At 41.4% G+C, this 221,219-nt stretch overlaps 7 protein-coding genes and 1 long non-coding RNA gene across 16 annotated transcripts; 3 read left to right on the forward strand and 5 right to left on the reverse strand.

The window, feature by feature from the left end:
* Positions 1 to 749: 749 nt before the first annotated feature.
* pcyt1ba (phosphate cytidylyltransferase 1B, choline a) lies at positions 750 to 8,543 on the reverse strand. 3 transcript variants are annotated; one of them, XM_020087626.2, is made up of 8 exons: positions 8,089 to 8,543; positions 3,622 to 3,721; positions 3,102 to 3,218; positions 2,837 to 2,988; positions 2,436 to 2,514; positions 2,192 to 2,334; positions 1,216 to 1,404; positions 750 to 1,108 (listed from the first exon to the last, which is right to left on the reverse strand). In XM_020087626.2, the coding sequence occupies exons 1-8, from the start codon at positions 8,416 to 8,418 to the stop codon at positions 890 to 892; spliced, it is 1,329 nt and encodes a 442-aa protein (XP_019943185.1). In that variant the 5' UTR covers positions 8,419 to 8,543; the 3' UTR covers positions 750 to 889. The 3 variants fall into 3 exon arrangements, with proteins under 3 accessions (XP_019943185.1, XP_019943183.1, XP_019943186.1); XM_020087624.2 differs by having other exon boundaries at positions 750 to 1,114; positions 8,089 to 8,537; XM_020087627.2 differs by lacking the exon at positions 8,089 to 8,543 and adding an exon at positions 6,668 to 6,847 and having other exon boundaries at positions 750 to 1,114.
* A 609-nt stretch (positions 8,544 to 9,152) lies between these two features.
* pola1 (polymerase (DNA directed), alpha 1) lies at positions 9,153 to 54,625 on the forward strand. Of its 3 annotated transcripts, none has more exons than XM_069512823.1 (37): positions 9,153 to 9,334; positions 9,784 to 9,911; positions 10,585 to 10,681; positions 10,759 to 10,836; positions 10,911 to 11,026; positions 11,196 to 11,258; positions 11,557 to 11,658; positions 11,755 to 11,908; positions 12,011 to 12,179; positions 12,375 to 12,547; positions 12,630 to 12,742; positions 13,030 to 13,143; positions 13,224 to 13,298; positions 13,409 to 13,547; positions 13,776 to 13,930; positions 14,090 to 14,174; positions 14,407 to 14,468; positions 14,612 to 14,701; positions 14,798 to 14,914; positions 15,044 to 15,219; positions 15,308 to 15,437; positions 15,923 to 16,042; positions 16,138 to 16,228; positions 16,323 to 16,442; positions 16,574 to 16,725; positions 17,135 to 17,257; positions 27,267 to 27,299; positions 27,386 to 27,478; positions 27,578 to 27,783; positions 28,074 to 28,206; positions 28,383 to 28,514; positions 28,710 to 28,884; positions 29,473 to 29,654; positions 32,861 to 32,992; positions 39,406 to 39,522; positions 45,964 to 46,060; positions 53,534 to 54,625. In XM_069512823.1, the coding sequence occupies exons 1-37, from the start codon at positions 9,286 to 9,288 to the stop codon at positions 53,668 to 53,670; spliced, it is 4,428 nt and encodes a 1,475-aa protein (XP_069368924.1). In that variant the 5' UTR covers positions 9,153 to 9,285; the 3' UTR covers positions 53,671 to 54,625. The 3 variants fall into 3 exon arrangements, with proteins under 3 accessions (XP_069368924.1, XP_069368923.1, XP_069368925.1); XM_069512822.1 differs by having other exon boundaries at positions 9,154 to 9,334; positions 16,323 to 16,447; positions 16,576 to 16,725; XM_069512824.1 differs by lacking the exons at positions 9,153 to 9,334; positions 9,784 to 9,911; positions 10,585 to 10,681 and having other exon boundaries at positions 10,784 to 10,835; positions 10,909 to 11,026; positions 16,323 to 16,447; positions 16,576 to 16,725.
* A 3,682-nt stretch (positions 54,626 to 58,307) lies between these two features.
* On the reverse strand, positions 58,308 to 65,830 carry arxa (aristaless related homeobox a). The gene is made up of 5 exons (XM_020110403.2): positions 65,400 to 65,830; positions 64,498 to 65,065; positions 63,237 to 63,282; positions 60,761 to 61,092; positions 58,308 to 60,056 (listed from the first exon to the last, which is right to left on the reverse strand). Exons 1-5 carry the CDS (start codon positions 65,587 to 65,589, stop codon positions 59,792 to 59,794), a joined length of 1,401 nt encoding a protein of 466 aa, XP_019965962.1. The 5' UTR covers positions 65,590 to 65,830; the 3' UTR covers positions 58,308 to 59,791.
* Positions 65,831 to 77,612: 11,782 nt separating this feature from the next.
* On the forward strand, positions 77,613 to 85,362 carry hgd (homogentisate 1,2-dioxygenase). The gene is made up of 14 exons (XM_020087249.2): positions 77,613 to 77,785; positions 79,064 to 79,135; positions 79,621 to 79,709; positions 79,815 to 79,920; positions 80,436 to 80,495; positions 80,584 to 80,675; positions 80,787 to 80,821; positions 80,951 to 81,030; positions 81,465 to 81,564; positions 82,335 to 82,459; positions 84,171 to 84,275; positions 84,372 to 84,498; positions 84,850 to 85,031; positions 85,149 to 85,362. The coding sequence occupies exons 1-14, from the start codon at positions 77,771 to 77,773 to the stop codon at positions 85,290 to 85,292; spliced, it is 1,332 nt and encodes a 443-aa protein (XP_019942808.1). The 5' UTR covers positions 77,613 to 77,770; the 3' UTR covers positions 85,293 to 85,362.
* A 905-nt stretch (positions 85,363 to 86,267) lies between these two features.
* ndufb4 (NADH:ubiquinone oxidoreductase subunit B4) lies at positions 86,268 to 88,726 on the reverse strand. The gene is made up of 3 exons (XM_020087165.2): positions 88,425 to 88,726; positions 87,341 to 87,484; positions 86,268 to 86,422 (listed from the first exon to the last, which is right to left on the reverse strand). The coding sequence occupies exons 1-3, from the start codon at positions 88,662 to 88,664 to the stop codon at positions 86,360 to 86,362; spliced, it is 447 nt and encodes a 148-aa protein (XP_019942724.1). The 5' UTR covers positions 88,665 to 88,726; the 3' UTR covers positions 86,268 to 86,359.
* A 5,353-nt stretch (positions 88,727 to 94,079) lies between these two features.
* myripb (myosin VIIA and Rab interacting protein b) lies at positions 94,080 to 215,673 on the forward strand. Of its 5 annotated transcripts, XM_069512060.1 has the most exons (19): positions 94,080 to 94,295; positions 106,169 to 106,270; positions 119,962 to 120,179; positions 163,607 to 163,828; positions 190,773 to 190,909; positions 200,833 to 200,913; positions 202,247 to 202,344; positions 202,552 to 202,632; positions 203,212 to 203,373; positions 205,388 to 205,544; positions 205,849 to 206,375; positions 207,145 to 207,294; positions 207,439 to 208,164; positions 208,359 to 208,421; positions 210,886 to 211,077; positions 211,168 to 211,329; positions 211,554 to 211,649; positions 211,807 to 211,867; positions 213,016 to 215,673. In XM_069512060.1, the coding sequence occupies exons 3-19, from the start codon at positions 120,070 to 120,072 to the stop codon at positions 213,057 to 213,059; spliced, it is 3,069 nt and encodes a 1,022-aa protein (XP_069368161.1). In that variant the 5' UTR covers positions 94,080 to 94,295; positions 106,169 to 106,270; positions 119,962 to 120,069; the 3' UTR covers positions 213,060 to 215,673. The 5 variants fall into 5 exon arrangements, with proteins under 5 accessions (XP_069368161.1, XP_069368160.1, XP_069368162.1 ...); XM_069512059.1 differs by lacking the exons at positions 94,080 to 94,295; positions 106,169 to 106,270 and adding an exon at positions 112,665 to 113,070; XM_069512061.1 differs by lacking the exons at positions 94,080 to 94,295; positions 106,169 to 106,270 and adding an exon at positions 112,666 to 113,070 and having other exon boundaries at positions 210,889 to 211,077.
* On the reverse strand, positions 96,793 to 101,286 carry LOC138405225 (uncharacterized). The gene is made up of 6 exons (XM_069512064.1): positions 100,989 to 101,286; positions 99,290 to 99,337; positions 97,952 to 98,062; positions 97,679 to 97,792; positions 97,329 to 97,409; positions 96,793 to 97,233 (listed from the first exon to the last, which is right to left on the reverse strand). Exons 1-6 carry the CDS (start codon positions 101,109 to 101,111, stop codon positions 97,186 to 97,188), a joined length of 525 nt encoding a protein of 174 aa, XP_069368165.1. The 5' UTR covers positions 101,112 to 101,286; the 3' UTR covers positions 96,793 to 97,185.
* On the reverse strand, positions 141,354 to 146,106 carry LOC138405299 (uncharacterized). The gene is made up of 3 exons (XR_011239018.1): positions 145,246 to 146,106; positions 144,718 to 144,839; positions 141,354 to 141,639 (listed from the first exon to the last, which is right to left on the reverse strand). It is a non-coding gene; the product is annotated as an uncharacterized lncRNA (long non-coding RNA).
* Positions 215,674 to 221,219: the final 5,546 nt, after the last annotated feature.

Here is a 221,219-nt window from a genome sequence, read left to right on the forward strand (position 1 = left end):
GTCTCACACAAACACAAAAGTGAAAAGTGAAGCACTTGCACCTTAACTCCTCATCTCATTTTAAGCAGCAGCAGACATAAGTCGACTTGAGCGCGTGAAGTAACTCTGCATGTGTCTTTGTCAACATCCGTTGTCGCTCTCTTCCTTTGTGTGGCTTTTGTATTTGTGTTGTGGCTTTTGCATTCGTGTCTCCCCTTCATGTGCTTGTGTGAGACGTCTCGGCCACCGTGTAAAATGTTGCACTAACTATGTGTCTGTATGCCAACAGGTTCTCCGCCTCTCTACTATTCTAGGGTGTGCATCAACTTTTTTTTAATCCCTAACTCCAAGTTCAGTGAGCACAAAGTTACACAGTGATGAATGAATCCAGTTCCCTGTTCGCCTGAATGTCAGACACAGAGTTTGTGTAACTTTGTGCCTTTAAACATCTGGTGATCACAACAGTTACAAAAAAAATCTTACTCTGCATCTTCCTAAGAAAACATTAAACTAAACAGAACATGACAAAGCAGTGAAGTGATATTATGAGCAGGCCATTGTTCATTCTCTATCAGTGCTGGCCAATCCAAAGCAAATCCTCTTAAAAAGGTGGTGCAAAGGATTCTGGGCCTTGATATGTGTGTACATATATCCTCCGCTCCTTCTTTCTTCATCTTCCTTCTGTCTCCTTGGTTGCCCAGACAACAGAGATAGTGATGGCTTCTTAGCTCTGCAGTTCAGAACCACATCTCCCATGAACACCCTGTGCAGCCAGTGTTTCTAGTGTGGAGTATAGATGTGTTTGTGTTAGTGGGTTACTGTGTGTGTGTGGTTGTGTGTGTGTTTGAGTGAGTGTGTGAGCAGTTCTCAGGAAATGTTTGTGTGCATGGGAGTGTGTTCAGAAGTCCATCTACTTCTCATCTTCATCACCTTCACTCATGCTGCTTATATACGCCGAAGCTCCTTTCGGGGAGGTCGGGGGCGAGGGCCGTGCGCTGTGCCAGCGTGCGGGGGGAGACGGGGGCGAGGGAGAGCGAAGGGGGGACAGTTCACGAGGAGGGCTGTTGCAGGGTGACTCCCTGGGGGACAGAGCGTAGGACAGCATTCGACCACTGCGTTCCTGGAACACCTGTTTCTAGCGAGGGATACAGTCCATGTTAGTAAATGGGGGTCCAATATATTGACAGTGACAACAGTCTATATAATGAAGATGGCGGCCTAGGTAGAGTTATTTACCCAAGTTCCATCTGGTCCAAAAAGTTCTAAGAAGTTGCCTATGAATTCCCTGGATTTCTCCTCCCACTTCTGGATGAGGTCGTGACTCTTCTCCTCCACACGGTAAACAAAGTGTTTGCTCTTCTCCTCAACGGTGCGAACCTTCTCCTTCATACGATCCACCTGGTTCTGCAGTCGGTACTTTTTCTCCTGGTGAGGAAACATAGAAAGTTCAAATCTTCAGCAGAATCTCTGGAAGTAATGTTTCATTGCATCCTGACTCAGTTGAACTTGTAGGTGACTGGTTGCATTCCTAATGTCTGGAAACCTGACATGTGTTTCATTGCATATCATGTCATGTTATTGAAAAGAAACATGTTTCCTTTGAGTTGCAAATCAAAAAAATGACACCAACACGACCTGCAGTAAAAACCTGAACCTGATATGATTCTTTTTTTTGTTGATATCATATCAGTTTAGAATATTACACTAGATTGTGTTATATTCTAAAATCATATGATTTAAACTAAAATATAGTGGATTGTCTTTATATAGACAAGCAGAAGTTGCTCCTAATGCAATAAAGTGATTGGTAGTCAGTGTAACCAAAACATATTGAAAGCTAGACAGAAATATTTTCTCCAAATTCCTTTAACAAAAAGTACATTGTGGCTGTGGCTCAGAAAGAAGAGTGGGTCATCTTCTACCCAGAAGGTTGGTGGTTCCATCCTCCATTCGGAGTGCTGAAGTGTCCTTGGGCAAGACACTGAACCCCAAATTGCTGTCTGCAGTGTATTAGAGGTGCGACAGAGGAAGTGCTGCACTGTGAATGGGTGAATGGCAAAAGTGTACGGTAAAGTTGTTTGAGTGGTGATCAAGACTGTAAAAGTGTGATATAACTACAGTAAGAGAATTCATTTAACCGAACTGAAAGTTGAATTGTTGTGGTCAACATTACAACATAATGGTTGCATGTAGGATTGATGAGTGACTGTACGTTGATGTAGCTGACGTTGAGCTCCTTGGCCGTGTAGCCACGTTGGAGGTTCCGTCGGGCGTAGACGTCATAGTCTCTGACAATCCTGGTGATTATGTCAGATGTTGAGATTCCCTCTGTCCTCTGTGTCGGCACGAACATCCCTGGTTTACACACACACACACAAATATAATTTAATATAGTTTAAAAACTGAAAGGAGAGATCTGCAGAGTTGTCACAGACTCATCTTTCTAGAGCACTGACCTGCCTCCTTGATGTGTTTATAAACATCCTCACTTCCTGCTGAGGAGTATGGGATATCATCATGAGCCACAAAATCGATCTGAGAAACAATCACAGGAGACGTAGTGTGGCAGAAAACTGACATGAGGTGAAAATGAAACAGGGTGAGCACAGAAGGTCTCTCAAGTCAACATACATGATAAAGGAGTTGGTGGTAAACACGCACACAAGGTGAGCACATTGTCAGGTATAATGAAATTAAATTAAATGTAACATTTAAAATTAATTAAATCCTTGAATTTAATAAGGTTTGGTTCAATTAAACACATTTTTTTAAATTCTATTCAAAATTCTATTCAAAATAAATTGATTACCCTCAAATTCTTCATACACAGTTGCTGTAAAAAAACACACATAAGCACCTTGTGTTTCTCCAGGAACTCGGGTGTGAGAGTCCAGGGTGCGTCTCTCAAAACCTCGTCGACGTAGCGGCAGTGTCTCAGCGCTTCATATCGTTCGTGCTCCGTCATGACGGTGAAACCCTTGTACTTATGGGTCAGCTCATCACTGCACACTGTTCCAGACACACGAGAAAGGAAACCCCACAAAACTCACATGAGTTAGACAAATCTCAATGGGTAATGTTATTTTGTGCCGTTTCATTGAGTGTGTGTGTGTATGTATTACCTCCTACTATAAGGTAAGTATTGGGGAAGAGGTTCTTGGCCTGCATGAGAGCACGAGCGTGTCCAGAGTGGAACAGGTCAAAGATGCCGTCTGCGTAAACTCTGACTGGCCGGTCCACTGAAAACACATTATATACCATGTTAATGGTATTAATTGATAGAAATCAACTTTCTATCCAGGAGATAATAGGTGATTATTGGGTTAGTGCATCACAATGGACAGTTCTGGTTTATTTCATACTGATATTATTATTAGCAGCACGCTGGTGTTTGGTATCTGCATAGGTTTTATTATAAACTTATAATTTGGTGGATCTATACATTTAGCAAGTAATTATATACCATTATATACTACTATATTAGTTGTCAATATAGAAGTACAAAAAGTAGTGGAAGGGGTTGTATAACTTTGCAGATGCAGTAGTAGCAGTTGTTTTTGAGAAATAGCAAATGTATTTATAGGAAGGAAGGATTCAGGTGAGTAATGTATTAAGTATAAACATGAGAGAGAAGAGGTAAACCTGGGGTCCCTCTGCGGGCCTGAGCAATGGTGAGTTTCTCATGAGGGGCGCGACAGTCACAACTGGCCTCCCTGGCGAAGATGGCCGGCTCCGTCAGCGTCTGCGACAGAGGAGACGACAGAGACGTTGAGTTTTAGATAGAGAGTTTTAGATTTGCTCTATAGAAATACAGACATTTCTGAAGGTGATGGCGATGTTGTTTTGCCAGAGGCTTTTACAACATCTAAATTACAAATATTATTATTGCATTAAATTTACATATACATTAATACCAAAACATGTATATATTGTTCAAAAGAAACATGGCTGCCCATCCCAGTAAGCAGCGTGCCTCTGTTTCCAGCCTCAGTTACAGTAACCTCCATTATGTTACTGAACACAGCTGATGCTGCTCCATGTTAGGCCGATGAATTCCGAGCTGCACTGAGTGTTATTGATCACAGTGTGCGTTTGTGTGTGTTTGTGTATTGTGTGGCAGAAAGTAAGGACAGAGTTATTGATTTGTTGTCAAAGGCCTCACAGGAATAAACAAAAACACAAAGAGAAGAATGAGATGCATGTGGTCAATATGTAGGCGACCTCGCGGGGAATTGATCAGAGGGAAAAACAATAATCATTTTCAGATAATTAAATGTTAGATGAAGCAGATAGAGGAATAATGAAGGACAACAGAACACAAGGAAAGACATGACAGAACGAGAAAGGACAATTGAGATAAGAGGGACGACACTGTTAGCACCAGCTCAAGGTTAAAGTGCTGCAGTGTGAGCCTGACAGAAAATGTGTCTCTGTGTGCCATCTGTTGACCGCAGGGAATACTAAGCTGAATCTCATTCACACCAATAAAACAGAGCCAGAGTCGGTACGGAGCAGAAAGATGTGGGAGTGTGAGAGGAGGATGGAAAAAAAAAGAAAGAGATTTGGTCTCGGGGGGCAAATGACGTCAAAAAAAAAAAATCGTCTCGGAGCAACAGCAAAACCAAAGACAGTTTCATGAGCACAGTCTGAGACAGGCAGAGGTAATGGAGACAGAAACACAGGAAGGTGTTGTTCTTTGGCAAATATCAAATCAGTGGTTTCGAAATTATTTAAGAAAATGAGGCTCCAGCTCTAAACCCTGAAGGGTAGACAAACATTTCTCACTTTACATGAGCTCAAGTGGCGTCTTTACGGGGACGTTTTGATTTCATTAGCAGAGGTTGTTGGATTTTGCCACTCCTTTAGAACAGAGGTGAATTCTTACTGTTTCGAAAAACAATATGAGAAGTTCCTGGACGTAGCGCCCATGAATCAAGGCCTGACACAGAACTTTTAACATTTTTCAGGACTATTTTGTCAGAAAAAGGTCACTCGAATGATGGATGGACATTATTCTGAGTTTTCTATGATATTTAGATTTAGATTTTTTAGAAACCTGCACTACAGGATAACATACAGCACTGTGCATTTCTCTGAGGTTGTGTTTTTACCCTGTTTGTTTCTTTGTCAGCAGATTTACACAAAACTACTGGACATAGACTAAACAAGAGTTCTTTACATTTTGGCACAGATCAGGACTTTCTTTAACATTGGGAAATTTGACATTTTCACCGTATTTCCCAGATGATGATTAATGGATTTGATGAAGAACATAAAGAATATTTAGGACCTATATCTATTGGTGTGAGCAATCTGGTGCAGCTTGAATTTAAGGGGACTGTTGGGCCTGAGCGGACGTGTAAACTCTGCTGAGTGAAGTATATTTCTTCATTTGGTATAAAAACAATGCTTGATATTTCCAGAAGTTGTCATCTTTATCGTCTTTTGATAAGGTTGGAAGACGAGGAACATAGTATTAAGTATTACACATATGGCAGTGAGTACTGTGTCAAAGCCAATGTCAGCAAAACACAAGGATTAACTGTTGCACTACAAATCTGTTTGTAGAATGAAATAGTTTGGATTCGTCACATTTTCAGTTGCTATCTTCATTTTGAATCCTACACATTATATCAGAGCTGTGAGTTTGCATGTGTACTCATCTGCGATGAAAAGACACAGAGCACTGCCGAGTATAAAGATGCTCGTGCCACAACAATTCTGTTTTCTTTTCACTTTATTTTACGAAATCACTGAAATTAAAGTGGGACATGTGCAATTCAGAGATCTGGTCTGGAAACGAGTTGATTTGAATGGATATGCATGTAAATGTAAAAAGTAGCAGCACGTATAAAATAAGGAACTTAAAGAGTTAGAGCAGCAAGAGGAATAGATGGGAGGCATTGATTCTTAATATTTGCCACATGTGTGACTCCCTGTGTGGTGTCTACCTCCTATTTCACCTGCACACTCTTTCCCTGATCTTTTAAATTGGACATTTTGTTCTCATGTCTTCTTCTTCTCATGCACTGCCCCATCCGTTTACACTAGAGTTGGAGCCATTAGAGCTGCAACCACAACAATAATATGCTGAGGGAGCGTCCTCGTCACCTCCATGATTCCTCCGGCACGGTGGGTGAAAAACACAGGGGGGGGAGCTTACAAACATTTAGCACAGAACAGATGGTGCAGCTTAAACACTAACAACCAGCAGCACACGGGCCTGTTAGGCGGGCTGGTTAGAGGGCGCTCAGTAAAACCCACTCTGGCACGAGCATAGAACATCTGGCATGAGACGGATTAAAGCCCCCCCCAAAAAAAGAAAAGAGAAACACAGGAGCAGGGGGCATGAGAGATCCAGAGACTGTACGAGCACAGATAGGATGGAGGGAGGACAGAGGAGAAGATGGAGACAAATGTGAGGACAGAACAACAGAGGAGGAGAGAGAAGGAGGATTTCTGTCCTTACTGCTGCAATGTCTTTACAGCAGGACATCCATGCGCTCACACAAACACACAATGTCCACTCAGCAGTCTGAGCATCTCCCTCGGCCACATGCTGTAGGAGATCTGTTTCATAACAGGAGGGGAAATGAGGAGCCTTTCTTTGTCTGCCTCCCTCACACTCTACACACCACAAGACGTCCATACACAGGGAAACACACACACTTTACACAGACGACCCTACCGTCCGAGGATGGGGGCAGGTGTGCTCGAGCTCCTCCATTATTTCCAAAGACTCATGGGATGCGGCTGTGGTCCCTCAGTGATGTGACTCAGCATCAGTACAACGATGAGGCCTCGATACTCTCTACTCTCTCTGCCTCTTTCTCCTTCATCCGTTCACCCCGCCCACTCTCTGCTCTGACTCTCTGTCTGTCCTCCCCTTCTACCTCCTCCCTTCTTCTCCTTCTCTCTGATGCCCCTGCTGCAGAGAGGAGGAGGCCACAAAGAGGTCTCACTCTGACTGTTTTTCTTTTAGCACAACAAACAGACATCCCTGTGCCAGTGCAAATTAACGTGGGAAATACATCTGAGATTTATTTTAAAAGTCTGGGTTGCAACATTTCTATAGATTGTTTTGCTCTTCTCTATAGATAACTTTTATGCCACAAATCTCCACATCTGGCACCAAAGTTGCAGATGTTTACTGCCAAAACTCATGAGCAGGCCCTGCACCAGACTGTAAAAGAAACATCATGATGGCGTGTATGTATTTCATGTTGTGGGGGTGCAATGATCAGTCAGATCTGTCCGAAAATCACCACATCATTATCACTGATAAGTGAAAACAAGAAAGCAAAAAATCAAGCATTGTGATGAGCTGCTTGTTCCGCACGGGTCAGATTACACGGTGCAGTGAGTCGCTGTGTCAATAGACGATCTCTGCTCGCTCGCAGACTGATGAGCTCTCTCCATGGCGACGGGAAAGAGGAGAGAGCTGCGGGAGAGGACCAATCAGAGGAGAGCTCCAGCGGCCCAGCAGCTCAGACAGCGGCGGGGATTGGGGGAGTGGTCCATGGCACCATCAGTGAGAGGCTGTACTCCAGCATCACCCAGTGTCCACTGACCAGGGACATGGTCCAGTTAGATGTAACGTGAAACGAAGTGAATTAGTGATTATTATTGATTTCTGACAGGAAGTATTCTGTAGAGGACACACACATATAGAGAGAGAATCCCCCCCCCCCCCCCCCCCCCCCCCAATACCTTGGATATGTTAACCTGAAACTTTGCTTACAACAATATTAATAATAATAATAATAAATGTAATATTGCATCTTTTAAAACCCAGTTTAAAGGTTCCTTTTAAGTTATAAATGAAAAATGAAGGTATTGGAAACAGATGAATGTACTGTGTTGACAGGTTTATCATTTGTTGCATCGAGTTAAAGTTGTAGTTTAACTTCACACAGCCTAATAAACAGATCCATCCTCTAACTTCATGAGCGATTTGGCACAGAACTTAAAAGGTGATGTTTTTGATGCTTTAAACAGCTCAAAGTCATTTTCTCAAATGCTTCTCGGACATCTGTCTACTCTAGCATCAATAAAACACACAATGGAATAGGGTTTCCATGTTTTGTCGTGCGGTGGGTGCGTGTTTACCTTCAGTGGTCCCCTTCTGCAACAAAGAGGCGCAACAGCTGCGCAGCCGGAATGCGCTCTGACGCGTCGCTGCTTCACCATCCTGTCCCAACACCAGACAGTGTTAGAAACACCAGCGTTGACCTCTTTGCTTTCTCCGTCTGGTTCGTGTGAGAGTCCGACCCTGGAGCCCGTCTGGGGTTCAATTCCAAAGTGCAGCGGAGCGGCTGCGGTCCGTCTGTCCCAGTCCGGTCTGGTCAGCTGCTCACCAGCAACTGATGAGCTGCGACCACTGTGGCCACAGCAGACCCTCTGTCTACAGTGCTGCACCCAGTGGAGGACATAACTCATGCAACCTGCAGCTTGTAGCCTCCTACTGAGAAGTGATCACGTCTTCTGCACAATAAAAAACTACAAGAACAATGGTGCATTTAAGAGAACACACCAAAATAGTTCCTAGGCTGCATAACATGCTCTAATAACAATTTGTTTCCAAAGTCACAAATATGATCATGATGGTGATGTGACCATAACCCCACTACATGTTATCAGGCTATAGTGTTAGAACTGGATTAGTATTGTGGTGTAACGGGATCAAGGGGCTAAAATATGCTGTGGGGACGAAGGACAAACCAGCCTTTGTGTTTTCATTGTTCACTGTAGTTACTGTGTGGCCCCAATCTGGGACAGGAAGCCATTGTGCCCTCCATACTCCCGCCTGGTCACCATGGAAACGAACTTTATAGGGATACACAGGCGCAGACACTGAAAAGATGGAGAACCACGTGGCCTGATCCTAATTTGAAAAAATCTAATATGAGGATAGTTGCAGAGATGTATTTACCACGATGCACATATATATATACTGCAACATTATAGATTATTATTTATATACCACATTGAAGTTATAGCCTGTAAGTAAAATATCCATCATATTATGATTTCTATTGATGATTATAGTTTAACACTCTCTCTAGTAAACATGTCTCTGGTTCGCGTGAGGTAAACAAGAGTCTTACACTGTACAACACTGCCCCCGTTAGGCCACAAATGATTCATTCCCATTGGCTGGCAGCGCTGTGATGTCACTTCCTGCTTATGACTTTCCCCGGGAAGGTAATTTGGCGGGTGATCGTGCTGTTGTTGTGTTGACTGTCCGCCTTGTTACCGACCGACTCACCGCCACCAGCTGCTGTCAGACAACGAAAACCTACACCCATGTCTCCGGTGTCAAACCCCGACAAAGACACGGACGTTCCGGGCACCGGTGAGTGTTCGTGTCGCTGTGTTTGGGAGCTAACTTTAGCGGACTGGCATGCAGGGGAGCGAAGAAGTTAGCTAACACACCTGCTAGCATCCAGAGGGAACAGGCTTTAGCTATCAGCCGCGTTTATGTCTATAACTTTGCCAGCATGCTAACAGTTAGCAAGAGAGGTTTAGGCTTTAAACACAGTGTAAGCTAGGTTTGCTAACACCAGCCATGCTATCTACTGTTTTGACCTCTTCCACACGCTAGGTCCTGGGATGTATGTGACAATTTACCGTCAATTCTGATTAAGCAAACATTATTTAAATATCACTAACTACCTGGATGTGTTTATTGTTCAGGTGATATGAGTTAATAGAGAAACCAGGTCGTGTTGTGTTCGTGTGGCTAAATCAAACTGTCATGTCCTTACCTGCCGTGTCGTCATGGTGACGTGCTTCTGTCCTCAGATGATGGAGGGGACTCCTGCGGTCTGGCCATGTCTCGCTCCCGGCGGGAGAAGAAGGAGAAGGTGGGCAGGAAGTCTGCGCTGGAGCAGCTGAAGAAGGCCAAGAAGGGGGAGAAGGTCAAATATGAAGTAAGGACCTTGTGCATCACACAGTCTGTGTATTAACAGGCTGATCACCTGAGCCATTAGGAGCCATGGACACATCTTTAAAGACTTGTATCAACCAATCAGCCGATTCTTTCCCCAAAATGTCTGCTAGAAATCTGGAGATGAGACCTCGATTTGTTTGGCAGAGCTGTACCTTAACGTTTTTTGCACATAGCACTGGTGCTACAGAGGATGATAGTTTTGTAGCATTAGTAAACATCTGTCACCATCTCTAAAAACAACCACTTGTATGTGACAGGCAAATTAATTGTTTGGTTCAGGGCACACAAACACCAAATGACAAGTAATGTAAGAGGACAAGTGTGTGTTGAAGAAAAGGATAGTTGGGTAGGAATTGTTGGATTTGGTGTTTGATGCACGGACTCTACGCAGACGTTGACAATGTTTCCACGACAGACTAAAGCAACCAAGTAGAATAGCAACGCTTCATCAATTGACCTCACCCACAAGCAAGTAAACAAACATATAAGTCGCAATGCACAGCCCAGTTCAGCATGTTTATAGGATGAACAAGCAAGTTAAAATTCATAATCGCTTTTAAACCGTTCACCGACAGAGAATAGAGCCTCAGGATTTGATATTTATTCAGGTTAGCTTGTTTTATGGATGTTAAACCACTGATCATGTTTTACAGGTGGAGGAGTTCACCAGCGTTTATGAGGAGGTGGACGAGGATCAGTACTCAAAGATGGTACGAGACCGACAAGAGGACGACTGGATTATTGATGATGGTGAGTCACAGTCTCTTGTATCCACTGCAGGAATATATGTGTGATGAGGAGGTCTTATTATGCTTCTCTTCACCTAGATGGAACAGGATATGTTGAGGACGGACGAGAAATCTTTGATGACGATTTGGATGATGATGTAGTGGAAAACAAAAAAGGTAAACTAAGACTGCACCAGACAAAAGTTTTATGGACAGTTTAAGTGTGTGAATATTTTTTTTTGTGTTTGCAGGAAAAGCAGGTGCTAAAGGAGCAAACTCAAAGAAAAATGTGAAGAAAGCTGCCGTCTCTAAGCCCAACACCATTAAGAGCCTCTTCATGAACAGTAATGTTAAGAGGCCGGCTGAGGTGTGTTTTTGTTTGCATCACTGACTGACTTTAGTCACTGCTTCTAATACAATTTTCCTCAAGTCTGCATGTTTATTTTCTGAACCATCCCTTTCTCAGGAATAACAGTCAGTTGTTGCTCCTTTATTTGGTCATGCATTGATCAGAAGTGTAATTTTGTCTGTTGCAGAAAGACGTGGACCTGTCCAAAGACGACTTATTAGGAGACATCTTACAGGACCTGCATTCTGATGTTAGTAACACAGCATATAGAAAACAGAAAATAATACATTTTGCTTTCTTTATAGAAGTATTGAGTTTGATATCTTCCACAATTTGTCAAGTGGTGGCTGAAAATAAAGATTTATATTGAATCTTTTAGCTGATCTATGATACGCGAGCAGGCCATGCTGTGTAATTGACCCTAAACACCAGAAAGTAGTGATACACCATAAATAAAATTTGAAATACAAGATATAAAGTTCGTCCATATTTAATTTGATATATTGTTATATTTGCTTTTTAAATCAGTTTTTAATCTGTCTTCCTAGAAACCAAATCCTTTTGCACCTCCGCCTGTGGTGACTCTGAAGAAAAAGAAGTCTCTTGGATCACCCATGAATCCGTTTTCCATCAAACCTCAAATGCCAAAGGTATTCTTCAATCTGTCAACATTTTCTGTCATAGTTTTGAAAATATTTAAACATAATGTGACATGATGATATGTTTTGTCACCACTGTAATACCAGGAGTCACCGTCGAATACAGGCTCAAAGGCCAAAGTGATCCGCCCGCCGCTTTCTCACCCGACCCCAAGGCCATCGGCTTGTCCTCCTCCCTCCACATCAGCTTTTCCTTCAGAGAAGCAGAAGGTGAAAGTGAAGGAGCAGGATGAAGAGGAAGGTGAGGAAGACAGAGACACAGTTGTGTAAATGTACAAATGTTTACTCTTACACTTAGAGAAAAAGAACTGACTCTTATCTTTTATGGTGACGTGTCTCTTAGTAAATGATGCTCTGGCGTTTGATGGTGTGGACTTTGATGAGCCGATGGAGGTTGGTCTGGAGGAGGAGAAGCCTGCAGTTACAGAGGCTGCTGAGCCTGAATCTAAAGTCGGAGCAATGGCTGCAGTGAAAGTGGAGCCCAAAGCAGAGCGTCCAGATCCCGTCCTCTTGTACGTTGCTGCCTTCGATGTGTATTTTCAAGGCTGGGATGAGATTTTTCGTTTTTTAAGTTTTCCAGAAAGGAGTGATTGAGAATCCATCATATTTAGTGAATGCATAAATTAAATTATTTGCTATTACTAAAATGGAAAGGATTCACAAATGAGCTTGAGGTTTAACATCTTGGTTCCTCTGTCCATTTCCAGGTCGAGCATGATCGGAGGCTCCTGGGGACAAGACGAGGAGGACGGAGTCAGTGAGGCTCCAGCAGAGGTACAGGTCGACTCCAGCAAACTCCCCCTAGTGGAGGGGCCACACGGGGATCAGGTTTTCCGTTTCTATTGGTTGGATGCATTTGAAGAACCGTACAGTCAGCCAGGTGAGTCTAACACTTGACGGGAGAAATATAAAGAAAGGACACTATCCCTGTGAGGCACCTGGTGATATTTTCATTCCTCTAGGTGTGGTGTACCTGTTTGGAAAAGTGTGGATCGAATCTGCAAACTCTCACGTCAGCTGCTGCGTTTCTGTCAAGAACATCGAGCGGACCATGTACTTACTGCCTCGGGAATACGTAGGTCTCCTGTTCTGTCACATCACTGCTAATCTCACTCTCATAGGACAGTTAGAGTTGCTGTTCCGCTAGATTCTCAGTCAATTGCCATTTAGATTAATCATAGAACTTTTATTAAACTATGAAATGATATGGTTTTGGAATCTAACATTTTTAATCATAATTCATTTTCCATTCAAAGAACAGATGCAAGATGAAACTAGATTTGTTTTCTTCTTGTGAAATGTGTGTGTGATCACTATAACCCTTTTTAATTACTTACTGTTTCTTCTAATTTGAATCAACAGAAAGTTAATCCTAAAACCGGGGAGGTGTCGCAGACTCCTGTCGGAATGATGGATGTTTACCAGGAGTTAAACGAGCTCTCTGAGAAGTTCAAGATTATGAAGTTCAAGTCCAAGGTTGGTTCCAACCTTAGTTAGAGCATAACTGTGTTTTTCTGGTGAGTGGCCTGTCTGACTTGTTTTTGGTTTCTCTGCAGAAAGTGGACAGGAACTACTCCTTTGAAATTCCTGATGTGCCCAGTCTGTGTGAATACCTGGAAGTCAGATATTCTGTGAGTAGACACATGCACACATATGCACTTTACCCAGATTTTCCAAGACCAAATGAGTTTTCTCCTACTAACAAATTTACATATCTATATGGAAAAAAATATTTTTGTAGGCCGACTTTCCTGCGCTGCCTTCTGACCTGAAGGGGGCAACCTTTTCCCACATTTTCGGTACCAACACCTCCAGTCTGGAGCACTTCCTCCTCAGCAGGAAGATCAGAGGGCCTTGCTGGCTCGACATCAAGACTCCACGTAAGAAGGATATCTAGAAATTTGGCCCGATTTTCAAAGATTGATCATAACCTGGATTTAGTTCAACTTTACTAAAAGGGATTTTGCACGTAACAAGTCAAATATACTCCAGGTTATCAGACAAAGAAATGTTTTCTCTGGAATTTACAATAAATTTGGAATCTCTGTGGAACAGTTGTCAAAAAAAATCCCAATGTAACGTCTCCTCTGTGTGTGTTTGTGTGTTAGAGCTGATGAGCCAGCCGGTGAGCTGGTGTAAGGTGGAAGCTCTGGCCCTGAGAAGTGACCTGGTCTCTGTGGTTAAAGACCTGTCTCCTCCGCCCCTCACTGTCATGTCCATCAGCCTCAAGACGATCCAGAACACCAAGACGCACCACAATGAGGTCAGCCCATTGTTAGTTTCCATGTTTAGCAAGAAACGTATGATCATTCAATATTATATTTCATAACGTTATTATTTAACAGTGTAATTTATTACTGTGGCTTTAAACAGACAGAAATATAAAGTGCAAGGAAGTGATGAAAAAATTGTTCTTCTGCAGATTGTGTCTCTGGCTGCACTCGTTCACCATGAGTTCCATATGGATAAAGCTGCACCTAGACCTCCCTACCAGACCCACTTCTGTGGTGAGTTATTCAAATTTGCTGTTTTTTTTTAGACTTGCACCGAAATGTAATGGAAATGTATGTGAATAGAATCATATTCAGTCACATAAATATTTAAAAAAACCTCAGATTTACATTTTATTCTGCATCCAGTAAGTCATATGGTTAAACATGTTGAATACTAATCAGAAGCTTATTCAACAAGTCTACAAATGATGAACGTGTAGGAATGATTATTCTTGTTTTTTTTCAGTGGTCAGTAAACCAACAGACTGTATTTTCCCGTACGACTTCATAGAAGCGATCAGGAAGAGGGTGAGTGGCCTTTATTTCAATATTTTTGATTTCAATGTACAGGTGTTTTTGGACTTGATCTAGAGAATATTTTATGCACTGTGGCTCGTCTCCGTGGTCTGTGAATGCTGAACATTGATGAAGTGGCTCCCTACCTCTATTAGAACGGGAGGGTGGAGATAGCTGCCACAGAGCGAACGTTGCTCGGCTTCTTCTTGGCCAAGATGCACAAGATTGACCCTGATGTGCTGGTGGTGAGTAGAGGACACTGGGATATAAGAACATAAGATGCACAGGAAACAGATGAAGCGTTTCATCAGCGTGGTGACCTTTATGTATATTTCCCGTAGGGCCATGACATCTTTGGGTTTGACCTGGAAGTGCTTCTTCAGAGGATCAATGTGTGCAAGGTTCCGCACTGGTCTAAGATGGGACGGCTCCGGAGGGTCAATATGCCCAAATTAGGTGTAAGAAAAACAAAAATCACAATTAATAGAGGCTGCTATTGTGTGTCTTTACCATACTTCACATCGCTAACCTTTTCATAAGTTGTATGTGCTCGTGTTTATGTGTTCTCGTGGCCTCTATCCTTGCAGGGTCGTGGCTCCTTTGCAGAGAAGAGCGCAACATGCGGCCGACTGGTGTGCGATGTGGAGATCTCAGCCAAGGAGCTGATTCGCTGTAAAAGTTATCACCTGACTGAACTGACTGCACAGTTGCTGAAGATGGAGAGAGTCACCATACCGCAGGAAGAGATCAAAAACCTCTACAGGTGAATACGTTTATAGGGACATTTAATGAAAATATCTTCAAAACGTTTTTTTATTTAGAATCCTAAAATGTGGGTTTGTGTTTGTCAGTGACTCTCCTCACCTGCTCTACCTGTTGGAGTTGACATGGACGGACGCCAAGCTGATCCTTCAGATCATGTGTGAGCTCAACGTGCTGCCGCTGGCTCTGCAGATCACCAACATCGCTGGAAATGTCATGGTAACATCCAACAACACTGTTTTCTTTTTCTGTTTTTCAAATACCTCTACCTTAAATGATTGAGGGATGAGCTTGAGAGAATATGTGGCCCCACAAAGTGAAAACGTCTGTACCGTCGACATTATTATTTGAAATGCTCATGACAAAAGACACAAGGATAGACAGTCGCAGAGGTTTTTAAATTTTAGTCAGCAGCTTTTGTTCTTTTTTGTACACTATGAAAATTAAAGTCAGAAGCAGAAGAGTTTGTGACAAAAGAAAGACTTTATTTATGAATGAATACAAACAACTTCAGATGATGAAAGCCTTTTCTAAAACCTAGTATCTGTCGTGATCAACCTGTGTATTTTATGGAGAGATTTTTGATTTCAGTTAGAACAGGAAAGAAAAATGCATCACTTCTGAAGTTTACTTCTGGCATGAGTCTGGTTTATAAGTCTTTTCTTTTTTCCAATCACCTGATTTCCTCCTGCTTCTCTTTGCAGTCTCGTACTTTGATGGGCGGTCGCTCTGAGAGGAATGAGTTCCTGTTGCTTCATGCCTTCCATGAGAAAAATTACATCGTCCCAGACAAACCCTCCTTTAAAAAGGCCCAGCTGGCGATGGTAGAGGCGATCAAACACACAGATTTCTCTTTTTCAATGTACAATCATGTGACCAGTGTTTCTTGCCCTTTTCCCTTTTTGTTTCTGGGTCCCAGGTCAATGGAGAGGATGATGTGGATGTAGGGAAAGGCAAGCGGAAGAAGAAAGCAGCCTATGCTGGAGGTCTAGTGCTGGATCCTAAAGTTGGTAAGAACGTGTTTGAAATCTTTTTTTTTTTTTTTTGGTCTTATGTATCTGTGATTTCTTAATTCTATAACCGCCCTCCTTCTCTCTTCTACAGGTTTCTATGATAAGTTTGTGCTGCTGCTGGACTTCAACAGCCTGTATCCCTCAATCATCCAGGAGTTCAACATCTGCTTCACCACTGTGCAGAGGGAAGCTTACAACGCTCAGAAGAAGAAGGAGGTCCGTCAGTTATTTCTTCACGTTTACTACACATGATTTATTCATGGAAAGATGTAAGGTGGCTCAAGGTCCAGGTCACCAGCCTCATTTTCTTCTCTCTGTTTTAATTCCTGTCGTCATGGTTATAGGTGGACGAGCCAGAAGAGATTCCCGAGATTCCAGATTCCAGCCTGGAAATGGGAATCCTGCCAAAGGAAATCAGGAAGCTGGTTGAGCGGAGAAAACAAGTGAAACAGCTGATGAAACAGCAAGACATCAACCCGGACCTTTACCTGCAGGTACACATGGAATCATTCATCCAGTTAAACACAAACATACACACATGTGACATTGTGTCTGTGTGTAATACCACACAACGTCACACTCTCCGTTTTCTAGACAGAGCATGTGTATCTTGCAGTAGCAGAACAAATGAGTGGGGAGGTATAGGACGAGGATTGTCCACTAGTTGATTGGTCGATGATGGCATCATTCAATTGGATGAATAAAATAAAAATGATATCAAGACAAACATACTTTTAAACACGTTTAGAAGAAAGTGGTGCTGTTTACAACATTATCAAACATTTTTAATTTACTTCTACCCCTGTAAAACCATCATTACTTTTATTTTTGATTATGACCTTGAGATGTGCATATGTTTGTATCCGTTTGGCTAAAACTAAACTCTGTTTCACTTTTCCTCAGTACGATATCCGTCAGAAGGCTCTGAAGCTGACGGCTAACAGCATGTACGGCTGCCTGGGATTCAGCTACAGCCGTTTCTACGCCAAGCCGCTCGCTGCCCTGGTCACACACAAGGGTCGAGAGGTGAGTCGAACACCGACACACACATATGCACATTGTTTAATGACTGTGGCCATTAAAGAAGCCAAAATGAATAAACAGGAGAGTGCAGTAAAAGTCAAAACAGTTCCATTTCCATCCACAAGGTGGCACTGCTACCTCAGAATCCACATGTGCACCCCTCCCGCCTCTGTTCCATTTTGTTCCAGAGTTTTTCTTCCTCAGCTCGTGTTTCTTTTTTGTTTTTCTCCCTTCTCAAATTTGTCATCTGCTCTCTCCACCAAATAATTTCTTCCTCTCTCGCCCTTTGCTCCTCTAAATATGATTAATCCTTCAAGTTCATTTTGTCAGAATAAGAGGCTTGCTCTCATGTCTGTGATATCAATAGTTCTGTGTGAGTGTTTTCCAGTAACACAATGCTGCACAGTGCACTCACACACATACACACACACGAAACACTCACTCTCCCCATGTAAAGTCTGTTTGTGTAATGACTCCGGCCAACACGCACGAATGGAACAACGTAGGCGTGCACGCTCGATAAATTGGTGCGAAGCGGCATGTGTGCTGCATGACATAAACGGCTAAACCTGGTATTGTAACCGAGCACCACTCACATACTCTCTCTCCCACCTCGTCAGTGGTTGTACTCATGTTCTTTTAATGAGCTCTAACAGTACACATCCTCAGCAGAGGCGTCAGGCTTTGCCTCAGGGGACTCCTTCATTAAGATCCCCTTACACACTCATTGTGTTCCCTAATGGAGGGCAGGGCAGTAACTGTGTGTGTGTGTGTGTGTGTGTGTGTGTGTGTGTGTGTGTGTGTGTGTGTGTGTGTGTGTGTGTGTGTGTGCGTTTTGTCAGTCAGTTTGTGCCTGCAGTCATGCTTGTTGGGCTGACAGAGCGACATTTTGAAAGGTGTGTATTTTATTTGCTGGTACAGGTGGGAGTTTCTCTCCCCCCAGACTTACTGCTTGTATCACTGTAAACTGCCAGAGGTGCATGTGTTAATTACACTTCACCTCTTCTCCTCTCTTAATTTCATCCAAGAAGCATCAACAGTCTCAGACAGAAAGTGAGCTTCACTCTCATCGTCTGAAATGGTGAGATCATATTTTCTCCTCTGAAATCTGCATTCCTTGTTTGTCAATGGCACAAAACAAAATGTAATTTAATTCTCATGTCAGTGAAAGCACTTTCTCTAAGATTAAGGACTCTACTTCCTAAGATATAAATTGCTGAATCAATCTTTTGTAAAACTTCAACCAAAATAAAATATAGCTTTTGAAGCAGAGTTAGGCTTTTGTAACCAAGTGGTAAAAGTTTGGGATCCAAAGTCCAATATTTACTCCAATTTCTCTTGAAGATTCCTGTCTGTAATCAATGCTTACCGAGATGTTAGAAACATACTCTGATGCTACTTTGCAGGGAGCAAACGAGCAGGGAAATAAAGGAAACTATGAAAGAAACATTTCTCAAATGGATTCGCCGGTTTTTGGGGTTTAAAAACTGCACAAACTCAATATGAATTCAGTTAAAAAACTATTCTGTGACTTCTTGCTGTGTATTAAAACTTAGTGTAAACATGATTTCATTTTCTCTGTACTATCAATTTGTCACATGACACAACTGATACCCAAATATGAAAAAGTACAAAAAGTTGATATATAAATTCAATGAATGAAAGAAAGAAAAAATATAAACGTGTTGCAAAATGTGTAAATACTAAGATAAAGTTAATATTTTTAGAGCCTTGCTGTTTCACTGTTTCGCACTTCTTGAATTAAAAAACTTAAGTCCTATAAACTTTTACACATTGTAGTTTGAGAACATTTTACTGAAACAGGGACATATTGTGGAATATTTCATGTCTTGGTGCTTTAGTAAATAATTGTGTTATATTTAACATCACCAATCTTTTTAGGTTTTATTAGAAATAACTTTCCCAGTGTGCTGAGGTGAACTGTATTTTATCAGGACTTTACTCCCCTGGTATGTTGCACACAGTGGTGAGTGAAATGACATGATTGGAGACACGTGCATCCTAAGGTCATCTGTCACATCTGAAGTCACGGTGCCCACACAGTTCACAGCACAGACTCGCTGAGGTAGCCAGAGATTCACTCTGCACAATGTTTACTTTGTATCTATGATGCATCTATTTTTACTGCGGGCTGTATGTAGACCCCAGCCTCCACACAACCAGGAGCGCCTCTCGGAATAACAATAATAATGTGTGTTGTTGAGGGTTAATTTAAGACAATTAATAAATAAAATCCCAGAATTAAGTCAAACTTCTTACATGTGAGTCCCTCATGGCTGCATCTATTGAATGTCATTTTATATGGTTCCACCAAGTATCAAATCCTGGTTTATAGTTACATGAGGTTGTGACGTCATTGTTTTTCTGATCTGGATGGACAAAACTAAAATAAATCTTTTAGTATGTGGCAGGAAGTGCTCCCAGTACGTGAGTCATCACTTATCACATGTACGCTGGCTGACGGTGGTTTGGTTCATGCAGCACTTTGACAAAACCAACAGTTTTGTATCGGCGCTAAAGTTTATTGACCGCCAGCCAAGTGGTTCTTGGTAGTTTCCGACTGCGGCGAGCCAGAGAGGCCAGCTGGCATTTATAGCCGGGTTTCTAGTGTATTTGTGGGTATTGCCATTTGCACCCCCGCCCCCATTTTAATCGTCACATTTGCACTCAACTTTCATGTCATGATTTAAGAGGCTTTTTATTTTTATAATTGTAACACGCGTACTAACCACTACTCGGTCGCCGACGTAAATCCAACCTCCTCGTCTCTTGCCGCATTCCCTTCATCTGAATGGACGAGTGTTCGGCTGAATGCGCGTGTGTTCGTGGCTTAGTTCTCACCTTTCTCTCACTCTCATTTTAAATTGAGGCCTTAACCCCCTGTGGCACAACGGGTCAAGCCAGGGGCCACAGTGGTTTCTCTGCCCGCGGGGATGACAGACCCTTGGCTGTGGCTCTTCTGATCAGATTTGCCAAGTTAAGAAAACCCCCACTTACCCCCTTCCCCACAACTCATATATGAGTTTCTTGAGCATGGCTTTTATCCGTGTGTGTGTCTTTGACTGTGTGTTAATGCCCATCCGTGAATGTGCACAAGTGCTACTGGCCGAACTCTGCCCTTTGTCGGGGAGACCATTTGTTGTGGCCCTCCTCTGTCCTGGTATGTGTGGGTATTAAGGGGGGATGATGGGTATTAAGAGGAAGGTGAAGGTTTAGGATTACACAGGCGAGGGTTCACCACAGATTGATGTCCCCCTCAACCCCTCTGTGTTATTTTGGGTTCTTTTGTATGTTCGCCAGAGAACGGCTTGGTGCAGAGAAGCACATCTATGACTCACACACAACTCACACACACATGTGTTTGTTTAATAGGCTGAAAGATGCATTTGTCACACCAGTAAGACTTACTGCTGGATCCCTGACATCATCCCACGGTTTCAACTGACACAGGATAGAGAGGATTTTCTATAAGTGTCTAATATCGGAGCCCATCGGCTACTGTCTGATAACGAAGCAGCCTCAGGCAACAATGGTCATTATTTTGGCGCTTCTGCAGTAGACGACAGATATCCAGGCCAAGACTCTATCTTCCATTCGTTGTAAACTGTTTTGTCAGGGTATTGGTGTTAATTTCCTATCTTGGGGCCTAATATTACTTGTCACAGCAAACAGGGGTGTCTGTTACCAGTCAAGGGCACCACAACAGCTGCCACACCACCATGATTTTGTTTTAAAAATCACGAACCTTCGCTTGTCACCACAAACAAAATGCGTGTGTGTGTTGGTGTTTATGTCCTCTAAACGAGTGATGTTAACAACAGGCTGGTGGAAGCCGCTGATTGTTGCGGAACGCAGATTGGTTTGACTTTTGACCCTTTTGCCAGCAAATCTGACAACCATTAGCAGGTGTGTGAGGATGGAGGATGACTCCTGATGGCCATTCTCCTGTAATTGAGTCTCTGTCCTTGTGTTTAAAAACAGCCTGACAGGAGCTCGTAGTTGACATTATTGGACGGCATGCAGAGTGAAGAATAGAAGTGGGCTTGGGTGACAGAGCAGAGGGTGTGGAGAGGTCAGAGTTTGGTTTAGGTTAAACCTCTATTTGTACGTGTGTATGCGGGTGCAATGAAGTCTGAGTAAATATTGTTGTCCCCGTTTCATTCTTCTCGTCCCAAGAATCACAAATCATTTCACCCGTCTCCAACACGGGAATACCTCGACCACCCTATCACATCCAGTCCGTGTGTTCGTCTGCTCGAGTACAGGCTGCGCTGGTGTATTCACGGAAATAATGTTGCCCTTGTTTCTTTCATGCAGGGTCTCAGTCGCCGCTGCTGTCCCAGAATCACTCGGGTCAGTTTTACGTTTTCCTAAATTAGACGTAAGAATACATAAGCCCCCCCCTTACATTGGAGTGTCTGCACATGCATGTGCACCCGCTCGTGTCTGGGGAAATGAGGGCTGCATGTTTCCATGGTCCTGTAGTCCACTTAAAGAGCTGGCTTTACTCTTGATAGGCGTGGACTTAACAAATAGTCACATGGGAGCGTCGCTGCTATTTTGGCTACATTAGCTTGTCTGTGAGGGCTGACAGTGGACAGGACAGGGTTTCAGAATCTAAACTGCGACTTTGGTAACACCTACTAATGAGGACATGTGAGACTGGACTAATGACAGGGATTATAATTGATAATGGACTGATCTGACATCTGCTGTCTTTGTCAGGGCTACTGATAGGATAAGAGGATAATTAGTAAATGGTTTAAGCTGACTTGGCACAGAAGTAGTACACATGTACAGTTCTTTTGAAATCTTTAAATTTCTCGATCGTGTAATCCTTGCTGCATTGCATGGAAAATGTCACAGCGTGGAGCTTGAAGTTTCTGAATAATTTTTCTATTGGTTCGGTGTTGTAGTGATTTATTTTGGACGTTAAAGCCTTAATTAGCACATCTAAAGCCACTGATGCATATTTGAATGAAATGGTGACGAACTTCGATTTGTTTAAATGAAACATGTGAAAACTGAACGTTTCAAATATTGACACTGACAGGTCCCGAAAATATCACTGACCTGTTAAACCACCCACACAAGACTTGTAATATAAACAATCATAAAGAGAGAAGGAGATAACAGCAGCTGCCACAACTTACATCTGCGAAGACACAATATTCACGTTTGAGAAAAGGCAGGAATCACAAGCGATGTTATTTATTGTAACATTTACCGTACGGTAAAATAAAAGCCTTCTTGGACATTTTAAACTGTTTCCAGCTATTGAAGTATCAAATTCATTCATTGGATTGTTGTCACTATCTCGTAATTTTCAATGAATGCCAGCGTTTGGGATCTGCACCGGTTGTATTAAATCAGACTGAGCTTTAAAACAGATTGACCCTCCCTGCAGCAGCCATGAGGACACAGCTATGGCATCTGCCAGGACAGGTGTGTGTGTGTGAGTGAGTGAGAGTGTGTGTGTTTGCACTCGTGCATTTTTACATTTATTCTCTGGGTGTGTGCACACGAGAGCTCACACTAACGCAGAAGAAGCTTTAAATCTTGTGAAATCGTGTCAGTGAGAGAGTGGTTTGTTTGTGCGTGCATACTCATGAGCGTCGTGTACGTGTTGTGCGCCTCCGGAGCTCTGACAGTGGTGCGTTGCTCTACAGGTGCTATTTCAGTCGACCGACTGTCATCCCAAAATGCTTTTCAGCTGAGTGCTTTTCAAAACAATCGTCACTGGTGCCCCAGGCTCTTTTTACAAGGGCCCTCTGCCACACTGAGGTTTAACATGCCGCCTCTGATCTGCTGATCAGCAGAGCTGTGTGTGTGTGTGTGTGTGTGTGTGTGTGTGTGTGTGTGTGTGTGTGTGTGTGTGTGTGTGTGTGTGTGTGTGTGTGTGTGTGTGTGTGTGTGTGTGTGTGTGTGTGTGTGTGTGTGTGTGTGAATGGGAGATCGAGGGTGGCCGTGCATGCCCTTTTCTCCTCTTATCGTTTTGTCTGTATCATCTTTATTGCTTCCTCTCCCTATTTAAACAATTTGTCACTCAACCAAACAGGTCAATTACGACTAATATTATTTGAAATGTCAACTTGGCAAAAGACAAGAGATTTTGTTGCAGAGGTCTTGGAAGTGGATTGAAATAAAAGAATATATGAGAACAGCCTGACAACAAAACACGTAGATGCCAAATAGATAAGGCCAACGAATAGCTGAACAACAGCTGTGAGAAGGCGGATATCACAACAAGGCTGAACCACTTATCAATTAGAATGACAGGGTGCAATAACTCCCTGGCTAATGGGTACACAGGTGCACATGCAAAGACATGAGACATGGTTAAAAGCACACATTTGCAAATAATTCTTCTCTTCTGTCCACACCAAATCAACCAAGCTACAGGTACAGAAGATCTTAATTGTTTATCGTTTTCTTGATGCAATTGAAGTAGTTAACACAAGAAACCTAAATAAATATATTAACAGCCTTGTTTTTTATTAGTACAAAAGTGTTTGGTAGAGAAAAGACATCTTCCTGTTCTCCATCGTTGTCTTACGTTTCTTTTTGTTCAGTGCCAGTCTTTCATTGTTGTATAAAGATCTGAATTCCAGCAGTTAACAGCAGTGTGTGTATGCATACACTCGATTGCATTTTACTACATGTATGACAGGTCACGTCTTTTTCATTTGATCCTCGGGTCAGACAATTCAAACTGAAACCTGAACTTTCACACACACTCATTTTATTAGGAACACTCTATTGCATCTATCTGAATCTATTGCAGTCTAATACAACAGCAGTGAATAGTGAAAAATACCTGTCATAACCTCCCAGATGTCAAAATAACATTTTCAAATGTAATAATAGAGTATAACACTTCAAATTGAATATTTCACTTACAACCACTGAGGAGAAGCATAACAATAAAATGTCGACATTTGATAAGGTGAAGTGACGAATCAACTATTGAAACAAGAGCACGACCTATATTGAGGGGCCGATACGGATACCAATGTTTGGGAGTAAAACACTTCCTACACTTCAAAAAAAATAGATGTGTGGTAGTAAAAGTTGCCAAACAATTACTGTCAAACATACATATAATTAAATGTAATTAAAAACATTATTAAGACCATTAAGCAATTAAATAATCCTATTAAAAATATATTTTATTTCCTGTGATATTAATTTACAGATTGAAACTTTCATTTAATGTTTAAATGTTTTATGCCATTTTAACAAAAAGATGTAAAATAAAAGTTTACACTTTTAGTACATTGTAAATTCCTGTGAAATAACTCAGATATAGATATATCGGTCAATAAATGTGTTTTGAAAAAAATTGTCATTACAATTACAAATTAACTTAACATTGACATAAACTGGTTAACATTGAAAGTAATTAACTTCATATCTTACATTTTACATTATGGAAATAAATGCTGAACATTAAGTTTTCATACTTGTGCATATAAGCAAACGTAAGCACTGATATGTCTGATATAATTGGCCGCCCCTCACAGGTTAATTTCCTGTCAGGTAACTAATTGGTTAATTGACGAACGTGAATATGAAACAAGCAGCTGCTTTACAAAAGACAATGACACTATTAGAGTCTGAACAATACAAGTCCCCTGTCAAGCTTTGTCAGTTTTTTGGATATGAGAGGCATTCACTGTGGTGACTGGTGTAGTCATCAGAGGGAAAACATACACACACTCTTTCTACCCCCTGGGGATATGTGTTTGCATTGGTCCATATAATATCTGTGTGTTGGTATGTGTTTAAAGATGAGCGCGCACACATACACCAGCAGTTGCACACATTCCAGCCTCATGGTCAAATGACTTGTCTTTCACATGGTTCATTCCTTGATGCGGTTTGTCCTGCTGGAAGTGACAGCATATGGAAAACCTGTCTAAATGAGTCCACACATCAATTACATCAACACCTTCTCACCTCACTCATCTTCCCCTCTTGCCGCACTTTGCTCTCACTCTGTCTCTGTCTTTTCTACATCTCTCTATCCATCACCTCTCTGCGCATTGCTTTTGTTTGTCATTCTTTTGTTTTTCCTCAGATCCTCCTTCTCTGTCTCGCACCCCTTAAACCACTTCTCTTTTACTGCTCATCAAGGTAAAAAGAAATGCTGAAGAAAAATTACTCATAATAAAGCGTTCATTTGAACATAGATTTTCAAATTCAATATATGACATAACACAGTAGAAGGGGCGTTCAAGGACCTGCGTTGGTCGAGGTTTGAAGTCTCATTCCAGTGACCCTCTGGTTCTTGGTCACCTCTGTTACCAAGACCTTTCTCCCCCTCTTGCTCAAATTAGCCGGGCGATAAGCTCCTCCAAACTTCAATCATTCTAACCTGTAGAGACCGTCAGCTGTGAATCCTCAGTGGAGAAGAACATTTTATAATCCTACTTAGATCAGTTCCTCAACACAATCCAGTCTCTGCAGGCAGCTCTTTCAACCTCATGGCCTTAGTTTGGCAACAGGTCGGTTGCCAATGTGTTTGCGTTTGTTTCAGTGTGTGTGCATGTCTATGTGGGAGAGCTAGGCAAGGAGGGCCTAAGTGAATAATTGAACTGCCCTAAGCGCAATGATAAAATACCATTAACCATTATTTTTACATGTTTGGGGCATTTTGCCTTTATTAATCGGACAGAAGGGTTGAAAATAGGAGAGAGTGAGGAAGACATGCAGCAGAGTGCCGGGCAGGAACTGAACCTGTGGACCCTCTTGGATACAGTAACACCTGTATTTAGAGTTGTCCACTTTTCTGTACCTTTTTTCACTCAGTCCCTCCTTTTATCTACGTCTCAATGATAATTTCTTATTTTTATTTCTAGATGTTGAATAAAATGCTCTGACATTCACTAAATGTAGCCGTGATCTACATTTTAGCATTTTCATTCATGATTTAAAAGCTTTTATCCACTAAAATGTAGTAATGTTTTGGTTGGAAATCTCAGAAAAACCATCATATTAAACGTCACAAATTATGTCGGTAGAGTCTGTTTTGGTTTTAAGATTTATCGACATCTTATTAACTTCTGAGAATTATTTCATATCCTTCTTTCCCTCCCCCTCTTCCTCTCTTAAACCAGTGTGAGTCAGTTTAGTCGATTCGTCTGCATAAAAGCTGAGCAGCACAACTCAGGGCGAATGTGCTCAGGCCAAAATCTGTGTGTGTGTGTTAGTTTGTGGTCAGACCTTGACCTTGACTGCAGTCCCTAATGGAGGTGGCTATTCTGTGAATTAGTCCAACTCCCCCTGCCGTACAGCAGTATCGAGCAGCCCATAAAGCATGCTGAAGTCCCACTCTGGTTTCAGGGAGTGGAACGCCGTCCTCCCCCCCACAATTCCATTGCTGCATAACCCCGCCCCCTCCTGACACTCTGAAATAGCCACGTCCTTGTCCCGCCGCTGAGCACAGTGCGAGTTGGGGTGTATATATGCGGCTGTGGTTGATTGAGGAGCAGATTGCTGGTGACAGGTCACAATGCGTTCCGTCCCTACGACCCCCCAGATTAGCGACCCGGAGCCCCCACCCAACCCTCAACTCCTCTGGGCCCCCACCTGTTAGGATCCCTCTGCTGCTCACATCTCTCCCTCTTACACACACACACGCAATGGACAACCTGCATTAACAGAATTCTCTTATTTGTCTGTCACTCTCTCTGCGGGTGATAAAGGCCATTACGAGTCATTAAGAAGTGTGTGTGTGTGTGGGTTGAAAAGACTCCTGTCACAGCACACTCTCATAATTGCCCTCTTAGCCAATTATCCCCCATTTAAAAGCAAGTCACCTGCTCTGCTCTCATGTCCACACAAATTCATGCAAACACACCACACACACACTTTCACAATCACCCAACAAATAACATAGAAACGTAATCTTTGTTTGTTTACTGTGTACATGCTGCAATGTGCTTTGTTGCGGGCATTGACGTCCATTTATGCTTTTTTTCTCTTTCAGATATTGATGCACACAAAAGACATGGTTCAGAAGGTGAGATATCAACAAGCCCTCAGTTGTTGTTCACTGAATAGGTTTCGAACAATGTGTCTTAAAACCTTTATTCGCTTGTGACCTAGATGAATCTGGAAGTCATCTACGGAGACACAGACTCAATTATGATCAACACCAACAGCTGTTCTTTGGAGGAGGTCTTCAAACTCGGCAATAAGGTCCGTTTGTGAAAAATCTTTGACTGTGACTGAATGTTCTCGCCACATGTTTACCCGACAGTATATAATACGTACTTTTCTTATGTTTATTACTTCCAGGTAAAAGCTGAAGTGAACAAGCTCTACAAACTGCTGGAGATTGACATCGACGGCGTGTTCAAGTCACTTTTACTGCTGAAGAAGAAGAAATACGCAGCCTTGATTGTAGAGAATCACGGTGATGGACAGTACAGCGTCAAGCAGGAGCTCAAAGGGTTGGATATTGTCCGCAGAGATTGGTGTGACCTGGCCAAGGAATGTGGCAAGTATGTTGGATGTACCAAACTGAACTGTGGATTTTCTTCCCCCATGCTTGTGTTAGCACAGTATCATAAAGCTTCTGTTAGCATGTTGACAGGGCACTACAAGGGATGTTAAAGGTGTCTATTGGTCTTTAAGAAACATCCATCCAACCATTCATTTATATCACTTATCCTTTGAGGGTTGAGGGGGGAGCTGAAGACAATCACAGTTGCCACTGGATGATATATTTATTGAACATTACAGCAGAAATACTCCTTTCTGCATGATAAAATCATCTCTTCTCCTCTCCCAGCTATGTGATTGGTCAAATCTTGTCGGACCTCAGTCGTGACGTCATTGTGGAGAACATCCAGAAACACCTGGTGGAGGTGGGAGAGAAGGTAGCAAGTGGAACCATACCTCTGAATCAGTATGAGATAAACAAGGTAAGGACTTTCTGAAAATGTATATTAAAAATGCTCTTTCATGTGAATGTAGGAACAAATCAACACAACTGAAGTGAGGCTCTGTTGATATAAAGCATCCTTACTGTATTTTCTCCTCTTTATTATTATCATCTATGTCTTGATGGTCATTTTTGTCTTTTCTCCTACTCTTTCAGGCACTGACTAAAGATCCACAGGACTATCCAGACAAGAAGAGCCTCCCTCACGTCCATGTGGCTCTATGGATTAACTCTCAGGGTGGACGGCGAGTCAAAGCTGGGGATACAGTCTCTTACATCATCTGTAAGGTGAGTGCATACAAAAGAGATGTGAATGTGTTCTCTGAAGTCACTGGTACAGAATTTGTTTTAATAGGTTTTATAATTTAACTGATTCTGAACACCTATATGTGAGGTTCCACTTATACTGCTGTGTGTACGGACCTACAGCATGAGATGCAAACTACCACTAAAACCACTGCATATCTTGTTTTTATTCCCCAGGATGGCTCCACACTCGCAGCCAGTCAGAGAGCCTACGCATTAGAGCAACTGCAGAAGCAGGAGGGTCTCTGTCTGGACACTCAGTACTACTTGGCCCAGCAGATCCACCCCGTGGTGTCTCGCATCTGTGACCCCATTGAGGGCATTGACAGCGTGCTCATAGCCACGTGGCTGGGTAGGTTAATTACAGGTTATGAGAAACTGTACCAGGCTTTAATTGTATTGGGAGTGGGCGGCCCGATGTCACTCAGGTGCTAGATCATGACTCTAGCTTTATCAGGTTTCTTTATGTCTTTAAAAACACAAAAAATAAAATCTAATGTTTCACGAAAGTTTTGAGTGAAACTTTTTGACCTCGACTTGCAAAAAGCATCGGATTAAATGACGTAACTGAATTTTCATTTGCAGTTTAAACACAATCGATTTCTCTTGCTCTTTTATAAATAAACTCTGTCCATGAAGTATTTGTGCGGTACAGATACTTTAATGTGTTGCTTCTAATCTCTCTTTATATGTAAAAGAATTCTAATACCGATGTTTAATGGTCCATTGACAGCTGAGACATCTAAACATAGGAACGATGTCATGCCAAATATCGCAATGGTCCAATAAAAGTACAAAATAGATGTCTCGTTGTTTAATGGTCATAAAAGTTGTTTGGCTCAGATGCTGGCTCTATTTTCCTCATCTATCATCAGCCCAGTCGGTCCATAAACATTTGTTGAAATTACTGTAGATTTATAAATGCTGTTGTCCTCGTTAGGTCTGGACCCCAGCCAGTTCCGGGCTCAGCAGCAGCACCAGAGAGAGGAGGAGGCTGACGGCATGCTGGGAGCTCCGGTTCAGCTGACTGATGAAGAGCGCTATAAAGACTGTGAGAGGTTCACTTTCACCTGCCCAGAGTGTGGCACTAACAACATCTACGACAATGTCTTTGAAGGAGCTGTAAGTAAACAGACATTACTCGAGTCCTGTCACAAATCACTCACAGTCTCAAGTCTTCTCCATCTCATTCTTAAGTTTGATGTTTTGCTTCATGTGATATCCATATCTGCGTCCAAACCTGCAGGTCACTAGCAAACAACAATGTCTGAACCCCTGAATTATTTTACCATAACGTCATTTTCAGTGAGGCATAAATTAGTGGGAAAAAAAAGACACCTGACGTGATTTCGTAATCTCCTTCATTTCGGTCTTCTCGCAGTTTTTGCTTCTGTGCTGCTCAGCTCAGTCTAATCTACCATCTGAGACCCACAATTACAGCCGGTGATACAGCACTGCGGCATCTTGCAAATACCAGAGCTTGGACACGGAAACGGATACAACACGTCATGACTTAACAACCGAATGGGGGAAAATAAGTTCCAGATGATTTACACCATTAGAATCTTCTATAGATCTGAGGACCCCATTAAAGTCCGAGATGCAAAATAATCTCACAGAGGCAGAGAAAGACTGAAATGAAAAAGAAAATATTGCTTCCATCGCTAATGGATTGTAATGGATTAATCACTAGACACACAGATAGAGTATGACAGTGGAAGAACACTGTTTCCAAAGGCATTTCACTCAAGCTTGCCGTGAAGGATTCATGCTGTAGTCATCCTCTATATTGTGTCTCCGTCTATATTTTTAGACAGCTGCCTGGCTCCAATACCGACTCTGTTTTCATTGGCATTGTTTGGACTCCACAACTTGAAAAGCCTTTCCTTTAACCCCTGCCGACTATGGACTCACACACACACACTGATCTCCGACCATTTGTCAGGCCAAGGTTGTGTGTGTGTGTTTTATCAGCTTCTAATGAGGAGCAGGGCATGCAGCTTTTTCTTGTCTGGAAGACACTAATAAAACTGACAACTCTCTGTCCTCTGCTGGCCTGGAGAATTTGCATTAAATTAAAAAAGGAGTTTTACACACACACTTTCCATAAAAGGATCATATCATGATACACTTCAACAGATACTCGCATAAGAAAATCAGAAGATCAAAGTGTTGTTCGTGAGGAAACAACTGACTTGTTATCGGTCAGATAGGTTAGTGTTGTTTACATTTTTTTAATTTATAGACTAAACTTACCAGGACTTGTCTGATAACTGATGTTAATTCTCCACCATGCATCAGAGGCTGGTATGCACACACACAAACACACACAGAAACTGATAAGACAGTAAGTTAATTAGGGTAGTGAACATGGTCTAACAGCTCAATGAGAGGGGAGGACAGATGGGCCTTGACTCCAGCACTGACACAAAGCCAGAGATGGTCGGAGGAGGTGGTGATGGATGATGGAGGACAGACAGAGGAGGAAAGTTGTTTGATGGAGGTATACCGGGAGAGGGGGATGAAAAGATTAACTAAGGAGGAGAGTAAAAAATCTGGATGGAGCTGCAGGGATTCCTGAAAATTCAGTTTTAATAGAGCGTTGGGGGTCCCACATGAAAGCTACACATTATCAGAGCAAAGACGGGGATGGAAGCAGTTCAGGTAGACCGCTGACAGTGTAAACCATTTCAGATTGTTTTACAGAAGGGTGTGTTAAAATGACAGCTGGATTGGATTGTGGAGAAGTGAAGAATTTTAAAAGATACAGTTTTGAGCTTGTCTCTCATGACAGAAGGAAACTCCAGAGGGTGTTTTAAATGTTTCAATTGATTAAAATAACTTAAATAGCAAAACAACTGGCGAGTAAGCGATGGTTACAACTTTGCTCAGGAGGGGGAGTGCATTTATCAAATTCAAGTTTGGAATGAAACGAGTGAGATAAAGGAGTGGAAAGGGAGGATAGCATGGAGAGAGAAGAAGGGAGGCTGTTTTTGTCCAGACCGGAAAGAAAATAAAACATGAAGAAGTGGAGGAGACACAGAGGCTGCATGCACATGCTAAGTTTTCATTTGAAACGCATCTACTGTGCTATGGATATGCCTGATGTCCATACTTCTGCAGAGTTTTAGAGATGTTTGGAAATGATGACATAGACACTCAGGACTGTTTTTAGGATGTAGCCTGCAACGATGTTTAATGTGTGAATTTAAGTCAAACTGTTCCAAAATATATTTTTTTTCCAGAAAGTGGCTGGGGGGGGGGGGGGGTGTCACATGCAGACTTCCCTGCAGAAACCTTCTTTTCATGCTATCAATGCGACAGTTAAATGGAGCCCAGGTTGAAAGGAGCAGGTGTTTAAAGCTGTTATGTTTAGTGTAATTGTTATGTTCTGTGGCTGCTTTTCATTGCATTAACTATAAGTCTTGCTGTCAAGTGGACAATTCAGGAGGAGTGAGGTCACGACGACCCTTTTGCTTCAGGCTGCAATATTACTGGACCCAGAGGTGCTTCAAGCTTTACACCCTCTGCTTGACACGTTCTCTGTGCAGGTTTAAAGTAAATGGTGATGTTTCCTGTGTTACAGAACTGCTTTTTCTCATGATAGAGTTAAAAATGCAGCTGTGATCAATCCCTATGCAGATACAGTATTGTTTATGCACAGGATGCAGCACTGATGGGAGACAGATTTTAATTACTGTACTGAGTCTGTAGTAAATGCCTCCTGCTTCAAACTCGAAAAAACACAGACTTCATCATGTGCAGCCTTTTTCATACAGCGCATTCAGAAGGGTTTTATCTTTAATTTTTTGTTTCACATTTTCTTGTTTTACATCTTATCTACTCTCATTACCCCATAATGACTAAGAAAAACACAATTTTCAAGGTTTTTGGTAATTAAGAAAAAAATAGATTTGGGGATTTTTGTCTGTGGATCCTCTCAAACTCTGAGGATACCACTGGTGGACAGACATTTTCACATCTCTCCAGGCACATTCAATTGGATACATGTCAGGGCCCTAAGCAGCTCCTGTGTTGACTTGGCTGTAAGCTTAGGGTCATTAACCTGTTGGAAGTTGAACCTTTGGCTCAGTCTGGGGTCCTCAGCTCTCTGGACAAGAATATCTCTGTGCTACAGCCTCACAGCTTGATGCTGCTACTGTCATGTTCGCCTTTCCAAAATATGTCCAGTCAGCTGACTTTACCACATGTCTAAATGGACTGTTTACTGCTGCGTGGTGGCATTTTGAATGAGACTAAAGATAATGATATGTCGATCGATCTGTTGCTGTTCTCAAATGTGACATGTACAATTTTCTCTTTTGCAGGGTTTAAGTTTGGAGCCAAGCTTAATGCGATGTTGTCACGTCCCCTGTGGGAGCTGCCCCCTCAACTACAGCGTCAACATTAGCAACAAACTGCTTCTAGACATCCGTCGCCACATCAAAAAATATTACTCTGTGAGTATTCCTGTGTTCTTATGGCAGTTTAGATGCATGAGCCATTACCACCTGCAGGGCCACAAATGGACTTAATTTAGTTTCCTCTCAGGGTCTAATGCTGCAACTAAATAGACGAGAAGAGAGCAGCTGGCCAGAGTCTCTCTTCTGTTTTTTCTCTTTCTTAAGTTCCATTTTAGTTGATCCAAAAACTGCTTTATTCAATTAAACATTGAGGTTGTTTGCATATCAATGTCTATCAACACGTTCTTAAATAGATTATTCAAGTGTTCAGACAAACTGAGCCGTATGTAATGAAATATTTAGCACTTGTGAAAATTGACCTTTCCCTAAGTGTTTGTGAAAGTGTTGGACTGTATTTAACACAATGGGGGATGCAACAGATGCAGTGACGCTGAGAGAAGCGATCAAAAAGATGTGGGACAAAAAATGAAGGAAACCTCAGCAGGAAACTGCACTGACATTTTCAACCAAAGAGCACAGTATGCTTATAAAAAAAAAAAAACACCAGACAGATTAGTAGCAGCATGATCCATGAAAACACTTAAATGGATGTTTTTAACTTTGAATACCAAGCTTCATGTGTGCTCTTTCAGTCGATGGTAAAGTAAAATGATTAAATCACATCTTGGGAAACTGGGTTGGTGGAGAATCAGCGAAAACTAAAAATAAAGCAAATTTAACATATTTGACTTAAAAGAAGTAGATTTGTGTCAATAGTGCAGAGTTACTCTTGGCTTGAAGATTCAACCGTAACTTGCAAGCTGTTAGTATACAGAATACAGTCATACACGATTCGTCTATTCTCAGTTAGAACTTGTATTTCCAGAGTAAAATATGCATATGTGTTGAAGTAAAGGGGATTTATTATTATGTTTTTTGCTGTGGTATTGAATTGGGTATCAAGAATCGTGTAAATTTCATCATATCGGTATCGACTACTACATTTTTGGTATCGTGACATCTCTTACTGTAATACAGTTTTTTGCAGACTCTTCCAGTCCCCACACCAGTCTTCTTTTGGTTCTACAGCCAAAAAAGTTTTCACAACTTTTAACCTGGTACATTGATTACTGGATGAAATACTTTGTAGATAGTCCCTATCTATCATCACAGTACAAAACTGATACCTCCTCCATGCTGCTCAATCAAAAAAAGATATTTGTAGGCATCACTTTGAGATTCAGGAACTTTGGCATTTGGCAGATTAACTGTTAACATCCTTAGTGACATAAAGACACAATGTCTATTCATAAGTGTGTTGCAGAAGTAGAGAGGATAAGTTGTCACTGCCAGTGACGAGCAGCTCAAGAGTGAATTCAACTGGATTCCTGTGTTGTCTGTCGAGCGCTCTCCCTCCTGGTAGCTTCTAACACCTTGGTCTTGTGAGTGGAATGCACTGTCTGTAAAAGTGTGTGTGTGTATGTATGTGTGTCAGGGTTACTCTCCCACAGTGCTGAACAGAAATCAATTAGTGCGGTGAATGTGTGGGGAGTGAGTCCCCCTCAACCCCTTTGTCATGATGTGTGAAACAGCTGCTACCGCTGAATACTTACACCTCACACAGCAACACACACACACTCACACACACACCACTGGAGGCTGAACAGCAGTGGACACAGCGCACACACAGCAGGGCAATGAAGAGGGGTAATATTGTGTAATTAAGGATTCCTTTCAGGCCGAGGGAGAGTTCAAATAGAGCTGTTTGTCTGGCCAGATAGAGTGAAAGCTCTGCACCTCTGTGTGTGTGTGTGTGTGTGTGTGTGTTATGTGCATGTGTGTTGGCGTCCTAAGCTTGGACCACAGAGACATTAATCATTAGTAATGTCCTCCCCATCCCCACCATTATCAATAAACCAGCACCCTGAGAATGGGCAAACACTTGTTCACTTACTCTCTCTCTATCTCTCTCTCCCTCCCCCTGTGTGTGTGAGTGAGTGTGTGTGTGTGTGTGTGAGTGTGTGTGTCTCTCTCTCTTTCTGTCTCTCTCTCTCTCTCATGAACACACTGTTGTCATCCTTTCATCCTCTCATCCCACTGTCTTGGGCAAAATGAGAGATTTGCTTGTTTCCTGAACCACCCAATTCTTTTTTTCCTTTTTTTAAAACCCCTCCCGTCTAACCACCGTTGCCATGGCATTTAACAAATTATTGCAATTACCCTCGTCATGTGGGTCGCCCCTGGAAACGGTCTGAGGGGCAAGAGAAGAAAGGGGGAGGGAGAGAGAGAAAGGGTGAATGAAGACCAGAGAAGGTGATAATCCTGTTTTGAACAAAAGGTCAAATTGTTGAATAGAGAAGCTTTGATTAAGCGGAGGAGGTACAAAGTGGAACCGTTTGAGCTTTATTCAGTGTGTGTGTGTGTGTGTGTGTGTGTGTGTGTGTGTGTGTGTGTGTGTGTGTGTGTGTGTGTGTGTGTGTGTGTGTGTGTGTGTGTGTGTGTGTGTGTGTGTGTGTGTGTGTGTGTGAGATTTTGGGTCCATTCACTTCAGAGCTGGAAGTGTTGACTGATGAAACCAGTTGTAGAGCTCTTCCTAGTGTGTGTGTGGTGCAGGTGGATTCCTATGGTGCTGAAATAATTAGTTCATTTATCAGTTATTTCACATGGTCTAAACTAAAAAGTCTAACTACACATATTAGGTAGTTCTTAATGTTTGTTGAAGTGCACATTTTTCTTGTAAGTTTGCTTTAAATGTTGAAATGAGGTGAATTGTTTGAATTATTAACAGCTGAGACTTATTGATGAGACTCATGATTCATTAATTACAAAAGTAAAAAGTACGAAGCAACAGTGCAAAAATGGAGTCCAAGAATGAACACATGAAAATACACCTGTCGTAGAGCCTAGACTGTTTGAATGCAACAGCAGGGAGACTTTGGAAAAGCCGAGTGTTAATAGAAACGAACAGACCCTGACAGAGAGGCAGAGGCAGAAGGTATATTTCCTGGTGGGCTCTGTCGTGGCCTGGTCTTGCCTCTGTTTGGTTAAATTATGTGGAACTCATTTGACGTCTACATTCAATGTGTCACATATCCACTGCTATAATTATGTAATTATGAGCCTTTATTCTCTCGCGTCCAACTGTACACCCCCACCCTTGCTCCAGTGAAATGCCTCAATTAGGTTTCTTTTTTTTTTTTGTTCTTTCTGCCTCACTCCTCATGTGCGCTCCTTGTTGTTAATCCTTTCTCTCTCACACGTCTGCTGCACTTAATCCTAACTAATTTTTTTATTTTTTGTGTGTGATTTGTGTGGGTGAGTAGCACAGCAGAGTGGCATTGTGGGTAGATTTTCCTGCTTTTAACTTTCTCAGTTTGGCCATTTCAGTCTTTGATTTGTGTCATTAATTCAACTAACTTAATGCATGAGAGTAGGAAGCAATTAATATGTTTGTGTTCACAGTGAATGGTGTGTGTGTGTGTGTGTGTGTGGTGTGTCATGGGAACAGCAGTGTGTGCCAAGGCTTGTGTCGCAAAAAATACACGCATAAAAAAAGATGGAGATCAAACAGCATCGCTCGGACTCCTTATCTGTCACCTCTATGAGCCATTGTCTCATAGAGGTGACGTGTCTTTATCAGAGACAGTGGAGCAGTCTCATTTCCCATGGACCTCAGCTCTTTGCACAAGCTTGGTGGAGGTGTTTAGATAATTAGTCCCGCAGCTCGGATTTGTGGGTAAAACTGAACTCTGGGACTTTCTAATTGATTTGGGACGTGTGTGTTTGCGTGAAAATGTGTGTTTGGTTTTCATTTGGTGGGGATTGTGTGTGTGTGTGTGTGTGTGTGTGTGTGTGTGTGTGTGTGTGTGTGTGTGTGTGTGTGTGTGTGTGTGTGGATGACATGAAGCACTCCTCTTCCTGCTTACTCCCACACATCTTGTTTTAGTTTGGTAAAAACATACTAAGATTTGAGTATAAGACATGAGGCTTGTCTTTAAATTGTGTAAGTATCAGTTTACACTAAACTAATTTACACATAATAAACAGGACATATTGGATCATTAAAGATCATTCAACTCTTGGGATTGTGGAAAATGTTAGGAAGCCCCTATGTAGTCAGAAGCTACAATTGAATTGATTTAATACAATTAATGTTATTATCGAGTGACAGCAGACCTCAGTCAAATTGGGATTCAGTGGCGGAAATTAAAGATTGCTGCTCACTCACTGTCCCCATTCAAGTTTACTGACTGAAAGCAGTTTGTCAATGACCATGGGAGGAAGGTTACAGTGTCCAGATTCATCAGTGTACCTGATTTGGATTTGTTTGTACAGACTTGAGATTATTTTTAAGTTGATCAGTTGTAAAGCATGAAAAATATCAGGCAGGCATAGATATTTTTCATTTATTATTATTATTTTAAGTATACACACACCATGTACACTTCACTATATTTGCTAAAGCCCCCTTTACACTCCACTAACATCTTTTTGCAATGGGAATGGATTCAGTTGGAGTTGACTCCCAGGTCAAATTACTCTGCAGTAGATACAGGTTTTTATCAGCTCCGGCCCTGATCGGCAGTGGAAACATGGCAATTGAGTGAAAGATCTTCTTCTTCTTCTTTATTTTAGCAGCCGAGACGCTAATGCTGCACCTTTTCCATAGTACTGGCCCACATTGAACCTCCAGGCGTTAGCATGTATTTAAATGTATTTACATTTATATCTATTTAGATATAAATATATTTCTTCGTCTAATCTATCTAAAATCGCTCAGTCACCGTTGAGTTTGAAAGAGGGAATGAAGTGAAAGATGTAACCGTGGTGCTTTCTTCTGTTGTGTTTCCAGTTTCTGACGTGTTGGTCTCATCATTAAAATCTCCTCTACTGGCAGTGGGAAAGGATTCAGTCTGTGTAGTCATAAATGTTTGTCTTGAAGAGTCATTTTAAAAAGCCACCTACAGTGTAAACAGATTTGTCTAACCCTCTCCATGCGACCGGCTACACTTTGTCCTTGTTGGTTCTTACTATTAAAGGTTCTTGCAGGTTCTTTCACTGTGGAAAACAATTTACACACTGAAGAGTTGCATGGTTGAAAAGAAAAGAATGATCTTTATCATTTATTTCTTTTTTTGAGCTGCTGCTCAAAACTAATCCAGAGACGAGACAAAGGCAAATGTAAAAATCAATCTGAGAGACATTGCGTGAGGGGGACATTGATGGAAGGACAGGTGCAGTGATTGGAAGGAAGGAAAGATAGATGGAGGATAGACTCAAAGGCTTTGATAGTGGTGGGTCTTATCCTCTGTCATTAGTTGGGCATTAACCCCCTCCCCTTTAAACCCCCCTTAGTAATGACAGGGCATAAGAAGCAGGAGGGAGGAGGGCTCTATAAGAATATGGGGAGATTGAGAGGGTTATACCACAGCACCTGCCCAGGGTCACTACCTCACCCCAGGGGGTCCTAACTACTGCCGTTTTGGCTGTCCGCTGCTCTGCCCGCCTGACAAGCACTCACAGAGCAGGGCGTCGACACACAGCAGCTGAAGATACATTCAAACATATAAAGTGATTGAGTGAGGACGGTGCGATGTGAAGTCAGATGTTAACCTCTGTTCTTATCCCTCTTTCTTTGGCCGTCACTCGCACTTGTTTTTGTTTTACGGCTCCTGTTTTTCTTTCTCCCGAGTACTTTTCTTGTCACAGTGTTGGGCAGAATTATAGCAGCTAAATGGAAGCAACAATTTTCAGCAAAATTTTCTCATTACCAGAAACAGTTTCTTCAAGGCATCAAAAGTTTTTTTTATTTTTATTTTTTTTTCAATTTTTAAGAGCACCTTTATCGACAAAATAAACACCCATATGAACACGTGCTATAACTAAGCAATCATGTTGTGAAACATTTTCATCAGGGATCCCTCTGGACAGCTAGAATTCAAAGTTATTTCAAAGTGCTGCGAAAATCATGGAATGGAAATTGACAAATGGGTCAGAGAGCATTCATTTCTGTGTTTTATATTTTCTTCAGAGCAGCTGAAACCTCAATAGAGACAGAATGACCCTGGCTTAATAAGTGAAAATGGAGCCTTTTTGGTCAAGGATGTGTTCAATTGTGTGTCTGTTTGTCTGACTTTTAGCACTTTCAGGTTACACAAAAACTACTACACTGGTTTTCTTAAAAATTGGCGGAAGGGTGGGTTCTATGTTCTATAAGTCATTAACGTTGAGAGCAAATTTGATCAAGTGAGGGGATCCATGAAGTTCTTTTCACTTTCTTTGAAAAATGTGAGGTAGGGTGTTGTTTTTTTGTGAATTTCTCCTTAAATATCTTGAAATTTCTATGAACAGGCGTAATTTGGTACAGATCATTGAAAATACATCAACAAACTTTGAAAGCATTTTTCTATTGTTTAATGTTGGATGTGTCATAGTGAATCGAATCCATATGTGCGATGTGTCTCTGACAGGGCTGGTTGGTGTGTGAGGATCAGACCTGTCAGAACAGGACCAGACGTTTACCCATCGCCTTCTCACACCACGGACCCATCTGCCCCGCCTGCACCAGGGCGACACTCAGACCTGAGGTAATCACGCACACACACACACACACACACACACACACACACACACACACACACACACACACAGAGAGAGCTATGCATTCTCTTATTAAAGAAATCCACACAGCAATACTCTAGTTTGAGATGTATCCACAGACCGACACACACTGGATTCTGTATGATTTGACCAGGTGATGGTGCTATAGAGCTGAGGTCTCCTCTGTCATACATGTTGTACATCTCTGCTCATTTGGATCAGATTACACCACACATACACACCAATAACATCGATCTTCTCTTTGTCTTCCGTGTGTGCGTGATGGTACGTCTGTGCACACACACTGTCCCCTCACATGTGCGAAGGCACTAAGACCTGAATGGTAGTCGAACCATTAAAAGCATCTGTCTGTACAGCCTCTGCCTTATGAACACTTTGTTAGCTTGACCACTGGATTTAAGAGAAACACTCTCCCTTTCAATTTGAGCGTGACATTTTTTTTCTTTTTTTGTCCTCCCGTACTGTTCTGTCTAAATCCTCGCCTTAACTCACTCTTGTCAGTTTTTTTTTCCCCTGCGTGCTCTGCTCCTGTCTGTCCCCACAGACTGCTTTGCTGTGTCTGGCTCTGTGGCGACAGGTTGTAAACCAGAAGGCCAATTTCTGCTGTCTCTGTAGCCACTTACGCGGCCATTGCTGTGTCTGAGGGGCCGTGGCACTTTCAACCTGCGGGCTGAATAAAACATTTAACTCTCTGTGCTCACTCATGCACCCTTTCTCTACCCAAAAAAACAGTAGCCTGTCCTTATTTTACCTGGTCTCTGCCATTCTACTCAACTCCCTGCTCTATCATTTTACAGTCTTTTATGTACTAATGAACACAGATAATGATTATGACATGAGACTTACCTAGCAAGGCCAAAAGGTAATTTGCATAAAAGTAGAAAATAGGAAAAATGCGATAATCTTAATTCAATATCAATGGTTTATAGAAGTAATTAATTACACAAATACAAGTATCTCCCTCAAATTAGAGGGATCAGTATCAAATAAGCTGCTTGTATGTGAGTTTGTGAAAGTTGCAGTCGGTTTTCTGGGACATTTCCTGCCAGACCCCTAGCAAAATGTCCAGAAAATATCTGAATGTGCCCATGTGAGAATACAGAAGGAACATTTTGAGAAATTCACAGTGAATGAATGTGCATTTTAGAGTTTCTCACACGCGACAGATCCAAGAAAACTACAACTGACTCAGACAAGCTCCTGCTGCGTTCCTCATATGTGAGGGGCAAACTCCAGAGAATGTACATGTCTGAAAACACTTATAGTATCCAAGACAAACAACAGTATGTGTGCAGTGGTCAGGCTCAGCACCTTCCTTACACAAGAAGGTGCTGAGCCTGTAAAAAATGTATTCACGATAATATTGACTTTCCTTTGCTGTGAAGCATCTCACTGGATATCACAACCTAACTGATAGATGGATACACATTTGAGCCAATTCATAAAATCTATATTCCAGAAAGTGTTCATTTCAACCTATGGTGACATTAAAACCACCTGTAATTCAAAACGCCTGCTGAGGGACATAGCAGGAGTCTTAGCAGGATTGTGATGGGACGCAGGGCTTTCTGACCATCTGGTTGAAGCATCTGAGTACATGACAATATACTGACCATACCTCTTCAGATAACAGCATTATGTTCATCAATTGTATTTGTTTCTGTGATGCTTGTGCCATAAATTCAACTCTTGGGACATGTCAGCACATAGCGAGATTTGAAATTGATGATTGGGGCGGGAATGCAAAATATTTTTCGTGTGGGGTGTCCTGATTTTCCTACCGTTATCCATCAGTGGTGACACAAAAAGCACTTAATATCTGCTCATGTCAAACTGATACTACGACCTGGTGTAGCAGCTACATGTGTTAAAATGTAATTGTTTAATCTCAAGGAAAAAGCTTTGTTTGAATATTAAATATTTAATTCCAGAAGTAGCAGTCAATTAATGAAATGTGAGATAAAGAAGAGAAAGTTAAATGTAAATGCCTTTGAGTATTTTAATGAATTCAGCATTAACATAACTTTCATTTTTTTCAGTGTTAGGTAACACTGTTGTCTGAATCAAGCTATTGAATAGAGATTAATAGCCCTGCAGCTTACATATTAAATTGCTGCCAATTATGCAAAGTACTCAAGAGGCCATTCATGGCTTTTTGAGCTGGTGGTAGATCGACTGTGATTCAAACAAGTAGAGACGATGATGATGCTTCCACACGCCCCTGCTGAGAGGTTATAGGTATATTTATTCAAGTTTTTGATTTGTTAAAAGTTCCATGAGGTTTCTGTGCATCCAGCCAGTAAACTGTTTTGGCTTCTTTTCCTTTCATTACAGATTATGGAGCTAATACCAGCCGTAGCCAGAGACGCAATCAGGGTTTTGTCTTTGTGTATGCTACACTAAATGTGCTTGTTTGTGCCAGAGCCTCTGTGAAGGCACTTCTTCTTGTTTAACTCAGCTTTCCCTTTTCCTCTCGTGCATCATGCTACATTTACCATCGCTGTGGGTGCTGCCTCTCTCCTCTTCCATCCGTCTCTGCCTCTCTGCCTCTTTCTTTTCCTACCTCGCTCCCTCCCTCCCTTTCTCTCTGGACACAGACTCAGTGCGTGATCTGATCTCCATGTAATGGGAGAGTAATAGGCACTCTGCCTTGATTGGTTGGTAATTTTGGGGAGTTATGCACAGGTGCAATTTGTAATATTTTCAGTAAATTAAATTTCTTTCTCTTCCTCTCTCCCTCGCTCTCCCTCCCTCCACAGCTCTTAGCTCAAATGGACTTTTTTTTTCTCGCCCTGTCTCAAATCTTTGTCCCAACTTTCCTTTTCTTTCCCCCTTTTTATTCAATGCTTTCTCCCTCAGCTCCTTTCTTTTCATTCTCTTTCCCCACCCTCCCTCCCTCCTTAGCTCTTCCACTCATTCTCTCTTCTCCTGGCTCGCTCTCTCTCTACTCCTCTCACCCTCCCTTTCTCTCTCTCTCTTTTTCTCTTCTCGTTTTATTGATGTACGCTCAAGCGCCCATTAGAGCTCCCTTTTTCCCTCTAGTGGAAATTGCAGCATGTTAATTTTCACACAAATTACGGCAATAGCAGGTATCTCTATTTGATACATTATAGCGGGAGCAATCAGAGATAATTGAGTGCCTTTCAGAGGGAGACGGCTGCATTCACTGCCAGCTCAAAGCTGCCCCATTATCGCCTAATCGCTCTTTAAACACTGAATTTTGCCGAACAAAAATTCTTGTCATAATTTTGCTTAAGTGTATTTGGAAATCACAGTCCTTTGAGTGAGGATAATTGAAATCAAATCCCTTTCACTGGAGCTGACATTTCTACATTTCCCCCCAATTGAAATTAATTTCAAAAATTGAGCATGAATATCTTCAAATAGCAGGCAATTATGCCTTTCAATGGGAAGAAATTACCGGTGCTGAATCGTTGGAGGCTTGCGGGCGAGAGCACCAGTTAAATGCCTTTGTTTCCTGCCGTGTTTGCCTAGTAAAGATTTACATATATTGACTCATTATGGTGTCTTGTGAAGCTGATCGGCATGACTACCACAACTGGCAATAATGCTCATCGCATCTAAAAAGCTCAAGAGTTTTAAAGCCTCGTGGCCTCACAGCTGAGGCAAAATGTATGTTTGTTTCTCCGTCTCCCTATCTTTTCTCACACCCTCTCTCTTTCTGCAGCTGCAGTTGTGCGAGGGCTCGGGATATTGTGGCTTCGTAATTTTCAGCGCGTGTTTGCATCCTAGCTGGAGAACAGTATTTAGGGAAAGTGCATGACGCTGAGGCCTTGTTTGTGTCACCGGTGCTGATATTTTCTTCTAAGTCGTATCTATGTCAAGGAATTGAATGGTTGTTGTCTGTCAGCAGCTGCACACTTTCCATCCTCTTTAAACTCTGTTTGGCCTCGTGTACTTTTCTTACATTCTCGCAGACATATTGTGTGTCTATAGCTTTTCTTTAACTGCTGTAGTAATATACCCGAGTGACAGTATAGTGCGCAAAACTTCTCTGGCGGCTGGATGTGTCTTTGTGTGTGTCTCCCTAAAAGATAGAGGCAGGTGTTTTTAAGACTCAGAGGAAGTCTTGAGTGCTCGTTTTATTGTGTGAGCCATTTTAGACTCTGTTGCTCTGTGATTTGGATCAATTTGTATGATTTATCCGCCTTTTCTTATGCTTTACTTTCCCTTTATTCTATACATCCTGTCTCCACGGCGTCTTTCTGCTCTCACAAATCACCCTCTTCCTTTTGGCTTAACTGTGTTCATGCAACAGGACTGGATGTGCGTGTGTGTGTGTGCGTGCCTGTGTGCGCCCGGAGAGGGGAGTCAGTCAGGGAGCAAGGGGGCACAAGGTGGGGGTGTGAGGGGGGTCCTACGCTCCCGAGAGAGAGGCAATTTCACAGCTGGTTTGCTCCTTAGGCAGTCAGGCTGAAAATGCTGCAGATTTGTGGAGCAAATTGAAATGGTGTCAGTGCAGGAACAAAGCATCGAGCTGAATGACGAGGTAGGCGTGTGTACGTTGTGTGGGTGTGTGTATGTGTGAGAGAGAGAGTGAGGTGGGGTTGAGGGGCTCTAAATTCAATAACAACCCTGTAAAATTTTAGCCACGCCTTTCTGACACCTGTCAATCAGTATGCAGCGACAGGCCCGCCCACAATCAGCTTTATATTGTTTGAATGTGCCTGTGTGCAGAGCGCATGCATGTTTGCTCTCCGTGCGTTTTTATTTTCTAGAGGAAGAAGCGGTGTTGCAGTGTTTGTGTCGACCGGGCTTGTTCAACCTTGGCAACCGTAACCGAGGCTCCATTATGGGATGCGCATGGTTTGGTTGTTGACTAGGCAGTGCATCATTGGTCAACAGCTGTGTGTGCCATGTGAGCCATAGTGCACTATTGAACACACACACACATTAACTCACTCACTGATGTTCGCACATCACATACTTTCCATTTAGTTGCATTAGATGCTCTTGCCACTTGATTATGCCGCAGTAGTAAAAACTGAAATTACAATTACGCACATTGCCGATTGGCAGGTATAATGGGCACACACAAATTCAATCTCTCACACACACACACAAACACACACACACACTCTCTCTCACACACACATGAATTGGGGGGATTCTTCCTGGTGGTAATAATAAAGCACTCGGCGCACACCTGATGGCAGTGTGGGGTCGGGGCTTAGCGTGCCCTCTCCAGCATAGCAGGGAAATGACGAGCCAATAACTGCAATTAAACATGCAGTATAATGGCTAATCAAATTGACAGCCTCGGCTGTTCGCATGCCTCTCTCACAATGGCTTATCACAACAAACTATTATGAGGGAGGGTATTTCAGGCCCGATCCCCTCTTTTCTTTCTCTCTCTCCTTCTCACTGTCTGACTCTCTTCGTCTCTTACCTCTGTATCTTTACCATTTTCTCTCTTTTTCCTCTCGTTTTTTTTCCCTCCCACCTCTCTGTCTCGCTCATCCTCCTCCTCGTCTCCCTCTCTCCCTCTGGCAGGCTGTCGTGTGGCTCCAGTTAATTGCAGTGGAGATTAACAAAGCAAGCAAATTTGTTTTCTTGCTTTAGCGTCTCACACAGAGGAAAGGAAATGTTTTCAGGGAGGTACAGTCCTACGAGCGGGGTGCACGTTCGCAGAGTCACGTTCAATCAGCATCTTTCTTCAGTTGGTAAACCGGGTTTATTCGTCTGTTTTGGATGCTTTTACACCCCGTCACGATCCAGACTCTGCTCATAATGATGATCATAATAGAAACTAATAACCTTCTTTTACAGACAGAAAATAAAGGGATGTTAGAAACGTTAGTGTGTCTCAACTTGTTGGATACAGTTAAAATATTGTGTGTTTCTGTTGAACAAGATCAGAGAAAGTAGAGACGATACAGATTTACACCATGACGGTAGAATCAGGAAAACAACAACTGCTTTCCGATTGAAGTTTTCATTATTCAGTTCATTGACTAAATATCTTTCTTTTTTGTATATGTGAGAAAGGCCTAAGATGATGTCTGCAGGTGTTTTGATCAACTGTCCGAAACACAAAGATTTTCGGTTACAGTTTGATGACACCTCAGATAGCCAGATTGAAATCAATACAAAAAGTCAACTTATTAAGGAGATTGGGGTCTGGTCATGTGACCAATCCACAGTTAATAATTCCTTTGTTAATGTTATAAAATTAGTTTATCTGCTCTCAGTGAATTACATTCCATCAGATCGGGCCTCATGTTACCCCACATAAAGATTATTCAGATGGATTTCATGCCATCATTTCATGATGGAAGATTAGGAGAGTGTTTGTATATGATATGTTTTTGCCATCATATTCATCATATTGCTGGTTTCATCTTGTTTTTGAAGTAACACTGTTTTTCTGTGTGTTTTCTCTACAGTACTCCGAGAAGGCCCTTTACAACCAGCTCTGCTTCTACGGATTCATCTTTGACTGGGACTATGCTGTTACTAAATTCCTGCATAGTAATGAGAGAAGTAAGACCACATACACATCATACATGTCACTGTAATGTTGTGTATTTTCTCAACTTTCAGTCTTGTACTTTGTCTTACAGGATTTATTTCAACACTGTAGTAGCTGTTAAACCAGGCCTGCATTTTAAAATTATATTATAGGTTATTCATTTTCTTGGCTTTTTTTCTTATTCCTCCTTTGGAATTAATATCAAGTTACCAGAATGACTGTCGAAGTTTGAATTTTGATGTCCTAACAATGCTTCCTCGCAAATACGCATACAACATAGCATTAGCAATCAATGGCTCAACGTAAACCTTTTACCCAGGCTGCACTTACAATATTCACCGATGGTGTGACATGCTCGCACACGAGTAGCGGAGTTTGGCCATTGGATACGGGGAGGGGGTTAAGGACATTCAACTCCTCGAGTCGACAGCCCTAATTTAGGAGACGGATTCAATCACACACACATACAGAATGCAAAACGCTCCAATCACTGGAAGAAAGAAGGAAAGAGCCCTCCATTGCTCTCCCTCTACCCCGACCCTCACTGTCCATCTCTGCTGTTTTCACTCCTTTGCTCTCTCTCTCATTTCTCTCTCTCTCTCCCTCTCTTGGACAGGCACTCGTTTGGCTGTGTTGATTGAAAACAGGTTTTAGATTTGGGGAAATGATAGGGGGAGTAATGGGCGCGCTGACGAAAGGATAGCCCTTCTCCTATAATGGGACATGGAGCGTATATTTCCCCCCTTGGACTCAAATAGACGCTACTCCAGCGCTCTGGGCGCGCTCAGTAGGCGTCAGCTACCAGGCCTCTTTACCCATAGTTCTCACTGATTGATGTCACTTGATTAGAAAGGGCCGCCAGGCCGAGTGATTTATTTATTTGATTAAATATTTATGTATGTATGTTATTTATGTATGTATGCCTGAATGCTGCAAAGTGTGTGCACTGGGCTGGACCTGAACGAGGCAGCGAAAGAGTAAGACAGCAGAGGTAAATATATTGTGTAATCAACAGATGACCACTCAGAAGATGGAGGGAGCTGAAATAGAGGGATAGGCCTGTTGTGGAGGAGGGTGGAAGGAAAGGGAAGGAGTGCTAACATGATTATAGCCTCCATTTTTGCTTTCTTTTATTTCTGTCTTTTCCAAGATTTGAGAAATTATCCCCAATCAATTCTTCACTCTCCTTTCTTTATGTTGCTTTGCAGTATATCTGTTGCCCTCAAAACGATACAGTACAATACATAATACAATCTTAACTTGGTCTTGCAGCCCTGGAAATGTGTGTTCATAGTTGAGTGTACATGTAGAATGCACAGCGAACACACATGGTTGATGGTTGTGGAGCAGTTTAGGTTCGTGTCTTGCATTGGCAGCAGGCATCTACTGGTCCACTGACAACAGATCACTGTGTCACCTGGAATGAGCCCAAAGTTTATGACAGGCTGCAACAAAAGACCTCTCACATGTACTGTCGCCAACATTTTGGGTTTGTGGGCTCTCAAAATAAATGAAAGATGAGTGCAGTGGTCATTTGGTCGTTGGCCTGTGGTCGTTCTGGTTGCAGCTTGGTTGCAACTGTAGAAGTGACCTGCAGTAATTGAGCCGCAGCATGTAAAGTCCAGCTGCAGGGTTCATTCTACATACAGACAGATGGAGATTTTGGAATCATTCGATGGTTACAGTTTGCATATCTCTGAGTTTGGTGCGGTGCAGCCGACAAGATACTCTAAACTCTTCCTTCGCAGATTGGTTGATTGACCAATAAAAAAAGAAGTGCAAATCCCTGCAGTCTTTTCCTGCTTCTATTAATCATGTGTCATTCAGCACAACCTACATCGGGATTAAAAGGACGAAATGTATTATTTCAGATTTTTTTTAAAAATAGAGAACCCTTTGACGGAAACCTTTAAGATTCATGAGCTCATTTGTCATAAGGACATACATCAAACATTACAATTTGGTTTTATAATTACTGTCAATCGGAACATGCAATTGCAGCTCATCAGAGTGAACCAAAACATTTATAACTCTTGTTTTGATTATTATATTTACATAAATATGGCTGATACTGAGATTCGCTGGTTTGATTTTCACAATTTGCAAAACCGAGAGTGAGATATTTAAGCCCACAAGTAATTTGTCTGTACATGGAGGACTGCAGGGATGTTTTCACCCAGAGAAGAGGTCGCACAGCGAGAACCTGAGCAAAGCCTGTGTGCTTATAGGACCGGTGTAGGTCACTGTGAGTTACTTATAATGCTTTACGTTGTTATCTGTGAGCCCCGTGCTGCAACACAGTCTAGAGCTAGTGATGTCAAACACACACACACACATTGCTGGGTTCATCGGACAGTGGAGAATGCATGTAAACACATTCTCATGCTGCTATAAAATATAGGTTTACTGTGTTATCCCTCAGTCCTGGGGCAGTAATACCCCATATTACTGCATTACACACCCAGGGGCCACACTGTTCAGATTACAGGGAGGAGACATACAATCCTATACACCTGACTTGACTCTGTTGTGTGTCTATGACAGACCCGTATCTCTGTGGGGCCTATAGTGTTTTGACTTACTGTACATTGTTGTGGTGTTGTTCACGTGGTGATAATGTTCTCTTGTGAATGACCAAGCTGTGTCCACTAGAAGAGAAGGGTGCGAGTAGGTATAAGTTTTAAGATCAATAGTAGTTGATGCATGCAATCAGAGCTCTTGGTTTATGACTTTTGGAATAGAAAATAATGTTTTCTAAATTAAACTATGTTTTTCTCTATAGCAACAAACCCAGTGAAAAGAACTAAACCATCTAATATTTGAGCCTGAAAACAAAAACCAGCTGCAAGAGTTTGTTCGACTGGGCAGCATTTCACTATTCTACTATGAACACACAAACCTTTGTTTAGACATTATCCAGCTGCCAGAAATATCTTACCACACAAAATACAATATATGTATTATTCCATGACTGAAAAGAGAACTCAGCAAATATACTGTTCACTCTGTAAAAACTAGTCACTAGGGCTGTCACTATGCCTCTATGAACACTTTTCGAATTTCATTCCTTATTTTAATATTCAAATTTTGATGAATTTGCAAATGATATTTAGCCTATTGTTACTTTCTACCTAAGTAAACAACAGTATTTGCTCCATTAGAGATGCTATGTTGCTAAACTAGATGTAGAAAGACAGAACTGGCAGCAGTACCAGCAGACCACTGCCGGCACACTCCGTGTGGAGCAGAAGGTCAGCCACGCGGCCGTCACGCCTCCCACACGCACACAAGTGCGGCGCAGGCTTTATGTTTTTATATGCAGGTAGGCTGAGGCGAGACTGCTGAGCCACCGAGCAGACAAACAGATTTATGAAACAAATATGTTTACACATTTGAAAAGTAATTCATTATTATTCTATTCACTCTTGAGATTTGTTCCAACGGCCCGACTGTTTACCTTTTAAAAATAAACTATATATCTAAACTTTTCAATAATTAAAGTGAAGTGTCCTCCTTCACTGACCAACATGTAGGTTTGTAGTTGTTAACATGGCTACCTTAACATTAGCTTAGCAGCAGAAGCAGTTGGGGTGAGGAGTGACCGAACAGAGGATGAGAATGTGTGATATGGAGTAGAGAGCTGTGTATTTCTACAATTTCTACTCTCAGATGTATACTCCATCTGTCACACTACATATTCTGATGCCAGGGTGTGATCCCAGGGTACATCATGTTTTTTAATAAATTTCACTATTATCAGATGGTAAATAAGTTCACAGTAAAGCAGCTGTACATGTGTTTTAGTCACTCAAAAGGTGGATTTGCTGAGATTGAAGACAATTGAGATACAAACTAAACGTGTTGTTCTTTGAGAGGATTTGTTAAGAAAGGAACACGCCATCCTTATCCCTTAATGTTCACTCTTCCTTTTGTTTAGTAAAGCCTCAGGTAAACGAGCCCCATGTGATACTAGAATACTCGTACCGTCATTGAGTCTAGATGATATCTGGTTATTCATGCTTCCCAGAGCCACTCAGAACGTGTGTGTTTACATGTGTTCTGAACATACACAATAAAGCACATTAAAGTAAAATAGCTTTACATAGAATAGCTCTGAGCCAAAGCTGAATGTAATTTGATCAGCTCAAGTGTGTGTGTGTGCGCACAGTGCTACAGTGTGTTTGTGTGTCAGTCTTATCTACATGTACATTGCATTTTTCTGCTTGATTGCTGCGACTGAGTAAAACATGGAGGTAATTTCACCCGCTGCAGGAGATCTCTAATAGATTATACACAGGCGCACACACACACACACACGCACACACACTATAAAATAAACATGCTGTCCGTTCCTTTGCTGGGAACATCCCGTATCAATGACTTTCAAATCATTTCATGTCACCTTTCTTCTCTCCGTCTCCCCCCTGCTCTCCCTTTTCGTCTCCCCCCTCTCTCCTTTCCTCGCTCTATCTGTTGCCTTTTCTCTTCCCTCTGTCACTCCTCCCCTCCAGGTCTCCGTCTTGAGTGTGGGCAGTATGATTGCATGTGTGAGCAATAACGTAATTTCGCCGCATTGATAAAATATAAATTGTCCTTGAGCCGCGCTTTTCTAATGATCCATTTACCGACAGCTTCCCTGCCACCTCTCAGCGCTTCGCATTTGGTCCTTGTCTACCCTCCCACTCCTCTCCCTCTCCTCTCCCTCTCTCTTCTTTCTCTTCTCCTCCTTTCCCTCACTTTACTCTCCATTTTCTTCTATCTCTCTCTCTCTCTCTCTCTCTCCTCATCTTCCACCCTCCCTTTCTCTGGCGATACAAAGCGGGGTGGCAAAATCTGCGGGTGCGATTGTCAAATCAATTATTCATTCTGTGCAATTACACTCACACAAAGAAGTTTCCCCGTGCTCCGAGTGGTGATTAAATTAACTGCTATTCCAGCTGCCCGTCGCCACCAGCCTAATAGAATATTCATGGAGGCGGCCGACGGAATGGCCGATCTCCATTAACTTCATCATGCTCACTTAATTACAGGCTTGTTATTGTATTTACACCTAGTTAGAGCGTGCAGAGCCCAGATCTACTCGTGCCCAGCATCGCCAGTGTGCATGAGTGTGTGGCAACACCTAGTTAGAGCAACGATAACCCCTGATACGCTCACTGTGCATGTGTGTGTGTGAGTCTTTGTGAATATGTGTGTGAGACAGTGAGAAATGTAGAATCCACACCACCGATTTTCTGTCCCAGGCTGCTAATCACACAAAGTTTTCCCCTAAAGCTGCATTTTCCTCCACAGTATGCTTTCTATCAGCACAGCGTTTTCCATCTTTCATTTTCATCAGCATCTCTTTCTCGCCATTTCCGCTCCTCCTGTTTCTTCCATGTCTCGGCCTTTTCCCAACAACGCTGTCTCCTCTCTCTTCTCTCCTCCTGCCTCTTACTCGCTTTTTAAGGGAGGCTATTTATTTGAACTACACTCCCCACTGTGCTCCGACTCGCTGCGAGGTCTCTCCCTCTTTCTTTTCCTCTCTGTGACTCTTAAATCATTCTTTTATCTGTTCGCCACACAGTGATTGAGGTGGAAAAAGAGAAAGGAGTGAGGGAGAGGAGAGGAGGGGAGAATTATTTTCTCCTACCTTTCAGAAATGATGACATGATTGCTTTCGCTTGATCATGCATCATCACTCCCTTCCATTCCCCAGATAAATAGACTAGTTTGTCTTCTGCTGCCTCTCCTCTCCCACCTTCTCTCCCTCCGTCCCTGTCCTCACTAACATGAGGATTATCTGGTAATAGTTGCTGCTGACGTATAAGTCAACCACACCATCTTCTATGTGTGTGTGTGTGTGTGTGTGTGTACATGTGCATGTGCATGCATGTGTGATAACTTTGTCACATGGATGTTTTTTAGTTGCCAGGACTTTGGGTTAGTGTGCTTTTATAAGTGTTTAACTACCATCAATTGACTCTGACTCTGACTCTGACTCTGTGTGTGTGTGTGTGTGTGTGTGTGTGTGTGTGTGTGTGTGTGTGTGTGTGTGTGTGTGTGTGTGTGTGTGTGTGTGTGTGTGAGTGTGTGTGAGAGAGAGACACTGTTGATCTCTGTGTATCTAACCTTTGTTCCCTTGGGTTGTCGGTGGGTTGGTATTTATCCAGCAGCCACTAATGTAATGGACAGGAAGACAGGAGATAGGGCTGCGGAGATGGCGAGGACATGACAACTGGCCATATGGAGTGTGTGTGGTATACGATCGTGTGCGCTCTTATGTGTTTATATACAGCGCTTCATCTCAGCGATTACCAGACGTGCATCCAAATAGAATCAGTAAATCTAGAAAAATAAGAATTTCATCATTGTAAGGACGACTGTTGCTTTCACTGCTGAAACAATTAACTGATCAATCATTGTTGAAAAATCACCTTTAATTTTAATTAGTTATTCACTGGTTCCATCTTACGTGAAAATATTTTGTATTACTGCATCAGAAAATCGTGAAAATACAAACCCTCGCAATGAGATTTTTGGTCTTTTACGAATTTTTGAAAATAAAAAAGGAAAAAACTGTTCATGATCAATATAAATGAGAATAATTTAAAGCTGCGAAATCAAATCTGTGCCAAACAAAACTTTCCACTTTCCTGTTATTCTTGACCAAGGGGGTCCTCCTGTCAGCTCACTATTATTCCAGATGTGGCTCTGCAGCATGATTTTGGTTTGATAGTGTGTTATTACTTGGTTTCATGATACTTCATCTACACTTGACGCTCAGTATAATGTTGAAAAGATTTGATTTTGGTGGCCACCCTGCCCATGATAGTCAGCTCTCAGTCTTCTCTCTGGCTTTATTACGGCCCACCTGAAGGGATAACAGGGACAAGATATTGACTCCATGCGCTCGTTGGGCTTTTCTATCGATCTCATAATCCTGCGTGTGTTTGTGCACGTCGTCATCGACCCATCTGCCCAATTCTGTGTGATGTCTCCTGGCCCTCAGATTGATAGGAATACTAGCAGATAGCATTACATCTGGTAGCTCTCAAGTTCAGGGTGAAACGCTCAGTGTTTATTAATGATGAGACATAACAGGTGCGCATGCTGCTCCACTTACCATTGGACACAATCATGTACTATTTTCGGACTTGAACTCGAGAAAATGTCCTAAAAAAGACATCGTCTAAGTCAGACAGGTAAATTTAGAAAAGCGAGAGGAAGACCTATCCACAAAATCAACGGAAGTCAAAAGCGATATACAGGAAAGAAGAGAGAAGTATAAAGTAGCTACTCTCCGTGCATGAAGATCAAACAACATAAACACGCACACTTGCTCCAAACTGAAACGGGGCCGGACGCATATCCAAACCCGGAGCAGGGTTGATGCACTTTTAAATGAAAGTGTAGTCATATGGATGCAGCCACATTTGAGGAGCTTGTCGATCTTCTGTTGAGCTCTAGCAGTGGTAACTCTTCTCTCCTCTCTTCTCCTGCAGGTCATGTTTCCGATTTGAAGAGGGCGAAGGAGGTGTATCGCAAGCTTAAGGAAGTGTCGGACAAAGCCTTGGCCACCAGTGGCTACTCAGAGATTAACCTGGCAAAACTCTTCCAGGCCTTCTCCACCCTCAAGTAAAACAATACACAAACACATCTGCAAAGACCACCACCACCACCAGGCGGCCTTGAGGTCTGACTCGGAGCTGGACATTTGCACATTCATCCACAAGTGTTCACTAAGTTGGTTTTTTATGGGGGGGGGTTGACGATAGCGGGATCAATGACCTTCATATCACCCTCCCTGTACCTAATGGGCTTGTTGTATGGCTGAAAATCAAATCACACCTTTCTCCTCCACCAGACATAGGCACTCGGTATACACACACACACACACGCACACTTTATGGCTTGACCCCATCGCCCTGCCTCTAAAGGGGGAGCAGCAATCATACTTAAATGACAGTCTATTGTGTGTGTGTGTGTGTGTGTGTGTGGAGGCTAGCTGTGCCCAGATGTGTGTGTGAGTGCGAGTGTGGGTAAAAATGACTTATTCTCAGAGCAGCCGGCGTCCTCCAAAAGCAGCTAATTAGCCAATGATAGTGACTCTGGCCACTAAGACCACTGGATGCCTGCAGCGATCGGACACTTGTTCTGATTACCACCATTCATCCAGAATGTGAGTGCGCGAGCGTGCGTGCGCATGCACGCACCTGTGTGTCAGATCAGAAGATGAAAGAAAGAAGCGAGGAGGATGCAGGGAGTGACGAGGTGAAGGAGGCCACATGCGCTGTTCCCTCGCTCTTTTGTCTCCATATCGAACAGCTCATCTCCTTCTCCTCCGCTGGCTCTGTTTAACTGATGTCATTTCATCCATTTCACTCCTTCTTCTACCCACGACCCCCCCCTCTCTGTGCAGATTGTGTTTTAATGTGTGTAATTTTCCATGTGTCCAGTTCATATTGCTCAGGAGGGTTTGTGTAATGATTTTTTTTTTGTAATAACTAGAATATTCCATGTTGGGTGTTTTGATATTGATGAGAATCTTTTTGATACTGAAACTTCAATAAAAAGCTAAATGGATAAAATGTTAATCTTGTTTTATTTGAAACGCTGACAGATGGGTGGATGGATGTCCTCAGTGTCTCCATGTTTCCTGTGTTACAACTACTCATTGTAATACACTTAACATGCCTGAAAATGAACTTTATTAAGGAAGATCTGGCATCTGGGTCTGCACATCAACAATCCTTGAGCTCCATTTATCACCATATTTCAAAAAAAAAAATCGTATCGTTCACAAAGCGAAAGACTTAAAGTTGCAGTGAATTGATCCCATGTGTTATCGATATTTTCATTTTACAAAACCTATGAAACACTTTCACGACGTGTTCCTTTATTTACCATTGACCAATATTCCAGGTTACTTAAAGTGACCTGCTGCTGTAAATTCTGGCTCATGCACCAAAACATATCTTTGTGAGTTTTTAAAGATTTACGACTTTGCAGTATTGTATGTTCTAAAGTTGCTTTGGTTTCATTTGTTGCTTTGCGAGATGAAAAACAGCGACCATCACGTTTTGTCCCTTAAAAATACTGATGTGGTTCTTTGTTTCTACTTTTTATTTCTAATGAGAGATTTGAGTTATTTCTCAATAGAAGTGAATGGTATAGAAACAGTCCTGTTTTAAAGTGTATGTCATTTTATGTCACATTATCATGCTGTAGTTCATTCTGTGGGAAATATAATTAGAAATGTATTTTCAAAAACTTAATCTGGGGAATTTAATACTACCAATAATTCATCAGTAGTGCTCACTCATATTTCTCAACACAGATATTAAAGTGTTGATATCGCCAAGTATTTGACTTTTACCTCGTGTAGACATTTCGTCATATTCCTCCACACTTTCTAAATACTGCAGTTAAAGTTTCCTGCCTCGTGACGTGTTTAACCATTTTTTTCCAAGAATTCTCTTTTGTGTTAATACAGCAAAAAGGGTTGGGATTTTTTTTTTTTTTTTTACTCCATCCTGCGGTGTGCATTTCCATAAACACTGCACGCCTCACAAATCACTTCAAACCGCTGTGACTTGTGAAGGCAACCTTAAGTGGGCTGAACACTTAAACCATGATTCACTATGCAATAGATAGAACAGGGCTGTGTGAGGGAGGAAGCGTCTCAGTGCATTTACAGCCAATTGCATATAACTTTACATATTTATTAAATCATATCAGCTCCACTACTTCTCCCCACAGTTGCTTAGTTTCTTTTTTTTATTCTGTTTTCCTTTAGACATAATCAACCTCGGATTCACAGAGGAAGTGCACATGAAGGCCTGCTGTTCCCACTGCACCCAGGCTGCAGGTTTTTGAAAGTGAGGGCCCCGTTTTGTCCTCTCAGCTTGGAGCAGACCCAGTCAAATTGAGTCCCCGCATTAATTCGACCCTGCTAAGCTAATAAGGTCGAACAAGTCTCTTTGTATTGTCGCGTTAAGCTTTATTGCTTGTCGTTTTGACCAGCGATGGACAAGGTAGGCTTTGATGAGGGAATTAGGCCTCTATTCTGCCCCTGTTATTCATGGCATGGCGGAACATACAAGCACCAGAGAAGGGTGTCAAAAGGAGAGCTGGTCCCATTGCAAAGTGTCTCCCTTGTTGGAGCTGAATGGGCGGTTATGAGACGATAAACCGCTTAATACACTGAGCTAATTGGATGAGAGCAAGAGAGACGGGGAATTAAGGGGCGATCTGAGAGGGGGGAGCGGAGTGCCATGGCCCCCGCTATTCAGGTCCTGGTGAGGGAGGGAGGGGGGACTGAGGGAGGGAGGGGAGGTGTTCATCAAAGCAGCTTTTTAGAGCTCCTCTCCCGGGGACTGAGTGAGAACTGATCCCGACTGAGGCTGTGGAGTGATTGGGCCTATTCTCTCTGGCAGGGACGTGGTGGAGAGAAAGGAGGCCAGGTAGCAAATCAGTGGCCAAATCACATCCAGCAGCTGGGGGAAGGAGAAGGGATGTAAATCTGGGGGGTGAAAATGGGCACAAGTCAGTATAGGAGGATTTTTTAAAATATTCTGGACACCTGGATTAACTAGTGAGAAGCTGCTGTGTTGACGCTGTTCAACAAATCATGTAGATTTCTTCTTCTCTTTGGAACCATTTTGCAGGGACATGATTGGACTGTGTTGACCTTTATATCAACACTCATTATGATGGTCATTCATGGAGCCTATGTGCGCAAGTGCAGGCCCTGTCCTGAATGAAAGAGCATGCACCATCAAGTGTGACTGCAAATCCATGAGCCAACCCCTCCACCCCTCCTGCTACAGCATTTCAATTTTCTCGCCTTTTTGCGCCGCAAAAGAAAGTTTAAGCCCCGCTCCCAGCAGGTCATCCGCCTCCAGGCATTCCCTAGATATTAGGGACAAATTGGTTTGCCATTCATTAGTTATATTCACAATAAGATTAAAACTCCCTGGGCCCAGACAATCTCATCAAAACCCTATACAGAAGGATAGAAAAACCCTATACACAAAAAAACATACATGCACGCTCCACTGAGCTTGAGCTAAAGAATAGGGTTTTTTTAAAACATGGTGGTCTGTGCACACAGGAGAAAATTGGTTTTTATCTTTTCCCTATTTCTCCTCTAACCCCTCCTCGTTTCATTTTTGCATTATGCTCCAAAGAGCAGCTTGATGACTTTTTGAGTCTGAGTGTGTTTGCCCTGTGTGTGTCAGGATTAATTCATGTATCTCTCCATCTGTCCCCTCATCATTTCTGGAGTAAATGAAATGATTAGCAGGTATGAGACCTGTGGATCCTCGTATATAAGACAAAAAAGAGGGATCTAAGGGAATTAAGATGAGGAGAAGGCCGTTTTCACAGATGCAGACAATAAAAAAGGAGGGGACTAGTTTAATCCGTGGGGTAATTTCACGCAATTTGGCCGGGCACCATGGATGGGTCAAACGCAGGAGAATAACCATTGATTGCTGTAATGGTGCTGCATCAGTGGTGAGACCCAATGGAGAGAGAAAGGAGGAGGGTGGAGGGGGATGATGAGGGAATTAACTCTGTGAGTGTGTGTGAGAGAGAGAGAGAGAGAGTGTGTGTGTGCCGTCTGATGAAGTGGTTTGTTACTTCATTAATAACAAAAGGGGGACTCGCTTCCATCGACACTGCATTACAGATGTTAAGACCAATTTAGCGCCTTTAAAGGGTCTTAAAGGAAACTTTTGTGACGCCCTTCGCCTTACCCCCCCCCCCCAGCCCTCACCCACAGATAAAGTGGGCGATCTAATTGAAAACCCCTCTTCCTTTGTCGTGCGTTTCTCATGTTGGGGGATTAAGCTCATGAATATATGGTCAGTATTTTGTCAACTCCGCTGAAGAGGATATAGACGCATGCAGTGCACTGGATTATGCAGCTGTAATGCATTTTCCCCATTGTTCAGGTGGAGGCAGCGACAAAATGATGCATGTAAGCTGCTCTGCAGGCGTCTCGAACATCTCAACCTGTTACTGAAGCTGGATGAACATATAGATACTTCACATTCCTGTAGTCAAGATTATTTATACTTTTGAAATAGTCCCTTTAATTAAGCTCTTTATATTTGGAAAACATAAAGCAAAAAAAAAAAAGCACATTTTCTTCATAACACCTTTTATTAATAGTTCTATAATATTCTATTTCACATTGTTTATTTTTTCCTGGTTTAGGGCCTATACGTCCGTCCTAAAGGAATTTGAAATAATAAAAGATAACTCATTTTAGCAATGTTATTTATTTTCAAATTAGCATTAATAAACCAGGAAACTTACAATCACTTATAAAGAAAACTGAAAAACTGTCCTTCACTCAGTTCCTCATGGTGGACTGGGGGGGAAGAGTTGACATAAATAATTATCTAAAAACCTAATAATAATAATAATAATTATAATAATTCATAAACACAGGTGAAATTCTACACAGGGCAACATTCATTAAAACACTACACGAGTGCAAATTATCAAAACACGGTCTCCCTCAAATATACACGACCTTGTTTTGAAAATCATCCTTTTTTTTTTCCCCGTGTACTTTTCTCCTCTTTTTTTTTTTTCTTTACACAATATGTACAGTCGTCTTTCACACAGTCACGTCAGTAGCGACACATCAGTCTTCAGACTGCTCGCACGTCCTGACTCAGAAATGGACAGCAGGAATATCACTGCCGTTGTTGTCAGAGAGCTGTACACATCTTTGATACATATATTTGTGTATATGTATTGAGTGTCACTTTTGGACTGGCGTGCAGAGCGTAGAGCATTCAGGCTCGTCGAGGCTATGGAAGGTCTATGGACAGGTTTCCTTTGGCTCTGGGGCGGGGGGGGGGCACCTCCTCCAACTCACCTTTATTACAGACGCAGACCGGCTCAGCCCACGTCCATGCATACAGAGTAAGTAGAGCGGTGTTTAATGTCGAGCACTCGAGCTGTGCGCTTGTGAAGTGGCACGAGAAGAATCCTTTTTTTAAAGTCTCGGCTCTCCCTGGCGGATCTTCAGCTCTGTGTGTGTTTGTGTGTGTGTGTGTGACGACAGATTACACAGTAAAATACCCAAAGTCCTGATTTTAGATTAAGTGGATGTACACAAATGTATTAGCATATATTAACTTGTTATTATTTAGTATTCACTTTTACAAACTATACAATGCTGAGTTATTTTAATTACAGTATTACTGAGGCATTCATTCAAGAGTAGCATGTAACTGTAGCTGGTTGAGGTGGGTTTAAGGTTCCAAAAGTGTTCGTACAAGTACTTTAATTTCATACTTAATGTCAGTGTACTTTGTCACATTCACGTACTTTGTATTTTATTTTCTATCCATGTAGAACAACATTTTATGGTCAATCTATATAATATATCTTAAGTGAAATCACAGAGAGCCTAATTTCAGTCTAGTGTGTATGAATAATTAATATAAATCATTTTTTATGCTTAAAATATTGTTATTCTGTGTTAAACAATGTTGTGCTATACACACACAAACACACACTCTTCTCAGCCGGTGCTCTTTTGAATTTGGTCGTGCTATTTTGTTGGGGAAACATGAGGTAACAGGGATGGTTGAACACAGGGGACATGGGTGACATGGAGGCAGCTTCCTCCAGAGGTATGAAGGGGTCTTTCAAGAAGGGGGACATAGCAGGGGTGTCATGGAATGGGACGCAAGCCCGGGACAGGGGGGGGGGGCTAGGGCTGGCATTGGGAGTGTTCAGCACACCTCCTTCCCCGAGGCTCCGGCGGGCAGGATGTTAAGCTGGGTGAGCTGAGCCGAGTGTTCCTTGGCCTTGAGGCGGAGCGCAGCGATACTGGAGGCCCTGCGGTCCGCTGAGGAAGAGGGGGAGGAAGAGGAGGAGACGGAAGGGTCGGGGAGGACGGGCCCCACATGGGAGGGGTTCTCCACGGGAGGGGCGGGCTGGCGGAGGAGAGCGGCAGCAGTGGAAGCACTGGTCAGGGGACCCATACTGGAGAAGAGCCTGAAATAAACCACAGAAATGTAAAACACACGTATTTCTAAACATTCAGGGTTAAATTATTCATCCCAAATAATAACACAGAGCCTCATTAGTGAACAAAATACTATCTGCAGTCGGAGGGAAAACAAATAACTGTTGATTAAGATTCCCAATGTCCCTTGGATGCATTTTATTTGCTCTTAAGTTAATTTGCTTCTTTGGAAATTCTCCCGAACTAGATTTATGGCATCTATTACATGTTGACTCCTGAGTATAAAAGATGACGAGGTTAATAATGCTGCATAACAAAGGAGAGGAAAGCCAATGAGAAGCTAATTGTGGCACATACAGTGTGCGGTGCCACCCCTCCTCACAGCTTGTCTGGCAGGATCAGACGTTTTGTTAATTTACTGAGGTGCCTGACAGAGTGATTACACACCACTGTGAATGGTTAACACTATAGCATATGTATAATCAGACACTGAGAGAAACAGTTGTCTATGCAGTGTGAATGAAGATTACCATCAGTCATTGTAGTGTATAGATGTGATGGGAGTATATTTTGAGATTGGTTACTGCCGTGCATTGTTCTGTACATGTGCTTGACTACAAAATTGTAGTTATTTAACTGAAAACACTGGGATAAATGTGTCTGACAAGTCCGGATCAGTGCAGTCATGATGGAAATATATACATCAGATATCAGGTCCTGTGGTGCAGCTCACCTGCCAAAAGTGGGTCCGATGAAGGCAGGGTGGCGAAACATGGCAGCCGTGCCCAGGAAAGTGCCCAGGCCGAGCTGGGTGGCCAGGGGTGGGGCAGCGCCATTGTGTGGCGGTGGGGCCAGGCCTGGGAAAGCTGCGGCCGCTGCTGCGGCAGCCGTCCAGGCAGACTCCAGGGCCGGATGGGGATGGGGAGGAAAGGGGCCTCCGTCCAGGTAGTGGCTAAGAGGGTGGCCCGCCGCCAGGGGGCCTGGGAAAGGCAGGCCCGATGGGTGGGCCTGCACCCCGGCCTTCTCGCGTTTTCTCCACTTGGCCCTGCGGTTCTGGAACCACACCTTGAGGGGCAGACAAAGATGATAATATAGATTAATATGAGCATAGAGTTTGACCATGATTATATATAGATAAACATAAAGCTAGAGGGGGTTTGTAAATTACGAGGGGAGGGACATGGAAGCTACATCTTTAAAATGTTGGGAATGGGTTAAAGTTTAACTTTGACAAATAAACACAAAGTTGAAGGAAAAAAATATAAGCACATTATCACTTTTCCCAATAGAGTGAAGAAGATAAAGAAAGAAAAGACGAATATAAATAGTTTAAAGTAACACCCCTGGTCCTGCTCACTATACGGCTGGGTAATAAAACACTATCAATAATTATAAAAAGCAATATAACAAAAGTTTAGTATAAACTTGTGTATTTGTTACTCATCGGGCAAAAACAGAGAACACACAATTGTTCCATGATTTGTTAAATGTTTTGCTGTTTATCAAGTGTTAATCATTCTTTGCTCATACAGAAGAGTTGAAAACCACAACCTTCACTGCAGAGCAAACGTTTATTTGACATTTCAAATCAAATTGGATTTGTACAGCCCATATTCACAAATCACAATTTTCCTCTTGGGGACACAGTGACATCCTTTGTCATTAAACCTCTTTTATGGGGGGTGATGAAAAACTTCCAAAAAAAGAAAAATGTATGATCATGACCATGATAATTTATTGTGATAATTATCAATGTTTTCTAAAATCTTGATATAATTTTTTGTCAATGTTCTCCAGCAGTGTTTAATTGTAGTTCACATGAGCAGACTCCTTTGAATGCTGTGTCACTGTGCACTTGGTAATAATCGTGTAGTTCAGGTGGTGGCCAACAGGCGGAAAGTCAACGGTAATGACTTGTGAAGGTAAATCCTTTAAATCTGTCTAATTAAAGGATGGGGTGGTGGTGGGGGGGTTGTCCGCTGGGTGGGTGGGGGGGTGAGATAATTAAGAGCGGTGTTAACAAAAGATCCGCAGAATCACCGCAGAACATTGGCTCCAATAACAATTAATGCGCTTTAAATTAAATTCTTCTTGGAGACGCTGCAGAACGAGCGACTTCCACCGGAGCGACTATTTAACTTTCCCACGCATCCGCCGCTGGACAGTTTGCTCTGCAGAAGCACGGGGGCGCGCACAATGAGCAAAATGTCAACACGAGGGGAAGTGATTGAACTGAGCCAGCTTGAGCGACAGGGACCGCGCGCGCACACACACACACACACACACACACACACACACACACACACACACACACACACACACACACACACACACACACACACACACACACGCAAACATTATTCCCAGAGGGCTGTTTAGCATTACACAGCCCCTCGGGAATTTATGAGTTTTTATCACCTCCTGATGGCGCCCGTTAAGTGATTTGTTCACCTACGGCCCCTTAAAGAGACATCTGTTGTTTTACCGTCGGCCATAACCTCCCCGGAGCTTTTCCGCCGTGTTTGACTTGTCTCTCTGGTTATGAGCCCGGGCTTTCGACATGCAGGGCCACGCTTTCAGTGCCAGGGAGGCGAGGGAGGGATGGAGAGGGAGGGAGGGAGGGGAGCAAACACCTTTAATGGTCTCTCATTCGCTCCCAAGTGCAAAGCATCGGATCAATGCAGGTCTATTGCAATCACATAATGGGAAATCAAATAGCATTATCCCTCCCTTCTTTCTCCCCCTCCCTCTCTCCCACATCCTTTTACTCTCGCTCTCTCTCCCTCACACACACGCTCTGTCCCCTCTGATGGGAATCCAAACGTCCCAGGGAACATGGACAGTGTTTGCTCCGTGCGCTAAGTGAGCTTTTTATGAATCCGCTTAATTGCCACTAAAACGTCCCCTCGTCCGCGCGTAATAACATCCAATAACAGGAAAGGACCTTCCCCGTACGCGGCGGCTGTGACCATTTAACACGTTTTTACTGTAATAAATGACCACCTCGAATTGGCCCGTAATCGCTGATCCTCAATCAGTGACGCATATCACCGGCTATTAGGCATCGCCAAAGTGCGCCAGGGACATTTTCCTCCTCGTATAAAACATTATGATTATGAAACATTTTCCTTCCTCCGCCCCCCCCTCCCTCCCTTCTGTTTGATTTACAAGTCATCTCTGCTCAGATAAAAGATAAACAAGACACTTACTTGGACACGGGCCTCGGTGAGATCCAGGCGCATTGCGAGCTCCTCTCTGAAAAGAATTGTCAAAAAAGAGGGGAAGAGAGAAAAGGCAGGGGAAGAAAAGATTCAAGGTTACAGGCCAACGTTTGGAAGCAACGCAGAATTGCTGTTTTGTCCCCTCCTATTGTTCACTGTCAACAGTCGACCAAAATAGGCTTGATTTTTTTCTCTCCCTCTCCTCCCTGGTATGAACTGCAGAAAGACGCCATGGCCATATTCTATTTTCCCCTGTCACGGATGGGTAGAAATAGGCCTTAGTGATTGTTGGATTTTTTTTCTCCCCTTAGCCCGGGCCTGTCACTGTAACAACATAATGGTTTGAAATAATGACATCCAAACTAGCCTGCCACAAAGCAATTGGCGCTGCCTTCAGCTGCAGAGATGGGCTTGCGGTGCAAATTACAGCCGCGAGTCTTCTTAAAGTAAATCAATTGGAAAATATGAATAATCCCAAAGGTTAAAAAAAGAAATAGAAAATGTAGGTACTTATGTCCTGCAGATTTAGAGAAGCCGTTTTTTAATTTGTGCGTAAAGAGGTGCCAAACATCTACACATTATTTATTAACAAGTGGATTTTATTGATTTTGTTTTTATGTCCTATAAATATAACATTTCTAATATTAATAATAATATATTTTTTAAATATATCATAGGAAGCCATGTATTTCACTGTGTGTTTACACCTGCTTTGGGTTTGAAGTTGGGCCCTGACATTTTTTATCCAGCATGTATTCAGTATCATGTCCGGCATCAGCTAACCTGAGCTGCACCGGTTAATTATCCTCCCTGAGAATAATACCGCTCTGTATCATTCAGGTGGAGCAAAAAAAACTCCTCAATTGTGTTAGCACTTACTGGGGGAAAAGTTATTGGCCTGGGTGGTGTTCATTTTAAAATAAATGCAATTAATTATCACCTTCAATTACAGAAAATATAAGATAATAAATAGCATGTTTGTCTTTTTTCATTTTGGGGAGTTTTATTTAAAGCCAAACCTTGTTAAAATTATAACAATCAAAATAATTTATCATGGAAATTATTTTTGTAGAGTAATTTATTTAGAAATTTTTAAAAGCCTACCTGCGTTTTATATGCACTTATATTAAAATACATATGCCTACAACGCCATAAAAACAACGACAATAATAATAATAATTATAATATAAATAATAGTAATGATAATAATAATGTGACTACTGTATTTTCCTATTTGAATTTGTCTTACCTGGTGAACACGTCGGGGTAGTGTGTCTTCTGGAAAGCTCTCTCCAGCTCCTCCAGCTGGTAACTGGTGAACGTAGTCCTGTATCTTCTCTGCTTCCGTTTCAGCATCCCCTCCTCCGAGTCACTGCCCGCCGAAAGACACACGCTGTCCTCCCCGTCCCTCACCTCCCCATCCCCGGCATTCAAGCTCTCCCTCTCCTCGTCCTTCGGGGACAGGGTCGCCGCGTCCGCACAGCTCTCCTCCTCCTTCCCCGCCGCGTCCTCCTCGAACTTCAGCGGGCCGAGCTCCACCAGCCCCAGGCTGCCGTCCTCCGAGCACTCCACGGGGCTCTGGTCGCCCTCTCCCCGGCTCAGGGACGCGTTCTCCCGGTAAGACTTGCTGCGGCTGATGCTCACCTGGGGCGCCTGGCTGATCTTGAGGCCGTCGCTGGCCTGCTCCAGGAGCAGTCGCTCCCTGTCCAGCTTCGCTGCGTGGTCGTGGAGGTACTTGCCGCCGGGCCCGTACAGCCGGCGGAGCTTTGGTGGCAGGTGGATGTCAGCGCTGAGAGACAGGGGGTCTTTAGTTGGCCCTGAGAGAGAAGCATGTCAGGGATATAAAATACTGAATAACAACATGGCTGTGACGAGCAGAGCAAATCCTTTAAAAACGCAACTAAAGGATAGGCTTTCAAACATTTTCATCAGACTTAACAAATACCATAAGACAACACTCAGGCCTGTGAGCCAACGATTATGAAACTGAGGAGATTATTCTCTTGACTTTCTGGAAATGCAAAGAAACTCTTCTGGAAACATAAGGCTAACCACACACTTTTACGCATGGAATTACGCACGGAACGTCTTTGTTCTACATGTTTAGCTTCCGCAGTGATTTCAATAAACCAGTGCAGAGGGGGAACTTACCGTCCGCGGGTTTGTCGAGCTCTCCTCTGCCGGGAAGACCCGTCAAACTTTGCGCTCCGATCAGTCTGACCTTACAGGGGCTGCGGCGGCCCAGAATGCTCTCTATGCAGTAAGAGGAGAGCAGCGTCGGGGACTTGTTGCTCTTCCTCTCGCCCCGGTCGTAGATGTCTTCCTCGAACTGGCCGCTCATGTCGACGCTTTGGTTCGTCTAGTTTCGGTAACGCCTGTCACTTTCTCTCCCCTTCTCTCTCTCTCTCTTTCTTGCGCTCTTCTGTCTCTTCTTCTTCTGGTCTTCTTCTCTCTCAGGCCGGTGTGTCAGTTTGAACCCGGAGCGTTCACTCCTCCCTCCTGTCCTCTCTTCTCCTTTCTTTATTTCCCTTCTCTTCCCCTCTTCTCCTCTCCTCTCTTCTCTCTCTCTCTCTCTCTCTCTCTCTCAGCTGATGACAGACAGCTGACTCCACCGCCTCGCGCTGCTCCGCTCCGTGCGCTCTGCTCTGCGTAAACGTGGAGGCTGTCACCGCGCGCCTGATTGGCTCGTGTGTGTGTATGCGGGGAGAGAGACAGCGCGAGGAGGCTTTATATATTTTACATTAAAGTTAATTTGAGGGAAGGACAACAAAACACGACATGGAGTTTCTTTCCCTTTTCCTCGTGGAACGAACTCCTAAAAATAAAGTTGTATAGCAAAGCGACTTAAAGCAGCTTTTAGTGCCTGATAGTTTGATTGTTATTTTACTCTGACATTTATGTTTTTGTAACATTTAAATGTTTAAAGGATCCATTTGAAATCTTCTCCACTATAGTGAAATTATTTAATAATTTAAATAGGGTTTTGGCAGATGTGGCAACACAGTCAGACCAGTACAGGTGAAAATGACTAAATATGCCCAAAATGTCCAAGCATAATAAATAGCACATATCCTTTTTTTCAAGGAGGCTACAAAATATATTTTAACATGGCAAAGTAAGTAGATAGATTTGGAAATATTACATTTCATGCTGATTAATTCCTTCCTTGGACTAAACTGAGCCTGCTTAGTGTCTTTTTTTTGTCAATTCGGAAAAAAGAAAATTCTATTCGTGCCCAAGGGGCCACCATGTCATTCTCATACAATATTATTAGCCTACAGTAATACATTTCATTTAAAACATTAACAATAGGCTAATAACTGCTAATATTGCCAATAAACAACCGGTCAAATTCACATTTATTCCACCCTTTTTGCTGCCACCATTTTATATCACGTTATTTGTATATCAATGTTACTAATAATTATAATGAAAATAATAATAATAAATCCAATAAAATTATAAAGGACAGGCCAATTCTTTTTTGTGATTATTTAATAATATAAATATTCTTTTTTTTTTCTCCCTTCCACGATAAAACATTTAGTAAGGTTAAAATAATTTCTCTCAGGCTATTATAACACTGTGTGGAATCCCAAGATGGAAAATAAAAAAATCTGGCTCGGAGTTTGTGCTCAGCCCCAGAGAGCACCTGTAAAAACCCTGTCAGACACCGAGTGTCCTGTGACAGTGACCTGTTTGAAGCTGCAGCATTTCAATAGAGACAGAAAATAAACATTAATACGGTTAATATGGGATCTTGTATGTTTTTGACTCTCCACTGTCTCCCATTCTCTCCCATCAGTCGCCTGCTCTCTGCTGGAGTTGCGGATTGACTAAAAAAGTGAGGCTGGTGCTGCGGTGATGAGACGCGGGGAGCCTGAGGGGGGGTGGCACGCACGCACGCACGCACGCACGCACGCACGCAGGGGGACTCCACGGTGCTGGAGAGAGAGAGGGAGATCGAGAGATGGATCGGGAATGTAATTTTAAATGAAAGTCTATTTAACCCGCTGTGAATGGCGTGACCCCTATCCTCGCCTCAGAGCCCATCACTGTTAAAAGGATCATTTTCAGAATTCAATCCAAAAACTTCAGCAAGCTGCAATTTACTCTCTCCTTCTGTCTCCCCCTCACTCTTTGTCTCCCCTCTTCCTCCCCTCCGCCATGTATCCGCCCGGGCCACATGCGGCAAATGAAAAATAACAATAAAATATATGGAAGTTATTTTTTGTTTGGGTGCCTGACGAAATAACTTTTTTTTGTAATTGGGACAAGAGCGCAACGGATCTGTGAGGTTAAGTAAAGCTACAGGCCGCTTGGTAATCCACGTGAGGTAAATCCAACATGCTGGGCTATTACTTTAATTCTTATTAATAGTTCGTCCAATTTAAATACGTGCAAAACGTTAAATGTATGACAAATAACATTAAATAAGAAAATCATGTTTTTTCCACTGAACATTTTGCAGACATTCTCCATCAGGCCTGAGTTGTTACTAGACAATGCAAAAATATTTTTTCCTGACGCATTTATATATGATAAACATACTTCCGAGCTTGTTTACTTGCGCGCAAATCAACGTAATGAGTGTTATAACAATACAAACTGTTATGCCTTTTATTTTTCTCCCCCTGCGCGCTCACAAACAGACGTGCGTAATACAGACGAGTATTTAGAGACGCTCTGTAATTTGGGGGGGCACGATTTGATTCATTTATCCGCACACTGTTATTAACCCTGTGGAAAAGGAGATGTCAGCAGCCATTTCAGCCAGCAGGACACCCGCGTGCGCTTTGTTTAAATGCACTAATTACGCGCATACATTAGTGAGGGCCGGAATAGCCTCGAGCGCAATTTTCACATTTTCAATTTTCCGTCTATTTGACGCGCAGGTGAGGTGATGACGGGGAGAGGCCGCCTTCCTCCCCCGACGCCTCCCCCTGTGTTTTCATAACATCCTAACTGCACGGACCTAATATCCTCATATGGGCAATTCTGATCGTGCTGTGCCACTGTGCAGTTCTATACCCTCCAAGTCCCTTTGCGTGCCATGCATTTGCCATTGCATTGTTAGTAAGTGTATTTGTGCATTACAAAGTCAGTGTGCGCACAGATCTAGTTTCCCACATGTCATGTAACTTCTCTCTGCTCTCCTCCAGCTCCATGTCTCTGCTCTCAGACCAAGGCCACAGTGCTCCATTGATTAGGGAACAGCAGGTTGCTTCACCGTGCAGGTCATTCAATTGGCGCCATCTCCTGGTTGGAACAGCAAACTGCTTCAACAGGTGAGGCCAAGTAATCACAACGTATATAACAATGCACCTGAACGCATCATAGGACTTCTCTGTGCCTTTCTGTTATCTTTGCCACCCAATGCCTCTTGATTAATCAGACTATTTCTCTGAATGCGTTTTTGCGCACGTTCCTTTTGGAGTAGTCATTAGCTCAAAGTTGAAAAGAACCCATCCTCATCCATGCGTATGGAAGATAAGGTATCATGCATTTGTCACATGCAGGGATGATATATGTTTGCTGTTCCTGCAAGTTTGTCCCAAATGCAACACGTGTAAGTATCCGTCCCCTGACACGCATCAACTGGCTCGCGGCCTCGGTGACGAGGACGACTCATCCTGCATCCGTCGTCGCGCTCTGACATAATTGGACACTTGCTCTCAGCTTGAGAGGCCGAGCAGGAAAAAGACGGGAAGGAGAGAGAGGGGTGTGTGTGTGCGTTGGGGGTGGGGGGGAGGCTTTTAAGGCGCGCGTAAGCAAAGTTAATTAGCGGTTATTAACAGCCCGCATAATGAGAGCGAGAGGGAGTCAATTTAATGACTTTGTTAGCGCGGGTTCAGAGCGACAGGCGATGATCGAAACAACAAAGCCGAGCGCGCACGCAGCCATCATCCGTAATTTCCAGCGGTAATGCGGTCTGATCAGAAACAAAGGGTTCTAATTTCGTTCAACTGACTCGATAATTTGTCCTTACGTAAGAAAAATAATTAATGACTTAATGCTTCAGCAGAAGTAGCTTTCTGGGAGGATTGGGGGGCCTCGTATGCCGGAGAAGGTCGCGGGGAAATCAATTTCCAAGGCCTGTAATTATTTGCACCACGGATTTAAAACATGGACGAGTTCCCCTGCTCCGGTTAGAGTCTATTAGGAGTCTCCAAATCTTCTTTCCTGCTAGCAAATCGTGTGTGGCAACAAACGAGCCACTTGTCATAATGTATTGGAGGGTTGTGAAGACAAAGGACATTACGAATAATTTGAAATAAGTAAAATAAACCAAAGGATACGTTTCCTAAAGGCTTTTCAGTGTCAATCATGAGTCCAGGTTTGAAGGTTTTGGTGTGAAATGATTCCTGATCACACCTTGGAGCTGCAGCCGAAATACCTCAGGCAAATTATGTGTGGCAGCAAAAGAGCCACTTGTCATAATTCATTGGAGGCTTTGTTGATTATAGAACACAAAGATCTGTGTTAAGCCAAACAAGATATTTCATTGGTTTTGTTAGTGTCAGTCATGAGTCCAGGTGAAGATTTTGGTGGCAGATGATTCCTGATCACACCTTGAAGCTGCAGCCGGATTGATGTCCACTCCCCAAAAATATTATCAGGTTATTGTGGCTACTGCACTGCAATATGATCAGAGGCGTGCACGCTTTTACGCATGCTTTCATCATTCCCAACAGATGGGTTGAGTCGGACGAAAGATGTGAGCGCTTTTATCGATTCTGGGGGGGATCATGAGCCGCCTGTGGGCCACTCTTGGATTCATGGCAGGTGCATAGGTCACCCGCACGAAGGCGGCAATTTCACGGCCCCCATTGTCTCCACTGATTACTGCTTTGATCACGGGAATCGAGAGCCCGATACTCTTGTGAACCCACCACGGAGTCTGGGAGCTCGTGAGCTGAAGAGGTCATCATCATCATCATCATGGCCATCACCGTCATCTGCCACATCATCATCATAACCACCATCATCATGCCCGGCTTCATCATCATCATCACCACAAGTTGACCATGCAAACCTGGGGCGCTGTGTGTTGTCTCAGCCGCGTTGCCCTTTTATTGATTGCGTGCCTTCATTTTAATTCGATTGCGCGAGTGTCAAAAATTCCGCAAGAATCATCCCAGTAATGAGATAATCAAAGTAATATATGCAAATCAGTTATGTTGCCAGCTTATCAAAGCCGGAGTGCCCCCCCTTGAGTCTGAAGAAGTCCATTTATTCAGTTAGTGGCAATACCTTGCGCAAATGGCGCGATGCAAATGACAGTTGATTAGACTAAATTAAGAAGCTCCTTTCTCCCTGACCTTGTCTGAGTTTTATGTAAATTCTTTTTTCTTGTTTTAATATGACAAAAATACATTTGGTACCTTGGCCTTTGTGATTCAGAACAATATTTTCTATGAGAGAAACAATGGTCAGCTTCAAATAACTCAACAGCTTGGATGATCCTCTTTTCTTTCTGTTTGTCTGTGTGTGTTTGTGTGTGTGTGTCTCACAAAACTCTGTGTATCTTGACCTCAGTGCAACTCCCACAGGGACAGAAAGTGTGTCTGGGTAACTTCCTTGCTGTGGGGGAGTGTGTCTTGAAGATAGACTCAGGTGTGTGTGCCTCCCAAAGTGTTTCCGTATGTGTGTGTTTACACGATTATGTGTACTCGTGTGTGTACCATAACATATTGTCTTAGGGGACAGAGAGTGCAGTTGAGACTTCCTCTCTGTGGGGTGTGTGGGGCCTGTAGATGGGAAAGGAATAAATCCAATATAGATTGCAGGGCTGCGCTGCCTCCCGCTGGGGACCCTCAGACTTGCAGGCCAGGATCGAAGTGCTTTTCTCCCCCTAAATTGGCCTGAGAGGAGCAGGAGCAGCCGAGCTACACTGGGACTGCCTGCGACCTAATGATGGTGCTAGGGACGGACACACACACATACACAGCAACGGAGCTCTGCACGTGTACACCAAAATACACACACAATCATTCCCCAGATTGATATAACATCAGTCGCACTCCTGCACCAGGCGAACACACACTTGGATGAGAAAACCACACAGATATAAACCCACCCTCCTCGTTCTCTGATGCTGAACACACCCATTCCACGTCCAAAGACCATTCACCTCAAGTTTCCCTCTTCACATCTCAGACTACTCCTCAAAACTACCAAGCTAAACTACAGATTTAGAGGAGGCATCCTCACCACCTGTCCACATGCTTCATAGGGAGGGGTGAATAGTATAACTGGCACCATACGAAGTGTCTGAACTGATACACACTCATGCCCTTCGGGTCCCCTGCAAGGAAAACACCACCAGCACCCCAATGCCATTACGCTTCCAGCCAAACATCCAGCCACTGTCATTTTGGTTCTGTCCAGGGAGCTAATTCTATTTGTGATGAGGTGTCTGGTGAGTTGCTGGTTCAGGTCCAGACGGAGACAGTGTGACAGAATATCCTATAGGCAAACAATTGTGGCTCATTACCTGCTCACCGGGCATTTATGTTAACTACAGCATGCCACTGCAGCTTCCAGCTCCAGAGAGTAACAGGTTGCAAAGATGAATACAAAGATATTCACAACTCTTGTGGAGGTTTTGAAAACCATGTTGTCGCAGTTGCTTTTACTTTTCAAACCTTCCCCTTTAATCCACGTACAATAAATGCAGCTGCATGAGCGACTTTTTATAAACAATTTTACAGCAATTTACTTCTTACAGGTAGTAGAGGCTCAGTCTTTCAAAACAGATTGTTATGTTAGTAATGGGCAAGGAAAGTGAATGACCTACACCGTCCTACAAAGAGAGAGCAGTAACTAAGCATTGACGTAAAATGTTTTAAAATGAAATTAAATCAAAATATCCCAGATACTAACTCCGCCATCATGCGCATTTGGAATCAGTTTTTGTGGTAGTGATTCAAGGTCCAACTGATACACATGCTCGACCAATCGTGAGTCAGTCTCAGCTGTCAGTCATGATGTTTCATCCTGTTTTCAAACCATCTGATTAAAACATGTACTGCAGCCAGCCACCGGGTGGCGATCCAAACGCTTTGGCATCACTTTTGGGTGCCAGTCATGTCGTCCATCTTTAAATACTGAGAGTACTTCAACAGAGCCCACAGAGTAATACAAAGTTTATAGTAGCTGCAGTGGCTTGTTTCAAATCTTTTCTTAGTTTTGTAATTACTGCCAATTGAAAAAGCTGAAAAAATGTATTTTATAATTATTACATATTAGGCTAAAGTTTTGTTCAACAGTTTTACCAACTGCATAGTTATGTGTGTTTTGGTTTTGTCGGCTTTCCAGTACAAGGATCCTCTTCACACTTTCTCTGCTATAGATGTCATTTTGCTCTTGTGAAGCTACTAAGTCAAGTCTCATTGTGCCTCATCCATCCACTGTCCTCCTCCCTGACTTACTTTCATCTTCTGTCTTTGCTCTGCCTCTTTCTGTCTTCTCCACCATTTTCCACTTTGTATTTTCTCCCTTTCCTCTCAGTCCCGCTTCTCTTGTCTCATGATGCTGATACACCTCTGCTTTGGTGCATGGAATTATTATTTTACCCTCGTCAGCCTAAATGTTTGGGGCTCTTTTTTTCTCACTTTGTTTAATAACTCATCTGGACAGACTCCAGAACAGCTACAGTTACAGCCCGAGCTACCAACTCTTCAGTACAGGGGCTGTGCAGAAAACAACTCATTTGGAGATTGCCATCCATGTGTATATACACTCAGCCATTATTCAGCAGTTACACACACAACAGATAAAAATGCATACTAAATACCTTGAATGCAAATCACAAGCACATGCATAAACATAGGCCACAAAAGAGATATGCAGCAAAATCCTTTTGACATCAATAATTGGTAAATCCTCTGATTAACTTGTGAGAATTGTCCTTAGAGTGCTTAAGTAATTGTGTTTGTGTGTGTCCTTTTTTATTGCATGCACCCCCTCTCTTTAAAGCACATCTTTATAACCAAGCAATTCCAAAGCAATTTTCTCTGTGGGAGGAGAGTGTAATTTTCTATTCTGTGACACTGTGATGTGTAAGAAACTGGGAGCTGGCGCTAAAAGGCGTCTGTACTCTGTGTGTGTGTGTGTGTGTGTGTGTGTGTGTGTGTGTGTGTGTGTGTGTCTGTATGTGTGTGTGTGTGGTTCTTGGTGTAGGTGTGAGCCGCTTTAATGGCCAACTCAGAGCGGGTGGCAGGGGTGGTGAGCGGGTGCATGTCAGGAAGGCCATCATTTAATGACTCCCAAATAGTGCCCTCGTCGCCAGAGCTATCGTCCTGGAAACACGAGGCTGTGAACCAGGAGAGCGCCACACGCTGCAACAGTCTTTTATCTTCATATTAAACCATTTGCATAACATTACGGCGACAGATAGGATTCAGGAGATACTCAACCTACTCAGGGAGAGACAGGGACAGAGTAGGGAGACATAGTGAGGGTATACTACATGTCCTTGCAAATCTAATCAGCGTTAAATGGAGCTGTCAGACGTGTGTGTGTGTGTGTGTGTGTGTGTGTGTGTGGTGTGTGTGTGTGTGTGTGTGTGTGTGTGTGTGTGTGTGTGGGGGGGCTGTGGATGGATCATGTCAGGAGTCATTTAACATTAAAGTGCGACAGTGGGTAGCAGGGCTATAATTACAAAATACACAAATCCAAGCTATTTCCTGTTAGATGTGACATCCAAATACAGCAGTCAGCCTCCAGTGATACACAAGATGAGGGCAGGAGGTAACAATTCATGTGTCATGTGCACTCATGTCCTTCACAAAGTTAAGTTTTGATATTGGTTGTTCTCTGCGTCTTCATCAATTTGTGCTGCTCAACGGATAAATCGCACTTCTGCCAATTTTTTCAAATTGCAGATGTGGTTTAATTTGATCTGATATGAGCAGACGAACAAAAGACTCAATCTCATGTCTTGTGTAGGTGCAACATCCATCCATACTGTATTATGTGATGTTTTCTGCCTACAAAAGAATATCTGACATCTGCTTTGCTATCAGCTCGGCGGCGAGTAAAGAGAAACCGACGGAATCTCATTAACGTCGAGAAACAAAAGCAGGAGTGTGTAAGAACACGCTAATTAGTTGTTGCTACTTGCTACTGCCTAATTAATTTAATCAGAAGTACACTTGAGATATATATGTGTGTGACTGCGTGTGTATATAGATACAATGCGCTGCTTTGGTTCTGGTCAAAGCATCGTTTAGCGACTGAAACACTTCCTTATAGATAAATCACTGAATAAAATATAAAAACATATGTAGAAATAAATAGCCATTTGTGTATTCCTACATTTATTCATTCATTTATTCATATCGTTATAAATACATATATTTATTTAAAGATTTGTTATTATTATTTCTGTGTTTCTACATGTGGTGGCAATAAACAAGCACAAAGTCAATCACTTCTCTGAAAGTTTAATTCAGCATCTGCAGATGGACTCATCAGTACACATCACCTGAATGACATGCACAAATGAGCAAAGAACATAGGAGAATCTGTGTTCTTATAACTCGCAGCCCCCTCCCACTAAGCATGCAAAGGTATTTATTACCCTCCTGTAGTTTCACTCAGTGGAGGAGACATCATGTCCATTTGTTTACATGTTCTGTGGATGACCCCCCTGTTAGATCCCAATCAGAGATACCAAGAGATATCATAAAGTTGTGGTTTCTTGAGGCCATAAAACTCAAGTCTCTTAAGCCACCATCGTAAACCTTAAAGTTACCCTTTTAGATGAATAATTTGGTCAACTCTTTGGTCAGTCATCCACGTACATGTCTGCTCATGCAATTAAACATAACCAAATGTAAAAATTTCCATTACATACATTTATTTAATTCTGTATTTCTGTCTGTATGTTAAATAAGAGATTAAACAGTACCAACCCATAGACCTCTACACTACACCTTTGTCATCAGGGGACAAAAGGTTTAACAGAAATTAAATATTTACTTTGTGAAAACATACAAGATGGTTTTAATTTTACATTTATGTATTTATCTTTGCATTTACTTGCTTATGTATATATTATTCAGTCATTCAAATATTTCTTTTTTTATTTTAAATTTTGGCAGGTTCGGTCCTGCTGGAAGACTCAGTACCATAGTGTTGATCATGTGAAAGGCCCGGCACACCCATGTTAAACCCACACAGGTCAGACGGCACATACTGTCACATTATGTGTGTCACATGTATGTGAAATTGTGTCCACCATCTACTGTGAACAGCTAAAGATGTCATCACACAATAGTTTACTGTGTGTGTGAGGGAGACACACAGGGAGAGACAGATTTCCTGTTTATGCATATGGGGATAGACTCTGCCAGGTGAGTGTACAATTTATCATCAAGCCATTGAGTTCAGCAGGCATCTAATAACAAAGCATTTACGGCCCACTCACGCATGCATAGATATATAACTGTCTCCACCGTCTCCAGCTATTCCTGCCTCTCCTAAAACGCACAGACACCGCCCAGATCGGACCCAAATAGGCTACTCTAGAATTCTATCATCAGACTCGGGGATGAAATTAAAATCGCTCATTTTCTTTCCCCATACAAGGAGCAGATCAATTTCCGGAGACCGGGACGTGATATTTTCCTGCCATTGGGTTTTCTCGTCTTTGGCACAGCACCTTGACTGGCTGTCAGCGGGGGGCCTGGGCCTGCCTGCACGCCTCGCCGGAGAACAGTTACTTCTGCCACGGCGAGTTTATTTGCGCCTCGCTATGAGAATTGCCATCATTTACCCTTCCCCAACACCTCCCAAAAAGAAAAGAAATAGACAAGAGAGGGAAGCGAGCCAAGAATGAGAGAAGGTGAAATTGATTCTTTTTGATACATGCTGCATGGGGGACATTAGGTACCCATCGTTTGGACATCTATTTTCAAGAAATGAGCTGAATAAATTTTGCTTAAAGTAATGTATAGGGCCTCTTTGGAAGCCTTTGCTGTTGTTCATACCAAGAGGGAATTGCTCACTGCAGCATGCAGAGGTTGTATCTGTGGATTGTGCTAGTTTTTAAAGAGAAGTCAATTAATAATGCAGCTGAACAGAAATGATAACTCGCTTCTAATAAAACAGCATGTGTTAAGCATAAAATATGATTATGGACAATCTGATCAACCAGTGGTGCATTAAATCTAGAGAGATGGTGTCCCCAGCCTGCCGGTTGGTGGCATGCACGCCTTGTATCCTTCAAAATAAACAACCATTACAAAATGGCAGTGGCGTAGCTAGGATTTTTCTTAATCTGGGGCAATTAGGGGCCACAATTTTCACAGGGAGGCCAATTATACTGTTTGTCTTTTCTAAATTTCTGATTGAGTAAGGTGCACATTTAAGTTATTCCTCTTTGCTCTATAGTATAAACAAGAAATCCTCATATATCATTGTTAGGTGTAGTTTATCAGATTACAGCTGGGGTCAGTGCCCCCCTGGCCATGCCTCTGGATCCGCCCCTGGATCCGCCCCTGCAAATTTGGGATATAAATGTATAAAATGACTGAATAAAACTTAAGATATCACAAATTTAGAATTTTACGTTGCTCTTTTCTAGTCTTTTGCTTGGATGTTTTTCTTTGGAGGACGTGAGGATGTGCATGACACAGGTGTTTGTTTAAGCAGTGCATATGAGGCCACCACAGTTTGACCGGGATGACTGTCACCACAGAGCATAAGCATAATGCAGACAAATACTGTCAATACTGGCATTTTACCAGTTTATAGTCTGCTGGATTTTCCATACTTCATTATAACCTTCATAGACCTGTAGACTAATATTTCACTGAGAGAATATAATAAATCATTTTATTCAATTATCGTCTAGTCAGAGGTGGACAGTAGCCAACATACATATACTCAAGGACTCTAAGTACTACTAAGTACTTGTACTTTACATTCATGTACTCATTGATGCAACTTTCTGATTCTACTCCAACACATCTCAGAAATACATTTATCTGACAGTTTTGTATATTTTGCTGATCATAGTTGCACACTTGAACTTAAGTAAGGTTTTTAATGCAGTACTTTAAGTTTAAGTTTCTGAATTCTTCTTCTACCACGGCAGCTAGTGCAGACTGTATTCTCAGACACCATTACCTCTGAGATGTCTTCAGTATTTTTGCTTTATGTGCTTGTTGTGTCCTCTATCTGTTCCCTGTGTTGCACTTACAACTTTTTTTTTACTGCAGCCTTCATCCTTGTTTTTTTTGGCAGTGACCAGTGACACTGGTTTTTGTTTGCTCACAGTTGGGCCATCCTCTCCGTCCTCTCCCCTCCGCTGCTGCTGCTGCGTCACCCAGTCTGTCAATGCTTAATTACAACCAGACTGAGGAAAGAGTATAGATCCAACCCCCTTTTAAGCTCACTTCATACCAGCATGCACTCTTTCAGTGGTGGACTCTAGTCCAAGGGGGGATGACTTAGAAGTCACACAAAAATTCCTAAATTGCTTTTGCGAGGAAGCTTAAACAGACACGACAATGGCTGGACTCAAGGTAAGACTGCATTTTGATTGTTTAAAACTACTTGCAGCTTTAGAAAAGCTCATTCTCCAGAGTTTAGACTTTAAACCCCACAAACCAAGAATCAGACTATATGAGCATGCAAACGTGCTGGGGTTCAATATTTGGAAATAAAGGAAAAGTTGTATTTAATCTGTTAATACACATTTTGCACCAGACGTGCACAATTAAACCGTAGCAACTTACATCTACTCACTATACAGAGACAGAGACCGGCTGACTGAAGGGAGGTGTTCAGTCTGGCCAATCAGAGGGCTGCATTCAGCAGCTGCCCAGATGTGCTGCAGGATGCCTCAAAAGCAGCACAAACTTATTTTAGTGGGTTTTCTGCTGAGTAGAACAAACATATAAACTCCTTTACAACGTTATATTCTCATTGGGTTCTGCCATTGACTTCCACATATATACAAACCACATAATGGTTCAAGGTTTGTTTTCATTGTTTTGTGGTGGAAACCATCTCTGAAGCAGCTGAGTGACCTGCTGTACCTTAAGTTATTGATGCTTGTATCTAAGATTTATAATATTGGGTCAAGATGTTGTATTTTAGAGATGGAGCTTAATTAAATAATGACTTTAATCAAATAATATGACTTTATCTCTACAAAAAAGTTGGGAGCTTTTTTTCTACACCCTAACTCGATTTAACAGCACGAGTTCAACAAAATCCTACTTAACACACCACTCTCTAAACACTGGGTTTTATAAATGTTTTTAGGCATCCTACACACACAAATCCACACATATGGAACCTATTATACTGCGTGCATGTGTGTGTGCGCGCGTGTGTTTGGGAGAGCTTTCTGCAGACTAACAGTGACTCAGCGAGATTTCTTTACCTTCTGCCAAGTTTATGTTTCCCAGTGGCAGGGAACGCTGTGGGGGCTGGTGATCAGTGTCATCAGAGGAGAATGGCGGAATAATAATCTTGTCATAATTGAAGTATTGATCAAATTGTGCTGTGGAGGATTTTAGCATAATTAGTTTGCTTCTGTAACACAATAGCACAAAAGTAATGGATGACTACAAGGGGAGAGATTGGCGTAACTGCAGTTTGTTTTATCATAGATCTAATGTGAATCAATATGACAACAATTAACAAAAAGACAAGGCTTAATGACAAGCCTTCAGATTTAATTATAACCAGCATGAACACATTTATCCTGCATTACAATGAGGCTGCATGGTGAGGTTTTTTTAGTTTTCATTTTCACTTGCCTTGAGTGGAAAATGTTTGTCTGTCTGTTTCAGTACATAGGCGGTTTCGGGAACGAGTTCTCCTCTGAAGACCCTCGCTGTCCTGGATCATTACCAGAGGGACAGGTAGTTCACACACACACACACACACACACACACACACACACACACACACACACACACACACACACTGGAAAACAAAAAAACAACACTGAGGGCTTGTTTTGGCATTAATTCAGTCATTTATTCATTGATTTTGTGCTCAGGTGAACTGCACAAATACTTAATGCAACACCATAAGCATTAGAAGGGGTGACACCAACCAAAAGCATGTGATTGCTCCTTGTTTCAGAGGAAAATATATAAATGTGATCCAAGGATATAAGATATAGGATACAAGATAGTTTGCTTTTCATCCTCACATCCATCATGATTTGACTAACCACACTTATTTAACAGCAATAGAAGCCACAAGAGGATGACCACGCAAGTCAAACATGAATCATTCATTTCAACACTGTATGTGCAAAACCTAACTTTATATTTGGTCACACAAAGCTGTACACAATCCCTCACAATCCATAACACACACACGTGTTGTGTCTCTACAGAACAATCCTCAGGTTTGTCCCTACGGCCTCTACGCTGAGCAGCTCTCTGGCTCTGCTTTCACCTGCCCCCGACCAGCCAACAAGAGGAGGTATCCCTCTGTCTCTCACATGAAAATCAGCCCACACACAGTACACGTGAAATCATTCTTTGACGTTATAAATAACTTAATACTAGTCCTTTTTTCTTTCTCCAGCTGGTTGTACCGCATCATCCCATCTGTCAAACATAAGCCTTTCACCGCAGTGCCTTGTGGGAATCTGTCAGAGAACTGGGATGAAGTGGAGCCTGATCCTAACCAGGTATATCAAGGCTGAACAGGAGGAGGCCCTGATCATTCAGTCCTTCTTAATTTAGGATAAAAATAGGAAACAGGAAAACAGCACGAGACGCGCTGCTTTACTCAGATTTTGATGGAAGTAAACAAATATATCATGTGGTTAATTAATGACTTTTGTAAATGCTTAAAGTCAGATAGTGTTATTTTAACAGCTTCTAATTGTCCTCCCCTATTTTCAGTCTTTATGCTAATCAAATTGCCTGCGGCACAAGTTAAGAGTCTAAGAAATCAAATAAATTTTTTATCTCCTTTATTTATTAATTCATTATTCATAGTAAAGGTATTGCCTTACCTTTTTTTTAACAAATCCTTTGTTTAAAATATGTCTTGTGGACCGAAAATAAACTAAACAGAACTGAACTAATTGGGAAAATATGTTTTCAGGGCCTTTAATACTTAAGCCAATGGAATTTTTTTGTTTATATCGTCTGTATTTACTGTACAAGTAAGATTCTGACTCTGATATTTCTCTCCCAGCTGCGATGGCTTCCATTCACCATTCCCAAACCTACAGAGAAGAAAGTGGACTTTGTGGCTGTAAGTTCAAATCTTTTTTTATTCCCTATATTATTCTCTCGTTAAATGCTGTCAGTCGATTGGGGTTGTAACTGTGCATATCTTGCAGGGTCTGCACACTCTCTGTGGTGCTGGAGATTCCAAATCTCGCAATGGCATTGGCATCCACGTGTACACCTGCAACACTTCCATGGTCGACAGGTGAGTGTGTATTTGTGTGCAAATGAGCCGATTGTGTAAGATACAGATGTATTTTCTCATATCGGCAAAAACAATAGAAATCTTTTGCATCCTTTTTTTCTCCTGTTGCAGGTGCTTCAACAACTCAGATGGAGACTTTCTGATTGGTGAGGAAAAGGGCTGTTGATGTTTTCACTGCCGTTTATCACAAGAACAATGATAGCTCAATCCTCAGTCCTTCTCCTGGCTCAGATTGTCTATTCTCCATGGCCCTCTTTGTCTGTTTGTCTCTCTAGTCCCGCAGCAGGGCGAGATCCTGATCACTACGGAGTTTGGGAAGATGATGGTGGAGCCGAACGAGATCTGTGTCATCCAGGTGATCTCCGTGTTTTCCATCTCTACAGTTTTTATAGAAATCGACCATTGTGTCCTCTCCCATGCCAATTATATACCATCTTTAGAAAGACAGAGTTGGCTACTTATATTACTTATATTCATATTTTTCCCATGCACTCATCATGTTTCTGTTCTATATGTATAAATACAATTTACTTGTGCTGCCAATGTTATATCTGGTTTCTTTGTATGTATAAAAACAGAAAGTGTCCTTGGGCACTTCAGCATGTGAATACTGAGCCACTTCTCATAGAAAAAGTCCTGCACATAGATGCACTGTATGAATGGAAACCTGTACTGTAAAGCACTTTGTGTGGTCATCAGGACTAGAAAAGCTCTATTTGAATACAGATAATTTAGACGAATCACCATTTAAATTTCTTCTCTCCTTCTCTTCTCATGTATTCTCTGCAGCAAGGGATGCGCTTCAGCGTGGATGTGTTTGGAGAAACCAGAGGTTACATACTGGAGGTGTATGGAGCCCACTTTGAACTCCCTGACCTGGGGCCCATAGGTGTGTGTTGATGTGTGTGCTGGTCTGTTGATCCATCGCTTATGTGGTCAAAACTATAAATATTTCAACAACTGCTGGATTGATTGCTTTGAAATTTAGGAAAAACATTAATGTTGCACTCACAATGAATTAAATCACCTTTCTATTTAGGTCCATCATCAGGTTATATGTTTAGTTTATTTGTCCAAATCTCTAATTTATGATCATATACCTGCAGAACTAATGACCGTCAATCTTTAGTTAATAAGCAAATGTTAGCGTGCTTATATGCTAGCAAGCAAATTGAATTGGTGAACATGGTAGACCACAGACCTGTGAACATATTAGCGTGCTGATATGCCTAATTATACCCTGACAGAGCCACTAGCATGAGGGCTGTATCAGAAATCACTTCCTCATTGGCTCATCCATTACCCCCTATATAATAGACCATCCATAATATTACTCAACAGACAGCAGTAAAAGGGCACTTGACTAATCATCATCATCATCATCATTCAGCAAAATCACTCACAGCCATGCAGTGGATGCTTTTTATTTGTTAAACGTTTCTCATGTGTTAGCAGTAATGCACGTGGCATCATAACTTCTTTTGGGGTATTTTGAAAGGAACCAAGTAATACATACATTTCCTATTTTGAATTTGAAATAAAATGCTGGACTACGTAAATATAGTAGTGCAGGAATTATTTCAGACACACTCTTACTCTTGGATATGAAAATGTAATTTTGTGTGTGCATGTCCTTGTAACTATTTGTGTGTTTTGCAGGAGCCAATGGTTTGGCCAACCCAAGAGATTTCCTGTGTCCAGTTGCTTGGTATGAGGATCGCACGGTGGCCACAGGTTTCACCGTCATCAACAAGTACCAGGGGAAGCTCTTTGCCTGCCAACAGGTGCTTCCTTTCACTGACATTTCACTTTGTGTGTTAGTGCACTCAGAGGCTGTATGACAGTGGCCCACACATGTGGCATATTTTCCCTATTTACCCTATTTAGTTTTGCGTCTGCTTCAGTTAACACCATCGAAGCGCAACAGCGACTAACAGGAAACTGCCCAAGTGAAGCATATAATCCATTAGCCGCTCCTGCCGATGTTACCGTCCCTTATGATTTAATATGGAAGCGTTGGCTGTTATCTATTCAGCAGGTTTCCGCCTCAACTCCCTCATGAGTCTTAATCACTCATAATTAGTTAAGGCCTTCTGGAGTTACCGACAGTGTTCCCTGTGACGCTTTACTTTGTAGGAAAAACCTTTTACAAGTTAAGCATTCATTTTACCATATTTCACTCGGGGAGCGATCCTCCCTCAACAAAAATGTCCTGTTAGGTGCGTAATTGGATCGACACATAATGACTGCCAGGAGGTTTTTGAGACAAAGAGGAGATGGGAGGAGAGGTTCATCAGGGGCGGAGGGTTGGGGGGGGTTGTAACCGTAGAAACCGTGTCAAACCACACTATTATTATTCATCGTAGGAAGTACACAAGAGTGAGATACTGATTTTTCTGTGGCAAAACAAACACTCTCGTTGAGCATCTACCCCGTTACGTGCTGGAGGTTAGAGGTGACACGCTTTCCCCGGTGTCCGCCTGTCCCTGAGCCTGGATGGTGAGGCCGCAGGGGTATGAAAATAAGGTGGAGGGAGGACACAAGCCTCATCTCAGGGAAGATGCTGCTGCTGCTGCTGCTCCTCCCGTCTGCTCCTGCTGTTTTGTTCCCCTGCAGTGCGCTGAAATTGCTCAAATTAACTTATTATTTGCTTGACTGGGCCAATATGTTTGTGTTTTGTGTGCATGTGTGTGCCAGTGCTCGCTCTCCTCCATTTTCTCCGTCATTTTAATCGAATGTAGTGGAGTTACCGCAGATGAATGTCCAAGAAATTACCTGCACTGGGTTCCCCCTAAGGCCTTTTTTTGTTATGGCAACTGCTGTAATTTGTGTTTGTGTGTGTGTCTGTGTGTGTGTGGGTGGGTGGGTGGGTGTGTGTGTGCGTGCGTGCAGTTTTGGCGTTTATTGTTTCTGTGTGAATTAACTTATGCACATGTCTATATGTAAGAACATGTGTGTATGTATTTTTGTTGGTGTGTGTAAGCTGCTCGTGTGTGCAGGGAGCACAGGGGTCACTCGCGAGGCAGCTTGAGTTGTAATGAACTATATTGATTTTAGAGCTCCTGTTGAATGTCTTTTTCTTTCGCAGTGACATTACCAGAACAGAGAAACTATATAAAATTGCTGTGGTTTTAACAATCAAGATAAAGAAATATCTCTGCACCCACTGTTACAGCAAAATGCTCAAAGTTTGGGAAAGTTTGATTGTGGGGCCAATTACCCCATAATACCTGGAGCCTCGTATCGCAAAAGAACGGGGGGAATGAAAGAAAATGAAGAATGAAAGAAGCACACCCTCTTTTTCACAATCAACCCTTTTCATTACGACTGTTTCTTTTCTCTCTTTATGTCAAGAAGTACTCTCTGGGAATTTAAGATTTCAAAGAAATTATTCATTGTTCCTTTTTTCCCAGTGAAAAGCTCAATTTGAAGTCTTTTGTGTTTGTTGCTCGGGCAGACTCGTCTTATTTGTTTTGTTCTGCTCTCGTCACATAGGATTTCTCTCCTTTCAACGTGGTCGCCTGGCACGGGAACTACACGCCTTACAAGTACGACCTTAAGAACTTCATGGTTATCAACTGTGTGGCGTTCGACCACGCGGTGAGGACACTGACACAATCTCTGTGCTTTTTAGTAAAAACATATCGTTTAATTTCTCAAACATCACATATTTTGTATATTGTAATCTTCCTACAGGATCCATCCATCTTTACTGTGCTGACTGCCAAATCCACACGACCGGGTGTGGCCATCGCTGACTTTGTCATCTTCCCCCCTCGGTGGGGTGTGTCTGACCACACCTTCCGTCCACCATACTATCACCGTAAGAAACACACAAGCGCCTCGCTTCAACTCTAAACAGGCTTGGCTTGTGCACATTTTGCGAGGGAGAAGAACAATTCCTTTTACAGCTGGGCTGTTTGGATGTGACTGGATTTGAATTGTTTTTCAAATTTTGCAGAGAGTGGCTAATTTTTTAATTAACCATAAGCTAACATCTGCATTTAATCAACCAGTCTGATGAAAGGTGATGCTCCTGCTGCATGACTTTTATCCAACTGAGGCCCCACCACAGTGCACTTCATCTGGTTTCACCACAGATCTATACCGCCATCTAGTGGAGATCAATGTCACCACTTGCTCCCAGTTCAGTGCTGTGTTCTTGTGTCTTCAGGTAACTGCATGAGTGAATTCATGGGTCTGATCAAAGGCCACTATGAGGCCAAAGAGGAGGGTTTCCAGCCAGGAGGGGCGAGCCTGCACAGCATTATGACCCCACACGGTCCTGACGCCGAATGCTTCGAGAAGAACAGCACTGCAGAACTGAAGCCTGAGAGGGTGGCTGAGGGCACCATGGTAAAAAGACAAATATCCAGTTTCAATTTTAACCAGAGTAGATTCATTGGATATTAAGAATGGTTTGTTCTGTAAAATCGGAAATTATATGTGTTTTGTGTCTTTTCCTTCTTTCAGGCTTTTATGTTTGAGTCATCCTTCAGTATGGCAGTGACCAAGTGGGGTCTGCAGACGTGTCAGCGGCTCGACAAGAGCTACTACCAATGCTGGGAATCTCTCCGCAGCCACTTTAACCCCAACTGGAAGCCCAGCAAGAAGTAGACAAAGTGAATCAAGAGAAAAATTTACCAAATACAGCTGTTAAAGCAAAATAAAATGTAACTACTCGCAATCCTTGGCTTTCTTTGTGTTACTCGATCAGATGTATTGATTGAAAATACAGGCGCAATGAAGTACCATGCCATGTAATTTAGACATTTATTTTATACAAACAACAACGATTAGGGTGGCACAATAAAAAATAAAGCCTGTGTCTTTGTTAGTGGAAAAAATGGGTCGTGTAAATTGTTTCTGCCTGCGTCAGCCATGCTGAACATGAATGTGCTTTGTGTATCTTCTTTACTTGAACAGTTTGGAGATTAAAGAAATCATAAAAACCTTTGTAATGTGAAAAACTGGATTTGAAATTAAAGAGGCTGTGATATAAGTCTCCTCACTTTAATAAACTCAGGTTTTGCTGTTCTGGTATGACCAGTAATTTATGGCGGCTCTTGGATTTACCGATATCTAAGTGCTGTTTGGATGTGCGAGAATGTGATTTGTACTTTAAAACGCTTTGAGTGGTCGATATGACTGGAGAACCACTATAAATACAGTCCATTTACCGAGGGTTAAGTCAAAAGTGTCTTTTTACAATTATTGTTTTATATGTATAATTAAATACAAACTACATTGTAAATACAAGCTCCAAAGTATCTCAATGCAACAAAAGTGAGTAAATCTGTCACTGACACAAACTCAGGCTAGTTGCATAGACAATAACTCACAGCTTTCTCAATTCTGGGTTGTGTGTAATGCAGCAAGCTCCAAATGATATTGATAATTAGACATAATAAATAGATGGGAGAAGGTGTAAGAATCAGGAGGCTACTGAACCTAAGTTGAAACACAGTTGTATAAGAGGAGCCAAATTACCCGAGAAATAAAAGTGATGCCACACACAATGGAAGGAAACCCTTAATCGTAAAATGGTCAAATGAATGTCGATTTTTCACCTCAGTAATAAAAGCACCATGATTATTTTTGACAATATAGTTTTATTTAGTTGATAATAATTACACACACATTGAAATCCTCATTAGAACGTACAGGTCTTTATACATCGAAGCTCATGATGACAAACTGAAGTTGCGATCGAGGGTCCCAGCCTTAATGTTCTCCTCCTTCTTATCCTGTAAAACAGACGACAAACAGATGATGGCTTAGTACAGTTTCCATAGTGACAAAGTTACATCACCCTCCTGAAATTTTCTCAAACACACATTTATGAGCAAGCGTTGTATGACTTTCAAGCAATTTTTTTTCTTCTTCCCAGCAGAGAGGGGGAGATGAACATGATCGCGCAGCAGTGTGACAATTGCACCACATTCTGCCTGGAGATTCTATTGGAGAGGATTGCGAGGGTGAATCTCCATGACAATGGTGAGTAAAATGAAAGCAGGCACCATTTCAAATGAAAAACTAATTTCTTTTGTGAATGGAACGGTGGAGAAAAAAACGGATCATCTGTGCACCTACAAGGAAATAATGAGTCCCCAGTCAATAACAAAAAAAAGCTCCTCACATGTCCATGACAAAGTATCACATCTTAATGATTCTTTTAGAAAGAAATATTCTTCTAAATGGTAATATCACTGTATGAGTTTCACTAATAAAAAAGATTTTTAGAGCTGTAACTTACACCAATTCTGTTGTTTGCTGATTAGATCAAGTAAAAATAGTTCATGATTTGACCCAGTTTGCCAGCGAGTATTATCGATTTAACAGCAGATAGATGCAATGAAATGAAGAAAGTAGAAGTGATTGCAAAACCAAGACGCCTGCAGCACAATGGTGGCCCCTGAGAAAAAGGACTTGAACCACAACAATACATAAATATGCATTTTTCTTCTTCTTTTTTTGTGTACATCTTAATTTGGCTCTGTTCAGTCACTTGCTCTCTATACAGCCAGCCGGACCAAAACTGACAATATATCTTTCTCAGTATTTTAATTATATGCCCAGAGCAAGTGAATGTTTCTGAAAACATGTGCCATAAACATGAACTTAGATAATCAAGCAAAGATAGACCACTGCATCTTGTCTCATACCCTGCCAGTCTTGAAGACGTAGTAGAGGACGAAGATGGGCACAATTCCAAACATAGCACCCAGCAGAGACGTCTTGTTCGTAGGTCTGAAGTATTGGTAGGGGTTGGCACGTGCGTACACCCAGCGTGTCAGCGCAGGGTCTTCCTGTGGAGACAATGGTGTTTTAAATGAAATGATCTACCTGCATAAACTAATTCTTAGCAATAGAGAAAAGTCATACAGTTGCAGAAATATTCCTACAACACACAAAACAAATAAAACAATATGACACAGGTAACTTAATCATCTCTCTATGCTGACTTAGGAAAAATGCCTGAAAGAAGTCAAACTCTCAACCTACATACAGACATGCAATGGTATATTCTGAGCATACAAAGGCAGATTTATAAAGTATAGTTCTTGACACAAGATATATTTCAGGTGAAGTGCGATTGTGTTAGTGGTCGATGCACACAGTGACACACTGTGAATATCATTTAAAACTGCATCAGAGGATTACTTGCATTATACTGGTGGAAACAGGGAAAATGAACCTGCAGGGTCTGGAGGTGAGAACCTAACAAATTTAAACAATGGTCTTTCAAATGATGGGTCAAATTATGACGGTGATGTTTCAATACTAAATACTGCATGTACTTTCTGATGCATGTACTCATTCAGCGTGTATTAGTTACACTGCAGCACTTATATTGTAGGAAGTACTTAATAGCACTGGCAGATAAGGACTGATGAATGGCATTTACAATATACTGTTTAATATAAAATATGTTCAGAAGGGAAATATTGAAGTTGACCTCAACATTATTAATGAAAGGTGTCACAGTGGATACCACAGCATCCGGGGCTTGTCTGATCAATGTGTTAGCTAGCTAGCTACCTTAACCCGCAGTTATGGTCGAAATAAGATGTTTGCAGAAGTCATCGTTTGCACATAGCCTCGTACATGAATTAAACATAAGCAGTGAAACAAACACGGCCACTGGAGTGTTTGCATTTTGTTCTGAGCGACTTTCCCCTGACATCCCGTTAGCATATCAGCCATGAGCCTGGGCTCTTTTCAAGGGTAACACCGCTAGCTACTCACGATGAGCTCTTTCCTGTGCGGGTTGTTGAGCTGTGTCTGGTACTGTCTCTTCAGGTTGGCTCGCAGAGCCGCTCGCTGTTGTTCAGCTCGTCTATACTCCGGAGAAATGTTGAAATACTCGTTCGGGTCCAATGTTTTGGGCCGAGTGGCCAAGGGCGCCTCTCGGTAGTCCGCCATGATTGTTTGGTGACGAACGGGAGAGAACGAGAACTGGTGAAGTCTCGCGTTGGCCGTCACCATGGTAACACCAAACTCTCTGGACGTGTCTGAACGTGAAACGATGAGCGCAGCGAAGAACGACTCCGAGAAAGATGGCGGAGGAGTTTCAGTGTGAAGACGTTTCTCAGGGAGACGAGTCTGGCAGAGGGGGGAGAGGATTGAGAGGCGACGGGCAGAGGCTAACGCTCGGCGCGGCGCTGCTAGCAACCCATACAGTCTATGCTAGCAACGCACGCCAACCGGAAACTGTGGATGACTTTTTACGCAACTTCCTCCTTCACGCAGGTATGACACAAACTCTCCAGTGTTTCCAGGCTGAGTGGAGTGAGATGGAACACCGGGTCGGTGTGGTGCCCGACGTCTACACCGACAACCAGCGCCTGGACACGGAGCTGAAACACGAGTACAGGCGGGCGGCCACCGCTGCGGCTCAGGCCCTGGTGAAGACCCAGAGATCCAGAGACCTCCACCGGCTGCAGTACACGCGCCGTGTTGATCGAGGACGTGAGGAGGCTCGTTACAGAAGATGAATGGACACCAGGCGGGTTTAAAGGCTGCAGAGGGGGAGAAGGTGAAGTCAGCTCAGCACATCATCCAAGTGTCAAAGTGACAACACATCCACGGCCCTGGCATCTCCTCTAAGAAGTCACACTAAGGCCCACTGAACAAATCTATGTTCTAATAAATAACTGTTAGATCTCACATGACTCTTTTCATGGAGTCTGGCCCCTTCATGGTCCAGTGTGTAGGATTTAGGTGAAAGGGATCTATTGGCAGCAATTCAATATAAAAATAATCCTAGTGATGTTTTCACTAGTGTTTCATCTAAATTGTAAGAATTGGCCCCTTTATATTCAAATACTTTAAATTCACATCTGGAGCACGTCCGCCATGTTTTTTTTTTTTACAGTAGCCCAAACTGGACAAACAAAACACCTTTTGAGTTTTCATGACAACTGGAGGCTACCACAGGTTCATGTTTGGAAGGGGAGGGTGAGGTGAGGGGGTATTCAGCTGCAACATGCACCACTAAATTCTACACACCTAAGCTTTAAGTACCAACACTTTCTTGAAGTTATTATATTTAGTAGCCTGAGACTTTATGGATGTACTGTTCTACAAAAGGAAATATTGTGCTCCACACTGCATTCAGCTAACGTCATAACTATTTGCATACAAAATAAGATTTTAGATATAGTGCTAAATCATAACATACATTATCTCAAGTAACTTTATATAGTAAGGTCAAGACAATGCTAAAAAAAAAAACTATAGAGAAACCCAACAGTTCCTAAAATGAGCAGCACTTGGAGAGAGAGAGAAAAAGAACCTCAAATTAGAACCAGACTCGATGTGGGTGACCCTCTGCCTTGGCCAGTGAAGGTGAGTAAAGAAAAAATATATGCCCAAATCATTTAAATTTATAATACCAGGAGGGCACCCAGTCAAGCGCATACCTCCGCCAAGGCCCAACAGTCTCTTTCAATTCAATCAATCTGCACTGATTTGCATTCACTGGAAAGTGGAAACAAAATTAATGGTTTATTTTACATTTTCGATACATTTTTAAAAGTATAATCATTGATCAGCCTAACATTATCATCAGGCTTTGTAAACATGACAATAGTGAGATAAGTCAGAGTAATATGTTCTGACATCCAGTTGATCATTTTAAATTCTTACACAGTTTCTTTGTTTCCAATCTCTCAAATCAAGATGAAAAAGTGGACATAATTAATCAATCTGTCGTTTCTCTGCTGAAATTCAGATTTGTTGCAACATAAAATATGACCACAAGAGGGCAGTCTCTAGAAAGCTTTGGTTTTATTTACCACCAAGTTAATGTTGGGGACCTGCTAGCAGAAAGAATCAGTAAGAGCAGGACAAGAGGGATCAGATGAGATACTCCTATTGATAAACCACAAGTGTTTTTATTTTTCCACTGACAGTGCATTTTCAGAAATGATCAATAAATAGGCAGCGACATTATAAACTTTAGCCATGTGCACTGAAATCATAGGAGCAGTAGATGGTTTAAAACAAGAAATCCAGATGTTGGCACAGTGCAAGGGAAAAATGTTTTCCTACATATCGGCACAAATATTTGTTGCTCTGGTTCTTGTATTTTCATTCCACCAGGGTGAATTGTTGGAATTTAAGTGAGGTTAAACTGTCATAGCCTTTTCTCAGATCCCTCAGTGGCTTCACAACTGGATTATACCGCACGTAGATAAACCTTCCCACGCTGAAGTTCTCTCTCTATCTCTCCTCGCACTTCTCACTTGAGTAGCTGAGTGGTACAAAGATGCTGAGAGAGCGCTTTGATCCCGAGACGCTCGGGCACGGACGTGTGACCAAATGATTTATTGTCCTCTCGGGTCCTTTAAAGTGCCACCCGCTCTGCAGTCTTGAAACATCCATTTAGGACTTCAAAATTCAATGTGAGGCCACATTCCAGGGCCAACAAACCTCTCCTCCCCCTCTCTGTAATGTTCAAAGAGAGATTTAGCCTCAAAATTAAATATTAATAATGCCTCTGCCCGGGCTGACACCCATGAGACCTTGTGCACTTGGAGTTGAACTTTTTTTTCTTTCACTGTGAGTCCCACAGAACATTTTATTCTTCATCATACATCTATGATGCTGACTTGTGCTTTTATTTTGATGCACTGACTGTGCAAAGTCCTTCAGAAATAACAGATAACAGAGAGATGAGGATTACAGACATAGGGGCTGAGTGATAAAGTAGAAATGAAAAAGCATAAAGGATTTCTATCAGCAGTTTGCTCTATCTTGCAAGACAAAGTCATTCCCTGTAATCAGAAGTAATTTTGTGTCGTTTCAAACGACGTCTAGATGCAAGTCTTGCTGGGAAAGTGCAAGCAGTTGTCACTTTTGACCACAAGTTAAAAGTTCTACTTTTCTTATTCTTCCTCACCAGGCTTTGAAGTGGTTTGAAGACTTCAGGAAACTGATGGAAACTGCTTTCACACATGCATTGAACTCTGGACGTTTTACTGAAATATTCTGGAGGGGCTGCATTTGAGAACACAAATGTCCAAGTCACTTGCTCAGAACATTTTCCGGAACTTTTCCTGCCAGCATCCTGGTAAAATGTCTGAGTGAGTCCACATGAGAAGACAGCAGGAAACTCAGGAGAATTCACATTGAGCGAGTGGGCATTTACATGGTGTTTCTAGAACGTATGATGTATGTAGATGCTGATGAAGATGTCAACACACAATCTCATGATGAGATCCGAGAGCTTTTGGCAAAAGGGACTCAAACCAGTGTCAATGTTCTGTCAACAAAATAAAACATGATTTCCACAGTGGAGTTAACATGTCATGTCCCGCCTCCAGCACCCTTTTCCCAGAGGCCACCCCTTTTCCTGAATGCCGTTTTCCTTTGGTTGTTGTAAACATGTCTGACCTGCACAAGCTTCTGCTGTGTTCTTTATGTGTGAAAGACAAACACCGGAAAATGTCTGGACCCATTTATACTTTACTTTTTTTCTTAAATCATAATATTTCCTGGCCTAGAGATGCCGTGACTCTTCTGCCCTTGAGGAATGTAACAGAGGAATGTGCTGTTTCTTTCTTTGCATAACATTATATGCCAGTTTAGAGCCCTTCATTTTCATGAATGGTTACAGAGTCAGTGAGGTGGTGGCTAGGAGGTGGCGTGTTATTTCCAGCCAACGTCTTGCTCCACCCAATCCTGTGTTGCCCTTCTCCAGCCTGCTCATCCCTTCCTCCCTCCTTAGGGCTCATGTCCTAGGACGCATGCTTGTCACAGCCTCTATAAGAAGTTCTCAACTTTGGCGCTCCATCTCGCCCCGGGCTGATTGGAATTCCTCTCTTGCCTGCCTGATTCCCTGTGCTCCCTCTGCAGCTCGTCTCTCCACTGACAGCCATGTCCACTTCACAGCTTGCAACGACGTTTTTATCATACCAAAGAGAAAGGAGAAGGAGTGGGAGGACTCAGGCTGACCCAAACCTGCCTTGCACCATTTCATCTTTTTTCCCTCTCTATCGCTCTCTATCTTAATCCTTAGTCCCTTTTATGCAACTTAATTTCTCCAAGCCTTTAATTCTGATTAAATGGAGAGTGCTATTGCTAAGTTGTGAGGAATTTCCATGACTTATTCCTTGAGTATATATTTTTTGAAATGCTTCTCTCTCAGCTCACCATCGGCCTCCTCTGCCATGCTAATCTATATCTGTAAAATTTATTCAACCTGTCTGCAAGTATTCCCTTCTTAATAAATCAGCTTTCTGTGCACCTATAGTGGGCAGCGGGTCAAACTCAGCAGTATTTTCTGCTCTAATGTTGTGAGCGAGGCAGAGATTGGCCCATGGCAGTGACTCAGCAGGCATCCATCTTCTCCAGGGAGAGCCACACAGATGAAGACGGAACTGATTTCATCTTTCCTTTATCTCTCAGCTTTGCTCATCAGCTTTTAAACTCATTTTTCAAAATTGCTGTAGCTAAATCCGAGAGGTATTAATTGACTGTGAATTGATAATGTTAAGGGAGGTGAGGACCCCTGATGTTATAGGGCTGCCAAGGCAATAGCAAACAACAGCCCAACTTTGGAATGTGGACACCCTCTAAAACCCAATTGTGAGAAATTCTGACTTTGGTAGTTAATCTTAAACAGACACAACCGTAAAAGGCACTGAATGCCTATCTACTCATAATGGCTACAGAACCAACAGATTTACCAAAGTAGCTGCAACTGTTGGCAATGGCTGTAATCGTGAGCGCTGCAAATGTTGTTATTGTGTTCATGTTGCAGTCTGTGAACTAACAGGGGCAATTGTTATTTCCATTAAATGCACAACAGCTGTGTTTTCAGACAACACAACCCAAATGAAATGAATGTTCCAGCTGCACATCAAGTACATATTAAACTCTGCCTTTCCACTTCCAGTCTTTTAGCTACCTTAAGCTGTTTCTCAATTCCTGACATTTTATGCTGATGAGTTTTTGCATCCAGTGTAAACAATTAACAACATGTGGTCTGTAGCCTAATTATTAGCCTACAAGCTAAAGCATACACTGTATGACTGTGGCGTTAACACAGGGTGTATGTCCTGGATGTCACCAGAGGCTGTAACTGGAAAGTTTGATGTTGAAACATTTGGTTGACATTTGTTGTTAGTGACAAAATGAGGGTCTTGCAGGTGGCAGACTGCCCCTGGATGTGCAGATAAAGGCTTTGTTCGTAATAAGAAGCGGACAGGGCCTAGAAAAGTCAATGAATTCTGCATTGGCCCATAAATAACCCTCCGGCTTGCGGCTTCCATACATGCACAGAGCTCAGCAGACTGACAAACCGAGCTGACACCTCAGCTCTCTTACTGAGGAGTTACACATATCTTACATACATCTGTGTGTCTGTCCCTCTCTGTCTTTTCTTCATTAGGGCCAGAGGGATGAGACAGGGCCAGGCTGCCATGACAGCACTTAGAGGAAGTTTTGACAGGCAGACTTAGGATGACTGTTTGGACGAGGTGATGTCAGGCCAGAGAGAAGTGACAGGAGGTGAGGGGAGACAGCCAACGCCCTGTATCTGAACTGATGGGAAGTGGCAGGAGATGCAGAGAAGGAGCCAAAGTCAGCCTGAAAGCATGGTCACAGTCTGAGGTCAGTGGAAACAGAAGGGATGAGGAGAGCCATTTCAGGAATAGGGCAGGGAATACCTTGAATTTACTGTGATCACAAGGAAATCCCAATGAATCTGTTCATATTACACTTTGTTTAGTGTCACCATAGACTGTGTTTAAAGATAGATGACATGAAAGTGACGCTAAAGCATCTTGATTACCCCCTGGTGGCTGGCTGCAGTATAGATCATTAACGCTGCCTCCTTAATGTTCATCTTCAGGATATTTTGGCTTCATTTCTGGATAGTGGGAGGAAGTGGAGACGCATCATCCATCTTTATATACAGTCTATGAATATCACACCATAAAAAAGGTTGCACATGAACCGTTTGGCCTGGTCATCAAACTCATTTATCTGGATAGATGCTAATATTGAATGTTTTTCAGAGTGATTAATGAAATATGTTGGTTTATGGGAACTTACCTTACAAAGACTGGTAACAGGGGGAAAGCATTTTGCCTCTTCTCACTTTTTATTCAGTGTTGATGCACACGCTGTTATCTCGATGAGTCAAATTTATAAATAAAGATAATGCCACAAAAATCGGACACCTGAGCTGCATAAACACGACTTCTCCTGTATATTATGAAACAAAACCAATAAGTTAAGTTCCTATCTCAGAGTAGAGCATACTGTCCTCAATAACAACCCTCTATCCACTCCTAATGTAGAGCTTGTTTGTGACTGTCTTTTCCCACATTGCATGTTGTTTAGGGAGAGATGCTCCTGTCAACAAGAAACTAATACTTATGTGGTGGTTTTTCTACTGCTTGAAAAGGATGTTGACGATAAGCCACTAACTGCACACGAACCTGAGTGAGCTTTTTCTGGGAACGTCTGACATATCGCCATGCTTGCATCATTTCCTACCACAGTCCTATAGATTGAAGACTTCCAAATAATTTTACTCATATAGTGATTATCACCAGCTTTGTTCTCCTGAGGATGAATGAACCCAGCTTAGAGTGGAAACAATACCACACACCATTACACAACCACAATGACTGAAACACAGCTATAAGGATTCCCTTTGTGTTGACCACACATATGGTGACACACACTCAGACTGAATCTTGATTCAATATTTACGTCACTGGAATAAATGGGTTTTATGGCTGATTTCTATTTATAATGTGTCTGTTGTATTGCATTTGGAGGATGTGTCTTTGCGTGTGTGTGTTAGTGTGTTTGCATGTGCATGGTCTGCAGCTGATATACACTGGGATACACTTATTCCATCAGGTCATTAAGCAGGAATTTCCCAGGATGCATCAGCCAAAGGGTACAGTCAGTGATAGCCTGCTGGCAGCTGTCAGAGCTGTGTGTGAGAAAGAGATGATGACAGGGGAGTAAGCTGAGGCTGTCTCCTTCTTGTTGTTTCTAAATTGGAGCAACAGGATCTTGGTCTTGATGTGTGTACCTCTTTCAGAGAAATCCGAATAGCATCCTGTTGGGGTTTGTCAACCGGATGACACAGACAGCTCATAACCTGCTAATCAAGGTTATCTGATGATTGGCGAGCAGCTCGGGACCTCACATTTCTTGATATCCCCTCCCAGAGCGAGCTGCTCAAGCATATTCAGCCTCAGTGATGGGGTTCTGGGAAAATGGCAAGTTTATAAATAACATTATCTTGATGTTTGGGTTTATAAAACCATAAAAATGACACGGTGCGCTCTACGTACCTACGTCATGAGCAGAGGGCTTTGATCGCTACATGAGCATGAGTCATTCCATTCACTTAGTTTTGCTTTCCTCTCATACACATGCTCATTTTCCTCGTCAGATTGGCTCATAGTTGTGATTGTCTGGTGGCTCCACTTTGGGTGGGCCTGAGCACAATTTTAGGTCGTCAGCACAGCAAAGTGCTGCTTTTTCTAACCAGGTAATTTGTTTAATCCGACATGTAGCAAATAAATAGGTAGAGACCCAGATGAGGAGCAGCCCTCAAAGATCTGATTCTGTGCCGATGTTAAGTGTCCTGCAGAAATACTCAAACCATACTGCTTTTCCATTTTTGGCCAAATGAATTAAAGTGACTTAAGATGTTAAAATAGACAAAGTTTGACTCCTGAAACAGATGCTCTGGGCTACATTTAGATTTTCTTTTTCTCTCTCACACACGCAGAGACTATTTGCCCCTGTCTGCTGTAATGTAAATGAATTAGTGGCCCTCTTGTAGAAACGTGGTTTATTCTGCTGCCATCTTCGCCAACCAGGCACTGTACATGTAGCACTTGCCATCTGTATTAGGGACTTAGTGGTGTTTCAAGCTCTTCATACTTCATTTTTATGAATTAGTCATGGGCAGTTTTGCAGACCCTTGTGTGGGAAATGTAACCTGTTATTCTGGGAAATGAGCGAGGGAAAGACTGAGCTGTTATACAATTTAATTTCTTAATGAAGCTCAGAGTGTAAAAACTGTTCTCCCGTTTTATAGAGACGACTCCAGAAGGAGCATAAAGAAGTGCATAAAGACTTTTACACCATGTGTTTTTACTAAACTTTTCTTTTTTGAAATCTGATACAACACAAGAAATATTTCTGCAAAAATATACCCCCCGATCTCTAAGGAATCTGTGATTAAATAGATTACAACAAAGTGCCAGACGCAAATATTGATATTGGATCTTTTTGTGATAACATGCAGGAATATATTAGAAACTTAAAATAGCATATAAAAAAGTCACCTGGCTGATGATTGTTAACTACAAAAATGATAATTCTGGACACACACATCTAAATAAACATCAAAGCTGTTAATCCAAATCTCAGATTTTCACACAAATCTTCAGCTAGTTTACGTGTTTTCTGCTAAAACCTGGACACAGTCTTTGTCAGGAGCATTTTATTTCCCAGCACTCGTCTTCTATATGCTTCTCTTGGCTCGGTCCTTCTCTTCGTTCTGTGGATCTCCCTGGAGAGAACACAACACACCAAGTAAATATAAATAATGCATCGATCATGTGGTAAATTTGCATATAGGAGAATAATCCTTTTATAATGACGCACCAGGACAGAGAAAGCCCCAGAACGATCCTGCTTCACCTTTTTAGGTGGCTCGGGCATCACCTGTCTCCTTGCTCTGATCACCTGGAAGTGAAAGAGTCATCCACAGCAGTGTGACAAAATCTTTACTTAACTGTGGATATCAACTTATTTCAGCATTTTGACACATTACATTTAAACTGTAAAACTAAAAATACTTTGCCTATTATTATCATTTTAAACCAACACATTATATTGGCGAGTACACCAAACGGATCCAATAAAACCATTTGAGATGACCTTTTAACTCTAACACATCCAGCATCTTTGCGCCAGCTGTTCCTTTAGCTCGAGGGTTGCCATGGAGACTTTACCTGTAAGGGGTTGGATTCCTTGTCATTGCTGAGGAGTGAGAAAGAGCCGACGCGGGATATACGCTTCTTTTTCTTATTTGAAACTTGAATCAAGTGTCGCCTGGACCTGTCAGCCTAAGAAACCATGAAATAGGGATTAATAGAAACTATGCACACATTTGAATCCACAAAATTGAATTTGGAAAACACACACACACCAAAAGAGGTGTGTGTGCCCATAGCATTGGGCTTTTGCTCTCTCTGACTCCTGTGTGACTAACACCAGTGGTTTACCTGGATGAGAGTGTTAGGGAAGCCTTTGGCAGAGACGGCCCCAGGCTGGCTGGAGTGACTCAGGTGGGTGGGACCCCTGCGTTCCAACTGCCTCTTACGTCTGAACAAAACCTGCAGGGATGACACAGTCACAACCACATCCACAACCACAGAGGGAAACAACAAGTCATCAGCACGTCTGCTCTGTGTGATGAACTGTGGGGTGGATGAACTGAGCAAACACGTCATTTATTGTTTCCTCTGTCCCGTCATTTCCCCTTGTTTTATTGGTAAACTCCGGCATTAAGGGGAGGAAACTGCAAAAATCTGTATAGCCGGCATAGCCCCACCACAACCTGCACTTCCCATTGATCCCCACATAAACTGAGCACTGCTATTGATCGGCTCGTTTTCCCTCATATATGGACTGTCACTTTGAGAAACAACATTGCCAATTAGGACTCTGCAGTACATTTATAACAATACAGGCCCTCGACTCCATCAGTGATATAATCCCCCCCCCCCCCCCACCGTTATAAAAGTGTGGAAATAAAACTCAGAAAAATCATTTTCCAGTATAACAACTTCCTCCTCATTTTCTTTTTCCATTCTGTTGAAAACAACATTAGCGGTAACACATTTGCCTCTGAATCATTTGTGATGTGATGTAAAGTACCTCCAGTGATTGTTGTAATTTTCAGTGTCGAGGGATTGAATATGTTAGAAGTGTAATATGAAAGTGTGGTGTTTGCTGCCGGGCCTCATACATTGCGAGTGTGTTCACTGGATTAACTTGTGTTTCTTCCAGCTTTTTCACAATCTCACCAGTGGTAACATAGTTATGTAATTATTTAGTTTTTAGTTTCTTAAAGTGTTTTTTAAACACTTTTTACCTTATTTATTGAAATTCGCTTCATGTCCGGATAGTCATCAATAAATAAAGTCATCCGAAAAAGTAAGAAAAGCCGCTCTTCAGGACTGTAATAAAGACGACCAATCATTTCGTGAATGATTACTGAAGGAAATGATTGACTGGCATACCTGTCTGTCCTTAACCGACCTCCCTACCAGCAGAGATGATAGCTAGAAGTTAGTGACCAAGTCGGCTTCCAGCAGTTGTCATGCAGTTTGCGTTTGTGTTTTTGGGGCAGTAACTTTGACGGGAGGGGTGGGATGTACCGGTTGCATGTTTTCAAAGTGTGGCCTGCTCTTGCTAGCTTTTCCAGGATTACCAACCCTAGCTTTAATAATCTATGTTGTTTAATTTCCCACACCAGTGTTTCCTTCTCGCAGAGGAGTTTAAGGATTCAGACTGGAGCCATAACCTTGTGATGGATTAAATTGAGTGGTGGCACATACCAGTCCTTCAGATGAGGGTAGTGCCCTCTGCTGCTTCTGATCACCATACTGAGAAGAGGAAGAGAAAGAGAAGAGGGTCAAAGAGTCAGTAATTTGTATATTTCTCCTTTTCAGTACAAACATGGATTTATGTAGCAGCATAATTAATGTATCACACTGGGTAATAAGAAAAGAAAAAATCAGACTCCCTCTTTCTATCAGTTTTATGGTGTGAAAACATTTGCCTGACAAACAAGACAACCCAGGTCATATTGACATGCTTAACAAAATGTCACACACAAAAACAGCCAATGACCCCAGTCACTAAGCACTGCATGTTTTTCGAGGGAGGGTTATAGAGGTGGGATCCCTTGGGTCTTGACAACCTCGTAAAAATCAAGATGTATGTTTTGTATGCGTGCAGGCGTGGTTGGGATATCCATCAAAACCAACCACAGTCCATTTGGTTTTCGTTTTGGTTGATGACAACCCCCATAAATTTCTAATTTAATGTGTTCCGTGCTGTTACAAACACAAGTGACCTCGGCGGGACAGGCAAACCCAAGAGAATCCAGACTCTTTGTAGATGCTGCCTGCTGGTATTAGTTAGTTATCACCACATTTGAAACTTATAATTGCGCGCGCTGTAATTAGATTACAAATAACTGCCACAGTAAAGCACTGCTAGGCATGTGGCACAAACTCCCTCAAATGGAACAGAATTCCCAACTCAAGCTCTTTTAGTTTGCGGGTGAAAATCCTTCTCTCTCCCACACTGCAGCTGTTGAATCCGTTGTCCGGCTGAGGGTGATTACTTTGGACAGAACATGAGGACTGTCCGCAGAGAGATGCTAACCACAAGTTTAAAGTATAACAGCTGGTAGCCACATGAAAAGCCAAAAAAAGGGGAGCTGAAGGATTTTGTTCCACGGAAGGGTATATTTTTGGTGCTGAAGCATTATGTCTGTAAAAACCATTACAATAAGACTTTGTTTCTGTATAAAATAAATTATACAGTATGTCTCCACAGGTCAGGGTTAGACCGGACACGTCTCCTGCCATCTTGGAACACACTTGACCACTATTATCGTCACAACAGAAGTCAGAATGAATTCCAGTGGCGTTACTGGCTTCCTCTGACCCAAGCTAGTGTATAAACACTGACCACACTATGTCTGAGCAAAAAACGGACCAAATCAATGTGTGCCCAGTCATTTAAACTTGAACTGAAAGAAACGTAGAAAGATGTTTTTGTTTCGTTTTTTACATTGAGGAGTCCCAAAGGATTTCTGTGATTGAATCTACATTTAACTCTTGGATAAAAATAATAAGCGATGTGTATGAGGAGATGTAGATTGTAGTTATGAACTATAACTAAACTATATTGTTCTTTCAGCTTAAAAAAAAAAATTTCAGCCGGCAATTTACTTAAAATCATACTAATGTCAAATGAGAGATGAAGCACATTTCATAGCTAGATAACGTTACAGAAGGTGCTCTTTAACATTCCAAAGATAAAATCTTGATAATTCAGATTCTTTTCACTCACATTTAATATAAGTGCTAGTTATAATGTAGTTTGGGTCAAGTAAACAGCATTTAAATAGACTCAGCCAGGCTGCACTTACCCCTGCAGTATCACGACAGATGATGACTGATACATAATGAACACTCTTGTCCTTCCCTAACTATCACATCCATTAGAGGTGTGGTCTCTTACCTGTTCGTCTGCGGTCTGTACGCTGACACACGACTCTCCATGAGTCGCCCCTGAGCAGTCGAGAGCGTGTGACAGCAGGCTCGCCTGCAGACAGAGCACACACAGCCAGATAGTAAACCCCATGATCCAGACGAGAGTGAGACTGTTCCCAGCCCCTGTCAGCTCCCTGCTTTATACTCTCGGCTCTGCTAATGGGGAACAGATGCAGGGGAACGGGGAGGCCATGCCAGCTTCACGCAGACAAACAGCCCACCGCAAGCCCTCAGCTCCGCGCCAGCCAGTGGCCTGCGGTCCTGCAGAAACATGTCAGACATCTTGAGCCCCCCCCCAGCCCACTGCCCCAACCCAAAGAGGAGTATTCAAGCCATTTTCCACTTATGCCTGCACTGTATCTCCTGCCAAACAGTGTGTGTGTGTGTGTGTGTTGTGTGTGCGTTTAAAACAGAGTAAAGAGAGAAGTGGAAACGTGTTGTCAAACCTCCGTATGTAACAAATGAAAAATTGATGGTTTGGTTCTCATAATGTCTTGAAGAAATGCAACATGATGTGGTGAATTTGTCTCCTGGCTCACTGTTGATGCATTTATTTCCTTGTGCTTTCAAAATGTTTATGTACAGTGATTATTTATACAGTTCTGCACCGATCCAAACACTTCAGTTACTTACAGTAATTACTCCTCAGTGGAATATATAGAGCAGCTATCAAGACTCTCAATTCATCTTTCAGACAGAAGACTACTGTTTACTGAACTCTGGATAAGGAGATAAAAACACAATTGTCAGATGTGAATAATATCACGAGAGCTTAGGGAAACAAGTCACGATCCTGTAGGGATTAGATGTTTGATTTTTCACTCACTTTCTCTTTAAAATATATCGTATGTTTTACATTATCTGGGACACATGTTGGGGGGAGGGGTTAGTGTACCTCTGTGGGGAGTTTATATGGCCTATAAAATGTGGCACGCCATAAAGAATGCATCTCCTGATACGGCAAGTTGTACATGAATAGGCACCCTGTCTCAAGGTGTATTACAGGATGGAAAGAATGTGTGGGAGTGAGAGGGAGGAGAATCCAGTCTAATATCTTCAAGCCTGCAGGCTCCTGGTCACAGAGGAATCGTCTACTACCAAGACTGGAAACATGCACCGCTGTAAAAAAATTTTGGAAATAAGTGGGTTTCATTTCCGGCCCACATACCAGTTTCCTATCCTCTGGCATATCAGTGAGAGATGGTGACGTCTAACTCCACAAACCTGAAAAGGGTTGTAAAGAAAATCAGTGCAAGTCTGTGTCTATTCCAACATGAGTCACATCTTGACTGGGGATAACGAAAGAAGCTTATTCATCTTCATTCTCATCTACTTAGACCTTTTTTTTTTTTCTGACTGTTGCTGCAAACATGTCCCCGGAGGTTCGGCAAGACCACTGGGTAGACAGCCGCAGCCCGATGGCAGCCACAGCACGATGATGTGAATTGATATGGGGCAGTTTAGTCAGGAGACAAGAGGAAGGAAGAGTGAAAAACGATCTTCAAACACTGAGTCCTGCTTCAATTGGCAGCCAGACCAAAATGGACTCAAGTGTACATGCGGACAAACATACCAGCCATTTCACCAGACAGACCAGGCCATTCATTTCGATGTCATTCCTACTGAGTCTGTGCTGTTTCGAAAAAAATCAACATGGCTTCTTGTAAGACGTGTTGAAATCACGTTGCCAAGGTTACAAGCTTACATTAACCTCACAACCCACAATGTGGTTGTGTAAAGAGACGGTAATCACAGCGGGCCAGAGTTATTTCATACTCAAATCCCTGTTATTCACTCCACACTTTCAAGTTTAAAGTAACTTTTAAAGGCATCTCACAGAGTTAACTGTACAAAATTGCCATGCAGAGCCCTCACCATGCAGTGCTCGCCCTCCCCTGCGTCCCTGTGGGAAGTGTCGTTCATCAGCCGCTCGGCTTTGAGCTCCTGTCAATGTGTCTAAGGGATGATGCTGTACAGCCAGTGGGACAAATCACCTTTTTTTCCCCCACTGAACACATCTGCTCTGACCAGAAACAAGAAGACAGATAATCTCGTCAATACTTGTGGGAATAGGTTTTTGTGTGAGTGAGGGTAAAACAGCATGAGAGAAAACAGGAAACGTGTTATAGGAGACAACATCTGGATCAGGAGACGTGACTCATAACGTAATGGATGTTTTGGATTATGCAAGTAAAACATCAGCTCTCTTAATGCTCTATTTGTTAAAGAGTTGGTTCACTCAAATTACAGAAAAAAATAAGATTCTTGACTTAACTCCAGTGGGATCGGGCCACGAGGATAGTTTTGGTTTAACTTGCCCAGCTTTTGAGAGATCCCTCTCTGAAAATAACCCAGATGCAGAGGAGGCAAATGGAATTGTGTTTAACAGGAGCATGTCTTTCCAAAAACAGTGTCCCTTACTATTTATAATCCCACAGACGTTGCTGTGAAACATTTTTAGGACATTTTCTCTGGCAGGAAGTTCTCCTTATGAAAGCTATTGATGTTTTGAACAAGATTGGACTAAAATATTAGTTTTGTTGAAATTGTTTAACTATTCAAAGAATGGTTCAGTGAAATGCAATTCTTTGATGGTTTGCAGCAAGACGTAGTGATCTTAGCGTAGAGATTAGAGGCCTTGAAAATAGCTATCTTAAAAATATGCCCACTGACACCTCTGAAGAAACATCGTTTCATTTTAATTAGTGAGTGAGTTGCTGTTCAGGGGAAATTTGTAACGGGGAATTTAAGTTAACCGTAATAACAACACAAAAATGTGCATTATTGTTGCTAGCAAGCAAAAAGTTAACGTAAATTAGCGTTAAAGATGCTTTTAGGTTTGAATTTGAAAATTTGGAGAATTCTGTAACAGAGGAACACAAAATAATCATAATGTGTGTTTTTATGTTGTTTATTTAAAGGTAAATAATAAATGAATAAATATAAATTTAAAAAAGAGTAGCCACTTTCTAGCGCTTAATACCTGTATTTGTACGTGTATGCGAACACTAAATAACAACTAATGTGAGTAGATTTGCTTCACCCTCAGAAGCCAAGATGCAACCAGATGAAATTAACCAGACCAGTCAATTATGCTCGTGATTCTTGTGCATCAAAATTTAATTTGAACCACTCAGACCTTCATTCGGCAAACCAAACTCAGTCACGCTTCAAATACCGTTTTTCAATCATGACTTTGTGTTATTGCATACAGAGTAGGGAACAGTGTTTGTCAGGTCTAAAGAGACTGAACCCCCCCTTGTCTGTTCAACTGAACAGACCTATGTCTGATTGCAAATCAATATTCTTCGACAATATTGTTGCTTTCCATGCGGCTGCTCTGGTAACAGCTTTGTGAAAGGTGCGAAGGGGAGAAAATCAGCGAGGCTTTCAGTCCCCTCATGTGGAAACAACGGAGGAAGCCGAGAACGAGGCTGAGGAAAAACAGCGTGGCTGTGCTGCAATTTGTGTTAGTCATTGAACAAAGAGGGATTATTGTCTGGCCTCCTTGGCTTCACTTTCTGTTTATGTGTCCTTGGCTGTTTGAACATTAGCATTCTCGCACAGAACAGTGCTCATTAGGCCTGAAGTGAAACTTAAATACATCACCACTTACTAGCACAACGTGCCTTTAATCTTACATCTGTACCCCTTCTGCCACCGCCTCATTCCTCCGCAGTATAAAACGGCACTCAGCAATGACGGCCCTCATTTTCCCATGCCAGACAGATGAAATTCTGCTTTATTCTACGTCAACACTTTACCATCAGTTTAGACATCAAAGCTCCCTGGAAGATAAAGCATCCAATCTGTAGATAATCAATTACATCATAAGTCAGTGTAGCAGGGGGCTCAGTGACATCGCGAATGAATCAACACACTGCTTATGAAATAGTGGGAAACGCTATATTACTCCATAAAGGCAAGAAAAAAGATTAAAACGAAAGGAAATTAGCACATCGCTGTAATGTTGTACTGCTGTCCTTGTTTACATTAAGGTTTGTCACATTTAAGCTATATTTTTGCTATGAAATTGATTTAATGAGGTTTTTAAATGGTAACATACACATGGTTGTTACGTATGGATGCTATATTTCATTTCGAGGATTTATAATGGTTGCCAGAAACATTTCACAAGTGTAAACAGCAGCTATTTGCTCAGTGCACCTTCCATTTTGAGCTAAATAAAGAAAAATAGCTTTTTTAAAACCATGGTACTCCTTCATAATTATTTCAATAGAACTCACTCATTGGCATAACTTCTTACACACTATGACATGCTACAGTATCATGTAACTTATATGAGGATGTATATATCATATGATGTGAAAATCTATTCTCAGTCATTAAATATAATTTACTGATTTATGTGAACCAGCACTTGCAGGTCATTTTAACAGATTCTTTTAAATGGGTTCCTGCCTGAAGAAGAGTGTCACGGACTGACTTGGCACCACTGCATTAAGTCTAATAGATATTTCTTGCAGGTGAAGCCATGAAAAGCCATAAGCTGAATAGATTTCACTTAGTTTGTCAGCTCAGCTAACTCAGAGCACAGAGGGATCAGCATTTCTTTGAGCTCTTACAGCATCAACTCTTTCGATTGCTCGCCCTGACAATGCCTTTTTCTGACTGCAGCCATGCACCGGTAAAATTTGTGCCAGAATTATTTCTTCAGTGCTGACATGTTTAAAAATGTAACGTAAAGAGAGAAAGTAAGTGAAAAATGAATGAATGCCTTCCATACTGTATCACTGCACAGGGAGTGGTTTAAAAGTTGATGAATTAGGAAAATGAGCCCATGAAGAGGTAAAGGTGGAAGAATATTCCTCCTTGATCTATAGTGTTAGAATCTGGAAATATGCATTACATATTAAATGTATATTATAATTTCCTATGTACAAGTTCACGTATTTTATAAGTATGAAGATATACCCATCATACTGCAAATACTTATATTATAAGTGATATTGTGGATTGTCTTGTGTAGGAAAGTGCAAACTAAATCTAATTTGTCCAGTCATCATCACAACACCCCCACCACCAGCCAGAATACTAAACACAATACCATGAAAGCGTGTCACAAGTATAGTGCAGGTCATGCCCTCTCACTAGCTCTCACTTGTATCCCATCCTCTCTCTGCTCAGGTTACCATGGCAGCAAGGAGTTGGATTCAAACAATGCCACAGAGGGCTGACGGCTTTGACGACAGAGGAGAGCCTGCCACATCTGTAGCTGGGAGAGAGAAGGTGAGGACAAGCTCAGTCTCACGCCGATGATGTTTCCTCGGTTTTCTCAGTCTGCAGCCACATAAGCATTACCCCACACGTGTCACAATCAGAGCACAGTAATCATACATGGATGGATTCATACATTGTTCCTTGTTGTCTTTGTCAACATGTGGAATGACTTGAAGCTGAAATTATATTGTTTGACAGCAGAGAGCCCACATCAGCCCTTCTTGTTTCCATAAATCTCATGGTCTTGATAACCAAGAACAAACCAACTGCCTCCCAAGTGTAGTTAAGCAATAGACCTTTAATATGCGAAAATCATTGCAAATGTTTTTTCTACCTACGTGTTTCCATGATGCTACAATAAATTATTGCACACATAATGATTTGTGCATATTTTACAACTCAGTGTCAACATGTAATGGTATTATAAAGACATGTTCACATATCCGCCCTGCTGTTTAGCAACAGAACAGATATGAAGTTAAATGTTCAGGGACAGCGAAACATTGGCACATCATTACATTATTATTTTATTTTGTCATGATTTATACACCCGCTTGATTTTACTGGACTAGCAGTAATTTGGAGTCCTGTTTGTGGTCCTCTAGTGTGGTTACACGATTATTTCTGTTTTTGGCCTCCACCACCACCTCCTGAGAATAGACATCTGACTATGTATTGACTGAATACTTCATTTAGTTTACCAGCTGTCTGGTAAACACTGGGTTTATCAGAGTAATGAGTATGCTCACAAAAACAAAACAGTAGAGTTGTGCGTCATTTAACCAAAACAGCTAGAAGTTATTCAAATCCTGTTAAGCCTGCTTAGTCAGGTGATAATTCGTCAATATATGAGTGACCCTTTTTCTGATAAATACTGATTGCATTTGATTGACATTACATGTTTGGGGGATAAAACTAATAATAAGATGTTTAATTCAATTTCTTTAGCCTTACTTGGTGCATTCATGGGCTTCATGGGTGCTTCTTTGCTGGTGGTATGAACAAAACAAGAGGTGATGCTGACATCTCAGAACTGAAATATATAAACAGAGCTGAGTGTGTTGCATCAAAAACACGTCTGATATAAACAGCTGTGGCTAAACTTGGCTGGAAAAAAGACTGCTGGCAAGCAAAGCGGGAAGTGGAGTGGCTGGCAAATTTACTCTCACTCTTCCACATTTCTGAAAGCAGGGGGGGTTAGCAGGCTCTGTGCACTGTGTGACTAATATGGTCTGCAAGGAGATTGACCAGACTGTCAATATGCTGCGGTTTCTAAACACTGCAAGGGAGAAGAATTAGTCAGAGGCTGCTTGAGGCTCAGAGGAACATCTTAAAGTATGTGTGTTAATCTAAAATGCTTTGGGTAATACACTAAAAAGACCCTCAGATGGGAACCAGCCAAAAAATATAGAACAACATTCATACTCTGTGGAGCTTTAAAGCTAAAGGCCAGTGTTCCCCACATGACTTAAAATGTCCACTCTCCAAACACTGTAATGTTCTTGTATTGCAATTTTCTTCATGTTCTAATGAAATTAGTCTCAATCAATATCTGCTCTGAGGGTATATTTGCAGCAAATCAGCAAACTGCCTCCTTCTATCTTTGCCTGCCTGCACCCCCGTACTTACAGCCACTGCTGCAGCTGTGAATAGTGTATCCAGGAGATAAAGGTTGTTTTTTTCTCAGATGCTGCTTTAACTAATTACCCGAGGACAATTAGCGCTTATTTATGAGCGGTAACAGGGGAAGTGGCTTCAGGACCCTCTCATCCACCCTGGGGATTTCTGAAAATCGAAAAAATGCCAAATCCATCTAGATATTTATGGAATGTAAAAAAATATTAAATGTGAAATGCGTTTCATTTTCCGTCTGTCTCTATAAACTTATAGATATTTATCTTTACTCGTCCCTAACTGCACAATGCATGGAGTGACTCACTGTGTTTGTTTGGTTTTTGTGATTCTTTGTTTCCAACACTGCAATGGCCACTTATGGGCAATTAGTCATGCTGAGTAGGCAGAGGCTTCACCTCCACCTCATCAATGACAAACTAGACAATGTATGTTTATATGGAACAAGCTGAGCCAAAGCAGACGGGAACAAGGCAACATTCGCAGAGGGAGACTCACATGTTGCTCATCTCAGCTTTAGGAAATAGACAGCAAGGGGCTTATCACACATTATTGTGGGATTAAAAGCAGGAACTTAAATCCAAAATCAATACTCTGACCCAAAGGTCTGTGGTGTCTGAGGCCTTTAAATACTTTGATGCATAAATAAATTACGACAAATGATTATATTCAAATGAATAAAGAGCATACAATGATTTCAGCTAGTTCAACAGTCTGACTCACTCGGTTGGAAATGTATTTTTCACTTGAACATTTTCTCAACATACAGTGCATGTACTTGAATCAGGCTCAGGCAGCCTTGAAAAGCTGCCCCCTCTTGAAATCAGAGTAAAGTCAACAGGAGAAGGATATTACCACAGTTACCGCTGTGGTCAGAGAGGCGGGCTCATGTATGTAGGTCAATAAAGATCATGGATCGCTGAGGAGAGTGACTGAGTGTTTCTCTTAGGTTAAGTGCACCTGCTGCCTTCTGGATAACAGACGATATGTCACTTTGTCTCTAAGCATGAATAGACACTGAAACATTTTTTTCCCCTAATGGTAGGATAAAAAAAACTATGCTGTTCAATCCTGACAATCAATCGAAAGAACTCACCTGTTCTGTAAGTTCATCATTTTGCCAAACATCTCACATATCACTCACACAAACCCCATCTTCTGATTCTGCTGTTCCAGATCTGACACTACTTTATTAGTAATATTAGTATTAATACTCTACCGGTCCTTAGATATATCGGTTAAACATCTATTCCTGGTCTCTTTCTTCTCTCTCCTCTTTTCCACCCATTTCTCCTCTTTCCCCCATTTTTCTCTTCTCACCCCAACCGGTCGAGACAGATGGCCGCCCCACAGGGAGCCTGGTTCTGCTTCAGGTTTCTTCCTGTTAAAGGCAGTTTTTTTTAATTATCTCCACAGTCATCAAAGTGTTTGCTCATTATGCATTGGAGCTGTTGGGTTTGATAATATTTTTGTGATATGATTTGTAAGGTCTCAACATTACTACAGTGTCTTGAGATAATGTATGTTGTGATCAAATAAAATAAAATTGAGGAAAGCTACTGGAGGAAATACCATTGGGAAACCTTGACAGTTTAAACATGCTGCTGCTTTTCTATATATATATTTTATTTTTCTCACAGGCTGTGTTTATAAATTGAGAATCATGACTCTAGTTGAAATGCATATTAACGTTTGTGTAGTGCCTCTTAATTCACCACATTTTGGACACAAATTCATCCTTGTTATTTTATAGCGCAAGCCACAATGCCCCAAACTGTGTCAACACTCTAAAGTGTAAATTTGTTATATTTGGCGCATATGTTTGCATCAAAAAATCACTTCAAATTGGGGTAAAACTAAATCATACATACTGTATGTGTTATGAAAACAAGAACAACAAAATGGCAGGTTATATTTTGGAGGCCCCCTGGTGGCTGAGGTGTGCTATTTCTTTGTCCAGTGAGTACACACTTGACAGATGCCTTGTCTGCCTGTAAGAAGTTATAGTAATTGTTCCCTTTCCATAAACATCACAGGTACAAATTTCATTTATCCATGAATAAGCTGGCGCTGGCTGCTAACGTTCAGTTATGATTCATTGACCATTTGTATGTTTTTTTGAAGGCTGACATTTGGTTGAAGGACAGGATCATATAGTGTGCAGTGAAGCCCGCTGAGAGAAGGAGCCTGAAATGCCAACATGGAGGCTGAGGAGCAGTAATCTTTCTCCAAACACACAAGTACTGAATGTCACAGCAGATACAATATCCACACACTTACACACACACATGTGAAGCACAAGCCCCAACGTAACTCCAGCATGTGACGTGGATACAAGGACCAGAAATCTTTTGCTCTCCTTAGTCACTTTAAATATTCCAATTTAGCAATCATAACTCCCCCGGCAAGCTTTGAGGATTTGATTTGAGGATTTTTATTCACCTCAGTGCAGCAGATGCAGGGTCACACTGCAAGTGACTCAGCAGCAGAGTGTAAAGCATAAACAGAATTACTGGAGCATGGAGCCTATAATGAGCTTTACTTCAACATATATGTGACCAGCAGTTGTTTTAAGGTTGTAGAAATGTGCTTGTGACCAGAGGATTGCTGATGTGAAACTCTGGAATAACCCTGAGCAACTGACCCAGTTGTGCTGTGACTGAACCAGGACAACAGATTTCTCTCTTTTGCATTTTCTGTCATGCGGCTTCTCTTTCGTCCCCTCATACCCACTCTGGATTATTTTAGTTTAACTGATTAGAATCTGTGTCAAAACTATCACCTTTGAGTTTCCTGCATTCCCTTGTTGTAGTTTTATTTTAAAAAATGCAAATTTCCTCAACCAAAGCATGCAGACAGAGCAAGTACAACTGCAATTTAACAAGCCAGACTCGTGTTATTAAAACCTCGGAGCAGTGAGCGCTGAACCACAATAAGTACACTCATTATAAAGTGCACCACTGAACATCTAATATGCAGTCACATTAGCTCGAGTTAAAGATTTAACTAATCCTTTTTTTGTAATAATTTTCCCGACTATGTATTTATACACTCGGCTCATTCTAGCTCCTACTGCATGTGTTTGTATATATGGCCTATAGACATTGAGTTCTCCCTGTGGTTCCTCTGGGTCCTCTGGCTTCCTCCCACAGTCCAGAGACATGCAGATTGATGTGAGGTGAAGTGGAGACTCTAATTGAGAGTACGTTTGAATGTGAGAGTGAGTGCAACCCTTAAAAAGAACAGGCGGCATAAATAATGTACACTTTTATCGGAAATATTGTCCCTCATATCTCCATAAAAGATGGAGTTTAGAAAAGTAACAAGCCTGGACAGGAATCCTGATCATACCATACAGCTTTTAACAGTTAATGTTTATGAAAACAGTGTGTACCAGTGTGTATGAGCCTCTGTTTGAGGTTTATGACCCAAGGTATGTGTACTTCAGGCCTGAGATGATGAAAGACGAGACAGACGGAGAAGATAACACACCGGACAGAGAGGGAACCACAGCCATATTTGACGCATATTGATATTTGAATGAATTATTTTATCTTTAATAATAATAGACATGTTCTCTGGGCTTATCTGCAAAACACATTCAGTGTTGGCAAAACTGTGATACAAATCAAATACCTAAGATTACAGAGACTTGCAACTGCAGCAGCACTCTGACCCATTCTGTACAAACTGCATGTAGATAAAGGGTGTGACTTGAGTCCACAATGACGCACTGAGGTATTTGTGTCAGTAGAACTGGGGTCTCATGAGCACCACGTCTTTGAACAGCTTTCCTGGCAGTATCTCTCGTTAAATACAGCCTTAATTAGACTTAAGATAAAGAAAGCATTGGTGCAGCTTGATTTGTAATCTCTACAAAGTGGCCTCTAATTGCAGAGTTAGGCGATCTCTTCATCTTACTAAAAATGTACCTTGCTGAACAAGTACAAAGTCCCAGAAAGCGTTTTTGCGATGCACCAGTGTCAGCAGGTTTTTCCTGTGAATGCTGTGCAGTAATAAAGAGAACAAAGGGGCCAAGTTTTCCTCCTCGGCTCAGCACACTGATCTGCATCTTCTCTGATGCTCCGCCAAACCACAGCTCTGGAAGACTTAGGGTATCCGAATGTGTGGGTCATAATTTCACACACTTATAGATATCAACTCCCTAAATGTGCCTGATTCTTTTCATCAAGATAAATAAATTATTCCTTGTGGAAAACATTAAAATCCATCCTATGCCACAATGTTCGAAAAGTGAAAATCCTGCATCTGCACCAAATTCAATGGCTTCTCTCCTGACCTATTTCTCATCCTTCCATCAAGTTTCATGGGAATCCCTTCAGTTGTTTTTGTGTTATCTTTCTTACAATCAATCACATAACATAAACAGAGACGGTGTGTCAGGCATAGACTCTCTGGTGTTTTCGTGGTGAAACAGAAAACGTTGCAGTGAAATGTGTAGTTATAGAGCCAGATTGCTTTTTGGGTTTGAAATTAAAAGTCAAACAATTGGATGAAGCTGGATCCAGCAGACAAAGACCTGGGAGCCTGAGATATATAGACACTTGATGATTTATTGGGATGTGCGAATTTTTTCTCTGAGGTTAAGTGCAGTGTGACTGGCTTTGTGAATGGAGCAGCCAGCCAACACAGTCCCTCCTCCTCTTCCTCCTCCTGCTCCTCCTCCCGCTCCTCCTCCTCCTCCTCCTCCTCCAGTGCCAAACTGAGGCGCAGGATGTCCAGTGCAGGTGCCAGCAGCAGAGATACAAATAAAATGGGATTAGATATCAGATTAGCCTTGCAAGGAAATTGACTCTACTATCTCTGATTGCCCCTCATACATCTCCATCCACTGTGTCACTATACTTTGCATACAGGAAGAATCAAGGTGCCAGTGCCTCACCTCGCTCGCCGTGCGCCCTCCTCCTCCTCCTGTAATACAAACCTCGTGATCACCCATTCATTGCTGCTTGCGTCTGCTGCTGCTGCTGCTTTGGAGGGGAGAGAGAGGGAGGAAAAAAAATAACACGCAGGCAGGTGTCGCGGAAGTTTACACTTGCAGAGGCGCATCCCTCCGCGTCTCTCTGTTCTGTTTGTTTGTTTATCATTGTTGCCACAATCTGGGATAACGTGGCAGAGGCTGTACCCGGCGGTCATCCGGCTCCCACTCACCCCGTGTAAGTGAATCTCCACTGTCAGTGTGTGTAGGTGAATGTATCGGGAATGAATGGAGGTGGAAGCATCAGCTGCAGGTGTCTGCGTGGTTTTTCAGGCTCGGTGCGTGTTGCCACATTTCTGGGATCATTCACCTCCTTCCTCCTCTTCTTCGCTGGCGTTTGCCGCAAGCTCCACCGTGATATTAAGTCACCGCAGCATTTCACGCAGATGTTATCAGTCACTGGAAGCGTGGCAGCCGGTGACTGGGTTGTTGTTTTACATGCAGGAGGATGCGGCGTGTTTTGCAGGGACGTGGGGTGGAGACAGGTGGTTTTTGAAACTCTTCGTGTCTCTGCACGTTTGGATTGGAGCAGATTGATCCCTTCAGAAACTAAAGTCATGTTTTGTCTCACGCCATGGTTGCAGAAAACCGTTTAAAGCAAAGGAATGCAAGATGAGCATCTTACATGGCAGCCTCTTGGTTTGCAGAGCACTTTATTTCACTTGTTATGCTTTGTCACCTGTTGACACTCATATTTTTGCAGGGGAGACTCCAGCCACCCATTCACCCCCATTCTGCCTGAACCCCTCTGCTATTCTGAGTAACAATTCATTCAAGGAAAACACAGATCACTGTGCTGCCAGATTTGGACCCCCCCCCCCCCCCCCCCATTCTCAGCACTGGTGTTACAGTGTAGTCCTCAACACTTTGCCACATGCACTGTGACTCAGAGGCAGACTCAATTAGCATCTGTTTTGATTTTTTTTTTTTTTTTACACTCCAGGCCCAAAAAGAAATGTGTGTTTGCATGTGCTGCACAGAGTGCGTGAATATGCATGCACATATCTTCACAGATCAGCTGCAGCAAGTCTCACCTCACCCAGATCTGCTTGTCTTGCTCTGCCTAGAGTGGTAATTGGGCCGGGGGTGATGGATGTGACACAGCAGGTACTGTAGATGTCAAACAGTGACAGATGATCAAGGGGCTTTTCCTTGCACGAGTCGTCAATCAGGATTTTAATGCTCGGCCTGTTTTGATACTTGGGTACAGTAGAGTGAGACACTTTGGTTTGGGTTAAATATGATCTCTGACACACTAAGCATTGTTTGGCTTATCTTTGTATTCTTATATTTAGTGTTGGCAAAAAGCTGCTGGGATGAAGCTTGTTTGCTCAACCTGTTTCCAGCCTTTTTAGGTCATATTTAATTAAGATAGATACTTTATTGATCCTAAGGGAGATTCAGGCATTTATATGACAGAAAGAGGAGATTCAAATGAAATTAGTAAAGGCAAGAAAGAAATAAGATAAGCATAAGTAGAAATGGGAACACAAACATTTTATTAAAAGAGTGTTTTGAGATAAATCTTAAATATATATAAAAGCAAATAGTACAGTTGTGTCAGGGTCTGGTGGATATTGTCCACATTCAAATGCTTTGTGTTGTGTCTAAACTGTATACATCTTTGTATTTTAGCACCCCTGCAGGTAAAAAATAAACTGTTCAGACATTTCAGGTCCCCCTTATTTTTGAGAAGAGGCCATGATACATTTTAGCACTGCTTGGAAAACTAATTATAAGTAGTATCAGAATTATAATGGGCCTTTTTACAGCAGACATTTTGACAAACACAGGTGTAAACTGTCAGTGTCTACAGGGTAGTCACGTATAACAGATGGTACCAAAACACAGATGTGTAGTTGCTAATTTGAGTCAGTTACAAAAAATATATATTTAAATGAAAATGCATGCTGTGATATCAATGCAACTAGTTTTACTGGTACCAACGTGTTTTCTTAAAAATGATACCAGGTATCATTATGTTAAGACTGCTCTTCCCTTATATTGATGTTACTACTGAATATGAATTAGGTTTTCTATTTATCAGTATCTTGAACTGATTCTAATCCTGACAGGCTTGTTCACTTGTGTTTCTTACTTTACAGCTTGTCTGCTAGTCGAGCATTTGAGTGCACCACATGTGCCCTGAACTACATTTATAGTCCACATTCACGTTGCTCCTCATTGCTCTCTGACGACTCACCTTCATGTCATCGCGACAAATAGTGGTCATATCCTGGGTCAAAAAACAACCAGAGCACTTATGTTTCCACTGTCACGTGGGTTGTTGGAAGAAAAATGACCATCGAGTCTAAAAGAGGCTGTCACACACGAAAACAAGGTTTGGTTTATTTTAAAGCACTCACCATGAGCTATTACCACATATTTTTCCAAGCAAAACGTCCCGCTCATAAATATGTAATGCAGAATACCACAAATAGCTCTGTATGCGATGTCGGTTCACTGTATTCACCTGCGGTTCAAAATATTCATTTCAGCGTGGTCGTTCTCAATCTCCTTCCCTCTGGCTGTGACAAAATGCTGATCCGATGGACAGTGTCTAAACCAAGCAGTTCATTTAGCGCTTGGCTGCACCTGCCCTTTAAGTGCTCCAACAGGGCCTTGTCCTCAGGTTGCCCATCCTCTGAGGTGATGGACAGCAGCACATCCAAGTGGTTTGCAGCCTGATGTAGGAAGTGGCACTTTTATGCGTGTGCAATGTACTTGGGGTGATTTAGTGTTTGTTTGAACATATTTTCATGGTTGATAAATGCACATTCTGTAGTCCTTTGGTGGGAAGTTAGGTTTCTGTTTATTCTCCTGGGAGATGCATCAGTGTGACCTATTTTCTCTGGAGCCATTCTCTATTTCTCACCACTGAGAGTGTTGGTCTGAATACGTTGCTCTGTGTTTTTCGTTGTAGTGCAAGTCAAAATGCAGTAATGACCAAAGTTTTTGCATTTTGTTGATTTGAACTCAGAATGTTATAATGTCAGAACTAAACCACTTGTTCAAAGTTTATAGCTGACAAAATAATGACCTGCAAAACGTGAATTTAACATTTCATATCTGGCTGATAGTCATTATAAACAAACAACTAAACTCAAAAGTCCTTGAGGTAATACAAATCATTCAGATAATTTAAATTCCCATATTTCACTGCATGCTGCTCATAATCTGAAATATCAGTTCAACTGATTATTCCTCTTCCTTGCCTTTCCTGGCACATCCATTACCCACAATGCATAGCCACATTCTTCCCATTAACCTTATTATACGTTTGTTTTCATGTGCAAATATTGGATAAATTGAGAATTTAAAAAATTTATAAAAAGGTAACCACTGAACACGTTATCAAGTTATCAAGTCAAGTTATCTTCTGTTAAATATGCTGTATTTTTACTTATTCTTATTTAGCTTATTTCTATATCTTGTAACATAATGCACATAGTATTTATTTATCTTTTTTTTTTATCCCATGTGTTGTGTTACTATTTATTGTCTAGGTCTGTATAAATTTCCATTTTTGGCTCGATCTACTATAACGAAATCCTATTTCCCCCGGGGGAAAATTCAGATTCCAATAATGAAGGTTTTGCAAAATAGATTTTGTCCAATATTGTTGTTTGTCTGGAATTAGAGTTGAGTGCGTTGAGAATCACTCACAAGCAGACCTAGTGTACTGATCAGAGACTGTGTGATCACCAGGAATGTGATAATCTGCAGTGTATTTTGTCATTTGCAAAAGAAGGCTTCTGAAGCTAGATTATGGCTGTTTGGTAATTGTGCAGTCTCATAGTTGGTTCAGTAAAAAAATAACAGCTTTAAACTCTGGAAGGCAAATTTGCAGGGCTCACTTTAACACCACTTCACCAACATTTTTCAGTTAAGCTCACAACCTGCATCCACTGGGACGACTGAGCAGACTGCTGAAGCATCGAACCACTGAGGCGGCCTCCAATCAGTGACTGGTGAAGAGGATTTTTCTGTTCTCTGCCGTGCAACCACTGATAGCTTGTCTCCGCTGTTGTTGAGAGGTTGTTCATGATGTTGCTGCTTCATAGAGGAAGTGTGGATTTGTGGCATAACGCAACAATGTTTAGATGTGTACATGTCTGCGTGTATTGTCTTAGCAAGCTGCCACAAGGGAAAATTGATTTTTCTGTGTGTTCCGTATCTGTTTCTGCCCCTGAGCGTGTGCGTCACTAGAGCTTCAGAGGCAGACACTCTCGCAGACATAAATGACGCTTCATGCCTGTCCTTGACACCACTCACTATAAAAAGAAGGCCTGAATAATTGGCTTCCCTTGTGGCTATACAATAATGGCCACACAGTAATGGTGCATTTATCTCCTCTATATGTTCGTAAAGGGACCAAAGACAAATACTGCATGTTAGATAAGCCAGTTATGGTTGTTGATGTTCTCGGATGTCATTCACCTAAGAGTGCCATTTGAGACTAAAATAATTCTAATTCCCTTAAACAGAAAGGTTTATTTTAGATGAAACAATTGATGCCACTGATTGATTCCACTGGACATAGCTGGTTGGCTTAGCTTAGCATTAAGACCGCCAAGCAAATCAGTGTTACTGACTGAGCTAAATCTTGGCACAGAACCCCTCAAAGAAAACTGCAATGTTGGGTTTCCACTTGTTGTATGTTCGCTAAATCAGCTGATGTGGCTGATAAGGAGTAAGGGAGTATGGTAATATTATGTGCACATGTTTATCCCTGGTTAAAATGATCCCCATTATATCTAGACAAATCAATCGTCTGTGATATTGTTAGAATCGGTCAAATGCGCTAAAAGTAGTTTTGAGAGCACAAATTCAACATGCGTGCTGGGACATGTATGTCCACATGTAGCTGGGAATGTATTCAAACATTTTGTGTGTGTGAAAACTGATTCTTTCAGACTGGGATGTCTTTTCAGAAGCGAGGGCAAGGTCTCTTATCACACCGGCTGCATGAGGAGCGTTTGTGAATGGAATGTCTGTATGAACACTGTGTGATAGCAGATGTCAGAGCTTTTTATACCTTTTTTTTACCTTGTAGGTGAGAATGTGACAAAAGCTCTTTCTCACACTGCGTGTTTGCATTTGCCCTTGTGAGTTACATATTCCCACTGATTCAAATGACTTTGCAAGCATCTGATGGAGATGTTTATAAAGAGGGAATCAAAGGATAACTTGAAAAATAATATTCCCCTTGCTTCCTGGAGGCTTTTCTTCAAAATGACAACCACTCTTCAATTTTAGACAAAGAAACTAAAGTTTGTTTTACTGTGTTGTTGCTCAAGGAAACCAAGCAATGGTGGATAATGCTCTTTTAGAAATAGTACGATGAATCTCACAATGACAAGTAAGCAATAATTCCTCTTAAATTTCAAGAGGTAGTAAATGACATGTTGGTGCACATGAGCCAAAGAAAAGTTCAATTTTTGTTTTGTGTGTTTGAAATATAAACAGTGACTGAATTCAGCAGCAGTCTATCCTGATCCAGGCTCTTAGCTGAAATGGGGGAATGAGTGATAAGCTGAGCGTGAGGAGAGGTGCTCTGTCGATGAAGCTATTGGCCCAATAATAGAACGCACATAATTGTCTGGCCTTCTGAGTCATCATTGCTCACTCCACTGCCAGTGCTCTCCCATCTTGTTTAGACTCCGCAGTTAATGGACCTTCTCCTTCTGTCCATCTCCCCATCTGTCTCCGCTTTCTCCCTTCCTCTTGTCATCCCTCTTTTATTTTCATGGGCCGTGCTTCGAACTTGCCTCTCCATCATCCGTTCTTTTACCTCCTCCTCAGACTGAATTTGTGTATGCCAGTCGCAACTCACAAATAACAGGTGTCAGGTCTGTTTTTAGGTTAGCTCAATCACAAACTTAATCAGATGTGCATCCTTAAAATATAAACCCATTTATCTTTAATATGCTGTACAGTTGCACATGTGGAAGATGCACTCATTAATGTTGGGTTAGGTGCAACTTTATAGCCAATCATGCTCATCCTGACGTGTTAGCAGGAATCGTGAAACCTGCTAACATGTAACAGTCGTGCATGTTGTATAATAATCCCAAAGAGAGCATAGGAACAAATGTGTTTGTACGAATTTAAATAATCTGAAGAATAACATACACTCTTGAATTTCTGATACTGCTGTTGTGTGTTGCGTTAAAATGTGTTGCTAGTTGCTAACATTAGTGATTATGACCAAGTCTATCACCAACATCATTTCTGTTTTGTGCTAAAGTCAAATATTTATATGAATGATTTGATTTTTTTATTTGCAAAATGCATGACAAATAAAGAAACCATCAGGAAAGTGAATGAACCAAAAGATGTTTCACTGTGTTTTTATTAGTGAACAGTAGTGTGGTAATAAAGAAATGAGCTTTTTTATATTTGAAAATATGGCCTCTCAGAAAGTTTACAAACATATCATTATAACCTTCGTTAGGATTAATTTCATGGTTGTATAAGATTTTAGTTTTTGCCAGTTATACTTAATGAAACGACAGTTGAGTGTGTGTGAAAATTACATTCACAAGACCATGATTACTGTATATAGTTCAAAAAATACTCATGAGACAACATACAAATATCAGAACATGTTGAATACTGCCTTTTAGCCCAAATGTTTCTTCCCTCGAGGGCGAGTTCAAGTATCAAACTGACCGTGACCTGAAACAGTAAATAGAAAAATCTTTCCAGCCATTAGGCTTTGGTTTGGAAACCAACTCTCAGCTGCTCAACGAGGGAAATTCATGCAGCAGACAATAAACTGCATGGCGCCACAAAACCTTTTATTCACAATTTATGAAAGCAAACATTGCAGCATTATTTGCATGGTGAGCTCATGCATTTTCAGTGGCGCTTTACGTTCCAGTGGGCTTGCTGTTGTGAAAATGTGCCTGCACAATAAAAGCCAAGTAGCATTGATGTTGTAATTCCATAGCTTACAGAGTTTGATGATAAATTAATGAATGCCTGTTGACGTTTCACTCCAAAAGAGTGAATTGATTCCACAAATTCACACACTGTAAATTTTTATCTGTGCTTCTTTCTTTAGGGTCGTCCCAGCCTCGGCCCCCAGAGCGGCAGCGCCTGTGCCTCTCCTCCTCCTCCTCTTGTCTAGGAACAGCAGCAGCAGCAGCTCACTGTGGCGAGGCTAAGAGCCATGGGCCGGAAACTGGACCTGTCGGGCCTGACGGACGACGAGGCGGAGCACGTCCTGAAAGTGGTCCAACGGGACATGAAGCTACGAAAGAAGGAGGAGGAGAGGCTGAGGTGAGATGGGATTACCCTGCCAGTGCTTGTTTTCTGGCATTTTTACATATTTGACCTGCACAATGATTTGGGAGGAGATGATACAGAGATGTTAACATTCAGCTCTGAGCAGAAATGAGCAGGCATGGTGGTGTACAGGTGGCTCAGCTGACAGAGGCAACTACCATGTGTTGCCAGTGTCTCTCGACGTATCGTATAAACCTAACAAATCTAATAATGCAAAAAAAGAAAAGAAAACAGACATACAGGTGAAAGGACACTGTGAAAGGAATTGATTAAACTATGTTATTAAACAGGCTTTTAACACTAACTAGCTCACTACCTCAAATAGTAACTTAGCATTATTTGCTGTTTAAATGAAAAAATAATAATAATTTGGAGACTCTTTTCCTGTTGCCTGCAGCTTTTAATCGTTTAGCATCATATACATGTGTGTTGCCATCCTGTGTGCATGCTCAGGATTCTGTTTTTTAAAACTGTAAGCCTTAAAAAGTCAGCTGGACATGGACACCTGGGATTTGCTGTCAGAAGTAGCCTATGCCAGCTAGCCACAGTTGACTAGCAGCCAAGAAAAATACACAGGGATGGTGGCTAGAGGCTTTTATTTACTTGTGTTTTGTATATAGGGCTAAAAAGTTTCAGGTATTACTGTGGATTTTAGTGCTAAATTTATTACATTTCATATGACCTGAGTGAAAATGGAAAACTTGTCTGAGAATGTTCAGGCAGAAAATGACCTAAAGGCTATTTTGCACACCGTACTTCATGGTAAATGTAATTGTGGCTTACTGCATTATCTGTAGGGGAGAAATGATGGCTTGACTTGCAGGCAATTTATTTTACACTTTTTTAATTAACAGATTTCAGCCCAAACTATTTTTTGGTCACTCTTGCAGCAAATCCAGCAATAATTATCGAGACATCTCTTCATTTGCATTCAAGGTTTCATTGAGCCAAAACCCTCCAGCATATATAAATAGATTATTTATACTGCTTTGATTGACATTTTTAATCTGCCATTTGTTTCTCAGCTTGTACTTGACTTCTGTTGTTGTGACATCTGGTTGAAATATGGAAGCATCACTTTTTGAGCTGCAGTGATTTCATGGTGTATCACTGCAGAGTCTGAGGCCGTGAGGTGGAAGATTCTTGTCTGCGGGTTTCAGCTTGTGGACTGTCAGGTCTTTGTGGGTCAGGTGGGCCTGGGGCCTCTGAGGCTCTGCTGCGGTGTCACAGCTTCTTACTTACCATGCGACGAGTGCCCACCCTGCTCCTCTTCCTCACCTCCTGTCCTTCGCTCGCTCCGTCGCACCCTCCCCACCCAGCGTGACAGCCCGGAGTCAGAGGGGATTCAGTTCGGTTGTGACAGGCCTCTGTGGGGGTTTGGCCATCAAATGTCTGGTGGTCGGGGTCAGTTTGTGTGTTATGTGTTGTCTCAGCAGGACTAGGGGAGAAGGTTTCAGTCTTAAATCTCTTGTGTAATGACAGAACAAAATTCAAACTATGTTTTTTGTTGCTGTGTGGTTGTACCCTATAATTTTGCAAACAGAGGTATGCTCCGGCCCCAGTGTCACTTATTTTGTTGCAGAGTTTGATATCTTTATTCAGATTTGAACAGTGATCCTCAGTGGTTTTCTGTTCTTGAGTGGATGCCATGAGTCATTAGGCCTCTTAACTTCGACTGAACAACTTAGCTGTACTCTGAGGAGCATAACAAAGTTGCGTCACAAACCAGAAAGCAGGCAGCTATTGGCCTGTGATGCTGAAAACTCAACTTATTTTCCCCCAAATCAGTTTCAAAGCAAATACACTGTATTCCCAAATTGCTGAGCTGTGAAACATTTCTCCCGCCAAGCTGTCACGAGTGATAAAAAATACATGTGTGCCTCTCAGGCTGTCGATGCTGATGATGTTGATCTATTCACAGGCAAATATTTATTAGACAACATTTCTTCATCAAAGCGATGCTGTTTATGTGCAGCCTTATTAAGCCATTATGACTTGTTAGATGCTTTAAAAGCAAAGTTTCCAGAGCAGATGAATACAAAGTGACAGTCGAATTAGCTTGTTTCTGCTGTTGACGCTGCTGATGTACAATTACACATCTGACATTGAGATCTTTTAATTTGTGTTTTTACTGGTGCTGTTAGATTTCATTTGTTTCATCTGCCATCTGAAATTCTACTTGATTTCTCTGCTCCCTCAGCATCAGTGTTTGTCACACATCTCTGTTTTGTCTTATTCTTTCACAAATTTGCAACTAAATTATTATTGTTCTTCGATTAAATGCATTAATGCTGGTTTTGATAGCATACATACGACCAAATTTATAAAGAAAATTGTTTGGCATGTATGAGCCCTGCAACACTGCGTTCTAAAGGCTTTTTCTTTTGTTTTCCAGGTAGAGGCTTGAACTTTAACATGACAAATTAATGGGGTTAAAAAAAGATTGAAACTGTTAAAAAAAAGAGGCACTGAATTCTGAAATGTGAATATTGCTAGTTTGTATAGTCTTCAGTGAAAGTTGGCAGAATTTACTTTTGTGTTTTACACTGTTGGTCAGACAAAAAGACAATTTGAAAACATCACCTCAGAAACATTGTGGCATTTTGAACTATATTTGAACATTTTAGAAACCTACGAGGTTTATTCATGTTTAAGAGAGGGAAAATGCTTAGTCATCAATTTAAGCAGACACAAGTTGCAGCCTTACATTATTCAACAAGGAAGACGGGTTGTATGATGTCCCTACTTCAGTATTATACAGTGAAGCCAATTAATTCATACCTCCCACTGTTCACAGCACAGTCGCAACTGGTTCTGATCAGGTTACACAAAGAGAGCAAAAACCCATTTGCCTTTCATATGAAATGTAAAGCACTTCACAGTTTACAGTATATGAACAGAGACATGAAGCATGTTTACAGCAGATGGTTGCTAAGTGTTTCAGCAGCTCACTCTCTCTCCCTGTGAGATTTTTCTCTTCCATGCATGGCTGATATTTGTTTTCTTCCTTGAATGAAGTCAGCCCTGCAGAGTTGTAAATTACCATATTGAAGGGTTCATGGGATAATTTATAAGCCTCAGCTGGCACTTAAAATTCTCCATTATAATTTTTCCCCCATGCTGAATAATAAAAAACGTAGCAACACTTAACTGATATTACCTTCTTTCTTATAAATGCACAACTGTAATAAATATGTAGATAAGTGATGCACATACGCCTTGTTAATGACAACCTGCACCTTATTTTTAAACTGCACCTCATGTTTTAATGTGGGCAACTGCAGCTTGTGCATTCTGCATCTTAAAGCTTTTATCACTATGTTGTGTATAATTATTATTTCAAACTGTACAACTATTAAAATGAAACATGGTCAGTATTCCTCCGCAAGAACATGAATACATTAACAGTTCGAGGGCTTTAGATTGGGATTTTTGATGGGCTTTCTTTTAAAGATTTGGATTTTGTGCATAGATTAAATAGACATTGAAGAGACATATAGCATAAGTATGATGGATGGATGGGTTGGTGGGTAGGTAGGTTTATAGATGGGTATATATAAATATTCTTATAATAAAAAATCCTTACAGATATCACACACATAAATTATAGGTAGGTAGAAGGTATTACGCTGTTAAAAGTGCACATATAAACTGTGTACATTATAAATCCATAAAAACCTGAATTATTTGTCTGTTCTGCGAGATTGGTAGTAATACACTTTTAAATCAAATCATGAAAAGGCCTCTGCAGGGCAATAGGATTTTTTAGCCTATAACCTCAAATGTTCACATTCATAGTGTTATTTCATTCACGTCCTCACATGTTCAAATGCTCTGCACATCCTGTTTTCACTCACGCTGCCTGATCAACCCTCTCCTCAGGACTGTGTGGGTGAGAACACGCTGACCTTGACACCCATGTTAGCTTTCTCTCACTTTTTGAGGGCAGGACAGCTGATGAGACATTTCAGTGTCACAGTTGGAAAAACGCAGGTTTAAAAAATAAAATTAATGATGCCTGAATTTCATTTAGCCGCCGAGTCGCGCTGACTCACTGTCACCCCTGTCATGGCTCACTGGGAGGCTTAAATAGAGCAGCACCATCGTTAATGTTTACACCTGTTCTTTCCCTACGATGACAAGCCAACATGTCTACAGAGAAAAATGCCTCTAATGTATAAACTTAGGTGACCTCAGCTTCAGTAGCTGCACAGCACAACACCAGGAATAAGTCGAGTGTCTGCCTCTTACTATTAAAGGCATCATCTAATGTTTTTAACTTACAGGAGCTCTATGGAGAGTTTAGTGTATTTTTCCTTTTTGTCAGCGTCTTGTGCACATTGATAGTTGGAATGCAGCAAGAGCAGGGAAGAGGAAATCTGCAAGTGATGCAATGTTTCATATCAAAACAGGGAATACAAATAAATTAAATAAAAAATAACACTGACAATGTTTTTATAATATATTTAACACATTTATTAGGCTTTTTGAGGAATGGTGACGGTAAACTAAACATGTAATATGGATTACAACTAAATCTAAAACTAGACTGGCACTCAAATAATCACATACATCCACCAAGGCCCAACAGTCCTCTTATGAAACCACATTTATATTCACTAGATCTAGGTTTTTATACGGATCCTCACCAAATCAAAGAAAATGTGAAGAAAGTGAGAAAAAAAAAATCATGGATCTGCCCCCCAGGATCTGCACCACAGTTTTGTAGTAATCTGTGCTGGAGTTTTTTGCGTAATCCTGAGAAAAAACAAACAAAAGATATGATAATTATGATAATTAACAGACAGTCAGACAGTAGACCTTGTGAAATTCACCAATATATGATATTTACACTTGAGGAATCTCCCTTCCATCACCCCATGTTCTGCTAAAATGTCTTTACCCAAAACTTCAAATAGCAGCACTGTTTCATAAAAAGCATTAGCTCATTCTAATGCCTTCTCTGGATCTCTCTTGAAACATATATTTTTTACTACCCTGCATGTTTGTTTACTCATAATGGCATTAACCGTGAAGCTTTGTGCAACTTTGTTGGGATTAAAAAACAAATCTTTAGTAACTTCTGCGACTGAAGGGTGAGAGATTGTGATTCAGCAAATTAGAGAAGGTGAGCAGCTCAACCTCTGGCCTCCGCCGTCTCAGTGGCCATCCAGCTGGAGAGGCTCATTATGAAGCAGCAGGGAAGCTCAGGGGAGCGCAGGCGTGGGCCTACTTAACAAACTGCTCTCCCAGGGGACACAGACTTGGGAAATGGTTATAGATAGAAAGAACTATCTATCTATCCACACCGGTGGAGTGAGCTCTGACAAGATGGCTGGAGCTGCAGCCACTTGTGACTTGTGTAATTTGCTTTCAGCGTTAGGAAGGATCTACTCTGCAAATGCTTCTGTCAAGTCCTTGTATGGATAAGCCAATTACTATACCTGTAACGCTCACCCCCAAAACTCATTTCATTTGCCGCTGTGACGAGTATATTTTTTGTATGTGTTTCTTCAGCTTCCCAGGGAGTGTTGAATGAGGCAAAAGAGATTTTGAAAGTGCTTGGATAAGTCTCAGTTATTTGTGAAGCTGTGGGGCAGTGCACCCCCGATAGTCATTCTTTATCCATTGTAATCTTTGACACTTTCTTTGTGTTTGGTAATTCCTGCTGCCGGAATGCAGCCGTCTTTCCCACAACCGTTGTACCAGATTATTCAAAGGTGACGCACGAGCGGTTTGAATTCCTTTTAGGTTTCATATTGGGTTTAATATGTCTCATGCATTCAAAGGCTTTAGCTCTCTTCTTTTTTCTTTATTGGGTTTAATATGTCTCATGCATTCAAAGGCTTTAGCTCTCTTCTTTTTTCTTTATTCCATCAGTTGTTTCTCTCAGCTCTGGGGGATATGACAGGCAGGCAGGCAGGGAGCAGGAGTCACGCTGCGAGGCCAGGATCTTTCTGAAAGAAGGTGGCAGGGGATGTCACTCTGTGCAGGGATGGAGCTGACCTCCATTTCCTCCTGTATTTATCCTCTTGCCTCTCTGTCTGGAGATGACACGCATACACACACACACAGCTGTAGCCCTGTAGAAAGTGTGTTATTTGTTTGAGTTGGGATAAAAGTCGATCAGCTTCTGTTTGGCCCAAATGGCTCTTTATTCACGATGATTGATAAATTGGTTTAATTGGATTTCCGAGCAGAAGCAGTCAGAGGATATTGCAAGTCGTTGGAGGATGGCCCCTTTGGGGTGCACTGCAATCTCCTCTACTAGAGCAGCGTCAAATAGGAACCAATCAACTTCCACTTTCAGGTCTAAGGTCATGTCCTTTCATAGAACCTGCTCAAATTTCAATTAAGGACTTCATTTATTAAACCATCCTCCTTCATATACAGTCATATATCAACTGTGGAGTATTGAATAGTTTGTGCTTTAGCCTGTGTTTTGGTTTGATGTGTTTCTTTAATGAGGTTGGTTTTCCCAGACGAGTGAACTAATGACCCCAACTTCTCTCCGTTGATTGGAAAAATCCAGAAATCTTGAAGCTAGTCCAGCGCAGCAGCTTTACGGCCGCTTGAATAGCTGCATTGTGTTGAACAGACATGTATTATTCCTTTCTTCTCTGTGTCTAAGGTGTTTATTCAGTGCAATAATCCAGCGTTGGGTCCTATGTTAACATGTGATGTTCTTTCACATGAAACGGCCCAAAGCTGCAGGGATGTAATGTCTTGCTGCACATACGCAGAACACTCTCTGTGGCTAATCGCCTTCGCCTCCACCTTTAGAATGAATGTAGTTTTTTGTAGCGGCCAGGAAAGCAGGTCAGGGCGGAGTTATTTTCAGTTGTTGTTCTTTTAGTGCGGATTAGCTGTGTTATGTTATTGGTGTGAGTCATGTTGTGATGTGGGTTGTCTTTTGATGTGGCAGTGCTGTGTATGGACATATTGATCTCATTTGCTGTGTGTGTGTGTGTGTTTCTGACCTTTCCGTACAGCCACATTGGCAGGCATATTCCCATTATAGTTCATTCATCAGAATCCCAATCAGCCAAGTATGTGAGCACATACAAGGAATTTTTACATTACTCTCACTATCTACATAGACACAGACAACTACAGACATGCAGCTGGGGCGAGGAGTACAAATTAAATCAGAGACTGGTACAAAAGTATTGAGGTTACAGTGTTGGATGGTCCGGACAGTACAGTACAATAGCATGTGAAAATATGCAGTATATTGAAAACACGAATGACCAAAACCACAAAAGTATACACCATGAGAGTATGTAAACAAGTCAACTACTGTATGATGTATAGAGGACACGAGATATAGTAAAAAAGAACACTATTTAATATATATATATATATATATATATATATATATACACACACACATACACATATATATATATATATATATATATATATATATATATATAAATACTATTTCATGATCTGCAAGTGATGGCATTATAATTGTTTGGAACTGTTTACATATGCTAGGCTAATTCTGACTTTAGTTTTCAATCCTTTTCTATTGTTGTTGGTTTCTTTGTCAGCACATTTAGAGGATTGATATCTACAAGTGTGTGAAATCTGCTGCGGCTTGATATATATAATATAAGGGGAGTGGTGGGCCTTGGCGAGGTATACATTCTTCTGTGTGCCATTCATGTGTAGTTTGTATGAAAAAAGAGGAAAACCCTATTCTTACAGTATAGTTTTTAATTGCATCTGAGCTGCTGTGTGATTGTTGTCGCCCGACTTGTTTGCAGTAATGTTTTAATGATGTCAACCTGCTCCTATGGAAGTACCATGTCGGAAGAGAAGTAGATTTATAAAGGTCAGAATGTAGATATCCTGTAGTAGAACATGTTTATTATTTCATGTCATTAGCATGTTATTGATAAGATGTTGAATTGTCACTTAATTTTCAAATAGAACAACAAGCACCTTCTCTCTGGTTCCTTTATTGTTTTGCAGTGAGCGTTTGAAAGCTTAAAGAAACACTGAGTTTCCTTGCTGACTCCTGATTCACTTTAATTTGCTTTCATGTGTTCGGTGCTGTTGAGGTGATCTGTGCAGCCACCACCGACTCTGAGATTTCTAATTAGTTTTTAATATGGCCCTTAGTAGATGATGTTAAATCTAATTAAACTTAATTAGCAGACAGAAATATAGCCCCACTGACCATGGCAATTATACATGGGCATGATTACGCATACCATGTTTAGTGTCTCAGTCGCCCTCTCTCTGTTGGATGCAGAAGCTTTTTAATATTCAAACTGTAAACAGGGCCCCTAGATAAGATTGGGGACCTTGCCTCCTTTTTCCATTTCTTTTCTTTCTTTGGAACTTTATGGTTTTGTTCTTCAGACGTTTTCACTATTCAACTCACATCTTTTCACTCGCTGAAGTAGGGGGCGCTGCTTCCCCAGCAAACAGATTGCGTTATGTATGTACGATGTTGGTGCCAGTTTTCAGACAAACGTGATGATCCGCGTTCTCAAGACTGTCAGTTGCAAGCATTAGCAAAAGATGCAGGATTCTGGGGGGCCCTGGTGGTGTGTGTACCTGTGAGGTACCAGCCTCTCCTGAGCTGCACTTAGTGTCCTAAGCATGTGATGCATTACGGCGTCTGATGGAGGAAGATTCTGATTTCCCCCGAGTGTGACAAATCAGCAGCTGCACTGCGCCGCCGTCGTCTGGAGCTGCTGAGCCCACGGGTTCGGCTGATGAGATAGTGAAAAATAATCCGCCCCGACTACTTGTGGCACGCTCGCTTTCATAGTTCATACATCGCAACAGCATTTCCAGCTGACTGAAAAGATAGTTTCTCCTCAGTAACCTTGCCTGCGCGACTGTGTTTATCTGAGTGTGCATGTGTGTCTGTCTCTGCAAGTGTCATTTAGCCTCTACTCGCTGAGGGTCAAATGAAGGGAAGGGGAGTGGATCACTGCTTAGCGTTTCTCCAGATTAACCTGTTTGCATTTCCACCTTAATAAACTCTGGAGTTATCAACAGTAAAGCTGATGCTTTTCTATTTATCTCGGGAGTGAGAACTGAGAATGATGCCACACCATGAAATAATTTGGAGCCAGAGTCAGCACAGCATTGATCAGGAGATAGAGCCACAGTACCGAGCTCTCACCAATACATGCGTGCGACAAATCACAAGTCAGTCTCATCTGTCAGTCATGTCCTTTCATGCTGTATTCATCACATCATATAACTACTTTGACTTTTTTGTTTGGTTCTCATCCACTAACATGGAGGAGGCATGATTTATGACCTATCCTCCAACCAACCACTTTTGGAGGGCTGTCATGTTTAAAGAATAAACAATTCAGAAAAGATACCAACTCATCAAGAGGAACAAAGGATAGAGGAGAAAGAGGAAGATGACGAGAGTTGTCTGATGTATGTTTACATTTTACGTTAAAAATGTATGTGAATTTTCTGAATTGAAGTTCTATATATCTGTTTCTATTATATTTTCTACTTTTTACTTTTTTGTAAGACAGACCGGGAGCAGTTATGTTCTGTCTACACTTACCTTTATATTTGCCCATTTCTGATTACTTGTGCCAAATGTCAAGTGCAGTTTGAAGTCAGAGGACACTAGTTGGAAAAAATGTGTTACCTCACTGTTTCTGCTGCCTGAATTTCTAGCGTCCCTCCATTGGTGCTTTTCTTTCCATTCAGTTGTCATATCCTCATTAGCAGTGGCCTGGTTGAGACTGAGCTCGGCGTTGGACGAGCTGCTCTCCGTCCAGGGGGAGTGGGGGATTCTTGGAAAGACAGCAGGGAGACTTTTCTTTTTCTCTGAATAATTGCCACACTTTACTCACCCAGTCAAGCTCTTCATTACGCCCCTGCAGGCCGAGAGACACAGGACTCATTCACCTCTCAAAAAGCCACTCATTCATCCCAATGACCTTATCTCCTGCACGATATTGAAGTGATTGAACTTTGCTGGGCGTGTTAATTTGCAGGGACTCTGGTGTTTTCAGGGGTGTTTGGCAGTGAGGTTCAAGTGCTTGGACACAGTCAGTTAGCTGCAGCTTCAGAGCGGGACTGTCGTTGTGGGAGTTCTGTTTGAGGGAAAAAGTGAAGGATCCTCTGAGGGATTACAGTGTGAGGAGGAGGGAGACAGACAGTACGCTCTGTCCGAGGTGCAGTCTGCCTCATTACAGAAAATGGATCCTCCTCTTCCTTTTGTATGAGTGCTGCACTGTGGCGTTCTTCAAACCTCTCTGTATTCAGGTAATGTTCTGTCTCTGTTCCAGTTGTCTCGTTCCTCCCCTGGGGTGTCTTCACTGCCATCATCCACCCCAAGCATTTTAATGCAGCATGTGAGACTGAATGACGATGCTGAACAGAGGGGTCTTTTGTGGGGGGAAGGACAAATAAAAAAACTTTACATATAGCTTTATCAAGACCTTTCAGATTTATTTACTAACAAATAGCCTGTGGAAAGAAATTAGATTTCGTTTATTACCCTCACTTTTTCGTTTCATTTTTCTTCTTACTTCGATAAGATGAAGAATCTAAATGAAAGCAATAACTGCATCAACATGAAAAATAAGCCAAAAAATCTCAGTTGCCCCCTGGAGCGTAGTTCATAGGCCCCACACCATCTCTGTTAGCTGATCGGACATGGGCCAAAACCATAAACTATATAAACAGATGGATGACATAACAGCTCCCATAAAGTGAATCCAAAATTAAAAAGTTTAAGTTCACTTCTAATAAAGTTTCCCAAAGATGGTTTCCGATGCTTTAATGTTGAGAACAGGGTGAGACGTCATGATTGACAACTGAGATTGACTCATAATTGGTATGGTGTGTTTATTGTTAGGGCCTTGATACGGCACATCCACACAAACCTGGGCTCCAAATAACATCTTAGAGCTGAATTTTTAGTCAGTCCAGTCATATTTCCAGCAAAAATAAAACAAAATTCAAATGCTACCATTCTAATTAAATATGTTCAAGTTTTTATAAGCAATCTGGCCTTTCACAAGACTTATTTTTAAATTAGGTTGTTTAATCCATAGCAGCCACCTTGTGAATGGTAATGAGAGAGGATGAAGAATAAAGAATTTGACCTTTAAAGTGGTGCCTTTAAGTGTGCTGCAGATTTTAAAAGATTAACAGGCATTGTCTTTTCTAACAGGGCTTACTAGCATGCTTCCGTTTGTGGACCAATTAACTACAAAATGCGTAATTCCAAGTGAAAGCTTTTCAACTAAGCAGCTGAGGTAATCATCATTGATAATGGAGGGAGCAGGCGGATTCTGCAAATTGTTACCGATTGTGATCCGTCCTTTATTTTGCACATGTGCTGGTATACACTCACTAAAAACACACAAAATTAAATTACCATTGAACTTTGCCTATAGACCTGTTCTCACAGATTTTTCCTAGTTAGTGGTGGTTGTGAGTATACCAAGGCCTTATGAGGCAAAACTTAATTTCTTAAATTCTGGTTAGGTTAAGGTGAGGATTTGGCATAAATTGGTTATGAATAGAAGCCGATTACCTCACAAGGATAGCTGTGTGTGTGTCGTCCAGGTATTACTCACATTTTTGGGATGTAAATCTGTTTCCAGTGTCACATTATAGGGACTTGTCTTCCTTATGGGAGAAAAAGCAAGTCTTCTTAATGGAAATCATTAAATGTTAAGGTTAATACTTGTTTTAAGGTTAAGTTTAGGTCAGGGTTAGGTTTAGGGTTAGTTTGTAATTCAGGTTAAGGTTAGGAAATCATTCTAAGTCAATGTAATGTCCTCTGAAGTCATTTTTTGTTGTATAGGTGTTGAAATGGGAAGGATCTGATTCATGTCTCCCTCAGGATGTTTTCTGTCTTCCATCAGTCAACACCACTCAGTGAATGACAAGCTTTTCATTTCTTTTCTCATCATCTTCCTCTTTCTCCTCTATCCTTTGTTCCTCTTGTTGTGTTGGTATCTTTGCTGCATTTTCTCTCCAACTCCTCCATTGCTCACATAAGAAAAATCAATGGCACATGTTTGTATACAGTATTTGTTCTGCGTCTGCCGCCTCCTCTCCTCTGCGCAGGTCAAGGTGATGGCTTCATGGCTTTGCTGAGCGTTATGCCCTCTCCTCTTGTATTCAAACAGTACTTATAGCAAGAACCACATAAAACACATCCAATTAAAACAGAGACACTTTTTTCTCTCCTCTCTCCTCAAAAGGATTATGTAGGATACTTAAATCACCCCTTTAAATGCTTTTATGATTTAATCTTCCTTTTATGTTCAGGGTTTTGATCCTGCACACTTAATCTGATGTTGCTTTCTTCTTATGTTTTACGATATTTATTTAATTTGATTTCATGCATCTTGTTAATCCTGTTTTATTGTTACCCTTTTCTTTGCTTCTGCTTGTTATTTGCTCTGTGTTTCTCCAGTTCTACTTTTAAAAGCTATTTGTTAAGGGGTCTGAAATTATTTGCCATGTTATTTTATGACCACTAACTCCTTTTTTTTAACTACATAGTAATGGCATCCTTTTAACTGCACAAATTAGAGTAAATTGTGAAAAAAAAAAAACGATTTGGTTGGATAACCCGAGCCGGCTTTGCCTCCTTTGTGCTCTCACCCATAACAGCATGCACTCTTCAGACTTTGCTGCAAAGTGTGATGGTTGATATTTTGACAGAGCTCAGAAAACCTTAATGAGCCTCTTGGTATTTGTTGACTCTTCAAATGTGTGTGTGTGCATGTGTGTAAATGTACAGTATAAGTTCAGTTTTCTCGGAGCCTGGCAGAAACGGTCCCAGTGAAAACCAAACAACTCTCCCCACACTTCTCATGACCTTTCAACCACAATCAGAATAAATACAGAGGAGGACGCACCAGATCATTGCTACCTCCAGTTTATCCAAATTAAAGAGGTCTAAAGTAAAGTGTTATTGTTAGAAACTTCACTAACCACTGTCCTGCCCTCTAATCAAAGAAAGAAATCCTTAAAACCTAAAGAAACTTAAAAAAAATACATTGAAATCTAATTGTAAAGATTTATTTGTTATATGATCCATCACATCAGAATCGTTCAATCATGTTCAGTCAACCAGGGATTGATTGACATGCAGTAAACAACACCCGGGTTGACTTGAGTTGGCCAGGCATCCGTGAAGACTGTACCCATGACTTGTAATCAAAACAACCCAGTAATGACAGCATGAAGTCGTCCAAAGCTTCTACATCACCACCATCAAGCATGGCTGCGGTCTGAGGTGAGAGGAGCAGGCGCCGACCTTTATATGATGCATATTATGATGGGTTACATCAGTGAATATCGTCTTTTTAATGAAGATGTATTTAAAGTTCGCATTAGATGGATTTATTCAGAGATTAGGTTTTCACCTTAACCTAGAGGAGGATTTAAGTCTCACTCTGATTGGAGGTGATGATTCTAATATCTGCAAATAAATGTATGCTTTAAACTCTCATTGCTTTTCCCTTCTTTCTATCTGAATACCTGCAGCTTTTCTGTCCATGCTCTGTCACATGAATCTAATCAATCAAGCTTCACCCGATCTCTATTGTTTCGGGGACGCCACTCTACCACCGGTGGTCGTTTTTCAAGCAGTGTGCGTTTCCCAGGGGAACCATTGCTGCTCGAGCGACTGGTTTCTGGAAATTATGAGTCACAGCTGGGGCCTGTGGTTGGCTCGCCCTCCTCTCTTTAATGACTGCAGGAGTCGTGTGTTCTGATAAAACCGTTGCTTTGGCAAGCTAAACACAGATCCTCCTTTTTCAAGTGTTTGCTGATGGAGGGGTTTTGAACCTTTTAAACTTTAACCCAGAGAAGTTGACGTGAAGTTTGCAAATAAAACCCTTCTCTGATCAATCTGTCAAGCACGGATAAAAGGGGACTTAATAATTGAACAAATTTGACACTGTGACTTTATTGTACAAGTCATGTGTAGTAATACAGAGAAGGTTTCAATTGTTTTACTCGTCGCAACCACTGCTGGCACAGTTAAAGTCACAGTTTAAACAAACAATGTGTCATTTCCTTCCACTAGGTGTCTCTCAATCAAGAAAAAAGACAGTTTGGTGACATATAAAGTTTGCAGTTTCCACAGGGCAGGATTCTTTTTGTGTAGTGGGCGGCATGGTGGAACTGTGGTTAGCATTGTTGCCTCACAGCAATTCATTTTTGATTCAGAACCAAGTTCGGCCTCTGTGTGGAATTTGCTTGTGGGTTTTCTTTCACTCTAAATTGAACTTAGTTGTTGATGTGGGTGTGAATGGTTGTTTGACTCAATATGTCAGTCCTGCGATACATGGGTGACCTGTCCAGGGTGTTTGTGGACAGAGCTCTACATGTGGTGGTATGGAGACGTCATTAAGCTTTGTGGAAGGTGTATGTTCCTGCATTTTTTGGGCTTGTAACAACAACAGCAATTAAACAGAAAGTGACAGGATTTGATGACCTTTAAAATGATCCAATCTTTAGTTAATCTGCATCTTCCAAATTAATATACTAGATGATGTTGCCCACTAGTGCTTTTTGAAGACTAAATGCAAATCTAACAGCTCTTATCCATTACTCAGTAGCTATAATAGCGGCTTCTTTACTGTACAGTGCTTGCACCATGTTATTGAGATAATTTTAGATGCTATTCCCTGCTTTTACATTTCACAAGAGGAGGATTTAACAGCGTTTGATGTCATTTATACTGCTAAATCTAGTCCGACATTTTCCACTCGACTAAATCCTGTAAAGGTTTGGGCTTATTCTCTTGTTTGACTGCAAATCTAATGTAATGTCTACGCTTGTAGCAGTCAACTGCAAAATATAGACTTTCTCCTCGCTTTCTTGCTCTCCTGTATGAAACTGTCAGCAGGAGATAAGCTGCAGCTGAAATAGGAAGTCCGTCTGTGATGTGTGGTTTGTTGAGGAGGATGTGGCGCCTGCAAGGACGGGGCAGAGGGAGGGACAGACGGTTGGGATGGTTAGAATGAGAAAGAGAGACAGCGGGATAGAGGATGGACGACAAACTGTTGGAGGATGTTTTTCACTCCGCCCTTGATGAGACACTGGAGATGCTAATGCTGGGAGCACTGTCCCATTAGCTGAGGCTGCTGCAGCAGCTGCTGTGTGTTGGCATAAGAGAAAAGAGTTATTTTATGCGTTATGTGTATTTTGTTTTCACAGACATGTATTTGTAAGAATCTTTTAAGGCCCCAGGGAGATGTACAGTAGATATGAGTTTAACTTTAGTTCTTTATCCAAATTACATATATATGATAGATATATATGACATTAAGGACTTAATAAGTCCTTAATTTCTAATAAATATATGATATTAGGGGCTTGATAATATCCTTGTTGGCAACAGCCCCAAAAAATCCAGAGCATGCAATCAATCATATAAAGACGAAAAGTGCATTTCTCTGTAACTCTGATTATATGCACACAATGAAAGTCTCTTTGAAAGCATATTCATTTTCCATTAGATAAAGCTGCTTTTATTATACGTCTTGACATCTTGTGATTGGAGGATTGATTACAGGTCAGCAGAAGCAACTCTTGTGGCCTGGATGGCTGAAACCCAGATAAATCTATATGCAACCTTCCTCTGCTGTCGTAATCTTTCTCCTTTTCTCAAACAGCTCCATTTTTTTGGGGCACCAGCCACATATATGTAGCCGTGTGGTGAAATACTGCAATAACAAGCAGTGGTGCATTGCTCAAATAAAGTCTCATAACCCAGGCGACTCCTGTGCGAGGAACAACAGCAGTCGGGAAGCCCCATGCTGTGATGGAGCGCCACAGTCGCCTCCGATTACTTGCTGTGTCAGTTAAAGTTGATTAAAAAAAAAAAAAAACCAGGACAAACTTCAGCTGTGGCTAAGCGTCTTTTGTGATGACTCAGCAGAAAGGACACAATTGCACGCTTTTGGTTTTGTCACCTGATCGCTGTATTATTTCTTCATCTCCCTCCTTGTATTAAAGCAACTCTCACTCTCTTTCGACTTTTTCCATTTTTTTCCTTGATGATGGGGCTTTTGGCAGAGCTGCTAATGCCTTCGCCTGACATATATTTCATTTTTACAGGCTGAGAGTACGCTGTGTTGAAGCCAGTCCAATATCTCTCGCACTCACCTATGTAGTCCATCACTCCGCTTGTAATGTTCAGTCATCGTAAACACTTAGGTTTGTGCAGTACATCACAGGGTAGTGGATTAAGTCTGGGGTGGACTGCTCATCTCCTGGAGCACATTAGTTCAGTGCTGGAACATCGTATGCTCTTCATCTGTAATTACAGCTGTGGTCAGGTGAAGTAAAGCAAAGAGGACATGTGGAGACATATGAACCACATATACAGGCTCCAAGTGAGTGAATTGTCAAGGTGGTAATCTTGTAAAACTTAAGTTAAATTGCAGGTTTAGGGTGTTGTCACGTATCTTGTTTGGTCAGAACTTTTCAGTTTAGTCCAAACCCAAATAACAGGTGTGAAAGGTGTCTCTGACCGTGGTCCAGACCAAAGGACCAAAATCTGGCCAAGTCCGACCAAAAAGAGGTTGTCTCAGTCCGGATCAAACAAACCATGGATTGAATTGTCTGCAGTGTGGAAACATGTTTTTGGATAGTTCAGAAGGAAGTTGAGACAGTAGACTAGAATGAACAGAAGCAACTTGCAGGATTGCTTGTAGTCTTTTCCTCCAACAGAGTTTGAATGAACACATTTTGCTAGTGGTATACTACTATATTATTATAATACCATGATGAAATTACAGTTGCAAATCAACAAACTGAACCGGTCAATTTCAAGTATAGGTCGATGCACATAACATAGGGGGGGTGTATGTCATACAAAAGTCTTAAGTCAGCTCCTTAAATTACAATGAGAAACTAAGAACTAACTAAATCAAACGTAAAGTCAAGATAAGGTTTGTTTCGACTCACAAAGTTGAGTTATGTAGCTTTGATTAAATAATTAATTAATGATCATTTAACTAATGATCTGTTATTCTTTAAGTTTGATAATCTGAGTTAAAACAACTAACCATGTTACATTATCAATTAAAAGAGACGTACAACTCCACACAATTCAGATTTTCAAATTAAGATAACAAACTATATTTATAACAATTACTGTACTTTGTTATGTTAAATCATGTTTTTTAAGCCAGCAATTGAACTTTAGCTATCAAATTAAGCAGCACATTGAATACACTTACAACTCAAATCTTTTCAAAAATGTTTATTGAACAATTGCCTCAATTCACAGCCAATAGCTAAAATCTAATGTAAAGGAAAACACTTAAACAGATGTGTATCGAAGTGAGATCGTAATCTTTAATTGCCACTAAATATATCGCAAGCCTGATTTTATTATTATCATTATGAATATCATTGCTGTGAGACTGTGGTGCGCAGGAGTCAGATTGACCCTGTCGATTCGCTCGGTTTTATTGGAGGGCGATCGTGTTTTATGACTGTGTCGCCCGTATTGAGGGCTTTGCACAGCTGCACTCCTCAGTTGCCAGGTTGTGTGAAGCTAACACAAATATGTTAATGGGGCTCTGTCGCTGCTCTTCGAAGGGGTTGCCAGGACTGACCGCAAGCAGGATTGTGAAAACAAAACGGCAAAGAAAATGTTCTTGTGAGTGGGTTTGTGATGTTAAAACAACACGTACAACACATATGGTTCAGTGTGTAAATATTTGGCCAAGTTTGTCTCGGACCCCAGCACGTTGGATATTAAAGAAAAAAGTGCTGAGTTCCAGCTTTATTTTTGGCTGTTTTCATCCGATGAACTGTAAAGAAATAATAACCCCTATGGGTATAAAGCCCTGTACTGTTAAACCAATATAAATGTGTACACCTCCAAACACCCTCAAAGCTGAAAGTCAGCATTTTAAATCCACTGTTTCTTTTGACATTGTAATGGAGTAGAACCAAAACATACCACTTTCCTGATAGTTACAGACTGTACTGTGGGCAGCGTGGTGCTGCACCAAAAATATCCAACAATCCATTCTTTCCCTCATCTTTAAAGTGTCATTAAGAGACAACGAGGGGGAAATAAAAATTCCTTTAATGGGTTTGAAATGCTCTCTTCAAACTCTCATCTGTGTGCTGTCTTGGAAAATTACCTTCTTCGTTGGGCCCATAGGGAGCACTGTTGTCCATGTTGTCAGGACACGGCTCCAGCGACTGTCTACACACATGGCTGCACTTTGTCTGTCGCTCTGGCTGACCACAGGCCTCAGACCAGACCGTTTGACATACAACACTTCCGCCAGTCTATTCTGAAACCACAGTCTAAAATCAGATATAGTTTTTTTTATATAAAAAACTGTATTCAGCCCTTAATGCATTTCAGTGGTGTCTTGTTCTGAAGCTGTTGGGATTTAGTGACATTTTTTTGTCTTCAAATGTTAGTATTAGAAAATGATGTTTATTTTTAGTGCAATGAAAAAAAAGCAATCTAGTTTTCGCTGATGAGGAAATTTTTAGTTCCTCACCGACTTGAGATGAAAAGACCAATTTCTATGTTGTTATTTCAGGCCTTTCTCATTTCTCTATCATAGAGCTGTTTTGAATCATTTTAAAAATTGTAACTCTGGACAGTTTTCATGTGTAATGGGCTCTTCGCTGCCCTCCTTTGGAGTCAGGTGACACTGCATATTTTACTGTCCTCCACTGCTCTGTTTTTCTCCACTTTGTCTAATTAGCTTGATGTTTATTCACGTCTCTGGTTATTTTACCTACTATGATACTGAAACATTATTTTTTTAATCAATGATGTGTGAAAGATGACCCTCCGTCTGTATGTGGTCATTAGGCTTCATTGGGGCCTTTTCAGAAGTATTCTTTTGGCAATTTCATGTGAGATGTCGACCTGAAAAATTAAATGAGGCTCTTTGTAATGCTCGGTCACACTCCTGTTTCTACGGACGTTTGTGTACAGTTACAGTTAAGTCACACAGAAGCTTCTGGTGGATATTGTCCACGTGAAAGCTAATAATGGCTCCCTACTTTAATTTCCTTGGGCTTCCTGAGGATAGACAGATGCGCACACTTACAAACACATACGCATTGATTCAAGGATACATTTCTAAATTGAAATAAGCTGAGGGTTTCCTGTGGTTTCCAGTCATTGATCATCTTACTTTGAGCCTGAACTCGTGTGTTTTTCTCGCTGCAGACGGATTTTTAAATCTGTGGAGAATTTCTTTTGTGTTGGAAAGATTGAATTGCAAATGCTCTCAGACTACTAACGCTAACACGTTAAAGCATTTCCATCCCTTTTCCATGCAAAGACTAACTCCAGCAGACACCCAGTCAAACCTGACCACGTTTCCACTTTCAGAGAGCTACATCACAGCACAGACAGGCTGTTTGTTTTGCTCGAACGCAAATAGGCCTTGAATCGTATCTCTTGAGCTGTACGGGATGATCGTAATAATTAGCAGACCGAAAGAAGACACTCACATAACATAGCTCCAGACGACGGTGTGGCTGGAAATAGACAGTTATTGCCTGGGCACTGGAGCAGGCAGAAGGAGTCGACGGAAGAAGGGAGGATGTGGGTGAGGAGGAGGAATGGTGGTGGAGAAGGGGAGCAATAATTAGCTGGGCTTGTCATCCCAGTGATTAAATAGTGATTTAGAAGCGTGCTCAGTGGGTGCATGGAGTTAAATCGGCTGTGCTGCTGTTAGCGGCGACGTGACATGCAAGGCCCGGGTCACTGCACTGCAATGCAGCAGGACTCGCTCTCTCTACGCCGCTCTCACCGGTGTTTGCTCATGCCGCCAGAAGTTACGCAAACACACTGGATGAGTTCGCTCGTAAACGCTAATCCCACCGATGCTGCTAGTTTTTGCTTTGCTATCATGAAGAGTGACTCTTTTCGGTAACTATTTATACCTACAGGCGTAACACTTCAGTGAGTAATGTGCCTTGTTGTTTTTCTGTGTTCAATAAACAATATCAATCTTCTCTACAGAATCCCAACCATGTCTGATATTAAAAAATCTTCATAATATTAACATGAATAACAGCTGACATTTAATTTTAACTCCGGCATTCTTTGAAACCTTTATTCCCACTGAGCACTGCTGCATTGATGCACATTACGAGAGCAATAAATCAACTTTACACTATTTTCTCTTACAGGAATATTTAATTTCCTCCTAATTGTGTAAATGTTCAGTGCATTTATTTAATGCATCGCTCTCCCCGTGTAGACAAACTACAGTATTAGGGTTTAATGTTGAAGTGAACAATGTACTGTCATCTCAGTGAATTTAAGCACCATTAACTGTTTTCCGTATGCACAGTTGCACCTCTTTTCTGCATGGTCTGTTTGGCTCGCTGTTGTAGGCGGCAGATTTTGTCATTTAATGAACAAACCCATTTTATTCCGCAAGCCTCGTGAGACATAATTTATGATTAATGCCACTGAAAACAAATACTCTCCGCAAAAACAGCGTGTGCAGTGGGATGAATTTTTTAACATCTGACTCAAGGAACAGATTTTGTGGTTTATTTTGTTAGAATTTAAATATTGTTGATATATTAGCAGTGACTCAAATGATTAAGTTTAATGTGAATTAGGTCACTCATCATGACAAATTGACAGATATTTCTCACCTGACTGCACTTACTCAACTCTCTGCAGTGTTTTAGTGCCTTGCAGCTAATTGTTTTGGATTTATTGGCTATAAAACAGAGAATAAAGTCTGTACCACTGCTCTCATCAGTATTGTTTATGCTGTGGGCAGCTGTTAGCTCAAATGGTTACTGCTTGGCCACAAGCATGACTCCAAATGAATGCTAATGTTGTTTCATTTCTCTTGGATTCTGTTTGCTAGCATGTTCTCGACAATGACTTTAGTAGGTGACAGTAAGTTAGTTGTTGCTTTTGTCACAGTAAATGTAGAAATTAACTTTAAATTTAATCGTGAGACAAATATTGTCCCTTTCTGTTGTGCTTTCAAGCCATTGAAAAGTTGTTGGCAAGGGTGCTGGATATGTTTTGGATCATTTCTACAGAGATGTTATTTTTTTAAGCTTTAAAAATGTTTTTCCTATTTATCCTGACTTCTAGGTCTTTTTCTAGGATTTCAAAGATTCAAATCACCAAGTTATGAAGGTTTTAGAGTGGAGTCGCAACAGTTTCATTGAAGCATAGGTTTAATGAATGTGTTACAAATACACCTTTAGATGAGCTCGTTTTCTGAAGAGGCAATTTTCCTCTGGAGATTCTTTTACAAGAGCAGAATGAAAGGATTGCATGTTTCCTTAAACACTGCATTTCGTCTCCACTTAGATTTTCACTTAGCAGGTTTCAGACATCGATTGTGTCTTGCAGTTTGTTTTATGCAGTTAGTCATCGAAACAGTGCATTCAGCTGAGGGACTTGTTGTTGATGATTTTTTCACTCTACTCTGCTTTTAGATCCCTGAAAGAAAAATCACAGAAAATCACTTTTTATAAAATACTGCACACTATAAAACCAATATTCAACCTATGAATACCATAAATATCAAATAGGATCAAATCTGTGTAAAGGATATTGTGTCAAAGGAATTTTTCTTTTCATTTAATGTATTATTCACTTCTGGCAGAGCCAATAGTTGTCCGTACTGTAGAGCCTTGGAAGTTATTGAATAAATTCTTAATCATGAATCCCGTTTATGTTTGTCCTCTACATGACATAACAACTGAAGTTGCACTTTTTCCGTGACAGTTCCCAAGGTAACATCGAGCAAAGTTGCATTCGACAACAGAAGGAAATTTTGCTGTAGAGGCTCAAATGGCTGGGCCACAGTGTTATTTATGGCCCCACTTTGTATTAGCGACACTTTATCATTCTCATGTGCTCCACCCAGTGTTGAGGCAGCAATTATTATTCTCCTCACCCCCCAGTTGAAGTCGGATATATTTATGAAGTGGTTTTTAATAAGAAACACAGTTTACAGAACGTGAGTGATTTACAGAACATCGAAGGGAACGAACATGAAGAAACAAACTTTGTGCAGTTAAAGACATGAGGCTAACTGCAGCATTAACACTGCTGTATATATGAGGGGACGCCTGCTTGTGCATAACATTGGACGACATACAGTAATATGATGTGTAGTACAGATAAAATGCTTTATAAAATGTTCCATTCTCTCAAATAAACTCATGACACTCCATTTGCCCACTCACTCTCTCCCCTTATCTCTCTTTACACCTGTTGGAGTCCGTGTTGTCCTCTGAAATCATTTTCCTATATTACTCTCGTATTTACGGCCTCGGTTTGGGCTAACTGCTGATGGTTTATTGTTTTGTACTTGCAGGAACCTGCAGTGGCACAAACTTAGTTTACCACGGGTTCCTCTGAGCCTCACATTTCCTGCCATACCTCCATGTAGGGACTTGCATTACGACACTCGCTGTGTCATAACCTTTATTACAGCCTAGGGATATTGTTAGCTGCAGTACAGTATAATGTTTTAATGTTTTATTGATACTTTGCCACAACGTCAAGGGGATGTGATATGCTCCCAGCAGACCTCTGTGTTAATACTTTAGATTCTGTTCTTTTAATATGCATGTGTTTTTATATATGTATGACAGGAATAATTTAACACGTTGGCAAATATATTTTTTATTTACTGCTAGCAGCTGACTAGCGTTGCTTAGCATAGGTACTGGAATTGAGCTGTTTTGAGTTCTTACTGCTTCAAAATTCCAGTCTACTAAAGTATTGGAACACATTAATAATTTCACTTGTATGAGACCAGCACATCTAGAATTATGCCTTGATGTTTTAAGTGGTTGCCTAATGGTTATACTGGAAAATGTTTATTAGAATGAATTCCCTTTGAAAATAGTGTTGTAGTGTCTTTTCTGGATCTTGAGATGCTTCGTCAACTCTGAGAAACCTTCTATATGACTGGGTTTTAAAATTAAACCCATGACTTTTTAATGACGGTCATTTGGCAGGCTGTGAGGGTCTAATGGAAAACATTATTCTATGGGATATTGGCTCTTGTTGGAAAAGTTCGCACCATCATGCTGTCTAAGCCTCTGCTGCTTTGATTTGAACCTCTTTTCTACTCCTGTGATACATTAAATCACTTGCATTCCCCTTTATTCCTTTCCCACAAAGCCAGATAAGCTACCTCCTCCTGTTTCCAGTCTTAATGTAAAGCCAAGCTCATTGGCTGCTGAAGTTAGCGTCACATTTAACAAACAGACCATTTGGGGTATTGATCTTCTAACGTAACACTTGCAAAGAAAGTAGATAAGCACATTTCTCCAAATGTCAAACTTTTCAATAAAGAGAACTGTTTGGTTTAGTAAGAAGACAGCATGAATTTGGAGCTCAGTGTTTGGTGTAGAGATGTGAGGACTGAGAGGTGACAGTAGAGAGGATTATGGGTTCTTTAGGACTGTAGCTCTGAAGCTATATGAATCAAACTGTGTGGGACACAAGTGCAGCTACAGAAGCAACAGGATGCAGCAGTGATTCATAGAAACATAAAAACAGCCAACAACTGTGTGGAGTTCCAGGCCTACAGAGTCTGTGTGTCTGTGTGTCTGTGTGTGTGTGTGTGTGTGTGTGTGTGTGTGTGTGTGTGTGTGTGTGTGTGTGTGTGTGTGTGTGTGTGTGTGTGTGTGTGTGTGTGTGTGTGTGCGTGTGTGCGTGTGTACGTGTGTGTACGTGTGTCAGCCGATTTCAAATTAAGATTCATGAGCATGGCCAACGCGTACGAACATGGTGACATGACATGTGACAGTGACATGATTTTCCCAACTGCTTTTTCTCATTATTGCACAACCAGTCCGAATGAAGACTCCCTGCCATTAGCCACAAACAGTGCGTTTATAAGCATGATTATCCTCCTGATATTGGATATTAACTTGACATTTCTGTCGTCTCGTCAGCCTGAAATAATATTCGACATGCTCATACCCAGCAAGGTATCATTACGCAGCAGCTAAGCCTGTCTTAGGGATTAATCTCTAGATAAGGATTTGTTCAGCATTAAGCTACAGTGCATTTATGCTCATCTCTGCAGGTCATCCCAGCTACGTGAGCACGTCTCATGTACACAGATGCACGTGTGCTGGTTTTGTTTATGACAGTGTGTTTGTTGGAGGGGGGGGATAAATCATAGACCTATAAAACATTACACTCTTTGTGGAAATGAAGTTATGAATCCTTAAAATCTCAAGTGTTACAGTAGAGTTTGGGTTGGAAATTGTTGGGCTTTTTCTATCTACCGACTGGTAGCAAACAGCAGGCGTCCAGCTATGACTCATCCATGTGTTTTGTACTTTTCCTGTCCACACACACGCACAAACATGCACGCACACACAGACAAACAGTCTTTCCAAATGATAATCCGTTTTCTTCTCTGCTCTCTACCCACATTCATCTGGAAATCCCTGTTTGTTTGTTCCGATCCAATGTTCCGCCCCCTCTGTTTTACATCTCTATCTCTCCCCTCCCCTGTTTCTCTCTGTCGACTTTCTTTGAACTCACCCACTCCAACTGCCTCATACCGTCTCTCACCACATCCTCTTGATTGTCCCCTGTCGTCTGTGTCTGTGTCTTTGGCTCGAGGCAGCATTGTTGTCCTCCCGTCCCCTGCCATCACACTGACACTGTAAGGACACAGGAAACACTGTTTCATCTCATACAGAATGTTTAGACCTGTGCTGCCATATAAGCGATTAGTCAGACAGTCACTTTGCATTATTATAAAATGCATAATTTACAGAAATATACTTTTCTTTCTTGCAGTAAATGATAGATGTCACACAGCAAGAGGGTCAATTAGCTTAGCTTAGCAGGAAGACTGGAAGAAGGAGGAAACAACTCTGACCAGCTTAATACTTCACAGACAGACCTGAGAGTCAAACTTCCTAACTCTTTTTAAAAGAATAGTTTTTTTTCCCAAAATGCCAAATTGTGAGTAGAAAAAAAACAACCAGGGGAGATCTTAGCATTTCCAAGCAATGTTACAAGAAAATATATCCACATCCAACTCTGAAGCTCAACCTTTTTCACCTGTTTTTCATATTTTCAAAACTTAGGAGTTATGCTATGGTAACTGTGGAAAATCCCCTATTTGCCTTTAGTTTATACTTTTGAATAAACTTATATATCCATATATTACTTATGGGCAGACATTAAAGTTATATCTTAGACACAAAGCATATCGTCATATATATCTATATATATATCGTAGCGCTAGAATCAAAGACAAACAACTATGTCCAAAAGTCAAAAATACACGTCTCCATAGTAATAAACAGTTTTGTTGTTTTTAAGTTTGGAAAGATACACTAAAAGGCAGAATGATATTGAGCTTCTTATGACACTCTGTACAAGAAAGTTAATTATCCTATTTCCTAAAACATAAATATCTTCCTTTTACCATGAACTGTTAATAGGATATCACATTGTAACAGTTATAAGCAAGAGACAAAACATATTAATTTCTCTTGCCAAGTATTTGACTACATATTAAATTGGTTTGATTAATTGCAGTCATGCTTCAAGAGATGTGTCAGTTCTTGAGCCCCTTCATGATGAGATAAATCAGAGTCTGATCCATACCCTGTGACTTTATCCATTTTGAACTTTCCCTTTGGCAGAAGCCCATAATTCTCTCTGTCTGTCTATATACGCCAGCAAGGTAGTCCTCATTAACTACAAGACACTTGAGAGAACAGTTTGTCATGTTCATGTGTGGCGATTGTGCAGAGAACACAGACTCTACACACAATCAACTGTTGGGTCTTGTGGGTTTCAATGAAGAGTTATAGCACCGCAAATTAGGAACCATTCCTAAGTTCGATAGAGGTCACAGACTATTTTTAAATTTACAATGAGTGCTTTTGTTTTGAAAACTGCTTGTAAAATCACGTGAACCGTGGACCCTCTCTAGCTGTAATGGATACCACAACTTTAATTAAGTGGCGGCAGAACTGTCCTTCTGTTCCTCCAGGGAACAATTAAGCAGCAACACACAACAATTTTTTAATAGCGTTAGACTCATTAAATGTAGCTATCGTAGACAAATAGGCTTATTGCCAGTGACTTGTTAGTAACTGTCTGTTTACAAGCTGCATTGACATCCACAGCTTTTCTTCCCTGAGCCTGGATCATAACAAACAGAAAAAAGGCTCTTGTCACTTTGAAAGTTCATCGTCAGACAACGCTGAATTATTAGAGGCTGTAGGATCAATACAGTTTGAAGACGCTAACAGCTTTTTGCGTGATTTTTTTTTTTTTTTCTGTCATTGCTATTGTCGGCTGACATTTAGTCTGTGTTGTTTCTGGGGGTTTTCACAGCCATGTTTCTAAATCATGTGATTTTTTCTTTTTTTTTTGTTTGGGCACCAGGGGGCAAAATGACCAAGATTCAAACTACAAGCTACAACATTTACATTAGAAAACTGCCGTGGCTAATGGCAAATAGTTACCTTCTGACACAGCCAGCAGACACATAACAACATCAGCATGATATATGTTTCTGGACATTATTCGCTAGTATAAATGACAAGAAATGGAAGTACAGAAATGCCTTTTTCGGCTTTTCTGAAAGTCCCCCTTTGCTAACTAGCTGCCTGGATAGTGTGAATAATTATACTAAAGGCTTGAAAACCAAAACAATAAGCTAAAAGACACTGATAGGAGTTGGCAATTCTGAGTGGGATAAGAGTAAGAGCAGATCTGTCACATAACACCAAGTCATTTTTACTAAGGATGATATGAACACGTTAAATAGCTAATGCAGGATTAAATGTATTGTTATAGTCTCAATTTCTTCCATTAATACGTGATTCTTTCCTTGTTTTTTTCATTTGTTAAACTTAAAAGTGAGAAACCTTACCCTGTAGTGTGTGCCTCTGTAGTGTCACTTTATGCAGTACATGGAAGTGAAACCCCTTTTTTAATCTTTTACTTATGCAAGGATTTAGAAAAGCTGTTTACGTTACAGTTTGTAATCAATCTGTAGTATTTTGTTGGTATTTTGCCCTTTTCAAAGGCATTCCCCATCCTGTGGCAGTGGGAGACGGCTAACAGCAATTAGATGGGGAGATAAATGGCTGCCACACTGTCTGTTCAGCTGGGAATCAGGGGTTGCGAAGGTTGTCACTCGCTGATGGTGAAGTAAACACACTGCGTGCCCTTGCATGCAGACTCGAGCTGACTGCCTGCCAAGTCTCTGATCTGCAAGCGTTGGATCTCAACCGACGTGCCATATGAGCGTGAATGGAGTGTGAGAGTGCGCATGAGAGAGAGAGAGATATTACAACGTTTGAGCTGCAGCATAGTGGTGCCGCAAGTGAAATGAGTGTCAGTAGATCTAAAATATGTTGCATTAAATTGTCATAAATGTTATAAAATTCAACTGTTAAGATAAGGTAATAATTACAGCCCATTACTGCACATCACAAAAATTATATCTCACCTTTAAGCCATTATCAAATGGATTTGGAAGGAGTGTAATTACACTAATTAAAATAAATTGCACATATAATAATATCGCGTTATAGATTAGATGGCAATTTATTGCATTTATAGCTTCAATACTTTCTCAAGTGAAGCATAAGAACATTTTATGGCATTTTAACAACTTCCTGTATATTATTTAACAAGATTAAACTGCTATAGCCTCAGCTGCTTCTCGCTTCATCGAGAGAATGTATGTGTGTGACCTATCTTCATGTGTCTGTCGCACTATTTGTGTTTTGCAACTACCACACTGCTCTCTTATCCAACTTACCAAGAAACCCACACTCACTCAATGGCGTCTGTATGTAGGGCGCTGTGTGTCTGCTCTTTAAGGCCATAAGCTACAGTGTGACTGATGAGTCAATGTCAGGTTACCATTGAAGGGGAATGGATGGGGAGTGTCAGGGCTGTGTCGGACGTTGTCATCGCTGTCACTGAGGTTTGTTACTTCATTAAATTGAGTTATTGAATGGATGACTGGCCAGGGACATATTAGCTCCAGGACTTCAGCCAAGATCACCTCATGTCGAGTCCAGCATTGACCACCAATCAAGGCGGAGTCCAAAATGACTTGAGACCCAAACTGCCTATGTAATCGCCACTAACAGGACCAGGATTTTGATTTGGGGTTCTATTAGAAAAGGTTTACGTGCTGTCATGTTCAGAATATGTATTATTTCACTCATTGCTGCAACCTCTGTCTGAAATGCTCCTTTTTAGCTCTTCCGCCACCTAATCTGTTGTGATTGGTCAACCGCTCTGAGCGTGTTGGAAATATTCCGTTCATGCCGAGGGTACTTGATCAGCTGTTAACCCCTGAGCTGTTCAGTACCACAAGTATTATTTCAGTTTAATTATAGGTCGACTGTTCTCTACTCACCATGACTGCACACCATTGATGACTTTTGACATAACTTGACAGGCATTTATGCTTCTATGCAATGAGGCAGTCTGAATACCATGACAAATGGCTCTCTGACTGTCCTGGCCATCCTGTAATGGATTATCCATTTTTCCTGCAGCTGAATGCAATATTATTGTAATTCAATGTGGCTTGTGGTTGCAGAGTATGTCGAGAGTGGTTGAATTAAGTGACGTGCATGCTGGGAGGTATGAGTTCATGTTTGTCCATATCAGTATCAGTTTCCATGTCTTTGCTGCGGGGTCATTCTGCAGGTTAATGCAGTGGGTTAAGGTTAAAATGCTGCAACCGATGGAGCAAAAACACTTGGAAGTCTCCTTTGGCGTCGCAGTAATTTCGCAGGTACAGAACCAGTCATTCAACCTCTGCCTCAGCTACACCTGTCCAGCTGTGATAAATCTCCTTCCCTCCACTCACAGTTTTTCTATCTGCTTTGCCCTCTAGCTCAACTGCTACAAGAAAACCCAAGGTGACCAAAGCAAGGACAGAGTGTGTGAAAATTCTCTTTGAGTTCACACTCCCTTTGTTTTCCTCCCTTTCTAACTCCCAGAGGCCTTACCTGCGTGATCGTTTGATGCTGAGTAGTTTGCATTTGGGCAAGTGAGCACATTAGTTCCTCCATGTAACTGCAAGATTTACACGTGGGCTTCTGTCTGCACATGTCAATCTAAGATGAAGGAAAAAAAACTTTTATCAGCTGCCTCAGGAAATAATTACTGCTGCTGGAAATGAATGTGTGCGGCTTGAAGGGACAAGACCATAGTGTGGCCGGGGCACCCTTTGGTGTAAGCTGTCCATATATCATAGATAGACGTTGTGTTTGTATTTATGTGTGGGTTATTTAAGGATGCTTGAACATAAGAGAGTTCACAGCAGCAGTTGTAAGAAAACTTTGTTACAAGCTTAAAAAGGTAATTTCATTAAAATGACTGTGATGAGAAAATGTGGGTGTTTGAATGACTCTCATGAAAGTCAGGGTTATGATCAGATTTAATTTAAATCTAATCTGCCAGTATAACAAATATCTGCAACTCCCATCAGTCTTCTTTTTATAAGGATGTATAATATAGCATTTCATTTTTAGAAATACAAGCTTCCTTCGCGTGTTCGTACAAGATCTGTGGGACTGCAACAAATTCTTTTGTTTTTTCCTCAAGTGTATGGACAGAAAAATAAGCTGTTGTGTTTTGTTTCCTTGTGTGTCCCAGGTGTAAATAGCCAGGACCAAGTTCCAAATGCCTGACGTTCGTAGTTTGAGGGTGTCAGTCATATTGATTCAATTGATTTGCAACCCGCACTGTATTATCATAAAGCCAATATCCAAGTCTGTTAGCTGTAGGAAGTGCATTAGGTTTGTTGGTTTTGTTATTTACACTGATTCATCAGCATACATTTACGGTCAGTGGCTTTCCTTTCAGTATTTGTGAGGGTTTTTCTTTATCTCTCTCTTACATCTTTCCCACTCGATTTCTTTAATTGTCCCTTCTTGATAAACCACTCATTTGCAAGTATACCACTGCTGGATTTACTGTTGTATTGAACCACTCGTGCAGTAAGCACTGGTGCTCAAATCAAAAGTGCTGTGCAGTTACAAATGCCTTGTTTCTCAGGTTGCAATCAATAACTTGTCTTCCACTTCCAATACCATATTCTGCCTCGTCTTTCCCTAAATCACCTCCGACAGAGGCTGCTCTCCCTGGCCCTGAAAATGAACCACAGGGGTGTGTGTCACACAACCATCAGTCACACTGCAGCCGTGTGTGTGTGTTTGTGTGTGTGTGTGTGTGACTCTGTCCCTTTGTGTGTGTGTGTGTGTTGTCACCTCCCCCTGCTGTTGGCAGAGTGTGAGTCCATGTGAAACGGATTGATTTGATGTGTGTGTGCGTGAAAGAGAGTGAGAGTTCGTTGCTGTACTATGTGTGTGTGTGTACATGTGTGCAATAGTGTGGGTGTGTGTGGTATAATGTGACAAGTGTCATATGTCAAAGATGCACAGAAACCATGCTTCTTCTAATCCTGCTGGAAGAGACATTTCCCCCCCGCTCTCTCTCTTTCCTCTCCCCCTCACCCTCCCTGCCTCTCTCTCAGGGTACAGCAGGTGGGATGTCGGTTGGAGGCTGCCAGTCAGGGTACCTCACTCTAATGGGTATATGGAGTCTTGGTCAGTTTGGGAGCCCGCGGGCCCCCAATAAATCGGTGCTACCGCCAAACTCCCCCTTTGTGTAGTTGAATTGGCATCTGCCAGAAATAACTCCTTCCTTCCTTCTACTTAGTTTGCCCCTAATTATTCCTCTCTGTCTGTCTTTTCCTTCTTCGCTCCTCTTTATTTTTCCTCCTTCATGCAGCTCTCTCCGCTCATCACAGGGGGATTCGGCGAACATTGCTCTTCTGTAGCTTTGCGTCTTTGTTACCACAGAAATAGCCACTTGGTCCCTGGCGGCTATCCCAGGACTCCTCTTAATACACAGCAGCACATCCTCTCGTACCCGACATTCATAGACCATAGCTAAAACAGGACCAATGTGTAGTGCAATTACAGCTGTAGTGGTATTATCACTGTATGATGAGATGAAGAATCACAAGCTGCTGATGTGCATGATACTTTCTGAGGAATATAAGAAACATTTATCTGTCTACTAATTCCAGAAATGAATCCCTGTCTCTATGTGGAAAGCTTATTTTGGGAGCTGTTTATTTCATCAGCTTTACATTTAACATGTGTATTGTTAAGGGCTCAAGAAAGTGCAGTGTAGGATTTGGCTCAGTCCCTGCAGGTCACTTTTACAGTTCCAGAAAGAAAAGCTGCAACCAGCATCACCACAGGCCGAGCAAACAGCCCATTTCAAACAGGCAGTTGTAGAACCAGCACGGTGCTATGGTGCTGTTCAATTTTCAAAAATGCATGGCTGTAAAGATGAAAACAAAACTGCTGTGTTTGCAGATGTTAAGTTTTTAAGCCTGAAGTCACATCTCAAGTCATCAAACATGGGAATGGGAATCCAGAGAATCACACATATGACTGTAACTGCTGCTTCACTCTATTTGACACATACTGCAGAGCATTTGCTACATATTGTAGGCTGTAATTGTTCCCTGGTGGCAGCATAACAAGAGAATTGCCTCGTCCATTCACCACAAACACTTCATTGCCCCCCTCATGGAGGCACTGGGGTTGAAAGTGAGCTGAGAAACCGCTGCCTTTGCCCTCCCTCCCTGCTTCTCCTCCTCTTGGTGTGGCTGGCAGTTGCACTGGATTCTTGGTACATTGGGTTTGATATTTCTCTGTGAATAGAGATTATTCAGCTGAGGATTTAGGGAACAATCTGCGCTTGTTACTGTGGTTTGTATGGGCGGCAGCTGCTAATCTTAGATAGAGCTGGAAATGTGGGATGAACGGATGAACGGAAGGAGAAGCAGTGTGATGCAGCTTCAGTGGAGTGTTTGATGAGGCGAGGGAGGTATTGATTAAAGTGGGTAACAGTGTGCAGGGAAAAATCTGATTTGATACATAAAAAACGAGCCCCCAATGAATTAGTACAAGTGGTGCAGAGAGCGTCGCCTTATACTGAGAAGGTTCTGGGTTCAAACCCTCTGGCTGGTCGGGACCTTCTGTGTGGAGATTGCATGTTTGCATGAGTCTGATCGCCCGAAGGTTTGAATGTGAGTGTAAGTGGTCATTTGTCTTTGTATGTCAGCCCTGTGAAAGACTGGTCTGTCCCTGATGGAGAAGCGGTATAAACATTCAGTGGATGGATGAATTAAAACTCCATAAGCAGACTTTCATGCTTTTTGACCTTAGTTTCTACTTTGTCATTGGTGTTTATGCATCTGGCTTCATTTTAGGTTTCAAAACATGAGTTCAGTCATGGGACTTTGTCATAAATAGTCGCCCTGAAGTCCATGAAATTGCCCTCGGGCATCGCTACAGCTTAATTTTTCTTGAAAATGATTGTTTCTTTGCAGAGAAATTACGGTCAGATTAATACATATGGTTTTTGTCAATAATGAGTAATTAAAGGCTTGAAACAATAATACAAACTGAATGAATTTGTTCACCTCTAAACGATCTCGGCATGTTGCTGACTTGCAATAAACTGTCTGCGCACACTGTTTTCAACCACGTTTTTATCTCTCCCCCATTTTCACACACACAACCACACAGTCGCAGCGCAGGCCGGCAATTCCGACTGGAAACGTTATCAGTGCAGCACACATTTGACTTGGATTGTTTCCAAAAGTGAGGGCTCATTATTGCCCTGTTGGATAATCTCTGGCAGCCAAAGTTGGTTCAGAGAGTAGTCACCCCATCCCCACCCTGAGGCTTTTGTTTTAGCTCGGGGTTCACCAGGGAGGAGAGGAGATTGGGGGAAAAGGAGGGATAAAGGAGCTTAAAACTCTCCGTGTATAGAGCTCAGTGGTGAAGTAAGCCATAGTTTGAGTGTGTGAGGAACAAACTTGTGTTCTCACAAGATGGACTGATGGTATCATAGGTTGAAGAGGTGTAGGTGACAGAGTAAGAAAATGAAAAGAGGGAGTGTGACGTTATCTTCAACCACCATCTTGCCTGCCTGATAATCTGTTAATAATAACTCTGACTTTCATCCCTATTAAGCTGTGGGTAAACTCGGCATTAACAATGCATTTGGCCCTGTCAATATTAACACTCCCTATATATACATATGCTCTATTAACATTCCTACTTTTATATATGCCAAACCTCTCCAGTGCCAAAAGTGAGTGTGGGTGCCAACGTTTTTTCAATTTGAAATCAGATTATACTAATGTAATCGATTATGGCTCTAAGTGCTGTGAAAATCTCTGCCGATCGAATGCATCACCTGTGTGAGAAGATTGTCAGGAATGCTTTGCAGACAAGTTAATTAATTTTAATAGGATATTGAATGACATAGATGGCTGCAGTTACTGTATATCATGTTAATTAAGTGAATGGAATTGATTTGAAAGTGTAATAATGCTTCTCGTCTGAAGTCTTCCTCTGGCTGTATCGAAATTGACTCACCCTAAGTGTCGCTGCAGGGACAGCATGGAATAGTCCTATGCACTCATGTGTCTTTAATATGTGTGCATGTCTACGTTCATCCATTCATACTTACATGCCTGCATACTGTATGGGATTTCTCCTCTGCAGTGTTTACTAACATGCCTTTTAGCTCGACGGGCTGGAAAGCCTGCAGGGTCGAGTGAAGAGATGGAGCAGGTCTTTATATATGTCTGTTGATTCTGTAACAATGAGTCCCTGTGGAAAAACTTACTGAGGGGGTGCATAGATCGAGAGAGGAGTTTATTGCATATAATAATTTCTCATACACACATACAGAGTATAGGACTAGCAGTGGCCTGTCATACTCACAGAGAGCTGTTCTGACATTTTGAGTAATGCTACACTTCTGGTATTTTTCTACCTGCTGTGTGTGTGTGTGTGTGTGTGTGTGTGTGTGTGTGTGTGTGTGTGTGTGTGTGTGTGTGTGTGTGTGTGTGTGTGTGTGTGTGTGTGTTCATCTTGCGATCTTAGTTCATTTCATGTGGTCACCTTGACCCTCATACACAACCTGCAGAAGGATAGTCAGGTGGAGAAGAAGGTGGACAACAAGAAGACATATTGTGCATGAAAAGCAACCACTGCCCACATTATCAAGAATGCATTGAAGATGAGGGAGAGAGAGGCAGCAGAGCTGAGCAAGACTGTTTTCTCTTTGTTCATACAGTGGATGAATATATATCACACCAGGGCCACCACAGAAAAATGAACATGATTAATAATGCATGCTGTATAAATTAGCCACATTCCTCCACAAAATGCAAAGAAGTTTGAGCTCAGTGTTTAAAATTTGATTATCTTCCCAGTGAAATATAGAAATACAAAGACGTCTTCACCCCAAAGTAGATCTCATAGACATATTGACTGAGGAACTAAAAGTGGTTACAGACACTTTTTAGCCAAATAAACAGCACAGTATGGGAAGGGTTAGAACTCTTTTTGGTTAATCACTTTGGGCTGGACTAAAAAATATTAACAACTGTTTGATGGGTTTGACGTCAGCCATTGAGTTTGGCATTTTGGCCAGCAACGTTTTGACTTTTTGACTGAGAGCTTGAGGACACTGGACACCCTACACCTGCAACCTATACCCATTGGTATCCACGCCCCAATGCACATATTGCTTGATTGTCTATTTTACTAAAAAATAGGAACATAATTTACAGGGGCTAGCCCTTAAAACATCATGTTGTATTGGAGAAGACTTAAAACTAGTAATTGAGACCATAAAGTCCTTGAGAAAATAGTTACTGCTTTAGTAAATTTGTATTTCAAAAAGTAAAGTAGGGTCATTTTCTCATAGACTTCATAGAATCTGACCTCTTTTTGCAACCAATAGAGTCGCCCTCTGCCGGTTATTTGACATCCATTTTTATATATGGATTATTGTAAAACATTCATGCCCCTCAGAATGAACTAGTCATCTTGGGGATCCCCTGACTTAGGGTTTAGCGCTGTCATCAGTTTATTTTAATGAGTCCAGTACTTTGGTTCGTAACAAAAAATCTGTAAATCTAATAACATTCAGCTTGTTCATTCACCAGCCTATATTATGAGCTTTCTGCTAATTAGCAAATGTTAATCTACAAATACACTGGAATGTAAAATTATTAAGACCACAGGCTAATTGTAAATTATTAATCGATTGCTGAAGGGAAACTGCCTCTCGGCTGCTTTCTGACTCTGAGGTTTCATGAGGTAAATTTTGTCTTTTTTCTGATGAATATGTTCATGGATATTCTTTACTCTCAGTCACTGTTGCTACAGTAAAAACAGGAGTCTCTACAGCACATCATGGTGTGGTCCTCCAGATTTAAACCATAAGCATTTGAAGAAAGATGACATACTGTGGTGATTATGTATCTCTGTCTCCTTTCAAGTCACTTGTCCCTCTCAGTTGTTTTCAGATGAAATTGGTCAGAGAAAAGTATCTTGTTGACTGAATCTCAAACCTCATCTGTTGTCAGAGATATACTTGGTCAGATCTGCTCAAGGATGAGAGTGCTGATGTACATTTACAGTTGCAAAAAAGTAGTTTTATCTATACGGGTTATCCATCGAGGGTCGCAGGAGGCTGCAACCTGCATCACTTTGGACTGTGAGCAGAAGGAGAGGATAGTTATGACGGCACGAGGAGCAAATTAAAACTCAACTCTCTGAACTGTAGCTCAAGCCTTCTTGCTGTGAGGCGGCAGTGCTAACTACAGCATCAGCATGCAACGCGTTGTTAGTTGATAAGTGTTCCATTCATCTATCACTTTTATCATTATTTTAAAGTGAATATCTGATGAGAACGATCCCCGTCATTTCATCTCATCTCACCAGCCTCCTGACACTAGCGCCTCAATCAACAGCTCGCCGACAATCCAAATAGCCGAGCGTCAGAAACCCACTACCTTGAAATTTATGACCCACTTGCCTGTCTGCCACTGCATTGCAGAGGAGAAAGAGAGTTGAGATTGTCTACAATGGGTCTCTGTGCTCTCTGTTGGATCTGGCATTCACGCTGGATGAACCGTGACTCTGCTGTCACCCAGTCGGGGTCCAAATGCAAATTCTGTGCTTCAATTGAGCCCAAATTTTTTCCGTTCTCTGAGCTTTTTTCATCCTGGAGCCATTTTAATGCACTCAGGGTGTTTAAAGAAATGCATGCTTGCACACATAAGACACACACTTAGAGGCACATACACACCAGCAGAGCGTGTTAATATGTGCCTTCAGGTTGAATAATAGCAGGGAAAGATCCCTACATGTACTTGGGCTGAGTACACTCTCACTCTCCTACACACGGATCTGCACAGAAACAGGAAAGCAAGATCTTAACGTTTGCAATTACCCTCTTTCAATTAAAAGCCCCTTTAATGCTCCGAAAGCCCACGATCAATTCACAATTACCAAGTGCATTTAGCTACTGTACACTTGAAAATGCACATTGACCCAAGATAAATAAATTCACGGTCATGAACACACACACACACACACACACACACACACACACACACACACAGAGCCAGGTGTGCTCTCACATCCCTCTTCTCTGGGGCTATATGATTTACTGGTGTATTGGTGAACAGTAGATGCTGCTTTTGTGGGTATTTCCACTGCAGTAGTCGGATCAAAGCGCTGATCAAAGACTCCAGGGTATATTTTGCGCTTTCTCCAGGATTCTCTCCTCATCCGTATCAACAATGCACCATCTGTTAACTGTAACGTAATGCAGAGCAATATCAAATTAAATAGTGATGTTTTGTGCTTGAAATAACTTTAACAGGAGTGTGTATCTTCTCTTTTCAAATGTCTGTGACATTATGTTGAACCATCAACATTTTTTACTGGATGTGCAGGTTTTCTTTATTCCCAAATTCTTTGTAAAAAAAATATTCATGCATAATCTGCATCAGGTGCACATTTTTGTTTTGTGCTAATCAGAGAATACTAGCATGTTAACATGCTAAGCTAAGGTGGACATCATGTGAACATCATCATACCTGCAAAACAATCTTTGTATTGAGTATGTTGACACGTTAGCATTGGCCTTTAGCTCAGAACACTGCTCTGTCTGAGCCAATGACTGCATAAAAAGATAGACAACATAACTGCTCCCTGTCCCCTGGTGGCCAGCTGCAGTATAGATCCCACACTGTGCTGCATCCATGTTAGTGGGTGGGACATGGACTAAACTATAAAGCAGCATTAGTATGGCTGTAATTCTATTTGAATTGTACAAAGAAATGAATTTGCTGTTCAGTCACTCACAGTTTGTACTTTGCACTGTGTAATGAAACTACAGTCACAAATCCTCCTCTTGTTTAGCATTAAATAACACTCAGACAACCAGAAAATGGAATTAGTAACTAAAAATACCAAGTTAGATTCCATAACATTACATAATATAAACACAATCTTATGTGTGCACCTAAGTTGATTTATGTCATTGCATTTCAGTTGTGTGTTGGATGAAAGTGGTGATACATTATTTCTTTAAAAAAAAAAAACTACAATTGTTTGTTTTGCTGCCAGACTGCTGCTGGACCTCAAAGTACCATTATCTTAATTACAAATGTTGCCATAACATAATTCAACTTCACCTGGAAACTGAAGCTTGAGCCTGTTTGTGTGCTGAAGGAGAGAAATGGACAGAAAGCAGAGGGAGAAAAATAACCATGTTAATAGATTGCGTGCAGACGGAGAGAGAGAATGAGGAGAAGGGCAGAACTGATGGAAAATGTGCGATGAGAGAAGCAAGTTAATAGATCTTCAGCACAAACAATATTTGCCAGTGACAGGCTGTCAGAAATACACTGCATCTCATTACATCCAGATATCCTTCTGCTGCCCTGATTTTAAATGACTAAGTGAATTGGTATTCAGCTGCGTATGCACTGCTCCCCTCTTTAACACATATACACTGCAGTGATATTTACATAATCAATAGTTTTTAATTCAGGAGTTTGGATTCTTGTAAACTTTCAGTATACAGCAAACTTTTTGTGGTGCCTCATTTATCCAGAGCTGCTGCGATAGATCCTGCTGACATTCACCCAAGACTCAAGTAATCAATGGTCTAATAAACATGTTGGGTTATATGAGGTGGCATAGTGGGGCTCTTTATCCAGTAATTATGCTGTACCTAGGACCTGCCTTTATTTTTCCTTGTTTTTGAAGTACCTTAGTTGGGAGTCACTTTACTCCTGTAAAGCATTTACAAGACAAACAAAACAACAAATCATCTTGATGGGAAGTTTTGCACATGAATGATCATCTTCTTCTCCATCCCTCTTTGAACAAACTGACATTATTTGTCCCTATTGGTGATTCTGAAGAAGACTGAAATGCTTTTTTCCCCTGTGCTTGTCCTTTTCGTTTCCTCGAGTACTCATTAATGTTCTGTGGAGCAGTGTCGCCCACAGGAGCAGAGATATTGATTTAATGTTGAGCCGGTCAAATGCTCAGGTAAAAGTTGACCACAACTCAAACTACAGCTGGATATAATCCTTTATTAAGCCGACAGAGTCAATGTTCAACTGTATCAATATTTAGTCTGTTTCAGACATTTTAAGCCGAAGTGCCGAAAGTTCTTTATGTCCAGCTTTTCTAATGTCAGTATTTGCTGCTTTTCTCTATTTTATTTTATTGTAAATTCAATATTTTAATGTTACACCTGAAAATCAAACCTTGTCCTAACCAATGTCTGTGTTACATTATTTACATAATACTTGGTTAGTTTTGGTTTCATTTTGCAATATAGACTTTTCATGACTCATATCGTGCATTCCTCACCTTCGAAGGCTGCGTCTACCTGTGCTTTACAGTGATTGTTTTATAGATGGGCGTGCATCTGACATCAGCTTGTTGTCAATTTGGTGAATAGTTGTCTTTCTGTACGAATGGAAAAAATGAACGATCAGGTTCATTTCATCGCAACTTTAATTCATTATGGTGTTACTCCTAGCATCACCAACTTCAGCCTTTTCAGCGATTATTAATTGACTTATTTGTGATTGAAGCAATCATTTGTTGCAGCTTTAAGTATGACCATGATCAACTTACAGCACTAGAATTCCAAAGCATGTGAATAAGCTTTATTTAATTGAACGACTGACCTTGATGAATAAACATTTTGTGGTTTTGACTTGAAGGTAACACTGTGAATGTTAATGAGTTCAACTTCATCATTAAATAATGTATTCATCACTTGATAACTAAGGTGGCCATAAGCCAGCACCAGGCTCAGCTGGGGTGTATCAATGACTGAATGAGTGAGTGAGAGGCTGCTGCTGCTTTTCCTCTCTGGAGCTAAATACTGAATAAGTAGCAGTAACCTTCAGATTGAAATGTAGCACATAATGAATCTACAGTACATGTCATTTGTATTTGAAATAAAAATATGTCTGTGCTCTGAGTGAAAGCACGTATATGCATCTATGAACCCAACAACACAGCTGTGTTAATACATACCCTTCACAAATTCACAAATACAGTATTGATGATCTGAGCAGTTGTGATATTGCAGAAAATGGTCATCTCATGCCCCAAAGCTAACTCTTGACCTTGCCAGTGGAGATAACCATCTCTTCTCAAGGTTGCTTTAGTAGCTGATCTTAGCTTAGCATTTAGTTGCCTCCATCCATCCATTATCTTTTCAGCTTATCCTTTGAGAAAACTGGATTCCAGCCAATTCCAGCTGACATTGGGCGACAGGTCACCAGTGCATCACAGAGCCAACATATAAAGATCCATGTTCACATTCACACCTACAGGCAAGTTAGTCTCAAATTAGCCTAAGCTGCACATCTTGGGACATTTCTGTAATGGAAAAGGCCTCATCGCCGATAAAGAGCGACTCATGTTATTTCTCATGATCTGGATTGTACCTCTCTGGCATCTGGATGACCCGCATGTTTCTACAGACATGGCCGCCAGATGAGCACAGGTTTTCATGTCTCAATAACCGAGAGGTGAGTTAATTAGAGGGGACGTCAGGGATGACAGAGCGCTGTTGTCCGTGGATATATCTGTACAGTTGCCCACTCATTTAATTAATGTCTGGAGCGAGCCATCATCTAACCGGGCTGTTCATTAATCCAGGATCATGGACACAGAGAGAAAGAAAAATATAGATTGTGATCCTAATCAGGACTGAAAGAAATGATTTCCAGGCAACATCTTCTTGGAGTTATTGACACAGAAATGTATTCTGAATCTACTATCACATTCTCGCTATGGTTGGTGATGTTTATACTTTTTTGAACCAGATTCCTGAAGCTCTGATTAGAAGAGTCACATTTATTCATTTTACTTGGATGCCCTTTTGAATTATTTTAATTTCATTGGGTCCTCTGTTCCCCAGCATCTATAACCTTGTGCATGATGATACTGCAACCACTTTTGATCATGCTGGCATATATAAATAAAGTCTGTGTGTGTGTGAGTATCAGTATCTATTCATATGCTCACCGCTGCCCTTCACCCCTCACATGCAGCCCACCCACTCTCACACGACACTGTGTATGAAATGGTTTGTTCATCTTGGTAATATTGTGTGTCTAATGATGCATATGAAAAGCAATCAGTGAGGCAGCGGAGGATCTGCTCGAGGAGCAACGTTAACAACTTAGGGAAGCAGGAGATTGCAATGCCCCCACCACTACCCGCCCCAGATCCACATCCGCACGTACACATATTACACTCAGGAAATTTGCAATATGCTGCTTTTAGCACTCTGTTTTGCTATACACTTAATTTTCCTTATATGCTTTGGTGGTTTTTATTCAGATAGAGACAGAACATACAACTTTGGGATATGAGAGGCTCATCTATTTTAAGATTTTTTGGCAATGACTCTTTTAGAAGTCAAACCCTTTTTACAATCCTTATAACATTTTGTAGTTTAACTTAAAACTTAATTATAAATAAATGTTTAAAAAAGGAAACACAAAAACAACCAAATATATAGTCGATAGCTGGTTTCCATGTTGTCTGTCCCTCCCATTCTTGTGAACCTCCTATCTTATGAATGCCTTGAGAGAATTTCTAATGTGGTACAAACATTCAGTTGGACTCAAGGCATTTTTTGCCTTGTGAACGCTCATTTTCAGGGACACACTCAGGGAATCCTTTCAAATCTGCTCCAAACGGTCACTTGGACTCAGATTAACAGCTTAGATTTAGATGGTCAAAAGTCACAGGGGACTCACTAAACATGTTTCTGGCTTGTTGAACATTATATCTCAAGTTTGCTTTTTGAGAATTTCTTCAAAATGTGACCAGTCGTCACTTGGACTCAAACATTACCTGATTACATTTCAATGGTCAAAGGTCATTGTGACCTCATGAATCTGAAAATGAATTAAGACTGAAACTGCACCGGTTGGCAGAGGTATACAACCACAGGGTGGTAATTCTAGTTTGTTAAATAAAAGTTTTCAAATATGTACAGTAATTACAAGAAAGGCTCATATCAGCTGATGTATCACTCAACCAATATATCAGTAAGGTTTGAATTGTATGATATTGTATATATATATAAATATAAATTATGTGTTGCGTATATCACTGTGCTCATGCTTTTTTTCTCTCAGGATACAGTAGATCTGTTGTGTTGGGCACACATTTGTTAGCCTGTACCATACATACCACCCTCTCTATGTTTCTGTCGGCTGTAATCTGGCTGAGTATCGAGGAGAATTTTAAATTATTCACTCACTGCTCATTGGAGCCCAACTCACTTTCACACCTTCCCCGCAGCAACAGTTCAATCACTGCCTCTCAGCCTCCCTTCACACCTAATGACAACTGCTGGACGACAGTGTAAACATGGATGAATGTGTTACTTAAGTGTTCCTCATAACTGTGCATTATTTTAAATATAATTGACACCAGTGTAATATGTACTGATGATGATAGGTTTATGATATCAAAGCACACTATTACATAATTTATTCTTTGACTGTGGTGCACTGCCCAGTCAGCACAAATCCTGCAGTGGAAAAGAACATGTACATAATTTATGTAAACAGTTGAATACAGGCTACAGATAACAAAGCTGCTTCACTGATTAAACAACCCCCACAATTTAACAGCATTTTCATTAACGTTTCCGTATCAAACGTATTTCGTGACACATCACCAATGATCAACCTTTCTTCTACGTTTATTCTCTCTTTTGCTTTCTTGACAGTCGTTTATAAATGTAGCTCTTAGCTTTGTTTTTTTTCAGTGAATAGTTTTATCTGAAGTGATTTAGAGCAGTAATGTTGTTGGCCAGTCTGTAGCATGTGGTTATGTTTGCATGATTTACCATCACCAACCAATCCAGATTTGTCTTTCCACTGTACTCATTTTGAATAATGGAATCATATATGATTATAATCTATCCGTGTAGTTTGCCTCGTGTTGTTCAGAGACACACTTTACAGCTCTTAAGTGACTGAAAAATGAGGGAATCCTAACATGAACATAAATATAAATGGCGTGTCATTGGGAATTTCATAAGAAAGTCCCTGTGATGAGGACACCCTCTCCAACATCACTATTATTTTGCTTGTTAACTTTGGAGCATAGGTGTGTTTTAGTAATAGCTCTATGGCAATGGTGAATTTCTGTTCCTAGGAGGAGGAGGCAGGTATTCACGATAGACACAGTCCTGTGCAGCTGGGATGCCAATGTACTTCGTAGCTGTGGATTTTATTAGATTTTTAAACAAGCTAAGGTCAAGTATTTCTTCATAACTATAATGTTATAATCCATAATAGTTCAGTAGTGTGAAGAATTCTCTGAGGCGTTAAGATTATAGCTGCTCTGTAGTCCTCCCTCTCTGAGGTAGGTTTAAACTGTCGTTTTTGGCCCTCCAGTTTGACTGTGGAGGCTTTTCATCAAGAGCTGTGTTTTCCTCTCAGGCGAGCTTGTGGTGCGTTGATAGTGAGGTCTTCCCGCAGGCAACCTTCAATTTATGGCAATTTCATATCCTTATCATCATAATTTTAATCAACGGGAATGCTCGTGCTTGTTTAAATGGAGGATGTAGGAGACGAGCATGCCGTCCTCTCCTCAGCTGTGTTTTGACTGATGTAGGCAAACAAGGCATGACAGGTCCTCCCAAATTGAAATGCCAGCCATCACATTAATTCCACAGAATTGGTATAAGAGACAGAGAGAGAGAAGGAGGGAGAGAGAGGAAGGGTTTTCACCAAACCCATGACCCCCTCTGCCCTCCCCCCTTCTTGTTTTATGACCGTCCCCACCCCCTCCTTTTAATTTTTCATTTGCCACAGCTTCTTCAATTATTCCACATCAATGTTTTCTGCCGTTTTTTTTCACATTTCTACCTCTCGACCAGGCGCTCACCACCCTTTCACTCTGCCTCCCCCTCCCCCTCATGTCCTCTCTCTCTCTCTCTCCCCCTCTCCCTCTCTCGGTCTCAGTGAGATGAAGCAGGAGCTGGCGGAGGAAGGCAGCAGATGCTCCATCCTCTCCAAGCAGCATCGTTTCAACGAGCACTGCTGCATCCGCTGCTGCGCGCCCTTCACCTTCCTGCTCAACCCCAAGCGCCAGTGCCTGGACTGCCAGTACAACGTCTGCAAGACCTGCTGCACCTACAACAAGAGGGACAAAGCCTGGCTCTGCTCTGCATGCCAGAAGGGCAGGTTAGTGATTTCGCACACACACGGGCACATTGGCATATACACACTGGTGGGAGAGTGGAGCGATAAGAGTAATAGCAGAGGAATGAATGGGGATGAGAGAGATAAGGGATGAAGCTGTGAGTTGGTTGATGGAAAGACAGTGAAAGGGGGGAAAAGTGTGGTACAGGAAAATGAATATGAGGGATTGAGAACAGTTCAGGTTGTGGAAATATCTGAATTGTAGGAGACAGATTTGAGGGGAAAAGTGAATGAATGAATGAGAGGGAAAGGACGACTTTGATGGAGTCAGTGAGGCAAGGATGGAGGTTTTATGGGTGTTTTTAGGATTTGGTTTTAACATCTAACTCTTTACTCATTTGAAATTGTTTTCAGCTCTATTTTCCTGTTTTTTTTAACATTAATGCTGTTTGAATCGGCAAAGGAGGGAGACGATATGGGGCCATAAAGGGGGACGGTAATGAGAAGAACTGAGTGAAACATATTAAAAGAGAATATATACACTGCTGCAAAGAGATGGAGAAACAGTGGGAAGTAGGGAGATGAATAATTAGGCATCTGTCAGGTTTTATTTTTAAGCATTTTTGGCATACAACTCCTATTTCTAATGGGAAATGTTTGTTTACTCAGTTTTTTTTTTTATTTCATTGTCTTTATAAAGCAACAATTTCTGTTTTTAGAGAAAAGGAGAAGAAGAGAACCAAAACATTTATCATTAATAGAACAAGACAAAACAATCTGAAGAGCTGAACAAGGCAGGGGAATACGCTACAGCTGGTTGTTTTTCCAAATGAAACTGTGTGTGTGCTTGTGTGTGTTTATGTCCAGGTTGTTTATGCATGCATGTCTGTCCAAAGCCCTGGGAATTGCTCTCTTGCGACTTGCCATTGGATGAATATAAGGGTTCTCTCTGTCTGAGCAGTAAGGGTGGGGTGTTGGAAATACTATGACACTGGAGTGTGTGTGTCAGGCTGTTGTGGATTCATGGCGGAATAAATTCAGACAACAGAATATTGGATTTGTGAATATGTGTGATGCATATACCTATGACTTCATGGGGCATTGAAATTGCTTATAGTCAATCAATCAGGTTTTGTTTCTTCTGCTAATAAACAATAATGTCTTTCAAAAGATATTAAATAATACTCTGCAGGTCCACAGGTGTAATTTGAAACCTTTGTCACGATATTTAGACTGAAGTATAACAAGAAAGAGGGCATTAGGATAGAAATGCAGATGTGTTTTTTTTTGAGTTCCTGCCTGTTTGTGCACCTCAAGATGGAGGTTGGCAGGACCGCAGAGCCCGCCTGTGCTGTACAAAAATGTGTTGCCCCTCCACTTGGCCTTATTTTCCTCTGCTCAGTCCCCCTCGCTCTGTCTCATTCTGTCTTCCATTGATTTTTGCTGCATGTTGTATCGAGTTAGACCCGCTGCCCTGAGTCCTGGTGTGTGAGCGCACAGCACGGAGGAGGAGGAGGAGCAGGAGAGACAGGGGAGAGGAGGAGGAGGTAGGGAGGAGAGGGATGATGGCAGTCAAAAGAGGTGGCAAGGTTTGCATCGATCACTCTCAGTCACTCCTCTCTCTCTCTCTCTCTCTCTCTCTCCGTGTGTGTGTGTGTGTGTGTGTGTGTGTGTGTGTGTGTAATGTTCTCATTAGGGGTTTTGACTGAGTCACAGATGGGCCTGATGTCACAACACTGCTGACTACCAGCCACATATAAATACAGCACTTTTCATTAGAGCATTAAACAGGCTTAAATCTGGTTTTAGCATGAATTACACTCTCAGGGTGGAGTCATGTCATTTGGAACAGTGATTTACACCGTTCGCACAGAAGAAATTATTTATACAAATTATTTATTTAGAAAATGGCTATTAGTCAACAGTTGGAGAGCATGACTGCTTAATGCTGAACAGTTGGAAGATTGGTTGGTGGGAAATATCTCAGGCGAGGAGGGAGGCGCTCATAAACAAACAGGATCTGTTTAAAGGCGAGTCATTGTGCAGTAAATAGATTACAAATGATTTTGTCTCTTTTGTCTTATTTATGTTTTTTGAAAAGAGAATGCATGGAATTAAAAACAAAATCAATCTCTATAAAGTTATGAAATTACAGGTTGAAGAAAATGTGCTGTATTCATTTCTAATGAATCAACTTTTTCGTGTATGTCAGAGTGTTTTGTCCTTTTTAGGGATTTTACTGAATCTAAATGCGACTTGAACTCACGAGGGAACAGAACGCCAAATGGTCTTGCCGGCTGTCCATCAGTATTCGCAGTGGCACAGCCACAGTGTGATGCATTGAGGGAAAGCAATTGTAATAATCACACAAATGGACAAACTCTGATTTCAGTCAGACACTCACACATGGATGGATGCACATAAGAATATATGTGTGTGTGTGCGCGCGTGTCTAGATGCAGATGGACACATCTGCATAAAGACTTGCGAGCACATGCATTGATTATATATTGTGTAATTAATGAGCGCAGCAGCTGTACTTGAGATGCTACTGGATAGTTGAATGTTTTGTTAGTGAACTGTGGGTATGATGTGTAAATATTAATAACATGTATGTGAAGAGAAAAGTGACTCAGCAGCTTTTTTATAACACCTCTCTTGTCTTGTAAAACACACACACACACACACACACACTCACGGAACATTGCTTTCCCAGCTGAGCGGGTGGGACAAGCATGACCACTTGCAGTCTGTTGAGATTAAAAACATCCTCAGCCAATGGTCGACAAACAGTAAACACTTGAGCACAAACTGTGTCAACACACAAACACGCACACACACAGAGATACAACGTGCCAACACTTTAATGAAGTCCAAACATTTTTAATGAAAAATCAAAAGTTTCTGTTTTGGTGTTACATTGGAAGCGAGTGAGGAGAATTTTGAAGGGGAGTAACAGGAGATGAAGACAGATGAAGGTCGACAGTGAAAGAGGGGGCTGGGCGGTGGTTGGGGGGGGGGGGCAACAGGGAATGACAGAGGAGACAGTACCTGTCCCAATTATCTGGAAAAGAAAATGCCATTCACTTTTATTCTTGTTCTCAATTCTAAAATTGCATTGTTCATCCTGCTGCTCTATTCCCCCTTTTCTGTCTCTTTTTTTTCCCTTGGTCCCATCGTCTTTTTATATTCTAGCTCTCCCTCCCTCTTTTATGCCCCCCCCACCCTATCTCTCTCTCTCTATACCTGATGAAGTCTCCATTTTCCACATCACATTTACATTTGAGCTACTGCACCTCTGTGCTTAATCTGCAGAAATGGATTGCCGGGTGCCTCCCTATATAGTCCTCAGGCCGTAGTATACGTTGTGTGCGTGCGTGCACACAAGTGGCAATACACCAAAGTGACAAACTGCTCTTACCACTTTATAGCCTTCATAATCTCATCCTAATGTATGACTGCAAGGAGATTATGGCATCTGCCGCAGACCTATACTCTACTGGATATAAATACACAAGCACAGGCACATTGTAACTGTGGGTGCACACAATACCTCGCAACGTGACATGTCATTTTAATTCAATGGAATTACATTTTTTGCAGTTAAATTCCTTTTATTTCAGTATATTACTGATATTTTAGCCAGTGCATCTAATTCATCATGCATGGAAGTACATAATTGTCATGATGGTTTAGTGTGTGTTCTGTGCAAACACAAGAACGGAGCCGCACCAACCTCTTTATCCACACAAACTCACACATGCACACACACACACATGCTGCTGCAGTTTTAGTGCGACATTAACCGTCTGTCGTATTTAAGTGGGAGCTGACTTCATCTCTTGCACTGACATGACGGTCTTACCACCGCGGCTGACAGACGGCTGCACACCAACATATAATTATTTGGTTCTTTGCGACAAGGCTGCCTGCCTCTAAAGGCCGAGCAGAAGGTGGTTGGCTCGGGGGCTTTACGACACGAGCAAACAAGCACGTATACAAGCTCTCGCTATAGCGGTAACAGCAGAGGTTTGTTTCGCATGCAAACACACACTCTCACATTTACGGATATCACACGGCTGTCACATTTATTTATTGTTACAAGTAGCAGCTTCCGTCATTTTCTCAGAAACAGTGAATACGGGAGGTGTGCTGTTTGATTTTTGATGTGTAAGCAGTGGCGAATGGATGTTTTTCACGCCGTAGAGAGGATTCAGATATCAGCAGACAGGTCGTCAGAATGTTCAGTGTAAGACATAATCCAGGTGATCAGCATCGTTCACAGCCACAGAGATGCACCAGCTAAGGTCTGATCATGTAAATCTTCAATTCGGATGATATGAAATTAAATTTTAGTTATGGGATATTTCTCAAGTAATTAACATTGTGGGCGATGTATCACAAGCTTTGTGCTGCTGCTTTATTGTTTTTAAAGTTTCAAGCTGCTGCAGTGAAATTCTCTTTCAAGAAAAGTTGATCCCATAAGATGTTCTTTCACAGGCCGAGAAAGCCAAAATCCTGCTTTTCTGTTTCTATCCCATTTACCTGCTCTCGTGTTATGATAGAAAAGTTCGGACTCAGTCGTGTTTGTCCTGTTTCTTTGTGTATATCATGTGCATGAATATTAATTTCAAATATTAAATCTTTTTCTAATATTAAAGTTTGAGATTTTCCCACAACAGCAGCAGCAGCAGCAGCGATCTGTGTGTATATGAAGACATCGCTGCTATAAACCCCATGAACTCGCCTGCTGCTGCGAGACAAGCACCTGCGGCTAGGAGAGGCAGAGAGTCACAGTGTTATCTTTTCTTGTCCTCCTTGCGGGTGTATTTTTATCAGTGCGGGTGAGCAAGCCTTGTCTTAGACAGGAAGGGTGTGCCCCACAGCACCGGGGCTGCAGATGAAACGTGTGTACACTGCCACTGATCTTTTGTTTTAATGAGACATTTACATGTCTGTCTGTGTCCTTTGCTCATTGTTTGCTCCATTTTTCCCTAGGTTTTTATTAGCAGCTAAGGGGGGACAATAAAAGTGTAAGAACAATTCTTATGTTGTTTCAGCAGAGAGCCAAAACGGCAAAGCTGCAAAGACTCAGAGAACTTAAATAATGGAAGTCTCGCTGCGCATTAGTCTCACTGCTGTGCTGTCAATTTGTAGTGAGGAGCTAAAAACAACACTAGTAGCAAAGTTAATAAAGTTGTTGTCCATCCATCCGTACATAACACAGAAATGACTGGAGCAGCACGTGTATGACACCCCATTTTCATCCTGAGATATTTTTAATTTTTCTTTTTCAGTTTTGCGTCCGTCGCATGTTACAAACATCACCGGCCCATGTCTCGAAGCAGCTATTTATAGATAAACAACCATTCACACTCACACTTATGGTCAATTTAGAGTTTCCAACCTGCATGTCTTTGGACTGTGGGAGGAACCTGGAGAGCCCGGCTCAGGGTTCTCAAAGCACTATTTCTCTCTAATGAGAAAGTTAAGTACATTGGGTGTCCGTCTACACTTTTCAGCAGGAAGCTTTTCATGAATTGAATCAGCTTTGAGATCGTATATGTGCAGCGGGACCTAGCTGCAGGCGCAGGAGGGAGAGCCACTAATCATCCTCTCTCCTTCCATCTCAACTTCTCTGCATCTTCTTTTGCTGCGTTGTCTCATATCCTGGCCGGCCGACACAGGAGCCGCCAGTCGATTGTAGCACTTGATGGTGATATCCACAGAAAATCTAGTAGATTGCACGAAGATCTCAGTGGTGGTTTGGGTTCAGACACCTCCTGGTGGTCCTGAGTTAGCAATTTAAATACTTTGCTCCCGTTAATTTAGAACATAAATTTAACTAATGCAGAGTTTCCTGTAAAGCTAATTACTGCTGAATTTTCCAGCCTTGAAGCAATCTCAGAGTCTCTCTCTCTGTGTGTGTGTGTCTGTGTGTGTGTGTGTGTGTGTGTGTGTGTGTGTGTGTGTGTGTGTGTGTGTGTGTGTGTGTGTGTGTGTGGAGATGCCGTCATCTTAACTGCTTTCCATTGTGTGACCCCTGTGTTTCATGAAAGCATTTTTCTCTGTAGGGGATGAGGTTCTATAGTAGGTGATAAATCACTGCTATCCAGGTAAACATGTGGGTAAATGCACACACAGACAAACACAAAAAATTGTATGTTTCCTCCTGTGAGTGTGTTCAGTCGTGGGAAATACTGCTGTGTGTTATTTTGCTGTGATTGCTCTTAGTCATTAATGTGTCTCTGACTACAATGCTCGGCCTCCAGCTCACAGACCTCTGTGTGTGTTGGGTTTAAAGGATTCAGTGACACCTCTGATCTGACCACTTCAGGTCCAGTTGTCTGCGTTTTAACCTGCACGTAACACGGTTCATGATGCCGTACACTGGCCATCACGCCACGTGAATGGGGTCAGGTGATTGGAAATCTCATGATTCCTAAATCGGTTTATGCAGTAAGTTGGCTAGTGGATCAGAACAGCAGCTAAAGCTCTTGTTGTTTTTATTGTGGGTTAGTAGGATTGGAGACAGAGAGTGTTTGCCACAGAGTGAAGCAATATGCAGGTGACAACTTATGACAAGAAGGTTATGTTCTCAGCCCTATCCGTTTGTTTGTTGGTTTCTATGTTTGTTTGTTAGTGGAGGGACGGGTCAGGGAAGAGCTTTTAAACTTTGGCATGGATCCGGACAAAAGGACAGATCCAGGAATTGTTCTTCACTTTCTTAAACAGCAAGATTATTAAAAAAGATTTTGACCATTTTCTCAGAGTATTATTTATGGATCTTTATGAAAAAAATCTGGCATATTTAACTTTTATCTATGAGTTTGAGCAGTGTGGGGCAGCTTGATTGAATTTAACTGTTGGGCCTTGGCGGAGGTATATGCTCCACTGAGCACCATTCTTGTATAGTGGGTTGCACTCTGAGGTCAAAATCTCATTTTGCTCTGAATAGGTGGTGTTAGTGGATGTTTAGAAAAGTTTAGAAAGTTTACAGGAACTTACAGTTTATTCTCCGCAAGTGATAACTCTTCTTAATTGATATTAATTATCTTAAAGTAATGGGGCAGACCGTACAGTTTATTAGTGGCATAAATTACAATTTCAATTTGTGAGCGGGGGCAAACACTAAAACTATCTCATAAAAACACACTACTAAAAACTTCACCAGCGTTTTGCTTTAGCTCTCCCTGCATCACTTCTTGTTGTGATTCACGTCATGTCGTAACAAAACAGTCCTCAGGTTACAGGACAAATTGTTGCAGTGGGTTTTAAGTCTGATCTGCCATCGCTTTAACAAAACAATGAAAGAAAGACGGCTTACAACACAAGACTGAGCGGTGCAGCAGCTGCAGGTTTTAACAGCATGAATAAAAGGGGAGTCAGGGTGAAAACAATAGTTAAAAAGCCAAATTTAACTAAACCTAGATTTTTTTCAGGCTTAAGTGCATTTCTGCAGCTAAAGCGCATACATCTTTTATGTTTCAATCACAGCATTGGAGGTCATGACCTTTAATCCACTCACAAACATTTACTCAGGAGAGGCCTTGTATTCTCAGAAAAACCACTGAACACAGATTTACTCAAACAGAAATTTTAATGTTCATGTTAAATCTCTATTCCCTCTGAAACCTCCTCTCACCACTCGATTGGCTCAGGGCTTCAGCGTCTGCTTTTGCAGATGTGATCGATAAAAAAACATCGGGAGACGCCCCCTAGCACAGCGAGTCGTGTCTTATATCCCGGTGAGGTTGTGAACTGCCTGATCAGTGGATCTGCTTTCTAATTAAGAAATAAGTTTATTGTGTTTTACAAAATGTAATAAATCAAAATCAGCATCGCCCCAGATAAAAACTTCTCTACGATGCTATGTGCTTAATAATGTTTCTTCTTCTCCTCTAACTTCATCCTTCTTATTCCCTCACTGCCTTGTGCCCTTGTGCCTCCCTCAGGCAGGTCTCACTGTCTGAGCTGCTGAACTGTCTGCAGCATGGAAGGAATAAGATATTGGAACTGCAGGATTTTCATATAGACATTGCACATTCCTTGGTTGTCAACTAAATAATCCTCTTTTATTTCTGAGAAATATAATTCTCTTTCAAATAGTTTTACCAAACGAAATGACTGCTGAGAATGATCATTTGGTCTGGTTTAAAAAAGAAGGTAAAATAAAATTTTAGTTTTTTGGCAGCTAGTTCCCTCGTCCTGTATCATATGGGATTGTGGACATTTGTATCACAGATTTTAACTTGGTTTCGTAATCGTTACACCCCCAGTATGTTATATGAAAATAATGTGTAGTGTATATTGTATCTATAGTGTAATAGTGTAAAGGAGCACTTTACGAATGTGTGTGTGAATGGGTGAATGTGACTTGTACTGTAAAGGGCTTTTAGTGGTAGATAAGATGCTATATAAATACAGTCCATTTACTCACCAAGAAGTCAAGAAGATAATGGGGCCTGAGGCTGAGACTGAATCAGCAGTCACATTCATTTATGTGGATCACTTTAAAGGTGCTATATGTAACTTCTCTCTGCCGCCGTAAATGTGGTTTCTTGCCGGAAGCAGGTGGTGGTGATGTTCGCATGTCAAGAGCTTCAGCTATTACTGCTTTTTAAAAGATGATAATAGTGTAATACCCTCTGAGCAGCACGACTTCTTCAGCGCAGACTGGACGCTTCAGAGATTCGTTACCACATAGTGATTGGTGTCTGGTTAGCAGACTCCTAGATTGTGAAACTCAGATTCAGGAAATTGGTAACTAACCATAAAGAGTAATAATATACGACTGTGGCTCTGAGTAGTTGGTTTTGGAGCATGCATGCTGAGAAATAAATGAGACATCTCACACAAGGTCTGAAATGTTCTGGGAGATGCAGCCAGTGTAAATGAATAACAATTATCAGAATATGCTAATGTCAGTACTCCACTCCCCCTGTACCAATGTAGTTCTGAGGGACTTGCAGACAGAGTGTATATACACACCCTTATTGCATCCTCTCCCCCTCTCTCTCTCTGCTGCATATCAATGGTTGCCTGTAGCTCCGGGCCGCTGTCTCATTGCACCTCCTCTCCCATTTTTCAGCTGTTTAAATGAGGCTTATCCGGAGCATTGCTGCAGAGCTCACTACACTCCGCTCACCTTGTTTTGTCAGGATTTCCCACCTGGGCGAGGAGGCCTGTTTGATCTCATTTGTGTAAAATCCATTGATGTTATTAAGTCTGCACCTCCTGGGGCCCTGAATTAGCAGGTTGATGCTGACCAGTTCCCTTAGTGCTTGTGTTCTCCGGCCCCATGGGTGACAATGAGACTGCGGTGAGTGAAGGTCAAGCAACTTTTGATCACCTTAGTTCTTCAGTATTTTGTAAATAGTGTTGTTAAGTGTGTAAATACAACATAGAATGTGAAGAATTAATCCATATATTCCTAATTTCCCTTGAAAAAATCCAGACAGTCAAAGCCCTTATCAAAACATCTGTATCGGAGACACTCCATGCACTGAAATGAAGCAGAAATCATGTAGATTATTGGAAATTAGTTTTCCAATAAACAAGCTTCCAAGACTCTTTCACCATTTTCGCTGTTGACCTGTTTCTGCTGTCGACAACGATACTGAAAATGATGAACATGTGCTTTAAATTGCTGTCCGAAAAATGTGTATGCTTAAAAAGAAGGCATGCATTTCAGTATGATTATACAGTTGGGAGCTCAAATTCCACATGGCATCTTTCAGCAGGTAGCTGCTATTCAACTGAAACACCCAGTGGCCCAGATCGACCAATAAGAATCCTGAATTCTTCCCCTCCCTCTCTTCCTCTCCATCTGTCTGTCTCTGTCTTTTGGGCTATTTGTTCAGAGCAGCAGCAGCAGCAGAGGAACTCTGGAGATGCTGTTTGATTCTAACAGGATCAAAGCAGCCGTTCACATCACAGCTGCCAATGGGAGAGATATCGAAGCTGCAAGCAGACACACAGTTGGCACACACACAAACGTGAACACAAAGAGAGGCGCTGTGTGCACACACTCGAACTGAGAGCAGAAATGCACCACTGTAAGTGCTTCTTGTCCTTTGGTACATTTGTTACGAGGAAAAGTGAATAGTTGGGGCCAAGTGGCAAGACAGTTTGTGTGTGGACATGAAAAAAATGTCTCAAGTCTTCCTCTGTGGTGTATCTTCTGATTGTTGGGTGATGTCTCCTAGAAATTACATTTACCACTAAATTGGTTTGTCTACTATGGTTTTATGGAATACAGAATCACTGCCTGGATTATGTTGTGAAACTGTTTTTTGGGGAATGGACCATTACATTTGGCTTCTGTGGACAGCAGGTGTACAAAGTAGCTGTGATATCAAGGCAGCAGAGAGAACTTCAGTTAAGGTTTATACATTTTGTATCACTGCAGAATTGTTGGTGGAGAGGACAGAGGAACCGGTGCAGTTCAGGTACAATCCATTGGCTGTAGGTTGCTTGACGTCTTCTTAAATCGTATTCTTCATAAATGTTTCCAATAATGGAGTCATGCTGACTGTCCAAATCATAGACTGTATATAAAGATGGCTGACACGTCCCCACTTCCTCACACTGTCCCAAAATGGAGATAAAACAACCCGGATAAGAAGCTCAGTGCTGGCAATCATGGCGTTGCTGCCCGTTTTTTAAAGCATCAAATAATTTGAACACTTGAACATACTTCAGTGTGATTAAAAAAACTATCTAAAATATCAAATATACACATAACATGTGTACTTTTTATTTTGCCTGTCCATCACACATGGAGGAGGCGGAGTCTTGCATCTTCAATATTTTTGTTAAAGTCGAAACACTTCAACTCAACTCTCAAAGACACATATTTGCATCTGTTTGAGTCTTTGCCTTGACTTTGTAAGTAATTGCTCCACAGGAGGAATGCGTTTCATGTTTGGTCTGAACACCACAACATGTGTTAGTGGTGCACTTTGGCACCAAACACCATTTGTGTCAAGTGTATCTGCTCTCACCTGCAGAGGTGAGCTGTGGAGGCCCTGCAGGTTCTGTAGTGTCTTATGGATTCATGCATTTGTAATGAAGGCCTCTACATTTTCTCCAGCCCCCCTCTGTCTCTCTCTTACCCTTTTTTCTGCTCTCTTATTCTATACCTCTGCTCTCCTGAAGCGCCGAATATTCTCAACATCTTCTGCTCAGATCATTTTTCACGTCCCTGCACAGCCGCAGGATGCAAATCTGCACTCTGTTTGTGTTTACCTCAACACTTTCCTTAAATGTACACATCTTTGGTAAATTGGTTTCAGTAAACACCTTTCCAAGCCAGGAGTGAGTGAGTGAGTGAGTTTGACGTCGTCTGAACCTGCCGGCCTCCTCTTTCTCACTTTGTGTTGATTCACTCTTGGTAAATATCAGACTGCCTGCCTGCCAAACTGCAGAGGATGTAACGGTTTCACCTGATGTCTGTGCCTCAAATAACCTGCAGGCGGATAAACACAAATCTCTGCAGTCTGCATCGGCGCAAACACACACAGACACACATCCTTTCCTAGACGCAGAGATGTAATACAACATGAAGGACAAACTAAGAGCTGCAAAAAGCAAACTGAGGTAGGAATGTGAGCTCAGAGATGGAAACAAACAGACAAAGAAACAAGGGGGACAAACAAGAGAAGGAGGGAAGTATTGAGCCAGAGTGTAGGCAACACACGTCTTTGGGTAAGCTCGTCATGCTCGCTAATCCCCTTCCTCACCACCTCCACATGCCACAAAACACAAACACATATCAAAACGCCTCCACCCTGCCATTGCTGTAGTTTTCCCCTGTGATTCTATGTTGGCCACTGATTTGCAAGATTTGTTCATTTGGTCTCATCACGTCGAGTCACAGCCACAACACAAAGACAATAAACACCTGTTTCTCTGGATACATGAACATGAATTAAGTAGAAAACTCTTTTCTGCAGGTGAATCATTCTGCGTTGCTACACATTAAGGCTCCCACATGTCATTCATATAAACTTACAGAAAATACACATTCTCTAATTAATCATTTAACTGAACCATATCCAGCCAACAATGATTTTAAGTCAGTTGCAAACAACTCTGTGTCTCTTGGTCTAAGCAGCCTGTGACAGTGTGAGACATACAACAGAATTCAAACCACCAAGAGCATTTCATCAGTGAGAATACTTATTAGAGGTTTAGGGGGAAACAGGGAGATATTTTGTTCTCTGTTAGTAATAGATCTTAATTAAGGCTTTTCTAGCAAAACCGGTTTTAAAAATTCAGCAGTAATGAGCCTTGTGATCTCTTTTTTCTTCATGTTATACATTTTTTGTGAATTTTGCCTTTGTTAGAGAGAGGAAATAATGGGGGTGAAATGAAAGAGGAGTCGCCATCAGAAGCTAAAATGGGAAAACTGCAGCAACATTATGGAGAATGTGTCCCAAACACCCAGCAACCTTTGCTCTCTAACTGTTGACTGAGTCTACACAGAAGTCATTGGGGGATGGAGCCCTGGTACCAAGGTTTGGCAGATAAATACGTTTGACCAATTGTGAGTCAGTCTCTGCTGTCAATCATGACTTTCCACTTTACTTTTATAGCATCAAAAGCATCATTATATGATAAATAAAACCAAACTTACAGAGAAAATTGGCATTTGAACATACATCAGTGTGATAAGAATACCTACAATGGCAGAAACCATCTTTTTAGACTAATTAGTTTGGTCCATATCCCATCCATGTACAAGGAGGAGGATTTAAGACCCATACTGCAGCCAGCCACCAGGGGGGCAATCAAGACAATTTGGCTTCACTTTCGAGGAGCAGTCATGTAATCCATCTTCATATATACGGTACGGTTCATACACTGGCCTCCACAGTCCCCTCCAGTGTTGACTTCACCCACAGATGGAGAGTATCACCTTGATGTCTGCGCTGATCTCCTCAGAGGTCACTGATAATGATCACAACAATTTCTCCTGAGAGAGAGAGTGGGGGGTGTCTATTCATTCGTCCACCTCCTCTTCGTCATGGCTTCAATTACTCAGCGTGACGGCATCAGTATGAATAATGCAGCGCTCTGGCCTGGAGTACTACGTATGGCTGTGTGTTAGCACGCTGACATGAAAGAGAGAGGGCAAAGGTTCTTATGAATGATCAAAGCTGAGCTGGAATTTTTTTTTAAGCAGAAGCTGAAACAGTGTGAGTGTGTGTTTTGCACCGGTCATCCAAATGAGCTTAATCAGTTAAACAATCCTCTCAACATGTATCCCCATGTGAGCTCACTTCTCAGCTGTCATTATTATCCACTGGCTCCAATGTTAAATAGCCTTCTTTTTTTATTTTTTCGCCGCTGGATGTTTTCGCCTCAGGCTCCTTGGATGCTGCAGAGGGATATTTTATCCTAATGAGACACACGGGTAATTAAAAGGCGAGATGATATATGCTATACATAAAAAGTTACAATCCAACCTCATGGTAAAATAGTTTCAAGGCCAAATTTTATCCACTCGCACTGAAGTTAACTCCTCCCAGGCTGGTGTTGTGATCGGTAAATCATGCGCCGGTGGAGTCGACTGTCACGGGGGCCATCAGTTGATGGATGGCGCTGTATTTCATCTATATGGCATCCATCTCCTCATGCAATCTGTTATCCTCACACTTATTTCACACCATCACCCTTCTCCAGTGTACAGTCGCTCTCTCATGTGATCTCTCGCCTGATGATACAGCAGCCATCTGCGCGTGACCACACTGTTACAGTCTGACGAGCATCATTTACATGAATAGCAAACACCACCACGTTATTGAATATTTAACCTTTTCCAATTTCTGTTATAAGACACATTCAATGTCAACATTTTGAAAGTGTTACCCTCTCTACACCTTGTATCTGCTCGATGGAGCCTTAAGTAAAACAACGACAGAAAGACTTGAGTGAGGTGACTAGGTGGAAACGTAGCCTGTATATAAACATGGACGACATGATGGCTCTGCAAAAGTGAAGCGAAAGCCCCTTGATCACCACATGGTGCCTGGCTGCAGTATATATCATTGACCCGGCCTCCTTCATGTTAGTGGTTGAGACATGGACTAATTTCAAAAGTCAAAGTACAAGTCAAATTAATTTTAGGTCATTCTTGTCCCACATTCAACTAAAAACAAGTTACGGGAAGTTATCATGGGCTCACATGCTTGAACCTACAACGAGACATGCAAGAGGTGTGCACCAAACTGAATAAGAAGGGATGAGGGAGGGAGAGAGTGATTCACCAGGTATATGACAGGTAATTAGAGGTGTGGTTGGGATGTGGTTGACTTCATATAGGAGGAGGAAGTGAACATGCATTGTCCATCTTTGTTTACATTGTTCTATGGGTGGAAAGCAAAAACATGCAGGTAAAAAAGTGCAATGAGGGATGGATGCAAAAGGCACCAGAGTCCAAGCCAGGAACACAACTACAGCTATTAATGTCATTCCCACTGAAAGTAATAAGGCTGAGGGAGATTTCTCCTGCCCTGGTGGCGAGCCGCTTCCCCTCTCAATCTCACCGCAGCATCTGTCTCTGTCACCACACCATCACGGAGAAAAACACGGTAAATGGTTAAGGGTGGGCGATGTAAGAGAGGAGATAAATGTGTGTGTACTCCTGTGTGTGCGGCTGCATGCATCTGGTACATTAATGCGTTTGTGTGCTTGCGTATTTTGTTTGTGATCTGTGTGCTGAGCATCAATGATTCATCGCCATCCGTCTCCCACGCCCTGTCTGCCAGACTGAGCTGCTGTTTGCTCTGTGCGAGGGCTCAAGTTATGGTCGCATGTGCCCTCAGTGCAATGAAGCAGCCCAGGGCAGAAAGTGATGTGACTCCACGTGTCAGTGGAGGTGATGAAGAAATCCTGAGCAGAACGAGCGTAAATATTAAAGTGTGTGTGAGAGTAATGCAGTTTGTAGTTTTATCCCGAGAATAATTACCCTTCGTGTTCCGACCTAATAAGCGCACTGTTACACAATCTTTTTTTTCCGCTCTTCTTCTGGCAACATGCAAATGAGTTTGGTGAGTAATGGTGATGTTGACCTGTGACTTTTTTTATTTTATTTTAGTGACGCAAATGTGTCCTTACCGACAATGCTGGGAAAACAACCATTAGGAGCTGTAAATGCAGTTTCAGGAATATTATCGCAACACAATGTCACAGCAATGATGCACCTGATCCACCTGCTTTTTTGTCTTTGTGTAGTAGTCACTTAAGATTTGAATGAGATGTGCTAATCATATAAAGTTAGATTCACAGTTACATTAAAAACTTCACCACATTTTTTATTGTGTGAGGCAGAAAGTTGCAGAAATCTCTGACAACCTTCGGTCTTTTGTCTTGGATACTTCGTGCGCCTTTGTAAATACAGCATTAGTATTTGTTAGCAGGATTGTAAACACACATTTTCAGGAGGGTGTTTTTGAGAGGGAAATATTAAGTCACACATTAGACAGACATGGAGTGAGACTGAAATCATGTCGAAGAAAAGAGAGTAGTCTTTATTTCTTGGTCGGTGTTGTGTGGCTGATGGGAACTGCTCCCAGGGTGAGGGCAGCCAGAGGCTTGTTTGTGGAAACGGACCATTCTCTGGTTCCCTAATTGCTGGGAGTGCAATGCAATGAAATGGCTAACTTTATTGGTCTATTTTTTTTGTGGCTGCCTTTTTCTCCGATGAAATGCACTCGAGAGAGCGGAGCCTTCTTGCATGATCACAGACAAAACACTCACTTAGATGTAATAGGCGCTGCTTTGCTGTGGCCTTTTCGAATGTCTTTATCTGAGAAAAACAGAGATCTCTCAGGGCAGCATCAGCCATAGTATTTATGAAATGCACTTCTAAAGAGAAACAGTGATGTTGGTGTTTTGACTATAACTGCTTTCAGAAGGGGCTGTATGTGAGAACGCAAACGTCAGAGTCAGTTGCCTGGAACTTTTCCTGCCCCCTATAGTCCCCTAAATGTCTGGAAAATGTCAGAGTGAGCCCATGTAAGAATACAGCAGGAGAATGTTTGGAAACTTTACAGCGTGACTTTTCTAACGCGTGACAGAAGCGAAACTGGAAGAATACAACTATCTCAGAATAAAAAGAAGGTGTCACACAAACACACAGACAAAGATGTCAACTTGGAAAGACCAAGATATTCCAGAGCTTGTTTTGATTAGGGCTGGCCCCGGTGTTGATTTGCTGTAAACAAAAAGACCTTCATTTGTCACTTTCTGTAGCAGAATTTATACGTCATTGTCCTGCCTCCTGCATGCTCTACCCAGGCGCCACTCCTCACTGGATGTTACTGTAAAACTCATCCAACTTGGAAAATCTCCTGCTCTCCGACAAACTTTGGAAAATTTCAGAACCCAAATTTACGCAGCTCATATCTGAAAACAGCTCAAGAGACTTTATTCTGCCTTTGAGTCTGGACTTCAGACATAAAGCAGGCTTCAGTCAGTCTGCACTTAAAACTGCAAATACGCCACATTAATCTCATTTCTCCTCAACTGCATGTGGTCTCTCTAGTGCGTAGAACATTAAAGCTCTGCTTACGTTCTAAATGACATTGGTGCATTAATGAGAGACGTCTTCAGAGCCAAGGACATGAGCTCAGCTCTCTGCAGCACAAACACAACCTGAACCATTTGTATTCTGGATTGTGTTTTTACTTCAGCTTCACAAACATGTTTCCCATCACACAAAGAGTGAAGAGAGCGGAACTTTTACATTTCCATTCTGATCAACCTTTCCCGTGGTCACAGTAAAGGTCATTGCTCTGGACAGTTTCCTGTCACAAATGTCAAACTTTGATGTCTGGAGCGTTTTCTGCAGCCGTCTGTGAAACACTTCTCAGGTAATATCTTCTTCTGTTCAGCTTCCTGTCTTATCTTGTACACACACACACCCCTCAAAGAGATCTTAAAAGAGCGACTTCGGCCAAAGATGGTTTCACTGCTTCCCCCCACTTTTCCACTGAAGATCGATTCACATGGATTAAATAGACCGGGGATGTGCTTTGAAAGGGGACTTCTAAATATAGATCCCAAGGAACCACATGCCAGTCAACACAATGACCTTTTTTTATCGTAAAACGCTCATTGTGCCTTTCTTTTGGCTTTTCTCTGTATTTCCTTTTCCTTATATGTATGTCCACTCCTGACATCAGTATGTGTGAACTGGTGTTAATGCTTTCCTCTGTTCCCGGACGTTTAGACTGACACTTCACTACATTATACTCTGGCAGCTTCAATATGCTGTTTCCCCCGTGTTGTTATGTTTGTCCGTTTCTCAAAGTGAGGCCTTGTCTTCACTGCTGCAGTTTTTTTTTTCTACCTCCATTTAAAAACCCACCTCGGTCCACACGACCTTCGTTTTACAAAATATCTCCGTCCATAATAATCACTTTAAAAACATTTCCGTGTTGGCGGCTTGTATACGACGTCTGTGGTTTGAATCAGACTAACGACCTTCGTTCAGTGTCGTCTTCTATCATTCTCCAATGAGTTGACGATTATATTTTACAGTGGACACATTCAGCTGACATTATTATTCTGCTCAGCTTTAATTACTCGGCACACAGGGCTCAGGGGTTTGCAAAAGAGCATTCTGAAGGATACATGTCTGTCCGGATGCATTGGCAATAACAGCTTGGCCACATCAGGAGCCCTCCCTCCCTGCATGTGGTGCAATATAAAAAATTAAATAATCTTTATGAAAAAAGAGAAAAGGTTTCTGGTGCAGCCATTGTGTAATCTCCAAAATCCTGTTAGTTCAGTGGATTTTCATTTCCTGGCTGAGGTGTTTGATGACATTATGAGGATAAAACCAGGGTTCCCACCCCTGTGTGACCTAAAGAAATGAAGAAAAACCTCCAAAAAGCCAATGAGGCCATCTTATTGTGATTTAATTATCATCCCAAGGTTTGCAGCTCTTTCACAAGACGTCTAACAAATTAATTCTGTTTACAGGCCTCTGCCTCTCATCATATTGATTCTTCGTGATTTTGGTTCCACATAATTGTTCAGATAAAGGCTATAGGCCGGGAGCTGCAGTTTTCATTATCCACCCAGAATAACCGGATGGAGTACGACTTTGAGTGGTGGAAACCGTAACCGCAGTCGAGGGCTGCTGCTGCTGCTGCTGCAGAGCTCTGCCTCTCTGCATGCTAACCCCTGAAATCCCATGTGGTGCATGGGCTGTGCAGAGGCTCAGAGCAGATTATCTCACTTCCCCATATGTTCCATACACAACCAATGCTGAAATGGATGTTATTAAAATAATAATATACTGCAGCTTGTAAAAACAGCCAGTCATTACATCGGCAGAATGTTTTTGTCTCCGTGTTTCAAAGTGACCTATCATGTTTCGTCCTAAATGACCAACATGTGCAGCTGAACAACACAATGATAGGACTGAGCAGCTATTATGGAACCAAGTTGTGGTTCCTTAAGCTAATAATCGCAGACCAAATCCACAGTATGAACGCTCCAGTTTTGTTTGAGTGGACTAAATTATAATTGTATTTTATTCCAAGTAGGGCTGCAGGATTCTGGAAAAATGAGAATCACAATTCTGTCACCCAGCTACACTTTCATCCCTCCCTCGCTCCATCATGTGGGGTAACGCCATGATGAAGGAGAAAGTAGGAGCGTTTGTTTTGATGCAGCTGAAGTCCCTATTGAAAATAGGGATATTTTCAGCGGCAGTTCCACTGTGCTTTAAAAGCGCCTTTACAAGATCCACAGTTGTGTAAATTTACTGCATGTTGCACTGCTTGAGATGGGTCTAATAAAATGTTGGTGTTAACCTGTGTCAGTTTGTGCGATATGATCTGAGACATGTCAGATTGTGAAGTTTAGCGGTGGTGAATCAAAGCAGAAGTCATTTTCAGACTGGTTGATCTGTTGACTGTTTGGTCTCATTTGGTCCTGAGTTTAGAATTTAGCACAAATTATCTTTGATTTCCAAATGGTCCTTTGGGTTTTGGGTTAATGATTTCACTGCCTATCTCTTTGTAGTTTCCCCAAATAACACCGTGTGAAGGGGCCTTGGATCTTTTAGATGCATTATTGATGAGTCATTAGAAACTGATAGTTAGCTATCAGTACAGGATGCTCAGTCTTTGTAGAGAGTATTATTATTGGATTCTACTTATCTCCCTGCTGAAGACTTAACTCTGGAATCACAATGGGACAAATGTTTCACTTAATGAACTGAGCTGAAGTAAGAGGATAATGAGTTCAGTGTTACAGTTACACTCTGAACACACGTTGTCTTTTGATCTACAGTGGACAATGTGACTTATTGTTATGCCACAATGATCAACTTAGAAAAATTATATTCAAGAATCTCCATAACAAGTTTTATATAACGTTTCAGAAAGCTCAAAGGAGAATATTAAATGTCTCTAATGGGAGAAAATGTAATATTCAGGAGTCATGTTTGCTTTAAAAGCAATAAGATGTAGTATCTAATCCTATTTTCATTGATTAACCGATGCAGTATCAGTATTGGTTGTGTATCAGTGGAATACTCCATGTCTGATATTCTAACTCTCAAAACTACTGCTTCAGGAAATCAGACGCTGTGTGAGCACTTTGCAATTCACTTTGGTCCCTGTATCCAAGCTTTGTCTGAGAGCACTGTGCCTCCATATAACTCATTTCCAGTCTTCCACACTGCGCTGCATGCACATTCATCTGTGACACCCCGGATGGTGAAAGTCTGAAGAGAGAGAGGGGACAGGGGTTTGATAAAGCGGAAGAGGGAAAGAGAAGAAAAGACGGAGATTGGGGAAGCAAGTAAAGATGACAGCTTTGGGTCTTGAAAAAAAGAGCTGTAGGATGAGGAGATAGCAGAGTAAATTGCCTGACCGCTGTCTGGAGCTGGGCTGCTCCTAAGTTTAGCCCTTTTTTTTTTTTAGAGATGTAGGTACAAGAAGTGACTGTAGCAGGGAGTAGTAGAAGACTTTATTGTGAACCTGCAGTGTTTGGGTTAAATGTTGCAGTGCAGCAGATACACAGTCAAAACTGTGCAAATTATAACTGCTATGGAACACATGCTGCATGCAAATGTGTCTGCAGTCACAGAGGGCTGTTCATTTAATGACCCTCTGCTCTGCATGGGAGCGACTGCCAACTGCTGCGTTATGGAGAGAGACAGTGTTTTCTATCGACCCTGCTCATATGGTCATATGGCCCAAATTGCCTCTCACCATAAATAGCCTTCCATTTGTACGTTCAGCTGAGATGTGGGTTTATATTCACTCCCCTGTTAAACCAAGGTGAACCTGGTGTTAGAGCTGGGCTGGATCCCCCTTTTAAGATCCATCATTTCATCTCCCAAAGAACAAATTATGTTGTTTTTAGCCAGTTTGCATTTGCAGATGTTTGTGTGTGTGTCTGTGTCAGCACAAGCATGCGAGCAAGAGAGAGAGGAGTCAGGAGGGGCGGCATGAGTCTCGTGCAGCTGTGCTGAAAAGATTTGGTGTGGTGATCAGTGTTGATACTGTGGCCTCAAATCAGTGTATGGCCAACGGTTTAACAGGATGTGCATCACAGACCACCACTGAATATGGTTTGAGTGAACGAACCTTAGAAAGAATTCAGGATACATTTTTTATTTGGGCCGAGAGACACAAAAAATACGTAAAAAAGGAATAAGGTAGAAATAATGGAGGAGACAGGAGAAAGAGGGAAAGGTAAGAAAAGATGAGGCATCCACCCAGGATGACTTCTTTTTATATTCCTGCACTTCTGCCTATCTAAATGTCAATCACAGTGGCAGAGGCAGGTGATCAATATTCCAGCTGCTTCCCAGAAAAGGTTATGTACCAGAACCTGTGCAGTAAGACTTGTTTTCCTGCCTCCTGCAAACCAGATGCTGTCCTAAATCATACCCACACATTAGGAGGGCCGTGCCTGAGTTTGCTGAAAATATCATAGTTCTCTTAGCAGTTGACCTACGACCTTGTTCTTTGTCCTTCGGCCTTTTCTGCCAACACAGAATATATTTAGGAGGAGTGTCCTTAGAGTTGTGGTAGCAGCACAGATGGCACAGCTCAGAGAGAATCCCTGGAATAAATATGCAAAACATTGCATGAAACACATTACTTTATGCATTCGGTGTATGACATCCTGCACATTTTAAAATGTAAATATATACAGATTATGTATATTCACAGAGTGTTGTTTTGGTGAAGATCCATAGTAACACACATATATCTCCATTTTCTGTCATAAAACTAAACATCATCCAAAAACAACATTAAATGGTCCTTTCTCTTTTTCCCTGTCTTGCACAAATGTGCTCAGAAATGAAATACAAATACACAACCACAGGCGCAGCTAAAGATGTGGAAGAAACGCTGTTAATTTTTGTTTGGAGAAAGATTTTCTCAGTGTCCTTGTAACAGAAATTAATCAATATTAATATCCATTTCCCACTGTGCAGTACATTTGTTTTTGAACGGCTTTGTCTTCAACTGAGAACATATTTGGTGAACAGTTTACATATTTGTGTTACAGATTAGGGACACCAGTGTAGAATAGAGATAGAGGAAGGCTGCTCAGGACCTGGACATGACCTTTGACCTCCCTTTATAAGTTTAAAGACATTTTTACTGAAGGGATTCACAAGTTCATAAAGTATAATCAGATACAATTTTTATGTTCTTAGTAGAAGTGCCCTATGTCTTTATATTGCCTCGCTGGGAGCATTTACAAGGCTGATGTGAACCACGAAGCAACACAAGGCTTGATTTATTTTCTCTCTCCAAATACTGTACAACAACACATGCAAACCTCTCTTCTCACAGCATTGGTTATTAGTAACAGAGGAATTGTGCATACCCTCATGAGAAGACATTCCCAGCAATAACAGCAGTCAGCAAGAAATAATGATGCCGTGCACTCGAAAAGATGCTCACACAATCACTCACTGCATCTATATAGGCTAAAACGTGACCCTGCCTCGGAGTTCCTTCTCATTACCTTCAGAATTAACATATAGCTGAAAGTTTCCAGACACACACTTGTGTATAAATATCATCATCAATCAAATTTTATTTATTATAGCCTATATTCACAATTTGTCTCACAGAGCTTAACAAGGTGCCATGCCTCTGTCCTTAACCCTCAACAAGAGGCAGGAAAAACTACACAAAAAAATATTATCAGGGGAAAAATATCAGAGAGAGCCACATGTGAGAGATCCCTTTCCCAGGACAGAGATGCCACATGTAGCTGATCAGTTTATATATATATATAAAGCAAAATGAAGGGAGCAGCAATGAAATGAGTTATTGCCAGTATGGCAGAATATGTAAGTGGGCATATTGCTTATGAAGTAATCTTGTTATTACCCCAATCCACCTCCAGGATCACAATCCACCAGTAGGCGATAACCCTATGATAACCTGCCAGTTCTGCCATCCCCTCTCAGCCATTCCCCATCCCCAATGAGACAGAGTGCTGCATGAGCAGATAGAGAAGTTGGTTAGGGCTGCTGACTAAATCACAGGATCTGCACTTTAAGTTTAAACCCCCGCTACTGCAAGATTTGAATGTGTGGGACCCAAAGCCAAAGGGAGGTCAGAGCAGAGATATTCACAAATACTGTTTAAAAAAAAACTGCAACAATATGCACATCCAGTAAAAATATCTTTTCATGGGTTCTGGATCAAAAAAACACCACAAAATGTTTGAAAAAGAGAAAGTCTGCACTAAAGCTCCTGTTCAATGATCACTGGCAAATAAATCTTTTAACAGGAGCGGTAGGTGTGTGGATTTTCTCTTTTTCAAATACAGTAAACCTGCCAGAATGGTACTGAACAGAACATGAGTAGAGCACTCTCTGCGTCTCTCTCTTTTTCACAGTCAGTCAGGCAGGTATTCACCGAGTGCATCCACACCACAAGCACACAGTTCTCTCCTGCTGGGGTGTCGTCCCCCACAACCCCACCCTGACCAATCAGCTCCAAAAGCTAATCCTCTGGAGAACCACTCCCAAGTAATATTTACTCCAAGTTTGGTAAAAATACAGCATTGTTTTGGAGAATTGAGAACCATTTAGAACCAACCAACAATTAAAATCAGGGTAGGGGGTACAACCATCCCCCCTGGCAGGATTTAAAAAATGGCCTACTGAATATTACAATAATTTCTAATTCTGAGTTGAAGTACCTGCATGTGAAAGTTACTGATGATGGGTGTTCTGCTAGCGTTGTATCAAAAAACATAGTAACCGTTGGCATGTGAAGTACAGAATGACAACAGTCAGTTTCTTCAGAATTATCCATTATCACTTGTTTCAGCTGCGTCATCCCGTCCCTCCTTTATCCTAATTTTTCCAAAATCTTTGAGTTTACAAAGAATTTCCTATTTTTAATTGATGAATGTTGTTTTCTACATTAGAGGAAACATTTCAGGGTCTCAAAATCTGCAAGTTTTGGTTGCTAATTGTCAATAAAACTTTAAATAATATTCTCTTTGTATTCGAAAAAATATACTAGCTTAACCTCTTCAGGTTTCTGTTGGAAACTCCAGCTTTTCATCTTTTTCTTTCATAAAAATACCCCAAAAAGTTTTTTCCATGATACACAATGATGAGTTAATATACAGAAAGCAACTTTTCGCTCATTAAGACCTCACAACTCGAGGATTTTAACTTCCCGAACATCAGAAGCTTTGATCTTACCCTGGAGCGGAGAACAATCTCGTTCTTTTGTCTTGTTTTCTTCTATCTATAACAAGACCAGTCACTCTGCAAGTCTTCAGAAGAGAATATTTGATGTTCTGCTATCATCAGCCCCCACCGCTCTTTCTTCTCCCTTTGCTCCTCTGTCCCGTCTCTACAGCAGCGTCAACACAAGCTGAACCAATTCATTAGAAGGCTCAGAAAGTCATTTATGGTAATAGCTCCCTTTGCAGAGGGAGGTGGAAACTCAGCAGAGCCACATACATTTTGTGCAGTCTTTCGCCATATTCTTCTACATATTTTATTTAGACCTCATTTAGATGTGCAAATTGGTCTTCTGAAGTACAGAGGGCAAAAGGACTGGAGAGAAGAGGAGAGGATGATAATTAGGAAGGCGTTGGTCCCAGAGTCATGATGCAGAGCTGAGCTAAGGCGAGTAAAGGGATGAAGGAGGACGGGGTAGATCCGCTGTCAGGAGACCATCCCCAGGAATCCCTCTTCCTTATTCATGCAGCAGCCAAGCATCAGGGAGTCTCCCAACCTCATTATGAAATGCGTACTCGCGCGAGTTTACGCAGCAGTGCAGCTCTTGCTTGAAAGCCTCTGCTTATCCACTCCACTCTCCTCCCTTCTTCTTCTCGTTTTAGATCAGATCACTCTGGGGAAGCAATGTCATGCTTCATTCATCGAGATGCCCCACTGTCCTAAATCCCTCTCTCGCTCTCAGTTTGGCTTCAGCACATTTGCGTGGTTGGCACAGGGCGAAGCAGATGCGTTGTGCTGAAGTTTGTATTTACTTATAAGTCTCTGTGTCACTTGGATTGACAGGCAAATTGAAATGAGAGCATTGCACTGCAGTGAAGCTAAGCTCATTAAAAATGCACAAAAAGCATACATGTGTTATGCATACATGAAAATGCACTTCAATTAACCATGACTCCCTGACATTTATTCTCCAATCATAGCTTAGCAACTGTAACTAGGTGCAGCATGGCTGCAAAGCTGTGGATTTCTTAAGATGTTGAGGTGGAGCTGTGGAGGATACTTTGTGGGTATACTAGTTACTGTATGTTAAAGTCATTCCTTTCTTATATAGCACATCCACTGTGTTGTTTATCCCCATTTTGCGGGAAAGAGTTTTTCAAAGGTGAGACCAATGCTCCAGCAAAGAGTGCAAGTTGAAAGTGAATTGAGATTCCATGCAGATAACAATATCTCCACCGTGCACTCACCTTTTCTTCAATATGTCAAAGGTTACTATATGTGGTTCAAGCTCATCTCACAGCACAGGTGGGACCTGTTTGTGAATTCCTGCCTTGTATTATTGCCTCCTCGAAGCTGCATTGCTCTTCCAGATTCATTTCAGTGCCTTCCTCTTCCCTGCATGGGCCCAGTGGGAAATAAATGGGCCAGGCCTTTTCACTGGAGCTGGGCGGCCGCCATTAGAGGGACTAGGTTGACCTGTGGCATAAAATTAAGAAGGTTAGGCCCATTGAGCAGCCCGGCTGATAGTGGCAGAGGATAATAAATCCACTGAGAAGGAGGGAGGATAAGAAGGAGAGAGGGGATGGATGTGGCAGCCTATGCAGCCTCAGGGACACTTAGGATCCCTTTTATTAGCAGGGTTATTTTCACCCTCTTCTTTCAATGGCCTGTCTCCTCATTGAGCAGCGGCACCAACATGTACACTCTCTATCATGTACTGTGCACCCTCTTAGTTTGTCCCTGCTTTTTCTGCAGCGAGATGGAGGCTGTGACATGCTGCATTTAGCAAAAATGAAGGAACATGTGCCCCACTGTAACCATACAGCCTGTTTGTGTATCATGCTTTGGCTACAATACATGTTAGTAGGCTCAAAAGAAAGGCTCATTATTATTATTTCCAGGAGAGTGGGGGGCAGTCTACTAGGTTTATGTGTGAAATGATCACTTGGATGATGATCTGACTCTTCCTGCCAATATCTTTTTGCCTGTGTGGATTAAGTTTAACACCATCCAATAACTTACATTGCATGACCTTATGTCAATTATCTGCATTGTAAACACAAGGTGATGTCATATCAATGTCCTCCTCAGTGACAGCTATCTTGGGTTCTCATTGTTTAGCGGTGTAGCTTTAGGGTTGAAAAATTTGGACTCGATTTTAAAAGGGGCAGCTAAAAAAGCCTTAAACTCAGTTTCCTTGGTTCTGACCAAAGAGCCATTCAAAAGAATCAACACATTCACGACCAACACATCACTACAAATAACCACATGGAGCTTAAGAAATTCATTTATTCATTCATTCTAGTAACACAGCTGTATTACAGTATGTATACACATAGAAAACACTCATACTTGCAAATATGTTTTTCTCATAGTTGCACTCATGAATACAATATATGAATATAAAGATACGAGTGTGCCCATGAAACATTTCCCTGAAGGTTTGCCATCGGAGAAAAATAAGCTCAATTTTCTGCACTTATGTCAATTGTCATATTTGAATTTTTCAAATGTGAGGCAAGTTTATTTGTATTGCATCATTCAATCACTTTGATCATAATGCATTACATTTAAAGACAGTGTTTGTGAGTGATTTCCTTGAGAAATAAATCTGTCTCTCTGTTTGTTGTGTTGTTTCTGCTGTGGCATGGAAAAAGCCGAACTGACAGATTAAACATGAGGTTGGCAGAGTTTTATGCAATCTGATTCGACACTGGTGCAAACGGGAGCGCGTTTCTGAGGGCTTTTCATAACCCTCTCCGCGTTATGACTTTCCGCTTATATAATCATCTGCTCTGCGCTGAGGGCTGGCATTCTAGCACCAGTCGGCCCATGTACCAAGACATGAGGCAGAGTCTGGTAAATTATGTCTCACATTAGAAAACCCTGGATTCTGCTTGGTAACATACTAATGTCTTTAATACAACCTCCGCACAGAGGACGAGCCACTGCTGAATCTCCTTAATGAGCTAATTGTGTGCTTCATATCACAGAGCAGAGCTGAGCAGTCTGATAAGAAACTCAAACATCTACATTAAAAATATACTATAACACACCATCACAGTGCAAGAAAGACGTCTTCCTTAAATGGCTGAAAGTCTAGAAGGTTTTGTCTTCTACTTTCATAATTAAAAGACACTCATTTTAACGGAAGTCTTGGCTTGAATTTGAAGTTATAAAATCCTGGTGTAATTATAATAAAATCTGATTCCTGCCAGTTACTTTCCATCTGTTCTCTCCGACTTAATGTTGTCTCCCTACTTTGTGTTTTGTCTGCAGGGTTCTGAGAACACAGTCCCTGGAATGGTACTACAACAATGTGAAGAGTCGGTTCAAGAGGTTCGGCAGCGCCAAGGTTTTGAAGACTCTGTATAGAAAGCACATTATCGAGAGAGGAGCGCTCTCTGATCTCCCAGGTAACGTCATCCTCTTTATTAGTCAGGCGCACACAGCCTCCATGCAGACGCTTCTTTTCTTTCGCTGTTTATTTTCTTCTCTATAATCATCCTCCTCTGCATCGTCTCTGATTGCAAAGCAGCCTCCTGTCTCTCTGCAATGTTGTGTCATGTTTTGATTAAAGCAATTTCACTGTTTTAATATTACTCGTCCTCCGAGTTTGAAGTAAAATGGCCTCTCTTGAGGTTGCTGAGGTTTCCCTCCGGGGATGAGCTCCCTTGATTGCTTATTAGTTTGCTTTGTTAAATGATCGGTCACTTCGTTTCAAACCTTAATTACTTTCTCACAGGAAACAAAGATTTCTTTTCACAAATACACACACACAAGCGGTTCTCACACATGAACACAGCAGAGAATTGTTGTGGTCTGATGTGTTCACAACAGGGAAAGTGAGTGGTGGGTTGTGTCTGGTGAGAACATGCAGGAGGCAGGACATGACGTATCGATTCTGCTGCGTCAGCTCCTGCGTCAGGAGTGCTCACATTTTTGCATCTTTTCAAGTTGGCATCTTCGTCTACGTTCATGGCTCCACTTTTTCCATCCTGAGATATTTGTATTCTTCCAATTTCACCTCTGTAGGTTGTGAAAACACACCCACTCGCTGACTGTGAAATTTTCAGACATGTTCCTGCTATATTCTCACATGGGCTCACTGGACATTTTACTAGGGAGCTTAGCTTTGTTCTTGCATTCAGCCCTTCAGGAAAGTGTCACTGCATGTCTGAAACCAGCTGTATGCACACACATCTCAAGGGTGGCTGATTGTTATGTGGAACAAACACTTAATTTCATCACCGCAGCTCCTATAGTGATGTTTTTTCTGCTGTTGCACCTGCAAATGTGATATGAACTGTGTGTGTTTTCGTGCGAGTGTGTCAGCGGTGATGACGAGTTGCCCTGCCGTTTCATCCTACCAGTTAATCCCAATGGTGCACAGGCCACTTTTCGTCCTTAGTGAATTGTTCCTGTGCAGGACGGCAGCGGTTCAGCTTTCATCCAGCCTCCGCCTCCTAATAATATTGTTGTGACCCGGCAGCAACATGATCAGTCTGCCGCTGTGCTGCATACACAGGATTAAATGGATGACGAGAGCACAGAGTGGATAAATCAGGTCAGACTTGAGGTGGAACTGGATGAGATCGAGATGAGGGGAATAAATGACTGTAATGTATGTAATGATTGGATTGGCCTGTGATAAGGACAAATGTTAATGCCATCATAATTATAATAATCTCTTTTCCACTGTGCCAGCAGAGAAATGCTGCTACATTATGACTAACTTGAGATATATACAGTACATTCCTGTCTGTTACTACCACATTAATACACTTTCCTTTTTTAAACAGCATGTCGAGTCATCGTAAAAGTCAAAGTGACTCTATTGATGAGCTGACAAAAAATCTCGATTTTGCCTTATGGGGATCTAAAAATATGTTGATTGATAATTATAACAAGGTGTCAGTTCATATCGGATCTTTATCAACAGATAATCAATTGAGGATGTCAAACAATAAAGGGTTTGTGCAACAAGAGCCAAAAATCTTTTTATACTTGAGTTCATTTTATAGGTGTACTGTATAAATCAAGAAAAGAGCTCAACAGTTGAACAGAGAGTTTGATTTTGGGTCATCATTTTCAAACCATCTAACGTAGACTTCCCAAAAACTACGAGACTGTGAAACAATGTTATAAAACATGTTTTATTCACAGTGTCAAGGAGAAGTACGACTGCTTCTTCCAATATGATTTTTTGCTCCAAAAGTTTGTGGTTTTACGGCCACGGTTCATCTTGTAGCTCGTCGGCCTGGTTCCAGGCTTAAAACTCTTTATATAAGGATTTCATACATCAATACATCAATTGCGGAACCAGAGCCTTTCTAAAAGTGGACATTGACTGTTACACTCCTATGTTGTCAGTGTGGATAAGACTAAACTGAATGAATAAGTTAAGGTGATGGATGCATTTTCCATTAACAGACGGTTCAGGTGCTTCACACTTCATGTTCTTTACTTCTGTGAGAAAGTTTCCCCTGTAGGTAGAAAGTTCTCCCAAGACAAACATGATTGTTTTTGTGTTACGGCTGCAGCTTCTTCTGTTGTATGAGTGGACAAATGATTCTTCTTCTCAACCTCCACTTTTCTCTTTTCCTCTCCTCTTTCCTACCCCCTTATCATCTTCCACTCGACTTGTGGTACATAGTCCTTTCCTCTCCTCTTACATCATCTGCTCACCTGAACCCAGCAGATTAAACCAGTTCTTCCTCTCACATCCTCGCTCCCACTAACTGGCGAGCTGACATGCCGTATGATTGTGTATATACTGTGATTTGTGTGCACGTGTATGTTGCTTGTGTGCAACTGGATATTAAAGGTGCTGTCATAACTTATTGGTTCGTTCAGGAAAACCTCAGATTTATTGGCTGAAAAAGATTTTATTAGAGATATATATCATTGTTTTTTTCTTTTTGTACATTCTTAAGTGTGTTTATATGAAAATATGTATCTTTCCTCCACCCTTGTTATGTTTTACAAATCAGATTAAACTAAAAGGGATTGTAAAAAATGTCAAAAGCAAGTCAAGCTGTCAAAAATATAATTAGGTTTTAATTTATGGGGAAGAAAATACCCTTTTATTCCCTCTTCTGCAGCAAATTATGGGTTATGTCAAGTGTTTTGACAAGTATAGAGTATAACGGCAACAGATTACCATGATGTTCTGTATATCAAGCCTTCCGTGCTTTCAATAGAACATAATATATTTGAGACTTTGCTTCAGCAAGTAAATCAGCATGAGATTGGAGAAAATTCAATTAGATGGTGTTGTTGCTTGATGTTGCACCATCTCGCTTGGTTTACTTTGCTCCAAGAAAAAGAGCTTTTATTATGACGCCGAAAAACTCCCTGAGTTTTTATATGACTCTCGTCTTCATTTAATAGAAAAGCAGCCACCTGAACATAAAACATTCTCATCAACCAGTTCGAATTAATGTGAAATACAAGCTCGCTTTACACATGTGCTAGTAAAGAATGTGTAATTATGTTATATATATATATATATCACCAAGAGAACAACGCTTGTGAAATCAACTCTATATGAGTGTGAAATGCCAGCTGACATGACGGTGCCAGACGTGAGCGTTTTACATCTATCGAGTCCCCAGAGAGAGAGTGTGACCTTCAAACCAATAGGAAGAGTAGACAGAGCGAGCGATTAGTACGTGTCCATCATCCGCGTGACCTACAACAAATACCATACCATCTTCTCTCTCTCTCTCTCTCTCTCTGTGTGTGTGTGTGTGCACATTAGAAAGTGAGTGTTGCTCAGCGTGATAGATGTGGCCCCTGGAGAATCTCCACATTAAACATGGATGAAGAGTCGGTCACCATGTCCTGTAAAAGACGAACTGATAACATATCAGTGAGGACTGAGGATACTTAAAGGAAATCATTGTATTTTTTTTGGCTCCCCTTTTTAATCCGAATTACTGATATAAGATCTTCATCAGGGGAATCTGCAGATGCCAGGGGCCGATGCATGTGTGTTAAATAAGTAATTAATGCCTCAGACGGCAGTAGAGCATGAAATGAGTCCATTTAATGTGTGTTTAGTATGTGTTTGTGTTCACTCATGCATGAGTCTCTCTGAAACACTGTAGCATTAACCAGTCTTAGCCTGTGGTGCACAAGAGGCTACATGTCAACAAACATATGATATTAAATGTGACACTAAACAGTGGAGCCACTGTTTAGTGTCTTGGCTAAAGGAAAATGTTAGAGGGCAAAAGTTTGGTATTAAGTTATATAAGAAAGTGGAGTCACATGATGACTTTATTTGAAATGAAATCGTTTATAATCAGTTGATCAATGCTGAAAAACATGAAGCATCATGATTAACAGCTGAGACGAACCGACCGATGGTCGCTACTGCTGCTCCATCCCCCGATCACAATGTGCAGACTCTGGCCCCAAACGTGTAAGACGCGTCGTCCATCTTTACATACAGTCTATGAATCTTTGGATCTTGTTTGTAGTTTGTATTCAAACAAAACCAAAGTATAAAGACAACATGGACTTCCTTATGTGCTCCCTGATCTCATGGTGAAGACTCCAGAAGTCACCGCACTTGGCCAGTTAGTTGTCTGGAAAAAAGACGTCTGTAATGTGTTTTTTATACTTCGATGTAACGAATGGGTCAGATATTGAGGTTTGAGTGTTAGTTGCTCGATATTATTTGGCTGTAAGGTTTACCTCATTTTCCATGTTTCTTATCTCTTGCACCATTTTCCTGAGATTTGCTGTGACCACCCTCTTAAACTGTATCACAGGGGGTTTGTGTTTACGGCATGATAAATGGGTGTAAGGGCAGCGGCTAATGCTTGTAATTTCTTCTAACTGCTTTCCACATTCTTGGTTTTATGGTATAGCATCATCGAATTTACCATGAAATGCTATGTGATGAGTTTCTTCTGAAGCAAAAAAAGCAGGAATGATGGATTTTATTTTTTGACACTTTAATCACATTCATTCCAAATGGGGGATTAGTGTTGTCCCACTTTTTTCCTGCGCTTTGTGTTTGCTGTCACATCCCTCTAAATGTCTGTGGGAAGCTTCCTACCTTCAGTAACATGACAGCGACTCTGAGAAATGTTCAAACATATTATGACCTTCAAAAATTCTAGTCTATTCTCTGCCAAGAAGACTGAGAGGAGAAGCAGCGCAGCAGAGATGTGCAGCTTTATGTTGCTGCTGCCGCCTTTTCAGTGTGGTGACAAAGGAGGAGTTTACATCCTTGTGTGTGTGCGCACTTTTTGTCTGATATTAACCGACATTTTTTAACCATATGTGCTTCATGTGTGCTTGTGTTGTTATGCTCTGCAGCATCGTTTTGTATGTTTGATTGATTGTTTCTGTGTCTGGATTCAGAACGTTGGGAAATTGGATTCAAAAGTTTAAAAGTGCATTATATGTAAAATAAGGGCTCAGATGATTTTTTTATTAATAAGTTGATGGGATTCTCAGGATGATTGAAATATGAGCAAATCAGAAAGATGCAATAAACATGCTCTGTTTCGGAAATCTTATTTCTATTGCTGCACAAACCTGTCAAGTATTGTCACTATGTAGGACAGGCATTTGAAAGCGTTACCGTTTCATGTGGACAAAGATCAGGTACAAGTTGTCATGGAATCTAGGACCATTATTATTTCATGGCAGTGGTTATACCTAGAAAAAGAAGAGGAAGTAAGAGTTACACTCGTCAGTCAGAGTGAGCATATGCTGATGTGATCCATATTCGTCTGATATCTCGTAACTTTAACAAAACTGCCTTAACCTTCGACATCAAACTGCAGTACACAAGGTTAAATGTGGGTAATCCAGTGAGTTCTGTGTTTCCTCTACAACAAAACATCATGTCAGAAACATTTTGTCGCAAGAAAACATAAAAATCTCCTGATGCCTTTGACCTTACAAGGGATTTGTACTAATTTAAGGCTTTTTTACGGAACATTGATGGATAAACCTCCTGTATCATGGCTCCAGTAGTTGAGGCACTCATGGGCCGATTGTCACATTCAGAATCATTAGTGTTGTGTATCTTATCGGAGCTGAGAGCTTGCTGACTCAGAGCACTGAGCTCTGTCTGGAGGGATTGGAGGGCACAATGTTAAACAGAGGCTCAGAGCTACTGCTGTCGAGAAGCAAACGAAGCGACCACAGGGCTCGGACCACATCGGCGTCAACAAAACGGCTGACTCCGTTTGTGTGATACTGACACTGATGTACATGTGTGCACATGTTCAGAGATGTGTGTGTAGAATTAAATCCTACGGTTGTTTCTTCTGGTTGAAACTAAAAATAATGTTTCCTCAAGCATTCTTTATTTTATATGTAATGGTGCGTACAAGTTGGAATTATGTCTTTGGGCTTACATCTCATTCTTTTAATTATCATTTAAAAGGATGGCTGTTTTGTCTTAAAACATCCTACTTTTGTTTCTTATATTGAATTTTTTACGACACTTTTGCGTGTGCAACTATTATCGCCCAAATAAAAGAGACAAAATGAATCGGGTGCAAGTTTGTTTACTTTTCTCCGTCTCCCATGATGTAAACAGACATCCTGTCGGTGCAGCCGTTGTTCTGAGGATGCTGCTTATGAGACTGTGTGTGCTGCCAGATGCTTCACTGTAATTGAAAGGAAACCGTCTGGACTGTTCTTCTTCCTCCTGCTGCTGCTGGCACTTTAGAAATGTTTGTACTAAGTGAAGCTTTACTGGTTCGTTTATTTACCCACTTTTTTCTCCAACTTAAGAGTGCTTTTTATTTTATTCACATTAATCCCTGCATTGAAAGTGCATTTTCCAAAGTTTTTTTTTTAAAGAATAATTTTCCGATTTCTTTTGTGCAAATGGAGTTTGAGTGGAGGTAGATGTCAGAGCTTTAAGAGGACAGTACATTATTCTCAACTCGGGCTGCATCCTTCGAAAGCTGCATATGCAGAATGATTGCATTACAGTGGCGTGACTAGATGGTCATTTTCAAGGCTCCTTTAAATGTGTCCTTCCATCCCTGAGAAACAAAGGCCCCAACTGGTGGATCCTTCCTGGCCCAAGCTATCCCAGGATTTGTTGCACTTCTGTGACAAATTGTTTTTCAAAGATGTAATAGTGCCCGGCAAGTGATGAGACATCCGATGGTTTGAATGATCAGGCTTCACATACTGTCTGTCAGGAGGAGAGGGTCACTGAGTTCTCTACCAGGCTGGAGACAGAGGACTAGAGGAGAAAGAGAACGAGTGTCTGTAGCACTGAGCTTTAGAAGGAGCAAACCTTGAGGTGAGCGAGCAGTAGCAACAGCAAAGAGACACAAAAACAGTGTCAAGCCGAAAGGATGAGAGAGGATGTTCTCCTGGGCCAGTGGTTGCATGGTGAGCAGGATCCCCTCCATCAGGAACTGACTCAGCCAAGCTCAAAGCCGAGGGTGAGGTCAGTCAGGCTGTCAGTGGTAGTGTTGTAATCATATATATATATATTTGGAAAGGAAATTATTCTAACTATAGCAAACGGATGATTTTCTAAGATTTCAATATACCGCTCATGATAGTGAATGTGTGAAAACAAAAGTGGTCATTTCACTGTCCCATCACCACTATAACACATTTGCAAGGATTCAGTAAAAATTTGATTAAAATAAAAGTTGTTTGATAAAGTGCTGGCTTAGAAAACTGTTCATTCACTTAACCTTCAGCCACGGTCAGATACCACAGAGGACCTCGTAGACGCTAGCCAGCACTGATGTCTGTTGGTTACCATGGTGATAATGAGCAATATCTTCCTCCACCCCCGTGGTGTGGTAGAATGGCACGTGATGAAGAGCAAAGGTGAGATGATGGTCATGGCAAAGAAAAAGGGATGAGTGTACTAGAATGAGACACATTCCATCATGTCTGTAATGACAGGCAGCCGTGTCATTCTGTCGTGGGATGAATTATCCTGATATGTCATCGTCAGACGTTTCTTTGTCTGCATATTTGTATATCAGCTTCCCTGTGTGGGTTTAGGTGTGTGTGGGTGCGCTGCCGTACCTGCCCACCCGTCTGTCCTGTGTCTGTGAGGCAGCTCAGTTTCTTTGACAACAGTCCTTCTGTGTCGACATTGTCCCGAGCTGCAGCAGGTAATTTCTCCATCTATTGTCCCCTTCCACACTGCCATCGATGATAATTCAGCTCTAACCAAGCGAGAGCGGTACAGCTCCATCGAACACCGCTTCAGTCAAGAATGAGACAACTCTGGGAGTGAAGGACGGCTGGAGCGTGTAATGGTCTGGGGACATGTTAGACCGTAAAGTGTGACTGGGAGAAGTTGGATGGACATATAGAGATTTAAATCCAATGCATTATAAGTGGAGGAACTCCTCACACACCTTCAGGCTGCGTGTGTATGAGGTGCTGCTGCTGTTGAGGCAGTTTTCTGTGGTTAGATGTGCAGAAAAACATCAAACACTGACTTTTTTCTGGTTGAATTACAACTTGTCACTTCACGTCAAAGTGAAGCGATGTCAGAGTTTGTGATTGCTGGCTCACGGGCTCTGCACTAAAACGTCACACAGCTTTGACAAACAGCAGCTCATCTCGCAATAAAGCTGAAATAGTAGAAGATATGTGACAGCTGGCTGTCTTCCTGCGACTGTCATGGGAATAAAAGAAATTTGATTTGTTTGCTCTGTCTCATATTTTCAAGGGTTGGACTCATTGAACGCTTTCTGAAATAACTTCAGTGCATCGCTGTTATTTGCAAAATATGTGTATTTACACTTGACGGAGAGTCTGTGGGTGTAATGGCAGGCAGTGTTAGACTTTGCTGTGGCAGAGATCAGTGAGAGGCTCTTTGAAGCCAGACTCGCACCAATCCACCGGGAAGGTTCTGACCGTCTCTGTGCATTCAGCCAGGGACACGCAGCCCGTCCAGCAGAAATAGGACACTGGAGAGCAGATTAATGTCGGCGGCGAGGAGACGCGCCAAGGATGGAAGTCACGGATGTTTGGTCATGCTTGTGTCAGCGGCAGGAGCCAGAGCACTGGAACAAGGCCGAGGTGTGGGCTGGGTTTTGTTTAGACTCTGGTTAGTGAATGGAAATGGGCTGAAGTGATGACGAGAGGTGGAACCTAAGACAAGGTGCTCTTGTGTTTTGTCAGGATAGATGTGTATGTGGAGCCTGGTCAGTCAGAGGTCTCACTTCCCTTTTACAGCAGCATTATATTCTACCTTAGTGGTCAGTTAAATCCCTCTCCTGTGCTGCCTGACACTTTGTCTTCTTAATCACAACAGAGCACGTTCTTTTTAAAGCTGGACTGATGAGAAGGCTACAATAAATAGGGGAACCACAGGGGATATACTGTTTCTAACAAGAGTAAATGGGCCACACAGGGAATATGTGGTTAAGGGTTGTAACCTCCATCTTCTTCTTTGACCCCACCCCTGTTCAAACAACCCTGTCTTGGAATCATTACCAGAAAAATTTCCATTTTGGTCAGTGGTGAAGGAAGAACTTAAACTATTTACATAAAAGTACAAATAAATAGACAAAAATGTCCCCAAATATATGTGGTGCATTGGTTCCAAATTTTTTGAACATCAAGTACCCATCAACTAATTAGACCACAGACCCCCATTTGACAATTGTTTTGCTTTCAGATGTTTTATTACAAAAGTATTTGGAATTCAGGATCAAAATAGTCATACATTCTGTCAGTGTGATGACAATATAAGATATATACACAGACCTCACTTTTAGAACCCCTGATGTAGTGGAATAAAAGTATCCAGAAATAAATCTACTAAAGAACAGAGGAAAAATACACTTAAGTAAATGTACTTTGTTTATATCCCACCACTGATTTTAGTCACATGAGTGTCCCTTTGCTCTTACTTGAGATTAAGGGGTTTCTTTGAAAAGGATTCTCGCATAAATATTACACTAACTCACCAGATACCTGGCCTGAGTGATCTCAAAAGAAAACACGGTGATGCTTTCATCCACTGAGAATATTCCTGTTCCAAATGTCGGAGAGTGATTTGTTTTGAAAGGCAAAAGGGGAATTATCAGATATGTTGTCATTTCAAGTGTCACTTACTTTTGTTTTCCTTTCATACACAATTGGGAGCGACACCAAGTAGAAGAAACCAAACAATTGCAATTCACAAGACGACAAAACAGAGTCAGGAGCACAAAGTGGGGTTTAGTGTCATTGTGTGCACTGTAACCTACTTTTAATGTGGCAACAGTGCAAAGAAGAGTGTGTAGCTACATTATTGAATAGTATGATACGGGCAGGATGTTTGTGTGTGTGTTATCTGACGGGTTCATTTGTCTTTGTCTTGCAGAAAGCAGTGTTCACGACGGAAGCAACGACAACGATGGCAGCATCTGCGGCAGTGACTCCGCCTTCTACAAACAGAGTGAAGGTGAGAGAAGTGGTGATGAACGAGCCGCGTTTTAAGGCAGCGCTGGGTTTGCCATATTGATTTATTCATCAATTGTCCCTTTTTCCATTTTGCTAAAAGGTTGAGCTTTTATTTTTATTGCCCAATAATAGTTGCCTCAACAAATAGACACCGCACTCTAAATGGTGTGAGCGTGACAGGGAATCTCATCAGTGTTACACAACAATAAAATTAATTGCAAACACACTGAGGAGAAAGCTGTCTTCTCAACATTAAACTGCACACACACAATCACAGGAACACAATACACACACAGCCTCCTACACACCATGAACACTTTTGGACACACATGCCTGTTACACACAAACACGTAATCAAATTGAATTGCTCCTATCTGATGATAAAGCTAATTTTACTTATTTTTCAGATATTATGAGTTGTTTATGCAATGATCAAGATGTGTCATTTAGATAATGGCGGCTCTTTAGAGGCCCACAAACAAACTGTTTACATCATGTTGTTGTGTTTAAATGGATTAAACCAATAGAAACCTTTTTTCTGTCAGCGAATGGTTTAATGACAAACGACAAAAATCACCATTTTGATTTGAGTGTGGGTCGAATTCATTCCTTTAATGGACATTTGCACAGATGCATGGAAAACATTTAATTTAAGCAGGAGAAGGTTTGTATTATGCCAAAGTTGGGGTGTGTGTGTGCAACGCTCCAGTCATTATGTTGCTGTGTATCACAGAATATTGACACATAGATTTCTTCAAGCAGGGACTCTTATCAAACATGTGAAATTTGGGCCAGATTGGAGAATGTATATATAAGTTATAACAACTTCTCTTTATGGCAAAATAAGAAATTCACCATTCTGCCATCGATATGTTGTTTCATGAAAGCTCACAATTTTCACAATGAAGCCTCATCAAGGTCTCGCCACTCTGGTCCCTAAAAATGTTTGACAGCAAACTAAATTCTAATCACTCACACTTTATCTTGGTGGAAAATGAATATGTTTACCAAATGTCATGGGAATCCATACATGGGAATCAATGAGCTATTTCATTCAAAACTATAAATGTAAAATTTGTGATGACAGAAGGGCAAAAGTCCCGGATCCCGAGGGGTTTGTTAAGTCATTCGGATTCATCCTCAGGGAACAATGAATGTCTGGATGAAGTGTCATGGTAATTCATCCAGTAGAGACATTACCACAGAGCTTTGCTCCGAGCACCAATAAACTGTGCTAACTGGATATATATTTTATGGCTTGGTAAAAAGTAGAGGTTGGCACGTGTGTGCACGTCTGACAGACATTTGAAGATGCTGTTTGTGTGTGATAACAGGACACAGTATGGCAGAGACGCTCACAGTCGCCCTGCGTGTTGCTGAGGAGGCTATAGAAGAGGCTATCGCTAAGGCAGAGGAGTTCAGTGACAGCTTGGTGAGAATCCCTCTGTTCTTCTTCCTCTCTGATTTCCATTCTTCTCTTTTCTTTTCCCACATTCTCTATTGTCTCTTCATTCTCTTCTCCTCGTGTCAGTCACAGTGGGATGCAGTCATGGTTTTAGGCAAAGACATTGGCACAGACCCTTTCCTGGTAATCACTCGCTTTGAACTGAATATACTGTATTTTCGTGTGTGTGTGTAGGAGAAGCAGAATGAGGCTCGGTATCTGCGGGACCACAAAGAGGAGCTCATAGAGGAACTTGCTACAACCATTGTGCAAAAAGTATGTTGAGTAAGAGTGAGTTTTATTTTTACATGCTTACTTACTTTCCTCCTTTTTATATGAAAGAATTATTGTCGTTAACCTTATTCTAATGTGAATGCACCCTGGAATGTAGCTCACTTCTCTATCTTCCCTTTGTCAGGAGACCGTTGTTTAACTTCTGCATTGCATTGATGTAATGTGTTTTGCACTTCAGGGCCACATATCCTCTAATTTGCACAAACATAGTATGTGCAGACAAACATTCCCGTTGTTTAATTGCTTTTCAGTTTCATTTAACATGTTGGCCATCAGGTCTTTGAAAGTGGAATAAAATAATTATTCTTATCTCTACTTGAAGTGTTTAGGTGCTCGTCACATGAAAATGGAAAAGAAAACTGGAGAAATGCTTTTACAGTTTCATGATTACAAATTATTCATGGTTAAGTGTAAAATGCTGTTGCAGATTAACATTTAAATTTTTAATTTATTTACATTTTGTTGTGTATAAACAAAGCTTGCTTTATCTGTTCATACCTCAAGGCACATTTCGTCTTATTTCACCTTCTTCTTCTTTTCATGTCGTTCTTTCCCTCTCAGATCATCCAGAGGAGGAAGCATTCAGAGATGCAGACAGAGTACGACTTTGTCTGGTCTCAGTCTCAGTCTCTGATCCAGCCCAGTAACCTTCCCTCTCCATCTGAACCTCACACTTCCTCACAAGGACCACAGGACCCTCTCAAAACCTCCAACTCTCTCTGGGTCAGTGTGCACATCCATTTTAACCCTAAAAAAATATGACACAACAAATGGATACTAACTATATAAAGTTAGTTCAAAATAAAACTGCTGATCCTTGACTAGAAGGATTTGGTCATTGATAATGCAGTTTGTGGTTTGTGTGTCTGTCTGTGTTTTTATGTTCTTCTGGGTGGACCGGACATTATTTCCGTGTGTTTTCCAGGTTTGAACACTGGAATGGTGTGTTTGGCAGGAAATAACATGAACTTTTCATAATCACCGCCCTCATACGCATTTGTGGTGTCATACTTAATGTTGCGTTTCGGCTTCTTTATTTGCCTGGTGTCCTCCGTGATCATGAGTCTGTTCCACTTGTAATTAATCATTGTGCAAAGCTGTAATACCTCCTGGATTGGAATATTTGATGTTGTGGACTCAGATACAACTTTGGAGAAATCATTTGTTTGGATTTGTTTGATATTTGGGTTAAATTTGTCTTCATAAGGAGGAAAAACACTATGAGGCAGTAAAAAAGATCCAAAGGTGTAAGGCTATAATAACTTGTTAATAAACATTTTAAAGGTCTTATATATGATATTCTTTGCCACTAGGTGTCACATTTGCATCAGCATCTTGGACCTAAACAAATGCTTTGTAAGCCACACCCCTCCTTTCACAACGTCACTCAATGTTTACACAGAAAATCAGTGTTGGCCAATATATGCACTATATTAATGTTTAAAATCTATTTCTGTATCCAGTGTATAATCTTTAAGCAAATAAAAGAATCTATCAGTTTATCAATACCTGACGAATCAGAGGAAAAGCCAAATGCTGTTTAAATTGCGTTGTTTCACTAAAGTTATTAGATAATCATACACAATACAGCAACAACACACTACACAGCCTCATAAAACTGCATACACAATGCCTGTTCACACAGGAAAGCAAACACACAAATCAGCATTTTACATACACACACACACACACCTATCGTGGTTCACACCGCTTGTCAGCAGGGACTGCTGGAGATTTGTCATAGTCCCGTATGAGAGAAGCATCAAAGCGGCGCTCCCCGGGCCTCCCCATTCAGTTTCCCACCGCTTCACTCAGCGCAGATCAAAGTCCCATGAAATATGTTGGGATTCTACTCAACTGTCCCATGAGACCGGCTCTGTTTATCAGCTCTATGCAAACACTCTCGATGAGACTCATTGATGCAAATACTCATATCCGTGCCGCATAAACAAATTGTTACCCACTGTAAGAATTCCGATTTCTTCTGTGCCCCACTAGACACTTAAGTCTATACCAGAACATACATTGGTACTCCGATGTACATACTTTTCAAATCAAAGTTTCCTTCACATACACTGTAGCTTCAAAATAGATTCCAGTGTGAGTTAATGCACATGTGCAACTTTTGAATCCACCCGTACGAACCCTTTTACTCTCAGTGGAGAAGCCTCTAAATCAGTTTCAGGATGGTGTTCAGTTTTTTAGAATAGTGAATATATACACAAACACCAACTGTACAAAGTTGATCCAACAAGAAAACTTCATCCAAAACCTTGAATATTCCCTCATCTATTATAGGATGTCTCAAAAAGACATTTATGGGTGAAGAAGAGAGATGAAGACATTTTTAGAGCTTCGCCTGTCTGTCCACTTATTTAGTTGTTTTCTAGCTCCATCTGCTGTTGAGAGTCTCGACTCACAGCTCTACTGTCTGCTGCCGTGTCTGGATACTGTGTCATTGCAGTATTAATCTGTGTGGAGCATTTGACTGAAAGGCCTGTGGATTTAAGTGACATGGTCCAAAATTACAAAGAAAGCAATGTTGTGTCTCCTCTTCATGTCTTTGAAAAAAAAAATGTAGCAGTTGGATTAAATCAGTGTGTTGCTATCTCCGTGTGTGTGTGTGTGTGTGTGTGTGTGTGTGTGTGTGTGTGTGTGTGTGTGTGTGTGTGTGTGTGTGTGTGTGTGTGTGTGTGTGTGTGTGTGTGTGTGTGTGTGTGTGTGTGTGTGGTTGTAGAGGTCGCAGTCAGCGTTTTCCCTCACCAGTGACGACTCCCCAGAGAAGGAGGGCGCCGGAGCAGGTGGTGACTTGCATGAGTACGCGTCTCTGAAGCGGGAGGCAAAGGCCACGTCCCTACCCACCTGGAAGAGCGTTGATCGCCTGGACAACTCCAGTAAATATCTAGTCTTCATGCTGCCGATGTTGTTTCAGTAACTAATTCCTAATTCCATCCAAGCATTTGGCATTTATGTATTGCTTAATTTTTTCTCCTTTATCTATTCTCTATGGCCTTTTTACCATGATTTCCAACAGCAACTTTTTGATTACTGGTGGTTGTAGATTTTAATTTTTAATTTTACATTCAGACTGATTCTCTAATGCCAAACATTGCATCCCCTAAAGCTCTTATAAGAAACTCAGGTGAAAATACTGTATGTCACATTTTCTAAGTGTTTCTGTTGGTTATGTTCATCCAGGTGCATCTTCAGTGCTCCAGAGCCCAGACGGTAACTGGATCGCCCTGCACAGTTCTCAGCTGTCTCGGCCCAGCCTGCTAACCAAGAGGAAGAGCCTGGTGTTCAGCGTGTTGGAAAAGGAGTCCGGCGTCGTCTCTGCATACGATGAGATGGGATCCGACTCCGAGGAGGACAACGAAGGCGGCTGGGGCGCGGCGTTGAGACAGTTCAGGCGTAAGCTATCCGACGAAACTTACTACACGGACTCGCAGCACGACCCGGAGTGGACGTACACCCAGCACCTTCCCATCACGTCACCGTCCTCCGGCCAGTACACCAACACAGAGACTCTCAACTCGGACTCAGAGGCTTCGTCTGTGCTGTCAGCGTGTCCTCGTAAACCACCTCATAACTTGTTGAGGAAGAAGGGACCGGCGGATACACACCTGCACCCTCATCACCAGCCCCTGTACCACCCCCACCTGCACCAGAACTTCTCTCCATATCCTCTGCACTCAGAGGCACTGGATGTGAACTTTAACCCCAAGGTGATTTGGGATAATTCTTTACTACAAGTACTGATATAGATGTTTTCAAAAGCAAATTTCATCACTTTTATTCAAACAAATACAAAAATAGTATACAAATATACATCCACACATCATAAAGAAAAAGAAAATAATCTGTCAGGACAAAAAGAGAGAGGACCTCATCCCACGGATCCGGTCATGATCCCACCAGAGCATCGCTGCAAAAAGCTTCTGAGGTTTATTGATATTTAGTAGTAACCCTCTATAGCTGATGGCCGCTAGCAGTCGATAATCTAAACTCATAATGAACAGGTACATCAAAACCCAACCACATGATGTGGAGATGGGAGGCTTCCATTGCTGGCAACCACATTTTTCGTTGCTTAAGCCTACAGCTAATAATCCACATTTTTGTTTATTACATTCAGGCCTAAATGTATTTAGTCATTGAGAATGAACGTAATGTTCACCTTACAGTACCAATACAGCAATGTTGTACCCAAACTTAATACTGATGCATCACTAGGTAGTTTTGTTAAATTGGGCCATAAGCTCAATGATTAATGTGGAAGGAATACATTTTAAAAAATGATACGTTCTGGTTTCTATTTATTATATTGCACTATTCATCTACAATATTATACTTTATTTCCCTTTAAAATGTAGCAGAGTAGAAGATAAAGTAATATAATATTAAATGGAAATGCCCCAGGTAAAGTAGAAGGATCTCATAATTGTGCAGCACTTGAGAAAATATGCTTAGCTACTTTTGCACCACTGTTCCCAGGTGATGGGAGACAGCAGCGAGGCCGAGGAGCGGGGGATCGACCCGGTCAGAAGGTCACGGCGACGACGGAAAAGCAAGAGGGAGTCGTCAACAGAGCAGAGCAAACCTGGAGGCCAGAGCCACACACAGTCCATCTATCCCTTAGTACAGGTGAATGAAATGTATAGTTTGTTATTAGTAGTATTTCATTTCATTTCTCCAGCAACTTTTTTCTAAACAGTAATTTGTATATTTCATGCTTAATATTTATTTTCCTTTCTTGTCTGTGTTTTTGTGTTTCTCTCTTCATTCAAGGAGAACAGTGGTTTCCTGCTCAACGCCCTGTTGAAGAGAGGTCTTAGTGAGGAGCAGCCAGCACCCGACACTATGCCCACGGCCACAGCTGCACTAGACCCCTTCAGACTAGATGCCATGACACCAGAGCCCCAAGACTTGGACACAGTGGCCCCAAATTCAGCAGCCCTGAGCCCCCCACAGCCCCACTCTCTAGCTCCAGGGTCCGGAGACCTGGAAGAGGAGCTAAGGTTCCGACTCAGTCAGCTGGTCAAACGTGCCAACAGCAAAGACGACAGCTCCGCTGGAGAGGAGTGCCCTGCAGACAGACAGACGGACAAAGACAGCGACAGACAAAGAGAGAAGAAGAGGCTGAAAGACGCAGACAGGGAACGGCAGAGGGCGAGTGAGAGATTGAGGGAGAAGCCGAGTGAAACAGCTGAACAAGTGAACGGACAAGAGATGAAAAGGAGTGAGAGACTGATAAAGAGTCCTTCGATGAGAGAGGAAGGAAGGGTGAGGGAGAGGAGGTTAGAGAAGGGAGTGGAGAGTGTGGAAGAGAAAGTGGATGACCAGGAACAAACAAGAGGAGACAAAAGAGAAGCACACAGACAAAGCAAGAAACAACATAAGAGAGACGTGGAGAAGGAGGCCGCACAGAAAGGAGGAAGAAGGAGGAGTGGTTCAAGTGCAAGTTCACCTGCTGTTACACCTTCTTCCCAGGAGGAGGTGCTGTCAGACAACCAGGTGGGGAGAAGTATCTGTTTCCACTGCTCATCATCAGCTTTTATCACTGCTCTGCTTGAGTTCGTCTGTCTGTCTGCACTTTGATTAATTTATCTTCTTCCCACCTTCCTCTTCCATCCATTTGTTTAACAATCACTGCTGTGTGCTTCTCTTCTTCGTTTTCGCTGCTCTGTGTGTTTCTGTGTGTGCGTCAGGAGGGACAGAATGACTCGGAGCAACAGCAGAGGCTCCAGTTGCTCTCCTCTCTCTTGCAGCAGGTGAGATATGGGTGAGACAGCGAAGACTTCTTGTGACATGTGAAGGAGGCCTTGCTCAACAACAACTATGGCAACGCTGCTATAGTCACTTAATGTATTGTAATATATTTATTCCTCCCTGAAATGCACAGACGTGCTGCATACTGGTTGTGTGCATGTGTCTAATTGGGTCAAATGTGAATTGTGCGTGTGTTATATTTCACTTCTGCTGCAGCTTTCTAAAATACTAGTGGTAGCGTCTTTTCGCATGAATGAATTAAACAGAAGTCATCCATCATCAAAGAGCTGCAGACTTTATTTTTTATCATTAATAAAAACCTATGATCTTTGGGTTAAAAGCAAAGCTGCAGTATTGAAATTTTCACATAGTAAATCCACACCATCATTTACATAATGGGTGAGTCCAACCCCACACAAAGTCAGACAGACAGACTCACACACATTCATTTATGAGCTCACCTCCTGTACTAGTGTTGCATCTGAGGCGTGTGGGTCGATGCTGGTCACGTGCCGGACTCATAAGAGCTCCGCGTATGACAAAGGTGTGGTGTGGTCTATTTCTTATGGTTTTTCACAGCTCCCCTGTCAGACCTGTCAGGGCGGCTCGATCAAATGTAAAAGGAACAAAATGTGACATAAGGGAGTCATTCAGGGCTTTTTAGATATTTTATTTTATATATACACATCAAGTTACACAGGAATTCATATGCTGAATTTCACTTTTACATTTGCACAAGCATAACTGGCATGGCAATTTTATTTGTTTGTTTGTATATTACTTAACCATTCGACTGAACTCATTAAATGTTGGTGTGGATCCAGATCAGGGGGCTGGTCCAGAATTCTTTTTTCACATTCTTTAATGTTGCAAGAGAGTTTTAAAGCGTTTTTAAACATTCAACACATTGATGGATCTTATGGGTGTGTACAATTTGGTGCCAAACCAAATAAAAATCCAGATTTAATGTGGTTTACACTGGAACTCAACATGAATTAAAAACAACTACTAGATCATACAGTTATATGGGAAATACCATTCATAACTATAACTATTAATTAATTGTAGTTTATTATTGACAATAATACAGGCTTTAAAAATCTTAACATTTCTTACTTGATTTAAAAGTGTGCCCCAACTCTTCTTCCCATTTTAAAGTTGTGAAACCTGCCCCTGCTCTTAACTATTAGGTTAATTAGTCATTTAGAAATCCTACATATTCCAAAGTGACATATTCCTTTCTTACATTATATTATTATATATATTTCTGTCTGGAACAAAACTATGAGTTAATGTTTCAGCATCATGACCAGTGAGGCATGTTTGTGCATCAGGGTGTTTGATCTGAATGACGACGGCCTGGTTCTTTGGAGTGGATGACAACATCAGACTCTCACCGAAGATCCATTTCTCAATCGACCAACCCCAAGTCAATATCTCCCAGCATCCATCTCTGCGTCTCCGTCTTTGTAACATCACTGAACAGTTCATTTAAAAGAAAGATGAGAGGTTTGGTCCTCAGCCTCTCATCTGTCTCCCTGTACTGTAGCTTGTCTTTACTAACGCTCTGCCCCTCATCTCTCTCTCTCTTTCTCTCTCCCATAAACCGGGTGATACTCTGCCTTTCAGACCGTTGCGTCTGTGTGGCTGAGAGCGATCAATACGCCTCCAACCCCACTGATCAAAGCTTTACATCCGTCTCTCTTTACTACGACATCTCGTTTCCTATGTGTTCAGAAGAAAACAGCATATTTCCTTACAAAGACGGCATGTTCACCACTGAACTATGATTTAGCTCAGAATTTGAAAACAAGCTGCTCTAGTTAATCTGAACACATTGACTGAGATGTTTATTTATCTTTTAAAGGACTTTTCCTGTTTCTTTATTAACTCAGCTTGCAACATTTAGCAATTTTTCTAAATGTTTGGATCAGATGGCGCACTCGTACATATTGTTGTTGAGGGGCTCTGATGGACAAGTATTATCGTGTATCTGCTGTGATTTGAAATTGAGAATTTAACAGATGGCTGAATTTGTGGTTCTTAAGCTGCACAAATGTTTTTATTTCTCTCCTCATCTGTATAGAGATAATACTTCATCATCCATCACTTTTTGCACATCTGAGCTCAAACATCCATAGCTCCATTGGTTTTCACTTGCTTCCTTCCGTCCTCCTCTTCCCCCTCATTTCTCCCGATTCTGGATTTTTCCCCAGCTCTTTTCGTGATGCAACAGTAATGCGTTTCACACTGCACAGTCTTCCTTTACACACTTTGAACATGTGTAATGATAAAGTCCTAAAGTCCTGATTGAAGTTTGTTATATTCCCCTATTTCATGTCATCATGTGACAAAAAGTCACATGATGACATGAAATATTTAATTAAAATAAATGTTTTGTTCTTTTTTACTTGTAGCCTTTCAGGGTGTACCCTACACTGACTGTATTTGTATGTGTCTCTGAAGCAGAAGTACTCTGCGGCATCTCTCTGCAGCATCACCACAGAGGTGCTGAAGGTTTTGAACGCCACAGAGGAGCTGATTGGTGAGGCGGGAGGTGAGAGCTACACCCCCTCCGACTCCATGAGTGCTTCACCGATCTCCAACTGCTCCGAGACCCGGCGGCTAGACCAGAGGCTGACTAAGATGGAGGAAAATGTAAGTTGGTCAGCAGCTACAGTTCAATTATTCAATCTTGCCATCAAAGGTCGAAGGGAACTAACAGTCCAGGTTATCTCCTTCACAAAGGTGTACCTCGCTGCTGGTGCTGTGTATGGCCTTGAGGGGGCGCTGGGGGACCTAGAGCAGTGTGCCCGCAGTATTAGCAGTGGTACCACAGACACAGATCTAGCTTTCCTGGAAGACCAGGTCGCCACTGCAGCTGCTCAGGTCCAGCAGTCTGAAATACAGGTACTTTTTTTTTTTCATGAAACTCAGGTTTGAAGTCACAAAATTAGGAAGTGGATATCTGAAGGTGAAAATAATGACATAGTTCATCATTGTAATTTGAAACATCTTTCAAAGTGCTTCTTGGGCATTTTGCCGAGACTAAAATAATTTTTTTAAGAATAATTGCATAAATCATATTGCAATGGGTTGTATTTGCTGAATGAAGCCTCCTTCTCCTTTTTAAGATCTCAAACATTGAGGCCAGAATATCAGCCCTGAAAACAGCTGGTTTGAACGTGACCGTCTGCAATCGCTTCTCCAAGTACAAGCCAAAGGCGAAGGTATCACACTGCCGTTCAAGTTTATCAACAATATCTGTGAGAACAAATGTATGTTTACTTTTTAACATGTTAAGGAACATAAGGAAAAGGAGAACATATAGCAGCTCTAAACCAGGACCAGGGTGTTTGTGGTGTCTAATAGATTCTCTCATTACAGCCTCAAACTCTGGATTCATCACGCCATCAAAGACGGAAGCTTCCAGCACCTCCTCTGAAAGGTATCACACAAGTTGTTTTTAATGACAGCATGTGTAAGCAGAGATAAAGTAAATACAATGTCAACTATGAGGGAAATATCAATGATAAACATTTTTACAATCATCCAGCAAATTTTGATGGGAGTAGAGACTGTAGAATAGTGTTTATAATAAAATAAATTATTATATTGGTCATTAATTATGCATAAAAAGTATAATTATAAATCAATGTAACTTTTCGAGTTGGATTTGTATGCCTTCCTGTGTTATCAGCACAGAAGCAAAATAATTTTCATATCAACCAGTGTCAGAGGTTTATGACTAAATACTGATTGATATTTATTAAAATGGGGAAATAAAATATCGTCTTCACTCTATAGTTGATGTAATGATAGATATAGGATATATGTGTATAAATGTGGCAGGTATCTACTGCTGTGTTGTTCTGCTGCACATCCGTCACCAAGTTAAGCAAAAGTAAAGTGAGTCTGCTCTCCTGAGCTGACTTACACAGATTATCACATCGATCCATACTCTTGTAACCAGAGTGAGTGAGAGAGACAGAAACATGGAGAGGGACACGAACGAAGGGACACTCATTCAGTTAATGTCACACATTTTGTGCTTTGTCCTGAGAGAAGAGATCGACGGCTGAATGGATGCAGAAGTGAATACATCTGCTAGAAATGGAACTGAAAAGCTCCATTAGATGTTAGGCATTCAACATGGAAAACACACACAGTGCAGGAGGATAAGGCTGTTTTTGTTTTTTTTAATCAACCAACAAGAAATCTGTTCCTTTTCACGTCAGTGAATGGTCTTTTTCTGTTTTCTTATTTTCTTTTTGTCTTATTTTTTTCTTCACCTGCATTCCACACAATAGCTCTGACTCAGGTTGGGGGGTTGTCAGCGTTCTTCAAAGACAGGACGCAGTATAATGGGGCAAAGCCAGTGACCAAGACATGTATTTGAGTCATTGATTTCAGCTGAGAGTGTCCTTTTTATTATCATTCCATGTTCTCTCAATTTATGTCCAGGAAGACTGTCCTGTTCATCTGAACAATTTGTTACTGACAATTTGTCTTTTATCTGGACAACCCAATCATTGTGCAGGGTATTTCTCTTTTGAATACTACTTTTCTTCAGACTGGGTTTTTTTTGCCTTTCAGAAAAGTTGGAGCCAGAGCAACAGGTGAAAGTGTTTCGGCCATAGTGACAGTTGGCAGCACAACGAGTCCCTCAGGGCCACTTCACAGCCCCATGGACGGGGGCCCATCTCATCCAGTGCCTTGACCCAGCGTCCGCCTCCAGCTCCAAGCCAAGCAGGGGCCAACACCTGCCCTGTGTGACCCCACCAAGCACTCTGCCCAAAGCCAGGCACTTTACCGCCTCAATGGAGACACCTTGCAGGAGACGCGACTGGCTCTTTCCCCTTTTTCCACGGTATCCTCCATGTTCTCATCGCCACCAAAGTGTGGTCAAGCAAGGTTGAACTCAACATCGGTATCTCTGCCTTAAAATCTGAAAAAACTCCTCGTGGCCCAACTCCAAAAGAATATCTGTACAGGCAAAGAAAAAAGAAAACATGTCCCTCTATCTGTTTGCAAGAGTATTGTGATTTATGTGAAATGAAGATGTGGCGAAATCTTTCAAAGACTTTCTGTGATTCAATGTCTGAAGAAGAGGCGGAGCCGTGTTTAACACTGCATCTTCTCGCTCACCAAATGAAAGGAATTGTATTCTATTATTTAAGAGCTAATTTTGGATGATTGTCAGTTTATACACACAATTGTAATCATTGCAACACCTTTGGAATTGTAAGAATAAATGCAGTTCTCAGAAAAATTGTTTAAATTTAGTATTATGAAACTCTAGATGGCAATGAGCACAAAACACACTTTAGAAATAGTCACTCTAAACAAACCAGTTAAATGAATAGTGCAACCCTATTTAAATGCTTATTTCTTGCTGAGAGTTAAATAAGAGGTTTGATACCACTCATGTTTGTATGCTAAATGTAAAGAAAGTACAGTAGAGGCATGTTAAACATGGAGGCTCACCTGTTCTGCCAAAAAACAGCCTTCTAGCACTTTGAAAGCTTATACTTGTACATTAATAAGTGTGATAAGAACTTTAATGTGGTCCATGTCCATCCATTAACATGGAGGCAGGATGTATGACCTATACTGCAGAGAGCCACCAGGTGGTAATCGAGACACTTTGGCTTCACTTCTGAGGAGCAGTCATGTCGTTCAGCTTTGTGACGGACAGCTAAGCAGTTAGCGGAAAGTTGCTATACACTAACATTGATAATTAGAGGCACTTTAAACTGTACAAAAAGGCTGATGCATACTTTAACTAACCTGGTGTTCTGGTGTCATATTTAGCATATAGACATGTGAGCGGTATTGCCCTTTTCATGTAACTCAAATTATTCCTATAATAAATATCAATTGTAATGTTTTTGGGTAAGTGCTCTCCCATTTAATTAAAAATAGAAATATTAAGACACAACATAACCCTCCACAGGTCTGACAGTCAGGTTGGAAATCTTTCGGATTTCCTCAGAGCAGTATTCTTCAACCCGAAGACATTTCTTCCTCTGTCATCTTTGTTTACTTTCCAACATTGTGGCCTTTAGGTTTGAACAAACATGTTTTCCCTTTGCTGGGTCATATCCAAACTTTTTGGTTGCTTTCAGCATAATCCTGTAAAGACTTTTACATAATGAAGCCTGATGGGCTATGACAGATGCCATGAAACCATGATTTTGTTACAAACAATTTATTTTTGTACTTACTGAACGTTTTTATGCAATACTGCTGAAATAAGTACTATTGCAAATTAAAGGCTTTATTCTCTCCTCAAAGGAGCCCTCCTCAGTCAGTCCCATCATGTGTGGTGACTAAAAGTGCTTTCAGTGTGTGTCTGCATTTACCATTTGATATTCTGCCAGTAATGACGATGGTAAATGCTGCAAAAACACAGGCAGCAATAGGCATTTTAGGAGCGGCTAGTACAGTTCATACTGTGTTTGTACCTCTTAAACATTAGATTTGAGAATAATGCCTTACATTTTTTGGGGTTCTTTTGCTTTTACTCCTTCACTACTTCATTAGTTAGAATATAAGTTAGCCATGCACACAGTTGACAAGGCTTTTACTTTGGCTAACAGCTCGAGTGCTAGTTAGTACATGTGCTGGGCTGCTTGAACTAAAAGGTGTGACGATCTCCGTATGAATGCTCTGCCCCTTCTATTAGTGAGCTTTTCATTCCACTCCTTTCAAATCTCTGGTTTTGCACATTGATCCTGTACTTTTGTAAACATTATTATCAGAGGTGTCGGTGTAAACAGTAAGAAAAGCATGTTTCAGGATTTATCAAATGGATGTTAAATTTCCCATGAGAAGCACAGCCAAAAGGGTCCAATCATCAGTGTCCTGTATTTTTCTAAAGTATAAAAAAATGTAGTACTTCATGAGTTTGTTAATATGTATATGTGTGAAAAGATGGATATGATATAGACTAATATGTGTATTGCTCATAGTTGACCAATCTTTGGTGTTTTGTGCAAGAGACTGCTGCATATACATGTCATGACTGGATTCACACAGATAAAGATATTACTTAATTCCTGTTTAAATCCAGCTTGAAAGACTATGAAGAGGTTCACTGTGCACAGCTCCACTTCTACGTGCAATTGTTTGTTGCAATCCATACATGTTGGGCAAACTATTAATGTGCAAAAAATACAGATTATCTGTGCCACAGTACTCTGAGGAAAAAAATGTATATGAAATGAATAAAATTTTCAAACCTAAAACTTCTTTTGAAAGTGTTTTTGTGTGCTTCAATATAGGACATCACACAATGAAAACAGTATTTTATGTACACAGATGTGAAGAGGGATTTAATGTCCACCAAGGCCTCAGAACAGACACCAGAGGAAATGCAGTACAATACCATAATCAAAATAAAGACACTCCGTTTGAATAGAGGGAGAGAACACGCTGTCATGGTAACCAGTCCGTCTTCACCGTCCAGCGTTTTCAAGGTTCTCCTCGTTTCAGATGCTGTTGAGCAGCTCCAGCATCTTGACGACATGGTGCATCCTGCTGCGCCTCCTCCCAAAGCGTCAGACACAAATACAAAACCTTTACAATGTTAAATTCAGAATTGTCCGAAATTACATCAGTTTCTTTATGAGTTGGTGAGAGTTTAGTTGATCCAAACTTTGTTTTTCATCCTCATGTTACATTTTACATTGAATGGAATATTTTCAGAGGTAGGGTGCAGGTGATAATTTGATCTTGTTTCAAACCACATGAGAAAACCACACAAGGCAGGACATATATTCATCCTGGAGCCTAAAGATGTAAGGTTTAAAGCTCGAACAAAACAAAAATCATGTCACCATGAAGATGCGGAACAGAAATGATTCAGCTAATTACTTTATGTTTCCAAACACAGGGGCACTTCAGATGGAATTTCTTTTAAAAGCACATTTAATTTCCTGTAGATGAGTTAAGGTCCAGTGTGTAAGATTTAGGTGAAAGGGAACTATTGGCAGAAATTTAATGTAGAATAATCCTCATGATGTTTTCAGTAGTTCATTTCATCTAAATTGTATGTATTGTCATTTTCTTTACCTCGGAAAAGGCCCTTTATATTTAAATAAAATATTGACATCAAGGGGGTCCTCTCTACGGAGGCCGCCATCTTTTTTTAAAGTACTCTAGACTGGACAAACTAAACACCTTTTGAGTTTTTATGACAACTACAGACTACCACAGGTTCTCTTACATATTTGGAAGGGGAGGGTGAGGTAAGAGGTATTCAGCTGCAACATGAAACTACAACACTAGATATCACTAAATTCGACACACTGTACCTTTAAGTTGATTTGTTTCCATTAAGGCCACTTTTACCAGAGGTGGTTAGTTACTCTGAAGTGGAATGTAGGTAAAACTTAACATATTGCACTTCAATGTGAAATGTCACTTAAAATTACAACAAGGTCATAACGCTGTGCACCACTCACAGCACAGAATACGAGAAGCTTATGAGTTCAACACTTTTTTTCCCCCAATATAAACATCCCACAACACTGTGAATGTTTAAATAAAAATATTTCTAGATAACATAGTTTATTGTGATAAGTCACATTTTTATTTTGTTTAAAGACATTTTTCTCCTTATTAAAAAATATGGTTTCAAATTTCTTTAAGAGAAAGACAGTTAAAAAGGTAAATCAGTGATTTGTTAAACCTGCTCACTGTGCTTACATGATTCATTAAGATTATAATGATAGTGGACCGTTATTACTGTTATAAACATTTTCAACAATTACTATTGATCAAAATTGTGATTGCTGACATTTTATCAAGTTATAAAATTAAGTTGTTATATATAGTTTAGGCATGCAGAATATAATAGTTAGTAAAACTTCAGTGGACACCCTTCTAACATTGAGAGGTAGAATTTAAAACATGCAATAGACTTGAAGATTAAGTTAAAATAATCATTTATTAGTCCCACTACACATTTACACAGGGGATATTGAAAAGAGAAACATTAGTAAAAGTAAATATGCATTTTAAACAATACAAATTGATTAATTGAGTATATAGTGTGACATGCACATTGTACACTGGTACTAAGTTAGTTTTTTTGTTTTTTAAGTCCATGTCATCATGGACTATAGTGGAGTCAAGGTCAGCTCTTGTCCACTCCAGATTCAGGAGAAAGGTAAAGGAGAATAACACCATCACCCAATAATGAACTAAAGCAACTGTGAACTTTAACAATTGATGAATGGAGGGTTTCTGTAATTATAATTGTCAAATTAGTAGTTCCAGCAGCTACTGCTTTAACTCCTGTCACATAAGAAATTAGTTTAAAAAAAAAAAAAAAAGTAAATGTCTGACAATGTCTGATTGTAGTTTGAAGATGGACAAAATTTGAAGATAATCACCAAGTTGAGAGATAAGCAACAATTTTACTTGATGAAAAAAGTGATGATATTCAGTGATTCAATACAGGGTTGGATACAATAAATATGACATGGTAACTGCAGCAATACATTCAAAATGTCTCTAAATTGCATTGTGTTGTTATGCATCATGTCCAATAGTGTCTTGTGACACTTTGCAGCGCATCATGTTGTAGTGTGTCATGTGTCCTGTTGTAGGGCAATGTTGTGTGTCTCTGGTTAGGGACAGTTTTTCAGAGTCTGTGATGTAGGAGGTACTTGGTTGGATCAAGTTTTTGGCTTAAGACAGCACAGTCCATGTTAAACTGACTTGTTCCATTTGGAGAAGAGGTCTTCAGGTCAAGGCAGTACACAAGGCTTGGTGAGGTCAGGTCACAGCATTCATACTGCTTCAAGATTTAACATGTGACAAACAGAAAAACAATTAGCAGGAGTATAAAACAACCAAAGTTAAAAAATAAGTGGCATAATCCATCTTAAAGGACATACCTGAACACATCCTGGGGCAGTAAGGCAACAAGGAGGGCTGGGTCCATCTTGGTCATCTTCATCCCAGAGCACCGAGGCATTGACATGAAGTAGGGTTGGTAATCCATAGCAGTCTTCTTCAGTTGTCATGGACACAACTTTGTTGGCTTTTCTGGTGGGCTGCAGGCTTCCATCACTGTATGGCATGTGTGTTCTGCAAGTATTTAACCAAAGAGTATGATTACATATATTCTTTGCATTTGTCTTATATTTATCAAATGTTTGGGGGTGCACAAGTAGCTCACCTGTTTGAGCGTTGAAGTCCACGTCCTTGTCACAGTGGCCCCTGAGTTCTTTGAGTGGAATTGCCAATTTTTTCCATGTGCCAATTGTTGAGAAATGGAAAGCCAAAGATTGGTTTCACTTGGTGTCTGATCCCATTTCAACCCTTTGAGTGGGTGGGGGTTCAACAGCTGACCCCTTTTGGATTACAAGGGAATTTAGTGTGGGAGTTTCTATGACAATACTGGAGAAAAATATGCCCTCATATACATACATGACACCTTGTCTACCCACAAATAATGCAAAGACAAAAGGCAAGGAGAAAGGCTTGAAACTAATGCACTGTTCTCACTTTGACAGAACCAGTTGCTTCTTCAAATACTGTACAAGCTACCTATGTGCTCCTACCTGCCTACTTTTTAACAAAAAACAGTATTGCCTGACTGCATCCATCAAATGCTGGTATTGCATCAGACCCTCCCACCCCATACCTCTCCAACATTGGCAAACAGGTATTTGTGCCACCCTTTATCTGCAACTTTCCCAAATTAACAATCTAACATCTAACACTCACTTCACACCTAAGTTTGACAAGTCATTTGGGACAATGCTTATCCCAATGTCTTGGTTAATTGCATAAGAAACAGCGACTCCAAGTTGTCTTGGTAGAGTTCATCCTCTGCTCCTGATTCTGTAGCTTCCCCCTAAAGTTTCTCTGCTTCAACCCTCATCTGACTTTGCATAAAAACAATCCCACATCTTTGTCCTCATGTCTCACCCTCTGTCATGCAGCTTTCCAACATTCACTGATGTTGTCACATCTGCAAAAGGAGCCGTTTCCCAGTTCAGCATGACGGCTTTCATGTGTTGGGTAAGATGTGACAAAAGATCATTGACTCAGCAGACAGCAAAAAGTGTTTGATCTTATTCATCCAAATGCTTTAGACTCACCCTCTACAAGTTATCATTGGTGTATATTGCTCTTCTGCAATATTCTAACGTGGTCCCAATTATCTTACTTTGATGCCAAATCTGCCAAAACCAGATGGATCCTTGTCTGGTTTCGGAAACTGGCAACTCTGCAAGGGTCAATGATCAGACTTCATCAAACACAGAGAAAAAGGGGAAGGATCAAATCCTTACCTTCTTATGCGAGTCGACTCTATTTACCTTGTTCTCTGTAGTTAAAGAAATCCAACCCATTAAAACCTTACTGATTTCCAAATTAAGGAAAAAAATATATTGACTGATAAGACTGACTTGTAAAGAGCTTGTTGTAGCATTTGGTTAAATTAGGAACAAGCATTTGAAGTTGTCTGCTTTGTCATTGGTCTCAAGACACATCTAGCCTAACATGTGAAAACAGTCATGCTAAATTAAGAAAACCGCTTCCTTTCACAGGTGTGATGGCAACAGTGAATGTTGAAAAGCCACATGTAGAGATAGTGAGATATGGGGACAAAGTAATAAGATTGTCTCCATGCAAAGTCAAATGAGGATTGAAGCAGAGAGAAACTTCAGGAGGAGGCCACAGAATCAGGAGCAAAGGAAGAACTCTGCCGAGACAACCATGTTGTAACCATCTCTAATGCAACTAACTGGGACGTTTCAGACAGAAAATCCAGGATAATCACCACTGGTTGTTCCTAGTTTTGGGCACAGGGATGCACAAGTGTTAAAATGCAACTAAAGACACAACAAAAAGAGAAAAATTATAAAAATACATCAGTGAACAAGGTTTATCAACCTTATAAAAGGTAAAAATAAGACAAAGTGAATCCAAGTCATGCTACCAAAATGGAAATCAATGCACTTAATACTTCCCCTTCACACTTCTGCCACAAGAAGACACTTTAACAACAGTCTACAGCCTTCCTATCAAAGCCTATCCTGTTTCCACTATGACAATGCCTTTTAACACAACTGCTAGGATTCAGCCTACAATATGATGCATTAGTTTAAATAATGTGTAACTCAGGAGAACATTGCAAAATTTGGTGTCAACCTGGTTCACTTGAAATGAGTCATAATCAAATTATCTGAGTTGTCTCTCTGCCAGGCTTACTTCCTCCCAAAGAACCCAAACGCGCTTCTATTCTGTCCCCTACATACAGAGTGAAGACAATCCCATATATGTATGAAACTGTCCAAATATATCCCTGCATCACCGATTACGCAGCAAAAACGAGCGACTGAGACGTACGCTAGTGTCATAACGCTTTGCAGGGGTGGATTAAATTCCCCTGCTGGGAGGCCTCCCAATATTATGTGCAACGATGAAACTTGAACACAGAAAGGTTCAACTTGAGTCTCCAGTTGGAATTAAACTTGGCAGATGAGACAAGGCCGCTTATACCTTGATGCAATGAAAGCAGGCAAAACTAGATATAATTTAGTATTTGGTCACAATTTGATAGCAAAATAGTCAGATGCCAATAGAGAATGAATGCTTCTCAAAATACATCATTCATGGGCTGAATAACCACCTGACAAAAGTCTCCAATTCAAGTCTAACAATGTTCAAATATTTTAATTGTAACAACTCCTCAAAAACTAATCAATAAAATTGTCCAAGAGCTAAATTTTGTCATTTCAACATGAAGGAATATCAGGGGAAAAAATACTGTTGAA

The sequence above is a fragment of the Paralichthys olivaceus genome, chromosome 17 (assembly GCF_024713975.1).
Source record: "Paralichthys olivaceus isolate ysfri-2021 chromosome 17, ASM2471397v2, whole genome shotgun sequence".
NCBI classification, from domain to species: domain Eukaryota; kingdom Metazoa; phylum Chordata; class Actinopteri; order Pleuronectiformes; family Paralichthyidae; genus Paralichthys; species Paralichthys olivaceus.

Excerpts from the sequence above, each read along its gene's own strand:
- arxa (XM_020110403.2), bottom strand. The coding sequence starts at position 65,589 with ATGAGCGGCCAGTTCGAGGAAGACATCTACGACCGGGGCGAGAGGAAG. Across the intron at positions 65,066-65,399 it reads GCTCGACAAACCCGCGGACG|GGCCAACTAAAGACCCCCTG; the intron begins GTAAGTTCCCCC and ends CTTCTCTCTCAG. Across the intron at positions 61,093-63,236 it reads TCACCGAGGCCCGTGTCCAA|GTGTGGTTCCAGAACCGCAG; the intron begins GTAAGTGTCTTG and ends CTGCCCCTCAAG.
- myripb (XM_069512060.1), top strand. The coding sequence starts at position 120,070 with ATGGGCCGGAAACTGGACCTGTCGGGCCTGACGGACGACGAGGCGGAG. Across the intron at positions 200,914-202,246 it reads CTTCTACAAACAGAGTGAAG|GACACAGTATGGCAGAGACG; the intron begins GTGAGAGAAGTG and ends GTGTGATAACAG. Across the intron at positions 211,330-211,553 it reads TCCAGCAGTCTGAAATACAG|ATCTCAAACATTGAGGCCAG; the intron begins GTACTTTTTTTT and ends CTCCTTTTTAAG.
- pola1 (XM_069512822.1), top strand. The coding sequence starts at position 9,286 with ATGTCTCCGGTGTCAAACCCCGACAAAGACACGGACGTTCCGGGCACC. Across the intron at positions 10,682-10,758 it reads CGACTGGATTATTGATGATG|ATGGAACAGGATATGTTGAG; the intron begins GTGAGTCACAGT and ends CTCTTCACCTAG. Across the intron at positions 11,027-11,195 it reads ATGTTAAGAGGCCGGCTGAG|AAAGACGTGGACCTGTCCAA; the intron begins GTGTGTTTTTGT and ends TGTCTGTTGCAG.
- LOC138405225 (XM_069512064.1), bottom strand. The coding sequence starts at position 101,111 with ATGGGGTTTACTATCTGGCTGTGTGTGCTCTGTCTGCAGGCGAGCCTG. Across the intron at positions 98,063-99,289 it reads TACCCTCATCTGAAGGACTG|GTTTTGTTCAGACGTAAGAG; the intron begins GTATGTGCCACC and ends TCATCCCTGCAG. Across the intron at positions 97,410-97,678 it reads AGGAATCCAACCCCTTACAG|GTGATCAGAGCAAGGAGACA; the intron begins GTAAAGTCTCCA and ends TTTCACTTCCAG.
- hgd (XM_020087249.2), top strand. Across the intron at positions 79,921-80,435 it reads TGGAGCCTGATCCTAACCAG|CTGCGATGGCTTCCATTCAC; the intron begins GTATATCAAGGC and ends TTTCTCTCCCAG. Across the intron at positions 81,565-82,334 it reads CCCTGACCTGGGGCCCATAG|GAGCCAATGGTTTGGCCAAC; the intron begins GTGTGTGTTGAT and ends TGTGTTTTGCAG.
- ndufb4 (XM_020087165.2), bottom strand. The coding sequence starts at position 88,664 with ATGGTGACGGCCAACGCGAGACTTCACCAGTTCTCGTTCTCTCCCGTT. Across the intron at positions 87,485-88,424 it reads CGCACAGGAAAGAGCTCATC|GAAGACCCTGCGCTGACACG; the intron begins GTGAGTAGCTAG and ends TTGTCTCCACAG. Across the intron at positions 86,423-87,340 it reads ACGTCTTCAAGACTGGCAGG|GATAAGAAGGAGGAGAACAT; the intron begins GTATGAGACAAG and ends TCTGTTTTACAG.
- pcyt1ba (XM_020087624.2), bottom strand. The coding sequence starts at position 8,418 with ATGAGTTATGTCCTCCACTGGGTGCAGCACTGTAGACAGAGGGTCTGC. Across the intron at positions 3,219-3,621 it reads GGCCCGCAGAGGGACCCCAG|TGGACCGGCCAGTCAGAGTT; the intron begins GTTTACCTCTTC and ends ATGTGTTTTCAG. Across the intron at positions 1,115-1,215 it reads TTGGACCAGATGGAACTTGG|AAACAGGTGTTCCAGGAACG; the intron begins GTAAATAACTCT and ends ATCCCTCGCTAG.